Source organism: Chelonia mydas, chromosome 9 (genome assembly GCF_015237465.2).
Source record: "Chelonia mydas isolate rCheMyd1 chromosome 9, rCheMyd1.pri.v2, whole genome shotgun sequence".
Lineage (NCBI taxonomy): Eukaryota > Metazoa > Chordata > Testudines > Cheloniidae > Chelonia > Chelonia mydas.
The window spans coordinates 54,792,235-55,029,764 of NC_057855.1; the positions used below are offsets into that span (position 1 = coordinate 54,792,235).

Sequence of the window (237,530 nt, forward strand, 5' to 3'; positions counted from 1 at the left end):
ACAAAATGGAGATGCTGCTGCTGCCTTTTTAGTCCTTTTGCCATGTGGCTTGTGCTTTCTTTGTTCCAGCAACAAGCCACCCAGCACATGGCATGGAAAAACCTAAGCGTTCGGTCCATAGGCATGTCCCTGCATGCCTTCCTGAGTCACAAGGTGTATCTGCCTTCTCTCAATGGGTCAGTTGTATAGCTGATGGTCCTTAATGGGCCGTCAAGCAGGCTAGGCAGTGCTGATGCCACATTGTCTGGGGTGTCACCCAGAAGCATAGCACAAGTTTCAAGCCAGACAGTATAGAGCCAATACTTATTACTTTAAATACAAAAAGGATACATGCATACAGATAGCATAATCATAACCAGCAAATCATAACCTTGTCTTAGACACCTCACATGACAACCTTTGTACAATATTTGCTGCAAATATATAACAGTGGTTGCAGCAATGAGCTATACGGTCACAGTTTATGTCAATAACGTCACACACGCGCAGTGTGACAGTGTGATGGGGTAGCTCTGCCCGCCCCCGAGTGTAACACTGGGATGGGGTAGCTCTGCTCCTCCCCCACATTGTGACACTGGGATAGAGTAGTTCTGCCCCCCTCTCCCAGTGTGACACTGGGATGAGGTAGCTCTGCCCTGGGGCAGCGTTTAGATTTTTAAGGTAGTTTAACCTTAGCACAGGATTGTCGTGGAGTCTCTATGAATTAAATATTAATATTCAATTAAATATTATGTCATGTGGTGAAACCTCATAAGAACATAAAAATGGCCCTACTGGGTCAGACCAAAGGTCCGTCTAGCCCAGTATCCTGTCTTCCGACAGTGGCCAGTGCCAGGTGCCCCAGAGGGAATGAACAGAACAGGTAATCATCAAGTGATCCATCCCCTTTCACTCATTCCCAGCTTCTGGCAAACAGAGGCTAGGGACACCATTACTGCCCATCCTGGCTAATAGCCATTGATGGACCTATCCTCCATGAATTTATCTAGTTCTTTTTTGAACCCTGTCATGGTCTTGACCTTCACAAGGTCCTCTGGCAAGGAGTTCCACAGGTTGACTCTGCGTTGTGTGAAGAAATACTTCCTTTTATTTGTTTTAAACCTGCTACCTATTAATTTCATTTGATGACCCCTAGTTCTTGTGTTATGAGAAGTAGTAAACAACACTTCCTTATCTACTTTCTCTACACCAGTTATGATTTTATACATGGTAATAGACCTCAATCATATCTCCCCTTAGCCATCTCTTTTCCAAGATGAAAAGTCCCAGTCTTATTAATCTCTCCTCATATGGAAGCCATTCAATACCCCTATCATTTTTGTTGCACTTTTCTGAACCTTTTCCAGTTGCAATATATCTTTTTTGAGATGGGGCGACCACATCTGCACACAGTATTCAGGATGTGGGCATACCATGGATTTATATAGAGGCAACATGATATTTTCTGTCCTATTATCTACCCCTTACTTAATTATTCTCAGCATTCTGATAATTTTTGTTGACTGCTGCTGCACATTGAGTGGATGTTTTCAGAGAACTATCCACAATGACTCCAAGATTTCTTTCTTGAGTGGTAACAGCTAATTTAGACCCCATCATTTTATATGCATAGTTGGGATTATGCTTTCCAATGTGCATTACTTTGAATTTATCAACATGAAATTTCCTCTGCCATTTTGTTGCCCAGTCACCCAGTTTTGAGAGATCCTTTGTAGCTCTTCACAGTCTGCCTGGGTCTTAACTATCTTTAGTAATTTTGTATCATCTGCAAATTTTGCCACCTCAGTGTTTAACCCTTTTTCCAGATCATTTATGAATATGTTGAATAGGACTGGTCCCAGAACAGAGTTTACCTCTCTCCATTCTGAAATCTGACCATTTATACCTACCCTTTGTTTCCTATCTTTTAACCAGTTACCAATCCATCCCCTTCCCTCTTATCCCGTGGCAGCTTACTTTGCATAAGAGCCTTTGGTGAGGGACTGTGACAGGTGTCGGTCAGTCCTCCGAGCCCCTAGGGGCGATGGAGAGCTATGGTCTCCGTGGCAGGCCTCAGCCACACCTTCTGGGCGTTGGGGAATTAGTGGGGAAGGTGTGCCGGCCGGAGTCAGTAGCGCGCCCCTCAGGCAGGGGGAGCGCCGGCGAGAGTCAGTAGCGCGCCCCTCAGGCAGGGGGAGCGCCGGCGAGAGTCAGTAGCGCGCCCCTCAGGCAGGGGGAGCGCCGGCGAGAGTCAGTAGCGCGCCCCTCAGGCAGGGGGAGCGCCGGCGAGAGTCAGTAGCGCGCCCCTCAGGCAGGGGGAGCGCCGGCGAGAGTCAGTAGCGCGCCCCTCAGGCAGGGGGAGCGCCGGCGAGAGTCAGTAGCGCGCCCCTCAGGCAGGGGGAGCGCCGGCGAGAGTCAGTAGCGCGCCCCTCAGGCAGGGGGAGCGCCGGCGAGAGTCAGTAGCGCGCCCCTCAGGCAGGGGGAGCGCCGGCGAGAGTCAGTAGCGCGCCCCTCAGGCAGGGGGAGCGCCGGCGAGAGTCAGTAGCGCGCCCCTCAGGCAGGGGGAGCGCCCCTCAGGCAGGGGGAGCGCCCCTCAGGCAGGGGGAGCGCCGGGGTAGGGGAACGCAGGCCCACCCAACTCCACTGCGTTCCAGCCCAGGGCCCTGACAGTGGCGGGAGGCGAAAGTCCCGCCGCTGGGTCAGCGGGGCCGTTCGCGCCCGCTGACCAAACACACCCACCCCACGGTGTAGTTCGGCCCCTGGGCTACTTCCTACCCGGTCTCTCAGGCGGGTTGCTCCGGTCCCTCCATCTCCTCTGGGTATTCCGCTGCGGGCAGCTCCGGTCCCTCCATCTCGTCCGAGTATTCTGCTGCGGGCCACTCCGGTCCCTCCATCTCCTCGGTATTGGACTCACACTGGCCCGGGCTGCAGTCAGGCCCCTCCAGGTCCTCTAGGTATTCAGCGGCTGGCAGCCCTGGTTGCCACAGGCCTTCCTCCCGGTCAGGCTCCTCCTTGCCCAGGGCTTCGCCTGGGTCAGCAGCAAGATCCCGAGGGAGCAGCTGGTGTCTGTCTCCCTCCCTGGTGCTCTCTCCACTGGGCAGAGGGCCCTGCCCTTTGTACTTCCTGTCCCACCCTTCCCCTTCCGGGGATTGGCGGAAGCTTGGCCTGGCCCCGCCCACTCAGGCTGAAAGGGTGGCTCTTTACCCTCGGGTTCGGAGGGGAGCCACCCTGGCTCCCTACAGGGACCTTGTCAAAGGCTTTCTGAAAATCTAAGTGCACTATGTGCACTGGATCCCGTTGGTCGACATGATTGTTGACCCCCTCAAAGAATTCTAGTAGATTGGTGAGGCATGATTTCCCTTTACTAAAACCACGTTGACCCTTCCTCAACAAATTATGTTCATCTATATGTCTGACACTACTGTTCTTTCAACCAGTTTGCCCAGTACTGAAGTCAGGTTTACAGGCCTGTAATTGCTGGGATCACCTCTGGAGCCCTTTTTAAAAACTGGCATCACATTAGCTATCCTCCAGTCATCTGGTACAGAAGATGATTTAAATGATAGGTTACAGACTACAGTTAGTAGTTCTGCAATTTCACATTTGAGTTCCTTCAGAACTCTTGGGTGAATACCATCTGGTCCTCATGACTTACTGCTGTTTAATTTATCAATTTGTTCCAAACCTCCTCTAATGATACCTCAATCTGGGACAGTTCCTCAGATCTGTCCCCTAAAAAGAATGGCTCAGGTTTGGGAATCTCCCTCACATCCTCAGCCGTGAAGACCAATGCAAAGAATTCATTCAGTTTCTCCGCAATGGTGTTATCGTCCTTGAGTGCTCCTTTCGCACCTTGATTGTCCAGTGGCCCCACTGGTTGTTTAGCAGGCTTCCTGCTTCTGATGTACTAAAAAATTTTTTGCTATTACTTTTTGAGTCTTTGGCTAACTTTTCCTCAAATTCTTTTTTGGCCTTCCTAATTGTATTTTCACACTTCATTTGCCAGTGTTTATGCTCCTTTCTATTTTCCTCACTAGGATTTAACTTCCACTTTTTAAAGAATGCCTTTTGCCTCTCACTGCTTCTTTTACTTTGTTGTTTAGCCACAGTGGTTCTTTTCTGGTTCTCTTACTACGTTTTTTAATGTAGGATATACATTTAAGTTGAGCCTCTATTATGGTGTCTTTAAAAAGTTTCCATGTAGCTTGCAGAGATTTCACTTTTGGCACTGTACCCTTTAATTTCTGTTTAACTAACCTCCTCGTTTTTGTGTAATTCCCCTTTCTGAAATTAGATGCTACAGTGTTGGGCCACTGCGGTGTTTTTCCTGCCACAGGGATAGGGCCTTCCTTACCAATACGCAAAACACGCAGCAGCGTAGGGGTGCCCTGTTCCAGCCCCTGCTCCGCCCCACCCCTTCCCCACCTCTTCCTGCCCCTGCTCTGCCCCAGCCCTGCCCCCATTCCCCTAAGCTCTGCAGCAGGGCTGAGCCTGTACTCACCAGCAGTGGGAAGTGCAGACCCGGTCCCAGCCATGCCGCCGGTGAGTGCTGGTGGGTGGTTCCTCACTGCCCCCCAAGCCAGCCCCCTCTGCAGAGGCCTGGGGCCAGCCCCCCTTGCTCAGGCCTGTCCCCCCACCTCGATGGGAGGGGCTGCATCGGGTCCCAGAATAGCTAGGGATGGCCCTGCACAGGGATATTAAATTTAATTATATTATGGTCAGTTACCAAGCAGTCCAGTCATGTTCACCTCTTGGACTTGATCCTGTGCTCCACTTAAGACTAAATCAAGAATTGCCTCTCCTCTGGTGGGTTTCAGGACCAACTGCTCCAAGAAGCAGTCATTTAAGGTGTCAAGAAACTTTATCTCTGCATCGTGTCTTGAGGTGACATGTACCAACCCAGTCAATATGGAATACACCCAACCGAATTGGCAACCCTGGCTGCGTCGCAGCCTTTCGTGACACGGGGAGGGGAGCGCGATTGCAGATGCTTAATTAATTTTGCCTCATGTGACATCCCGTCGGCCGGGTCCAAGGAGACCCTAGCAACCATTTATGCCGGTTTTTGCCATTCAGCGCCAGAGTGGGTACCGCCTCGGCAGCCGATTGGCTCCTCTGGCTGTCAATCTGTACCTCTCCGTTTCTTACCGTCTTGATTGGCCTCGGTGGGGGTGATGCTTTTCCCGCCTTCCCTTCGCGCTAATGTGCGCCAGCGGTTCCCAGTGACTGGCGCCTCGAGATGGGGGCTGGGCAGGGAGCGGGCCGCGTTGGGTCCGAGGTGTTTATGGTCCCCGAGGGATATTGGAGAGCAGGATAGTCCCCATGGTGGTGGGTCTGGGACCTTGTAGGGAGGAGATTGGCCATGGGGGGCAGGGCTCCTTGGGGGGTAGAGGGTGGGTCGCCCGGTGGCGGGGGAGCAGGGTGGGGAGTGAAAGATGTTCTCTGGGATGGGAGGTGTTGGGGGGCGGGGAGTGAAAGATGTTCCCTTGGATTGGGAGTGTTGCGGGGGTCAGGACAGGGTCTCTGCTGGTTTGGCCTCAGGTTTCCTTGCTGTGGGTGTTACTGGGGACAGGTTCCTATGGCGCCTATTGTAGCCATAGTTTCTGAACTGGGGTGGAGTACGGTTTGCCTCTCGGTATGGCTATGCTGCGAGCTGGCTCGGGTTCGCAGTGCTCGGGTTAAGGGGGCGCTGTTTGTGCTCAGGCTGCAGCCCGAGCCGCGGTCCCCTCCCACTTCGCTTTTCCGCGGCACCTCTTCCTGACTCCGTTGACAGTGTGTGTTCTTTTCTTTGCATAGACAAAACTCATGGTCCTGGAAAAGCAGTGAAAGGATGATTTGGGAGGTAATAAGAGAGCAGAAGCTGAGCAGGTGAGATGGGGAGTTTGTTTTGTTGTGTGTTAAGGCTTAGTTAACTTCAGTGACTAATATTTTGGAGAAAGCATGCTTTTTGTTACAGCTTCAGCACCCTAACTCGTTCAGTTAAGGTGTGAGGGCTAATAATTTATGTCTGAAACATCAAACCAGTCCTCTAGGGTGGGAAATTGTGTGGGGGTTTTGTTTTTGTTTTTGAAGCAGAAAAAATCCTTCCAGCCTTTGCTTCTTACTGATGTATAAACACGGGCATTTGGAGGGCAACTATAAAAATGCCACATTAGCAAATAGATAATGCATAATCAATATATTTTTAATAGGACTGTTAAGCGATTAATAAAAAATAATAGAATACCATTTATTTAAATATTTGTGGGTATTTTCTACATTTTCAAATGTATTGATTTCAGTTACAACCCAGAATACAAAGTGTACAGTGCTCACTTTATATTTTTTATTATAAATATTTTCACAGTAAAAAAACAAAAGAAATAGTATTTTTCAATTCACCTAGTACAAGTACTGTAGTGCAATCTCTTTATCATGAAAGTTGAACTTACAAATATAGAATTATGTTCAAAAAATAACTGCATTCAAAAATAAAACAATGTAAAACTTTAGAGCCTACAGGTCCACTCAGTCCTACTTCAGCCAGTGGCTCAAACAAACAAGTTTGGTTACAATTTGCGGGAGATAACACTGCCCGCTTCTTGTTTACAATGTCACCTGAAAGTGAGAACAGGTATTCACATGACACTGTTGTAGCCAGCGTCACAAGATATTTACGTGCCAGATGCACTAAAGATTCATATGTCCCTTCATGCTTCAGCCACCATTCTAGAGGACATGCGTCCATGCTGATGACGGGTTTTGCTCAATAACGATCCAAAGCAGAGTGGACTGACATATGTTCATTTTCATCATCTGAGTCAGATGCCACCAGTAGTTTGATTTTCTTTTTTTTTGGTGGTTCAGGTTCTGTAGTGTCCGCATCGGAATGTTGCTCTTTCAAGACTTCTGAAAGCATGTTCCACACCCCATCCCAATCAGATTTTTGGAAGGAACTTCAGATTCTTAAATCTTGGGTTGAGTGCTGTAGCTATTTTTAGAAATCTCACACTTCTTTGCATTTTGTCAAATCTGCATGAAAGTATTCTTAAAATGAACAACATGTGTTGGGTCATCATCCGAGACTGCTATAACATGAAATATATGGCAGAATGCGGGTAAAACAGAGCAGGAGACATACAGTTCTCTCCCAAGGAGTTCAGTCACAAATTTAATTAACACACTATTTTTTTAACAAGCATCATCAGCATGGAAGCATGTCCTCTGGAATGGTGGCCGACACATAAAGGGGCATACGAATGTTTAGCATATCTGGCACGTAAATACCTTGCAACGCTGGCTACAAAAGTGCCATGTGAAAGCCTATTCTTACTTTCAGGTGACATAAATAAGAAGCAGGCAGCAGTATTTCCTGTAAATGTAAACAAACTTGTTTGTCTTAGTGATTGGCTGAACAAGAAGTAGGACTGAATGGACTTATAGGCTCTAAAGTTTTACATTGTTTTGTTTTTGAGTGCAGTTATGTAAGAAAAAAATCTATATTTGTAAGTTACACTTTCACAATAAAGAGATTGCACTACAGTACTTGTATGAGGTGAGTTGAAAAATACTATTTATCATTTTTACCGTGCAAATATTTTTGTAAACTTTGTATTCTGTGTTGTAATAGAAATCAATATATTTGAAAATGTAGAAAAATATCCAAAAATATTTAATACATTTCAATTGGTATTCTATTGTTTAACAGTGTGATTAATCGCGATTAATTTTTTTGAGTTAATCGCATGAGTTAACTGCAACTAATCCACAACCCTAACTTTTAACTATTTGTAACTGCCCCATTTAATTCTCTTTTACATATATACATATATATCTCTGTGTGTGTTAAGATCAAGCACACAGATTCCGTGGGGACATGTGTACCTCTTTTGTGTCTCCAGTTGTTAGTCCGATAGCTTCATCAATCTAACAGTGGTGTGGCTGGATTGTACTCTCTATGGATAGTTACAAAACCTCTAAGACTTGTCTGAAGCCCTGACACTTTACTGTTTAAAGAAAGTGATATCAGTAGAGGAGAGACCGTTAATGTAGAATGTAGCATTTAATTTGTCTCTTCCATTCTGAATTTGGAAACTGCTAAACAGCTAGTTATATATCATAAAGATTGCTGAGAAATGAATCTTTCAGGGAAAGGTGGGTCTCCTTAAGGAAGACTAATACTGGAACAACAGTAAAAGTATTGTGTGAGCAGCGGAGAGCCCCACCAAAGGCTCATCTCTCCATGGAAAAGCTTGTCCTCATCTCACACCGTCTTTATTTTTCATGGTGCAAACTGGGGAACACTGAAGGCTGTCTGTATGCCGTGGAGTGTTCTCTCAATCATTGATCTCCTTGGTCCCTTCTATATTTTCATTATAGATGGACTCCTAACTGGTGTTCCAGCGAGGGTCTGACTATGGCAACCAAGGATTGTGTCCCCTCTGAAGAGAGCACCTCATTAGGATTACCCCTTCCAGGACTGAGTGACTCTGATGAGCTGAGCAAATCCTACCCTTGGACCAACAAGAGTAGAAAAAGTGGGCTTTCCAGACTCTGTCGGAGTAAAGCTTCTTTGTCTGGTGATTATCATGTAGCACTCTGAATTTGTCAGTGTGAACTTATGAATCAAGATATCTGTTCTTTCCAATGCCTTAAGACGGGGTGGTCAACCTGTGGCTCCAGAGCCACGTGTGGCTCTTCAGAAGTTAATATGCGGCTCCTTGTATAGGCACCAACTCCGGGGGTGGAGCTACAGGCACCAACTTTCCAATGTGCCAGGGGGTGCTCACTGCTCAACCCCTGGCTCTGCCACAGGCCCTACCCCCACTCCACCCCTTCCCGCCCCTTCCCCTGAGCCTGCAGTGCCCTCGCTCTTCCCCCTCCCGGCCAGAGCCTCCTGCACGCCATGAAACAGCTGATCGGAAGGTGTGGGGAACGAGGGGGAGGTGCTGATCGGTAGGGCTGCTGGTGGGTGTGAGGCGCTGGGAGCGGGGTGAGGGAGCTGATGCGGGGGGGGGGGGGGGGGCTGCTGACATTACTGTGGCTCTTTGGCAATGTACATTGGTAAATTCTGGCTCCTTCTAAGGCTGGCCACCCCTGCCTTAAGACTTTTCCCATAAATTAGAAATGACACAGTTAAAGAAGTAATTGCAAAAAAAAGATAATGTGTTCAGGAAGTTGTACCAAAGGAGTGAGGAGGAGGAGGTGATTGAATCTAGAACAGAGATAGGGATGGGGGACAAATTTGACTACTTCTGAACCCAGAGGATATCCAGGGGTTGGATGAAGGTCTTACTACATGGTGACTATTACCAGCATAATGGTTTACATACCCTTATGTTGCCTTGTTTTAGACCAGAGGTTCTCAAACTGTGGTCCGAGCTCCATTCAGGTGGACTGTGGATAATTCCCTCTAAGGTGCATGCCTGGGCAGCTGCACACAAGAGAGAATGGCCACCCATCTAATTAGTGGAGCTGTGCAGGCATGGCTCCACTGATTAGGTCCCTGGACCCTGGAGAAGGTGCACATGTAAGGTGAGGTGGTGGCCTTGAGGGGAATAGCGGGTAGTTGAGAGGGGGCAGTGGGGTAAGAAGAGGGGGTGGGGGGAATTTGGGATATGCAGGGCTGCAGTGGCCAGGGAAAGAAGTGACTTTCCCCAGCTCCAGGGCTGCGGCTGCTGGAGAGACCCCCACTCCTTCCCAGCCCCAGCTTGGGGGCTGCTGTGGGGGAGGGGGAGAGGGAGAGACCCTCCTCCTTGCCAGCCCCAGCTGCCGCGGCAGGAGAGAGAGGGAGAGACCCCCATCCTTCCCAGCCCAGCTCGGTTGCTGCCACAGTGCGGGAGACCCCCCCCTCCTTTCCAGCCCCAGCTTGGGGGCTTCCGCAACGGGGGGGCGGGAAGAGGGCACATCCATCGATTTAGAAAGGTAATACTATTGATATTAAAACGAGTTGCGTGCTTTTATTTGTAGAACAAAAAAAATTTTTTGGTTTTTTTTTGTATATAACGCTTTTATCCAAAGTCCTTTACAGTAGTTATCTAACGATACAAACAACATTTGGAAAGATCATTAAGTGGTCCACCGAGACCCTCAACAATTTTCAAGTGGTGCATGGGAAAAAAAAGTTTGAGAACCACTGTTTTAGACACTTTCCTCAGTACTGCCTACCCCTGCTTGTTCTTTTGGGAGTGAAATGACTTTATAGGTGACACTATGATATTTCCTGAAGTACCTCCCTTTCGATGTAGGACTTCTGAGAATTTCAGCAGAGTCACTTTGCAAGATGTGCCCTACAGATTTTTGTTTGTTAGTAGTCAAAAGTATAGGTGGGTGAACAGCGCTTCCTCACCAGTTCCAGTGCTGCTGTAGTTACAAGCAGGTAATTAGCTGGTTTCTGACTAAGCAAATATTTAATGGAACACTGTCTATGTAAAAATTATTAATAACAGCTTAGATTATTAAAACGGATAGAATTTTTAAAATCATCGTTTGGTCTTTTCTCAGGTTGGCCAAAAGAAAATAAGACTAGTGAAACAGTGCATGAGAACCAGTAACATTGCATTTTTCCAGCCTTTGAGTCATAAGTACTGGAATACTTAAATCTGATCAAAACAACTGTTCGTATTAACATTAAAAATATTGAAAACATTTGTATTTAATATTAGGCTTTGAAAATCTTTCTTTAGTCTAAAAATTTAAAGTTTTTTATATGTAAACTACTTGACAGTTGCTTCAGTTGGTGATCTTTCCCTGAAAATTGTCTCCCCGCTAAATGTTCTTTTATATCAGACTTCTTTAACTACAGAGATGTTCATCTTTTTTCCTTTAGAGGATGAATGGACTTCCTATTGCTTATCTTCACTGGCTGCTCATAACATTTGTTCTGGCAATCTTGGTAACCCTTGGGCTCATTTGGAACTTGCCTCCTTATACTGTTCAGTCGGTAGCACCTCTTGTTCCTTCTTGAATGTCATGAGTGTAGAGGAATCCCTCCCGTCGCTCCCAGCTGCTGTGCGCAACCCAAATAAAGCCGTCTTCACTGTGGATGTCAGGACAACAGAGGTACAGGGAGTCCTCGACTTTACGACGTTCGCCTTACGACGAAAGGCACTTACGACTTGACACCCTGATTTGACATACGACAGTTGGTTTCAACGTTATGACGCTCGGTCCCACAATGGAGTGGACTGCTGTTCCGAGTTACGAAGTTTTGACTTACGACGCAATTTTCAAGAACCAATTGTGTCTTAAGTCCAAGAATCGCCTGTACCAGCCTTTTACCATGGCTGTAGCAGGACCACCCACTAAAAATGAGCTTTGTATAGTTCTGTTATAAACCACATAGCTTTATGTAGATTCAGACTTGTGTAATTTTTACTTGTATATGTAATGGAACTCGAAGTCATTCACAAGTCTTAAAAGTATGTGAGATTTATGTATCCCAAGTATAGTTTATAATTGCCAAAATGCACACAAGACAAGATCAGACAGAACACTGATCTATTGAGCCCTTTTCAAGCAGGGAAGGGGAAAATAAAACTTTAGGACAAAGGTTAATACAAATTGAAATATACTTGGAGTTCTCTGCACTTAATGCTGTATTCATATAAGCTTATGGCCAGTGTATCTAGATGTCCGAAAGTTTAGGCTTTCCTCATGCAGACGTAGGTCCTACACTGAGTGTGTAAAATGCTCTTTGTGGTGCAAAATCGCTTTAAGAACTCTAGACATTGTGTGGTTAATGTACCTTTTGAAGGTCTGGAGCAGGTCACTTTATTTAAAACAAAAAAGACTTGTCAGCTGGAACCAGCAGTTGCAGCTGCAGTAAGCTGGAAATTGAACTGAAGACTGAACTGTGGCTTGAGTGTAACGAAGGACCCTTTCACTGTGCTAACTGGATTATCTTACTGTAATCAATTTAAAGGAATTGTAGTTAAGTTAAAAGCAAGGGTTGGCTAATTGGATTTTGGGTACTAGTCTGCAGGTTGCTGATCAGTTGTTTTTGCTGTTAGATATATCTAAAACTATAGTCCTATTTAGGATTTACTTGTAAATATAACATAATTTTATTCCACTAGATAGTTTTGTTTTCACAAGCCAAATGGCTGGACGGTGCTGAGTAGTATACAAGAAAGGGGAAAAGATAAAAGGAAAGCAGTGTCTCTGTTTCATTTACCAGATAAGTGACTATGACTTTGTCTAAACTACATAAAAAGTTGGGCAGTGTAAACGGTCTTTGTCGACACTTTTGCCAACAAAATACTTTCACCCCCCTACAAGCGTTGTCAGCAGGAGAGCGCTCCTGCTGACAATGAGCCATTTACGCTGCCACTTGCTGCGGCAAAACTTTTGTCTTTTTTTGAGGGGGGGAGGGTTGTTTTTTTAAGCACCTGTGAACGACAAAATTTTGTTGTTCAATTGGCAGTGTAGTCAAAGCCCAAAGCAGCGGATTGTCATAAAATTGAAACAGACATAGGAATACGACTAAGTATGAAGTGAAATACATAGCAGGTTTCAGAATAAAAGTAGGACCTATCATTTCCAACTTCCATTGAGAGAAGATGTGATGTAACGAAATATTAGACCAGTCATCTAGTAGGAGAACTAGAAATAAAATTCTTACTGCATTCTTTTTCCTCTCCTAGATTCTTGTTGCCAATGACACAGCCTGCAAGCTCCTTGGGTACAGTAGTCACGAGCTGATTGGCCAGAAGCTGTCCCAGTTGATATCAAAATCTACTCGGGGTGTAGTGGAGATTCTAGGAGAGGAACATGTGGAAGCTGATGGATATGCAGCTGTGGTTTCTGGAACAGTGGTGTGTGAGATGTTCAAGCAAATAATCCCTTACAGAAATACACTTGTGTGATTATTTCAACTTAACTCTTCAGTGTTGTCCAGTACATGTCCCTGGGTAACCTTTTGTCACTGTTTGACAGTGGAGGCATTTCTTTTTTTAAAAGAAGCTTATAAGCATGTTTTGCCTTTTTTAATTCTGGCTTATGAAGTCATTTGGGAGGCACTCGTAAGAGTCATCCTTGTGTCAACTTGTATAGTCAGGATGACTGTTTCTCTATCTAACGTCCATTATGAATTAATTTGAGCAAAAATGTTAATGGCTCAACTTGGAGCAGTTTAATACTAACGCAAGATTCCCAAGGACTGTCTCAATGTAATTTAAAAAAAAAATTAAACTCTTAAATTGCATTCCATGAATTATAATAGTTATCAAAGCAGTCAAATGTGATGAAATATCTGAGGATATATATGGCAAAACACTTAACTGAAAATGAAAAAACGATATCTTGCCTTCAAGGGAATATAAGCCATAAAGTATGTGGAACTGTCTGAGAGAAATGTCTCAAAAAAAGCCTTTTTTTTGCTCCTGTTGTCCAGTTATTGCATGTGCAAATATTCTGGAGGTAAAATGAGCTCATAGCCTCTCAGCAGGTCTTCTCTTTTAAAAGAGATTTAGAGCACCTCAGAACTACAGCTTTCTCAGTCCTAAAACAAGTTTGGGGAGAAAAGTGAAGGTTTGGTTGGCTGAGGCCCCAGAATAGAAATTAGCATGTCTGACAGGTGTTCAACTCAAAATTTGTGCTATTAAATGTAGTTCAGAGACTTCTTATGGTGTAGTAAATGCATAAACCCTTTCTATCGCAATACTAGTAAGGCCTGATAAGAACAGGGCAGGGGAAAAAGTGAGTAAACCTCATGTGAAAGAATCCTCTTATTTGAGAGGAATCTATTCCAACAAGAAATAAAACTGGCATTTTTGCAGTTGAAATTAATAAAGCTACCATTGAAGTTAAGTCTGCTCGTTTATTTCCACAGTGCTAACTCTTCTTGCAAGGATCCAGCTGCTGTTTTGGTTATTGTAATTTACTGAGATTCCCATAAGGAATGCATCTTTGAGTGTATGGTGTTAGAATAAAGAAAAGGAGTACTTGTGGCACCTTAGAGACTAACAAATTTATTTGAGCATAAGCTTTCGTGAGCTACAGCTCACTTCATCGGATGCATTCAGTGGAAAAAAGTGTTTTCCACTGAATGCATCCGATGAAGTGAGCTGTAGCTCACGAAAGCTTATGCTCAAATAAATTTGTTAGTCTCTAAGGTGTAAGGTGCCACAAGTACTCCTTTTCTTTTTGCGACTACAGACTAACACGGCTGCTACTCTGAAACCTGGTATGGTGTTAGAGTATCATTTTTTAAAAGGCATACAAAAGTTGGGGAAATACCTTGATCATTTTTCTGAGGTTGAAGAGAATAACAGTGTGTGTGTGATCGGTGAACTATTTGCAAACCTTCAGCCCTTTATATTCTAACAGAGCAAAAGCACTGGATCTTATATGGGACTCCATGTTGATTGTGCATGTCAGGTGTGAGGTTTAAAAACAAAGCTGTTATGCAATCACAGAGAAGTTTTAATGTTACATGCTCTTTCAATGGCCGAGTAACTCAAACAACTTTATTTGTAACAGCATTTCAGCAAAGCCGCAATATTGGAGATACAAATGTATAAATATGCAGCTTGCATATTGATATTATGCATTCATTGAATGCAGGGCTTTGGAGCAGAGCCCGGAGCTAGAGCTCTGAGCAGCTCCGCAGCAGTGGAGCTGCAGGTTTTTGCCTGGAGCTGGAGCAGAGCAATCCTATAGTCCAGAACTGTTTGTCATACCCCCTATAATACAAATGGAGGTTCCCATTTAATTGAATGTTTTGGAGAATGCAAGAGGAGTTGGCACCATTAAGGAAGACTTTTTCACTTCGCCCTGTTCGAAAAATTAATAGAAAGGTCCCTTATCTTGCATTTCTAACAGCAGGAGAGACACATCTCAGATTGAAATCTTATTCAGCTCTCATTGCCCTGAAGCTGTTGGTAGGTAAAGAGACATATCAGTACACTGTATTTAATGCTGATTTCTGTTAACAGGTGGATGTTATAGGACGTAGCAATGAGAAGATCCCTGTCTCAGTCTGGATGAGGAGAATGAGAAGCAAGGACAACCAGTGCTGTGTGGTTGTGCTGGAACCAGTGGAAAGACTCTCTGCCTCTGTTTCCTTCAGAAGTGATGTGAGTGTTCTGTTCTATTAGTCACAAAATGTGAGCGCAATTTGACAAAAGAGCTTTTGTGGAAGTGAGGGGATCTTAAAAGCTTTAACAGACAATTTAGTATTCATGAATATGAAAGATGTAGATAGCACTGGCTGGAGCCAGGTGTAGTGTGGGCAGACTCTGCAAGTTTCTCCCACACAGCCGTGCCAGTTGATCTCAGTCTTGACTTGCATTTTCTAACATGATTAGCTCAGTGGTCTCTCAGTATAGATAGAATACTGCAGGTGAATTAACAGACATGGTTGTAAATCTTTGTGTACAAACGCTTTTTTTGTTGGGGGAAATCTCAGATACTGTCTTTCCACTTGCCTCACATGGATTTTAGCTACATGTGGTTTCCGTGCATAAAAATAGTGTCAGAGTGGCACTGTATTATACTGCATCTGCTTACTGAATCAGTGTTTGTTATTGGTATTGACTCTCTTCATGGGCACTTCCAGCCATATTGTTTGGTATTAGCATAAACTGCTCTTTAGGAATGGTGTGGCCTGTGGTTAAAACATTACAATTATGAGGGTCATGTGAACTCTTTTTAAGGGAGAGATTACATCGTGTGACCTTCTTTTTGCTCATCTCCATGGTTACACATCATTGGAAGAAGTAGTTGGTCACTACATAACAGATCTGATTCCTTCGGTGCAGATCCCTCCTCCTGGCAAGAAAATTCCAAAGGTACTGTGTGGTCTATCAACTAAGCTGTTCCTTGCTCTTCTCACTTGTGATATAAATACTGCACAGTCTTCATATTTCATATATGTTGGCTTTCTCTAGTTGGGTAACAAATAGAGCCTCTGGTGGCAGATTTAGCACCTAAGACCTAAGTCTCCTGATAATGGCTATGGAGTTGTTGGTTGCTGTTCAGGTGTTTCCTAGCTAAGTAATGAGCTAGGGCTTTCACTGCAGGAGCTCTCCTAGTGAAATAACACATTCTCCCCTCCACCCCCTGGAAAGCTTTCCTGTGCATAACTTGATGTGTAAACAGTGTTTCTCTTTTTAGAATCTCAAGATCCAGAGATCCATAGGTCGAGCCAGGGAGGGCACAACATTTCCTCTCAGTTTAAAGCTGAGGGCTAGTCTTCCTGATGAGGATCAAGTCTCAGTGATTGAGGATGGACTCCTTCAGGAGTTCAAGACAGGATCTTCCACAGACTGTTCTTACTCTGCCACTGTCTGGGTTTTCACTGCCCTCAGTGGGCTTATCACACTCCAACGAGATGGGAGCATCTATGGCATCAACAACAGTTTTGCTTTAATGCTGTTTGGCTATGAGAAAAAGGAGCTGCTGGGAAAGGTGAGGCCTGAATTTTCACCCCTCCTCCCCCCAAAAATGATTGGTGTGTCTTAATGATCTCAAGTCTGCCAGCAAAAGAATCTATTCCACTTGCTCAGTTAGAACTGCTGTAGTCAACAAATAAGTGTGAGGTGGTCGTTGGTGCGTAAGTTAACTTCTGAACAAAGGATTGCCAAAGGATTAGAACAAATTTTAAGCATGCGGAAGCAGACTCTGTAATCTCTTCTTCCATCACTGTTGTGGATCATGTATTGGGGGTAGCCTTGTTAGTCTGTCTCCACAAAAACAACAAGGAGTCCAGTGGCACTTAGAGACTAATAAAATAAGGACAAAATAAAGACCAAATAAATCTTAGTCTTTAAGGTGCCACCGGACTCCTTGTTGTTGTTGTTGTGGGAAGTCAGACAAACATGAACCACAAGGATCAGATTGGATTGCTTTCTCCACCAGCAGAGGTTATTGGCATCTGTCACCAACCAGTGAGGAGTCAGTCTGATTCATACTGTTGTATTCTGTATTTTAGAACATCACCTTCCTGATTCCTGGTTTCTGTAACCACACGGATAGAACTGATGAATCCTCCTTGCCATTTCCCCCTCTTGATGACTGCATGGAGACAGAAAATGGACGAACCTCTGGAGATATTAAAAGAGCCCAGCAGGGAGACTGTTGTATACCAGATAGTAGTAGAGAAGGTAAAATGACCTGAAAGGGGAGAAGCATGTCACTGAAAATGGTTGTGTGTGTTACGAAATGACTGGATTTCTGTATAATTGAAAGCACATGTTTGAAATAATCAGTTACATTGCATTGATGGAAACTTTATTTTACTTCTACTTCCCTCTGCATTTCTAATGGCAAGAAACCAAAGAACATGCCAGTTCAGAAATAATTATACCAAGAATAAATAATACTTTGCCTGTATAGCATCCTTTTTTCTCAATTATCTCAAAGCACTTCAAAATGTCTGAAATGTAACTGGCTTGACAGAGGTGTCGGTATGCAGAAGTCTACTGTATTAGCATTTTAAAGGAGAACCTTAATATTGGTTAGCCAATATTTGGAGCTTTGCTGGTTTGTTTCTGTTAACAGGAGAAAGTGCTGATGAGTCAGGTATATTATTTGGTGCAATCCTGTCCATTTACAAAGAATGGACACACATTCCTGTTCCCCTGAACGCAGTAGGAACAAAGAGGAGACGGTGTCTTTCTTTGCTCACAGTTTCCAAGCGTACCTTTCCAGCCAGGGCCCTGTCTACAAGAAGCACTTTCTCATTTGGCTTCCTTGCTATCACTGTTTCTCATGGCTTTTCTTGCTGCCACACACAGCTGCATTCCAAACAGTGCTCCAGCCCCTGTATTTGAAATCTGTTCCCAGGGATACTCTTCTTCTCCCCTGAGTTAGTTCATGTTCAGGCCTTCTGTGTGGCCTGTGCTTTGGATGGTGGCTTCTATTGTTTCAGCTATCTTACTCCATAAATGAGTTCAATTGCTTCTTCCATTCAGTCAGAATAAAGGGCAGCCTGCATGCCCTTCAGCAGTCTGATTGTCTGTGTATCAAATACACCCTTATTGTCGGCTAGCAACGTCCTTCAATGTAAGTCAACTACAAAAGAACAGTAAAAGTATTTTAAATATGACAGAAGAATTCTCAATCAAGTAGAGTTTCCATGTTCGAGAATGCATCTGTGAGCTGAATACCTGGGGTGGGGGGAAGCAAGAAATTTATCAAGTTACTGTAAGGTATGTTCAGTCCTGTTTGTTGTCCTAGTTAAAATTCTAGTTTTAACAAAAGAGCTCTTGTTGGTGTTAGTTTTACTGCTTAATGGAGCTGTTAAAATAATAGACCTGGTGTTACAGTGTCTTGCTAAATTCCTTGCTTTTTCATGCATTGAAATCAGAGCTGTATTTCCAAAGTCATAGTCTACGTCAGTGGTCCCCAACCTTTCTGTGGAAATAGCATAATTTCTATTCCCAGAAGACTGTGGCGGGTGCCAGGACACCCGGCCACCGAAATGCCGCTGAGAAATGGCAACGCTTCTCGGTGGCATTTCGGCGGGCGATTCTCCGGCGGCCGCGCTCAGCAGCGGCATTTCGACAGTGCGGTGTCCTGTGGATGCCCACAAGTGCCCCGGCTGGTGCCATTGCATCTACATCGTCCAAAATGAGCTCCTTCTGAGAAATAGCTATGAAATGGCAGCTACCACTGTGATCAGTCTCAGCTGGAAACAGTGGCAAGTATTTCTAAAAATTCTCCTGGAAATTCACTTTTATCTAACAAATGTGCAATTACTGTAATCTGAGGTATTCTTGCTAATCACACCTTAAGAATTTGCTATAAGAAAAACAGTATGTGGCTTTATTTTGCATGCTTCTTTTTGAAGAAGAAAAGGAGAGGGGAATGATTTTTGGTTACTGTGTTCAGTAAACTTCTAGCTGTTACTGATACACACAACCATTCTATAAGATTCCTTATACTTAAAAGTATCTCAGGCTGCTTACTCTGATCACATTTCAGCAGTATGTCTTCCCACCCACTCTGTTTTGTCTCTCTTCTTTTCCTTTCATTCTCTTCTTTTCCCTTTTCCTTTGTAGCAGCTGCTCTCTGGCACCAAATATATGTGTATGGATGAGGATTAGTGGCTTTTCAAAAGTGCTATTGTCATCTGTTAATGAAATAACTTAGAGCTTTCCTTTTGAAAGCAAACCCAGGACCTCCAGTGCATATAGCTTTTATTAGTGCAGTGGACTTGACTCATAAAACTACTTCCAAATCCTGGTGGTTTGGCTGCTCTGGATAGCATTTGCTTCTGTGAGGATTCTGGATAAGGTAATGTCGAAGTTTCCATTATAACCCCTGTCTTCAGAATCTCAGACTTTTAGAAGTATTCTTCCTCTGCATGGGTATTTTCCATGCTGGGTCTTAATGCAAAGATAGATGAAGATATTTTAAGGAGCGTCTGAGCATAATACAACCTTTGTGGACAAACGTGACCTTGTGTGTGTATTGTACAGGTGAGAAGTAACTTAGAAATTGAGCGAAACAAAGTCTTAAAGTGTTTCAGAAGGTTGGCTTTTCTACAGTAAATCCCAGATTGATTCCATGTTATAATCCAAGACAAAGGACTCTGATTTCTCCTTTTCTGCAAACGGTAGAGGTTCAAATTATAGTATGAGTCTATATTCGAGTATTTTGGTACAGTAACTCCCCACTTAACGTCCTCTCACTTAAAGCTGTTTTGATCTTACGTCCCTGCTCAATTACAGAACATGCTCCATTTAAAGTTCTGCTATGCTTCGCTATAACATCGTTTGGCTGCCTGCTTTGTCCACAGCTCCCCTATGCCCCCCCCCACAGCTCCTCCTGTCTGCTGGCAGACCTTGCAGATCAGTGCTTTCCCCCTCCGCCCCCTGCCCGCAGCGATCAGCTGCGTTCAGGAGGGAGCAGGGAGGAGCAAGGATTCAGCATGCAGGCTCCCCTTCCCTCCTCTACCTCCGAACATCGCAAACCAGCTGATTGCCGTGGGCAGGATGCAGGGGAGGGAGGGAGGGGGGAGGTTGCATGTCGATCCTTGCTCCTGCCCTCTGAATGTCGCAAGCCAGCTGATTGCCGTAGGGAGGGGGGAGGAGCAAGGACACAGCATGCCTCCCCCCTCCCTCCCCTGCCTCCTGCCCACAGCAATCAGCTGGCTTGCGGCATTCAGGAGGCAGGGGAGGGAGGGGGAGGCATGCTGTGTCCTTGCTCCTCCCCCCTCCCTACGGCAATCAGCTGGCTTGCGACATTCAGAGGGCAGGAGCAAGGATCGACATGCAACCTCCCCCCTCCCTCCCTCCCCTGCATCCTGCCCACGGCAATCAGCTGGCTTGCGGCATTCAGGAGGCAGGGGAGGGAGGGGGAGGCATGCTGTGTCCTTGCTCCTCCCCCCTCCCTACGGCAGTCAGCTGGCTTGCGACATTCAGAGGGCAGGAGCAAGGATCGACATGCAACCTCCCCCCTCCCTCCCTCCCTCCCCTGCATCCTGCCCACGGCAATCAGCTGGCTTGCGGCATTCAGGAGGCAGGGGAGGGAGGGGGGAGGCATGCTGTGTCCTTGCTCCTCCCCCCTCCCTACGGCAATCAGCTGGCTTGCGACATTTTGGTCCTAAATAATAAAATTAGAGATCTGAGATGCATGAACTATGTTGGTCATTTGCACAAGGCAAATGGTAGCTGTTTGAGGACTTAGGGTTATTGGCTTCATAGTTCCCTCTAGCTCTCAGCTTTGTCCTCTGGTTCCTTTTTGGATGCGGTGACAGGAACCAAAAGGAATTGGTGGACAGTGCTTTCGGTCTCTACCAAATAGATTCTGGGGGGAGCTTTTCTTGTTTTTAGTCTAGATTTAGTCACTTTGTATCTTCATTTTGTAGCTGTATACAGCCTAGTTTAGCTGTACGTAGTTTTGGCAATGTCTGTTTACTTTACTTTACCTCGCATCCTCACTTGCATTCTGATTCCCTTTGGATATTTCTGCACTGTAACAGACCACTGTTTCTGTTCTTTGAGTCTTTCCTTAAACTTTTTGAGCTTTGTTCTTCTTTCTATCCTAGATGTGTAATTTTGGTGAATTAAGGTTACCATAGCAAACTGAACTTTTGTGGGTTTTTTTCTTGATTTTTGGAGCGGTTTGAAATAACTTTAATGTTAAATAATGTAAATTTTCTTGTATTGCATTTGTCATAGGTTTTTCCTGGGGATCTGAGCATGGGCTCAGATTCACTGTCTCAGGTTTGAACAGAATGGAAAATCCAAAAGTAGTGCTCAGGTTCTTCACCTACCCAGTGGTTTCAGGGCTGCTGCTTTCTTCTGTTTTTCTCCACCTATGTGTTTGATGCTTTAGCACTCGACCATGCTTCTCTGGGAAGTTAGGTTGTGACGACCTCCTCCCCCGCACCTTTGTCACCTGGGTCAGTTCTACCCTTTAAACTATTAGGTACTAGATACAGAGCAGGGCCATTCCCAGGCTTCTTGAGCTATGAAAGCTGACATATTTGCAATCAAGACTAAATCTGAAGAATTGTCTCATCGTGTTTGGTACAGGTGCCAGCCTCTTGCTTCCTGGAGATGCAGTCCTCCTGCTACACGAGAAGCAGAAACTATCAAGGAGCCAGACAGAAGAGATTTTCACTAGTGCAGAGACCTGGCTGGAAAGTGGGAGCAGTTTGCCATCTACTTTCTCGTCACCTGCAGTGACATCCACACATTTCAGTGGGTAGGTTTTATATGTGCACTGTCAAAGCTTCTATAAATCAAGCCAGTTAGCAACAACTGCAAGAAATAGTGTTTCTTTATTTGTAAAACTGAACTGGGAGGGGTCAGGAGAGCGTTAGCCTCCTGTACTTGTTTTTTTGCAGCTGAGGGGCTATCTGCAAGGCAGGTAAAGCATCTTGTCCATCTCTGCTGCTTCTTTAGTCCTACCCATATTCAGCCAGTTAGATTACCCACTACCACCACTCTGACCTGTAAGGGTCACTTTCTCCCTAGCCAGAAATGATATCTAGCTTCTGTCCGCACTAGGTCAGGAACAGATTTAAAGAAGTGTTTAAATACAATTCCAGCTAAACCAATTTCTAACATTGCTTGGCCCCATTCATGCTATCCAGCAAAAGTGTTCTAGGAACTAGTCTAGCTGGAACTATGTTTTAAACAGTGTTCCTTCCTTCTGAGAGTCACTGTATGCTATGTAAAAGTCTTGGTTCATTTAGTACTTCATCTTCCCACAGAACTTTGCACTCTATTAGCAGGGAAGCCCAACTGTCTCCTCTGGATCTCTTTAGGTCATAGAATCCTAGAATATCAGGGGTGGAAGGGACCTTGGCATGTCATCTAGTCCAACCCCCTGCTCAAAGCAGGACCAATCCCCAATTAAATTATCCCAGCCAGGGCTTTGTCAAGCTGGGCCTTAAAACCCTCTAAGGATAGAGATTCCACCACCTCCCTAGGTAACCCATTCCAGTGCTTCACCACCACTCCTAGTGAAAAAGTTTTTTCCTAATATTCAACCTAGACCTCCCCCACTGCAACTTGAGACCATTACTCCTTGTTCTGTCGTCTGCTACCACTGAGAACCGTCTAGATCCATCCTCTTTGGAAACCCCCTTTCAGGTAGTTGAAAGCAGCTATCAAATCCCGCCCCCCCCCCCCCCTTCTTCTCTTCTGCAGACTAAATATTCCAGTTCCCTCAATCTCCCCTCATAAGTCACGTGTTCCAGCCCCCTAATCATTTTTGTTGCCCTCCGCTGGACTCTTTCCAATTTTTCCACATCCTTCTTGAAGTGTGAGGCCCAAAACTGAACACAGTACTCCAGATGAGGCCTCATCAATGCCGAGTAGAGGGGAATGATCACGTCCGTCGATCTGCTGGCAATGCTCCTGTTTATACAGCCCAAAATGCAGTTAGCTTTCTTGGCAACAAGGGCACACTGTTGACTCATATCGAGCTTCTTGTTCACCGTAACCCCTAGGTCCTTTTCTGCAGAACTGCTGTCTAGCCGCTCAGTCCCTAGTCTGTAGCGGTGCATGGGATTCTTCTGTCCTAAGTGCAGGACTCTGTACTTGTCCTTGCTGAACATCATCAGATTTCTTTTGGCCCAGTCCTCTAATTTGTCTAGGTCCCTCTGTATCCATGGTTTCTGTAAAGGGAAATCATGTCTTATTAATCTATTAGAGTTCTTTGAAGGGGTCAACAAACGTGGACAAGGGGGATCCAGTGGACATAGTGTACTTAGATTTCCAGAAAGCCTTTGACAAGGTCCCTCACCAAAGGCTCTTAACATAAATTAAGTTGTCATGGGATAAGAGGGAAGATCCTTTCATGGGCTGAGAACTGCTTAAAAGTCAGGGAACAAAGGGTAGGAATAAAGGTAAATTTTCAGAATGGAGAGGAGTAACTAAGGGTCAGGCCTAGGACCAATCCTATTCAATTTATTCATAAATGATCTGGAGAAAGGGGTAAACAGTGAGGTGGTAAAGTTTGCAGATGATACTAAACTGCTCAAGATAGTGAAGACCAAAGCAGACTGTGAAGAACTTCAAAAAGATCTCACAAAACTAAGTGATTGGACAACAAAATGACAAATGAAATTTAATGTGGATAAATGTAAAGTAATGCACATTGGGGAAAAAATAACCCCAAATATGCATACAATATGAAGGGGGCTAATTTAGCTACAACTAATCAGGAGAAAGATCTTGGAGTCATCGTGGATAGTTCTCTGAAGACATCCACGCAGTGTGCAGCGGCAGTCAAAAAAGCAAATGAGATGTTAGGAATCATTTAAAAAGGGATAGTCTCCCTCTTATTCTCTCTTATTGCCCTTATATAAATCCATGGTACGCCCACATCTTGAATACTGCGTACAGATGTGGTCCCCTCATCTCAAAGATATACTGGCATTAGAAAAGGTTCAGAAAAGGGCAACTAAAATGATTAGGGGTTTGGAACAGGTCCCATATGAGGAGAGATTAAAGAGGTTAGGACTTTTCAGCTTGGAAAAGAGGAGACTACGTGGGGTATGATAGAGGTATATAAAATCATGAGGTGGTGTGGAGAAGGTGAATAAGGAAAAGTTATTTACTTGTTCCCATAATATAAGAACTAGGGGCCACCAAATGAAATTAATGGGCAGCAAGTTTAAAACCAATAAAAGGAAGTTCTTCTTCACTCAGTGCACAGTCAACCTGTGGAACTCCTTGCCTGAGGAGGTTGTGAAGGCTAGGACTATAACAGGGTTTAAAAGAGAACTGGATAAATTCATGGAGGTTAAGTCCATTAATGGCTATTAGCCAGGATGGGTAAGGAAAGGTGTCCCTAGCCTCTGTTTGTCAGAGGGTGGAGATGGATGGCAGGAGAGAGATCACTTGATCATTACCTGTTAGGTTCACTCCCTCCTGGGCACCTGGCATTGGCCACTGTTGGTAGACAGGATGCTGGGCTGGATGGACCTTTTGGTCTGACCCAGTATGGCCATTCTTATGTTCTATCCCTATCCTCCAGCGTATTTCCCACTCCTCCCAGTTTAGTGTCATCTGCAAACTTGCTGAGGGTGCAATCCACGCCATCTTCTAGTTCATTAATGAAGATATTGAACAAAACCTGCCCTAGGACTGACCCTTGAGGCACTCCAGTTGATACCAGCTGCGAATTAGACATGGAGCCATTGATCACTACCTGTTGAGCCCAATGATCTAGCCAGCTTTCTATCCACCTTATCGTCCATTCATCCAGCCCATACTTCTTTAACTTGCTGGCAAGAATACTGTGGGTCAGTCTTCTCTCTCTTCTTTTCACTACAAGAATGATAATTCTACATTAAACAGAACTGTATTTGTCATCCACTGTTTAAGTACAGACTCTAAAACCTTTTATATCTGCACTCTCCTTCATTTAATGTTTAACTTGAGTTAGAATTGTTACTGCCTTTGTAAATTTACAGTAATCTAAAGGTCATTCGTGTTATCATAGATAAAACTGTATATAAAAATATCTGGGAACCCAATACAGATCTTTCATTAACTTATATTCTGCCATGTGCTGTAGCTTGTTTCCATTTAATTGTGGCAAATTCACTCCTGTTGTAGATCCTATTTCGTAGACCATCTATTGGATGAAGTGAGCTGTAGCTCATGAAAGCTTATGATCAAATAAATTTTTAGTCTCTAAGGTGCCACAAGTACTTCTTTTCTTATTGGTACAATGTTTAGCAGCCTGTGCCATATGCTAACTTTAACCATTCCTTTGCATTAAGACTTTGGATTTGCCATGAACTGGGAAGTCTGCACCAAGAGTTTCCTACTGAATCTTGTAAAAAAAGTGCAAGTTGTGTATCAATGAATTCTCTCTCATTCTTTTCTGGCCCTGACATGAATGACACATTTGAATCCCTATAGTGTGGACTGCATTGCTACTGGTGGCCTGCCTGCCACAGATGAACAGCCATTGCCTGAGAATCAGCATGATGGAGTCTTCACTGTGTTGGAAACTGCAGAAACTAATAACTCACCCCAGAGCCTCTCTGCAGCAGACTCTCCCAAACCATCTGATTCAAAACAATCAGTTTTCTGTCAGGATACAGAAGACCCAGTGAGAGACAGTGATGGTCCAGTACCATCTGAGACTCGGCAGGTGAACGCTGATGTGACCGGTAGCTCATCTGACCTGCTGCAGGAAGAACATCAAGTCCTTGTGAATTTAGATAGGCAACTGAGCTCTAGGTTACCATATGAAACCATGAAGTGTCAATCTTCCACTGAACCTCAGGGAAAGGCTACTTCACTAATGGACCCTCAGATGCCTTTTCCCTGCCGATTAGAAGAAACTGAGACCAGCGATTTGAATAGATCTTTGTGTGACGCTACTTGTCTCTCATTTGGGACACCAACACTAGATGAACCATGGCTTGGGCCAACATCTTACCGCAGACAAGATATGCAAGCCAATGTGATTACAGAGCAGTTCGCAAATACAAAGTTGATGAGTGGGACAAGAAACTCCAGCTTTGAGCAGATGACAATAGAAAACTCCAAACTGACTGACGGTTCATCTTTCCTTCCTGTTGGAAGGAGTAATATTCAAGATGTTTGTTCAGGAAGTTTACTAGCTTGTGATGCCTCTGCTTTGGGGGCTGCCATTAATTTCAAAGCAATCCAAGTACCGGGCACTAAGGTAAATTGCATTTGCGAAGGCCTTGAGGAACTGGACCTGAACATTGGCGCAGAGCTGACTTCAGCCAGTTGTTCAGATGCTACTTCAGATCTTCTAAGGACACACTTGCCTGATGTGGTGGATTGTGACTTAGATATGGGCAGCCTCCTGGCCCAGAAGACTAACTCCTCTACAATTGAACAGGAAGAGCTCCTGTTGAATAGCACTTCCCCAAAGAGTGGCCAGGAGTGGTTGAATTCCAGCAGGCATTTGGAAAATATTCAAGAGGATTCCTCCAGAACATCTCCTTCAGTTCCTAAAAGTGCTGCAGAAAACATGGGGGATCATCTGAACGGAAGCCCTCTGAACAATGATGTGAATCCCCAAGAAGACTTTCTGCTGTTCAAGCAACAGAACTTGAAAATGCAAGTAACATCCACCCCTGTAAAACCAGAAGCTACATTATCTCCATCAGTTCCTTTGCTTATCTCCAAGATCCTGGAAGGCAGCTACGCTGGGAACTGCTATCACAGAGATGGTTCACGACTAAGTAAGTTTAAACCAATGACCATTTCTGACCCTCTGAAGCTCTTGATTAGACACACTTTCTTTCCTTTCTGAAAGAATGCAAATGATTCTGGGATAGAGGAGGGAGGAGGCTTTGGAATTGCAGGAGGAAAAAGGTTAATCTGTGGGCCAGTCTGTTTCCATTGTCCAAATGGAGTGAAATGCAAAGTAAGTGAAATGATGAAGAGTGAATTTCTCTAAAATTCATTGATTTAGTAATCTCAGGTGGTGGTCAAAACACAATTAAGGAATCTTGGGGTGTGTTTTTTTTTTTTTTTTTTTCCAGATATTTTATGTGACAATACCCTTTAATCTCAAAGCTGCTAGCATTTAATATAGTACCTGAGTTGAGTTGTGTGTTCGAAGACCTTTCATCCACTCCTACAGTTTGATCCAACAGCTTCTGATGTACAGCTCCTATTTATGTGTCACCTAAAGTCTGCATCCATAGCTTCGCCCTTTGACAGGCATTTTCTTTAACCTGCCACTTCTAAGGGTGCAGTCACTGCTCTTCTGTGGGTGGTTATTCGAAGAGTCTCTAGAACACCTTCTAATGGTCAAACCCTTAGTTAGGCTTCACTTAATTCTTACTTGGACAAACTCCCACTGGACTCAATGGGAGTTCTCTGAGTAGGGGCCTCAGGATTTGGCCCTAAAATAGAGCATATCAAGCCATCATTTCAAATCTTCTAAATTTAGGAGTGCCAGGTATAAAGCTGGCCTCAATGCTTTCTCTGCATTGGTAACTTTTTTCTTTACCTGTGTTCACTGTTTAAATGGGTCTGAATATCTTTCTGCTGGGATATGTGTTTCTGAAGGTATACTTTTTGAAGTGAAGCGTGTAGAATTGCAAGACCCTGCAGCTCTCTTCTGTGTCTGGGTGGTGAGAGACCTCCTTCGGAGCCAGAAAGAAGCAGCAGCAAGGACTCAGCTTCTGCTCTCCAGTCTAGCCAGTTCTTCCCAGTCTATAGAGGATCTCTCCGCACTCAGCCTGGGAGAAGTGAGTATCTCTGCCATCATGTAATGCGGGGGTTGCCAAACTCTTTTACAGTTAAAGTGTGGCCTGCAGAGTCCCTCTTCCCGCTTCCCCCTCATTTTCCACTTACCGGACTGGGAGGAGAGTTCAAGGCTTCTGCCCTCCAGTGGGATGGTGGGGATAGGGGCTTCTGCCAGACATGACTGGTGCCTGCTGAGTGTGAGGGGAAGCACAATTTAGAGGTTCAGCTCCCCCAACATCTTGAGTCACAACGCCCAGGCACATCTACCCTTGCCCTCAGCGGCCCCTCCCTGCTCTCCCAGGTATTTGCTCCTTGTGGAGTGACAAAGCAGGTACCTCCCACAGGGCTGAAGCTCCAAGACACCCCCCCACACACACACAAGGCTGAAGCTCCAAGCCCTGGCAGACGCACCCCAGCTCTCGAAATTCTGAAGTTTGTCATATGTGGCTCAGAGGGCCAGTAAGTTTGGCCAGCCTGACTTAGTGTTTGAAAATGCTTCTCAGTTCTTGTTGCACCCTTCTCTGGGTGAAGCTGAAGTGAGAATTTTTTTGATGTAATGTGTATCGCAGGAAGTATTTAACTGTCATGAGAGGGAGAAGACAAAGTAGTTTTAACTACTCGTTCATATTTTGGATTTTTTCTTGGTGCACCTTAATGCTTTAAAGGATCTCTCTTGTTGAGATTTGGTAACTTATTGCATTAAGCTAAATTAAGATAAGGATAACATAAAATGGTCTAAGTGCATCCAATATAAATTCCCTAAAACCATTTTAAGTGTATCTGTTAGAGGTTTGCACCAGTGTAACTAGACCAATTTTTAAATCAATTTAATCTCACTGGCTTCCATTTTCTTAATATACACAAGGCCTAGAACAGTGCTACCCCAAAAGCTAGGATTTGCATGACACACAGAACCTCTGTCATCTCATCTAGTTGTGGCTTAAGGTTGATTAGTGTTTTGCTGGGTTCCATTGTATGAAATTTTCATTTTTAAAAGGAAATATTAGGTTGAACAAATATTAATGGACTGACTTACATTGACAAAAGGAAATTAAATGGCAGGTTTCATCTGCCACTCCAGTATTGCATTTGGCATGGTATCACAGTACTTAAGCACAGAGTAATGTCTGTGAGAAGAACAGTGGCAATCTTAAACTAAAAAAACCCCTAAAAATTCCGTTGAGGACCTGTTAATAATAAATTTGATGATATGCTCCTCCCAGTGCAGTTTCTATAAGGGAAAATAATGTCTAATTAGTTAAAATAGATGATGATGACCTTACGGATGTTGTTTACCTGCATTTCCAAAGGCTTATGGTAAGGTTATTTTAAGAGTTAAAGAACACACACACCAAGGTAAGGGTTAAATTTAAAAACTGATTGAATGATGATAAACAAAATGTCTTAATGAATAACTGCTCCTCAGAGCAGAGAGAAATACTACAGTGTATTTGCAGAAGTAATTATTACTTGGAAGAGAAAGGGGACGAGTTACTTAATTTTTACAATGATACTTTATTTTTTTTGTTTCTTGCAATCTTCCTTCAAGACAGTGGAGAGTTAGGCAGAAAAACGTCTCATGAAATTTCAATTTTGAAAATAGTTTAAACTGCTGATATCTGTCCTTGTCACTATTTGGCATGGATAAGTCAATATAAAGCAGGATTTCACACTTCAAAAAAATAAATAGAGTATTTGTTGGTTCTTTTAGAAATACAACAATCCTTCATGTGGAGTACTCTCTCCACTTCCAGTTGCCTCCTCTTAAGAAAGAGGAAACCTGCTGGTCACTTATAAACACCCTCCCCTGACATAGTTCAGAGTACTGGGGGACTTATATTCTAATCTCCCTGCCTTTGGGGCAGGGGGAGCGCGTGGTAAAGGAGAAAATAGAATGAACTTGGAGCTATTCAGAATTCTGAAGTGTATCCCAGAACTCATCAGTATCTATTTGCTGTCTCCAAGGAGAACAAGGTGACAGTCTATGAAACTTAAGGGCATTAAAGGGCATTAAACTTAGAACCAGTGAAAGAATGGTGTCTTTAGCCTCTGTTTGACAGAAGTAGGGAATGGGCAACAGGGTATGGATCACTTGATGATTACCTGTTCTATTCTTTCCTTCTGGGGCACTTGGCATTGGCCACTGTCGGAAGACAGGATACTGTGCTAGACAGACTTTTGGTCTAACCGAGTATGGCCGTTTGTATGAATATTCTTGATATGGTATTATATCTGTGGAATTCACTGCTGAGTTTTAGGTCAGTGAGACAAACTGTTGTGACTGAGTTTAAAAACTTGTGTGACTCTGATCCTAATGGTCAAGTTAAAACATGAAAAATAATCTAAAATTTTGCTCAGAATGTAACATGATCATGTATGCTTGATGGTAGTTGAAGAAGACAACTTTCTCCATACACAGCAGTTTACAAAATTATCTAGGTACATTTTCTTCTGTTTCTTCTCTTTCCACTGAAGTGTGTGGTATTGGTGACTGCTGCAATTAGGCTGCTGAACTAGACGAACCAGCACTCTAGTTCGTTGTGGTAATTCCGAGGACAGACAGCTTTTGGCATTGGAGTTAAAATAACACATTTTCACAACTACAGTGAAAAAGCATCTTCCTCTAAATATCTTATTTCTTTACATCTCTTTATTTTATAAACCTCACTGGCTCATTTCAGTTTTTTGGTGTCTCTTCCTTCTTATTGCAGGTGATCAGGACAATGCCATTGTTTGAAAATTCCCAAAGAGCTGAAGATCTGGAAAGATTGCGGGCATATGATGGAGAATATGCAAAGAAATATGACACTCTCAATCTCATTGGCAAAGGAGCTTTTGGCTTTGTCCGGACTGCCAGATGCAAGAAAGATAATAAGGAGGTTAAGGAGGAAAAATTTATTTAATTTACTCTTCTAGTTATTTTTTTCTTTTATAATATGACCATTTATTGCAAGAGCAAAGGTTATTCTGTAATGAAATGTCCACCTCAGACTATCCAAAAACACAAAATTAAATCTGAACTTCTTAGCTCTTTTAAAAAGACAAACAAAAACCTAGAAAGGTTGACACTGATGTAATACATTCTATGAAAAGGATATTAATCTCTGTGGCCAGCCTCATTTTGTGACTGGTAACCATTCTGTGTCTAATTCAGCCCACTGAAAGTCTCAGAGCAGTGGTATTGCAGATCTTAACAATGCTGTAGAATTAAGTTATCAGTAAGCAGATAGGGACAAACTGCAAATGCTCTTTCAAAGATTTAAGAATATGCCTAGAGTAGACTTACTGAAGTCTTGGGGCCCTAGTTTTGATCCGTGGGAGAAGTTTTACAGAGTTCAGGGAACCAGCTGAAAGCAAAATAGGGAGTGTATGTTAATAGCAACAGGTGCAGTTGTGCTGCCAATCCAGTGCAGCTCTGGCTTTTATAACTATCAGCAGCTTTCTGGGCTACTGGCAATGGCCTTTTAGTGAGCTTGTAGAGAAAATCATCTTTCTTTTAATCATCCTGGGCCCTCTTGCACTCTATTTGTGTAGGTTGTAGTAAAGTTCATTTGGAAGGAGAAGGTGCTGGAAGACTGCTGGGTAGAGGATCCTGAGCTGGGGAAAGTTACTCAGGAGATCGCAATCCTGCTGAAGCTGCAGCACCCCAGTATTATTAAGGTATAGTCTAATTCAAAGCACACAGCTTTTAAGGTACAGTCATAGTCTGAATTATTCTTCACTTCCTCCCATCTTTCAAACTGATCTTCCATCAGGCTGTTGTCTAGTAGCTAATAACTCTTACTGACATTTTCTTAATGCAAAGTACATAATACAATAAATGCTCTAAAGTTGCTTGTTTAATATATAGTATTGTCCCTAAAATATACCCATCGATTTATCTGATCAAATTAGTTCTTCAAAATTATCAATGCAAGATAACTAACAGTGATTCTTTTTAAATACTATTTCAACCCCCAGCAAGGAAAAGCCAGTATTTGGGGAATAAAGGCTTCCACATATGGACCTCTGTGTCCTTCCTGATTTTTTTTTTGGTAATGATCATAGTGTTTACATTTTTTGTATATAATTAACTTAGCTTTACTAAATTGATTCTAGGATTATTGCAAATTTACCAAACCCACTCTCTCATCACAATAAACCTTTTGAAGTCTGTTAAGACTTATTAGACATGACTCACTTCAAAAATCTTGCATTCTAACTATTCAGGTCAGAAGACCTTGGCAAGATTTGGCATGGCTTGCAGTCTTTACTCGGAGGCAATGATATAGATGTGAGCCAGATTGCTGCAACAGTCTTTGGAGAATTAGGGGCATTGTAACATTGCCTTACTGAATTCTGTGGTGTCTATGTTCAGACCATACAGGGGTTCTCTGATCCTGTCAGTGTTCAGAATTCCCTCCAGGACATGCTGGCTTGGTGACATGAAAGAGACCATTTTCAATTAAGAGTAGATTTTTAATTAGTCTGAGATATCTGTCACGATCATCAAAGCCTTCATCTGATTGTCCCTGCAGTTAAAGAGAACAGTAGCTAATACCATTAACAGAAGGTCTTGATTTATCTTGTAAAGGATTCAGGACTGAATTCCTGAGTCCTTTACCTGCTGTTTAGGTTAGCTAATTCTCCACAAGACATGAGAACCTTATTTTGTTGAAATTTACCCTTCTCAGGAGGTTCAAGCTGATCATCACAAGACTGAGGAAGCCTTCCTCTGAACTTCTTGTATACTTCAGACTTCAGTGTTCAGAGGAGACTTTATTTCTGGTGGCAGTGATTTGGTGACATAAGAGCTTTAGACCAGAAACTGATGCTCCCTTTCTAAATTCTCGCCCCGCTTACCCTGGATGATTTTACGAATTGGGCAATTTAATGCTGACAAGTTGTATGTTTAGAGAGATTTAATTCCCTAAAGATAATAATATGCTTTTATCACTGCCCTTCTTGGAGGTTAATGTCTGTAGAATGCTGTAAGGATCAAAAGCATTATAGAAGTGCCTGTTATTTACAGGTGCTGGATGTATTTGAAAATGAACGTTTTTTCCAATTCGTGATGGAGAAGCATGGATCGGGTCTAGATCTTTTCACATTCATTGACAATCAGCCTGACTTGGATGAGCCTTTGGCAAGCTATATATTCAGACAGGTGGGAGCTACTTTTGAAGTAAAACGTGTTTCTGAGAATGTGCCAGTTTGACAGTTATGATGGGGGAAACTTGGCTACTACAAAAATCCCGTTTCACTGGAAAGTTGAGATAAGATTAGTCAATTAATCTATATGCACTGCTCTGTTTCTATGATAGTGTGCGGTATTTAGAGAGTACCACTTGAACATTTTGGAAGGCTGATTTCTAGTGGTCTGAAATGTCACTCATAGTAACCTTTAAAAGACTGCTGCCACAAGTGGGGTAACATTAAGTGAGGTTTCCCCAAGTCTCATTAATGAATCTGGTATTTTTATGTACTTTTCATTTACTGCTGGCACACAAAGCTTTGTGTCAACTGAAACTTCCCCTTTACCTTTCCAGCTCTGCCTGCTTGATTGGGCTGAAGTGTCACAAAATTAACACTTTATCAGAATTGTTTGTTTGCAAATTGTGATGCCATACTTAATTATGGCATCACAGAATGATTGTGCAGAACGAAGTGACTGAGAGTTTTCTATCCTTGAAACATTGCAGAGCTGAAGCTGCACCGTTGTCTCTCTTGAGTGTAGACAGGAGGGGTTCTCCCCGTCAGCGTAGTTACCACCTCTCGGGGAGGTGGATTGCAAGGAAGAATTCTTCTGTTGACCTAGTGCTGTCTACATGGGGAATTAGGCTGGCTTAACTGTGTTGCTCAGGGATGTGGATTTTTCACACCCCTGAGCTACGTAGTTACACTGACCAAATTTTCTAATGTAGACCAGGCCTCAGTATTTATGAGTGAGTTATCTTATTTATATAAAAGTTCACTCCCAAATACTCAGACCTCATAAGCCTGCAGTGATGGGGAAGGAAATGTGGGAAGACTAAATTATTCTTTGGTCAAAGTTTGGATTTAAAAAAAAAAAAATTAACTTGCTGGATTGTGACTAATCACTGGTGCTCCTAACCCCAAGGGATGAACAAACATGGCTAAAAGGCACCCTAACCTGTACACATTTGGAGAAGGTGAAACCTTAGTTTGCTTCCAAATATATTTCCCAGAGAGCACTACTTCAATATGATGAGAGCCATCCCCGGTTGGATGCAGCTCCGCATCTTGTATAGATGAGATGTAAACAAACCCCCAAAATATGCCTATCAGAGTTCTGATGTGTTCTGGATAAGTGTCCCTCATGTAAACTTCTTTGTATTGTGACCTCAATCTTTGTGCTTCAGCTAGTGTCAGCAGTGGGATATCTCCACTGCAGAAATATCCTCCATAGAGACATCAAGGATGAGAACATCATCATTGCTGAAGATTTCACAATCAAACTGGTGGATTTTGGCTCAGTTGCTTACTTGGAACCTGGCAAGCTGTTCTACACCTTCTGTGGGACAATTGAGTACTGCTCACCGGAAGTGCTCTCGGGCAATCCGTACGTACTGGGCCTGAGTGAAAACTGCTCTTGTGTTCCTTGTTAGCAATGCACTTGTAAGGCCAGGGCAGTAGAATGGCTGACAGAATGATGCTTAAACTATTGTCATTAGCATCTATGCTAGACCCATTGAAATGAATTGGTATTTCATACCTCAAAGCTCTTCTTTCAGGTACTCTGCTGCATAGGTTGCATTTGGCTCACATCTTTTGAAAACTGTCTTCACTGCTGTTGGAGAGACTTCATTTCTCTCTTTCAAATGAAAGCTATATGTGGGCCCCTGTCCATTAGTCCTTCTTGCCCCTTCAATGGTGTGCACCCTCACGTTGGGAAATACTGCAGTAAGTTTTGTCAGTTGTCCAAATGCAATCTAAGCATCTCGAAATGTCTTGATCATTTTCCGTACGTTCTTTATCAAGATCATAAACGAATTCTCTGCACTCAACACAAGCATGAATGTTCCCAGCCAAAGAGGGACTAACTGTCTGGTGTGATCTAGAATGCAAGTGCCACTTCAAGCTGAACTAGTGGTGCTTATGCGGGGCTTTATTAAAAATAGCGTGCTGGGTAAGCTTCTGACTGCCATGCTGTACAACCAAGTTAACAAACAGGTTTAAGATTTTTATCCCTAGGCTGGTAGGGTCTAGGTGAATCATATCACAACTTAATCTGTTCTGTGTTTCTCCCTATCTACATCTAAATCTTAATAGATGGGTCTTGGTGACCCACCACCCCTCCCATTCAAGTCTTTTTATGAACACACATCTCTTTTTGGCAATTGTTTACATGGAGAAACAGGGTATCAGGGAAGTATTTGTGTTGTAGCTGTCCTTTAACTTGCCCTATTTTTGAAGAATGAAATCTTGTCATATCCCACTCCCATCAGTTCTGTCTCCCTTCTCTACTTGCTTTCTGGCATGTACTTCTCTGCTGCTTGATCAGTTTGTTGTCCTCTCCTTGATCATGCTGTCCTATAGTCTGGGCTTCCTCTCCCATTACGTGTATCTCCATGCTGATTGGTTCATTGCTCCCCTGGACGTATGGTCCAGGCATCAGGTTGTCTCATTCCCCATCTCCTCTGAACATTCCTTTCCAAGTGGAGGTTGGCAGGTTATGGATTCAGCCCCTGAAGGAGGATTACAGTTCCTTCTCCTGGGAGCAAGGACTACTATTAGGGACATGTAGGTTAGCTCTTCCTCCTTGTTTCTAGCTGTTCCCCTGGGTCCCCTCTCCAGGCTCTTCTTTCTAATGGGAAAAACTCAACATATATAGCAGCAGCTGTAAAAAAGGAGGAGAGCCAGTCCTTTTCTCCAGGGCAGCAGCAAGCCCTTTGTGCAGTCCACAGTCTAGGAACAGCTGCTTTGAGTAGACTGATGACTAAGCTGTGTTACCAGTGAATTAACAAAAGTCACTTTGTGACTTTCCCCTGGTGTTATCTGGACTGGTGATCTGCTAGGTCACTCAAATCCTTGACTCTGGGAGCTCTGCTGTGAGAACCCCCACTCCCGGGTTGGTCCCACACAGCCTCTAGCATGTAAGCTGCTCCCAGCTATGTGAGTGAGCACTTTTGGCCAGCCGCTGCTTGGCTTGTGCAACCGAATGACTCCAGTCAATATCTCCGGTCCCAGACACAATCCTAGGAATCTCCGTCTTGTAGTGTCCAATTATACCCACTGGACACTGCAACTTTATATGAGTTCGTCAGTTTAACAAAGAAATTGGTACGTACCAAGCTACTTATCCCAAGGGGAGTCTGTGACACGCTTCAAACCAAACACGCTGCTTCAGGTAGAATAAACAAACAAATTTATTAACTACAAAAGATAGATTTTAAGTGATTATAAGTCAAAGCACAAAAAGTCAGATTTGGTCAAATGAAATAAAAGCATTCTAAGCTGATCTTAACACTTTCAGTGCCCTTACAAACTTAGATGCTTCTCACCATAGGCTGACTGGTTGCCCTTCAAGCCAGACTCTCCCCTTTGATCAGCCCTTCAGTCGCTTGGTGGTGGTGTCTGTAGATGGAGGTGGAAGAGAGGAGGAGCATGGCAAACGTCTCTCTCTCTCTCTCTCATGTTCTTTTTTTCCCCTCTTGGCTTTGTGCTGCCCCCCTTCAAAGAGTCAGGTGAGCATTACCTATTGTAGTCCCAAACTGACCAAGGGAGGGGGGTGACTCACTCGAGAGTCCAACAGATGCTATGTTGCTGCCTAGGCAGTGTCCTTTGTTCCTGTGAGGCTGGGCTGGGTTTGTCCCATACATGCCCTGATGAGGTGTGAACTGCCCCTCTGCTCCTGGAGAGTTTTGCCTCGGCTTGTTTTAAGCCATGAGGACACATTTTCAGCCTCATAACTTTATACATGAAATTACAACGTGTAACATTACTATAACAATGCTCAGGGCATCATAAGCCTTCCAGAGACACCTGACATGACAAACTTTGCACTGGATACCACACAATCATATTATAAGGATGAACATGGGAGTGCAGGGTGTTCCCTCGAGGTACAGAGTGTCTCACACTTCTAGCCTTGTGTGAAGCAAGTTACCTTCCTTCCCAGATGGGATGTCAAGTGGTGGGACTCTCTCTTGGGAGAGGGTGTTTCAGAGTGATGTGTGGGGTGTCCACTGAGCTGTCTAACCTGTAGTTTGAAACTCTGGTTGGCAAGCCCTGGTCTACACTACAAAGTTATGTAGGTATAGTGACGTCACTCGGGTGTGGAATGAGCAATGCAGCTATACTGGCCAAACTTTTGGTGTTAGACAGCGCTATATTGACAGGAGGACTTATCCTATTGACATTGCTACTGCCTCATAAGGAGGTGGCGTACCTATGCTGACGAGAGAAGCTCTCCCACCAGCATAGGTAATGTCTTCACTGGGTAGTGGCACTGGTGCACCTGCAGTGCTGTAAGTATAGTCAAGCCCTAATTTTGGCCTGGGTTCAGTAGTTAGTCTTGTCTTCATAGAATACTAGGGTTGGAAGAGACCTCAGCAGGTCATCTAGTCCAATCCCCTGCTCAAAGCAGGACCAACACCAACTAAATCATCCCAGCCAAGGCTTTGTCAAGCCGGGCCTTAAAAACCTCTAAGGATTGCGATTCCACCACCTCCCTAGATAACCCATTCCAGTGCTTCATCGCCCTCCTAGTTAAATAGTTTTTCCTAATATCCAACCTAGACCTCCCCCACTGCAACTTGAGACCATTGCTTCTTGTTCTGTCATCTGCCATCACTGATAACAGCCAAGCTCCATCCTCTTTAGAACCCCCCTTCAGGTAGTTGAAGGCTGCTATCAAATCCCCCCTTGCTCTTCTACAGACTAAATAACCCCAGTTCCCTCAGCCTCTCCTCGTAAGTCATGTGCCATAGCCTCCTAATCATTTTCGTTTTCCTCCACTGGACTCTCCAATTTGTCCACATCCCTTCTGTAGTGGGGGTGGGCCAAAACTGGACGCAGTATTCCAGGTGTGGCCTCACCAGTGCTGAATAGAGGGGAATGATCACTTCCCTCGATCTGCTGGTAATGCTACTAATATATCCCAATATGCTGTTGGCCTTCTTGGCAACAAGGGCACACTGCTGACTCATATGCAGCTTCTCGTCCACTGTAATTCCCAGGTCCTTTTCTGCAGAACTGCAGCTTAATCCGTCAGTCCCCAGCCTGTAGCAGTGCATGGGATTCTTCCTTCCTAAGTGCAGGACTCTGCACTTGTCCTTGTTGAACCTCATCAGATTTCTTTTGGCCCAATCCTCCAATTTGTGTAGGTCACTCTGGACACTATCCCTACCCTCCAGCATATCTACCTCTCTCCCCAGCTTAGTGTCATCTGTAAAATTGCTGAGGGTGCAATTAATCCCATCATCCAGATCATTGAACAAAACCGGCCCCAGGACTGACCCCTGGGGCACTCCGCTTGATACCAGCTGCCAACTAGATATCGAGCTCTTGATCACTACCCATTGAGCTCCACAATCTAGCCAGCTTTCTATCCACCTTATAGTTCATTCATCCAATCCATACTTTTTTAACTTGCTGGCAAGAATACTGTGGGAGATCGTATCAAAAGTTTTGCTAAACTCAAGATATATCACATCCACCGCTTTCCCCATATCTCCAGAGCCAGTTATCTCATCATAGAAAGGCAATCAGGTTGGTCAGGCATGACTTGCCCTTGGTGAATTCATGTTGACTGTTTCTAATCACCTTCCTCTCCTCCAAGTGCTTCAAAATGAATTCCTTGAGGACCTGCTCCATGATTTTGCTGGGGACTGAAGTGAGGCTGACTGGTCTGTAATTCCCTGGGTTCTCTTTCTTCCCATTTTTAAATATGGGCACTAGTCTTCTGGTCACCAGTGCGACATTCACCCTAAAACAGTTTAATAGATTCATAGATATTAAGGTCAGAAGGGACCATTATGATCATCTAGTCTGACCTCCTGCACAATGCAGGCCACAGAATCTCACCCACCCACTCCTGCAATAAACCTGTCACCTATGTCTGAGCTATTGAAGTCCTCAAATCATGGCTTAAAGACTTCAAGGAGCAGAGAATCATCCAGCAAGTGACCCGTGCCCCATGCTATAGAGGAAGGCGAAAAACCTCCAGGGCCTCTTCCAATCTGCCCTGGAGGAAAATTCCTTCCTGACCCCCAAATATGGCGATCAGCTGAACCCTGAGCATATGGGCAAGGTTCACCAGCCAGATACCCAGGAAAGAATTCTCTGTAGTAACTCAGATCCCACCCCATCTAACATCCCATCACAGGCCATTGGGCCTATTTACCATGAACATTTAAAGATCAGTTAATTGCCAAAATCATGTTATCCCATCATACCGTCTCCTCCATAAACTTATCGAGTTTAATCTTGAAGCCAGATAGGTCTTTTGCCCCCACTGCTTCCCTTAGAAGGCTATTCCAAAACTTCGCTCCTCTGATGAGATATATGTTGTAGCTATACTAACCTTCTTTGTTCAGGAAGGCTAGGTTCTGATTTCGCCTAGAGACTAGGTATAACAAGGTGGGTGTTCCTTTAGTGGCTGTTAATTTATGTTGCATAATTTGTTTGCAGTTTGGCATAATTTATTAGTTTCTGTTTAGGAGAGACCCAAGACTAAAATTATTGGAAGTGTTGTATTTGAGTTAAAATACAGAGCTGCATGAAGGAAGCTTGTGCGGTGGCTCCCAGTGATAAGTGATCTCACTTTTGCTAGCCCTGACTTGCGAAACTGAATACCAAGTGTTGGGGGAATGAGGGTGGGAGAGTGCCAGGGATCATGTGCATGAAGGTAGTGTATATTTTTCTGCTTAAGCATTTATATAGTTGTGTAGAACTCCTAAAATATTTGCATATTATCTTTCCTGCCTTCAAAATGAAATTCAGAACCACAAATTAGGGGCCGGGATAGCTCAGTGATTTGAGCATTGGCCTGCTAACCCCAGGTTGTGAGTTCAATCCCTGAGGGGGCCATTTAGGGATTTGGGGCAAAAATTGGGGATTGGTCCTGCTTTGAGCAGGGGGTTGGACTAGATGACCTCGTGAGGTCCCTTCCAACCCTGATATTCTATGATATACGCACGTTAAAAATGTGTGTTCTTTCATATATCTTAGTGTATTTGTACTTTGAGTTTATGCAGGCTTCTGTATTTTTGTGTAGGTACCAGGGACCAGAGCTGGAGATGTGGTCGCTTGGCATCACCTTTATACCCTAGTATTTGGAGAGAATCCCTTCTGTGAATTAGAGGAGACCAAGGAGGCTGTACTAAATCCTCCTTACACGGTGTCAGAAGGTGTGTTTTCATTTATTCATGCCATTCATTATCAATGGAACTGACCATAGTGGAAGAGATTGCTCTAGAACAGTAGTTTTCAAACTGTGGGTTGTGACCCAGTACTGGGTCACGGAATGTAAGGGTCGTGGGTCGTGGTGGCTCTGGTCAGCACTGCAGACCAGGCCGTTAAAAGTCCTGTCAGCAATGCTGCCTGGCTAAGGCAGGCTAGTTCCTACTGGTTGCGACACCATGCTGCACCTCGGAAGCAGCCAGCTGCAAGTCTGGCTCCTAGGTGTGGGGGCCATGGGGCTCTGTGCCCTGCTGCTGCCCTGAGAACCAGCTCCACGCTCCCATTGGCCTAGAAAGAACCTTTGTGTAGCTGGAAGCGCACAGTGTATATAAATTTCTCCAGGTTTTGCTCTCTTCTTGGGAGTCTGTCTTACACATGCTCTCAGTTTATTAAACATCCAGTTCTCATCTGAAAAAGGGCTATGACATGTAAATCTGTATATTCACCTGCTTTAGGGAAAGTACTCTAGTTCTTTACGCACATGGAAGTATCTGTGTACTACCTGCACTGGCAGTATTTCAAATTCCAGGTCTTCACTGTGGTGAGTTTACTCCTTCATTCATTATCCCAAACCACAGAGGAGTTAAAAACTGAGTGAACTGGAACAAATAATGTAATAGGAAAGTTCAGCCTACTAGGTAAGTTTAAAGTCCAGTGATTACCAGTGGTCCTCAGGAGGCTTGAATGCAAACTCAGGCTTTGCTTTACTTAGAATCATAGAATACCAGGGTTGGAAGGGACCTCAGGAGGTCATCTAGTCCAACCCCCTGCTCAAAGCAGGATAAATCCTGAACTAAATCATCCCAGCCAGGGCTTTGTCACACCTGACCTTAAAAATCTCTAAGGAAGGAGATTCCACCACATCCCTAGGTAACCCATTTCAGTGCTTCACCACCCTCCTAGTGAAATAGTTTTTCCTAATATCCAACCTAAACCTCCCCCACGGCAACTTGAGACCATTACTCCTTGTTCTATCATCTGGTACCACTGAGAACAGTCTAGATCCATCCTCTTTGGAACCCCCTTTCAGGTAGTTGAAAGCAGCTATCAAATCCCCCCTCATTCTTCTCTTCTGCAGACTAAACAATCCCAGTTCCCTCAACCTCTCCTCATAAGTCATGTGCTCCAGCCCCCTAATAATTTTTGTTGTCCTTTGCTGGACTCTCTCCAGTTTTTTCACATCCTTCTTGTAGTGTGCGGCTCAAAACTGGACACAGTACTCCCGATGAGGCCTCACCAATGCCGAATAGAGGGGAACGATCATGTCCCTCGATCTGCTGGCAGTGCTCCTACTTATACAGCCCAAAATGTCGTTAGCCTTCTTGGCAACAAGGGCACACTGTTGACTCATATCGAGCTTCTTGTCCACCGTAACCCCTAGGTCCTTTTCTACAGAACTGCTGCCTAGCCACTCGGTCTCTAGTCTGTAGCAACGCGTGGGATTCTTCCTTCCTAAGTGCAGGACTCTGCACTTGTCCTTGTTGAACCTCATCAGATTTCTTTCTGCCCAATCCTCTAATTTGTCTAGGTCCCTCTGTTATGTTACTGACATAAGCTATGTCCGTATAGATCGTTGTGGCAACCACTGCTATATATTTGCAGCAAATATTGTACAAAGGTTGTCGTGTAAGGTGTCTATGGAAAGGCTATAATTTGCTGGGTATGATTATCCTATCTGTATGGGTGTATCATTTTCGTAGTTAAAGTTATGAATATTGGCTATGTACTTGTATATCAATGAATTTTGATTCTGAAGTAGCCTTGGCCCTGGTCTACACTACAAGTTTAGGTCGAATTTAGCAGCGTTAGATTGATTTAAACCTGCACCTGTCCACATAACGAAGCCATTTACTTCGACTGAAAGGGCTCTAAAAATTGTTTTCTGTACTCCTCCCTCGACGAGGGGATTAGCGCTGAAATCGACCTTCCTGGGTCGAATTTGGGGTGGTGTGGTCGCAATTTGACGGTATTGGCCTCTGGGAGCTATCCCAGAGTGCTCCGTTGTGACCACTCTGGACAGCGCTCTCAACTCAGATGCACTGGCCAGGTAGACAGGAAAAGGCCCGCAAACCTTTGAATCTCATTTCCTGTTCGGCCAGCGTGGCAAGCTGCAGGTGAGTGCAGATCTCATCAGCAGAGGTGACCATGATGGAGTCCCAGAATTGCAAAAGAGCTCTGTCATGGACCGAACGGGAGGTACGGGATCTGATCACTGTATGGGGAGAGGAATCTCTGCTATCAGAACTCCGTTCCAAAAGATGAAATGCCAAAATATTTGAAAAAATCTCGAAGGACATGAAGGACAGAGGCTATAACGGGGACCCGCAGCAGTGCCGCATGAAACTTAAGGAGCTCAGGCAAGCCTACCAAAAAACCAGACAGGCAAACGGCTGCTCTGGGTCAGAGCCCCAGACATGCCACTTCTATGATGAGCTGCATGCCATTCTAGGGGGTGCAGCCACCACTACCCCAACCCTGTGCTTTGACTCTGTCAGTGGATTATCACGCAACAGGGATGTGCATTTTGCGGACGAGGAAGATGATAGCACATGGCAAGCAATCGGAGAAACCATTTTCCCCAAGAGCCAGGAACTGTTTCTCACCCTGGACCCAGAGCCAGTACCCCTCGAACCCACCCAAGGTGGACTCCCGGACATGCCAGGTGGAGAAGGGACCTCTGGTGAGTGTACCTTTGTGAATATAATACATGCTTTAAAAGCAAGCATGTTTAATGATTAATTTGCGGCCAGTACAGCTACTGGAAAAGTCTGTTAATGTGTCTGGGGATGGAGTGGAAATCCTCCAGGGACATCTCAATGAAGCTGTCCTGGATGTACTCCTAAAGCCTTTGCAAAAGGTTTCTGGGGAGGGCAGCCTTATTGCGTCCTCCATGGTAGGACACTTTACCACACCAGGCCAGTAGCTCGTAGTCTGGGGGCATTGCATAACAAAGCATGGCAGCATATGGTCCCGATGTTTGCTGGCATTCAAGCAACAGCCGTTCTTTATCTCTCTGTGTTATCCTCAGGAGAGTGATATCATTCATGGTCACCTGGTTGAAATAGGGTAATTTTATTAAGAGGACATTCAGAGGTGGTCGTTCCTACTGGGCTGTTTGCCTGTGGCTGAACAGAAATCTTCCCTGCTGTTAGTCACGCAGTGCCGGGAGGGGTGAAGCGATCATCCCAGAGAATTGGGTGTGGTGGTGGGGAGGCGGGGGGTTTAGTTGGGTTGTGCTGCATGTTAACCCGAAAACCGCGGTTCCTCCTTCTAAATTGCCAACCCAATTTAAATGGCCAACCCAACGTCTGTTTGGTATGGGAAATGAGGGCGCTGCTGTTTTGAAATCATTCCCAAATGTTATGAAGGTTAAAGAAGCCAAAAGACTGTGGCTTACCATGGCTACCTGCAAGCTGAATTCTGTTGCCTGCCAGCCCTGCGTGTGTGATCTCTCACACCAGACCGGCAGACCCTCAATATAAGAGGCAAAATGCGACCTTGTACCGAATGCATGTGTGCTATGTAATGTTAACAGCAAGGTTCACCCTGAAAGAGTCTACCCATTGTTATCTAAAATGTCTTTTTAACTACTACTCTCCCTTTTTTTCCTCCTGCAGCTGCAAATTGTTCTCTGAGCTCATGCAGTCCTCCCACACTGAAAGAGCCCAGCAGAATGCGAGGAGGCAGACAGTGGTAGAGTCCAGGATGGCACAATATGAATGAGAGGACAGGTGGCGGGTTGAAGATGATAGATGGCGTCAGCTTGCTGACAGAAGGCAGGAGTCAATGCTGAGGCTACTGGTGGATCAAAGTGATATGCTCTGGCGTATGGGTGAGGTGCAGGAAAGGCAGCATGAGCACAGACTGCTGCTACATCCCCTGTATAACCAACCACCCTCCTCCCCAAGTTCCATAGCCTCCTCACCCAGATGCCCAAGAACGTGGTGGGGGGGCCTCCAGGCACCCAACCACTCCACCCCAGAGGACTGCCCATGCAACAGAAAGCTGGCATTCAATAAGTTTTAAAGTGCAGTGTGGCCTTGTCCTTCCATCCTCCCCCACCCCTCCTGGACTACCTTGGCAGTTATCCCCCTATTTGTGTGATGAATTAATAAAGAATGCATGAATTTGAAGCAACAATGACTTTATTGCCTCTGCAAGTGGTGATCGAAGGCAGGAGGGGAGGGTGGCTAGCTTACAGGGAAGTACAGTGAACCAAGGGGCAGAGATTTTCATCAAGGAGAAACAAACAGAACTTTCACACCGTAGCCTGGCCAGTCATGAAACTGCTTTTAAAAGCTTCTCTGATGCGCACTGCGCCCTCCTGTACTCTTCTAACCACCCTGGTGCCTGGCTGAGCGTAATCAGCGGCCAGGCGATTTGCCTCAACCTCTCACCCCGCCATAAATGTCATAGAATCATAGAATATCAGGGTTGGAAGGGACCCCAGAAGGTCATCTAGTCCAACCCCCTGCTCGAAGCAGGACCAATTCCCAGTTAAATCATCCCAGCCAGGGCTTTGTCAAGCCTGACCTTAAAAATCTCTAAGGAAGGAGATTCTACCACCTCCCTAGGTAACGCATTCCAGTGTTTCACCACCCTCTTAGTGAAAAAGTTTTTCCTAATATCCAATCTAAACCTCCCCCATTGCAACTTGAGACCATTACTCCTCGTTCTGTCATCTGCTACCATTGAGAACAGTCTAGAGCCATCCTCTTTGGAACCCCCTTTCAGGTAGTTGAAAGCAGCTATCAAATCCCCCCTCATTCTTCTCTTCTGCAGACTAAACAATCCCAGCTCCCTCAGCCTCTCCTCATAAGTCATGTGCTCTAGACCCCTAATCATTTTTGTTGCCCTTCGCTGGACTCTCTCCAATTTATCCACATCCTTCTTGTAGTGTGGGGCCCAAAACTGGACACAGTACTCCAGATGAGGCCTCACCAGTGTCGAATAGAGGGGAACGATCACGTCCCTCGATCTGCTTGCTATGCCCCTACTTATACATCCCAAAATGCCATTGGCCTTCTTGGCAACAAGGGCACACTGCTGACTCATATCCAGCTTCTCGTCCACTGTCACCCCTAGGTCCTTTTCCGCAGAACTGCTACCTAGCCATTCTGTCCCTAGTCTGTAGCGGTGCATTGGATTCTTCCATCCTAAGTGTAGGACCCTGCACTTATCCTTATTGAACCTCATCAGATTTCTTTTGGCCCAAACCTCCAATTTGTCTAGGTCCTTCTGTATCCTATCCCTACCCTCCAGCGTATCTACCACTCCTCCCAGTTTAGTATCATCCGCAAATTTGCTGAGAGTGCAATCCACACCATCCTCCAGATCATTTATGAAGATATTGAACAAAACCGGCCCCAGGACCGACCCCTGGGGCACTCCACTTGACACCGGCTGCCAACTAGACATGGAGCCATTGATCACTACCCGTTGAGCCCGACAGTCTAGCCAGCTTTCTACCCACCTTATAGTGCATTCATCCAGCCCATACTTCCTTAACTTGCTGACAAGAATACTGTGGGAGACCGTGTCAAAAGCTTTGCTAAAGTCAAGAAACAATACATCCACTGCTTTCCCTTCATCCACAGAACCAGTAATCTCATCATAAAAGGCAATTAGATTAGTCAGGCATGACCTTCCCTTGGTGAATCCATGCTGACTGTTCCTGATCACTTTCCTCTCATGTAAGTGCTTCAGGATTGATTCTTTGAGGACCTGCTCCATGATTTTTCCAGGGACTGAGGTGAGGCTGACTGGCCTGTAGTTCCCAGGATCCTCCTTCTTCCCTTTTTTAAAGATTGGCACTACATTAGCCTTTTTCCAGTCATCCGGGACTTCCCCCGTTCGCCCCGAGTTTTCAAAGATAATGGCCAAGGGCTCTGCAATCACAGCCGCCAATTCCTTCAGCACTCTCGGATGCAACTCGTCCGGCCCCATGGACTTGTGCACGTCCAGCTTTTCTAAATAGTCCCTAACCACCTCTATCTCCACAGAGGGCTGGCCATCTCTTCCCCATTTTGTGATGCCCAGCGCAGCAGTCTGGGAGCTGACCTTGTTAGTGAAAACAGAGTCTCCCCCTTACTCTCACAAAGATTGTGGAGTGCACAGCAAGCAGTAATAACAATGGAATATTGGTTTCGATGAGATCTGAACAAGTCAGTAAACTGGGCCAGCGCGCTTTTAAACATCCAAAGGCACATTCTACCACCATTCTGCACTTGCTCAGCCTATAGTTGAATAGGTCCCGACTACTGTCCAGGGTGCCTGTGTATGGCTTCATGAGCCAAGCCATTAAGGGGTAGGCTGGGTCCCCAAGGATAACTATAGGCATTTCAACATCTCCAACAGTTATTTTCTGGTCTGGGAAGAAAGTCCCTTGCTGCAGCTGTTGAAACAGACCAGAGTTCCTGAAGATGCAAGCATCCTGTACCTTTCCCAGCCATCCCACGTTGATGTTGGTGAAATGTCCCTTGTGATCCACCAGTGCTTGCAGCACCATTGAAAAGTACCCCTTTAGGTTTATGTACTCGCTGCCTTGGTGCTCCAGTGCCAAGATAGGGATATGGGTTCCGTCTATGGCCCCACCGCAGTTAGGGAATCCCATTGCAGCAAAGCCATCCACTATGACCTGCATGTTTCCCAGAGTCACTACCCTTGGTAGCAGCAGCTCAGTGATTGCGTTGTCTACTTGGATCACAGCAGCCCCCACAGTAGATTTGCCCACTCCAAATTGATTCCCGACTGACTGGTAGCTGTCTGGCATTGCAAGCTTCCAGAGGGCTATCACCAGTCACGTGTGAACTGTGAGGGCTGCTCTCATTTTGGTATTCTTGTGCTTCAGGGCAGGGGAAAGCAAATCACAAAGTTCCATGAAAGTGCCCTTACGCATGCAAAAGTTTCACAGCCATTGGGAATCGTCCCAGACCCGCAACACTATGCGGTCCCACCAGTCTGTGCTTGTTTCCCAGGCCCAGAATTGGCGTTCCACAGCATGAACCTGCCCCATTACCACCAAGATGTCCACATTGCTGGGGCTCGTACTTTGAGAGAAGTCTGTGTCCATGTCCTTATTACTCTCCTCACCGCTCTGCTGTTGCCTACTCACCTGCTTTTGCAGGTTCTGGTTCTTCATATACTGCTGGATAATGCGCGTGGTGTTTAGAATGGTCATAACTGCCGTGGTGATCTGAGTAGGCTCCATGCTTGCCGTGGTATGGCGAGAGCAGAGTGGCAGTGGAAGCGGTGGGTGGATGATGATGCTGACAGCAATATGGCGCCCGCACAGAAAAAGGCATGAAACGATTGTCGGCCATTGCTTTCACGGAGGGAGGAGCACAGGGTAGGCTGGCAGCAGACAGTACAGTACGACTGCTAGCTGTCATCGTCTCCTGGGTGCTCACAGTGCTGCTGGCTGGGAGAGCAGCCTGATGCAGAATGGCCCCCTCAAGGATTGAATTTACAACCCTGGTTTTAGCAGGCTAGTGCTCAAACCACAGAGCTATCGCTCTGCTGATATTCCAGGCAAGACTGAATCTCCATTAGACAAAACTTAAAGAAGAGAATGACCTGAGTCACTCCCATTTATGTCCAGGCACCCCTGACAGATCTCACCAAGGTCTGCCAGGAGCACCCATGTCCGCCCAGGCGCCCCGACCGACCTCACCGAGGCCAGCCAAGAGCACCCAGGAGACGACGAGGACAGATACCAGTCGTAATGCACCATCTGCTGCCACAAGGCAATGAGCTGCTGCTGTGTAGCAACGCAGTCCTGCGTCTGCCAGCACCCAGGAGACGTACGGTGATGGTGAGCTGAGCGGGCTCCATGCTTGCCGTGGTATGGCGTCTGCACGGGTAACCCAGGAAAAAAGTCGCGAAATGATAAACTGCCGTTGCTTTCATGGAGGGAAGGGAGGGCCTGACGACATGTACCCAGAACCATCCGCGACAATGTTTTTTGCCCCATCAGGCATTGGGATCTCAACCCAGAATTCCAATGGGTGGTGGAGACTGTGGGATAGCTACCCACAGTGCAACGCTCCGGAAGTCAACGCTAGCCTCAGTACTGTGGACATACTCCGCTGACTTAATGGTCTTAAGTGGGGACACACACAATGGACTGTATAAAATCAATTTCTAAAAAATCAACTTCTATAAATTCGACCTAATTTTGTAGTGTAGACATAGCCTTGGTAAAGCATTTGGTCAGCGTCTTGAGAAAGGAATGTGCAAGTAAGTGCCTAATCAAGAAACACTTAACTGACAAAAAGAAAAGGAGTACTTGTGGCACCTTAGAGACTAACAAATTTATTTGAGCATAAGCTTTCGTGAGCTACAGCTCACTTCATCGGATGCATTCAGTGGAACTTAACTGACAATGGATCTTGGAAGACTCCAATCCACATAAGAAGTCTTCCTGGGGACGTACAAGGTAGCATGTAAGCAATGGCTGCCACCTGTAAAGAACTGAGTCATGCATGGACATGTGACTTGCCCATATAACTCCAAACTCCATTTTGCTGTAATTTTCCACAGTAATAACAAAGAGGTGTTCTTACACCTGGAAATGACTATAAAAGGCTGATGCCTCATCTCCATCTTGTCTTGAATCCTGCTTCATATCTCTGAAGGGTCTTTGATACAAACTGAAGCTCTAAACAAAGGACTGAATGACCCATCCCAGCTGTGGATGTACTCCAGAGACTTGATTTGAATCTGCGGCTTATTTCATCACTGCTACAAGCCTGAACCAAGAACTTTGCCATTACTGTATGTAATTGATTCCATTTAACCAATTTTAGCTCTCATCTATATCTTTTTCCTATTATGAATAAACCTTTAGATTCTAAAGCAGTGGTCTCCAAACTTTTTGGATTGCACACCCCTAGGGCCAGCTCTAGGGAAGCAAAAAAAAAAAAAAAAAAGAGGAGCTGCTGCAGGCGTGCCGCCGAAGATGGAGCGGGGAGAGCCGAGCTGCCGCCGGTGTGCCGCCGAGGAATCAAAGGTCCAGGAGCGCTGCTGCCGCCATGCCAGCGGCACTCCTTCGGTGGCACTCCTTCTGCCGAGCACCCCCAGGGATGGTCTTGCGCACCCCACTTTGGAGACCACTGTTCTAAAGGATTGGCAACAACGTGATTTGTGGGTAAGATCTGATTTGTATATTGACGTGGGTTTGGGGCTTGGTCCTTTGGGATCGAGAGAACTTCTTTTCTTTTACTGGGATATTGGTTTTCATAGCCATTTGTCCCCATAATGAGTGGCACTGGTGGTGATACTGGGAAACTGGAGTGTCTAAGGAAATTGCTTGTGTGACTTGTGGTTATCCAGTGGGGTAAAACCAAAGTCCTCTCTGTCTGGCTGGTTTTGTTTGCCTTGGTGTGCATAGAAACCCCAGCCTTGGGCTGTAACTGCCCTGCTTTAAGCAATTTGTCCTAAATTGGCACTCTCAGTTGGGTCCCATCAGAACCAGCATCGTTACACCCTCTGTATCCTACCCCTACCCTCCAGCGTGTATCTATCACTTCTCCCAGTTTAGTGTCATCTGCAAACTTGCTGAGGGTGCAATCCACACCATCCTCCAGATCATTTATGAAGATATTGAACAAAACTGGCCCCTTGGGGCACTCCACTTGATACCGGCTGCCAACTAGACATGGAGCCATTGATCACTACCCGTTAAGCCTGACGATCTAGCCAGCTTTCTATCCACCTTATAATCCATTCATCCAGCCCATACTACTTTAACTTGCTGGCAAGAACACTGTGGGAGACCATATCAAAACCTTTCCTAAAGTCAAGGAATAACACATCCACTGCTTTCCCCTCATCCACAGAGCCAGTTATCTCATCATGGAAGGCAATTAAGTTAGTCAGGCATGACTTGCTCTTGGTGAATCCGTGCTGACTGTTTCTGATCACTTTCCTCTCCTCTAAGTGCTTCAGAATTGATTCCTTTAGTACTGAGGTGAGGCTGACTGGCCTGTAGTTCGCAGGATCATCCTTCTTTCCCTTTTTAAAGATGGGCACTACATTAGCTTTTTTCCAATCATCTGGGACTTCCCCCAATCGCCATGAGTTTTCAAAGATAATGGCCAATGGTTCTGCAATCACATCTGCCAACTCCTTTAGCACCCTCGGATGCAGTGCATCCGACCCCATGGAGTTGTGCTTGTCCAGCTTTTCTAAATAGTCCCGAACCACTTCTTTCTTCACAGAGGACTGGTCACCTCCTCCCCACACTGCGCTGCCCAGTGCAGTAGTCTGGGAGCTGACCTTGTTCGTGAAGACAGGCAAAAAAAGCATTGAGAACATTAGCTTTTTCCACATCCTCTGTAACTAGGTTGCCTCCCTCATTCAGTAAGGGGCCCACACTTTCCTTGACTTTCTTCTTGCTGTTTAACATACCTGTAGAAACCCTTCTTGTTACTCTTAACATCTCTTGCTAGCTGCAACTCCAGGTGTGATTTGGCCTTCCTGATTTCATTGCTGCATGCCTAAGCAATATTTTTATACTCTTCCCTGGTCATTTGTCCAATCTTCCACTTCTTGTCAGCTTCTTTTTTGTGTTTAAGATCAGCAAGAATTTCACTGTTAAGCCAAGCTGGACGCCTGCCATATTTACTATTCTTTCTACACATCGGGTTGGTTTGTCCCTGTAACCTCAATAAGGATTCTTTAAAATACAGCCGGCTCTCCTGGACTCCTTTCCCCCTCATGTTGGTCTCCCAGGGGATACTGCCCATCAGTTCCCTGAGGGAGTCAAAGTCTGCTTTTCTGAAGTCCAGGGTCTGTATTCTGCTGCTCTTCTTTCTTCCTTGTGTCAGGATCCTGAACTTGACCATCTCATGGTCACTGCCTCCCAGGTTTCCATCCACTTTTTGCTTCCCCTACTAATTCTTCCCTTCTTGTGAGCAGCAGGTCAAGAAGAGCTGTGCCCCTTGTTGGTTCCTCCAGCACTTGCACCAGGAAATTGTCCCCTACACTTTCCAAAAACTTCCTGGATTGTCTGTGTACTGCTGTATTGCTCTCCCAGCAGATATTGGGGTGTTTGAAGTCCCACATGAGAACCAGGGCCTGTGATCTAGTAACTTTTGTTAGTTGCCTGAAGAAAGCCTCATCCCTCCTGGTCTGGTGGTCTATAGCAGGCTCCCACCACGACATCACCCTTGTTGCTCACACTTCTAAACTTAATCCAGAGACTCTCAGGTTTTTCTGCAGTTTCATACTGGAGCTCTGAGCAGTAATACTGCTCTCTTACGTAAATGCAACTCCCCCACCTTTTCTGCCCTGCCGGTCCTTCCTGAACAGTTTATATCCATCCATGATGGTACTCCAGTCATGTGAGTTATCCCACCAAGTCTGTTTTTCCAATCACATCATAATTCCTTGATTTAACCATTGCCAACCAGTATTGTTGTCTTAAGAGATCTTGCTGGTAACTTCCTCGCCTCAGTGGGGCCCTTAGGAATGGGGAGGGTGTTTGCTTGCATTTGTAGCTTCAGAATTTGTTTCATGATCTGCACTAAAAGAAAGATATTTTTCATCTTGCTTCCTGGTGGAGGTGTTGAAGAGAACAAGCATGTGGTGGGTTGATGCATCTTTCCTCAGCAACCTCTCTGCAGGTGATCTTAGGAGTCTTGTAGTCCCATAAAAAGCCTCTATAGCTTTGCAGTTAGGAATTTCCTGGTGTTTTCCCTAAGCCACTGGTATATGCCCTGAAAAGAAAAACAAACACAAGACCTCATTTAAGAATGTCTACAAAAGGACTGGTTTTGGAGTGGGTGGGTGCCCACGAGGGGCACCAAAGTTGTGAAAGGAATGGTGTCCAAAAAAAGTCTTCCATGCATAGTCTGTCTGTCTGTCTGTTTCTTTCTATCTCTTCTCCCCCCCCCCTCGCCCCCCCCGCCGTGTCTTACCTCTTTTCAGTTCGCTATTTACACAATGTGGAAGGCTTAAATCATTCTCCAAGCCAAGTAAACACAGCCAGAGAAATCCTGACAGTAAAGCAGAAGGGCTGGAGGGATCTGGGGTTACAATTTTACCTACTTATGGGTATTGAACCTAATTTACTAAGGGTATGTCTACACTGACAGAGTTACAGCGCCGCTCAGAGAGCACTGAAGGGAAACCGCTATTGTGTGTTCACACTGTTAACTGCCTGTGCAATAGCGAGTTCACAGTTGCGGTATTTGGAATGGTGCACTCTGGGCAGCTATCCCATAGAGCATCTCTTCCTCTTCTGCCGCTAAGAGTTGTGGGAAGGCAGATGGGGTCGTGGGGCATCCTGGGTCCTGTCCCAATGCCCTGTGATGCATTGCTTCGCATTCCAGCAATCCCTGTGTTTCCCTCCGCATTTGGCACCATCTTAAACGGTTTGTGTACTGTGCACTCTGCCTCTTTGGTCTGCAGGAATGGATCCCACACTGTTGACGGGTATGCTGCTCGCTCTAACACGTCATGAGTGGCAGTGGAGTTATTCCTTAAACTACAAAGGCAAGAGGAGTGCAACGTTGATCTCGCCACGCATAGTAGCTGTGACACGAAATTGCTTGTGGCATTCACGGAGGTACTGACCACAGTGGAACGCTGCTTTTGGGCTCGGGAAACAAGCACTGAGTGGTGGGATCACATCATCATGCACATCTGGGATGACTAGCCGTGGCTACAGAACTTTCAGATGCGGAAAGCCACATTCATGGGACTGTGTGGTGAGCTCGCCCCAGCCCTGTGGCGCAAGGACACGCGAATGAGAGCTGCCTTGCAGTTGGAGAAGTATGTGGCGATTGCACTGTGGAAGCTGGCTACTCCAGACTCCTACTGACGGAGTGGGAAAGTCTAACCATTGGACTCGTGTTGATGGAAGAGTGCAGGGCCATTAATCGCATCCCACTCTGAAAGACCATGACTCTGGGCAACGTGCGTGACATTCCAGATGGCTTTGCACAAATGGGCTTCCCTAACTGCGGAGGGGCGATAGATGGCACACACATTCCAATTCTGGCACCAAACCACCTAGCCACCGAGTACATTAATCGGAAGGGGTATTTCTCAGTGGTTCTCCTGGTGCTTGTGGATCACCATGGGTGTTTCACAGACATTAACGGAAGCTGGGCTGGAGAGATGTATGATGCACACATCTTTCAGTGCACTGGCCTGTTCAGGAAGCTGCATTCAGGGACTTTCTTTCTGGACCAGAAGTTGAATGAGAAGTTGAAATGCCCATTGTGATCCTGGGAGACGCCCCGCCTACCTCTTAATGCCATGGCTTATGAAGCCATATGTGGGGCACCTTGACAGCTGTAAGGAGCAGTTCAACAACAGGCTGAGCAAGTGCAGAATGACTGAGTGTGCTTTTGGCTGTTTAAAGGCCCGCTGGCGCTGTCTATATGGGAAGCTGGACCTGGCTGATGACAACATTTCTATGCTTATAGCCGCATGCTGTAGTCTCCATAATATTTGTGAAGGGAAGGATGAAAGCTTCACTCAAGGCTGTACTGCTGAGGCTCAGTGCCTGGAGGCTGAATTTGAACAGCCAGAAATCAGGGCTATTAGAGGGGCGCAGCACAGGGCCATAAGGATCAGGGATGCCTTGAGGCAGCAATTTGAAGCTGAAAGCCACTAATATTTGTTGCTATGCTTGGGAGTGCAGTGCTTGTAATGCTAGGAGGTGATTGATGCAGACGATGCAATATGAAGGCTTAAGATAGTTGTCTGTTGCTTTGCAGGGCTCTGTTTCCTTTCAATTAATAGAATAAAGATTGCTTTCAAACGAACACAGTTCTTTCATTAAAAAACAACAACCAGAGGAGAGAGTCAAACAAAAAAAACCACATCAGCACTGAGGGGTATCGGGGAAGGGAAGGTCACAGGAGGAGGTGGGGTCCCGGGACGGTTAAAGATTTGTGTATGTCCAGGGATCATAACCAACTTTCTCCTTTTGGAGTACAGTGCAGCGGGTACTGTACTTTAGCAGGGCCAAACTGCAGAGGGATGAGTGCTGAGTGCAGTGGGTACTGGGAGTCCGTAGTGCTGGACTGTGATGAGGGAGGAATGGAATGCCGTGGGTACAGACTGGAGCCAGGAAGTTGATCAGAGTTGGAGGCATCTGGGGGACTCATGAGAGAGAGTTTTGTGACAGCAGCTGCAGGGGAGGGCAGGCGCGGAGCTGCTGGGTTTCCAGTGCTAGTATCACAGTACAGTACGTGCCTGAAGCATGTCTGCTTGGCGCTCCATAATCTTTAAGAGCTGCTCCGTGGCTTCATTCTGATCTGCCGCGTTCTCCTTTCGGTCTCTCTTCTCGCTGTTCCGCAACTCCTTCAATTCCTGTTTTTTGTCCGCGGAGTGCATCATAACATCATGCAGAAAGTCCTCTTTAGTTTTTTGTGGCCTCTTTCTAATTCTGCTCAGCTGTTCAGCCAGCGATAAAGAGGGAGGCTGGGCTCCCAAGGTCATCTCTGTGAAGCCAAAACGCAACATTTTACAGAAGCAGTATTGTTTGCAACACACAGAACATTGATACAGTGATTTAAAATACAGCCACTATTCACATACCTGTCACTAATTGGCTGACCCCAGGCAAGCACACATGAGCCAAAAAAACCCCAAAATGGTGAGTAGCCTCAGGGGCAGGGTAAATTAGTGTTCCCGGACCCTACTGTATACTGGGCACATGGCTCTTCGGGAGAGTCAGCACTGTAGAGGGAGCCTGATAATCATTCCTGTCCCCACATTTTCCACAGGCTGTGTTCATTATGGAAGATATCTTGCTGCTGAGGCTGAGCAGGGAATCAAGGGAGGGTTTTCTCCAATCCTTATTGAGGTTGCAGGAAGAAACCATCCTGATGTGTAGAAAGAATAGTAAATATGGCAGGCGATCAGCTGTGCTTAGACAAATTAGAGGATTGGGCCAAAAGAAATCTGAGGTTCAACAAGAACAAGTACAGAGTCCTGCACTTAAGATGGAAGAATCCCATGCACTGCTACAGACTTCAGCGGTTTCCAAAATCAAATCCACTTACCATGGGCCTCCTTTCCTGTTCGCGCTTCTCCAAGATCTGACAGCTGTGACTGGCTAGCCTCCTCTGGGGTAGAAAAGAGCTCCCAGAGGCATGCATCGCTGTCCTCCGAGTCATTCTCTGCCTCTGGTCCCCCTCCACATCCTCATCCAAGATTTCCTCCTACTGGCTCGGTCGACTGGTATGCGAGCCACCAAAGTATCCACAGTAGCCTTTGCAGTGGAGGTGGGGTCACTGCCGAGTATCACGTCCAGTTCTTTGTAGAACCGGCAGCTCGTGGGTGCAGCAGCAGAGCGGCGGTTTGCCTCCTGCACCTTGTGGTAAGCATTCCGCAACTCCTTCACTTTGACCCTGCACTGCAGTATGTCTGTCATGGCCCCTTTCTGTCATGCAACGTGAAATCTGTCCTTAGGTATCATAATTGCTACGGCTGGAGCACAGCTGGGACTGCACAGCCTCCTCTCCTCAAATGCTGATGCGGTCCAGCAGCTCGGCATTGCTCCAAGAAGGGGATTGCCTGGTGCATGGAGCAGGCATGGCCATCTGGAAAGATGCGCTGAGACCACTGCATGCATCACCAAGCAAACAGGAAGGAGACTTTCAAAATTCCAAAGGAATTTACACGGTGGGGATGATGGTTGGTCACCTGAGGGCAGGGCAGTAGAGTTCAAACCGATGACCAGAGAGGCAAGAACTGGCATTGTGGGACACCTCCCGGAGGCCAATCGCAGTGCTGTAATCGACCAGGGGGGTCTACACTGGCATTGTGGTGCTGTACCCCATCGCAGAAAGCTATGTGCCTCTCGTCGGGGTGGGTTTTTTTACAGCACTGCAACTGCACAGTTTCTGCACGCTAAGTGGCTTGGCAGTGTGTACACCTTCGGAGTTACAAGACAGAAAGCTGCTTTACTGTGCAGAAACTTGCCAGGTTTTCCACTGTATGTTTTCCTTAGTGTGCCTAGTGACCTTGTACAGCAGTGTCAGAGTAACTAGGGTTGTGTTTACACTGCACTTTTGTTGTTAAAACTTTTATCAGTCAGGGGCGTGAGGAAAAACACCCTCATGACCAGAAAAGTTTTAACGAGAAAAAGTGTGGGTGTGGACAGCACTTTGTTGGCGGGAGAGCTCTCCTGCTGACAACGAACGGCTACACTGCACGCCTTATAGCAGCAAGGCTTTAGCGGCACAGCTGTGCCACTCTAAGTTGCGCAGTGTAGACATCACCTAGGACAAAGACAAAGCCACACCTATTATTGTCTCTAACTTTATGTGTGTGTGTATGTATGTGTGTGTATATATAATATATATATATATATATATATTTTTTTGCTCAGCTCTGATGGTTCTGGTGTCTGGGCTCCTGCAAGCTGCTCCAGAGCAGCGCACAACCCTGGAAAACCTAATAGAGGATCCTTGGGTGCTGCAGCCTGTGAACTTGGCTAATTATACGTGGGAAGAGGTGTATGTCTCGGCCAGGCCAGGTAAGACATTGTTCTGAAAATGACTCCTTTCCCCACCTCCCCCCAAAGTATCTTTTGAATAAGATTTTCAAGAGGAGGTGGAAATGTGAATAGGAGTTGTGTGGAGGTTACTCTTGTGATTGTCTCAAATATGGCTGCTGTTGATAGATGGACTTCTGCTAAACACTTGCCAGTGAAATCCTAAATGGTGCAGACTAGGTACAGTCATCATGTTAGTGGAATCTTGGCTGGCATAGAGAAGATAGTGTAGTGGGGAAGCTCATATAACTAGAATCATAGCTGGTATTAGTACAGCTCTAATAACTAGGCCATGTCAGTTGGCAGTGCTTTAAGATAGACCTTAGTTCTTACAGAGATTTGGCTCCTGCCTGCTTCCTGACTGCAGATTAAGGCTTAGTTTCTGGAATCTGTGCACCTGTGTTTGAGATCCATGTTCATAGGTGCCGATTCCATGGGTGCTCCAGGATTGGAGCATCCAAGGAAAAAAAAAATAGTGGGTGTTCAGCACCCACCAGCCACAGCTGTTTGGCGGCTGGTGGTGAGGCTTGCTGGGAGGGCAGCGAGCGGGCAGGGGCCTCACGGAGGGGACAGAGGAGGGGGTGAAAAGAGGCGGAGTGGGATGGGGCTTTGGGTGAGGGGAGGAGTGGGGGCAGGAAGAGGCGGAGCCTTGGGGAAGGGTGGAGTAGGGGTGTGTATTTAGGGCCGAGTGGGGTAGAGCACCCCCAGGGAAAAGAAAAACTCATCACCTATGTACATGCTGGCTGATAAACAGTGTTTATGGCTCATCCCTAAATTCCTGTTCCACCCTTTGTTTTTCTTCCTCCTCAGAAAGCAATAATTTCAGAAATCACTGTATTGAGCACAGCTGCAGAGCCAGCCAACCAGCTCTTTGGTTGCAGAGTGAGCAGAGACTGAGCCATGATGCCTGTGACAGTGAGCTCATAGATCCCCAACTGGAAGGAACAGCCACTGCTTTGGAACAAGATCTGTTGGCCTGTCTTCGGTGTTAGGACTGACATGCAGAGGACGCATATTGCAGATTTCCCCACCTGCTGGAGAACAGCTCCCTAGTCGTCATCTGGACAGCAATTACTGTCCTCCCAAGAACTAAAAGAAGCTTCACATTAAGCACTTCTGTTTTAACAGACAGATCAACCTTCGGTACTAGAAGACAGGAGTTGCTCACCGTTGAGAGAAATCTCTCCACTGGTACACCATTGCTTCATGTGCTTACTGTAACAGAGGCCTGTGATGTGAAGGGGTTTGATAGTGACGTGAAAGAGCCAATCTTTGACTTCAGGCTGATCCATTCTAGACTCTTAAATGAAGAAGCTTTTCACTTTCTCCAGATGAGCTTTTCTGGATATCCCTATCACTGACTGGATCCAAATGTGCCTTTCTTTTCTTGCTGTCCTTGAACCATCAGCACTTCATCTGGACAGGTCCTGTGAGCCTGAGACGTCTATCGTGTTAATGAAACAGAATCCAGCAGTACACTTACCCATCTGACTTTAGGATTTGTCTTCCTAGTATAAAATTGAGTCCTATTCAGGAGACCACCACACACTCAGATACAGTTTCCGGTCTGGCCCAAACCTCGGCTTATCTGAAACTGCAACACTCCCACCAGTAGCTGTTTGGAAGTAAAATTAGCTCAGGCCAGGAGACTGCAGGGCATGCGCTCTTCCCAAGAGTTGGGACTCTGGTTGAAATTCTATTCTTGTGAACGAGGCTTGGCACAGTGGTTGCGGACGAGCCTTCCTGCAGCAATTGTTAGAATGTGGTTTGAGGCAAGCATTCTCTTGCAAATGGAAAGACTACTTTTGCTACTATCTGTTGCTTAGCTCATTCACGTCTAGAATCTGGAGTCCTAATGTTTGCTGATTGAAGCTGAGGATGGAAAGTACCCCAGCTGATCATCATCCTCTGTCGCTGTAATGGCAGTGGGAAGCTGAGTCAGCCCCTTTTTCAAGGGGCTTGGATTTTGACAGAATCCATATTGAAAGAAACATACAGTAGAAAACCCCAGTGTGGTCAGTTGGTTTTGACTTTGTTTCTCTGTTTAATAGCACTTGGTTCAGGAATATGGGCGTGTGGTGGTGCTTTTCTCTCGACAGACTGAGATGTCAAGCTTAGAAATTGACTTACTTGTTTTGTAGTTCTCTTGTAAATCTTGGTTTAAGGATTTCAGAAATGCAGCTTGGTTTGTCGAGTGATCCGTGCTGCATCACAAAATCAAATCAAACCTGAATGCTTGTTTATTGCTCTGTAAACAAGGTGGTGGGTGCACACGCTGAAAAGAGACTGCATGAATGGCTTTGTCTAGGGCAAATGGCACAGGGGCCTCAATAATATAACTCTATCAGTTGAGTCTTTTACTGAACTAGACTTTTTTCTTAATTCTCTTTTAATTTTTTGTCTAGGTCTAGGTCACACTTCCTCAGAGTGACCTCCCAGATTTTGGCTGTGCTGCAAAATCTCACTTATACCTTCTCCCCTCCATCCTCCCAGGAGCTGTCATTCCGTAGATAAAAGAGCGAGAGAGAGTATTTAAAGGACCTGATTTTAGTGCACTGTGTGTGGAATTGGATACAAAAGCCCAGGGCAGTAACAGGATTTATACATCTAAATACGTATTTGTTGATGCTGTATTGCAGTACATAATTCCAGTGTTATGGGACTGGCTTGCTCACTGAACTCTGTATAGCTGCCCTCACTAATAGATGTTTCATGTATGATGCTGCAGGTTTGAACAATTCTGGACAGATGCGCACACAAGATGTGCACACAAATGAAAGGGTACAAGAGAGAAACCTCACTTGAACCTTGTTCTCCTGTAGCAAAATCACTCTGTTTACACTGACTGCAGCTGCATCTAAAAGGTTTCTTCAGGAAAATCCTATAGCCAGTGTGTGTCTCTTAATTCTACTGCGTGGATTACAGCTTAAAATGCAAAGTGAAGGATTTTTAACACCCTGTTTAGTTTTTTGCAATATATTTTTATTTGCTATGTTTTTATCCAAATTGTGCTGTTTCACTGTTTCCTAAAAGTGAACAGAATAAACATTTTAGTTCTTAAAGTATCTCTTTGGTTGTGTCTTTCACTTGTGTTGCTGTGTGAACTGTTGACTTACAATGAAAGGCTTGTTTCCTTTAAAAATAAATAAATAAAGATAGATAGATAGATAGAGAGATTCTATATATATATATAGAGAGAGAGAGAGAGAGAGAGAGGGAGAGGGGGGGAGAGAGAGAGAGAAATAAAATAAAATAATAAATAAATAAATAAATAAAAATTAAGCCTGGTCTTCTCTTTCCTCTTTTTGCCAGAGAACTCCACTGGCTCCTCGCTTGGAAGCTTTTAGCCCTTAATTTGTAGGGACCCGAGATGTTAAATTTAAGGTTTGAGATTTTTTTCTTCCTTCTAACAGAGAGCCTGGTTTTAACCAAAATACAAATGTTGAAACATGCAGAATAAAAATTACTTCCCCTCTCAATTCAACCATAATTCCACTTGGTATCTGTGATGTCATAAACTTAATAGTTCTCTAGTCATCTATAGACTCTGCCAGGAAAAACTGGGTAGGATAGATCTGAATTTCTAGATTTATAATCTTTTTTCCAAGACTACCTAAAAGATTAAAGAAACAAAAAGCTCTCAGTTCCAGTTGTCATCTTTGTCATGTGTGACTTTGTTCTGAGCACTCTGAACTGCTCAGAAGTCCACAAATAAGAGGGTTAAACTTTTAGCCTGAGCACGACACTGAGGTTGGACTGCCTTTGGTTCAAAAACCCTCATTAGGGAACATTCAACTTGGCCATTCAAACGAGGCTATGTGTAATGTGGCTACTATGTTTATAGATATTGGTCGCATATTAATATTGCTGCATTGATTTCTGATGACCTTCATAAAAGATGTTATACTCTGGCTCAGATATACCCTCAGTACTGGCCAGGTCAGACTCATGAAGAATTTCTGGCCATGCTTACTTATTGTTTCTTGTAGTTTCCTTTGCAGGTCAAATTTAACAAAGAGCTGAAAAAACCCTGCAAAGCTCCACTTGATGTTCAATTGCTGCTTGAAAGAGGAAAGTTCAAAAGTTATGGAAAAAGAGTAAGTTGTGCATGAATGAGGAGGGTGCGGTGTAGTGTATGTGTAGCCATGTACTATGCAAAGTCAGCTATGAGGATAGTAGAAAAGCAGCTGTGTTGGAGCTGAAAAATGGAAGAGTTAGAGCTAAGACCATCTATGGCCATACCACTTTGAATGTCCCTGATCTTGTCTGGTCTCAGAAGTCAAGCAGGATTGGGCCTGGTTAGTATTTGGATGGGAGATTGCCTAGGAATACTGGATGGGTAGGCTTTTGCCCTCACTTCCATAAACTGCATGCACAGCCACCTCTCAATCCTATTTTTCTACCTCCCAAGCTGTTTGGATGTTTTCCCTGTCTCCTCTGATTTCCAATCGAAAGCATCTGCCAACCTGCATACAGAGCTGGCAATCACACCTGCTTCCAGATGGCAGTGCCTTGTCGAAGAGAACACAACAATTCCTCTCTTCTGATTCCCCGTAGATCAGGGCTGCCCAGGAAAGGACTTCATGTTGAACCACTTTCTGCTCCATCTCCCCCAACTGTGGTCCTGAAGTTCCCTCATTCTCTCCTCTGGGGTGGTGATAGGGGTTTGGGGAATGAAGTTGGGGGTCTGCAGTGTGAATGGTGTGTAGGGAGCAGTGTGGGTGAAGGATGTGTTAATGCTGCTCACTTCATTCCCTCCATAATTAATTGTGTGGTGAACTATGCACGTGAGGGGGCTGCTGCAGTGTGTATGTGTGTAAATTAGGGTGGGGAGCTGCAAATAGTACTAGTTGTATGTGAGAGGGAAAACACTGCAGCAGTATACAAACAAGTGTGTCTGTGAAATGTAGGAGTGGGAGGGGGGTCTCCACTGTGTGAGCAGGGAGGGGTCTATCATGTTACCTCCTTGGGGCAGTTAAAGTCTCCTTGTCTGCAGTGCCCCACACAACACAACTTTGCTCCTCTTTTCAGGATTTTGGGCACTACCCCAATGGAAATAATCAGTGTGTGGGGATGAACTAGGTGTGGTGGGGCTGAGGAGGTGCAGCATCTGTGAGAGAACTGTGGGGGATGGGGATCTGCACTGTTGGTGGGGGGAGTTGTGTGTCTAAATTATGCGAGTGGGGGGTCTGCGGTATGAGAACTGTGGGGAGGGAAGGAGTTTGGGTGTGAATTCTGCATGGTGGGAGTCTGCAGTGTGTGTCAGTGTATGTTAATTATAGGTCAATGGAATGAACTGCATTGTATGTGTGAAGTGGGGGTGAGGGTGTGCAGTGTGAGTGTGAAATTTGAGGAGTGGGGAGATTCAGGTGGTTCTAATTTGGGGGGCAATGTGTGTGTGATGGAAGGCACAAAATCAATACAAATAAGTGAGAATTTTGGGAGGTAGGTAGTGTTTGAGGAATGCATTTATGGAGCAAATGAATTGCACATATTATTGTGCATATGAATTGTCAAGGTGGGGCTCTACTCTGTGTTGGGGATGATGGGTCTGCAATGTGTGTCTGCGTATTGTCCATGTGAGGGATGTGTTAATTATGGAGAGAGCAGTGTTGATTATGTGTGTATCCTGTATTAAATATAGAAGGTGTGCGCTGGTTTTCCCCTCTCCCCTCCTACCCGCTCAGTGTAGCCATGTGTTAGAGAGCTTATTCCTTCACTCTCCCACTTCCCTGGTCCTTCTCGCATGAACAGAGAGCAACAATACCCGAAGTCGGAAGGTACAAACAATTCGATGTTTATTGGGGTGAACTTCCAGCAAGCTTAAATACAAGTTCCTTTTTCCTTATTTTCGAATCCTAACTTACTTCCTGTTTGCCCCTAATTTATATAGTAATATTCTTAGCTATACCTTAATCAATCATTCTACTGAAATTTAACTAACCAATCCTAACATATTGTAACATGATTAGCTAACCGATTATATCCCACCACAATAATTAGATTACACCCAGCAAAATTAATTATACAGCAGACAGAAACAATCACAGAACCAGACAGAGATTATACAGACAAACAATAGCAAAGTGGGAACTATAATGACAAAACAATACAGAAGTGAGGATTTCACATCCCAGCTATTGATAAGTGAGTTCTTCCCAGACAGGATGCTATCAAACTAAGTTTCCTTTTACATTTTCTAGGCACTTCCCTTTCTCTGGAGGTGATAAGAATACAATCCTGTCCTGATAGTGCCTGACAGCCCAATAGCACCTTATTTCAATGTGACTAGTTTGGAGAGTGAGGATGTGACTGTTCGCTTCCTAGCTTATGGCTGCCTCTGCTGCTTAGCCAAAGGCCTTAGCCTAAGAACAGGGCCTCAAACTGTCACAGTAAGAGAAGGCCCTTACACCAGCAGACAGTGATTTTGATTCTTTCTTTTATACCTCTAGAACTAGCCAAGTGATAAGAATACCCCTAAATTCTTAAAGTACAGGCCTTTACAGACAGGCCTGAATATCTATATCCTAACACCATGTTGTGTTGAAGAGTCTGTCTTGCTCAGTGTTTGTTGTTTTAATTGGTTCTGGCAGGGAACTGGAGTGAAGAGCTCAACGAATAAGATAAGGAGTTGGTGCTGCTGCAGTTGTGAAGCGTGTTGTGCATGGTAAGCGAGGTAAGGAATGTGGAGAGGTTGTGGGTAAGGAGAGGATGTGTGAGTTGTGTTCGCGTGGAGTGAGATCCTGTGCTGTGTGAGCAGCAGCTGGGGGTGGTGATGAGGCTGAAAAGGGGCCTAGTTGGAGATGTGAATGCCCCTGTTCTTGGAAGCTAAGCAGAGTCAGGCCCTGATTAGTACCTGGATGGGAGACTTACCTACTGGGAATACTAGGTGCTGTAAGCTTTTTGGTTTTCCTTGTTGCGACCACCTGCCCAGGCTCTCCAACCTCTTTTCTAACTGAGTTATGTTATGTATTAAGTGTCTTGCTCTAGTACTAGGAGCCCTATCCGTAGACCAACTTTCTTCCCCATCTTCTCCAATTCAGGGACAGCACTCAGTGCCTGCCAGGCTGCACAGAGAGCTGGAGCTCACACCTGCTCCAGGATTGCACCTACTGCAGGAAAACAGAAGACTTTATTGAATAAAGAGTCTCCTGCTCCCTGTCAGCTCATAGAATCATAGAATATCAGGGTTAAAAGGGACCTTAGGAGGTCATCTAATCCAACCCCCTGCTCAAAGCAGGACCAATTCCGCAACTAAATCATCCCAGCCAGGGCTTTGTCAAGCCTGACCTTAAACCTCTAAGGAAGGAGATTCCACCACCTCCCTAGGTAACGCATTCCAGTGCTTCACCACCCTCCTAGTGAAAAAGATTTTCCTAACATCCAATCTAAACCTCCCCCCACTGCAACTTGAGACCATTACTCCTTGTACTGTCATCTGGTACCACTGAGAACAGTCTAGATCCATCCTCTTTGGATCCCCCCTTCAGGTAGTTGAAAGCAGCTATCAAATCCCCCCTAATTCTTCTCTTCTGCAGACTAAACAATCCCAGTTCCTTCAGCCTCTCCTCATAAGTCATGTGCTCCAGCCCCCTAATTATTTTTGTTGCCCTCCGCTGGACTCTTTCCAGTTTTTCCACATTCTTCTTGTAGTGTGGGGCCCAAAACTGGACAGAGTACTCCAGATGAGGCCTCATCAATGTCGAATACACGGAAACTATCACATCCCTCGATCTGCTGGCAATGCCCCTACTTATACAGCCCAAAATGTCATTAGCCTTCTTGGCAAAAGGGACACATTGTTGCCTCATATCAAGCTTCTCGTGCACTGTAACCCCTAGGTCCTTTTCTGCAGAACTGCTGCCAAGCCATTCAGTCCCTAGTCTGTAGCAATGCATGGGATTCTTCTGTCCCAAGTTCAGGACTCTGCACTTGCCCTTGTTGAACCTCATCAGATTTCTTTTGGCCCAATCCTCTAATTTGTCTAGGTCCCTCTGTATCGGGGCAGGCAAACTTTTTGGCCTGAGGGCTGCATCTGGTTTCAGAAATTGTATGGAGCGCCTGTTACGGGAGGCTGTGACTCCCCAAACAGCCAGGCATGGCTGGCAGTGGGAGTGCAGTGACCCGGCCTCAGCCACGCTGCTTGGGTGGGGCTGGGGCAGGGGCAGGGAAGAGGCGGGGCAGAGTAAGAGGCAGGGCCTGAGGAAGAGCCAGAGCAGGGGCTGGAGCGGCCTGCAGCTGTGCAGGGCACCAGGAAATGTGGTGTTCCAAATTTCCTGGTGCCCTACGCTGCTGTGTGCTTTGCGTACGGGTAAGGACAGCCCTGCCCCCTGCTTCTCACCCCTGACAGCCCCTCGGAACTCCTGCCTCATCCAACCCCCCCTGTTCCCTGACGGCCCCCCTGGGATCCCTGCCCCATCCAACCACCCCTTCTTCCTGTCCCCTGACAACCTCCAGAACCCCCACCCCTGACTGTCCCCTGCCACCCCATCCAACCCCTCCTCTCATTCCTGACTGCCCCCCCAGGACCCCTGCCCCATGCAACCACCCCTTCTCCCTGACTGCTCCTGAACCCCTGCCCCCATTGAACTGCCTTATTCCCTGCCCTCTGACCACCCCCCTTCTCCGCTCTCTGCCCCCTTACCACGCTTCCTGGAGCACTAGTGGCTGACAGCGTGGCTACACCAGGACAAGCAGCCACGCCGTGCAGCACAGAGCACTGGGTCAGGCCAGGCTCTGCAGCTGCCCCGCCCCAGGAGTTTGCGCCCCCTGCCACCCAGAGCATTGCGCTGGCAGTGCAGCGAGGTGAGGCTGCAGGGGGCTGGGAGGACAGCAGAGGAGGCTGGAGCTCGGGGGCTGGGCAGAACGGTCCCACAGGTCATAGTTTGCCCACCTGTGCTCTGTATCCTATCCCTACCCTCCTGCGTATCTACCATTCCTCCCAGTTTAGTGTCATCTGCAAACTTGCTGAGGGTGCAATCCACAGCATCCTCCAGATCATTAATGAAGATATTGAACAAAACTGACCCCAGGACCGACCCTTGGGGCACTCCTCTTGATACCGGCTGCCAACTAGACATGGAGCCATTGATCACTACCCGTTGAGCCCAACAATCTAGCCAGCTTTCTATCCACCTTATCATCCATTCATCCAGCCCTTACTTCTTTAACTTGCTGGCAAGAATACTGTGGGAGACAGTAACAAAAGCTTTGCTAAAGTCAAGGAATAACACATCCACTGCTTTCCCCTCATCCACAGAGCCAGTTATCTCGTCATGGAAGGCAATTAGGTTAGTCAAGCATGATTTGCCCTTGGTGAATCCATGCTGACTGTTCCTGATCACTTTCCTCTCCTCTAAGTGCTTCAGAATTGATTCCTTGAGGACCTGCTCCATGATTTTTCCAGGGACTGAGGTGAGGCTGACTGGCCTGTAGTTCCCCAGATCCTCCTCCTCTTTTTTAAAGATGGGCACTACATTAGCCTTTTTCAGTCTTCCGGAACCTCCCCCGGTCGCCATGAGTTTTGAAAGATAATGGTGAATGGCTCTGCAATCACATCCGCCAACTCCTTTAGCACCCTCGGATGCAGTGCATCTGGTCCCATGTCTTATGCTAGTCCAGCTTTTCTAAATAGTCCCGAACCACTTCTTTCTTCACAGAGGGCTGGTCACCTCCTCCTCTCCATGCTATGCTGCCCAGTGCAGCCGTCTGGGAGCTGATCTTGTTCGTGAAGACAGAGGCAAAAAAAGCATTGAGTATATTTGCTTTTTCTACATCCTCTGTCACTAGGTTGCCAGCCCCATTCAGTAAGGGGCCCACACTTTCCTTGGCTTTCTTCTTGTTGCTAACATACCTGAAGAAACCCTTCTTGTTACTCTTGACATCCCTTGCTAGCTGCAACTCCAGGTGTGATTTGGCCTTCCTGATTTCACTCCTGCATGTCTGAGCAATATTTTTATACTCTTTCCCGGTCATTTGTCCAATCTTCCTCTTCTTGTAAGCTTCTTTTTTGTGTTTAAGATCAGCAAGGATTTCACTGTTAAGCCAAGCTGGTCGCCTGCCATATTTACTATTCTTTCTACACATCGGGATGATTTGTCCCTGTAACCTCAATAAGGATTCTTTAAAATATAACCAGCTCTTCTGGACTCCTTTCACCTTCATGTTATTCTCCCAGGGGATCCTGCCCATCAGTTCCCTGAGGGAGTCAAAGTCTGCTTTTCTGAAGTCCAGGGTCCGTATTCTGCTACTCTTCTTTCTTCCTTGTGTCAGGATCCTGAACTCGACCACCTCATGGTCACTGCCTCCCAGGTTCCCATCCACTTTCGCTTCCCCTACTAATTCTGCCGTTCGCATTGAGCCTCTCGGGGAAAAGGGATGATTTGTGGGGAATGTGCTTTGTATGGGTGGGTGTTTCTCTACCTACCCTCACCAAGTCCTAAATTTGCTGGGGGAAGATGGGTTCTGTTCCCCTGCCTTTGTCAAGACTGAAGCTGTTGGGTCTGATTGTCCTCCTGTACAGCCTGGTTTGACAAAGTATAACTTTGCTTGCTTGCGACGCCTCCTGGCTGGCAGCAGGGTGAATGAGGTAAGATCAGCCCCAGCAGGCCTGTTGGGGAGCAAGCAGCAGAGCTACTGAGTGGGCAGCAGGCCTTATGGAGATACAGTGCTCTGGGTAGCACTGTGCCCTGCAGTGTATGTGCTGTGTGAGCAGTAGGGAAGAAACAGTAACCAGACGGGAAAGGGGAAAAGTTAGAGCTGAGGCTGTCTATTGCTCTTCCACCCTGAAATGTACCTGATCTCAACAGCCTTGGGCCTGATATGTGCTTGGTTGGGAGACTCTCTAGGAATACTGGCTTATGCCCATGCTTCCGAAACATGCCTGCCCAGCCACCTCTCAAACTCACTTCTCTACCTCCCAAGTTCTTTGGCTTTTTTTCTCCCCTCTGCTGTCCAATTTTTAATCAAAAGTACCCAACACTCTGCACACAGAGCTAGATATCGCACCCACTATGGTGCTGCTGAAGGAAAGCCCTTGTTGAGGAGAACATGATCATTCCCTCCTTCAGATTCCCCTCTAGAGCAGGGCGGCCCTGAAAAGTGTTTCATATTGACCCTCTTTCTTCTCCATCTCCCTCCACCCAAAGCTCTGCCATTCCCTCTTTGTCTTCTCTGGGGGGTATATGTGTGTGTGAGAGGTTTAGGGGGTCTGCAGCATCTGTTAATTATGTGTGCGAGGGAATTGTTAATTATGGAGGAATGCGCAGCATGGATCCACTCTGCCTACTCACTAATCAAGCAGCTCACCTGTATTCTCAGAGTTTAGTACCTTCACTCATAAAAGAAGTTCTGGACACCCTAAAGGAGTCTTCCCCCAAGGCTTGTTAATCTGACCTGTGTCCTTCCTGGCTTATGAAAGAGAGCCATGAACAACTAACACTAACCCAGGAACCTATCCTTGCAACAAAGCCCGTTGCCAACTCTGTCCACATATCTATTCAAGGGACACCTTCATAAAACCTAATCACATCAGCCACACCATCAAGGGCTCGTTCACCTGCACATCTACCAATGTGATATATGCCATCATGTGCCAGCAATGCCCCTCTGCCATGTACCTTGGCCAGACCAGGCAGTCTCTACACAAAAGAATAAATGGACACAAATCAGACGTCAAGAATTATAACATTCAAAAACCAGTTGGAGAACACTTCAACCTCCCTGGACACTCAATTAGAGACCTAAAAGTCGCAATTCTTCAACAAAAAAACTTCAAAAACAGACTCCAAGAAACTGCAGAATTGGAATTAATTTGCAAATTGGACACCATTAAATTAGGCTTGAATAAAAACTGGGAGTGGATGAGTCATTACACAAACTAAAAACTATTTCCCCATGCTAATTTTTCCACTACTGTTACTCACACCTTCTTATCAACTGTTTGAAATGGGCCATCCTGATTATCACTACAAAAGTTTTTTTCCCTGCTAATAGCCCACCTTAATTGATTAGTCTTGTTAGAGTTGGTATGGCAACACCCATTTTTTCATTGTGTGTGTGTATATATCTTCCTACTGTATTTTCCACTGCATGCATCTGATGAAGTGGGTTTTAGCTCACAAAAGCTTCTGCCCAAATATATTTGTTAGTCTCTAAGGTGCCACAAGTACTCATTCTTTTAACTGGTCAACTGTTGACTGAAATAGCCAACATCTCGCTGAGAGAAGGAATTTTCCCTTCCTCTTTCAAACCTGCCATAGGCTGACTGATGCAGCAGAAACCCACCCTGCAAACTTCAGTTATAGCCAACAGTTGCTCAGTGCCAAACCTCCCAGTCCTGAGCAAGCTCACAGAGAAGCTAGCAGAAGGCCAGCTATAAACTCACCTAACTGAGCTCTCAGCTGCTGCAATCTGGATTCAGGCCAGGACATAGAACCGAAATGGCGTTATTGGTACTTCTGGATGACCTTTCAGTGGCTAGAGAATAGATATCAATTCTCATCCTCCTGGACCTCTCTGCAGCATTCAGTCCTGTTGACCATGAAATTCTGTTGTCTTGCCTACAAGGCGAGGTGGCAGGGGGTCCAGAGTAACGCACTAAAATTGTGAGAGTTCTTTCTGAAGGGACACACCCAATGAGTAGTGATGGGTGTGATGGCTTGGACCCCCCCCTTCTAGAATGCCACCTGTTGTGCTGTGGTTTAACTGAGCCTCTCCTGCTCAATCAGCCTGGGTTCCCTCTTAGTGCTTTGCTGTAATAGGCTCTCCGGCCTCTTGCAGCATACACACGTACACACACACACACACCCCCCCCACTGCAGACACAGTCTGAAGTCAGCTCTGTGTGAGAGGGCTCCCCCAGCGCTCACGTGCCCACTCCCTTTAACCCAAAGATTTTATGAAATTTGCCCCCTCCCTCAATGTGCAGGGAGATATGCACAACTTTTCCCCCCTGACCCCAGTTGGAAATTAAATAAACTGGGTTATATTATAATCAAGAAACAAGTTTAACAACTACAAAAGGTGAATTTTAAGTGAATATAAGAGAGAACAGACTGACCAAAACAGATTACTGACCAAATAAAGCAAAATATACAAGCTAGGCTCAATATACTTCAGAAACATGTTACATTTAGGGTAAGAAATTACATTTTGTAACTTTAGGCAGGTTACAAAGTTTCTGTGGTTTAGAGTTCCAGTTGTATTTCTTTTCAGACTGGACTCCTGTCTCAGTCTGGACTCCCAATCCTGCCTTCCCTTCAGCTGGCTTTAGCAGTCTTTTTTCTTGGGCAGACAGGCCAGGGTGAGGAGGAGCCAAGTTTGCCTTCCTCTCCACCCTTAAATAGGATTTACATAAGGTGGGAATCCTTTGTTTCCCAAACTTGCCCCCCCTTCCCTTCCAGGGGAAAGTTACAAGAAGTCCCAGGTAATGTTTAGACTACCTGACCTAGTAGTGTCACAGTTAGGTCCCCGGATGCCTCCCAGGAGGGAGAGAAATTAGTATCTTCATAGTTTTGTTGTTCCTTCCTAATGGCTCATCAAATTTGATGGCCTGTCATCTGGTGGGTGTCTTCCCAATACACACCCAGTTATAATAGTTACATAGTCCATATCTGTAACTTTAGATGCAGAAATGATACATGCATACAAATTGCATAATCACATTCAGTAAATCATAACCTTCCAAATGATACCTTTCAAGTCCCATCTTGCATTAAGTATATCTCAGTTATGTCATATTCATATCATAAGCATATTTTCATAAAGAATATGGAGTGAAACGTCACACCTTCCCCCAGAGATTACTGCCAGAGGATTGGTCACTGACCAATGTGGAGGCAGTATGCCTAAAATCCCTTTTTGGCATTGATTGTACAACCTCCCACTGTTCATAGAATCATAGAATATCAGGGTTGGAAGGGACCTCAGGAGGTCATCTAGTCCAATCCCCTGCTCAAAGCAGGACCAATCCCCAATTTTTGCCCCAGATCCCTAAATGGCCCCCCTCAAGGATTGAACTCACAACCCTGGGTTTAACAGGCCAATGCTCAAACCACAGAGCTATCCCTCTCCCCAAAACACTGTAATGTCATTCATAGGTGCTTTTGCAAAGTTCTGGATTTCTGTTCCCAGGTTGCCAGAAAACATTGTGGTGTGTAGTATTGTGTACATAATGCAGCTGTCAATACATTTTAAAGTGTAGGTGCCTTGGCATTTAGCCACCAATGCCATGAGGCAGTGTGCCTCAGTTTCCCCTTCCACACAGAAGTCTAGATTGGTTATGCTTTCTCTGCTGTGCCCAGCTCTAAGCCTGTTTACAGGTACTGTCTGAGAAGCAGTATTGTTATAGGACTTTGTTACCACTCCAAGTCCGTACCGAAGATTCTTCTTCAAGTGCTTGCTCATATTGATTCCAATTTAGCTGTGTGCATGCTCAGTGCATGGCTGTCGGAGAATTTTTACCCTAGCAACACCCAGTGGGTCGGCTGTGGAGCCCCCCAGAGTGGTACCTTAATGGCACTCGATATAAACCCTTGCCAACCCAGCGCCCCTCAGTTTCTTCTTACCACCCGTAACGGTCATTGGAACTGTGGAGTTCGGCTTTGGTGGTCTCCACTCTCCCTAGCACTTGCAGTTTCTAGTTTATAATAGTTCATAGTTGATAGTAGTTCATAGTTTTCGTTGTAGTTAGTTAGTATTAGTGGGTTGGGGGGTTTCCCTTCCTTCCTGATTTTCTATTGGGCTCATGCCCAGAGCTCCAGGATTCAAGCCTTGTGGTTCCTGCTCTAAGCCCATGCCAACGGGTGAGCCCCATGACTCTTGTCTGCTTGATGAGACTCCCCCAGACACTTTAGGCAAGTGCAGGATCTGCGGGGGTTTTCGTCCCCGGACCAAGAAGGAGCGGGACTTTCGTCTCAAACAGCTCCTTATGGAGGTGGCTCTTAGCCCTCAACCTCCTGCGGCATGCCAAGATCCGGCACCGAGCGGCTTGGTGTGCAGCGCCCTGGTGGCAACGGTAGAGATCCAAGTGACGATTCAACCCTTCAAGTCCAACTCTTTCGATTTGCCTACAGCCAAGTTGCCTGTCCAGTACAAGGGCTGGTCCGGAACGTGGACTTTTGCAGTCTATGATGATTATCCCATCCCCATGCTGTTGGGGGAAGACTTGGCCAATCATGTGAAGCAAGCCAAGAGGGTGGGAACGGTCACCCGCAGCCAGGCTAAACAAGCCGTGAGGCCTAGCTCTGTTCCGAAAACTTCTATCAGGACCCGGTCAGAGGTGATGGACCCGGACCCCAGGCCAATGTCTGCAACAGCAGTAGTGGATCCAGTCCCAGAGACCCAGATGGAACCAGTCCCAGAACCGGAACCAGCCGAACAACCAACACCAGACCCATTGTCAGCCCTGAATCCAGTACTTGCAACCTCAACCCCAGAGGGCCCCACCGACCCTGAACCGGCAGCAGCCGATAACCCGACACAAGAGGCTCAGCCGGAGCCTGAATCCCAACATAGTGCACCAGCGGAGAGCGGTTCACAGTCCACGGAAACAGCCCCATCCCCTACATCGCTTCCAGAGGGACCAAGCATAGGTCCACAATCCAATGAGGAACTGATGTCTCCAGCATCAAGGGAACAATTCCAGACCGAACAGGAAGCAGATGAAAGCCTCCAGAGAGCTTGGGTGGCGGCACGGAGCAACCCACCGCCTCTCAGCTCTTCTAATCGATCCAGGTTTGTTGTAGAAAGAGGACTTTTATACAAGGAAACTCTTTCTGGGGGACACCAGGAAGACTGGCATCCTCAGAGACAGTTAGTAGTTCCAACTAAATACCGGGCCAAGCTCTTGAGCTTAGCCCATGATCACCCTAGTGGCCATGCTGGGGTGAACAGGACCAAAGACCATTTGGGGGGGTCATTCCACTGGGAGGGAATGGGCAAGGATGTTTCTACCTATGTCCAGTCTTGTGAGGTGTGCCAAAGAGTGGGAAAGCCCCAAGACCAGGTCAAAGCCCCTCTCCAACCACTCCCCATCATTGAAGTTCCATTTCAGCGAGTAGCTGTGGATATTCTGGGTCCTTTTCCGAAAAAGACACCCAGAGGAAAGCAGTACATACTGACTTTCATGGATTTTGCCACCCGATGGCCGGAAGCAGTAGCTCTAAGCAACACCAGGGCTAACAGTGTGTGCCAGGCACTAGCAGACATTTTTGCCAGGGTAGGTTGGCCCTCCGACATCCTCACAGATGCAGGGACTAATTTCCTGGCAGGAACTATGAAAAACCTTTGGGAAGCTCATGGGGTAAATCACTTGGTTGCCACTCCTTACCACCATCAAACAAATGGCATGGTGGAGAAGTTTAATGGAACTTTGGGGGCCATGATACGTAAATTCGTAAATGAGCACTCCAATGATTGGGACCTAGTGTTGCAGCAGTTGCTCTTTGCCTACAGAGCTGTACCACACCCCAGTTTAGGGTTTTCCCCATTTGAACTTGTATATGGCCGTGAGGTTAAGGGGCCATTGCAGTTGGTGAAGCAGCAATGGGAGGGATTTACACCTTCTCCAGGAACTAACATTCTGGACTTTGTAACCAACCTACAAAACACCCTCCGAACCTCTTTAGCCCTTGCTAAAGAAAACTTACAGGATACTCAAAAAGAACAAAAAGCCTGGTATGATAAACATGCCAGAGAGCGTTCCTTCAAAGTAGGGGACCAGGTAATGGTCTTAAAGGCGCTCCAGGCCCATAAAATGGAAGCATCGTGGGAAGGGCCATTCACGGTCCAGGAGCGCCTGGGAGCTGTTAATTATCTCATAGCATTCCCCACCTCCAACCGAAAGCCTAAGGTGTACCATATTAATTCTCTAAAGCCCTTTTATTCCAGAGAATTAAAGGTTTGTCAGTTTACAGCCCAGGGAGGAGACGACGCTGAGTGGCCTGAAGGTGTCTACTACGAAGGGAAATGTGCTGGTGGTGTGGAAGAGGTGAACCTCTCCATGACCCTTGGGCGTATGCAGCGACAGCAGATCCAGGAGCTGTGCACTAGCTACGCGCCAACGTTCTCAGCCACCCCAGGACTGACTGAACGGGCATACCACTCCATTGACACAGGTAATGCTCGCCCAATTAGAGTCCAACCTTACCGGGTGTCTCCTCAAGCTAAAACTGCTATAGAACGGGAGATCCAGGATATGTTACAGATGGGTGTAATCCGCCCCTCTGAAAGTGCATGGGCATCTCCAGTGGTTCTAGTTCCCAAACCAGATGGGGAAATACGTTTTTGCGTGGACTACCGTAAGCTAAATGCTGTAACTCGCCCAGACAACTATCCAATGCCACGCACAGATGAACTATTAGAGAAACTGGGACGGGCCCAGTTCATCTCTACCTTGGACTTAACCAAGGGGTACTGGCAGGTACCGCTAGATGAATCTGCCAAGGAAAGGTCAGCCTTCACCACACATCTCGGGCTGTATGAATTTAATGTACTCCCTTTCGGGCTGCGAAATGCCCCCGCCACCTTCCAAAGACTTGTAGATGGTCTCCTAGCGGGATTAGGAGAATATGCAGTCGCCTACCTTGACGATGTGGCCATATTTTCGGATTCCTGGGCAGACCACCTGGAACATCTACAAAAAGTCCTTGAGCGCATAAGGGAGGCAGGACTAACTGTTAAGGCTAAGAAGTGTCAAATAGGCCTAAACAGAGTGACTTACCTTGGACACCAGGTGGGTTAAGGAACTATCAGCCCCCTACAGGCCAAAGTGGATGCTATCCAAAAGTGGCCTGTCCCAAAGTCAAAGAAACAGGTTCAATCCTTCTTAGGCTTGGCCGGTTATTACAGACGATTTGTACCGCACTACAGCCAAATCGCCGCCCCACTGACAGACCTAACCAAAAAGAAACAGCCAAATGCGGTTCAGTGGACCAAAAAGTGTCAGAAGGCCTTTAACAAGCTTAAAGCGACACTCATGTCTGACCCTGTACTAAGGGCCCCAGACTTTGACAAACCGTTCCTAGTAACCACAGATGCGTCCGAGCGTGGTGTGGGAGCAGTTTTAATGCAGAAAGGACCTGATCAAGAATTCCACCCTGTAGTGTTTCTCAGCAAAAAACTGTCTGAGAGGGAAAGCCACTGGTCAGTCACTGAAAAAGAATGTTACGCCATTGTCTACGCTCTGGAAAAGCTACGCCCATATGTTTGGGGACGGCGTTTCCACCTGCAAACCGACCATGCTGCACTGAAGTGGCTTCACACGGTCAAAGAAAATAGCAAAAAACTTCTTCGGTGGAGTTTAGCTCTCCAAGATTTTGATTTTGACATCCAACACATCTCAGGAGCTTCTAACAAAGTGGCTGATGCACTCTCCCGTGAAAGTTTCCCAGAATCAACTGGTTAAAATCGTCCTTGAGATGTAGAAAATATTGTTAGTCTTTATGTACTTGGTAGTATATTTAGAGATGCATGTGTCTTATTAACTCTGTTTTTCCTAGAGCTCCAGGAAGAAATCCCAGCCAGTGTTTCACCCTAGCTGAGATTTGGGGGGCGTGTCATAAATATAAAGGGAAGGGTAAACCCCTGTAAAATCCCTCCTGGCCAGAGGAAATCTCCTCTCACCTGTAAAGGGTTAAGAAGCTAAAGGTAACCTCGCTGGCACCTGACCAAAATGACCAATGAGGAGACAAGATAATTTCAAAAGCTGGGAGGAGGGAGAGAAACAAAGGGTATGTGTGTCTGTCTATATTTTGTCTTTGCCGGGGATAGACCAGGAATGAAGCCTTAGAACTTTTAGTAAGTAATCTAGCTAGGTACGTGTTAGATTATGATTTCTTTAAATGGCTGAGAAAAGAATTGTGCTGAATAGAATAACTATTTCTGTCTGTGTATCTTTTTTGTAACCTAAGGTTTTGCCTAGAGTGGTTCTCTATGTTTTGAATCTAATTACCCTGTAAAGTATTTACCATCCTGATTTTACAGGGGGGATTTTTTTTTTATTTCTATTTACTTCTATTTCTATTAAAAGTCTTCTTGTAAGAAAACTGAATGCTTTTTCATTGTTCTCAGATCCAAGGGTTTGGGTCTGTGGTCACCTATGCAAATTGGTGAGGCTTTTTATCCAACATTTCCCTGGAAAGGGGGGGGTGCAAGTGTTGGGAGGATTGTTCATTGTTTTTAAGATCCAAGGGTCTGGGTCTGTAGTCACCTAGGCAAATTGGTGAGGCTTTTTTTACCAAACCTTGTCCAGGAAGTGGGGTGCAAGGTTTTGGGAAGTATTTTGGGGGGAAAGACGTGTCCAAACAGCTCTTCCCCAGTAACCAGTATTTGTTTGGTGGTGGTAGCGGCCAATCCAAGGACAAAAGGGTGGAATATTTTGTACCTTGGGGAAGTTTTGACCTAAGCTGGTAAAGATAAGCTTAGGAGGTTTTTCATGCAGGTCCCCACATCTGTACCCTAGAGTTCAGAGTGGGGGAGGAACCTTGACAATCCTAGAGCCAGATTTATCCCTTGCTTAACTGCAATTTCCTGGCAGCCAGCAACCTGGACAGTCTCCCTACCATCAGGCAAAACATTCCCCTTCCCCGAGGGAACAGCCACCGGACAGGAGCTGATTCTACTCACCCCTTGTGGCAAATTGCTTTGCAGGGCAGTAGAGGAATTAGAAAGACACTCATTTCCTCAGCAGTTTCTGTAGCTTCTGTAGCTTTGCTCCTTCCCACTGGGGCTTCAGCACAAGATTTCTCCTTGCTGCTGACAGATCCTTGGATAGCCCTAGCCATATTGAGAAAGCCATTTCCAAGAAGAATTTGTGTAGGATTTTGAGAAACTGCAGCCACGGTCAACTCAGCTTGCAAATCCTCAGTTTCCATGTGCACCTTAGCCAAAGGCACAAGGACTTTGTGACCCCTACTAACAAAAGCTCTGCCATCTGTCCTGGCAGTATGTCTTTCTCCTGAACACAGAGATTTCTGCACCAGTATCTCTCCATGCAGGGAGTTCTTTGCCATTTACTTTGACAACCTTCATGAGCTTACTGCCTGGCTGTGCAGTGGCAACCTTTACAAATCCTATGTGATAAGTGGCAACTGCCTGAGGTGCCTCTGTGCTCTGAGTAGCAGCATGTCCAGGAGTTGCGTGATGCCTGTTCCCACTTAGCACAGGACATTTATTCCTCAGGTGCTCAGTGGAATTACAATGATAGCACCTTCTGGGCTCTTCTGCTTTCACAGGAGATTTGGGATGAGGACTGGAGGAGTGAACTTGGGGGTGTGGGGTGAGCGTCCAGCCTCCCATCCACCCTCCTTCTTCCCAGGGGCAAAACGGGGACCTTGCTTCCCACCAAACTTTAACCACTCTCCTTGTGGTTTATTCCTACTAGGTGCTTGTGATTGCTCAAATTTATCTGTAAAAACTGCAAATTTATTGACCGTTTCCACCTTTATATCCCATAAATACTGTTGTTCTTCAAGTGATTTGTTCAGATCCATTCCAACCAGGTGTGTGCATGCCAGCCGGAAGATTTTCCCTTAGCAGCATCTGTAGGATTGGCCTGGGTGGCCCCTCCAGTGGTGCCTTCATGGCGCCGAATATAGGGCCCTGCCGACCCTCCACCCCCTGAGTTCCTTCTTACCCCCAGTGATGGCTAGTTTGAACCATGCTTGCTCCTATAGCAAGTGCTCTAGCAGTGTCTCATAGTATACCATGTATATAGTTTCTCAGTTAGTTAATAGTTGTTCTTTACTGTAGTAGTTAGTTGGTTTGGGGGGTCCCCCCGACAATGTTTTCCCCTTTTGGGGTATGCCTGGGTCTCCAGGGTTCAGGCTCTGCGAGGACTGTGGCAAGTTTATGCCCAAGACTGACCCTCACTCTTCCTGCCTGCGGTGCCTCGGAGACAGTCACCAGAAAGAGAAGTGCTGTATCTGCAAGGGTTTCCATCCCAGAACCCTGAAGGACCGGGAACAGAGACTAAAACTTCTGTTGATAGAGGCGGCTTTAAGGCCACACTCTGACCCGGGACCCACCGATCCGGCTCTGAGCATGTCCTCATCAGTGTGCAGTGCTCTGGTGCCAAAGGCACGCGAAATGGCACCAACTAAGGACTCTAAGGCCCCCCCAGCACCACCACGGCTCAGGCCGTAAGAAGCAGACGTCAGCACGGCACCGCTCCCAATCGCCAGTGCCAGTAAAGAAGAAGAGGCTGGAGAGGGGTCCGTCTCCTCATTCAAAACCTAAGGTGCCTGCGGTGTCCACGAGCATATCGAGGCAGACTGCCCCCTCCCTGTAATCTTCCAGGGTCTCGTCGACTCCTGCCCCAGCCGGGGTCCAGTTGAGTCTGAACCCTCCTCAGTCCCTGGATCGCCAGGGGGACATACAGCTCCCATCGATGCCGGAGGCGTTCGAGGCGGCCACAGACCTGATGCACCTCCCGGTGCCGTCCTCCCCACAGAGGAGGGACAAGTCGCTGGTGACTGCACGCCCCCCATTCCACTCCAGGGGCAAGCCAGCCATGATGGCCCATCGCTCTCCATCCCCAGCACCTCCGGTCCCACCCACGCAGACAGAAGGGCCGCACCATTCCCTGGATTCACGGCACCGCTTGCCGGCGACCCAGGGTACTGCTCCTCCGTGGTCCTCCTACTTGGAGACCTCAGAGTCGGAGGTGGACTCTTATCATTCCAGCAGATTGTGTAGTAGGAGGTCCAGGTCATGCTGGAGTCACCAGCCATAGCCGGCACCATGGCCGCAGCAGTGGCAGCCATCTGCCCACTGGCCCTTTTGGACACCCTAGGCTTACCACCAGAGCCAGGGTCAAGTCCACAGTTCGCGATCCAGGACAGCCTCCATGTCTTCAGCTTCCTTTGTGCCACAGACAACGCTGGCACTGCCGACAGCGGTACCGTCGTCTCAGGGAGCAGCACCGCTGGCACAATCAGCTCCGGTACCGTCTCTCCATCAAAACTGTGACAGATTTCTGTTACCAATCTGCCTGAGGTGTCAGGTGATCAGGCTGAAGCTGCAGGATCGTTTGGGGAGGAGATGACGAAACACACCAAATGTCTGAATTTTTAAAGCTTTATTGATAAAATAATAATAAAACAGTGGAGAGTGAGGGTGCTCCCCATGTCACTCAGAGGAAGGAAGAAATCATTAGTGCCCCAAGCCCTAACCCACTTTCATACTCACACACGCTCTACTCGAGGCTGGCCAAGCCTGGGTGTAATGTAAGCAGAAGAGGGGGAATGGTGGACGGGAGTTCTGTCCTGGGCCCAGGTTGTCCGGGGTCCGCTGTGATCTCCGAATTACTCCAGCTCTCAGGAGGGTTCCTTTGGGAGTGTTCCATTCCGCGACCTCTGTTCCTGGTGCTCTTTGTGCCAGTCCAAACCAGCTTTCTGTGGTCATCTTCGCTTTCCCAAAACCCAACGGCTCCAGGGATGTGAAGCTCTCCTCCCCGCCTCATCATCTCGCCTGTGTTTTCCATCTCTGCAGCCCTGGTTTTCTCATGGCTGGCTGTGGCTGGGTGAGAGATAAACTTCTCGTCTAGGGCCGTGACCTTGGACTGGGGCCAACGTCTTATCATTGGACTGAGCTTGTTAGCTGCAGTATTGAGTTAACCCGTTCTCTGCTCTTTTTCTCCCTCCCCCTTTGGCCTCTTGCAGCCTGCAAAAGAATCTTCCACTCCTCACTCACACCTTTGACCCTCCCCAAAATGCTTTGCGATGCTTGCAAAAGCATTAGCAACATGCAGTGCTTTCCCCAGGGGAACCCCTGAGGTTGAGACAATGGCACTGCCAAGGGCTCCAGCTTCGACCCCGTCAGCACCATCGGGCTCAGCACTGCCAGATTTATCGGCCCCGGTACTGGCCGCGGTACCGAACCCCACATCAGCACCAGCACCACAGCTCAAATGCCATGTGCCCAGGGACCCGAAGGGGGCAGAAGGCAGCAAGCAGAGTCCACCGCCGGTTCTCTCATCCTCATCCTCACCTGATGAAGTGGTTGCGGGGACATCGATGGCCCCAGCTCTCGAGGACAATCGTGTTCTCCAGCAGCTGTTGAGATGGGCCACTCAAAGCCTGGCAATACAGGCCGAGGAGGTGGAGGAGGAATTGGACCCTGTGGTGGACATCCTCTCTCCCTCTGGTCCATCAAGGGTTGCTCTGCCACTGATTAAGACAGTGGTAGACATGTCCAAAACTCTGTGGCAGACCCCCGCTTCTCTGCCCCTATGGCCAAGAAGACCGAACTGGTGGAGGAGGGGAAGTTGGACTCCCGGGCCTCTCTGAAGGTGGGCCTAGATGTGGCGGACGCAGCCTCGCACACCCTGGCCATGGGGGTGGAGATGAGGAGGGGCTCCTGCTACAGGTTTCTGGACTGCCCCATGAGGTCCAGCAGACCATACAGGACCTCCCCTTCGAGAGATCCTCCCTCCTCTTCTCTGAGAAAACTGATAAGAGACTTCACAGTTCGAAGGACTCTAGGGCTACTCTGCGCTCTCTGGGGCGCCACACACCAGCTACCCAGCGCAGGCATTTTAGCCCTCAGCTTTTCCTCGGCCTTCCCAGCTGCAGAACCGCCAGGACGCTCCGTGCAGGCGGAGCAGGAATGGTAGGAGGAGACAACATCCCTCCTCGGAGCAAAACTCTGGCTAGCCCAAGCTCCGTACGGGCCCAGACCACCCTTTTGAAGGTGCATTCGAGGACGGCTCACCAGTACGGAGTCTGGATCCTTCCCCTCTTACCTTCTTGTCCCATCTATCTCCTTTCTATTGTGCCTGGTCCTGCATCACTTCAGACCGCTGGGTGCTCTGCATGGTAGAGAGGGGATATACCATCCAATTCTTTACCCCCTCACCCCTCCAACCCCCTTCCCCATCCCTCTTCAGGGACCCCTCTCACAAGCAACTTCTAATTCAAGAAGTGAAGTCCCTCCTTTCAGTGGGGGCAGTGGAAGAGGTTCCTCGGGAGCTAAGGGGCAAGGGGTTCTACTCCCGGTATTTTCTAATACCGAAAGCCAAGGGTGGGACCTCAGACCCATCCTGGACCTGCGGCAGCTCAACAAGTTTGTAAAAAGACTCAAGTTCCACATGGTCTTGCTAACCTCCATTATCCCATCACTGGATCCAGGGGACTGGTAAGCCGCCCTCAACTTGAAGGACGCGTATTTTCACTTTGCAATAATCCCACATCACAGACGCTACCTCAGGTTTGTGGTGAGCAGCGGCCACTATCAGTTTGCAGTCCTCCCTTTCGGCCTGTTGGCAGTTCCTCGAGTCCTCACCAAATGCATGGCAGTTGTCGCGGTGTTCATGCACAAGCGCCAGATACAGGTTTTTCCATACCTCAATGACTGGCTGATCAAAGGCTGCTCCAGAGCCCAAGTGGCGGGTTAGGACGACTTAATAAGAAGGACCTTTCTCAAACTAGGTCTCCTCCTCAGCGAGGCCAAATCCATTCTGTCCCCGGTGCAAAGGATAGAGTTCATAGGTGCAGTCCTGGACTCGACTCAGGTCAGGGCGTACCTCCCGGAGACCAGATTTCGCTCTCTAGGGGACATTATATAGGGCCTCAGACAGTTCCCCATGACCACAGCGAGAAACTGATGGGGCACATGGCTGCATGTACCTACGTAGTGTAGCATGCCAGACTCAGACTTCGCCCACTTCGGTCTTGGCTGGCGTCGGTGTATCGGCCAGCCCAGGACATGCTGGACAGCATCGTAACCCTGCCCCGCCCGGTGTTAGACTCCCTCCTGTGGTGACTTGACCCACAGGTGGTTTGTTTGGGTGTGCCCTTCATCAGCCCTCCGCCGTCTCTCTCATCGGTGACAGATGCCTCGGACCTGGGCTGGTGGGCTCACCTAGGGGGCTTCAGTACTCAAGGCCTCTGGTCTCAGGCAGACCTGGCCCTGCATATCAATGTCAGAGAGCTGAGAGCAGTTCGCCTGGCATGCCAGGTTTTCAAAACCCGCATAGCAGGCAGGTGCATTTCAGTCCTCACAGACAACACCTTGGCGATGTTCTATATCAACAAATGGCTGGGGGGGGTGCACGCTCCTCTCCCCTGTGCCAGGAAGCCCTCGTGCTGTGAGACTTCTGCATGGAGCACTCGATACAGCTGCAGCTGTCATACCTCCCAAGAGTGCAGAACAAGCTGGCAGACCGCCTCAGCCGGACCTTTCACGGCCACGAATGGTCCCTCCGGCCGGACTTAGTGAGCTCAATCTTCTATCTCTGGAGCTCTCCCCAGATAGACCTGTTTGCCACTCGCTGCAACAAGAAATGTCATCTCTTCTGCTCCTTCAGGAATCACAGCCCAGGGTCCATCATGGATGCTTTCCTTCTCCTATGGGGGGTGGGGGGCAACCTGCTCTATGCATTCCCTCAGATTTCGCTGGTCCACAAGGTGCTCCTCAAGATCCGCAGGGACCGGGACCGGGTCATACTGATAGCGGGCATGGCCACGCAAGCATTGGTTCAGATCGCTCCTGGAAATGTCTGTGGTGGCACTGCTCACGCTACCTTGATACTGGACCAGATCACGCAGGACCACGGCCAACTCGGCACCCGAACCTGGAGTCGCTCCACCTCATGGCCTGGATGCTCCATAGCTAAACACCGTGGAGCTGACCTGCTCAGATCAAGTCAGGCAAGTCCTCCTTGGCAGTAGGAAGCCCTCCACTAGGGCTACATACCTTGCCAAGTGGAAAAGGTTCTCCATCTGGGCAGTCGCCACTGCTCGCCCCATACCATTCATACTGGACTACCTCCTTCACCTGAAACAAGGCCTGTCCCTGTCATCAATAAGGGTCCACTTAGCTGCCATCTCCACCTTCCACCCGGGCGCAGACGGATTCTCGGTCTTTGCAAACCCCTTGGTCAGCCGTTTCCTCAAAGGCCTGGACAGACTCTTCCCCCAAACGCGTCAGCCTGTTCCAGTTTGGGACTTTAATCTGGTCCTCTCCTAACTTAGGGGCCCTCCATTTGAACCACTGGCAGCGTGCTCCCTGCTCTCTCTCTCTCTCGTACAAGGTTGTGTTCCTTGTGGCAATAACCTCGGCTAGGAGGGTGTCAGAGCTCAGGGCCCTCACGTCCGAGCCCCCTTACAGATTTTCATAAGGACAAGGACCAACTCAGACCTCACCAGGCCTTTCTCCCTAAGGTTGTCTCCCAGTTCCACATGAGCCAGGACATCTTCCTCCCAGTGTTTTACCCCAAGCCACACTCCTGTGATAGGGAGCGCAGGCTTCACTCACTGGATGTATGTAGGGCGCTAGCCTTCTACGTAGAAAGGACTAAGCCATTCCAGAAGTCCATCCAACTTTTTGTGGCTGTGGTGGACAGAATGAAAGTCATCCCTGTCTCTTCTCAACGTATCTTGTCATGGATCACATCCTGCATTCGGGAGTGTTACGGTCTGGCGAAGGTGCCTGCTCTGCCAATTACTGCTCACTCCACCAGGGCCCAGGCCTCCTCTACAGCATTCCTGGCGCAAGTCCCTACTCAGGAAATCTGCAGGGCAGCTACATGGTCCTCGATACATACATTCACAACCCAATATGTGATTACACAACAGGCCAGACACAATGCGGCCTTTGGATGAGCTGTGCTCCAATCAGTGGATGACTCTGACCCCACCTCCTGAGCTTTGGCTTATGAGTCACCTGGTTGGAATGGACATGAACAATCACTCAAAGAAGAAAAAATGCTTACTCACCTTCTCGTAACTGTTCATGTCCATTCCAATACCCACCCTCCTACCCCTCTGTTGGAGTAGCCGGCAAGGAACTGAGGGGGCGGAGGGTCGGCAGGGCCCTATATTGGGTGCCATGAAGGTGCCACTCCAGGGGACGCCCAGGCCGACCCTACGGACGCTGCTAAGAGAAAATCTTCCAGCTGGTGTGCACTTGGCGCGCACACACCTGGTTGGAATGGACATGAACAACACATCTCTAAGAACAACAGTTACAAGAAGGTGAGTAACTCTTTTTTTTTTTATACATCATCACTAGACATATTCAGGAACTGTTCCTGTGCAATCAAATCACACATTCCTTCAAAGTTTCTAATTGCTTTTCCCCTCACCCACTTATCCAGTAGATCTCTCATTTGGTTCACATAAGCCACATTACTTAATCCAGCCCCTCTCTTAAGGCTTCTAAATTTTACTCTATAAGTTTCAGGTGTAATCTGAAACTGTTTCAAAACCAAATCCTTAAAATTAACATAATTGGAAACATCACCCATTGCCATCTTATTGAATATGTCCAGAGCTGTCCCGGTCAATTTTGCAACCAAAGTGGTCATCTTTTGATCGTCAGGAATTGCCTGGAGCATACACAGTCTCTCAAAGGTGATGAAGTATTCAGCAATGTCCGCAGATTCACTATATGCACTCACTCCCACTCGTGGATTTTTGGAGAGGTGGAGTCCCCTGGTGGGGGGTTCTGTCTCCTCCACTACATTACAGCCAGTTCATGCGTCATTTCTTTGTGTCTCAGTGCCATGGCTTGCTTCTGGGCCTCAGTTTCTTTGTCTTTCAACTCCAGTGCTTGCTTCTGGATCTCCATGGCTCTCTCATGGTCGGTCAGCTTTCTGTCTGGCTTTTTCTGCATCTGGCTGGGCATTTTTTGCTTCCCTGGCTCTCTGGTGTGCAGCCTTTTGCTCATTAAATTTCCATATGTTTTAATTCTATCTGTCTCTGGTGTATTTTTTCATTTTCCTCTACCTGCAACCTGTAGAGCTCCAACTTCTTGGTAGCTTCACTCGTTTTCCTATTTTTCTATCCCTACTTCTCTTGCCCGAAATAAGCAAACAGAAAATAACAAGCTAGTAACCACTTTGTCTGTTCTCTAGTCACCACACTTAAAACTCACTTAGAATCACCACCAGTGTCCAAGAGCAACAAACTGTGCACACTATCCTGCTCGACTACGCCACTGTGATGGGTTGGACCCCTCTTCTGGGATGCCCTCTGATGTGCTGGGATTTAACTGAGCCTCCTCTGCTGTAATGATGCTGCCTTTGGTGGGACACTTTTGAGAGTATCAATTCAGGACAAATTGCTTCGAGCAGGGCAGTTACAGCCCAAGGCTGGGGTTTCTTCACTTCTAACGCACACCAAACCAGCCAAACAGAGAGGACTTTGGTTTTACCCCACTGGCTAACCGTAAGTCATACAAGCAATTCCTTTAGACACTCCAGTTTCACAGTATCACCACCAGTGCCACTCATTATTGGAATGAATGGTTATGAAGGCTGTTAGGAGGCTTATTCCTTCACCCACTTACTTCCCTGGTCCTTCTCGCATGAACAGAGAGAAACAATACCCGAAGTCCAAAGGTGCAAACAATTCGATGTTTATTGGGGTGAACTTCCAGCAAGCATGATTCCAGTTTCCTTCCTTAGTGTCCCTCTTCCCAGCATCCCTGTTCCCATTCCCCCCTTTAGCAAAACATGATTCCAATTCCGCCAACCCAACGCTTCCTGATTGACTGCAGACTATATAGTAAAACTTGAGTTTTGCTTAGCTATACCTTAACCAATCATTTTACTGAAATTTAACCAATCCTAACATATTGTAACATGATTATTTAACCAATTATAGCCCACCACCTTAGTTAGTTTACACCCAGCAAACTTAATTATACAGCAGGCAGAAACAATCACAGAACCAGACAGATTATACAGACAAACAATAGGGAAATGGGGACAACAATGATAGAACAACACAGAAATGAGGATTTCACATCCCAGCTATTCATAAGTGAGTTCTTGCCAGACAGGATGCTATCAAACTAAGTTTCCTTTTACATCTTCTAGGCACTTCCCTTTCTCTGGAGGTGATAGGCATTATCAGGACAGGATTGTATTCCTAACACCCCAATAGCACCTTATTTCAATGTGGCTAGTTTGGAATGTGAGGATATGACTGTTTGCTTCCCAGCTTATGGCTGCCTCTGCTGCTTAGCCAAAGGCCTTAGCCTAAGACCAGGGCCTCAGACTGTCACAGTGAGAAAAGGCCTTATACAGTCAGACAGTGATTTTGATTCTTTCTTTCTTTTATACCTCTATAACTAGCTAAATGATAAATTATATATAAATGATAAACATATACCTAAATTCTTAAAGTATAGGCCTTTGCAGACAGGCCTGAATATCTATGTCCTAACAAAGACCAATACCCCAGTAAAAGAAAAAAGGTTCTCCCAATCCCAAAGGACCAAGCCTCAGACCCAGGTCACTATACAAATTAGATCTTACCCACAAATCACGCTGTTGCCAATCCTTTACCATCTAAAATCTAGAGGTTTATTCATAAAAGGAAAAAGATATAGATGAGAGCTAGAATTGGTTAAATGTAATCAATTACATACAGTAATGGCAAAGTTTTTGGTTCAGGCTTGTAGCAGTGGTGGGATAAACTGCAGGTTCAAATCAAGTCTCTGGAGTACATCCACAGCTGGGATGGGTCATTCAGTCCTTTGTTCAGAGCTTCAGTTTGTAGCAAGGTTTCTCCAGAGGTCAGAAGCAGGATTGAAGACAAGATGGAGGGGTTTCCAGGGCCTCTTATCTTCTCTGCCCGTGGAAGGACACCCCTTTGTTCTTACTGTGGAAAATCACAGCAGCAAGATGGAGTCACATGGGCAAGTCACATGTCCATGCACGACTCAGTTTGCAGGCCGACGCCATTGTCTACATGTTAGTTTGAACGTTCCCAGGAAAGCTCAGATGTGGATTGGCGTCTCCCAAAGTTCATTGTCAGTTAAGTGCTTCTTGACTGGGCACTTACTGAGAATAGGCCTTTCTCAAGAAGCTGACCAAATGCTTCACTGAGGCTACTTAGGGCTAGTCTACACTGGCAATGCTAAAGTGCTGCCGTGGCAGCGCATTAATATGCCTTGTGTGGTCACGGCTAAAAAAAACCCACCTCCACGAGGGGCGTAGCTACTAGTGCTGGGAACGCGGCTCCCAGCGTTGGTGCACTGTCTACATTGGTGCTTTACAGCACTGCAACTTGCTGCGCTCAGAGGTGTGTTTTTTCACACCCCGGAGCGAGAAAGTTGCAACGCTGTAAATTGCCCATGTAGACAAGCCCTTAGAATCAAAACACATTGAGATACAAGTACATAGCCAATATTCATAACTTCAAAAACGGTACATACATACAGATAGCATAATCATAACAAGTAAATAATAACCTCTTCATAGATACCTCACACAACAACCCATGTACAATATTTGCTGCAAATATATAACAGTGGTTGCAACAATAATCTATACGGTCACAGTTTATGTCAATAACGTCACACCTGCTCAATCAGCCTGGATTCCCTTTTAGTGTTTTGCTGGGTTAGGCTCTCGGGCCTCTTGCAGCACACACACAGGTAGGGCCACATCCTGCTGCAGACACAGACTGAAGTCAGCTCTGTGTGGGAGGGCTCCCTCAGCGCTCACATGCCCACTTCCTTTAAGGGGTACAAACCCAAAGGTTTTTTGAAATTTGCCCTCTGCCTCAATGTGGCGGGAGATATGCACAACTTCTCCCCCCCGTTTGAAATTACATAAACTGGGTTATATTATAATCAAGAAATAAGTTTATTAACTACAAAAGTTGAATTTTACGTGAATATAAGAGAGAACGGACAGAACAAAGCAGATTACTGACCAAATAAAGCAGAATACGCAAGCTAGGCTCAATATACTAAAGAAACAGGTTACAAAATGTAATTTCTTACCCTAAATATTATTTAGGTAGGTTGCAAAGTTTCTGTGGTTCAGAGTTCCAGTTATATTCCTTTTCAGACTGTACCCCTGACTCAGTCTGGACTCCCCCCTCCCCCACCCCGGCCTTCCCTTCATCTGGCTTTAGCAGTCTTTCTTCTTGGGCAGACAGGCCATGGAGAGGAGGAGCCACATTTGCCTGCCTCCCCACCCTTAAATAGGATTTACATAAGGCAGGAATCCTTTGTTTCCAAACTTTCCTTCCAGTGGAAAGTTACAAGAAGTCCTAGGTAATGTTTAGTATCAGGTGACAAGACCACCTGATCTAGTAGTGTCACAGTTATGTCCCCGGACGCCTCCCAGGAGGGAGAGAGAGATTGGTTTTGTTCCTTCCTGATGGCTCATCAAATGAGAGTTGGCAACACTGACTATGCTCCTCTAGCATAATGGAGCTCTCAATAGTCAGAGTAAAGGCCATCTGTGTGGGAGGGAGAGTTTTCCTGGGGGCTGGTCCAAGACACTAGAGTGAATTCCCCCAGCAACTACAGGCCACCCCAAACCTCCTCATGTTCTGCTCCAAGTGCAAGGTCCATTTCTTTGACCTGCCTCCTGTCCCATAAACACATTGCAACGGTATAGTTATGTAACAGAAACAAGAACCCTCCTCCACCCCACCCCCAGGCTATCAAAAGAAGACACTCCACTGCACATGCTTCTTCCTCTGGGGAGAGGATCAGAGAACAACCAATGTGTGACATGTGCAGTGACACTGTTTTATGCACTGCTGGAAGGTGCTCAGATACCATGGTGAAGAGCATGGTATAAGAACCTGCATAGACTAAAATAGGGAATGGAGCAGGGCAGCATTAATTGTGTGCATCCTGTAATAGGTCTGAAGGATGCAGTGGGTTTGGATTGTGTATGAGATTTTTTTTTTTTTTTAATTGAAGTCATGTCGGCTATTGACAGGTCTGAGTCTTGTCCAGGATTTGTTCCTAGAGCTGGTTTAGGCGGTGGACTGTAGCCAAGAGCTGCAAAGAAATGTGTTTGAGCCATTGTTGTTGCAGTTCTGAAGTCTGGTATATGTGGAAGTGTGTAAAGAATGGGGCATGTGCATGGGTAAGGAGAACAAGTGAGATTTTTGTGTGTGTGTGTCGCAATGTGTCCTGCAGTGGGCACTGTGTGAGTGGCAGGGGAGAGGCCGAAATCAGGCTGAAAAGGGGCAAAGTTAAAAGCTGAGGCAGCCAGGTCCATGCACCCAATCTTGTCTGATCTCTAAACCAAGCAGCATCAGACCTGGTTAGTACTTGGATAGGAAACTGACTGGGAATACCTGGTGCTGTAGGCTTTTGGCTACACTTCTAAAACCCACCTGTGCAGTCACCTCTCGAACCCACTTTTCTACCTCACAAATTCTCTTGCTTCCTCCTTTCCCCCCCCTCCATTTCCAGTCAAAAGCAGCTGGTATGCTGCACGCAGATCTGGAAATATTACCTGCTTGCAGAGGAAAGCTCTTGTCAAGGAGAACATAACCACTGCCTCCCTTCAAATTCCCCTCTTTCTTCTCCATCTCCCTCCACTGGAGGTCCTACCGCTCCCTTGCTTTCTTCTCTGGGGCAGGAATAAGTGGGTGCAGAGGAGGAGGAGGTTTGCAAAGTGTGTGGGGATGCATCAATTGTGGAAGAGCAGGAATGCAGTATATGAGAGTTGGGTGCAAGGGGGACGATAGTGTGTAGGATGTATAAATTGTGTGCGGAGTGGTGTGTGTATGTGGTGCAGAGTATGTAAGGGATGTGTTAATTATGGCTGTGAGTCTATCATGGAGGTCATGGAATTCACAGATTCCGTGACTTCCACAGCTGCAGCGGCCAGTGTGGCTGGCCCTGGGGCCAACTGCACTGGCCATTGCTGGAGTGGCCCCAGGGCCAGCTGTACCAGTCACTGCTTGGGCAGCCCCGGGGGCAGTTGGCCTCAGGGACCAGCAGTTGTGGTGGAGTCCCTGGGCGATGCTCTGGAATTGCTCCCTATGAAGCCAGGCAGGACTCTGGGGAAGTCTCCTTTCTGTGAGCAGACTGTCTGCAGGACACAAAGCTCACACAGCTTCCACCTTCCTGGGTCTGACCTCAGAGCATTCAGCATCCTCTGCCCCTCAGTGCGCTTCCCACAACAAGTCCACCTAGGCAGGCTCCTGGGGAAGCCAGAGGGTCCTGCACCCCAACTCCGCAGTCAGACGTGACTCTCAGCCAGCCAGTAAAACAGAGGTTTATTAGACGACAGAAACATGGTCTAACTTCACTCCATGTCCCCAGCCAGCCTGAAACTGAAACTCCCTCCAGCCTCTCCTCCTCTGGGCTTTCCCCTTTCCCGGGCCAGGAGGTCACCTGATTCCTTTGTTCTCCAATCCTTTAGCTCTCACCTTGCAGGGGGGAAGGGCCAGGCCATCAGTTGCCAGGAAACAGGGTGTTGGCCATTCTCTCTGTCCAGACCCCTGCACACACCTGCCCTCTAGGGCTCTGCAATGATCATACACCCTTACCCCACCACCTAGATACTTAAGAACTGCATAGGGGAAACTGAGGCACCCCCACACTATTCAGAGGAAACATTAAGAACAGTCCCACTTCATCACACCAGCCAAGCAGCGGTCCCAGGGACGGCCCGGGGACCTCCAGAGCACCAGTGGTCTCGGGATCGGCCTGAGCCATGACCAGTGGGTGGTCCTGGGGGCGACCAGAGTGGCAGCCCCGGAGACCATTGGAGAGCGGTCCCTGGGGGGCCTTGGAGCAGCGGGTGGCTGAAGGCAGTCGGTCCCTGGAGCAGGAGCCAGCCGTTGGCCCGCAGGGTCCCCCAGAGCAGCACCACCCTAGGAGCAACTGAGATTTAGTCAGGGGTATTTATAGTAAAAGTCATGGACAGGTCAGGGGCCATTAATTTTCGTTTATTGCCATGATCTGTCCATGACTCTTACTAAGAATACCCATGACTAAATCTTAGCCTTAAATATGGAGGAAATGCAGTAGGCAGCAGCAAGGGTTGTGTGTGAGAGAGACAGAACTGTGCAGGGATGGGTCTGCAGAGGGTGTGTATGAATTGAGTGTAGGGAGCTGCAGGTTGTACTAATTTGTCTGCGTGTATGTGTGTGTGTGAGAGAGAGAGAGAGGGAGGGAAGGCATTATACAATACATGTCTGTGTGTATGAACTGTGAGGTTGCGGGGTCTGCACTGTGTGGGTGGGTGTAGTTGGGGAGGGGTGTGTGTGAGGGATGTTTTAGGGAGGAACTGGATCAAACAACATTTATTGTGTGTGGATGTTTTTGTGGGGTGGGGCAGAGAATTGTGTGTGAGTGAAGGGACTGCAATGTGTGTGTTGTGGTTTTTATGGGGTAATCAGCCATGTGTAGACCTCTGTGTTCACCGGGGTGGAAGAGGGGTGTGTGTGGGTGTGTAGGTGTGTGTAAGTGTGTTAATTCTAGAGGGCATGGAGCAAGCACTATGAATTGTGTGTATGGTGGGTGAAATATATGGGACGGTATGGAGCAAGCCACATTAATCATGTGTATGTCTTGAATTAGGTTGCGGGGGTTTGAGGAGGGGGAGGGATTGTTTTGAAGTACAACGCTGCAGAGTATTGAAGGGTCTTGCCCACTGTTTGTGCAGTTGGTTTAGAAGTAGGGTTGCCAGTCCTCCAGGATTGTCCTGGAGTCTGCTGGAATTAAAGATTAATCTTTAATTAGATTGTCATGCGATGAAACCTCCTGGAATATGTCCAACCAAAACAGACAGCCTTATTTTGGAGGTGAACTATAGCCAAGAGCTGCAAATTGTCATTGTGAAGCACATTGTGCACGGTGATTAGGGAATGTGGAGAGCAGGTTGGCAAATGCAGCACATGTGAGTTGTGCTGTGTGTATGTATAGTGACATGCTCTGCAGCATGTGCTGTGAGTGGTAGGGAAAGCAGGGATGAGACTGAGGGCATGTCTACACTAGAAAATTAGGTCAATTTTATAGAAGTCGATCTTTAGCAACTGATTTTATACAGTCATAGAATATCAGGTTTGGAAGGGACCTCAGGAGGTCATCTAGTCCAACCCCCTGCTCAAAGCAGGACCAATCCGCAATTTTTGCCCCAGATTCCTAAATGGCCCCCCTCAAGGATTGAATTCACAACCCTGGGTTTAGCAGGCTAATGCTCAAACCATTGAGCTATCCCTGCCCTCAGTCAATTGTGCATGTCCCCACTAAGCACATTAGGTCGGTGGAGTGCATCCTCAATACCGTGGCTAGCATCGACTCTCAGAGTGGTGCACTGTGGGTAGTTCCTGCTGCCCATCGGAATTCTGGGTTAAGCTCCCAATGCCTGATGGGGCAAAAACATTGTTGCTGGTGGTTTTGGGTACATGTCGTCAGTTACCCCTCCCTCCCTGAAAGCAAGGGCAAACAATCATTTCGTACCTTTTTTCCTGGGTTATCCGTGCAAACACCATAGCACAGCAAGCATGGAGCCTGCTCAGCTGCACACTGCTTTTGTGAGCATTGTAAACACTTTGTGCATTATCTTGCAGTATGTGCAAGCCTTGTCATAACCATACAGCTAAGGGTAGCTTCGAATTCCTCCTTACCTGTAAGGGGTTAAGAAGCTCAAATAACCTGGTTGGCACCTGACCAAAAGGACCAATGGGGAAAGAAGATACTTTCAAATCTGGATGGGGGGGAAGGCTTTTGTTTGTGCTCTTTGTTTTGTGTGTTCCCTGGGAAAGCAGAGAAGCATCAGGTAAGAAAACTCCTTCTCCTAAAATCATCCTAAAATGAGTCTCAATATTGCAAAAAGAGTAAGTAAATAAGGCAAGGCGCATTATATTATCTTTTATTTTTAGCTTGCGAATTTTCCCTGTGCTAAGAGGGAGGTTTATCCCTGTTTTTTTGTAACTTTAAAGTTTTGCTGGGAGGGGAATCCTCTGTGTTTTGAATCTGATTACCCTGTAAAGTTATCTTCCATCCTGATTTTATAGAGGTGCTTCTTTTCCTTTTTTTCCCTTTATAATAAAATTCTGTTTTTTAAGAATCTGGTTTACCTATTTGGTTGGTAGATTATTCTCATGCCTCCCCAGGAAAGGGGGTGAAGGGGCTTGGAGGGATATTTTAGGGAAACAGGAACTCCAAGTGGTTCTTTTCTGAATCTTTGTCTAACTCACTTGGTGGTGGCAGCAGTACCCATCCAAGGACAAGGAGGGATTTGTGCCTTGGGGAAGTTTTTAACCTAAGTTGGTAGAAATAAGCTTAGGGGGTCTTTCATGCAGGTCCCCACATCTGTACCCTAGAGTTCAGAGTGGGGAGGGAACCCTGACATGATGGCAGAGCAATGGGATCATTTTGAACCAGAAGCACAAACCTCAGGATATTAAAAGGACTTTTTTTTTTCTTTTGGCTGCTTGGAAAGCAGGGAGGTTTTTTTCTTTAAAGGACATTTTTTTTTTCTTTTAGCTGAGAGCAGCTGGAGTTTTTTTCCTCTGCCTCAGGGCAGAATAGTTAAATCCTGCAAGGGAATTCACAAGCTGTGTGTTTTTTTCTTTCTAGCTCTTGGGTTAAGCTAGGCTAAGTGCAGAAAGGCTAGGATGACAGAAAGTTACGTCCAGAAAAAACTGGAATTAGCCAGATTTGAAGCTGAGGAAAGACAGAAGGAACATGAAAGACAGTTGGAACTCAATGCACAAGTGGCCAGAGAAAAAGCTGCTAGGGAGGCAGAAACAGCCAGAGAAGAGGCTGCCCACGAGAGAGCTATGGAGGCCCAGTGGGAGGCCCAGAAGCATGCTCAGGAGGAGAGGGAAAGAGAGAGGAAGCATGAACTGGAGTTAGAGACGGCAAGGGCTAAGCAAAATATACCAGACAACCCTAGCAATCCTTCTCCAGGTACCGCTTCCCATCCCAGAAAGTTCCCCACCTACAAGGTAGGCGATGATACAGAGGCCTTCTTAGAAAATTTTGAAAGGGTCTGCCTTGAGTACAGCATCTCTACAGACCAGTACATGGTGGAGCTGAGGCCGCAGCTCAGTGGACCCTTAGCAGAGGTGGCAGCGGAAATGCCTAAGGAACACATGAACAGTTATGAACTTTTTAAAAAACAGGCCAGAATCAGAATGGGGCTAACACCCGAGCAGGCCCGTCGGCGGTTCAGAGCCCGAAAGTGGAAACCGAATGTGGCAGTTTCCCGACGCGCCTACCACATCGTAAAAAATTGAGATGCCTGGATATCAGGAGCAAGCATTAAATCTCAGGAAGATCTGTCTCTCCTCATGCAAATGGAGAAGTTCTTAGAGGGTGTTCCTGAGGAAATAGAAAGATACATCCTCGATGGGAATCATAGAATATCAGGGTTGGAAGGGACCTCAAGAGGTCATCTAGTCCAACCCCACTGCTCAAAGCAGGACCAATCCCCAATTTTTGCCCCAGATCCCAAAATGGCCCCCTCAAGGATTGAACTCACAACCCTCGGTTTAGCAGGCCAATGCTCAAACCACTGAGCTATCCCTCCCCCCAAAACGGAAGCCCAAAATGGTAACCGAGGCGGGAGAGATTGGAACCAAATGGGTGAAGGTGGCGGAAAAGAAAAAACTAGTAGCAGTTGGAGCGGCTGTCAGAAGGGGCAACCCGAGACAACACCCTATCACCGGGGGCAGCCCAAGGCCCCACCTACATCCCAAGGAAAAACCCAAACCCCTTATCATCATCCCATACCAGTCTCTAGCAACCCACCTCGCCCCAGTGACCAGTCAGCTGGGCAAGGTTTTAAATGAAATGAGGTGGGGCATGTGAAGGCCAACTGCCCCAAGAACCCCAACAGATTGCAGTTCATTGTACCGGAGTCACACCAAAGTCCTCAGGCCCAGATGCCTCCCAGGTACCCTCAGAGTGAAGCTAAACTGTGAGTGTGGGCGGGAAGAAGGTTACAGCATGGAGGGACACTGGAGCACAGGTGTCAGCTATCCACCAATCCTTAGTGGACCCCAAATTCATCAACCCAGAGGCCCAAGTGACGATTCAACCCTTCATGTCAAAATCTTTAAACTTGCCTACAGTAGAGTTGCCTGTCCAGTACACGGGCTGGTCAGGAATGTGGACTTTTGCAGTCTATGATGATTATCCCATTCCCATGCTGCTGGGGGAAGACTTGGCCAACCATGTGAAGCTAGCCCAGAGGGTGGGAATGGTCACCCACAGCCAGGCTAAGCGAGCTGTCACACCTAGCTCTGTTCCTGAGCCTTCTACCAGGGCCCTGTCTGTGATACCAGAGACCCAGACTGAGGTGATGGAACCGGATCCCCTGCCAACGACTGCAACGGCCGTAGTGGATCCAGTCCCAGAGACCCAGCCAAAGACAGTCCCAGAACTGGAATGAGCGAAGCAACAAGCACTGAGTCCAGCGCTTGCAACCCCATCTACAGCTCCAACACCAGAGGGCACCACCGAGCCTGCACTGGCAGCAGCAGCTAAACCTGCGCAAGAGGCTCAGCCAGAGCCTGAACCCCAACCTAGTGCACCAGTGGAGAGCGGTTCACCGTCCACAGAAACAGCCTCATTCCCTGCATCGCTTCCAGAGGGACCAAGCCCAGGTCCACAATCCAATGAGGAACTGATGTCTCCGGCATCAAGGGAACAGTTCCAGACCGAACAGGAAGCAGAGGAAAGCCTCCAGAGAGCTTGGACGGTGGCACGGAACAACCCACCGCCTCTCAGCTCTTCTAATCGATCCTGGTTTGTGGGAGAAAGAGGACTTTTATTCAAGGAAACTCTTTCTAGTGGGCACCAGGAGGACTGGGATGGTGTAATAAATGGTGTGTGGGGGGGGGGGAGGGGGTAGGTAGCTCCCTTTTAAGAACACCCAGCCAGCTTAATTTTTGTAATTGTTTCTTGTAAGATCTAGCAAAAAGCCTAAGTTCCAGATGTAATTTTTTCCTTTTTGTTTTTAATAAAATTTACCTTTTTAAAGAACAGGATTGGATTTTTGGTGTCCTAAGAGGTTTGTACATGTTGTTTGATTAGCTGGTAGCCACAGCTAATTTCCTTTGTTTTCTTTCTCAGCTCTTCCCTGGAGCGAGGGTGAAAGGGCTTGAGGGTACCCCAAAGGAAAGAATTCCCAAGTGTTCCTTCCTGGGTTCAAAGGGTTTTTTTTTGCATTTGGGTGGTGCCAGTGTTTATCAAGCCAAGGTCAGAGAAAAGCTGTAACCTTGGTAGTTTAATACAAGGCTGGAGCGGCAAGTATTAATTTTTAGAATCCTTGCAGGCCTCCATCTTCTGCACTCGGCGTGACCGAGTGGGGATTCAGCCTTGACAGATGGTGATTAGCATGTATGAGGTTTTTTAAAGTAGCCATGTAATGTTCCCCGTATCTGTTCCTTCAGTTCGTTTAGGCAGTGAAATGTAGCCAAGAGCTGTATGTCTTGAACCATTGTTGCAGTTGTGAAGCATATTGTATGTGGCAAATGTGTGAGGCAAGTGTAATGTGTGTGAGTAAAAAGAACAAGTGAGTTTGTCAAGGCTGATTCCCCACTCTGGCACTTCGAGCCCGCAAGGATTTTAAAAATTAATACTTGCCACTTCAGGCTTGTATTAAAACCCCAAGTTTACAGCTTTTCTCTGTCCTTGGCTTGGTAAATGCTGCCACCACCCAAGTGAAAAACTGCCTCTTGCAAATCCTGGAAAAACTCACTTGGGAAGTTTTCTTTGAGGCCCCTTGGCTTTTCCACCCCTTCCTTGGGGAAGCCAAGAAGAAAACAAACGAAAGGGAAACCCATCTGTTACCTCCAGCTAATTGATAAACATATGCTCAGACCTTTTAAGACACAAAAACCAATCAGGTTCTTTAAAAAGGTAAATTTTATTAAAAATGAAAAGGAAGAAAATACATCTGGAACTTAGACTTTTGTTAGATTTTAAAAGAGCAATTCCAAAAATTAAGCACCCAAAATAGCTTTCTTGGGAGTTCAGCTTAAAGGTTATAAGCAAACAAAAGCATCTGGGGTTACTACAGAGGAGTCCACAAGCCTTACAAAAAATAAAAGAAATAACCCTAATCGCGTCTATCTAAACATTCCCTGTCCCAATTAATCCTTCTAGGTATGGATGATGAATTTTCATAACTGGTCCAAACTTTACACAGCATTTCAGCTGCCCCCATCTCTTCAGCCCGGAGAGACAAAGGGAAAGCTTTTTTCCCCATTTTAAAAAGTTCTAGCCTTCCCATTGTCTCTTTTGGCCAGGTGCCCACTCCCTTTTCTTTACCTGGGGAACTTTTTAACCCTTTACAGGTAAAGCAAACCGCCACCAAGAGGGACTTTATAGCTAACTGGCTGGCTGGGTGTCCATAAAATGGAGCTACCCCTTCCCCACTTCATTTATCACAGAGTTGTTTTGGGTGTGCTGCTTGTAGCTGTGTGAGTGGCAGGGGAGAGGTATGATCAGTCTGCACAGGGCAAATGTTAAAACTGAGGGGGTCTCTGGCCATAGCAGGCCAAATGCACTTGAGAAGCAGGACTGCGCCTGGTTAGCACTTGGATAGGAGACTTCCTGGTAATACTGGGTGCTGTAGGCTTTTGCTTTCAACAGCTGCCCAGGTGGTTCTCTGTCAGCCACCTTTCTAGCTCACACATTATTTGTGCTGCACATAGAGTAGGAAATTGCACCAACCCCAGGAGAGCCAGCAGATTTTGCTGAATGAAGGGGGTAATTGAGGAGAATCTCTCCCCTCAGGTTCTTGGTGGATGGGGAGGGGCATAGGAGTTTAGAGGCTGGATGGGCAGGAGCAGATGAAGGTAATAAATATTTCCCCTTCAGTGATGATGATAATTAGATGCCTAACTTTCCCATAATCCTCCAGGGGAAAGTGCTGCTGGGTTCAAAACCTCCTCTCCAGTTCATCCTGCTGCCTGTATGTCCAGCTGCACAACATGAAAGGTGTTCTCCTTCAGGTGGGGGGTGAGAATTATCCCAGCTCTACCATCTTGGTAAATGCCAGCATGTCTGGCACTGGCCCCTAGGTGCAGGGGCCAGGGGGCTCTGTGCAGTGCATACAGCCTCCGCAGCTCCCATTGGCTGCAGTTCCCGGCAAATGGGAGCTGTGGAGCCAGCGCTGGGGGCAGGGGCAGCATGTGGATCTTTGCTGATTGCCCCTCTGCCTGGGAGCTGCAGGGGGGAAGGGTGCTGAGGCTCGGGGCTTCTGGCCTGCAGCGCGGAGACTTGCCTTAAATGACTGCTTCTTGGAGAAGCTAGTCCTGGAGCCCACAAGAGGAGAGGCAATTTTTGATTTAGTCCTAAATGGAATACAGGATCAGGTCCAAGAGGTGAATATAGCTGGACTGCTTGGTAATAGTGACCATAATATAATTAAATTTAACATCCCTGTGGCGGGGAAAACACCACAGGGGCCCAACATTGTAGCATTTAATTTCAGAAAGGGGGACTACACAAAAATGAGGAAGTTAGTTCAACAGAAATTAAAAGGTAAAGCGGAAAAAGTAAAATCCCTGCAAGCTGCATGGAAACTTTTTAAAGACACGATAATAGAGCCTTAACTATATACCCCAAATTAAAAAAAACAGTAAGAGAATCAAAAAAGTGCCACTGTGGCTAAACAAGAAAGTAAAAGAAGCAGTGAGAGGCAAAAAGGCATCCTTTAAAAAGTGGAAGTTAAATCCTAGTGAGAAAAATAGAAAGGAGCATAAACTCTGGCAAATGAAGTGTAAAAATATAATTAGGAAGGCCAAAAAAGAATCTGAAGAACAGCTAGCTAAAGACTCAAAAAGTAATAGGAAATTGTAAGTTCATCAGAACCAGAAAGCCTGCTAAACAACCCCTGGACAATTGAGATGCTAAAGAAACAAGGATGATAAGGCCATTGCGGAGAAACTAAATGAATTCTTTGCATCGGTCTTCACAGCTGAGGATGTGAGGGAGATTCCCAAACCTGAGCCATTCTTTTTAGGTGACAAATCTGAGGAATTGTCCCAGATTGAGGTTTATCCCAGAGGAGGTTTTGGAACAAATTGATAAACTAAACAGCAATAAGTCACCAGGACCAGATGGTATTCACCCAAGAGTTCTGAAGGAACTCAAATGTGAAATTGCAGAACTACTACCTGTAGTCTGTAAACTATCATTTAAATCAGCTTCTGTGCCAAATGACCATAGGATAGCTAATGTGATGCCAATTTTTAAAAAGGGCTCCAAAGGTGATCCCGGCAATTACAAGCCTGACTTCAGTACCGGGCAAATTAGTTGAAACGATAGTAAAGAACAAAATTGTCAGACACATAGATGAACATAATTTGTTGGGGAAGAGTCAACATGGTTTTTGTAAACGGAAATCATACCTCACCAATCTACTAGAATTCTTTGAGGGGGGTCAAAAAGCATGTGGACAAGGGGGAATCTAGTGGATATAGTGTACTTAGATTTTCAGAAAGCGTTTGACAAGTTCCCTCACCAAAGGCTCTTATGCAAAATAATCTGTCATGGGATAAAAGGGAAGGTCCTCTCATGGACTGGTAACTGGTTAAAAGATAAGAAACAAAGGGTAGGAATAAAAGGTCAGTTTTCAGAATGGAGAGAGGTATATAGTGGTATCCCCCAGGGGTCTGTACTGGGACCATTCCTATTCAACATATTCATAAATGATCTGGAAAAAGGGGTAAACAGTGAGGTGGTAAAATTTGCAGATGATAAAAAATTACTCAAGATAGTTAAGTCCTAGGCAGACTGTGAAGAGCTACAAAAGGATCTCTCAAAACTAGGTGACTGGGCAACAAAATGACAGATGAAATTCCATGTTGATAAATACAAAGTAATGCACATTGGAAAACATAATCCCAACTATACATATGTAACCCTTCTGCCAGGTGGAGCCCGTAGCAACCAGGGCTGGGTTCAAAATCTAGGGGTTTCTTTCCATCGATACAACACAGAACCGGCTCAGGCCCCCACCCAGTAACCTGGGAAAATTACACACCACCCTTGGGTGCCTCAGAGAGGCAATACTTCCTCACTCGCAAGCACAGAGTCCGAGTGGAGAAAAGAAACTTTTAATAAAAGGAGGGAAGTAACTTGGAGTTAATTTGGGAAAACACCACAAACAGGGTTCATAAACATAAACCATGACTAAAAGACCCACCCCCAAGTAGGTTGGGCAGTGCCCTTTTCCCCTCAGGTTCTTAAGTCTAGCAACCCAAAAGTTCCTTTCACATAGAATCATAGACTATCAGGGTTGGAAGGGACCTCAGGAGGTCATCTAGTCCAACCCCCTGCTCAAAGCAGGACCAGTCCCCAATTAAATCATCCCAGCCAGGGCTTTGTCACGTCCGACCCTTCTCTGCACCCCACTCACAATTACTGTCCTTGGTCAGTGCAGACCCAGAGTTCAGAGGTGCATCTGCAGAGTACACCTCCGCCACTGGGTGGGCGATAAAGAAGCATCTTGCTCTGCTGGCTGCTCACTACTCTCATCATGCCCCTCCACCGGCTGCTCACTACTCTCACCATGCCCCTCCACCAGTTACTCTGCTGGCCGCTCATCGTGCCTCTCTGCCGCTGCTCACTGTGCCGCTACCCTGTTGGTCACTCACTTGCCAGCTATCAGTCAGTCAGTCACCTTCTGCCTCTCTGCTGTGACCTCTGCACATCAGTCTCCCACTGATTTTCAGCTCTTTTGCTGGCTGGGCAGAAACACTGCTCCATCTCAAGTGATTACAGCTCTCAGTGATTTTAGCAGGCAGGGCAGAAACACTGTCCTACCAATCATTGCTCTAATTAAACAATTAAGGTAACCAAAGAGGCTCCTAATGTATCCTATTTAGCCCTATTCTTTGAACAGTGGGGAAGACTAGGTTAATCCAGGTTGGTGGAAGGAAAGGAGGTTGTACAGCCTCCTGACTAAATAAAGAGACTCCTATCCCTCCACCCACCCCCACTTACTTTCACAGGGCTCTGACATTCGAGCCCCTGCTTTAACGATGTTCTTTTAATGGAGGGTGCCCAGTCCTGCTTTCCTCTATTCCTACAACAATTACAACATTGGTAACCATATTTCACTACCCCACATTCAGTACTACAGTGATTTGTACCCAACACCAGTTTGATGACACCACTGTATTCCGCTGAATATGTAAACAGAGCAAGAGCAAACTGTATTTACATAACCCCTCCCCACAGTATCTCCCCCTCCCAGCTAGCTTCTCTGGGAAGCATTCATTCAGGCCCTGCTTACACATATAAAATGATGGAGTCTAAATTAGCTGTTATCACTCAAGAAAGAGATCTTGCAGTCATTGTGCATAGTTCTCTGAAAACATCCACTCAATGTGCAGTGACAGGTTTCCGAGTAGCAGCTGTGTTAGTCTGTATCCGCAAAAAAAAAAAGGAGGACTTGTGGCACCTTAGAGACTAACAAATTTATTTGAGCATAAGTTTTCGTGAGCTACTGAATGCATCCGATGAAGTGAGCTGTAGCTCTTGAAAGCTTATGCTCAAATAAATTTGTTAGTCTCTAAGGTGCCACAAGTACTCCTTTTCTCAATGTGCAGTGGCAGTCAAAAAAGCGAACAGAATGTTGGGAATCATTAAGAAAGGGATAGATAAGACAGAAAATATCATATAGCCTCTATATAAATCCATGGTACACCCACATCTTGAACACTGCATGCAGATGTGGTCACCCCATCTCAAAAAAGATATATTGGAATCGGAAAGGTTCAGAAAAGGGCAACAAAAATTATTAGGGATATGGAACTGAGGAGAGATTAATAAAACAGGGACTTTTCAGCTTGGAAAAGAGATGACTCAGGGTGGATATGACTGAGGTCTATAAAATCATGACTGGTATGGAGAAAGTGTTATTTACTCCTTATAACAGAAGAACTATGGGTCACAAAATGAAATTAATAGACAGCAGGTTTAAAACAAACAAAAGGAAGTATTTTTTCACACAATGCACAGTCAACCCGTGGGACTCTTTGCCAGAGGATGTTGTGAAGGCCATGACTATAGCAGGGTTAAAAAAAGAGCTAGTTAAATTAATGGAGGCTCGGTCCATCACCATCAATGGCTTTTAGCCAGGATGGGCAGGGATGGTGTCCCTAGCCTCTGTTTGCCAGAAGCTGGGAATGGGCAAAAGGGAATGGATTACTTGGTGATTACCTGTTCTGTTCATTCCCTCTGGGGCACCTGGCACTGGCCACTGTCTGAAGACAGGATACTGGGCTAGATGGATCACTGAACTGACCCAATATGGCCGTTCTTATGCATGTTCTCTAAATTAGTCTCTAAGGTGCCACAAGTACTCCTTTTCTTTTTGCGAATACAGACTAACACGGCTGTTACTCTGAAACCTCTAAACCAGTGTTTCTCAGTCTGGGGGCTGCAGAAGGGGAACTTCAGGGGGGGTCACAAGCAGGAGTGGGTAGGTAGCAGGGCAATTGCCTGAGGCCCCAGAAAGCTAATTTACATGTTTCAGCCCTATGCTGGGGTGAAACCCTGAACCCTGTGCTCTGGGAGGGCTGCTGAAGTCTGAAACCCCAAGCTTAAGGCGCAGGGGGAGGGATAATTTTTTTAAGTACAAAGAGGGTTGCCAGCAGGAAAAGGTTAAGAAGCACACTGCTGTAAACTGTGCACACCCAGGACCATGGCTTGGTGTTCTCCCGCCACCCAACACCGTGCGGGCCCGGCCTGGTGGGTCCATTTCCAATGAGATCTCAGCGCAGCCCCTCACACCCCGTGTTCCCCGGTCCGCTGCTGATCGAGCTTGGCGGGGCTGTTCACCCCGTCCCGTCCCTGTGGGGCAGCAGAGCTGCGGAAACGGGCCAGCTCCTAGGGAGCCGAGCGAAGGCCCAGGGCTGTAGCACAGGACGCCTCCAGTCCGGCGCGCATTGGGGAGCTGCCGCCGAAGGAGCCGCAGGAGGCCTGTGTGGCCCTGCGGGAGAGGCGGGGAAGCCGCTGCCGCAGGGAGTGTGGCCCGGGACTGCGGAACGCGCCGCTTCCAGTTTCCAGGCGGGTTGGGGGCTGCATCTGCCCTGCGACATGCACAGCAGCAGCCTGGGCCCGATACGGTGGTTACCGAGTCACGCGGCCTGGGTGAGCGGCGCAATGCGGGGAGCGGGTGGCCGCGTGAGCGGCGCGGTCCGGCCATGCAATGCGGGGGGCAGGGTGAGCGGCGCGGCCCGGCCGTGCAATGCGGGGAGCGGGGGGCAGGGTGAGCGGCGCGGCCCGGCCGTGCAATGCGGGGAGCGGGGGGCAGGGTGAGCGGCGCGGCCCGGCCGTGCAATGCGGGGAGCGGGGGGCAGGGTGAGCGGCGCGGCCCGGCCGTGCAATGCGGGGGGCAGGGTGAGCGGCGCGGCCCGGCCGTGCAATGCGGGGAGCGGGGGGCAGGGTGAGCGGCGCGGCCCGGCCGTGCAATGCCGGGAGCGGGGGGCAGGGTGAGCGGCGCGGCCCGGCCGTGCAATGCGGGGAGCGGGGGGCAGGGTGAGCGGCGCGGCCCGGCCGTACAATGCGGGGGGCAGGGTGAGCGGCGCGGCCCGGCCGTGCAATGCGGGGGGCAGGGTGAGCGGCGCGGCCAGGCCGTGCAATGCGGAGAGAAGGGAAAGTCTCTTCCCCCCAGTTTGGTTTCTGAACGCGTAGGCATGACAGTCCGGGCGGGCTCCCCTTGTCTCACCATATTGGGCCCAGCCCCTAAGCACCAGCTGCTAGCATCAGCCCCCACCTGTCCTTGACCTGTACCCACCGCTCCTGCTGGCTGCTGGATCCTTCCTGAACTCACAGTCCTATATGGAGAGATGTATCCATCTGCCCAGCCCGCTGACATTCCGTCGCAGGGAGGGACTGAACCCTTCTGGACGTTATTCCTAGGAGGGTTAGACGTGACTTGCAATATAAACACTGTTCCCTGTCCCAAAGAGCTTCCAGTCTAAACAAGCCTGAGTGAGAGAGCATGGGAATGCCTGTGGTTTTTAAAAATACATTGTTAATGTGATTTGATTCCTTTCTAGTCGCTATCACAGATGAGGTGAGTCTTGAGCAGGGAGCCTGGGCTGGCATCTCAGTGGCCTGCAGTAGGGAGGGCATGCTGTGCATAGGTGGGTGGCATGGAGACAACCAAGAGAGGAATAGATGAACGCAGTACCAAGGTTGGTACCACTGTGGATGAATCAGCATTGTGGCCTATTTGAAGTACTGGTATGGGTGGGTCTAGGCCTGCGCAAAACTAAAGGCCCTCCCCCTTCAAAAAGGGGAGGAACCACTAAAATTCAGGCTCCACTTGACTACAGGGGGCAACAAATGAAAAAACAGTAATGGGAGTGAAGGTCACAGGGCAAAACTCAGGGATTCAGAGGGGGATACGGAGCAGAGAGCTCCGACAACAGCCACTGCTCCTCAGAGAAGTCCAGTGGACGCTGCCCAGAGCAGATCTGCATGGAGACGTGGCTGTACTAGGGAAAGGCAATAGGCTCTCCCCATCCAGCTTTCTCCTCCTAGAGTGGTGGATGTCTATCTTGGGCAGAACTAGGAGTAGGTTGACGAGGAGGTTTAGCAAATTTGGGGGGCCACAGATAAGGTGTGTATGAATTGGGAGGTACAGGGGACAGTGCAGCCAGAACCTCAGTGGTTCTGGAAGAGCTGGAAGAGGGGCTGCAGCCTGTCCCACCCTATGTAGATAGAGCGAGAGGACACACAACAGAGGCAGGGATCGGGGGATTTTGTAAACCACACCAGGTACACACCTGCACTCACAGCTCCGTGAGGAAGCCACCAGCTGATATCCCCAGTGCGCCGTGGGATCAGAATGGAGTACAGGCTGGCTCACTAGGTTCCTTGCTCTCCACTGGTTGCAGCAGGCCCCATTGCTCGGTGTTGGGGGGGGACACGAGGGTGAAGATGTGAATAGGATGGAGGAGAGGTGTGTACAGATGTTTCTTGGGCACAGTTTGGAGGTGGACTGGCTGGATGTTGTGCAGCTGGTTCTGGTGGCATGTTGGAGGTGGCTGGGGAGGCTTGCGCGATGGCCCCGATGGCATGTTCTGGGGGGCCAGGGGTGAGAGGCAGGCAGGGAGCACACTCCTGCAAGGCTTGCTTAAGGGAAAGCAAGAGAAGCAGGAGGCAAGGCTGCCCTCACCACCTGGAGCACATGACTGACAGGTCGCATGGGGTGGACAGCTACATGTGATGGCTGCATCAGGGTTGTGTAGTGAAGGCCCCCTGCCTGTTTTGTTGCAGAAGTTGGAAGGTGTGTAGGGAATGAAGTATGGGATTCCAGAAGGAGAAAGGATAGTCCCATTGCACTTGAACGCTGCCTTGGAGAACTGGATTCTATCCCTGCCTCTGCCACGGAGTTTCTATGTGATTCTGGGCAAGTCACTTACATGCAAATTTTCACAGGTGTTCTTCCTTTTTTGCACCCCAAACTTGAGACCCAAGGAGTCTTATTTGCAGCCGTGCAGAGCACTCACTGTTGCAGCTGGTCATTGGGAGCTGTGCTTTGAACATAGAACATGTAATGCCAAGAAAATCAGGTCTCAGGTGTCTCCAGTTGGTCACCTGAAATTAGTGGACACTTCTGACCTTAATCCCTTGTGCTTCAGGCACCTGTTTATAACCTGGGGATACTGATACAAACTGTACCTCACAGGGATGTTGGGAAGTTAAATTCATTAGTGTTTGTGAAGTGCTACAGAAAAGGCTCTGAGGGATTAATTCTGTACTCAGTGCAGGATTTGAATAGTGTGCAGCAATTAAGACATGGGACCACACACTGAATGATGAAGACAAAGCAAAATACTGAATAGCTACTAGGGCTGTTGATTAATCGCTATTAACTCACGCAATTAACTAAAAAAAACTAATCGCGATTAATCTCACTGTTAAACAATAGAGTACCAGTTGAAATTTATTAAATATTTTTGGATATTTTTCTACATTTTCAAATATATTGATTTCAATTAAAACACAGAATACAGTACTCACTTTATATTGTTATTTTTATTACAAATATTTGCACTATACAAATGATAAAAGAAATAGTATTTTTTAATTAAGCTCATTCAAGTACGATAGTGCAATCTCTATACTGTGAAAGTGTAACTTACAAATGTAGATTTTTTTTTTACATAACTGCACTCAAAACCAAAACAATGTAAAACTTTAGAGCCTACTAGTCCACTCAGTTCTACTTCTTGTTCAGCCAATCACTAAGACAAACAAGTTTGTTTACATTTATGGGACATAATGCTTCTCTCCTTATTTACAGTATCACCTCATAGTGAGAACAGGCATTTGCATGGCACTTTTGTAGCTGGCATTGCAAGGTATTCACGTGCCAGATATGCTAAACATTCGAATGTCCCTTCATGCTTTGGCCACCATTCCAGAAGACATGCTTCTATGCTGATGATACTCGTTAAAAAAAAATGCCTTAATTCAATTTGTGACTGAACTCCTTGGGGGAGAACTGTATGTCTCCTGCTCTGTTTTACCCGCATTCTGCCATATATTTCGTGTTGTGGCAGTCTCGGATGATGACCCAGCACACGTTGTTCGTTTTAAGAACACTTTCACTGCAGACTTGACAAAATGCAAAGAAGGTACCAATGTGAGATTTCTAAAGATAGCTACAGCACTCGACCCAAGGTTTAAGAATCTGAAGTGCCTTCCAAAATCTGAGAGGGACGAGGTGTGGAGCTTGCTTTCAGATGTCTTAAAAGAGCAACACTCAGATGCAGAAATTACAGAACCTGAACCACAAAAAAAGAAAATAAACCTTCTGCTGGCGGCATCTGACTCAGATGATGAAAATGAAGGTGCGTAAATCCACATTGCTTTGGATTGTTATCGAGCAGAACCCGTGATCAGCATGGACGCATGTCCTCTGGAATGGTGGTTGAAGCATGAAGGGGCATCTGAATCGTTACCGCATCTGGCATGTAAATATCTTGCGATGCCAGCTACAACAGTGCCATGCGAACACCTGTTCTTACTTTCAGGTCACGTTGTAAACAAGAAGCCGGCAGCATTATCTCCTGCAAATTGTAACCAAACTTGTTTGTCTGAGCGATTGGCTGAAGTAGGACTGAATGAACTTGTAGGCTCTAAAGTTTTATATTGTTTTATTTTTGAGTGCAGTTATTTTTTGTGCATAATTCTACATTTGTAAGTTCAACGTACATTATAAAGAGATTGCACTACAGTGCTTCTATTAGGTGAATAGAAATATACTATTTCCTTTGTTTTTTACAGTGCAAATATTTGTAATCAAAAGTAAATATAAAGTGAGCACTGTACACTTTGTATTCTGTGTTGTAATTGAAATCAATATATTTGAAAATGTAGAAAACATCCAAAAACATTTAAATAAATGGTATTCTATTATTTTTAAGTGTGATTAATCGCAATTAATTTTTTAATTGCGCGATTAATCATGATTAATATTTTTAATCGCTTGACAGCCCTAATAGCTACCTATTCAGCGAGCACTGTCCATCCTGTGCACGGAATGAAGCAGGAGTCCTGTGGAAAAATAGCAGGTGATCATGGAATTAAAGACTTTCATAATGTGTATGGTGCACAAGGGGGCCAAACTAAAGTTGCAGGTATCAGGGGGTAGCCGTGTTAGTCTGTATCCACAAAAACAACAAGGTGGATGTAGTCCACTCCCAATAATAGATGAGGAGGTGTCAATTCCAGGAGAGGCAAAGCTGCTTTTGTACATGTACTTTGGCCAAACCAGACAGTCCCTATGTAAAAGAATAAATGGACACAAATCGGACATCAGGAACGGTAACATACAAAAGCCAGTAGGAGAACACTTCAATCTTCCTGGACATTCTATAACAGATTTAAAAGTAGCTATACTTGAACAAAAAAACTTCAGAAACAGACTTCAAAGAAAAGGAGGACTTTCGGCACCTTAGAGACTAACAAATTTATTTGAGCATAAGCTTTCGTGAGCTACAGCTCACTTCATCGGATGCATTCAGTAGCTCACAAAAGCTTGTGCTCAAATAAATTTATTAGTCTCTAAGGTGCCATAAGTCCTCCTTTTCTTTTTGTGGATACAGACAAACAGGGCTGCTATCTGAGACTTCAAAGAGAAACTGCAGAGCTACAATTCATTTGCAAATTTAACACCATTAATTTGGGGTTGAATAGGGACTGGAAGTGGCTGGCTCATTAAAAAAGCAGCTTTGCCTCTCCTGGAATTGACACCTTCTCATCTATTATTGGGAGTGGACTACATCCACCCTGATTGAATTGGCCCTGTCAACACTTGTTCTCCACTTGTGAGGTAACTCCCTTCTCTTCATGTGTCATTATATAATGCCTGCATCTGTAATTTTCACTCCATGCACCTGAAGAAGTGGTTTTTTACCCACAAAAGCTTATGCCCAAATAAATCTGTTAGTCTTTAAGGTGCCACCGGACTCCTTGTTGTTAAAGTTGCAAGGGATCCTTAATCCAGGCATTTCCTAATTTATTAGTGTTTGATTTTGCAACCTGAACTTTTAACATGTACTCTTTTTCTTTTTTTGTTGTAATGTAGTAGTCTGTATAATCAAGTGTTTACTGGAGCAGTTTCAGTCATCTTAACTATTGGACTTCTGGTCTGATAGAGCTTCCGATTGCATAAACTAGATAATAGACCTCAAAAAGGATGTATTTTATTTTGACTTGGATACTTCATATAAGGCAAAATTGTGAAAAACAAACCACAGGAGGTTTTATCAGCTTATGCTCAAATAAATTTGTTAGTTTCTAAGGTGCCACAAGTATTCCTTTTCTTTTTGTGGATACAGACTAAAACGGCTGCTACTCTGAAACCTGTGAATATAATGTAACTGGAATATGCTTCATGCAAAATGTCTCTTGTAAGGTATCATTACAAGCTTATAATCTACTGAGTGTGTTCATCCTATTTGTATGAATGTATCATTCTGGTATCTGAAACTAGAAATATGAAATATAACTCTGAGGGCCTATTGTAATTATGCAAAATGTGGGCCATTAACGGTGGTTGGAATCTTGATGGCTCCCATTAACCAGGACAATTGTAGATGGCTCTGTTTTACTTGTAAGTCTTCCTGTATACGTATGTGCTGGCAAGTGGGTAATGAAGTCTTACAGTGACATGTGATCATGTCACCTGAACTGGAATCCATCTTTAACCTGGTGCTTTTCCATTTAGAACCAGGGGTGAGAACCCAGAGAGGGACAAAGGATTCCCGCCTTATGCAAAAGATATGTAAGTGGGTGGAACCAAACAAAGGGGTTGGCAATCATGAGAAATCCCCTAGCTACCACCTGAGCTGGAACAAGGGCTGTACCAGGGGAAAGGATTGTGCCCAGACTAGGCAGGTGTCCAGTCTGTGAAAGAAACTTATTGAAACATCTCTGAGGGTGAGATTTTATCTGTATTCAGTTTTCTTACTGTATTAGGCATAAACTTGCGTGTTCTATTTTATTTTACTTGGTAATTCACTTTGGTCTGTCTGTTACTACTTGGAACCACTTAAATGCTACTTTCTGTATTTAATAAAATCACTTTTTACTTATTCATTAACCCACAGTATGTATTAATACCCCAGGGGCGGGAAACCGCTGTGCATATCTCTCTATCAGTGTTATAGAGGGCGAACAATTTATGAGTTTACCCTGTATCAGCTTTATACGGGGTAAAACGGATTTATTTGGGGTTTGGACCCCATTGGGAGTTGAGCATCTGAGTGTTAAAGACAGGAACATGTCTTTAAGCTGTTTTCAATTAAGCCTAAGCTGTTAGGGGACGTAGTTCAGACCTGGGTCTGGGTTTGCAGCAGGCTAGCGGGTCTGGCTCAAACCAGGCAGGACACTGAAGTCCCAAGCTGGGAGGGCAGGGAAAGCAGAAGCAGAAGTAGTCTTGGCACATCAGTTGGCAGCCCCAAGGGGGTTTCTCTGATCCAACCCGTCACACTGACTCTTTCCAATCAGCTTGTTTTGTGGTGTGTTTCTGCAGGTCCTGTGGGGATGCAGGCTGGTCCCCAGCACCCATCCCCCTGTTACAAGACAGTCATGGTTGTGTGCCTCTCCATCTGCTGGATTGCCTGCCTCTTTCTGCCCTCTGTTAAGTAGTGGGTGTAGACTTGCATCTGTGGCCTCATCGGAATGGAGTGGTGGGAATTTGTCCTCTGCTGGTTGGGAACAGGACAGCAATGAGCCAGAACCGAGTAGAAAGCTCCTGGAAGCTGTCCGTCTGTCCCTGGCGGCACAGCAGAGACAAGCTGATATAGGGAGGTCGGAGCTGGGGAAGTTGTTGGATTCATTCTCTGACATGGGATTCAGTAATGCCCAGATAATGGAGCTGTTCGGGTTGCAGCCCAAGCTGGCTCCTCAGACACGGCTGGCAGTGGTTTCCGAGCTCCTCCTGTTGGGCTTGGATGCTGACTCCACACTGAGGGCCTTGCAGAAGAGCCCTGAGGTGCTAAGGATGACGGCCCAGCAACTGAGGCATCGTGCAGACTACCTGTGGAGACTGGACCTCGGAGAAGGTAACACGTTGTTGCATGTTCACTGCCTTATACGAGATACAATGCTGAAATGCTGCTAAAAGTACCTGGTGCCCTCAGATGATCCCCTCTCTGCAGTTACTGGAGTAAGAGCTGGATTGAGAGCTGTTTAACTCTGGTGTCCTGGCAGCACACCCTCAGATCTCTTGCAGCATGTTAGGAAAAAACTCTTGTGTAAGAGGATGGGAGAGTTGACCCGAGCGATGTTACCTACCAAAATGATGAACAAGAACTCAAGCAGCTTCTAGCTCTGCCTATGGTGGGGTTCATATAATCACCCAGTGTGAAGGTACTTGCACCTTGAGTGCTTCAGCAGTTGTTCCTGCTGCCTGAAATCGCACAGAGTCAGGGTCATGGGAAGGAAAGTCAGCAGATTCATTAACACTATCCCAGCTCCAGCCTGCTCTCCCCCACCTCCCAGAAATGTATGCCATCTCTGTCCAGCCCTCTGCAAATGCTGATCTGTACCAGGGGGCAGGGCTTCTGTTTTCAGACCATTTCTGCCGTCCCAAGCATCTCTGTCCCAACTGAATTGCTGCTGACAGATCAATCCCTGTGTTACTTGTGTGTTGCAGTGCTCTTCGCCCCTCTCCCCTGGCCCTGACAAGAATGTGTTTCATTTGATGGAGACTAATTTTCTGTAGCTGTAAATTTCCCCCTTATGCTTCTGCCACTAATTAAACATAGTAGCAAACTGCCTGTTCTCCTGCAGCCTAGCAGACCTTTGGCTCTGGGGGGGGGGGTCCTCTGCCAGTGAGTGTGAGGCCGGGGGTAGCTGTCCAGGTCTTAGGGAATAACTGAGAGAGAGTCTGGAATCTGTTTACAGAGCACCCTGCTGGGAGAGGCAGGTGGCTCAGGCTGTTTGTCCTGCATGAGACTCCTGATCCCATATGGGTTACCTAGGGAGGTGGTGGAATCTCCTTCCTTAGAGGTTTTCAAAGTCAGGCTTGACAAAGCCCTGGCTGGGATGATTTAGTTGGGGACTGGTCCTGCTTTGAGCAGGGGGTTGGACTAGATGACCTCCTAAGGTCCCTTCCAACCCTGATATTCTATGATATGCTGCTTGTGAGAAGGGAGAGGCAGACCAATCCACCTGTGCTTCAAATCTGACTGTGCAGTTCCACTGCCTGAATCTCTGTCCCCAGTAAATCATCCTCTCCTGCATGCTGAGCATGTCTCACTATCTGCCCTTTCATTTGACGCAGAGAACCTGCAGCAAGTGGTGAGCCACTGCCCCACAATCTTCACCTTGTCCTTGAAGAAAATAGATGCAGTGGTGCGGGTGTTCAAGGAGAAGTGTATTTTCACAGCAGATCAGGTGACGGAGATTCTGCATCGCTACTCCAATGTCCTGTTGGAGGAACCGCATGACCTGGAGTACAAATTCCAGGTGAGGCTGGGCCTGTGGGGGGCTGCAGAACTCCTTCCTTAAGGGCTTGCAGTAGCATGAACCCATCTGAAAGTCTGGCTGGTGGTTTGGACTCTGTGACACATGGAGAAATCAAACCAGAGTGGGAATCACCAGGTTTATCTCCCCACATGTATCTGTCCTCTGCCGCACACCGACATCTGAGTGTCATGGGATTGGCTTCTCTCGTGCCTCTCAATCTGAGAGATCTGAAGGAGAGACCAATTTCTTGGCCTGCATGGAGCAGCATGCATGTGAATTCAATGGAGATACACATGCAGTGTGCAGACAGGTTCTGCTTAACTGGGTCTGACTGTACTGTTGATGCTAACACTTCAAAGTGCTGCCTTCTTTTACAGAGGCCAGGTTAGAGGAACTGAGCTGCAGTATTTTACTTGCTTGGTGTCTGCTCCACTGTTCTCCCCCAAGTCTTCCTAAAAAAAGGATGACCTCCAAAATGTAACAGCTGAAGTGCATTTGTGTTTAATGCATGTACTCTTCCACCCTCCTCAAAACACCCTCATCAGCAGTGATCCCGTCAAGACCTCTGCTCTGCTTTTGAGTTCATCCGTCACCTAGTGTGTATCTGATCTAGTGCTCTATGGAGCAGGGACTGTATCTTGGTAAATGAACTGCCAGTGTGCACAGTACTAAGCATTCAGAGTAGGTGCATTAGAAGTCCTCGATTCAGATTTCTCTGCGGCTAGTTACCTGTGTATGTCTATAGGAAAAGTGAAGCACAACTTTTATAGCACCTTAGCTCCAACCCAGTGTATTTCCTGGGATATGCTGATATCAGCTAAACAGGGTATATTTTTATGTCCCTTTGTCTTTCCTGCAGTACGTGCACTTCAGAATGGGAGTAAAGCACAAAGCAGTGGTGAAATCTGGTCTCTTCCGAACTCCAATAGCTGAGGTCAAGAACCGGCATATCTTCTTAGAGCGCCTGGGGATTTATCAAACCCCTGACAAGAAAGGCCAGACCCAGATCGTCAACCCGAAACTGAAGGAAATCGTCGGGGTCTCGGAAAGGGACTTCCTGGCCAAGATAGCCCACTCCTCCCTGGAGGAGTTTGAGGTCTTTAAGAAGCTGCTGGCTCGGGAGGAGGGGGAGGGGGATCAGGATATAGCATCTGAAGAGACAGACTCAGCCAGCGAAAGGGAAGGGAAAAGGTCTGACAGCGAGGAAGGAAACTGAACTCTTATCCCCAAGCTTCAGTAAGGGCTTGGCCAAAGAGTCATTGGTGGAAACCAGCTGCTGGGGTTACCACACATCTTGGCTGCTCCTAGACATTCCCTTCTGACCTGTGTGTTTAATGGTGTTGCCATGACATCACTAGTTCGGAAACATTCACTGGAAACAGGTCCCCGGGGCCACAGCCTGAAACTTGACTGCTGCCTGGGGGCCGGCAGTCCTGTCCCTGTTTTCCTCATTGAGCTGAGGCCTTTGTTCCAGGTGGCTGTGTAAAACCAATAAAGCTCAGACCCTTCAGGAAGCGAGTGCCCTTCTCTGTCACTTGGACTGATTCCCCAACCGAGTGTGGTGGGACACCCCAGCTCAAGAGGAATCTGCTGTTTGCCAGATGGGCTCAGTGAGGGGAAGGGGCAACTCTAGGCTGGGGACTGTTGCCCAAAGTTGGTGCAGCTGGAAGACGAGTCCTGGTTGCCACACATCAGAGGGTAGTTCTGGGCATTGGTAGCTCTCGCCTGGTCACCCTTTACAGCACAGCCTTCTTTGATGGGGGTGGGGCTGCCCCACCAATGGCACTGCCACACCAGCAATGGTGGCCAGGGCCAGCACTAGGAAATGCTGTGCAAGCACAGGTCTGTCCTGCCCGAACCTTCCCCCACAAAGATAGCTGTCAGTGGAGGAACGGATGGCTACCCCTGCTAGGAGCCAGGAACGTGAGAGCTGTCTGCTGCCTTAGGGAGTGTAAATGTTTAGCATGGCCCTGAGTAGAGGGGCTGGATTGTGTGGGGTCTTGGAGAGAAGCTGGATTTTGGGGTTGGAGACTGAGAGACCTGGGCTCTGTAATGAGGGGAGGCGATGAGGCAGCTTAGGATCAGAGTTCAGGAGGACAAGACGATGGATTTTTTGGCTGTGGAAGGAAAGAGCCCACTGAGCTTCAGAGGCAGGAGAGGAGACGGATGTGGGGCAAATGGTCAAGGGAGGAGGTGAGAGCTTGGGGTTGGGCCCAGGAAAGGAGACATTGTGTGAGCAGGTGAACTGCTGATTTGAGAAAAGTGGTTTGGTTGTGGGCTGAGGAGGCTGGTGAGTAGATTGGGGGGCAGGAGACTGGTTTGATGTGAGGCACGTGTGTGTGTGGCTGGTGTTGAGATGCCTCTGGTGCATGTGGGCACTGTGGGTTGGGGAAAAGGGATTGACTCTCCCCTTCCTTCTGCCTCTTCACCACCACCCACTAAACAAAGGACCCAATGTCTAGCAATTGTATTTTTATTTAAAAAACAAAATAACTAACTTTTTTGAACAAGATAAAATCTTTTTCTGCTGCGTTACATACTGTGCTTAGTCTCTGTGTAGCATATGGTTTGACCTGGATGCTGCTGCGCTAGCTCTCAGGTAGCTACATTATAACACGTATCAAGAGTGGAGACTCCTTGTATGGCAGAAGGGAAGCAAGCTGCTGCAACCGCGTTGCTGCTGCCGGGCCATGGGTCTGTTCTGGGCCGCAGCTCTCAGGCTGACGGTGCGTGTGAACATGCTGGTCTTGCTGGGGGAACATGAGGTGGGTGGGAGTGCCGACTCTTGGATTTGCAGCGAGAGTCTACTCTCCTGTCCTATAGCTCAAAGGGTGCCATAGCTGGACTGGAAGGGAACATGCACCATCTGCTTGCAGGATTGCTTTAGTTTCCAGTTAAAGGTTTGCATGAAAACTCGAGATTTTTAACAAGCTGCAGGCTTCTTTTGAACCACACTGTCTGCATATGCATTCAGTGACCCTATTTTCAGGCAACGTCGCAGAAGGGTTGCATGTCCTTTGCCTTTGCTGCCATCTTGGACTCAGGTGACAGAACACCTGGGGAAAGGGGCCTGTCATCCTGACTTGGAATGCTGGATGATTTGACCCCTGGGGTTCTGGTCCCAACTCTCTTCTCTCCCCAGGTAATGACAAGGGCTTTCCAAATTTCTGACACCCTCCTCCCACGTCCCAGAAGCAGTGCCGCCACCCCTCCCCCATGACCACGTGAAGGGCGTTTAAGGGCTAGTGATTCTAAGCTTTCCCATGTGAAATGAGCTCAGAATAACTGAGACTCTAGAGTTGTGGGGCGGGCCCTTAGGAAGCTTTATTACCTGTCAACCAGTCCACTTCCCAGTTTGGTTTCCAGCAGCATCTCTCAAATGGGTTGTTCTTGTGCCTGATCTTTGCAGCAGTGGCCTGATGGCGTTGGGAGGCAAAGGGAATATTCCACTGCAGCAGAGATCCGTGACCTGGGTTTTCCTCATCCCTTGTGGGTAATAGCATTACCCTCACTGCCTGGAAAGGAGCCTGATTTTCCGGCTGGCTGCTGTGACTGGCCAGGTTCCTCAGCACCCTGACATTCTCTTGCTCAGAGGGGTGTTCGGCGAGGTGCTCAGAATGGGGAGGACACCTGCTGAGGGGAGCTGCTTAACGCCTGTGCCGTGTTCTGCTCAGAACCATTCTTTCCTTCGCTAAAGAAACTGTATTTACACTTTACACCCCCTTGACTATTAGCTGTAGGCAGTGGGGAAAGGCTGCTGTATCCTGCGCCATGAGTCACAAACAGCCTCCTAGCGGTGCACCCATATACTGCTTCTGAAACAACACTCTAGTACCATTGCTAAACTATATCTCTGGTATGTATTAATTTATAATATACACTGTGTATAGTAATACACAAATCTATGTGTAACTAGTGTCATACTCATACAAACTCTCAAAAGCTAGGAAATCTTAAAAGCCAGACGTGCTTTCCTTGAGCCTGCCCAGCTGGTATTGCTGCCAATTTCTAATCACCACTGCAGCCAGCTCTGCTGTAATTCAGGGAATTAGTGCTTGGATACCAGTTGGTGTCACAGCTGTATCAGTGTTTGTGTGTCAGTTTCCTGGTACTGCCTGGTTTAAAATATACAGCTGCAGAGAAGTGGATTACAGCTGACATGCTTTGGACACTTACTAAATCTGTTTCAGCTGGAGATGAGGACTTTAAACATTTTCTTTGCTGAACATGGCTAGAGTGCCCTGGAATGATTTCAGTGACCAGTGTGTTCATGTGCTATAAAAATGAGTATGGGAGCAAACCCATTTCTAAGCCTTCACCTTTTTTGGGGGGGGGGGTGGGGGGGAATTTCATCATTGTTAGGTGCTGTAGACATTTTTCTAAGCTACACACTGAAACTCAGTTAAAACATTAATAACTTGAGGAAAATAACCAATATTGACTTCTATTCAGCACAGTGTTCTTAAAACCCAAACATTTAAGGTACAAAAGAAGGGGAAATGTGTCTACTACTTTATTTTCCACCCTCATCAGTTCAAATAGTTAGGATTTTTTTTTACTTGACTGTGCAGGGGAATATTTTACTTCTCTGCCGGGGCTGTGTAGGTCAGGTGTCAGTTCATAGCTCAGGAGCGTAGTGCTGTATTAAACTTGATTTATGGGTGATTTGTAATTTAACAGATCGGTGCATATGCTGGTAAGAGGGGGCTGGATTTCAGCCCTGTAAATGCCCATGCAGAGGAGGGACTCACATGAACAGGCCTGGGTTACAAAGATAGGCTAACCCCCGTACAAGACAGTCAGCCATTCTAATGTGATGTTGCTTGTCCCTAGATGGATTCTGGTGATGGGAAGAAGGGCGCCCGCAATAAGGAAAGCCCATGTTAGGGCCCTGGTGCGCCTGCTGCCCGGAGGGGAAATGGCTGTGTGGTGTGCCAGTCTGAGTGTGTCCCTAACAGGCTGGAGGAGAAGGAAGGGCAGTGACTCCACGTAGGAAGGTCTCCCCCATTATTTGTAGATCCGATCTTCCTGGTGTTTGAAAGCCCTTAGATCTGGTAAAATGAAGCTCTTAGTGCTTTGAACCCTATGAAAGAGAGAGAGAACATTAGAATCAGCTGAAAGCACTCCAACTTCAATTTCTTTTTGTCTGAGGGAGTGACCCACTCTTGCTCCCATGGGGTTTGGCTGATGGAGTATACTTGCCCCATAAGAGTTTGGAAACCGTATTAATGCTTTCTTGTGTATCCCCTTTTTCCCTATTGAAGTCAGTGGTGGTTTTGGCCCTTTGGTTCTTAAAGATTTCTGGGCTGCTGCTCTTTACAGTTGCAAGTGACAAGTGTGTAAATCTGGCCCCTAGTGTTTGCTAGTGCACATTTATTTGCTCTAGCAGAGAAAGGCAAAGCTATGGGATGCAGGGTCATATGCACAAGCAAGGGGGGCCGGAGCATTTGATTTTGTGCTTCCCCTGTTTGACAAGTAATATTTAAAATAAAGATAATGGGGCAGATTAGATGGGGAGGGCTCTGAGTTACTACAAAGAATTCTTTCCCTGATTTCTGGTTGTTGGGTCTAATTGATCACCATATTTGGCGTTGAAAGAACCATATTCTCTCTGTTGAAGGAAAAGGCCCAGGTAGGGTCCACTGAATTGTTGAGGTAAATGTGTGGTTATGCAGGTGGTGTTGGAGAGAGGGCTTTGGATTCTTCAACCATGTTGTTCCAGGAAGAAGGATTGCTAGGAAGAGATGGGATCCACCTAACGAAGAGAGGGAAGAGCATCTTCGCAGGCAGGCTTCCTAACCTAGTGAGGAGGGCTTTATACTAGGTTCGCCAGGGGATGGTGACCTAGACCCAGAGGTAAGTGGGGAAGTGGGATACTGGGAGGAAACACAAGGAGGAGGGTGGAACAGGGGAGGCCTCTGGATTCATACTGAGAAAGTAGGGCAATCGGCTAGTTATCTTAGATGCCTGAACACAAACGCAAGAAGCCTGGGAAACAAGCAGGAAGAATTGGAAGTCCTGGCACAGTCAAGGAACTATGATGTAATTGGAATAACAGAGACTTGGTGGGGCAGTTCACAGGACTGGAGCACTGTCAGGGATGGGTATAAACTGTTCAGGAAGGACAGGCAGGGGAGAAAAGGTGGGGGAGTTGCACTGTATGTAAGGGAGCAGTATGACTGCTCAGAGCTCCAGTTTGAAACTGTTGAGAGTCTTTGGGTTAGAGGCGAGAGCAACAAGGATGATGTCATGGTGGGCGTCTGCTATAGCCCACCAGACCAGGAGGATGAGGTAGATGAGGCTTTCTGAGGACAACTAATAGAAGTTTCCAGATCACAGGCCCTGGTTCTCATGGGGCACTTCAATCACCCTGACATCTGCTGGGACAGCAATGCGCAGACACTCCAGGAAGCTTTTGGAGAGTGTTAGGGACAACATTCTTGTGCAAGTGCTGGTGGGGCTGTGCTCCTCTTCACCTGCTGCTCACAAACAGGGAAGAATTTGATAGGGGAAGTGGAAGTGGGTGGCAACCTCGGCAGCAGTGACCATGAGATGGTTGAGTTCAGGATCCTGACAAAAGGAAAAAAGAAGAACAGCAGAATATGGACCCTGGACTTCAGAAAAGCAGACTTTGACTCCCTCAGGGAACTGATGGGCAGGATCCCCTGGGAGGCTAATGGGGGAAAGGAGTCCAGGAGAGCTGGCTGTATTTTAAAGAAACCTTGTTGAGGACGCAGGAACAAATCATCCCGATGTGCAGAAACAATAGCAAATATGGCAGGAGACCAGCTTGGCTTAAAAGAGAAATCTTCAGTGAGCTTAAACACAAAAAGGAAGCTTACAAGAAGTGGAAACTTGAACAGATGAGTAGGGAGGAGTATAAAAATATTGCTCAAGCATGCAGAGGTGTAATCAGGAAGGCCAAAGCACAATTGGCATTGCACCTAGCAAGGGATGTGAAGGGGAACAAGAAGGATTTCTACAGGTATATTAGCAACAAGAAGGAGGTCAGGGAAAGTGTAGGATCCTTACTGAATGGGGGAGGCAACCTAGTGACATGATATGGAAAAAGCTGAAGTACTCAATGCTCTTTTTGCCTCAGTCTTCACAGACAAGGTCAGCTCCGAGACTGCTGCAGTGAGCAGCACAGTATGGGGCAGAGGTGAGCAGTCCTCAGTGGTGAAAGAACAGGTTAAGGACTATTTAGAAAAGCTGGACATGCACAAGTCCATGCAATGCATCCAAGGGTGCTGAGGGAGTTGGCTGATGTGATTGCAGAGCCATTGGCCATTATCTTTGAAAACTCGTGGCTATCGGGGGAGGTCCCGCATGATTGGAAAAAGGCAAATATAGTGCCCATCTTTAAAAAAGGAAGAAGGAGAATCCTCATGGAGCAGGTCCTCAAGGAATCCATTTTGAAGCACTTGGAGGAGAGGAAAGTGATCAGGAACAGTCAACATGGATTCGCCAAGGACAAGTCATGCCTGACCAACCTGATTGCCTTCTATGATGAGATAACTGGCTCTGTGGATGAGGAGAAAGCAGTGGATGTGTTATTCCTTGACTTTAGCAAAGCTTTAGATACCGTCTCCCACAGTATTCTTGCCAGCAAGTTAAAGAGGTAAGGGCTGGATGAATGGACTATAAGGTGGATAGAAAGCTGGCTAGATCGTTGGGCTCAACGGGTAGTGATCAACGGCTCGATGTCTAGTTGGCAGCCAGTATCAGGCGGAGTGCCCCAGGGGTCGGTCCTGGGGGCCAGTTTTGTTCAACATCTTCATTAATGATCTGGATGATGGGATGGATTGCACCCTCTGCAAGTTCGCAGATGACACTAAGCTGCGGGGAGAGGTAGATAAGCTGGAGGATAGGGATAGGGTTCAGAGTGACCTAGATAAATTGTAGGATTGGGCCAAAAGAAATCTGATGAGGTTCAACAAGACCAAGTGCAGAATCCTGCACTTAGGACGGAAGAATCCCATGCAGTGCTACAGGCTGGGGAGCGACTGGCTAAGAGGCAGTTCTGCAGAAAAGGACCTGGGGATTACAGTGGACGAGAAGCTGGATATGAGTCAACAGTGTGCCCTTTTTGCCAAAAAGGCTAACGGCATATTGGGCTGCATTAGTAGGAGCATTGCCAGCAGGTTGAGGGAAGTGATCATTCCCCTCTATTCGGCACTGGTGAGGCCACACCTGGACTATTGTGTCCAGTTTTGGGCCCCCCACTACAGAAAGTGTGTGGACAAATTGGAGAGAGTCCAGCGGAAGGCAACAATTATTAGGAGGCTGTGGCACATGACTTACAAGGATTGGCTGAGGGAGGTGGGCTTATTTAGTCTACAGAAGAGAAGAGTGAGGGGGGATTTGATAGCAGCCTTCAGTTACCTGAAGGGGGGTTCCAAAGAGGATGGAGCTTGGCTGTGCTCAGTGGTGGCAGATGACAGAAGAAGAAGAAACGGTCTCAAGTTGCAGTGTGGGAGGTCTAGGTTGGATATTAGGAAAAACTATTTCACTAGGAGGGTGATGAAACACTGGAATGGATTACCTAGGAAGGTGGTGGAATCTCTATCCTTAGAGGGTTTTAAGGCCCAGCTTGACAAAGCCCTGGCTGGGATGATTAGTTGGGTTTGTCCTGCTTTGAACAGGGGGTTGAACTAGATGACCTGAGGTCTCTTCCAACCCTAATCTTCTATGAGTCTATGATTCTATGGTTGGGAAGGAATTTCTCTCCACGTAAGATTGGCAGAGACCCTGGGGGTTTTTCGCCTTCCTCTGCAGCATGGGGCACTGGTCACTTGCAGGCTTAAACTAGTGCAGGAGGTCAGAGATGATTATGATGGTGCCTTCTGGCCTCTAAGTATGTGAGATTCACCCCTGTGTAGCACCCTGAAATATTTGTGCCTGGGGCAGCTCTGCCACAAGGAGGCAAGGATAGGGAGTGGAAAGGCCATAGGGACAGGCCTTGAAGACAGGGATTCAGTTTCCAGCTCTGCTGCTGACCTGGGGGAGGTCTTGGAAAACAAGTGGAAACTTTTAGATGCCCCTTCAAGACCTGGAATGGAAACATTTGAAATTTTGGGAAGAATTGTGAAGAAACTTACATGAAATATTTTCTCTCAGAATTAACAGGGAAAGAGGAAGGAAAAAAAAAGGAAATGCTTGAGCTATGCTAGCATATCCAAGGCTACATTAGTAACTGTTTACATGATATTATAGTGGTTCACAGGATGGCTAGTTTTGTGTATATTTACCACATTTACTCTGTGTGTGTGTGTGCGTGCGTACGTGCGCGCACACACAATGACACTCCACTACTAAAGAGTCTAGTGGTGGTGTTACTATAAAGTTTGGGTATATACCTGAATTTATTTGTGGTCCTTATTATTATGCTCGGTTAAATTACATCTTAGGGAGGTTCATTTCCTGAGCTTTCTCTCTAGAAACAGGAGTTTTTTCTGTACTCTGTGTGAGTGTGGCAGGTCAGGTCTATTTACTTAACCTTCCCTTTTGTTTATAACCATCTTTCACACTTTACATTTCTTTTTCCTATATGCCACCCACTAGGGAATATAAGAATGACCATTCTGGGTCAGACCAAAGGTCCATCTAGTCCAGTATCCTGTCTTCTGACAGTGGCCAATGCCAGGTGCCACAGAGGGAATGAACAGAACAGGTAATCATCAAGTGATCCATTCCCTGTTGCCCATTCCCAGCTTCCGCCAAACAGAGGCTAGGGACATTATCCATGTCCATTCAGGCTCATAGCCACTGATGGACCTATCCTCCATGAACTTATCTAGTTTTTTTTTGAACCCTGTTATAGTCTTGGCCTTCACAACATCCTCTGGCAGGGAGTTCCACAGGTTCACTGTACGTTGTGTGAAAAAATACTTCCTTTTGTTTGTTTTAAACCTGCTGTCTATTAATTTCATTTGGGTGACCTATAGTTCTTGTGTTATGAGAAGGAGTAAATAACACTTCCTTATTTACTTTCTCCACACCAGTCATAATTTTATAGACCTCTATCATATTCCCCCTTAGTTGTCATTTTTCCAAACTGAAAAGTCCCAATCTTATTAATCTCTCCTCATACGGAAGCTGTTACATACCCCTAATCATTTTTGTTGCCCTCTGCTGAACCTTTTCCAATTCCAATATATCTTTTTTTTCAGATGGGATGCACGCAGTATTCAAGGTGTGGGTGTACCATGAATTTATATAGAGGCAACATGATATTGTCTGTCTTATTATCTATCCCTTTCTTGATGATTCCCAACATTCTGTTTGCTTTTTTGACTGCCACTGCACGGATGTTTTCAGAGAACTATCCACAGTGACTCCAAGACCTCTTTCTTGACTGGTAACAGCTAATTCAGACCCCACTCAAGAAAGAGATTTTGGAAAAAATACATCTGAGCACCCTAAGGAGGTGCAGCTGCAACTTCCTCCCTCACACTAGGTAAACTTGTTATTATTATTCATATCAAAGCTAAAGAATATATACTTCTCCAGCCAGCACTTGTTTATGGGCTAACTGAAGTACACATAATACATTTCTCATTCTGAAAGAAGTAAAGGAAGTTTAGTTTTGAGAAGCAGGTAATGGCTGTTGATATTTCAGTTTTTCCTGTTCCTTGATCTCTACTTGGGGCAAGTCACTTTCCCTCCCACGCTTTGTCTGAATTGTTCATTTCACTAATATGCAGCTCTGCAAGGCAGGAACTCTCAGTCGGGCTAATTCTGACATCACAAACCACAGGCCATTTAGGGCTCTGTATTCCCATAATACAAATACAACAATAATGTACTACTGCCTTGGCCTGGGCATTCTCCTCAGGGAGGCTAGATAGATGGGAGCAGAGGCTCTAGAGGAGTCCTGCCAACAGAAACTGGATCACTGCATCTCCAGGCTGCTCCTTCCCACCTAAAAGGCTCCAGCAGTCAACTGCAGAGGTGGAGTTGTGGGTGGTGGTGGCTGCTGCATCCATGGCATGGCAGATTTTGTCAGAAGCCAGGGAAGGGTCTGTGGGAGTTGGGCCCATTAGAGGATATTCTCCAACAACTCTTGGCAGATTTGTAAAAGGTGTTAGATTAACTTTCGACAGCACAGCAAGCATTCTCTTAAAAGGAGGAGGTGGATGGAATGCACAGTGTCTAGACAAAAGCACCAGGATAATAGGAAGCAAGGACCATGCAGCACTCGACTACAGTAAATAAAGATGAAATGACGGGTCAAACTTTGAGTCTACTCCAAATAAAGTAAGTGCACGCTCTTCCTCGTAGACACTGCATGCTTATATGATTTGGATGGTATCTGTGGCAATATTTAACCAGCTTAAGCACAGTGGTCAGTATTCCCATTCCCAGAGCTCTCAGAGCCATCCTTCTAGTCTGGAGTGGCTTACCTGACCCCCAGCTATGCCTTTATATTAGCCTTGCACAGACACACACAAGTGAAGTTTAAGGTCTTGAAACCAAGGCTTAACTCTTATCTGAAGCTAGCAAGAAAATGTTTGTCTGTAAGAGGCTGGTCCGTGTGTTGCGGTGGGGAGAGGAAATCAACATAGAAAATCAGTGGGGCCAGAATCCATAGCAAATACCAGCTTGATGATGACTTTCAGGGAGCCAGGGCACTATTTGTTCAGTCCAGGGCGCTCCACATTACTCTAGCAATGGATTTCAGCTTTCTGCCATCTTCAGTCGAGATGGTCTTGCCCATGTGCCATTTCTGCATGGGAGTAGTTTGGGGGTCCATCACAGGTACCAGTGAGCAGCATGTCATGGGTTTTTGACATACTTGCTGTGGTTAAAGACTGGGGCCAGGCCCTATCAGCCATGCTTCTTACAGCTCTCCAGGTAGGAGGCTGCCTGACTGCCCTTTTAACCCTGGAGAATGATTGTCTCACACCCCACCCCATTGTGAAACCATCTGTCCTTGGCAGGTGCTACGAATTATGGCAGACTCCTCAGTGCAGCACCCTTCTAAAAGCCTCTCAGGGAGAAACATCACTTACTCTATGGCTTCTTCAGTGCATGATTGTTACTTTGTTTTCTGGAAGAAGGAAAGAGAGAGGTCTCAGTATACAAGACAGCTGACCTTTTTCTTTTTGTTCACACTAACAGGTACTCTTCCATAGAAGTGAGGTGCAATTCAGCAGTTCAGTCCCTGTATTAATGGGACTCCCAGCGTTCATGACTCTGAAAGTTATCCCATGAACCCAACTCATCGTTTCTAAAGGACTAATGTTGCTCACAATGGCAGACACCTACAAACGTCGTCTCCAAGGTGACTAACGCCCAGACAGCCTAGGACTCGGCTCTGTATTTTCATGCTCTGAGGAGGAGCGATAGCGCACACTTACTGATCCTAACCAGCCCCCCATGCAAACAATTTCAGTGTACCAGCCCTTGCTACATCTTCAGACATCTAGGCCTAAATTTTCAGCTGTGACTGATTTTGGGGGCCCACTCTGAGCTGGGTTAAAGGAGTTGGTTTCCGGAAGGTAGGCACTCAGCATTTTCTGAAAATCAGCCCCCTGTCACTGTGTCTCAGACTGCGCACCCATAATGACTAGTTTCTATTGAAAATGTGAGCCCTGTTTTCCATTGTGTCTGTACGTTGCAGTGTTGCAAAGCCATTGCAGTAGCCGTCAACGGACCCTACCTGCTGCCTGTCTTCTTTGAAGCAGTGCTCTCACAGCTCTCCTTGTAGCAGATGTCCTGGTGGACTTTGTAGACCCTCTTGTATCTGTTAGTACAAAGAGGACACAGCAGAACAATTTGCTGTAGACAGACATTGAAAAGGGTAGAGGCCTGCCTGGCCGCAAGCACTGGATCCCTGAGGTCGCTTGTGCAGTGGGGTTTGGTCAGTCCTGATCAAAAGACTGGTGTCATGTCCAATGTTGATCAAGCTCACCACCAGCACCGTGAGGGGAGAGCACTGGCCACTCAACCACCAGCTGCAGGGTCTATTGGCCAGGTTCAGAATGGACTCCTAATCCTTAGTGGAATCCCAGCTACTCTTAGAGTCGGGGAGAGAGCCAGTTTTCTGGCTGGTAATTAGGACAGCACAGTTTGGAGAGTGAGACGAGACCCTTCCAGAAATGGTGCGTGGGTCTGGCGCATAGAGGGTAACACAGTTAACAAACGTAGCCTGGACTCTAGGGTCTGGTGGGTAAGAGCCGAGTAAGTATGTGCTGTGACTGGCTGCCATTAAAGACCCACCGGTTACCACCCTGCTTTAAAATATGACTGCACCGTCAGCTACTTTATTTCTCTATTCTGTGAGGAGGAGAGGGGTTAACAATGCCTTATATAGATGGAAATGCTTGAAGAATTTAAGCATCACAGCGCCATTCAACTCAAACACAGCTCTGCTATTGCACGCTTAATGGCTAGCCTTTCCCACAACACTTCAGATAGATCATGGAAGCCAAACAGACAGATGATGGGCCAAGAGCGTCAAACTACAGCCCAGAAACATTTGAGTAACTGACCCCATGATTGCAACTAGAATATCATCGGCACTGCTGCCTAGTGAAACAGCAGTGCCAGCTGCATTCTGGAGTGGGACAGCATGTTGAGACGGGTTCAGCGGATGGGAAATACTCGCTGTCAGACTGGCTGTGGCCCTAACTGATGGCAAGAGAGAGAAATCTTTGCTTGTAAGGGAGAAAGGGAAACTGGAGAAGATGACAGCCAGCCACCCTCCAACCAGCTCGCTCTCTCCCTCCTCCCTGCCCAACTCCCGGGGGAAAAGGCACTGGTTGACTTTGCATTAGCACAACATGTGCAAACACCCCAATGCCTGGCAGAGGCGAGGGGTGGTACAGTGTCACATTTTCTAGATGCTCCAACAGAGCCAACATTTCTAGTATCACACACTAGCCTACCACCTTCCTTCACCACACTGATAAAAACCCAACCCACTGCAGCACAGCCTGGAGCTGTCCCTTGAGTGCAGAACCACACCTATGCCAAACGTCAGTGAAGGTGCTAGGACAGCATGTGGACTGTTTTTTGGCTGCTACAGCTGCCCCCATACTGCAGCTTCCCCTTCCCCCCCATAAGACATGGCCAGACAAGATAACAGAAATGAGACAAACTACATCCGGAAGCAGCTGATCCGCATTCCTCCTCCTTGGGTTTCCAAACCCAGCTGAATAGCAGTGTGCCCTCAGCCACTGCCCACGAGCTCTCCACATGGCCAAATGTAAACAGGAAGGGGAAGTGCAAGAGGCAAGCTATACTCACAGGTAGTGGCAGATGCCGCCTTCCCAGACAGGAAACGACTTGGTTTCTGAGTACAGCCGAGTGCAGGAGTGGGGCAGCTTCTTGCAGGCTAAGCAGAGAGAAGGGGAGAAAGGGTTAATTTGATGCCCTATTAGCAACAGGACACCCCAATTATGGAGAAAAATCTGTCATTAAATGAATGACACTAACTGCTCAAACCCACCTTCCTAGCAGCATACATTTATCCCAAGCGAGGCATATTCCCTGTCACCGGGAACTGCTCAGCCAGCCAGCCAAGCCCCAGCCTGGGTGCATGGCAGTTGGGGGCTGGGTTTTAAAGCAGGCCTATAAAGGGGGAAGCAAGATGGGGACTTAGCAGCTGAGGACAGGAAAACTGATCCTGCTTTCTGCTTGACACCAAGCAGAGGGTGAGAGCCCTGGTAGCAGCACTGCATGAGGGGGTCCAGAAATCAGGCAGCTGAGTTTATTCCCCCACTGAATTTCTTTTGTGCATCTGTGAAATATTTGCCCTCATACATGCTGTACTCTGCGCCATCCCAATGCCTGCCTGACATCTGAGGTTGCACAGCATGGCTTAGCGCCAGGCTCCTGCCCTGGATGGCAGTGCATGCCCGGTGACATTTCCTAGGGCCACCAGCCCAGGGGGCTCGCTGCCCAGCAGGGTTTGTTATGTGAGGCTGGCTGAGTTTTCTTTAGCCAGGGGGCCATATAATGTGTGTGTTATCAGCACAGTGGCTGATGGCGACCGAAGCACTGCTGCTCTTCCCAAGGTGCCATGGTAACGCTGCTGTACGTAAGGCACCAGCTCCACGCTCGGGACGACTACCGCTGCAGAGGTTTATGGTACCTGGGTGGGTGGGGGTGGGGGTAGGGGCGGTAGAACTGGACTCCAAGTAAGACCTTGGGCCCAAGGCCAGGGAAGAGGGGCTAGTGGCTAGAGCACAGGCTTAAGGGGCCCACCTGCATTCAATTCCCAACTGGACCATGTCAGTACTTCAACAGAAGGTTTCCAAAAGCAGCACGTGACTTGGGGGCACTCAGGGAGGGCTGGCTTTTGGCATGGGCTGAGCGCCCGCTCTGAAAATCAGGCCCATCTGAGGTGCCCCCAGCTCCATCCCCAGAGTCATTTGTCACTCTTGAAAAATCTTAGCCCCAGCTCTTATGGGCACCATCTCCAGGAACTCTAGCTCCTTGGACTGTACACCCCAGCGTGGGGTATGAATTAACCCCTCCAGCAGCATACAGGGCTAGCTATGGGACCCAGGCCCCACTGTGCACAGAGAAAGCAGCTCCTGTCCCTGCCCTTAGTCTTGGCCTAGGTTGTCGCCCCCTCTGCTGAAATGCTGCTCTCACCTCCCACAGCGCTTGCCAATTTGACAAGGCCTGAGGTCCATAGCCCCGGTTTCCCAGCAGAGATGAGCATTTCAGGGGCGATGGCTCTAATCCAGCTGCCTGGGGGCTGCAGCGCTGCCCTGATATCTCTGAGGAGAGCTAGGACAGGAGGCAGCAGCTGCTGCAAATCCCAGACACTAGTGCTCCAGGGGCAGGTGGGAGCTGTGCCAGACAGCAGGGGAGGGGCATACAAGCAAGCTTTTCTCTGGGAGGGAGGGGCAGGCTGGGTCTCAAATCTGCCCTTCCCAAAACGGGTGCTAGCAGGGAGCAGGCTCTTCTCCCCTCAAGCATCAGCAGCCTAATGCCTTTGGAGGAGAGGTGAGCGGGCTGGGGACTGCTCAGTCTGATGGAGCCTGGGAGGGTGGAATTCTCTCTTCCTCTGGCCCAGCAAGCATCAAAGCAGCCTGTCCTCAGTCATGTGAGCACGGGACACACTACGCCAGGGCCCCTTCTGGCCTCTAGCCTGCTGTTGGGCATTACTGACTCTGCACGCCATAGCCTGCCTTGGCACTGCTGCTCCTGGCGCCCCCTCAGCCTGCAGGACAGGGGCTCCCTGCTGGCTTGGGCCCTGCTCCCTGGTGTGACTGACTGCTGCAACCCTAGCATTGGCTCACCCCCGCCTCCCACTCTCTTGTCTTACTGCTGGCAGGCAGCTGGGCTAGGGCTGAGACCCAGGGGCAGCAGGGCATCTGTAGCCTCACCTAGTTCACAGCGTCTGCCCTTGAAGCCGGGGATGCAGTCACAGATGTAGACCTCGACACCCGGGACACAGGTCCCCCCATTTTTGCAGGGGTTTGTGGAGCAGTTCCGGCTATCGTCTGCAAACACAAACACCAACATCAGGCCGCTCCAGCCTTTGGCAGAGGACGCACATCCAGGGGATGAAGTGTATGGCTCAGACAGAGTGCCACAGTGTACCCAGCCAGAGGGTTGTGGGGTGGGGTCTGGGAGGAGGGAGTTTATAAAGTGCTGTACCCCCTCACGCAGGGGTTCAGAGGTCCGAGCAGGAAGCTTCAGAGAGAGCCCCGTGGTGGCATGGAGGGTCTGATCCCGAGAGGTGCTGAGTGTTGTGGGTGCTCAGAATCTCTGGATCAGGCCCTGACTTAAGGATGCCCCCTGGACTGGCACTTTCGCAGTGAGCTGCCCGCACCCAAGGACTAGTCTCTAGCCTCCTGCATGGAAGATCAGAAATTGCCAGCCAGGCAATGGGTTGTCTCCCACTGGTTCTTCCCTGAACCTGGCAGCTGTCCTCACGGCAGCTGGAGCCCTCATGTTCAGGACAGCTGCCCTGGGCCATGCTGCTGGCCAGAGACAGCAATTCATGCACATGTGGGGTGACGCAGCCACGCTGTAAAGGGCTGATCCCCAGGGAGCCAAAGCTGTTACTCAGCATTTGGTCTGACCCACAATAACCATTTGGATCATTTGCAAAGTTGGGCTGTGGATTCAGGTTTGGGTTGCAAATCTCCCCAAAGTTTGGGGCTGTCTAGCGCAGTCCCAACTGCAAACATAAATCCCCCACTCGCCAGACTTACAGTTTCCCTTCTGGTTCTCAGACTCCAGCAGCTGCAGTGCCAGGCCAACCCAATTGGTTGATTCCTCCATGTTTTCCAGCTTCACTGGTGCCTCAGATTCTAGGAGAACAACCAAGAATATGTATCCCTTTTATATGAGAACCTAGGCAGTGCCAGACAGGATCAGCCCCAAGGGCCATCCAGCCCAGTCACCAGCACCAGCTGCTTCAGTGGCACAGGAGGCAGCTGTAATCTGCCCAGAAAGACGCTTTCTTCCTAAACCCCAACAGGCAGAGGCTGCATTAAGGCCTGAAGCATGAAGATTTATTCCTTCCAAAATGCCTAGTTTTTGTTTTTTAAATCCTGGCTCCTATCATTCTGGCCATTTTTATCAAATGTCCGCTAAGCTCTTGGCCTCAGAGATCTCTTGTGGCAATGAGTTTCACAGGGAGGGGTAGGGGTGTGCGTGTGTGATATTGCCACCTTTTCTCAGCTCTTAGTTTTGCTGACTTTCACATACCGTTTGCTGTGCTGCATGCCTTTGGCATGGCCTTTCATATTCAGCTCCTCTCCAAAGACCCTCTCCCACAGTGATCTCTCAGCACTTCCTCAGGGTGGGGGAGAACAACTAGCCCCATTGTGCAGAAAAGGAAGGGACTTAGCCACTGTCACCCAGGAAGTCAGAACTGGGACTGGAACTCAGGTGACTCAGTGCCCTGCTCTCCCCTCAGGAGACACAGCCAGGTGCCATTTCAGAGTGGTCCACCAAATGGGATTTACATTTTTCTAGACATTTTATCTCCCTCCCCTTTCACCATGTGGGGCAACAGGATTTGCATCCCTGCATGTAAACCCCAGCACAGCTACCGCCAGCAAAACCTCCTGGTGATGTGCATGGTCCAGGGAGTCAAAAGATGGCTGCAGGGCTGTATTCAGCACAGCTGCTCATTCGGGCACCCTGCCCATTTCCTCTCTCATTCTCCAGTCTCCATCCCTTAGCCCAGGCTGGGCTGGCGGGCAGCGGGGGGAGGGGGAGCGGGGGCTGGTTATGGCATCTGCATCCTGGGCCTTGGTTATAATTCAGAGGGTTACCGTGTCTGAGCGTGGCAGGGAGTTACATGGGGCAGCTGCCTACAGCAGGGTTCTCTTCAGAGGCAGCTGGAGCTGGCCACTGTCCAAGTCAGGATACAGGGAGAGCTGCACCTTGGGCAGCGCCAGTCTGACAATGCTCTTAGCAGCAGGTATGGACCAGCCCTGCAGCGGTCAGCTGGGATTGACCCCTTCCCCAACAAGCCACAGACTGGTAGGGAAGCAGCATGGCTCTGGGGCTCTTCCATGGCATTCAGGGTCAGCCTGTGCTGCTTCATCGCCAGGGCATTGTGGCCTCGCACATGTAGTGCCAGGACCCCTGGCCATTCCAACCCAGGGATCTTCTTTCTAGAGAGCTGAGCCATTGCCCCTGCCAGCATTTCCCCCGGCTTTGTCCTGCCCATGGAGTCACCTCACATCTGTGCTGGGCTGTGGGATTGGCCCTTCTCTAAAGCCAGCTGGGGGCTGTGTGTAGAGAAAGTGAGACAGAGACTTTTCACACCCCTGTGGGGCAGGTGCTGCACACTTCAATCTTATAACCGTCTCAGAGTTACACCTCCTGCAGTCCAGCAGGCAACTGTGCCGGTGTTGCTTTCACACCCTCTGTGGGACAGGGGCCCAGGCAACAGACAAGGGGCTGGGGAGGATGGAGAGTACTTACGTGTTCTCACAGTGACGGATTTGCTCGGCAAGCTGCTGAACTTGGCACTGATCCTCCGTCTGCCATCCACCAGCTCAGTAAACCTGGAAAAGGAAAGAATTACTAGCCCTCGTACAGTGGCCCAGAGGGCGTTCGTGCTCCCCCACAGAAATCAGTGGGCTACAGCACACAGTTATATGGCTTGCCGACAAGATTGCTCATTCAGCTGGTGGGCCCTAGCAGTGGCATTCTGAGTGCAGAGAGCAGCCTGTGGAAAGGAACTGTGATGAACCATGCTGAGCGTAGCGTCAGCCAGGGGATGAATATGCTGGTCATTTAAACTGCACAAAATCTTGTTTCAATTTGTTTTGTTTCCAGTGCCATCCTGGAGCCTGCAAAGTGAAGGCTGTTTGCAAAGTGAACTTGCTCTCGCAGTCCTGTACTGTTCCTCTTTGTGACATGCAGGCACAGAGAGGTTCCGTTATCAAGTGGGGCTTCAAGGCACTACTGGGACACAAACGATCAGCATCAATGCAGGAAGCCTGGGGTGCACACTCCTGAAGTGCTGCATTAACACTGCAGCAAGTGAGAACTGAGATGCAGAGAAATAACTAGGGGCACATTCTACTCAGTGATGTGGGTATAACTGCCATGGGGAGCCAATCACATGGCGGCTACACTGGTTGCCACATAGCCCACTGTAGAATCTGGCGCTTCATGTAGGTTTTGGAGTCTGACTGCCCTTGACAGTTTCCTATCTAAGGAGTTGCAGAGATTAGCAGAAAGGGTGCATGTGGCCATGATACAGATGCATTGTGCAGCAGAGGGCACCTCTACTACATTCTCCTGTGTCCCACCATGCATTTCCAGGGCATTCAGCCAGTCTGCACCCCAGGATCCATTTTCTCCTCCTGGTTGATTGTGTTCCGTCTCCTCCAGCTTCTCACCCCACTTAAAAAATCTGAAGAGCTTCTATTTAAAATGCAGATCTCTCCCTTGCCCAGGAGAAGCAGGCCTGGTCTGTGTTACTGGCTCCAGGAAGGGGTGCAGCAGGCTGGATCCAAGGTGGGCACAGCAGTAAGGAGATGGCTGAAGATCTGAAACATGGGCCAGGCAGCCAGTGTCCACCGGGGTGGGCGGAGGGAGGAGAGATTCCATGCTCAAACAGCAGAGCAACTGATGAGCACTGGGTTGCATAGGTTGTAGCAACTTCAAGGAGAGGTTCCATTTGAACAGGGCTCCTGGGGTGGGCTGTTTAAAGCTGCCATGGAAGTGGGGCTGGATGCTCAGGCCACTAATGGAAATCAGGCATCCAGAGCCACCCACCAGCTGTTAACATCCCACCCACCCTTTGTACACGTGGGAGAGGCAGATGCACTCCAGTTCCCAAGGGTCAGAGCCAGGGCGGCAAGGGATTTGCTGGGAGCATCCCCCATGCACTAACCAGACTGTTCTAGTGCTGGCCACCAATCATGAATGCTGGCTACCAATCATGAGATTATACAGTGGGTTTGTGATGTGGTCAAATATACACTGAGGATTAGAGGAAGGCCAGGAAATGTGGCTTACATGTGACCTGATCTGTACTGGAAACAAGGGTTCAGCAGAAGTGGCCCATTCCCGCTCTCATCCAGCTCCCACCACCACATGTTATTTGTTAGTGCTCAGACTTCAAGCAGGGCTGTGCAATTGCCACTGAGCCTACCTGGGAGCCTGCGAGGGTTCCTCCAGGATGTCATGATCTGCAAGCAGGCGCAGTTCTGGCAGCAATGCTGGGGGGAGCCTGTTCCTGAGCACCCGTGGGTGTCCTGCTTGGCCCCATCGCCTCTCAGGAGTTCCATCCCTCTGCACTGCAGGCCACAAAGGATTAGGCTTAGCCAGGACGAAGCAGTGAATCAGTGGAGTAAATGGAGTGTAATTCTACCATCAAGCCACAGCCTCCGAGAAAGCCCACTCCCAACTGGCTGGGGATTCTCCCGCTGAGCAGCCATGGCATCTGTGAGAATTAGTATATGTACAGCCAGCATGGCCCCGGGAAATGTCCAGACCACCATGATGGCTCTGCTTCCACCCCATGCCAGATCGTGCCGTGTGAGAGAGCTCCCTCATCTCACTGCGTGTCCAAATACAGAAGGGGTCTCACACACCCAGTGTAGCAAAGGAAGAACCATACAGGGTCCCTGCTGGCTTTCGAGCGGAGAACACTGCATGGAAGCAGTGTTTCCTCCAGCTCGGTGGAACACCTGCAGTGCATGGCGGTTCCAGCTCGTGGGCAATTTACATTCCCGGGTGGCTATGCTGGCTCTCATGGACGAGCTGATGTTCCCATGCCCTGTTGTCACATCACTAGTTCAATGCCTGTTCTCCCCATCAGAACTCCTCCAGCAGAGGCACCTGTTCCCTTGTGTATGCTCTGTCCCCCTAGCATAACATTTCCCTGCCAGGCTCAGGGGAGGCCATGGTGGGATCATGGACTTACGGGTCAAGATGTAGACATGGGCTGGCTCACTGTGCCCTTGGCCTTGCTCGGTGTTCTGGATGGCTGTCATGGACAAGCGATACCTCTGACCGGGAAGCAGGTCACGCACCATGTAGGATGATAGCTTCCCGTTGGGCACATAGCGGCTCTTGATGCTCTGATTAGTGGTGACGTTGATGATGTAACCCTCCACAGACCCCGCCAGCGGCTGATCCCAGGTCATGTAGACAGAGGTGGCGCTGACTCTGGAGGCAGTGAGGTTCCGGGGAGGAAGAGGCCCTGTGCCGGTGGGAAGGAAACATCAGTCTGAATGGTCTCAATGGAGTGTCCCTTCGCTGATTACGTGGCTCAAGCTGCCTGTGATCTCTGCTCCTGGGACAGCTTCGTGCTCTCAGCCTTGCCGACCTGGTGGGGGCAGGGCTTAGAGCCCACGTGCTGCTTTCACACTGGCTAAAGCCCTCTGATTAGGGTGACCAGACAGCAACTGTGAAAAAACGGGATAGGGGGTGCAGGGTAATAGGCACCTATATAAGAAAAAGTCCCCCAAAATGGGACTGTTCCTTTAAAAATGGCACATCTGGTCACTCTACCTCTGATGCCTTTCTACAGTTCCTGCCAGGTGCCCAGTTCTCCCCCAGTTCACTGGGACGGATTCAGAGAGGGGCTCAGCTCACTGCTGGAATGGCCCCAGCAGTCCTAGTGACACCGGAGGGGGCACAGCAGCAGCAAGGACCCAGTAAACAGGCTCTGGCTGTGCAGCATGGCTGCTCACCCCCAGGCTAGGCTAATCTGGATGCTCAGGCCTGGGCTAGCTGTGAGCCTGGCAATGGACACCATTGTAACCGTCTGGGGCAGACCCTAGCATAGGGGTGACCCTGGTGCAGTGAAGTGAGCAGCATTGATGTAAACCCTGCTGCACTGTTGCAGCAAGGCCACATACAGGTTGTGCCAGGCTAACGACAGCAATGTAGTTACAATGGGGCAAGTGTCCTGACTGCAGCCAGGGCCCACAGCGAGTGACAACTCTAGGGAGCCCCTCCAGCACCCCACTTGCTAGGACGGGGTCCATCTCCAGACCTCTGCAGCACTCCTGTTTTGTTGCTTCAGCCCCTTCTCCAGGATATCTCTAGTTTAGAGCTGAAAATGCAGGGCCAGATCCTCAGCCTCACACCAGCGGCACCATGGTGCTGCAAAGCCAGGTTAGAGGGCTACCTGGCGAGTGCCCCGGCACAGAATTACTGTGGGGTCAGCTCCTACACCACCACGCCAGGGCCCGGGGCAGCGGGTGTGGGTGATGCCCAGCCTAGCTGCAGGCTGGCCATAGCTCCAGCATGGCTCTATAGTCAGGGATGGTGCAGAATCAGCATCAAGTGGAGGGAGGGAGGAAGAGAGCTGCAAGCAGTTGCACTCGGCATTCACTGGGCACAGCAGGGAGCGAACCTAGAGGTTCTCCCCTTTTCTGACTACAAATAACAAGGGCGTATGAAGAATCTGCCAAACAGCTCCCAGTTTAAGGCAATCCCCACAACCTTCTTCTGTTCTCCACACTTAGTTTCAAATCAGAGCAAATCTGCGAACAATGCCTTCTCCACTGAGGCTGATGGAGTTGGTCCTGCAGGCTCGAGGGATGAATCGGGCCCCTAGGCAGGACAGCTAGGCTGGAGCGAGGGCTGGTTGTCTCAGGGAGTGGCTGCTCCCCCTGATGTTAAGCCAGTTGGCAAGCAATGTGCTTTTGCCATGATCTGGGGATCGGGGGAGCATCAAATGGTCCTACAGCCAGTGGCAGGGTGGGGCTGCCCCGTCTCTGTCTATCACTGTGCGTGTGAGATCGGACACAGGTGCAGCAGGTCAGCCAGTGGAACAGCCCTGCTGACGGTCAAGGAGCAGTCAGGGCCTTGGGAAGCAAAGGGTACTTCTCAGCATGGGTCAGTGGGCCAGCCCCCACCAGCTCGTGGGCCATACACAGCCACAGCATGCTCCTGACACCCTCCAGCACCAGACCAAGCTCAGAAGCGGGACCCAGGCTGGTTTGTCAGGATGCAGCATGGACCCAATGACATTGGTCCCACCAGCCCCCCTGCAGTGCAGGCAGCCATGCTGCGTCCAGGGAGAGGCACACAGCCCAGAGAAACAGCGGCTGCTGTCACTGCTCTCCAGGCAGTGGGATGGTGTGAGCGGGTGCTGGCTGGGTGTGTGCATCATGCTGGATGTGCTGACCATTGGGCAGAATTTCCCCTTCCCTGGGTGGGATGCTGGCTTTTGAGCAAGCGCCTGCTCTCCAGCTGGAAGCGGAGGCTGCTGTCTGTGGGCTCACTGCTTTAGCCTTATGCTCCCATCTGCTTCCAGCCAAATTGTGATGAGCACCTTCTAAACATAGCCACTCCATGCTGAGCCTCAGCCACGCAGGCCACTGGGGCTGGGCTGCTCTATGCTGGCAGGGCACCCCTAAGGGCCAGGGGGTTGGAATGAGTCCCTCACATCCCTTGGGACAGCACAGGCTCTTCCTCAGGGAATGGCCATTTAGGCTCTGGCCCTGAGGAAGAGGCAAGGGAACGTCTGGTCGCACTCACGAGTCCACACGTGGAAGGGTGCCATGGCCAGGCTCTCTGAGGGATGATCTTCCGTCTCCAGCCCACTCAGGGTTGACACGTGGATGAGATACCTCTCCCCTGGCTGGAGGTCCCTGAGGCAGAGGAGGCAGAGGGAAGGAACGTAGGGTTGATTAGCTATTATGGCAGAGATTTCCAGGCAGAGATTGCATCTTCCCCATGTCTGGATGGCACCCAGCAGAATGGGCCCCTGACTGGGTTCCTGACAGAAATACTCACTACGCTTCCTCAACCCCAGTAGCTGTGACCCCCGAGCTAAGAAAGCAGGAGCTCTGATATGATTTCCAAGGAGCCTGGGGTGGGGCAGAAACCTGACTGCAGAGTGTGATGGACTCTTTACTACACAACCTCTCTGTGGCGATCAGTGTCCCCATGGTCACTCAGTCTCTGCACCATGGGTGTGTGTGTGTGTGTGTGCGCGTGCGGGGGATTGGTTTTAAATTACTGCCATACGTAGTGTTGCAGGGAGAGCCACGTTGCCCACTCTCCCTGTTACCAGCATGGGTGGGCATGTGATCACAGCTAGTGCCGTCAGCTGTGGTCCTCCCCACACCCCTTGTAACGAGAGTCCATGGAAGGGGTGAGGAGGGCCCTGGGTCCTGAGCATGTGGGATATAGGTTTCTGCCGGTGTGTGCTGCTCCCTGCATACATGGTGCGGTGTTCACACTGCAGTTGTCTGCACTGTAGTGGGTTTGGGCTGGGTGGACAGAGGGGCAGGAGCAGGGTCCAGAGCTGATAGCAAAGGAGTGGGAGTTAGAGCAGGAGCCAGTCTGCTCCTTCTGGCAACTGCTACCAATGGCCGGGACAAGGCGGGGAGCATGTGCTGCAGTGACTATGATGGCTGGTTTCACCATCACTACCGTGACAACAGACACAACCCATAAACAGCACTTTACCCTTCCAGGACCTTTCACCTAAGGATCTCAGAGTGCTTTACAAACACATCAGTCAAACCCCAAGGAATAGCTAACTTATCACGGACAGGTCGCGAGATCCTGGGTGATGAGAACCTGCAAAGGACTTTTCACTGATAACATTTGTGAAAAACCTGAGCCCACGATTCAGAGCATGATCCTGACCCCACTGGAGCTCCACTGAGAGCTGGATTAGCTGAGTAAGGAGTTCCAGAAACCAAGTGTGGCAAATAGGTAAGGGTCAGGAATCATGCAAACTGTCTGACTATAGGGCTCCTTCTTCTGTTGCATACACATTCTTATACACCACTTATTGCTGTAGGAACTGAGCACCTTCCAGTAGGGCATTGAGCAATGTGGCTTACATCTGTCAGATATTATTTGTTCTCAAGCACCAAAACTGACTGCTGGGTCTGAAGTGTCTGTCACTGGTAGGTAGAGAGGCCGCTGTCAGTATCACTAGCACATTAGCGTGTCTGCTTATTAACAATATTGAGGGGATGTAACAGCTTGGACCTCAATCCTGCAATTTCCAACATACCCAAAGAGAGTCCCATCAAAGTTGGTGGGGCTCTCCTACACAGCCATCTGCCAGCATGGCAGAAATTATAGCATCACGGCATTTGCTTGGTTCTTCACCTCATCCTGAAACTTGCTTAGTGCTGATACTTGGTAGCTATCCAGTACCTTTCATCTGAGAGACATTCACTCACAATGCCCTTTTGAGGTAGGCTAGCACCAGTGCTCACAGCCTCACATGGCCAACAGCTACTAAAACCTAGGTTAAAAAATCTTAATGAAGAGAAACTTGGCGGAAGGTAAACCCCTGGGTTAGCACTGATCTCTCCCTGTCTGCCGAACATAAATGCACTTGTACATTGAAGCTGATTTCAGTTTGTGTCCAATGGGAGGCCATCACATTGAAGTGTGTGGTCAGTTTAAGAAGCAGGTACCCCAACCTCTCTGCCAGTTTTGTGGGTTTTACAATCACATGTTCCTCTGTTTTACAACCATGTTCTCTCTTTCTGCCTTGTTGCTGAGTGAAAAGGCCCATACAAAACAGGAGTTCCCCTAGGAATCAGCCAGGTTGGCAACAGGAACTACCCACACAAACAGTGACTAGTTACCCAAGAAAGCAATGGGACTGATTAGATATAAAGTGCTGTAAAATGCATGACGCAAATGCACTGAACAGAGAGAGATTTTTCCTTTATAATTCCTCTCCATTTTTAGGACTTCTCAGAGATACCTGTTACAGAAGTGGGTTAAGCAATGCTCAGGCAGCAGGGTGGTTCTTAAGTCAACAGCATCCCTTTAAATTTCTCCTAGGATCATTAACTGCCTACTCTCATTGGTCCACACTCTGCCCTAGGCTGCAGTCCCATGTGCAGGATCCTGGGTATGTGAAGCCAGCAGATCCCCACCAGGGGCAACTCTAGCCAAAGCATTAGGCCACCTCTGACTCGCAGTCCCCATGGAGGGGCTGGGGAGCAGCTGAGGGAGAGAAGAGTTTGGCTAGAGAGCACTGATCTCCAGTTGCACTATCTGCTGGATGGCCACCTTTGCCCGCAGCCCCAGGCCGGTGCCAGGCTCAGCTCAGTCATAGCCCAGAACTTGGGGAATTATTTTTCCTTGTTTCTCTCAGTGTCTACCCCTTCTCTTAGCCTGTGCCATGCCCTCCCTCACCTGAATGTGTACTTGGCCACACTGCTGTTCAGCTCCACGGTGCGGTCCTCCAGGTCCCCGGGCTGGCGGATGGAGATGCGCACCTTGCTGATGGAGGAGTGTTGGAGCCTGTGGAGTGCCCACTGCACCGTGATGGTGCTGGCCGTCACGTTGGCGATATCAAATCCCTCCACTGCGCGAGGTCCTGTGGGGGGGAGGAAGTGAAGGCAGGGGGTGGTGAACAATAGCCTCGAGAGCCCCTCGGAAGCCAGACATGGTGCTGCCTCCCATCCCTATGGGGCCTGTGCCCATGTGTGCATCCCCAAGACTCTTCTACTGCCCTTTTGAAATCTTCCTGTCAGAGCATCGCATCTCAGCCCAGCTGCTTGGCCAGGCATCCCTGGACCTCCCAGCACTTGCAGTGCTGCTGACAGACAGAGTGGGAGGTTCGCTTCCACTAGGTGCCAGGGAGCACAGCCGAAGGCTGAGGCCTGACCCTCGCCAAGCCAGCACATAGTGACATCTCTGGGCAGGCTCCCATCCCCCACTGTTTTGGCCCTTAGTGCCCGCAAGGCAGCCGAGCCCATCCCCCAAGCACCAGCCTAGGGCCTGCCAGCTTGGCACTTAACGGCACCAATGAGAGAGAACCCAGAAGCTGCCGTTTCTGATGCTTCCTGAGGACTTTCAGGACCAAGTTTGGCTCTCCAGGCAAGAGAGAGAAAGAGCAGCTGAACCGGCAGCGCAGGGCACGGGCCTGTGTGTTTGTGTGGGGGTCTCTGCACTCCAGCAGGTGAGCTGGGTAAAGTTTGGGCGTGGGCACATGGCAATGGTAATCAGGTAGGCATCACCCTCACTGAGTCCTAGCAGGCTACTCTGGTTTGTGATGCACGTGCCAGAAGGTGGCTGTAGGATAGGAAAGCTTATTCCCAGTCTTTGAAATACTTGTCTTTCAAAGGGCCAGGAGTTTCCCAGAACAGGGCAAGGGAGATGGTGTGGTCCAGTGGGTAGAGCACTGGACTGGAACTCAAGACACCTGGGTCGTGTTCCTGGCTGAGTGAGTACGTCCCCTCCCCGTGCCTCTGTTTCCCCTCCCACCTTTTGGCTATCTCAGCTGTTTCAGTAAGCTCTTTGCTGTCTGTCTCTCACCAGAAGACCCCATCCTCAGCTGGGGCCTCTAGGTGCTACTGTAAAATACACAGTAGAAGCTGAGGGAGCACAGGCCCAACCCAGAGCAAAATGGACTCCGCATTAATGGGATACACAGTAGCTGGAAGGAGCTGTGAGTTGTGAGCCTGCCAGAGAGCGAGAACACAGCAATCAGCCTGGGGCCTGCTACTCTGTTCCCAGAGGAGACCCAGGCTCTACCCTGCTAATGCTCACATGCAGCTCAGGACTGTACTTGCATTGCTGTGCAGTGGCCTAACACACAGCTGGGAGGAGTCCTGCAGCTTGCTGCGGGACCAGACCAACCGGGAGCCTTTCTCAGCCGATACCACAGGGTGCTCAGTATGTGCCGATTTCTACTGACTTAGTGGCTGTGCAGGGGACCCAGGCTGCGCAGGGGACCCAGGCTAAATATGTGCCAAGGGGGGCTCCCATCTGACTCAGAATGGGTGAGTCTGCTGAAAGCAGGAGGGTGCTGTGCAATGGTCACTTGCCCTTTCTTATCATCCTCGGTGCCCCCGCCCTACCAGCTGGGAGGGCTGCCCTTCCCTCTAGGGCCTGCTCAGAGCCGACTACACTGTTTCTCTCTCCAAACAGCATGCCAGGGGGTGAAAGCTCAAGGTGGGCACCATTCTCTGTGCCCCAGCTTTAGCAGGATGGTTGAACTCTGGGCAATACAGGAATTGCCAGCCTGGATCAGCCCCGTGGCCCATTTACTCTGCCTCTGAAAGTGGCCAGCACCAGCTGATTCAGTGGAGGACAGGAAACCCCAGAATGGACAACCATGGCATCAGCTGCCCTCAGGGAAGTGTTTTCCTGCCCTTGTCAGTTGGTGGTTGGCTTATGCCTGATGGAGGGGGATTTTGATCCTTTCTACATTAGTCTGTCATGCAACTCTGATCCCCTCACTGTCCATAAGAGGTCCAGGCCTGTTTTGAACCCTAAGAAAGCCTTGGTCTCAATGATATCCTGTAGCAGGGAATCCCACAGGTCAGTTACGTGGTGGGTAAAAGTATTTCCTCTAGTCATTTTTATGGTTCTTGCCTTTCAGTTTCTTTGAACGTCCCCTTGTTCTAGTGCTAGGAGATAGGGCGACCAGAAGTCCCTGAGATACCCTCTCTAGACCACTCATTATTCACCTTTACCATGCCTGCTCTGATTTGTCTCCTCCATCTTTGCACCCTCTCTTTATAGGGAATTCTTTCCAGGGCTCTAATTGTTTTCAGTGCTCAGCTTTGAACTCCCCTCTAGTCCTGCAATACGCTTTTGGAGAGGGGATGACCAGTCCTGGAGACAGTACCCAGGTGGGGCTGCACCACTGAGTTTTCTAAAGGCATGAGACTATTTTACAGATTCACCATCCCACTTCTTATGCACTCCAACATTTTGTTGCTCTTTTGACCACTGCTGCACACTGAGCAGAGAGGTATTCATTGACCTGTCTCCAGTGATCCTAGGTCCCTTTCCTGAGTTGGCACACTAAACTTACAACCCTGAGCAGTGTAGGAGTAATTCAAATCACTCCTTCCAATTGGCATTACTTTGCATTTATCAACACTGAATTTCCTCTGCTGGTGTAGTGCCCATTCCCCTGGCTTGCTCAGGTCTCTGGTGTTCCTCTCAGTCCTCTCTGATCTAAATAAACTGTGCCACCTTGCTGCCCCCCCACCCAATCGTTAATAAATTATATTAACTGCAGATCCCACCAAGGAGCCACTAGGTGCCCACTGCTAACCTTATGCCATATGAAAATTGACCTGTTAGTCCTTCTTTGCTTCTTGTCTCTTAGCCAGTTCCTGATCCATTTCAATAGGTTACCTCTCAACCTGTGGCTACTTAGTTTCCTTAACAGACACTTCAAAAGCCCAACTCAATGATCTCAATCAGTTCTCCTTGAGACACTAGTCTATTGACACATTCAGTGAATGAGGAGATTTTCCTTGCCAGAGGCTTGCCACTGGGCTATTAGGTTGGTGGGAGGGCCTTTTTCATTAAGAGGTTGCTATGTATACATAAGGATGCTGGTTTTAGATCTAAATTGATATTTCTCAAATAATGCTCATAGGTGCAAGAAAATATTTGTATGCAAAACATAATGTTTTTCATACAGCTTCTGGTCTTTGGAGGCCACCCCCGAGCTTCCATGTTGCCTAATGCACTCCAAAGTGGGTTGTGGTGCAGGACAGATTGTCCTGTGGGCTGAGGGGGCTTTTAGACCCGTGCACAGCTAGCTGAAAATTTTGCTGTAGCGTTAGGTGGTGGAAAGCAAGCTGGGATAGCTGGGAAGCAGGTTCTGCCATCCGTTAGGAGGTAGCATTGGCTGGTGGGTCTCCATGAGCTGTCTGTGCAGTAGCAGCCCCCAGCTGGCGTTGGAGCATTAACCTAGGTGTTGGACAGAGGCGTGCATGCTCACGTTTGTATTCCCCTTCCGACACTACTCACTAGTGCGCGTGATGAGCATGACAGGCCTGCTGATGTCGTTCTTGTTGTTCACGTTGCGTTTGACTGAAAAGACAGAAATATTGTAGGCTCTGCCAGAGGCTAGTGCCCGCAATTGGTGGGCAGAATGACTTCGGTCCACAAAATCTGTCCTGCGGTAAGAGCCGTCGAAGGATACGTACGTCACGGCGTAGCCGTCAATCATCTGCCTGGCGACTGGGTCTTCGGGGGGGTACCAAGAAATCGACACCCCTGTGTCCTCCACCCTGACCACCTTTAATGATGTTGGTGGCAGCAGTTCTTCAGGGTATCAATCAAAGCAAAGGGAAGAAGTAACATGGTAAATCTTTAGGCACTAGACCCCTGGGACTGACCTCCAGCACACAAACACTTGCTGACAGGATTGTGTCAAGGCAGCTGTGAGAGCAGCACTGATATACAGCACAACAGTCATACACAGTGCAGGGAGTGTGTGCTGCTGGGGCATGAGCCTGCATGGCGCTGAGTGCTCTACACTCCCAGGGGGTTCACACAGGCCCAAAGGCTGGTGCCTGCTGCTCCTTATTATCCTGTTTGAGTCCTGAAGAAGGACCCTGGGGCATGAGCTGAGATCAGGGCCCCATTGTGCTAGGGATTACCCACCCAGTCTGAGATGGGCATTGTCCTGAAGAGCTGGCAGTTTAAAAGCAGACGAGCCAGACAGAGGTTATCAATCCCCATTTTACAGATAGAGATCTGAGGCCCAGACACAGAGACTTGCCCACATTCACACAGGGAGTGCGCAGCAGAGCTGGGAACTGAATCCAGGCCTTGTGAGTGCCAGTCCAGTACCATCCTTCCTCTCTCAGACTGACTTCAAAACCTCCTGGAGTTGCTCAGCACCCAGCAAGATCAAGCCCCTCTGACACCTTCTGTCTGCAGGTATCACCACACTCTAAGACGAGGCAGCGATTTTCCCTGATGACTAAGCCCGGCAGTGCCAGCCTGTTGTCAGTGGGTCTCGCCCAGGCATGGATTCCCCCCCCACAGCGGGCACACACGGCTGCATCCTGGCAGTGCATGTGGCAGCGTATGCTGTCTGTGATGACAGACAGGACTCACTTGAGTAGCCATCCAGCCCCTTTACCTTTTTCGCAGCTCTTGCCTGTGTAGCCCACCTTGCAGGTGCAGCTGTGGGATCCATTGCTAGGCAGGCAATAGCCTCGGCTCCCACACGGGCTGTAGAAACAAGGATCGCTGGCTGGGGGAGAGGAGCAAGATCAAGGGTTATGGCTCGCGCTGCCCAAGAAAGCTGAATAAAAAATGTTAATTACTGCTCAAGGCTGGCAAACTAGTAGTCAGGTACAGTGCATACAACCACATTGCATTAACCAGCCAGTGCTAATGTAACAGGGGCTCTGGGAGGTCATTAGCTAAGTCTCTCACACCTAGCCAAGGCTTACCCGTCTCGCAGTGGTAGCCAAAGAAACCCTCTGGGCAGACACACAGGTAGGAACCACCATAGTTTTCACAGTCCCCTCCATTACGGCAGGGAGCTGATTCGCAGGCATCCACTTCTAGAGGGCACAGATACACTCAGTCAAACATCTGCCAGAGACAGCATGGACATTAGAGGACACTCTGGATCCCTTGCGGGGACTCTTGCTGCACATGCAGCAGGTGAAGTATTTGTGCGAACCATGGGCCATGCACAGAACATGCATCTGTTTCCAGGGGAAGTGAAATTGGTGACTCACTCAAGATAGTCCAGATGCACATACAGTGCAGCCCATGGGCTAAATGCAGGACACATATTCATCCTATGAGCCCCTCACATTCAGCATATCCAAGCTCTGAAGTAGTGTCCCAAACCATTGGGTTACAGCTCCCAGAATTCATTGCCCAAAGTCCAGCACACTGACACAGGAGGGTCATTGTCTATTGGTTGCTTATGATGCATGATCTCACTGCAAAACTCACACATTACTCCAACGGTGAAAAGCTAACTCAGTGTCACTGCACTAATTTAAGGGCTTGTCTATATGGGGAGTTATTCCTGATAGCTATTCCTGATTTAACTTCATGTGTGGAAATTCTTATTCCATCACATCCTACCTTATTCCAGATTCACTTTTACATGCAGACAAGCCATTTAAGTGCATGGATTTTTCTATGACAGTCTTTTGTGGTGGCGGGGAGAAAGGTATGTCTTGGAACCAACATCAAATTATCCAGCTAATTGAGCCTATATCCTGTAGATCACTAGCTAAATCTATTTACTAGCTGACTGTAATTTGCTTTGTTTACAATCTGTGGACCAGAGCCTCAAGTCCCTACTCAGGGAAGGATCCAAAGTCCAAAGACTCTCTCCACTGACCTCAGAAGGCTCTGGTTCAGGCTCTGGGTCATTTCTTGGGAAAAACCCCACAAATGTCAGTGACGGTAAGGACTTGGTGACGTGGGGCTTTGAGGTTGGCACAGCACACCTGGTCTCAGCACAGCACAGCAGTGTGCTTGCTGGAATCATTTTCATGAAAGTAGGGCAAAATCATCACACAGTGCGGGCTGGTCTCCACGAACAGTTAGTGTGCAGCGAACAGGCCGCTGACACATGTTAAACAGCTCATTAATGCACTTTGATTAGTCCCATTTCAAACCCACTCAATCAAAGCTTACTACGGAACTGGTAATGCGCGTCAGCAGGTCACACTGAATATGGCACCTGCCTCTGTCTGCTCACCGGGATAGGCGGGTGAGTACGTACTGATGCCAGCAGACCCCCTGGTTAAGTGCTCATTGATGTGAATGAGAGTCCCGAGGAGGCCCCTGCCTTCTACACAGAGGCAGGGCTGATATTTAAAAGTCACTGTGTATGTTTGATTGCCATCAAAAACCCAAGCAGAAGGTAGCTTAAAAGGTGACCAGGTGTCTTTCAATACAGACATGATGCACAGATACATGGAGCTTATTATGCACAGTGATGGCCACTGAAAGGTCATGGTCAGCAACTCATGCTTATCACCACAGCTGGTAAAAAATTAATCAACACAAATCAGAAAACAGATTTTAGAACTTTTTCCTCACTTTTTTTTGGTCAAAATTTGAAATTTCAAAATTAAAAAATAAATTGTGGCCAGCTCTAGGGTTTATTGAAAAATAATGCGGGGGGGGGGGGGGGGGGAGAATCACAAAAATGTCACCAAATTTCCCACCTCCCCATTGGTGACAAAATGTGAAAAAAGTATCAGTGCTGGGGACTGCCCAGCACTAGCTAAGACAGTGCCATGACTGAGGGAGGAAGGCTGGGCCAGTAGTTAAGGCACCAGCCTAGGTCACTGCAGATCTGGCTTTGAGTCCCTGCTGTAGCCCAGACTGCCTGGGTGACCTTGGGCAGGCTAACTGGACGCAGGTTACACCGCTCTGCAGGGAAGATGCAGGGGCGTCTCCCAGGGCAGAATCAGAGCCTGCTGGTGGAGCTCAAGAGCATGGAAACTGAATCTCATGCTCCAGCAGGACAGCGCAGGGCTGCTGAATTCCCATCCCAGCCCTGACAAGGTTGTCCTCCTACAAGCGAGCATGCCTGGAAACTCCAGGGCAAACCTGTCAAGCTTTGTGAGGATGGACTAGGCTGGGCAGGCCAGTATTGCCTCCATGGCTCTCTCTTAGACTAGTCCAGGGGCATCAGACTGGAAATCCCAGCAGTGGCTTTGGGGGACTTGGGTTGAGCTTTACCCTGTGAAATTTCTACCTGTTTCACACTGGATTCCCATGAAGCCATCAGGACATTGACAAGCAAAGGATCCTGGGAGATCCTTGCAGGTTCCTCCGTTCTTACAGGGGTCGGACTGACATTCATCAATCTCTGTGTAGAGGCAAAAGGAAACACTCATGTACTGACCAGAAACCCATCCTCAGCACAGCATGCACTGACAACACAGAGCTAGATCGGACGGCCCTTATTCACCACCCTGGGCGCTTACACACACACAAGTAGCCTCACTGACTTGGGGCTACTGGTTTAAGTGCTCACCAACATGAGTAAGAACTGCACAACTGAGTCAGTCCTGAAAGGCCGGGCTGCTGTGCTGGAACCCCTGGCACTTGCGTTAATCCAGTTCTGATTTCAGGCTTGGGCAGTCATTAAAACCCTGTCTGAATAACAAGAGCCTCACATAGGGAAGGAGCGGTCTGAAACCACAATCAAATGCCTTGTTATTCAGGGGGGACACTGTGAATATTGGGGTGTATTTTTGCTGGTATATGCTGTGGGTTTGACATTGGGTTGTGTGTGCCATGCTGCACCTAGAGAACACAGCCACTTTTCTTCCTTTTCATAGCTCCCCTTCAGCTGTGTGTGTAATTTGTGCCATTAAAACATACACATGCCCCATTGAAAAGGGCATTGCCAACGCTCCTGCCACACAGAAAGAATTTGCTCCCTTAGGCTGGTACCCATTAAAGAGGGCTGGTGCTGTTCATGAGTACACTGGGCACAAGCACAAGCCGGGCAGGTACAAGGAACTGAGCTGGGGGAAAGCTTTGGGTCCCCCTCCCCGCTGCCCACGGGAAGTGTCCAATTTCAACCACATTTTTCAGACTTTCATTGAAAAATCAAATCCTTTTGGAAAACTGGGCAAAAAATTATTGGTTTTACTGAATATTTTTCTCCTGACCTGCTGAATTTTTTCAGTTTTTGGTTGCCGAAAGCCATTCTTTTAAATGAAATCTCAAAAATATTACAATTATTAAAATAAAACATTTCTAAAAACAAAGTCCCAATCAGCTCCAATAAAGAGAATAAGAGGGTGCAGGGTACATGTGGCTGTTTATATCCCCAACACATACAGACCTAAAGCTGACTAGGGGATATAGACACACAATTCCCATTTTCTTAAAAGGGGACTATGAATCTAAATCCATTTGGCTGCATTGAAAAACTCAGCCACATTCTCCTCTATAGCTCTAGGAGACTGATCACACACGTGTGTGGTGGCATGGATGTTCATCCCCCCTGTAAGGCACAGATCCATGATGATAAGCACCTCGGAACTCTTTCTGCCCCAGCTGCTAGCAGGGCTGTATGCTGGATGAGTGCTGTAGCTCTCGCATGACTCTAAGCTAAGGGTGTGACTCTAAGGAGCATGAGACTCTAAGCTAAGGGTTTGACTCTAAGGAGCATGAGACTCTAAGGAGCGGCACCAGTGGTATGGATCTTGGAACTGCCTAACTGGCCTTTGGCTGCCCTGGCTGTTATGCTTTCCAGATGGGCTGCTGGGTGAGGCCATCCCTGGGTAACACCTCCCTCCCAGGCCATTTCTGAAGCAGCTTTGAGGGCCAATCCAGGCAGGGGTATCTTCCTGTCTTGCTCACCATTGGATGGGGTCCCCGTAAGTGTATTTTTCACATTCTCTTACCCAACTCACAGTGGGGGCCTGTGTATCCTGCTTCACACAGGCACAGGAACTCGGCGATACGATCCTTGCATAAGCCTCTGTTGAAACAGGGCTGAGAAAGGCACTCGTTAATTTCTGGGGAGGGAAGCATGGGTGGGGGGGGAAGAGAGAGAAGGCATTATAGTCAGTGAAATATCCAAGCCAGACAAGACCATCTTCGATGGCCATGATTGTCCCATCCCACACAGAGGTGCATGCAGTGAAGTAGGCTGCACTGCTAACCGTGCCTAAAGGAGCAAGCACAGCCCATTTTGACGGCCTCCCAGAGAGCCACCTGGGCCTACAGTGGGGAGTGGGTGGGTGGAGCTTCCCAACCTGTGCACCATTATTATTTATTAAGTGTATTACGGTAGCACGTAGGAGCCTCAGGCGTGGCTCAAGACCTCGTTGTGCCAGGTGCTGTACATTATTCATTAGGCGTATTACTGTAGCACCTAGGAGCCCTAGTCTTGGCCTAGGACCTAAATTCCCTGTAAACTGCACGGTCACGCAGCAGCCTATTTAGCACCGCACAGGCACTTAGGGAACCTGCCCATGGACCTGCTGCGGATGGGGGAGGGGTGCCCCTCCCCCAGCCCCAACCTAGCCATGCCCGCAACCTGCCATGGCCGGGGGAGGGGTAGCACGGCCCACACCTGCTGCAGCTGGGGCACCCTCCCCTGGCCCCAATTCTGCTGCGGCCCAGACCTGCTGTGGCTGGGGCACCTTCCCACACCCTCAGTTCTGCCCTGGCCCAGGGCACCCCTCTCCCAGCCCCAACTCTGCTGCGACCTGGACCTGCCACGGCTCGGGCACCTCGTCCCGAACCCAGCCCCGGCCCAGACCTGCTGCAGCGCCCTTCCCTTGACCCAAACCCAGCCCAGACCTGCCAGGTACAGGGGAGGGGCACCTATCCTGCGGCCCTAGCCCCAGCCCTGCCGGGGTGTCCCTCCCCCAGCCCCAACTCTGTCGCGGCCAAGGTGGCCCGAACCCAGCTGTGGCCGGGATGCCCCTCCCCCGGCCCAAACCCAGCTCCAGCCCGGATCTGCTGCAGCGCCCCTCCCCTGGCCTGGACCTGCCGTGGCTGGGGAGAGGCACCTACCCTGTGGCCCTACTCCCAGAGCTGCCATGATGGGGAGAGGCGCCTCTCCCCACCAGCCCAGGTGCTGCTGCAGGGAGAGAGAGCTGGAGGGAGTCCTCTCTCCCTGCCATAGCCCTGGAACACCAAACCCCTCATCCCTGGCCCCACCCTAGAGCCCTCACCCCCAGCCGAAGCCCTCACACCCCTAGACCCCAATGCACTGCCCCAGCCCTGAGCCTCCTCTAACACTCCGAACCCCTCTGCCTCATCCCCACCACATGAATTTTGTTATTTGCACCAATATGAAGGTGATGTATCACATATCACATAACAAAATTCATTCCGCACATGGGTGGGAAAAATTACAGTAGCACCAAGGAGCCCCAGTCATGGCTCAGGACCCCATTGCACCAGGTGCCGTATATTATTTATTAGGTGTCTTATGGTAGCACCAAGGAGCCCCAGTCATGGCTTAGGATCCCATTGCATCAGTTCCATACAAAAAGAGAATAATAAGAGCTGGAATCTAAGACCAGACCCAGCAGGTGTAGACAGACAATTGAGGAGCACAAAGGAACAATGAGAGGCTATGAGTCAGTGCTGTGAGCAGCCATGGCCTAGCCACCGGCAACTGTTTTGTTGGCTTCACAGCAGATGAGTGTTTTGAGGAGGACTTTAAAGGGGATGAAGATGGAATGCATCGCATGCTTGAAAGGCACTTGTCCCACGTGCAAGGGGCAGCATGGGAGGCCTGTGTATCCTGGGAGGATGACAGCCCCACGGGACTAGTTTGAAAACATAACCGGTGGCAGTAAAGGTTGGCTTTGTGGACCGATCGGTGGTGGGAGTTGATCACTCATTTGTGAATGAGAGATGATACACAGGCTGGTGATAGGCTGTAAAGGGCCTTGGAAGTGAAGAGAAGTAGCTCATGTTCGATGCACTAGAGAAGGGGGAGCCAAGGGAGGGATGCAAAGAGAGGCATGACATGGACAGAGGCTGGGCTAAGAGAACAATTTTTGCAGCAGCAGTCTGAATGGACATGAGCAGGGCAGGATTCCACTTGTGAAAGGATGCTGCAGTAACTGAGGCATGAGCTGATGAGAGCTTTAGATGTGTGGAGGGATAGGAAAGGCTGTTCCTTAGGGGTTATGCAGAGAGAATCAGGAAGATTTAGACTTCTCTCTAGGTCCTCACTGTGACACTGCATACCATAGTCTTCATAGTGGCATTATTATGATATGGTTATAGAGTAATTATGATGCATTTTATGCAAGACAGGTCACGTGAGATGTCATTGGAAATGTTATGATTTGCTGAATATGATTATCCTATTTGTACGCATGTGTCATTTTTGTATCTGAAGTTATAAATACTCACTATGTATCTATACTCAAAAAGAAAAGGAGTACTTGTGGCACCTTAGAGACTAACCAATTTATTTGAGCATAAGCTTTCGTGAGCTACAGCTCACTTCATCGGATGAATCCAATGAAGTGAGCTGTAGCTCACGAAAGCTTATGCTCAAATAAATTGGTTAGTCTCTAAGATGCCACAAGTACTCCTTTTCTTTTTGCGAATACAGACTAACACGGCTGTTACTCTGAAACCTGTATCTATACTGTAAATGTAGTTACAGCTGGGTAACAGCCCCTAGACAAGATGCTTTCAGTCTAAATAGCTGGTTGTAAAGGACCTATTCATAGTAAGGGGCCATTAAAAACAATAGCCTTAGGAGAAGCTTATCTCCCACCTGGTGAGCCTTCCTGAGAACACTACAGACAGCCTGTGAGTGATGGCTGCTATGACTGTACAAGGACATGTGACCAGGCCACATGATGCCGGACTCCATCTTGGGATGCCAATATTTGTCCACAGCTTTGGAACAAAGGGTTCCCACCATATGCAAAAGCTATATAAGGCAGGGAGTGACATCATCTAGGGTTCTTCACTCCCCACACAAGAAGACTCCTGGAAACACTTGTTCCAAAGACTGAAACCCGGGAATTCCAAGCTGCAAAGGTACTAAGAATCTGCAGCCTGTTTATATCATTTCTCAGGGTGAGAATCTGCTAATTCATATCCACTCTATTTAGTATATTAAGCTTAGTTTTCATTTGTTGTTTATTTGCTAGGTAATCTGTTTTGATCTGTTTGCTATCACTTATAATCACTTAAAATCTATCTTTTGTAGTTAATACACTTTCTTTGTGTTAATCTAAACCAGTGGGCTTTGACTGAAGTGCTCAGGGAAAATCTCTGCTTGGCTACCACAAGTGTGCATTGTCCTCTTCACATTGAGGGAGAGGTGGGTGCTAAACCCATATACTGGCCAGATTTGACCAGGGCAGGACAGTACTGCTCTGGGGTCCTAGGCTGGGAAGCTGGTGGTTAGAGAGTCTGCATGTAACTGCAGCTGGGTGTGTCCTTACCTGTGTGAATGCTGGTGAAAGTGCAGCCTGGAGGGCTTTGCAGCTTGTCACAGCAGCTAAGTGTGAGAGGGAGCCCAGGATGGTCGGTCAGAGGGCTCAGTGGTACCCCAGTTCCAGGTGGCACCCTGGGGGGAACCCGTCACACTCACATCTAGGCTGAGTTGAAGAGGGTGCCCAGGTTACAGGTCTGAGGGACAGGCAGGATGATGGTGTTGTCCACAGTGACTGAAAAAGGAGGTGATGGGGAGGACTTGGGAGGGGAAAAAATTAAGAGCTCTGTTTTAGCCGTGTTGAGTTTGAGCTGATGGCTGCGCACCCAAGATGTCAGAGACACAGGCTGAGATTTTAGCTTGGACAGACGGAGACAGGCCTGGAGTAGAGGGCTAGATGGAACTGGAGATGAGGAACTCCAAACAGCCATTGTAGTCAGCACATTCAATGAGTTTAGAGGTGAAAGAGATAAGGAAGATGTGGAAGGTGGCTTTGGGAGAAGCTAAAGCATGTTGTTTTGTGAGTGGAAGATCTGGGGGGAGAGGTTCTGGAGCAGAGTGAGGACAGGGATAAGAGTGGGCACAGGGAGATCAGGAGATGGGATGGAGTCACTGGATCAGGAGATGGGATGGAGTCACTGAAGGGGAGAAGGAGGAGAGAGTTGTGGGATGGGCACAGGGAAGGCAATGTCATATTTGGTCTATTGTCTCTTGGATGAAGTACAGAAACTGGGAGGGCAACTCAGAAACGGAGCAGGAAACATGGCTGAGGACCTCACCAGGATCACTAAGGGATCGTAGTGACAGTAACCATGGACATGGATGGCAGCTAGGATAGGGCCAAGTCAGAGCCATAGCTCGGAGACAGAGCAGAGGGTAAAGCGCAGTGCTGCCCAGTACGCATGCCAGCTGCAGATACACCAGCTAGACAGCCCAGGAGTGGGCCAGGGCGGTGGTTTCCAGGGGAGTGGGGCTAGTGATAGTGAACCAGCCATTGGTCTGGAGTGATATTCCATCCCCCAGTGCTGCTCATCTGGACTGCGCTCCTGCCAGGAGGCCCATCCTTTCCCTCCTCTGGAAACTCTGATGGACACCGTCAGCACTATCCTCTGTGTCCTGTGCTGCAGGCACCTGCTCTCTGCTGATCCCAATCTGCCCTCACAATGCTGCTCCCCTCTCGCTCCCTGGTACCACACAGAACAGTGGCTTGATCTCTCCTTTCCCAGCAGCTGCATGTCCTTTGCAGGTGCTGCACATCCCAGAAGCGTGGCTGCCAGGCAGAGATGTGCATCGAGCAGAGGGCTCGAGGACAGCACGAAGAACACATCCTGACCCTATGTCCCCCCAGGAGTTGTTTGCCTCCGAGGGGGTATGGGGCCCTGGGTATCTTCGTACAGACTGAAAAGAGTCTGGTCTAATCAGGGAGGGGTGTTCCCGAGCATCCCCGGGGCACCACACAGGCTGTGCCACAAGAAAAAATGGCCACATCTCATGACTGCTAAGGGGGCTCCAGGCCCAGCCAGGAGCAGCATTCTGGCAGGACAGCTCAGTCTGTTTAGGCCCCTTTCCACATCGCACCAACTTACCGTCACACTCTGGGGGGTCACTCCAGATGCCCTGTGCTCTGCAGACACGGGGATTGTTCTGAGGGCTCAAGATGTAGCCTCGCTCACACTGGTATTCAGCCAGAGAGCCCATGCGGGTGGAGTTAAACAGCACCTGGGCATGCTTCACCTCGTTGGGAATGCCGCAGTCCACCTCTGGGGAAAGAGGAGAAGCATGAATAACAAGGCATGTGAACAGCAGGCGTCCCTGAGCCAACGCTGGAACCCAGTTGTCTAAGGAGCAGTTGCTCCCTCTCTCTTCAAGAGGCGGCAAGCTGGGCCAAGTCTAGAGAGCATGATGGCTCTGCAGTCCAGAGCTGTGCTTGTGAGCTCCAGAGAGCTGTCCAGCTCCAGCCCACAGAACCTTGGCTCTGCCTGGGGAAGTGAACCCTGCCGTACCCAAGAATTGGCCTCAGAGAGCAGCTTGAGCCTGGAGACAACCCTGCAGACTCCAATGCTGGGGCTGCAACCCAGGGCATTTCTATAGCATCCCCTTAAAGAAGTTGACATTGGCACCATGCCCATGCTCTGAAATATGCCAAAGCAAGTGTGTGTGTGTGTGTGTGTGTGTGTGAGGCATGGGAAAGCCCAGCAGCAGGCATTAGGAACCCATGCGCCTTCACTAGTGCTCCTAATCACCTACTGCTGTTGGTAGGGTAGTGGGGATCCAGGAACAGCACCAGTGGCCTCGGTTCCCACCCTCTCCCAGCACCTCCAATGGGTGCCAAAGACATTACTTGCAGGGAGGAAACTATTCAATACATGGTGCCATTGCACCAGGCCATAAATGATCTGGGGAAGGGGGAGCCCTGCCACAGTGAAGGACCTATATATTGGGGATACACAGAACAGCCTTTCTAGGGCTGAAGTTACAGTGTCAACAGGGCTGAGACATTCCTGAGACCCATCTTCACAGGGCCTTTTGCTTCCATGATCCCTTTGTTTTAAAAAGTTTTCTTCTTTAAGAAGATGGCACCTTTAGTATGAAGTTTGGGCCAAACTGTTGCTTGTTATGCAGGTGTCGGTTCAGAGGAACTCCACTGCCAGATTAAGGGACTGCCTGAGATCGCCTGGGGATTTGTGTAGAACTGCAAAGAGAAGCCGTGTCTTCCAACTCCCATTCTTCCTCTAGCAAACCCCCACCCCCACCCCACCCCCTGCATTCAGCCAGGATGATGGAGCCATGCTGGGCTGTCTAATGCTAGAGGGTTGATGTTCAGGACTCTCCCCTTGTCGATGGGCAGGCTTGGGAAGTGCTCTAAGCCGGTCTTGCTCAAGTGCAGGGTTAGTTCTCTGGCCTGCTCCTGGTGTTGAGGCTTCTTGGCTGTTACCTGACTGGCAGAGCTTTCCCACGTATCCCGCAGGGCACGCGCAGGTGTAGTTGCTGCCATTGTCCTCGCAGGTGGCTCCGTTTTCACATGGACTCAGGAAACAAGGAGAGGGGGCTGGAAAAGAGTATCACAAATGGCCATGGACATGCTGCTTGGAGCCCTTCCTCCCTCTCCGTGCTGCATCTACAGTGCTACCTGGAGACGCTGCCAGGCCATGGGGATGTAGGGATGAGTTCCCAGGAGCATTAAAGCAACTGCCCTCCAACTCCACTAACACAAACCAGTGCCAGCGTACTCAGTTCTCAGAGGATTTTCTAGGGCACCCAGCCAGGCCTATGGAGGAGTTGGGTTACGACTGGATGGGTGCTGGACTCACTGGGCAGCAATTACACTAGCCAGCCATTGAACTCAGTCTCTGTGGATACTGCCACAGACTGAGCACAGCTCTCTGCTTGTGTGCTTCAGCAATCAGGGATTGAACACACGCCCTCTATTAAATGGCCAGAGACACCATTGATTGGGCAATGGCACCCAGTACCCCAAACTGCCTGACTGTGGCTTCCCCAGCTGAGGATGCTCCCCTGGTTAATGTTCAGAGCCTGTGAATGACTCCAAGCCCATTGATTGCCGGCCTAGTAGCCAAGCACTGAACGGCAGACATTGGGTCTCTGGACAGTGACTCTGAGCTGAGCATTGGAGCCAGACCCCTAGTTTCTCCTCCTTGCCAGTCTGCCACGCTCGTACCTATCTCACAGTGCCGGCCTGTGTAGCCTGGGGGACAGTCACACTTGTATTTGCCGATGTAGTGGAAACATGTGCCCCCGTTCTGACATGGCCCAGAGGCACAGGAGTCTGGTTTACCTGTGGGCACAAAGAAAGCCATGTTAAACAGCAACCAATGCCTTCCCAGCTCTCCCCTCACCAGCGCTCAGCATTGTGGGTACCTATCTCGCAGTGCTTCCCAGTGAATCGGTAGGGGCAGGCACAGTGGTATTCTCCGTCTGCCTCCTTACATGTCCCCCCGTTCCGACATGGCCCGGAGCTGCACAGCCTTGGCCTGACTGAGGAAAGAGAACACAGGTGGAGGGGCCACGTGTGAGAAAGCATCACCCCTTGTGCTTTCATCAACAGGAGTGGGGATGGCTTCAATTCACCCCCTCTCATGGGCTGGCTGCTTCTCCCACAGCCCAGCCACCCCCTCCTGGTGGGGCCACCAGGGGTTACATTCTCCAGCTACTCAGAAACAGCCACAATCTCCTACCTGGGGGCGCAAAGTCAGGTTTAAAGAAATCCAGTCAGGTACCTGATTGGCCCAATTGTCAACGACGCAGAGCATGCACAGCTCCACTGAAGCCAATGGCGCTGCAGGTAGGAGCTCAGCACTGTGGAAACACAGGCCACTTAAACACAGGAGCCTAAATATGGATTTAACATCCTGACTTTAGGCCCTGCCTAGGTTTGAAAGTGTTGGCAAATCAGCACATCCACTCTTCGCCTAAGCTGTTCCACAGCGTCGCTGTGTGCCTTGACACAGCTTGTGCTCTACATCAGAAGCAGCTGCAGTGACTCCCATGTATATCTGCCCTGCACAGCAATGCTACCACCTGTCTATCATTTGAACTGGGCAAGTCACCCACTGCTCCCCAATGAGGCAAAGACTCCTTGGATGGATTGCATAGCACATGAGCCATGCACAACTTCAGATACCAGAGCGGATTAACCATTGAAAGCCGATAGCTTTGGGAGAGCCACTTGTGCTTCCTGAGACCGAAGTTGCCATGGCAGAGGGGAATGCAAGCAGGGTGGGACCCTCTGGTGCATCTTTCACTCTGTCCTGAAATGAGCTACAGAATCTGCTCAGTGCTGGGGGAGCCAGACAGTCCCAAGAGATGTCCTGAAGGGAAGAGACCTGAACAGGCTGACGTGCCATTCTGATTTTACTGTCCCACTTAGCATCTCTGTTCCTCGGTGGTTTCCTAGAGGCCAAGGCTGTTAGTTCTGCCCCGATCTCTCACCTTCCCCTGCCCCCATAGCCAGGAGTGGAGTTTCCCCACTATGAAGAGCCAAGAGATATTGCACTGGCTCTTACAGCAGAAGGATCTCTAGACTACTCGTCTGCCTTAAGGGACTTTAATTTTGCTCCAAACTCTGGTCTGTAGCCAGAACTCTTTGTAGGTGACCATTCCCCAGCTCGACCGAGCTGCCCAACACAGTGACAGGAAGGGGAGCAGGAACGCTAGATGCAGATGTTTCCTGCTCCTGTGCTGCTACGCTGCATGGGGCTGGGGTCTCCTGAACACAGACTAACCAGAATGCATGGCAGGTGGGATATGCCGAGGACCCCTCCCTGCCCCGTCTCTCCAGCCCATGCCTCGGGAGTACCTTTCTCGCAGTGCCTGCCGTTGAAGCCCTGGGGACATTCACAGGTGTATGAATCATCATGGGCTTCGCAGGACCCCCCGTTCAGGCAGGGCTCTGAGTCGCAGGGAGATGGCACAGCTGAAAAACCACAGATGGGACCAAACAGTTAAGATGATCAATATAAGTCCTACCAGGCAGAGCAGGTCAGAGTGGCAAAACCCCACAGGTGCATCTAATCTGCTCCTTCCTTGTGGCAGGGCTGGCTGGCTGGCTCCCTGGTGTTCCTCCCTGGCTTTATCGTTGCAGGGCTTGTTGTGGCCTGCACCCTGCTGTGGGCCACTAGCGTTTACACTGTAGCCATTTGCAGGGCTGCTAGGATTAGGGCGAACTTCCAGCGTTCCTGCAGTGGCATGACCAGGTCCCACACAGCAAATCACCCAGAGCCCATGGGACTCTCCCCATTGAGTTGTGGGTCAGGCCCTCTCTGCAGGACTTGGCACCTTGCTCTGCCCAGCTGTGCAATGGGGACAAAGAGCTGACCCAGCATGTCCAGATAGGAATGAGGTGTTGTCATCACCACCACTTCGGGGACACTGCCTGGGGGACACGAGGGAGGATGAGGGTCTCTGACACCCCTGAATGAGTGGGGCTGGGGAGATCTACTCCCTATAGGAGCTGCTAGGAGTCTGGCTCCCTGGTGTCCCGCGCTGTCCTACCGGGATGGCTCATCTCTTTGATGTGCTCCCTGTCCCTGCCTTGTGCTGTAGCAGCTCACCAAGCCATGTCACAAATGCCTGACCTCCTCCATTGCCACTCCCCCCACCCCCTGCCCTGCCCTCTCCTCCGCTGCTCCTCTATCACCGTAGGCACTGCTGACACCCCCGCACCCTGCAGCACTGCAGCTCGGATCCCTTCAGCCATATTACGAGTGCCTGCCCCGCCCAGGTCACACTGCACCCATTCCATCACCCCCCAGCCCCTCCCTGTGCCCAGACCAGGCCGGACTCACAGTGGTTGGTGCCATAGTCCGTATGACACACGCACAGGTAGCTCCCACCGTACTCCATGCAGTAGCCCCCGTCCGGACACTGTGTGTTCATATTGCAAGGTGTAGTGGTCACTTCTGTGAGAACAGCAACAATAGCCAGTGTCCTGTGAGTGACCCCCCAGTGCAGCAGCCAGAGGCCAATGTCTGGTCAGTGACCCCCAGTGTGCCAGCCAGAGGCCAACATCCAGTGAGTGCACCCCCCCACAGTGTGCCAGCCATAGGTCAGAGTCCAGCCATCTGCTCAGCCAGCTCAGGGCCTGGGAAGGACATTCTACAGCGATTTTTTACTCTTTTTCCGCTAAGGAGGAGCTGGAGGAGGAAGTGACCCTGTTTGAATCCCACCATCCCTCCTGCCAAGGAGGGGCTATTGCAGCTTTATTTGGATCGGTGTGGAGAGCTCAGGAGTGAATGTGTATGGAAACCCAAACCTTCCTCTCCTCCAGGAGACAGCAGCCAAGTTAGGGAGTGTCCACGGGCTGCAGGGTGTGGAGCTAAGGACTGAACAAATGGGAAATAGTTTATTCTCCTTTGCCCCAGAGGAGGTGACTCTCTGGTGCTGAGCCAGGGGCTCCAGTGGAGAAGAGTGGGAAGGGGAGGACCTCGGAATGTAGCCTCCCTTTGGCTCTAGAGCAGAGCAGAGGCTGGTTGGTGGAACAGCAGATGTCTGTGATAGAGAATAGTCTCTGAGGGCTAGCACTCCATCAATGGCTGTGGGACCAGCAGGACTCCTAGCTTCTCTCTCTATTTTCAATTATAAAAGAAAGGGGAAAGGAAGGAAATATGGGCATTTGATAAACTGGGAGATCTTTGCTCTTACCAAATTCACAGAGATGTCCAAAATATCCGGGTGGACACTGGCAGATGGTGAAGTTTCCATCCAGACACTTGCCCCCGTTCCGACATTCGCAGTCCTCAGAGAGCTCTGTGCAGACAGAGATGGCAAACGGAGGCTCTTTTGGGACAGCTGAGTCCATGCTCTAGCTAGATAGTTAGGTGTTTATCAAGTTGCTCATCACTGTGGCAACCAAGTGACTCTGACAAGGAGTAAACATGGAGGCCCACACAGATTCCCTTGAGAGAGGAGCCTGCATTTCATTCAGCTACAAGAGCCTCCCAGCAGAACCTCCCCTTTCTTCATCTAGGACATCAGAACTTTAATCTAATTAACCTGTAGGAGATGGCAAATCCCGAGCTAGCTGCACTTCCCTGTTGGAGAGGAGAGCCACTGCTTACCTGAGGACGTCCTGAACTCTGATCAACCCTTGATCTAACTGACCTGATCTCAAATGTAACAGTAAAACTGTTCAAGACAGACATTATCCAGAGATAAAAGTGGATGGGAACCTGGGAGGCAGTGACCATGAGATAGTCGAGTTCAGGATCCTGACACAAGGAAAAAAGGAGAGCAGCAGAATACGGACTTCAGAAATGCAGACGTTGACTCCCTCAGGGAACTGATGGGCAGCATCCCCTGGGAGAATAACATGAGGGGGAAAGGAGTCCAGAAGAGCTGGCTGTATTTTAAAGAATCCATATTGAGGTTGCAAGAACAAACCATCCCGATGTATAGAAAGAATAGTAAATATGGCAGGTGACCAGCTTGGCTCAACAGTGAAATCCTTGCTGACCTTAAACACAAAAAAGAAGCTGACAAGAAGTGGAAGATTGGACAAATGACCAGGGAGGAGTGTAAAAATATTGCTCAGGCATGCAGGAGTGAAAGCAGGAAGGCCAAATCACACCTGGAGTTGCAGCTAGCAAGAGATGTTAAGAGTAACAAGAAGGGTTACTGCAGGTATGTTAGCAACAAGAAGAAAGTCAAAGAAAGTGTGGGCCTCTTACTGAATGAGGGAGGCAACCTAGTGACAAAGGATGTGGAAAAAGCTAATGTACTCAGTGCTTGTTTTGCCTCGGTTCTCACAAACAAGGTCAGTTCCCAGACTACTGCCCTGGGCAGCACAGCATGGGGAGGAGGTGACCAGCACTCTGTGAAGGAAGAAGTGGTTCGGGACTATTTAGAAAAACTGGACGAGAACAAGTTCATGGGGCCGGATGTGCTGCATCCGAGAGTGTTAAAGGAGTTGGCGGATGTGATTGCGGAGCCATTGGCCACTATCTTTGAAAACGCATGGCGATCGGGGGAGGTCCCGGAAGACTGGAAAAAAGCTAATGTAGTGCCCATCTTTAAAAAAGGGAAGGAGGAGGATCCTGGAAACTACAGGCCAGTCAGCCTCACCTCAGTCCCTGGAAAAATCATGGAGCTGGTCCTCAAGGAATCAATTCTGAAGCACTTAGAGGAGAGGAAAGTGATCAGGAACAGTCAGCCTGGATTCACCAAGAGCAAGTCTTGCCTGACTAATCTAATTGCCTTCTATGATGAGATAACTGGCTCTGTGGATGAGGGGAAAGCAGTGGAGGTGTTATTCCTTGATTTTAGCAAAGCTTTTGACATGGTCTCCCACAGTATTCTTGCCAGCAAGTTAAAGAAGTATGGGCTGGATCAATGGACTATAAGGTGGATAGAAAGCTGGCTAGATCATCGGGCTCAACAGGTAGTGATCAATGGCTCCCTGTCTAGTTGGCAGCCGGTATCGAGCGGAGTGCCCCAAGGGTCGGTCCTGGGGCTGGTTTTGTTCAATATCTTCATTAATGATCTGGAGGATGGCGTGGACTGCACCCTCAGCAAGTTTGCAGGTGACACTAAACTGGGAGGAGAGGTAGATACGCTGGAGGGTAGGATAGGATACAGAGGGACCTAGAGAAATTAGAGGATTGGGCCAACAGAAATCTGATGAGGTTCAACAAGGACAAGTGCAGAGTCCTGCACTTAGGACGGAAGAATCCCATGCACCGCTACAGACTAGGGATCGAATGGCTAGGCAGCAGTTCTGTAGAAAAGGACCAAGGGGTTACGGTGACGAGAAGCTGGATATGAGTCAACAGTGTGCCCTTGTTGCCAAGAAGGCTAACGGCATTTTGGGCTGTATCAGTAGGGGCATTGCCAGCAGATCAAGGGACGTGATCGGTCCCCTCTATTCGAAATTGGTGAGGCCTTATCTGGAGTACTGTGTCCCGTTTTGGGCCCCACACTACAAGAAGAATGTGGAAAAATTGGAAAGAGTCCAGCGGAGGGCAACAAAAATAATTAGGGGGCTGGAACACATGACTTATGAGGAGAGGCTGAAGGAACTGGGATTGTTTAGTCTGCGGAAGAGAAGAATGAGGGGGGATTTGATAGCTGCTTTCAACTACCTGAAAGGGGGTTCCAAAGAGGATGGATCTATACTGTTCTCAGTGATAGCACAAGGAGTAATGGTCTCAAGTTGAAGTGGGGGAGGTTTAGGTTGGATATTAGGAAAAACTTTTTCACTAGGAAGGTGGTGAAACACTGGAATGGGTTACCTAGGGAGGTGGTGGAATCTCGTTCCTTTGAGGTTTTTAAGGTCAGGCTTGACAAAGCCCTGGCAGGGATGATTTAGTTGGGAATTGGTCCTGCTCTGAGCAGGAGGTTGGACTAGATGACCTTCTGAGGTCCCTTCCAACCCTAATATTCTATGATTCTATGATCAACCTCTGGCTCAAGAAACCCTCACCTCTGCTACTTACTGTCTCTGCAGTCAGTGCCCATATATCCCTCTGGGCATTCACAGACATAGCCTTGTTCGGTTTCCAGACAGTTCCCCCCATGCTGGCATGGACTGGAGAGACAAGCATTTGGCATTCTGGGCCCACCTGCAAAGAGTGAACATCAGTGAAAGACTGGGCAGGAAAAGTCAGTCATTTAAGCTAAGGAGGGGTCAAAACACCCCACAGTATCCCTCCAGGATGTTAATGGGAGTAACTCCAGAGATGAATCGGGTCAGATTGGCCAGCAGGGTCAGCTCCAACAGCCAGGCAGGTCCTGCCGGAAAACACTGGTTGCCATGCCACGAATCGGATCAGCCCCCAGCTAACTTCAAAATTTTGTATTGGTGACCCGTTTCACACAGCAAGCCTCTGAATTCGACGCCCTCCTTATAAATTAAAAATACTTTTTAATATATTTAACACCATTATAAATGCTGGAGGAAAAGGGGGTTTGGGATTGAAGCTCACAGCTCATGACCTCCATGTAATAACCTTGTGACCCCCTGAAAGGTTTGAGAACCCCGGCCATAGCCCTTTTGTGATTGCTTCCCACAAGTGACCTGGCAGGAGCCTTGGTGAAATGGCTCATTTCAGATGAGTCCCTCTGTGGGACACCTGGCCCTGCACCTTCAGCTCCTGCCACGGTCCAGGGGGAGTTCTACCGAATCTGCTGCTCGCTCCCCTGAGTGGTGCTTGGGGGTAGGACTTGGGGAGGATCCCTTCTGTGCTCCCCTGAGGTCAGCTGGGGGCTGATCCGATCCATGGCATACAGCCTGCTGCCAAGAGACCCCCAAGGGCTGGGGACTGCCCAGGCAATCTCCTTCTCCCTGGCCAGGCCTGATTCTGGGTGCTGGGAGGTGGTGTGACATAAAGCTCTATCCTGTCTGGGGGCTTCCCGCCCAGGGTAAATCCCAAGGGGGTTTCCACCAGGAGCAGCACAAAGCTGCTCAGAGTCGAGCCCCACATCCATGGCTGAGGGGGAAGGAGCAAGGCTGAGCTCACCATACTGGCAGTTGTTGCCGTAGTAGCCCGGCGAACATGTGCAGATGTAGCGTCCTGGGCGGATGTAATTACAGGTCTGCCGGTTCCTGCAACTCCTATCCTCACACGGCGAGGTGTCTGGAGTGGGAGAGAGGGAGCCTTGGCTCAGCCCCGCTGACTCAGGAGTGCTAAGAGCATGGCTGGATGGAGCCTGGGGAGGGACAGCCACACACGGGCAGGCAGGAATGGCGAAGGGTCAGCCACGGACTGATCCCAGCCCTACACTGGGGCTGTTGCTATGGGCAGATAAGAGAAGGGCACCTGTCTCACAGCGCTGTCCCACGAAGGGCTCCACACACACACATGTGTAGTTATCCACCAGGTCGATGCAGCGCCCCCTGTGCAGGCAGGGGCTGGATTCGCACTCGTTTATTTCTGTAGGTGAAGAACAGCAAGGGGCTCAGGGCTAACCCTGGCTCCAGGACAGGCTAAAACCCAACATGCATATCTATGGATGTGGTTAAGGCCCCCTGCTTGTTAGCTCTGTGTCTGGAGCTCTGTCTCTTACCACCGGACGTATAAAAAGGCCAACCCTCTCCTAGAGGCAGGTGACCAGCTTGGCTCAACAGTGAAATCCTTGCTGATCTTAAACACAAAAAAGAAGCTTATAAGAAGTGGAAGATTGGACAAATGACCAGGGAGGAGTATAAAAATATTGCTCAGGCATGCAGGAGTGAAAGCAGGAAGGCCAAATCACACCTGGAGTTGCAGCTAGCAAGAGATGTTAAGAGTAACAAGAAGGGTTTCTTCAGGTATGTTAGCAACAAGAAGAAAGTCAAGGAAAGCGTGGGCTCCTTACTGAATGAGGGAGGCAACCTAGTGACAGAGGATGTGGAAAAAGCTAATGTACTCAGTGCTTGTTTTGCCTCGGTCTTCACGAACAAGGTCAGCTCCCAGATTACTGCCCTGGGCAGCACAGCATGTGGAGGAGGTGACCAGCCCTCTGCGGAGAAAGAAGTGGTTCGGGACTATTTAGAAAAGCTGGACGAGCCCAAGTCCCTGGGGCCGGATGTGCTGTATCCGAGAGTGCTAAAGGAGTTGGCGGATGTGATTGCGGAGCCATTGGCCATTATCTTTGAAAACTCGTGGCGATCGGGGGAGGTCCCGGATGACTGGAAAATAGCTAATGTAGTGCCCATCTTTAAAAAAGGGAAGAAGGAGGATCCTGGGAACTACAGGCCAGTCAGCCTCACCTCAGTCCCTGGAAAAATCATGGAGCAGGTCCTCAAGGAATCAATTCTGAAGCACTTAGAGGAGAGGAAAGTGAGCAGGAATAGTCAGCATGGATTCACCAAGGGCAAGTCATGCCTGACTAACCTAATTGACTTCTATGATGAGATAACTGGCTCTGTGGATGAAGGGAAAGCAGTGGAGGTGTTATTCCTTGATTTTAGCAAAGCTTTTGATACGATCTCCCACAGTATTCTTGCCAGCAGGTTAAAGAAGTATGGGCTGGATGAATGGACTATAAGGTGGATAGAAAGCTGGCTAGATTGTCGGGCTCAACGGGTAGTGATCAATGGCTCCATGTCTAGTTGGCAGCCGGTATCAAGTGGAGTGCCCCAAAGGTCGGTCCTGGGGCCGGTTTTGTTCAATATCTTCATAAATGATCTGAAGGATGGCGTGGACTGCATCCTCAGCAAGTTTGCAGATGACACTAAACTGGGAGGAGAGGTAGATACGCTGGAGGGTAGGGATAGGATACAGAGGGACCTAGACAAATTAGAGGTTTGGGCCAAAAGAAATCTGATGAGGTTCAACAAGGACAAGTGCAGAGTCCTGCACTTAGGACAGATGAATCCCACCAAATGGCTAGGCAGCAGTTCTGCAGAAAAGGACCTAGGGGTTACAATGGACGAGAAGCTGGATATGTGTCAACAGTGTGCCCTTGTTGCCAAAAAGGCTAACGGCATTTTGGGTGGTATAAGTAGGGGCATTGCCAGCAGATCGAGGGACTTGATCGAGGGACCTCTCTATTCGACATTGGTGAGGCCTCATCTGGAGTACTGTGTCCAGTTTTGGGCCCCACACTATGAGAAGGATGTGAAAAAAGTGGAAAGCGTCCAGTGGAGGGCAACAAAAATGATTAGGGGACTGGAACACATGACTTACGAGGAGAGGCTGAGGGAACTGGGGTTGTTTAGTCTGCGGAAGAGAAGAATGAGGGGGGGATTTGATAGCTGCTTTCAACTACCTGAAAGGGGGTTCCAAAGAGGATGGGTCTAGGCTGTTCTCAGTGGTAGCAGATGACAGAACGAGGAGTAATGGTCTCAGGTTGCAGTGGGGGAGGTTTAGGTTGGATATTAGGAAAAACTTTTTCACTAAGAGGGTGGTGAAGCCCTGGAATGTGTTATCTAGGGAGGTGGTGGAATCTCCTTCCTTTGAAGTTTTTAAGGTCAGGCTTGACAAAACCCTGGCTGGGATGATTTAGTTGGGGATTGGTCCTGCTTTGAGCAGGGGGTTGGACTAGATGAGCTCCTGAGGTCCCTTCCAACCCCTGATATTCTATGATTCTAGAGCTCTATCCTTATTCTGATTCCAACTCCAGGTGTGTGCATCTCTTTAGGGCTAGATCTCTTCTCTAGCTCCTCCTCCAGATGAACGCATCTGCCAGGTTCTAGATTTCTGACTTGCCTCTGACCCCTGCACTCTCTCCTAGAGAAAACCTAGCACTCTACACTCCTCCGACTCCCAGATGCTTGCTTTATGCATCACTTCTAGTGTACTTCTTTGTCTCTGCCCTCAGGCACGTTTTGATCTAGCTCACTCCACTTTCATTATTGACCCTCCACCCACCCACGTGGACCTCTCTGGTATTAGGTGTGGTCTCATCTCTGGCCTACACATACGTCTTTTGGGGTCTTCACTTCCTCTAAGATCCTTGTGAATGCTTTCAGAGGAGAGTAATGATCTATATGGACCCAGTTGGGCAAGGATGAAGTTGAAAATCAACTAAACATACAATAATACAAAACGTCGCCCTCCAAATACTGCTAATTTGAGGAATTAGGGAGGTAGGAAAAGCCAACCCAAACATGCAGGGGGTACCTCCCTGGGAACAATCCGACACCTGCTGGAAGGCCCAGAAAGTCACCTCAGTTCAAGTGGAACATATGAGATTTCACCCTAAGACTTCATCTCTCACTTGAGGCCATTCCAACACATGGTCATCCAATTGACTTCTTACCTATCTCGCAGGAGTCTCCTGTATATCCTGCCTGACACACACACACCGCTGTCTTGTTTGCCACTTGGCACTGCCCGCCATTCTGGCACTCCTTCATTTCACAGGGTGACTCCACTGCAATGTTCAAAATAAACAAACGAGAGATTGAATCTGGTGCTGGGGAATGACACGCAAAGCTCAGAACATTCCCCTCCCAACCTGGAGCCCTCGCACCTTCCAAGCCCACCCCCATGGTTGCCATAAGGACCCGTCTCCCAGACACTGCCTCCCCATCAGATCCTTTGGCTGGAAAGGGAACTGGACTGCTGGTGTTTTTCCTCCCATTCAAGTCCTACTGCTGGAAAAAGGGAGAAGGATAGCTTGTGAATCCCAGGGCCTTTATGGAATGACAGGTCCTCAAAGTGTAGGGTTTTTTGCTCATCTTTATAGAAGCCACTAGCCCCACCATCAAAAATCATACCATCCCAGCGAGCCAAGCACCACCACACCAGCAGGGGGCAGCACTAATTAATTCTCTCCAATTCTTGCACATTAGTTTTTTTGTTTTTTTTTTTTTAAGTAAATCACGTACCTTTGCATTACATTTCCCTCCCCTTTAGCACTTGCTCCCCTGAAGTCTGGTTCAACAGTGACATGCAAGGAGGAAGGAGTTATACAGAGATGTGGACCATGTAGGATGCTATTATCACACTGGGGCAAATCAGACAATAATTCCTGACTTGGACAGTTCAGCTGGTTCATTTACCTTCTTCCTTTGGGTGCTGGTGCCATGTTTGCTCTTGGATGTGTTTTCCTTTAGTAAACATCCACTTTCTTATTCGCTCCCTAGGACAAGTTATCTTATTGGAGGCCAAGATACTGCAGCTATTTAGGGAAAATTGCTGAGGCCCGTGGTAGTACCATGGGCCTGTGCTCGGACTGAGGTGGCTCATCCAGAGGAGTCCATTGCGCTGGGCAGGCGCAGCTATATGTCACTCTGAGAACAGCCCCCAGTAGAAACTCTGGTCAGTGTCTGTTTGCAATTTCTCCTGCTTGGTGTTTCTGGAAGGAAGCCCTCATGTTTGGCTTGCTCTGACCCTAAGTGACAGCTGCCTGCCAGGCAGGTGTAGCTTTTTGTCCAGTTTCTGCCTGATGGCTCCCAGTAAAGAACTGAGCCAAAGCCCATTGGAGTCAATGTAAAGACCCCTTGGATTTCAGTCGGCTCCAGATGAGGCCCCAATATCAGAATCATCATCTGCCATGGCAGCATGCTTCGTACACAACCGACCCCAATCCTACAGCTCTTGTGCACCCCAACCCCTCCAGCCTGGATTCGTAGAATGACTGTGGGCCCCATCACACCATTGTGCATCCTGAACAGCACCTTGCCTTTTTAGACAGCTGGCCTGGGATGGGTATTCAGTGCACAGTGCCAGCTGTTCAGCTGTATGGACTCTGGATCACTCTGGATGTCCCGGTCTTTTATAACCTGGATGTGGGAACCCTACTCATTTGGGGCGGGGTGCCAAACATAAGCTTGACACAGCCCCTCTAGAGCCCCAGGTGGCCAAAGCTGAGGCATGTGCTGTAGGGCTCTATGGGACAGATATGCATACCCCAACTAGGGGGACCAGCCATCCCTTATTTTAAGGGACTGTCCCTTTACCATTTGAAACATTAAATTGAAATTTATGACAATTGCATTGTATTCTTGAGGGCAGCAGAAATGTATACTTGAGAGACAAATACATGCTATGTTAAGAGAAATGGTGTTTTCCTGCAATGTCCCTTAAAATAAAGTGTTGTCCCTTATTTTTCATGTGGCTCTCCCTTATTTCCAGCCAACAAAGGTGGTCACCCTATCCCCATTTGCCACGGTCCTCCCAGGGCCCCAGGCACCCAGCCTCTGTGACCCCTCCTCTCCAATGTTCTCCAATTGCCACTGAATTGTCCCTGCTGGCCGGCTCTCACTCTCCCCAGCTGGAAGGCAAGAAGCATATTCACACCTTGCAGATTCACCCCATTGCCCTCTGCTGTCCCATCACCACTCAGCTGAGCTATCACAAGAGCCTCTCCCTTCCAAAATTAGGCCTCTGAACACCCTCATCTGCTCTGAGGGGGAGAAGCATCAGCACTTCTGAAGGCTGACACACTGGAAGTGCATGGATCATAGGAGCAACAAGAGGGAAATCAGTGGGGAAATCTGCTTGGCAATTTAGATGACTGAAATATTGGCATAGAGAAGTATGGTTCTCTATGGAAGGAAGGACCGACTGGGTAAAAAGGGAAGGAAGGAACAGAAGCCAAAATAAGAATAGAACAGTTTAAAGAATACTTAGATAAATTAGATATATTCAAGTCATTAGGGTCTGATGAAATTCATCCTAAGATCGTTAAAGAACTGGCTGAAGTAATCTGGGAACTGTTACCAATTATCTTTGAGAACTCCTGGAGGACAGGTGAGGTCACAAGGACTGAAGAAGGGCAAACAGTACCGATCATTAAAAAGAGGAACAAAGAGGACCCAGGAAATTATAGAACAGGAGTGTGGTATGTAAGACATGGGAGGTAATTATCCTGCTCTAATCAGCATTTCTGAGGCCTCAGTGGGAGCAGAGTGTCCAGTTCTGATAAAAGGTTTTAAAAACCTGACCTAAAAAACTTAGGCATGTTTAGTCTTGAGAAAAGACAACTGAGGGGGATCTGATAACTAATCAAATATGTTAAGGGCTGTTTTAAAAAGGACTGTGATTAACTACTCTGAACATCTACTGAAGGTAGGACAAGAAGTAATGGGTTTAATCTGCTGCAAGGGAGACTTAGGTTACATATTAGAAAAAACTTTAGGAAAAGCTCTGCGGAGGACATGCTTAAGTTTTGGGGAGACTTATGGAGCAGCACTGGCCTTGGATTCTAGGCAGCTGGACCGTGGGATCCCACATCCTGAGAAGGCAGCAGGGGACTGTACCTTGGAAGGGTTCCAGAGAAGCCAGACTTAGAGGCAGAGTCTGGACACTGCTCAGACTCAGTAGGCTTGGAAGTACATGAGATCCAAAGGTTGGATCCAATACAGCAGCCTGGTGTCCAACTGCAAGGGAGAACTCAGCCAGGGCTGTAATATCTTCTTGCCTCTCTAGAGAATGCCAACCACTTCCCGTCCCAAGGGATCAAGAGATCAGACAGGATGGCTGAGGACACGGACACGGATGTGTCCAGACTTGAATAGCTTGGAGCTAAGCTTCTGTTCTTTGTTTTAAGATCTCTGAGAACTCAGTGAATGGGTCTCCTCTTTGGATACAGCTCTGTAGAGGCTTACACCGGCTTATTTATAAGATGGCTGATTTTTCAGTAGGTTGGTTCAGAATTTCCCTCACTGTTTCTTGGCTTAGCTGTCCCAGGGCACATAAGATTCCCTCTTATAAAATACACTCAGCCTGGAGGCTGGAGTGTCTTGATGGGGTTCCATGATAAAGGATGCAGACTAAGGAGCCACACTGCGTGCTGAGCACTCTTGAAACTCTGCCCCTTATTTAGGTGTCTAAAGGGAAGCTGAGCTCCTCTGAAAATCTGGCTCCGATTGTGGGTGCTGAGAACTTGAACATCCGCCCTTGAGCTCTTAAAATATGGCCCTTGCTGCCATCCTCATGCCCAGAGGAGTCTGCACATGTCACATGACTGGGTGGATATACTAATTCTTGATTATATTGCTGTGTGGATTAGCCTCAACTCAGTACAACAAGGGCTGTAGCCAAAGTTCACTAAACCAGTGGAAAGGTTCCCCTTGACTTTAAAGGGCTCTGGACCAAACCTGAACTGGTGAAAGTCTTGCAGAGAGCAGGGCCACTTGCATTCTAATTAAACAACACCTAGCTTATTTCATTAAGCAGGACCTACCAACAGTGGACAGGGCTTCAAAATGATTTGCTGACATGCACTGTGCTAACACCCAGACAGCTCAGAAATGCACCATCAGTGTCAGATAAGAGGCACTTGCAACCACACCAGTTTCATTTGGATTTGCAAAGTCCAAATCCAGGATGCATGTAGCTCTCTACAAGGAGCATAGAAGTGCTTCTGGACCATGCCACTGAGCTCGGTGGGTGTTTCTTTAAGCCAGTTGAAGGTTCCTGCTGGATAAAAACTACAGAGCATTGACAGGCCTCAAGAGCCAGATCCTGCCCCTTCGTGCAGCCATGCTTCGTTCCACAAGAAGCCCATTGCTTCAGTGGGGTTATTTGCAGTGGTAGGTATTACTCAATCGAGAGTGGGGGATGGGGAGGATCTGACCCTAACTTTTCAGGAGAGCCTAAGGGAGTTGCCCAGCCTCAGCCTTGTCCCTCACATTCATAAGAATGGCAAAGCAAAGCTTTTGATCTGGTCTCCCACAGTATTCTTGCCAGCAAGTTAAAGAAGTATGGGCTGGATGAGTGGACTATAAGGTGGATTGAAAGCTGGCTAGATCATCAGGCTCAACGGGTAGTGATCAATGGCTTCATGTCTAGTTGGCAGCCGGTATCCAGCGGCGTGCCCAAGAGTCGGTCCTGGGGCCGGTTTTGTTCAATATCTTCATTAAGGATCTGGAGAACGGTGTGGACTGCACCCTCAGCAAGTTTGCAGATGACACTAAACTGGGAGGAGTGATAGATACGCTGGAGGGTAGAGATAGGATGCAGAGGGACCTAGACAAATTAGAGGATTGGGCCAAAAGAAATCTGATGATGCATTTAGGATGGAAGAATCCCATGCACTGCTACAGACTAGGGACCAAGTAGCTAGGCAGCAGTTCTGCAGAAAAGGACCTAGCAGTTACAGTGGACGAGAAGCTGGATATGTGGCAACAGTGTGCCCTTGTTGCCAAGAAGGCTAACGGCATTTTGGGCTGTATAAGTAGGAGCATTGCCAGTAGATTGAGGGATGTGATCGTTCCCCTCTATTCGGCATTGGTGAGGCCTCATCTGGAGTACTGTGTCCAGTTTTCGGCCCCACACTACAAGAAGGATGTGGAAAAATTGGCAACAAAAATGATTAGGGGACTGGAGCACATGATTTATGAGGAGAAGCTGAGGGAACTGGGATTATTTAGTCTGCAGAAGAGAAGAATCAGGGGGGATTTGATAGCTGCTTTCAACAACCTGAAAGGGGGTTCCAAAGAGGATGCATCTAGGCTGTTCTCAGTGGTAGCAGATGACAGAACAAGGAATAATGGTCTCAAGTTGCACTGGGAGAGGTTTAGGTTGGATATTAGGGAAAAACTTTTTCACTAGGAGGGTGGTGAAGCACTGGAATGGGTTACCTAGGGATGTGGTGGAATCTCGTTCCTTTGAGGTTTTTGAGGTCAGGCATGACAAAGCCCTAGCTGGGATGATTTAGTTGGGGATTGGTCCTGCTTTGAGTAGGGGGTTGGACTAGATAAGCTCCTGAGATCCCTTCCAACCCTGATATTCTATGATTCTATGAACCGCCATACTGGGTCAGACCAATGGTCCGTCTAGCCCAGTATCCTCTCCCTCACTGTGGCTGGTGCCAGATGCTTCAGAGGGAATGAACAGAACAAAGCAATTATTGAGTGACCCATCCCCTGTAATCCACTCTCAGCATTTGGCAGTCAGAGGCTTAGGGACACCCAAGCCTCTTGGCTAATCTTGGCTAATAGCCATGGATGGACCTATCCTCCATGAATGTATCCAGTTCTCTTTTGAATCCAGTTATGCTTTTGGCATTCACAACATCCCCAGGCAGTGAGTTCCACAGGCTGCCTGTCCACTCTGAAAGGTACATCCTGTTATCCCCCTCTGACAGAGGGGAAACTGACAGTGGGAGGTTAAAGGCCCATTCCAATCACTCTTACCCATGCTGATTTGGTGCCTCCCTCCGGGAGCGTTCCCATTTATGTCACAGAGAGTTAGGATGGGAGAACATTGCACTAGGCGACTTGTCTGAGGCCCCAGCAGGAGTCAGTGTCAGAGCTGGGATCAGAACTCAGGAGTTCCTATCTCCCCATCCCATTATCCTGCCTCTAGACTAGAACTGGAAGCCAAGCCTTAGAATACAATCAATGCAGCCTTTGAGGCTTTCCTTCGTGTGTGTTTCCACTCCACCAATTTATATGCAGAGGACTTCACTGTGGGAGCATTGCCATGTTCCCAAGGAAAAGGCCTGACTCAAAGCCCTGTGCAGCCAAAGGAAGTCTTTCCATTGGCCGGAATAGCTGTTGAATCCAGCTGCATGTGCAGGAAGCGAGCCAGTGCCCAGAGTCAGTCCCAGGTGGGCAGACATTAGTGGAGGTTCCTCACTCCACGTTCCCATGTGTGAACAGAACAAAGGATCCTCTCCCAGAGTGCACTGAGTTTGCACTCTCTCAGCCAAGCTGTATTTGGTTTTTAGCCCATCTGCAATGCATTGTGGGCCACATGTCTAGCTGGGCAGCCCAACGCACCTGTCTCACACATGGCTCCTTTGAACCCTGGTGGGCATTGACAGCTGAAGCTGTTGATGCCATTGATGCAGGTGGCACTGTTCTGACACGGGTGGGAAAGACACTCATCCAAATCTGAAAGAGAACAGCGGTGGAGCCGAGGGTTAGGGGCATGTGACACCCGCCCTGTGGCAAGGGGAAAAGCAGCAAAGAAACATGGAACACCAGAGCGACCCCATGGCCAGGAGGGCTCACCGACATAGGTGGTGGATATAACAGGCTAGGGGAGGCTTAGGGGAGGCCTTAGCCTCCCTTAGCCTCCCCTAAGCCTCCCCTGGCACAGCCGCTGCCAACCCACCACCAGACGCCTGGGCCATGGTTGCCCTGCCTGCGCTCCACCTCTTCCCCTCCCTTCTCTGCCCCTTCCTTGAGACCTCCACCACCCGCTGCTCCCTGGATGAGTCCCTCCTCTCCTGCACTCTACCCCTGCTCTCCAGAGGTCCCCGCTGCTTGCTGTGTCCCTGCAGGCAGGAGCAGGGGTCTCATGGTGCAGGGGGGTGGAGAAGAGGAGGGAAACAGAGAGTGCAAGGGGTGAGGGCCTTGGGGGAAGAGGGGATGTGGAGGAGAGGAGGGACGCGGCAAGTGGCTGTTGGGGGGCTGGTAAGTGGGGAGGGCAACGGGCCATGGGCAGAAGAGGCAGGACAGGGAGCTAGCCTCCCCCAGGGGAAGCTTCACCTGCCGCTCATGCTCACCAACACCTGGACAGATCTCAGGTTACTATCGCTCCATGTGGCATGGAGTGCCCCCCGGCCTGGGGCAGAACAGAGCTACAGACAGACTCCGCTTCACCCCCACAACTGTCCCCATTTCCGTCATACGTCAGCCACAGACTACGGGGGCCATAAGGATGAGTAGGGCATCACTGGCATGTTCTCTTCTCGGCCTGTGGCTGGCTGATCAGAAAGCATCATTCCATCCCAGCCATATCTTCCTGTTCTCAGACTGTATGGTACGTATACAGGCCCCATTCTTATAGTACCCAAGCGCCTCCCAATCATTAATTATTTATCCTTGCAACGCCCCCTGAGAGGCGGGGCAGTGCCATTATCCCCATTGTACAGATGGGGAACTGAGGCACAAAGAGACTAAGTGATTTGTCCAAGATTCCACAGGCAGTCTGAGGCAGATCACAAAAACTGAACCCAGGTCTTCTGAGTCCTAAGCTAACACCCTAGCCACTAGACCATCCTTCCTATGGAACAGAAGTGCCCTTTTGTTGGCTAATTGTTCCTGGGACTGGGAGAATTTTCTTCTAAGCAGCACAGGATAATGGCAGTTAGTTTGAGGCAGGTCTCCAGAAGGGAAGATGCTAACATGGAGGTGCAAGCTTCAGAGGGAGGAGAAATGTTTGTACCCCATTAACATGCGCATGCAGGACGGCGCAGAGAGCACTTACCAAGATGACATCTCTTGCCCGTGAAGCCTGCAAGGCAGGAGCAGGTGTAGGAGGGATTTCCCGTGATGCAGTCCTCAATACACTTCCCCCCGTTCAAACAGGGGCGTAACGTCAAACACACGGAGGCTGCAAACCAAGGTAGCACACCTTTTAATGGAAGAGAACGCGTGCCACAAGACTCCTACAATATGTCTTAGCAACAATAGCATTGGACTGAACCAACTTCCTCCTGCATCCCTAGGGACTTCCAGCCCCAGCCATGCCATAACGTAGCTATTTGGTTTGTTTCAGTGCATTTATTTGGCAACACATTCTGGCTATAGTACTCATATGGCCCCCGTTACCATGGTGTCCGGGCACCTCATAGTCTTTAATGTAGCTATCCTCACAGCACCTCTGGGAGACATGGCAGAGCTGTTATCCCCATTGTACAGATGGGGAACTGAGGCACAGAGTGGCTAGGGGCCTATCTATATGGGACATACCAGTATAAATGTGGGGGGCTGTTGGCCCCTCCCTGAAACGTAGTTGGGTTTTTGGTCAGCCCTCTCCCAGTACCAAAAGAAAGGGGAAGGGATGAAGAGAAATCAGGATCCTGAGACTGACAGCCTCCAGGCCCAATGGGGAGAGGCCACACTCCAGGTCAGCCTGATTGACATGGCAGGCAGGCCAATGAGAGAGTCAGGAGCCCAGGGCCCATCCTATGTGTGAGTGGGAGCTGCCTGAACCAGAGTAGGGAAGAGCTAAGGGGAGAGCAGCAGCCAGGGCTGAGCTGGGGGCAGAGAAGCAGCAGCACTGAGCCAGAGGAGGCAGAGCTGGGGAGCTGGAGCAGCTGGAGCTGGCACCGCACAGACCTTCCACGCCAATGGGGAGCCAGGGCTGAGCTACAGCGGGAGCTGCGGGCCCAGAGCTGGGGAGCAGACACCAGCTGTGCCACAAATAACACTGGAGGCGAGCATGGCTAGCAGCTGCAGAGAGTGAGGGGGGCCCTTGGCAGAGGGCCCAATGCAGGGAGCTGTTGCCAGACAAGAGTCCTTGCAGGCCGGACTCAGTGCGGGGACATGATCCCAATGGGAGGGGTGACACTGGGGAGAAGGGTCCCTACCACCTAGCGCCTGAGGGCGTGTGACCACCGCCAGAGCAGGATCTGATCCGTAGTGTCACCGCAGCACAGCCAGGGCCTGGGGGGAGGCCTGGGACAGCTGAAGAACAGACTGTGACCTTCCCTTACATCCCAGAGAGGGCTGGCTGTGGTATCCCCATGCCCACAAGGCGGGGTCCTTGTTTCCTTTAACCTTTCCCATTTCTTTCCTTATTTTTATTATAGTTTCTGTTTGCTGAATTTTATTTGGTTTGAATTTAATGTAGTACTCACTGGGCCAGGGACATGGCCAGTGCGGAGCGAGTACCCCGGAATGGGGACACCCTAGCCCCTATCCTAAGTGACCATGATGAGACTGGGGATTCAGCCTCCCAGGAATCCTGGGCCCAGACTTGTTGGGGTCATGAGGACTCTGCCACACAGGAGGGAGGAAGGGGAGTCCTTGAGGTCAGGCAGGCCTCTGGGTAAAGGAAGTGGGAGCGAGGACTCAGATCCTTTCGCTAGCCGATTCCACCAGGGAAGTGCAGAAGCTAGGAAAGTTCCCCACAATAGCAGGACCATCCCCCCGCTTACATAAGGTATGGTGCAACTCTGAAGCGCAGTAGTTATTGCGATGAATTGGGGGTTCTGCCTGTACTGTCTCTTCCCCAATGCAGAGAGGGCCAATGTGCCAAATGCAGTCCTAGGAGAAGCAGGCACAACTCCATTCATTGCAACAGAGCCCTGCCTTGCTTAAGGGGGTTGAATTTGGCCTGACATCATTAGCCCTTTTCTCATTAAAGATGTAGCCTTATTGTTCTATGGTGCCCCCCTTCAAGGGCGAGAGCAGCCTTCCCATAAGCAAACACAGCGAGCCACTCAGCCATGGTATAGGAGGACAACTCCCATTGACCTCGGCAAGAGGTGTATGGCCTTGAACTTGGCTCAGCCAGTGCATGGTACAGTAACCACCTCACTTTGGTTTGCTTTGTACTCTGGCCTTATGTCAACGCATCCAGTATTCTGTTGGCCATTTATTTTATTGCAGCCATTCATCGGGCTGGTGGTTTCTAGGATTTCCTCCCACAATACCCTTAACTCTTTTTCCTGATAAGTCCCACTGCATGGCTGCTCTCTTCCCTCTTTTCATGGGCACTGGCATTATGCAGGGAAAGAAAGAAAACCTAGAGAAGGGAGTGAAGAATTGTTTGTTTAAACAAACCTAACTGCTGTCCTCTTACTTGTGTTGTTGCAGCCCCCCACTTGCACCTGGGCATCATCGATTCTGAACACCCAGCGCCCGGGGATACCCACATTTGTAGTCATCTCCACGTCGACGATGTCATCGGTGCGGGATCCGGGAATGTTGAAGTAGCGCTTTCCATCACCGGCATTGAAACCTGCCTAGGAAGACAAGGGCGGAAAGTGAAAACTCTAGTGGGGGGAAGGGAAAGAGACAGGAATGCCTCATTTTCACAATGGTCCAGCACCCTGAGAAGAAGAAATCCACAAGAAAATAAAAAAGGGAAGAAGTTCGTTTCTTTGACTGCTATTTATTTCACTATCATCTCACTATTAGCTTATGCTCTGGGGTTGCTGGGCACATGTATACAGGGCCAGCACAACAAGGCCCTGAAAATAGTGTGGTCTAGTAGTTAAGGCAGTTTTAATCCTGGCTCTACCAATGATCTAGCCACCTGAGTACCATCGTATGCAGGTGGCTAGGCCGTGCTGCCAGCTCTCACTGCTATTTTTAGCATGCTAGCTCCATCAAAGCTAGCGCATGTACATCTACCTGCCTGGAAATTACACTTCCAGGTGCACTGGAGGCGTATCCCACACATCTGCACAGCACCCAGCACAACAAAGCCCTGATCTCAGCTGGGCCTTCTAGGAACACAAACAACAACGTAAGGAGTACACAATCCTGGTTGGTAGGAAGTCCTGCATGGCTGCACACAAAATGGTTATGAATAAAGAGCAGGACACAGAGCCAGTCTACCTACTGATGACAGCTTTAAAAGAAAGGGAATTCAAAGGCCTGCCCACTGAAACACTCCTCCTGCACAGCTCAGCATAGCAGCCTCAGCAAACAGAAGCATTCGCTGCCTTAGCAATCCCCTCACGTTGATGACTCACTTCTTGGAAAAAGCATATGGTGTCTATTCTATTTTCATTCTCCTCTGCACCTGGCATTATGTGTGTGCAGGGTGAGCCCAGACAAATTTTGGACAGAAAGAAGTCCGGGGAACAGCTCTGCTAGCATAGGCCAAGCAGGCTCCTTTGCCATGTGGAGCCCTGCTGTTCCTAAACAGAGCCCAGCTGCTTTGTCTCACTCTGAGTGGCTGCAGCTCACTCTTGCAAACTCACTAACAAACTGCCACTGGGTGAGACTTTTCTGAGACTTCCCTTCTCTTTGGCCAGTGTTAGGGTGGGGTATTCCTGGAACGCTGTCTGCCTTCCAAGGCACGTGGTTACTGCTGTGATTACAGCCATAAAATCCACACTTTTGAATTCTGGGATTTGAAACGTGTCCGTTTCCTTTACACCTGTGATTTCCTGCTTTCTGGAGACTCTCAAACGAGAGCAGGCAACGGGCCAAGGACAGAGCAACTGGTGGGAAATTCACACATCTGAGTGGACAGTGGTTTCAAAAAAACAACACCACCCCACCACACAGGGCTGGAATAAAAATACAATGGAAAGCGATGCCTGCTGCTGCAGCCGCTGGGCTGCTCTTGAAGTCTGAGGTTAGGAAGGAAAGGAATTAAGAGGCATTGGCCAATGTAAAGAACTGTGGTTTTGCTATAACAAAGCCCCCTATATGGCTTTAGCATCAACGAGGGAGAGAACACATGGATATTTAAGAACTTCAGAAAAAAAAATCCATCTAAATTTCCTCAGTTGCTTCATGATCCTGGCAAGAAATTAATCATATAGTAAAAGAAATAGCACCAGGAGGCTCTGAAGACTTACGGTGCCAGGCATTAGAAAGGAAGTAGCATCTGCAATGGCAGAGCTTACCTGTGCTGCGATGCCTCCCAGGCCAGCAAAATCTCCCCCGCTACTGGCATGCATGCCTGTGGTCCAAGTAATAGACTCATAGTTGAAGATGGTAAAGGAGAGTTTACTGTCAGTGATGAGGACAATCTGGAAGGTGTTTACCTACAAGAGCAGGAGAAACATCCAGGTTAAGGGAGGAGGAGCTAGAGCAGAGGAGGGAGACTGGCAGAGGAAGAAATAGCTGGGAATAGAGAGAAAATAGATTGACCCATTTGGGTCGCCCTGTTTAGTTTGGGAGAACTCATTGGAGAAAGACACTTTGCCTTTAGAAAGGACTAAAGCTAGTGGAATCTATTCAGGTGGAACATTTTGCCATTAGAAAATGGGGTTTTGTTGCACTGAATTTTTTCCATGGGAAAAGATAGATTTCCACAGAATGTTCCATGAAGAAAATCAATGAGATGTTTTGTTTTGTTTTGCGCTGACCTTAAGCATCGAGTCTTCTTGCATTGCTGCTACAGTGCCTTATGGGAATTGTAGTTCTGGGTCCTTTGTGCCTGCATTCTAACCTATTGACCCTGCTCCCTGGCTGGACAACATCTCCCATGATACACTGCAGTCTCTGCCTGTGGAATGTCGAAACATTTCATTTCAATTGACACGTTCATTCAATTGAATTGAAACTCTTTGGAACTTTTCATTGCATAAAAAACTTTGATATTTAGACTTTTTGTCCTGATTTGGGATGAAAACAAATGTTGATTTTTCAACACTCTCCATGGGATGACAGTTCCATTTTTCAATCAGCTCTCAGGAATTCAGTGTAAAAAAAATTAAAGAAGAATCCTGGAATGGAGTATTTTACATGGAAAGGGAGATTAACAATGGGATTATTTAGTCTTGGGAGGAGACTATTAAAAGGGGACATGATCAAAGCATATTAATTTGGGCTTGGGAGGAAAGATAAGGACACCTTTAGGTTCTCTAGGATTTGTGATTCTGAGAATCAAGCCACTTCTTTAGGTACCTAAATTTGGGTTTGGATGCTTAGATCTTGGAATCAAAAACCTAAACATATTGGCCAAGGGTTATTATTAAGTGATGGCTATAAGATAAGGATTACTATAAAAAAAAGTATCTATATGAGGTCATTGGGCAGATCAGAATAAGATGACACAGATCTAAGTTAAGAAGGAAGAATTTAGGATCAGATATGCAAAAGCCAACATTAATCCTCTGATTAAGATGTGCACAACTCCCAGTGCACGCACTCCTTGTGTAAATCGGAGTTTAGTCAAACTCCAGTCGGCACACCCACTGGAAGCTGAGAACACTGGGATTTTCATACTTTTTTGGGGCACACAAAAGGTAGATTTGACAGTTTGGTATTATGTCACAGGGAGGGTATTGAATAGGTGGAACAGATTTGCCGCTGAAGTGAGGAATTATCACTGCATCTAAGGCTATGGCTACACTATGGACCTTACAGCAGCACAGCTGTACTGCTGCAGATACACTACTGCAAGATCTCCTGTGTAGCTGCTCTATGCTGGCAGGAGAGATCTCTCCCACTAGCATAATTAAACCACCCCCAACCACTGGCGGTAGCTATTTTGGCAGGAGACACTCTCCCACTGACATAGCGCTGTCCACGTTGGTGCTTCTGTCAGTGACACTTATGTTGGTCAGGGGTATTTTTTCACAGCCCTGCCCAACAAAAGTTATGCTGACAAATGTACTAGTGTAGACTACCAAACAGATGGTGTTTGGTAGTAACCAATCACTCTCTGGGTGGTAGGAGCAGGACTGAATTTTTCATTGGTCAGGATTTTCCCTTCCAATTAGATGGGGAGGGTTTTTTTGTAAACCTTCATTGTCACAATAAGGGTACAGTAAAACATATAACTAATCTAAAGAGGTAGAACCCAGCTGGCTCAGTTGTCACCCAAGTGTTTCAGGAATCACAGGACCATGGCTTGGTTCTGGCCCTCTACAACTAACTATGTCACTGTTGTTTGTGAGACAGAAACAATGACAGAGACAGGCAGAGAGGTTCAGAGATGACACTTGTTTCTTGGGCCAGTGGAGACTAAGAGCATGATGGTATCATTGCAGATAGCTCTGTGGAGTGGCTGGCTAAGGAAGGGGAGACACTAAGCCAGCAGCAGCACTGAGAAACTATGGAGAAAGCTGAATGCATCCCTCCTGGCTTTGCTTGTGATGAGTTGGGGCCTGTTATTTTCCTTGTTGGACCTGTCCTGTAGTAGGTGACTTCTTAAAACTACAATATCAACCTGGGGAAGTGAGGAAACAGATTGACAGAGAGAGATGGGTACCCAGAAGTCACCTACGACAGGACAGGCCCAACAAGGAAAATAACAGAATACCACTGGCCGTCATGTACAGCCCCCAGCTAAAACCTCTCCAGCACATCATCAACGATCTACAACCTACCCTGGAAAACAATCTCTCACTCTCACAGACCTTGGGAGGCAGGCCAGTCCTCGCTTACAGACAGCCCCCCAACCTGAAGCAAATACTCACCAGCAACTACACACCACACCACAGAAACTCTAACCCAGGAACCAATCCCTTTAACAAACCCCATTGCCTACTCTGTCCCCATATCTACTCTAGCGACACCGTCAGAGGACCCAACCACATCAGCCACACCATCAGGGGCTCATTCACCTGCACATCTACTGTGATATATGCCATCATGTGAAAGCAATGCCCCTCTGCCATGTACATTGGCCAAACCGGACAGTCTTTATGTAAAAGAAAAAATGGACACAAATCAGACATCAGGAATGGTAACATACAAAAGCCAGTAGGAGAACACTTCGATCTCCCTGGACATTCAACAACAGATTTAAAAGTAGCCATACTCAAAAAAAAAAAAAAAAAAACCCTTCAAAAACAGACTTCAAAGAGAAACTGCAGAGCTACAATTAATTTGCAAATTTAACACCATTAATTTGGGCTTGAATAGGGACTGAGGCTGGCTCACTACAAAAGCAATTTTCCCTCTCTTGGTATTGACACCTACTCATCAATTATTGGGAGTGGACCAAATCCACCCTGATTGAATTGGCCTTGTCAGTACTGGTTCTCCACCTGTAAGGTAACTCCCTTCTCTTCATGCGTCAGTATATTTATGCCTCTATCTGTAATTTTCACTCCATGCATCTGAAGAAGTGGGTTTTATACCCACGAAAGCTTATGCCCAATTAAATCCGTTAGTCTTTAAGGTGCCACCGGACTCCTCGTTGTTTTAATCATTCTTGTGGCTGCAATTCACCAGTGTCCTTGAATTATGCACACCAGAACCGGACACAGTATTCCAGCACCGGTTGCACAAGATTCCTCCTGTTTATGCATCCCAGGAGCACACTAGCTCTTTTGGCCACAGCATCACACTGGGAGCTCATGTTCAGCTGATTATCCACCACAACCCCCAAATCTTTTTCAGAGTCACTGCTTCCCAGGATAGAGCCCCCCATCCTGTACGTGTGGCCTGGATTCTTTGTTCCCAGATGTATACAGTTACATTTAGCAGTGTTAAAACACATATTGTTTGCTTGGCCCCACCTTACCAAGTGATCCAGATCTCTCTGAATCAGTGATCTGTCCTCTTCATTATTTATCACCACCCCAATTTCTGTGTCATCTGCAAACTTTATCAGTGAATATTTGATTTTATGTTTTCTTCTAGATCATTGATAAAAATGCTAAACCATGTAGGGCTAAGAACTGATCCACATGGGACTCCACTGGAAACACACCCACTTGATGACAATTTCTTGCTTACAATTACATTTTGAGACCTATCAGTTAGCCACTTTTCAATCCATTTAATGTGTGCTATGTTAATTTTATATATAGTTTTATATATAGTTTTTTAATCAAAATGTCATGTGATGTCAAGTCAAATGCCTTATAGAAGTCTACAGTGTTGTTGTAGCCGTGTTGGTTCCAAGATACTGGAGAGAGGGTAGGTGAGATAATATCTTTGATTGGACCAATGTCTGTTGGTAAGAGAGACAAGCTTTCAAGCTTACACAGAGCTCTTCTTCAAGTCTGGGAAACGTACTCAGAGTGTCACAGCTAAATACTAGATGGAACAGATTGTTTAGCACAAGCATAGGCAGGGTTGCCAGTCCTCTAGCATTGTCCTGGAATCACCAGGAATGAAATATTAATCTTTAATTAAAGATTATGTCATAGATACTAAGGTCAGAAGGGACCATTATGATCATCTAGTCTGACCTCCTGCACAATGCAGGCCATAGAATCTCACTCACCCACTCCTGAAAAACCTCACCTATGTCTGAGCTACCGAAGTCCTCAAATCGTGGTTTAAAGACTTCAAGGAGCAGAGAATCCTCCAGCAAGTGACCTGTGCCCCATGCTACAGAGGAAGGCGAAAAACCTCCAGGGCCTTTTCCAATCTGCCCTGGAGGAAAATTCCTTCCCGACCCCAGATATGGCGATCAGCTAAACCCTGAGCATATGGGCAAGATTCATGTGATGAAACCTCCAGGAATACATCCAACCAAAACTGGCAACCCTCTGCATAGGTAGTGCGTGAATCTTGCATTTGGGGAGGCTGGGCATGAGTGCCAGAAGCTCCCTAGAAGTGTTTGTGTGTGGCCAACCAGTGCAAGAACTGTGGCCCCGCCCCTCACTCTATCCTGTCTGCACCCCAAGAAACTGCCCCCGTTCTGCTTTTCCCACCCGCTTTCTGCCTCTTCCGTGAGGCTCCCCCACTTGCTCCTCTCTGCCCCCTCTCCAGAGGCCCCCTACCCACGTCTCTCCGCCCATAAGACCCCCCCTCCTGCCTTAAGGGTGAGCAACGGTGGGTGGGAAGAGGGTGGAGAGGGGTGAGCAGCAGGCAGTGGGGCCTCAGGGGAAGAGATGGAACAAAGGTGGGAAGAGGCGGAGTGCAGGAGGGCCATTGTGGGGAAGAGGCACAGCATGGGTGGGGCCACGGGGGAAGAGGCCGAGTGGAAGCAGGGCCTCAGGGTGGAAAGGGGATGGCGCGTAGGTGGCCCCCCCCCCCCCACACACACTTCTTGGGAGCTTCCGGCTGTGGTGCTCCAAAGGCAGCAGGTGGCGTGCCTCCAAAGGGAGGTGTGCTGCATCTGGCATTTCTTGCCCCGTTTGGGGAGGTTTAACCTCCCCAAGCCTCTTATCCCCACATAGTTAACATATTTCAAGGAACACCATTCAAGGTGAAGTTGCTCGTTAACTCCCCTCCAGTTACAGGGGGAAAAGGAAGTGAGGCAGCTTGGAATGGGGGTGGGGGGCTGTTAGTAGGCTACATGTGAATTCATAACTTTGATAGACACTTAAAACCATGGACTGAACAGAGACTGGATTTATGGTTCATTACAACAACCCATTAACAACTCCTCCCACCTGTCTTTCCCCCTTCCTTCCCCCTCTATGAATGGCGGAGCATTAACAGGCCACTGCACCTTGAATGGCCCCTTGAAATATGTGTTAAGTCCTTATGTTAAGCAATCTGTTCCACCTTGTATTTAGCTGTGATGCTCTGAGTACCTTTCCCAGACCTGAAGAGCAGCTCTGTGTGAGCTTGAAAGCTTGTCTCTTTCGCTAACAGAAGCTGGTCCAATAAAACATATGACCTCACTCACCTTGTCTCTCTCAAAGAAGTCTAAGCATATTATGTCAACATTTTTACCTTTATCAATCAAACTTGTAATCTCATCAAAAAAAGATATCAAGCTAGTTTAACAGGCTTTGTTTTCCATAAACCTATGTTGATTTGAATTAATTACATTGCCCTCCTTTCATTCCTTATTATCGAGTCCTGTATCAGCAGCTCCATTGTTTTGCCCGGGATCAATGTCTGGCTGACAGATCTATAATTACCCTGGTAGCTCCGATTACCCTTTTTAAAAATTGACACATCATTAGCTTTCTTCTAGAACTTACTCAGTGCCCCAAGACTTATTGAAAATCAGCATTAATGGGCCAGCAGGCTCCTCAGACAGCTCTTTTAAAATTCTTGGATGCAAGTTATCTGGATCTGCTAGTTTAACAATGTCTGACTTTAGTAGCTTCTGTTTAATACCCTCCAGAGGTACTAGAGGAAGTGAAAGATCACCATATGATGAGACTATATTATCTGTTTTTCCCCCACATACAGAACAGCAATATTTTTGGATCACTTCTGCCTTTTCTGTATTATTATCGATAATTCTACCATTTCCATCTAGTAATGGAGAAATACCTTTGTCAGGATTCTTTTTGTTCCTAATATATCTTTAAAATGGCTTCTTATTGTCCTTAATGCTGCTGGCCATACGTTTCTCCTCATGTCCCTTTGGTTCCCTTATCAATTTTCTACGTTCCTAACTTCTGATTTATATTTGTTACTATTAACTTCCCTCTTCTTCCAAATCACTGTCTTCACTTCTTCTCTAAATCTTTTAACCTAGGTCTTCTTCCTCAATTATGATGTGATTGGAATAACAGAGACTTGGTGGGATAACTCACATAACTGGAGTACTGTCATGGATGGATATAAGCTGTTCAGGAAGGACAGGAAGGGAAGAAAAGGTGGGGAAGTTGCACTGTATGTAAGGGAGCAGTATGACTGCTCAGAGCTCCGGTATGAAACTGCAGAAAAACCTGAGAGTCTCTGGATTAAGTTTAGAAGTGTGAGCAACAAGGGTGATGTCATGGTGGGAGTCTACTATAGACCACCAGACCGGGGGATGAGGTGGACGAGGCTTTCTTCCGGCAACTCGCAGAAGTTACTAGATTGCACACCCTGGTTCTCATGGGAGACTTCAATCACCCTGATATCTGCTGGGAGAGCAGTACAGCGGTGCACAGGCAATCCAGGAAGTTTTTGGAAAATGTAGGGGACAATTTTCTGGTGCAAGTGCTGGAGGAACCAACTAGGGGCAGAGCTCTTCTTGACCTGCTGCTCACAAACCGGGAAGAATTAGTAGGGGAAGCAAAAGTGGATGAGAACCTGGGAGGCAGTGACCATGAAATAGTCGAGTTCAGGATCCTAATACAAGGAAGAAAGGAGAGCAGCAGAATACAGACCCTGGACTTCAGAAAAGCAGACTTTGACTCCCTTAGGGAACTGATGGGCAAGATCCCCTGGGAGAATAACATGAGGGGGAAAGGAGTCCAGGAAAGCTGGCTGTATTTTAAAGAATCCTTATTGAGGTTACAGGAACAAACCATCCCGATGTGTAGAAAGAATAGTAAATATGGCAGGCGACCAGCTTGGCTTAACAGTGAAATCCCTGCTGATCTTAAATACAAAAAAGAAGCTTACAAGAAGTGGAAGATTGGACAAATGACCAGGGATGAGTATAAAAATATTGCTTGGGCTTGCAGGAGTGAAATCAGGAAGGCCAAATCAGACCTGGAGTTGCAGCTAGCAAGAGATGTTAAGAGTAACAAGAAGGGTTTCTTCAGGTATGTTAGCAACAAGAAGAAAGTCAAGGAAAGTGTGGGCCCCTTAATGAATGAGGGAGGCAACCTGTGACAGAGGATGTGGAAAAAGCTAATGTACTCAATGCTTTTTTTGCCTCTGTCTTCACGAACAAGGTCAGCTCCCAGACTACTGCACTGGGCAGCACAGCATGGGGAGAAGGTGACCTCTGTGGAGAAAGAAGTGGTTTGGGACTATTTAGAAAAGCTGGACGAGCACAAGTCCATGGGGCCGGATGCGTTGCATCCGAGAATGCTAAAGGAGTTGGTGGATGTGATTGCAGAGCCATTGGCCATTATCTTTGAAAACTCATGGCGATCGGGGGGACTGGAAAAAGGCTAATGTAGTGCCCATCTTTAAAAAAAGGAAGAAGGAGGATCCTGGGAACTACAGGCCAGCCAGCCTCACCTCAGTCCCTGGAAAAATCATGGAGCAGGTCCTCAAGGAATCAATTCTGAAGCACTTAGAGGAGAGGAAAATGATCAGGAACAGTCAGCATGGATTCACCAAGGGCAAGTCATGCCTGACTAATCTAATTGCCTTCTATGATGAGATAACTGGTTCTGTGGATGAAGGGAAAGCAGTGGACGTGTTGTTCCTTGACTTTAGCAAAGCTTTTGACACCGTCTCCCACAGTATTCTTGCCAGCAAGTTAAAGAAGTATGGGCTGGATGAATGGACTATAAGGTGGATAGAAAGCTGGCTAGATTGTTGGGCTCAATGGGTAGTGATCAATGGCTCCATGTCTAGTTGGCAGCCGGTATCAAGTGGAGTGCCCCAGGGGTCGGTCCTGGGGCCGGTTTTGTTCAATATCTTCATAAATGATCTGGAGGACGGTGTGGATTCCACCCTCAGCAAGTTCGCAGATGACACTAAACTCGGAGGAGTGGTAGATACGCTGGAGGGTAGGGATAGAATACAGAGGGACCTAGACAAATTGGAGGATTGGGCCAAAAGAAATCTGATGAGGTTCAGCAAGTACAAGTGCAGAGTCCTGCACTTAGGACGGAAGAATCCAATGCACCGCTACAGACTAGGGACTGAATGGCTTGGCAGCAGTTCTGCAGAAAAGGACCTAGGGGTTACAGTGGACGAGAAGTTGGATATGAGTCAACAATGTGCCCTTGTTGCCAAGAAGGCCAATGGCATTTTGGGATGTATAAGTAGGGGCATTGCCAGCAGATCGCGGGACGTGATCGTTCCCTTCTATTCGACATTGGTGAGGCCTCATCTGGAGTACTGTGTCTAGTTTTGGGCCCCACACTACAAGAAGGATGTGGAAACATGGAAAACGTCCAGCGGAGGGCAACAAAAATGATTAGGGGACTGGAACACATGACTTATGAGGAGAGGCTGAGGAAACTGGGATTGTTTAGTCTGCAGAAGAGAAGAATGAGGGGGGGAATTTGATAGCTGCTTTCAACTACCTGAAAGGGGGTTCCAAAGAGGATGGATCTAGACTGTTCTCAGTGGTAGCTGATGACAGAACAAGGAGTAATGGTCTCAAGTTGCAGTGGGGGAGATTTAGGTTGGATATTAGGAAAAACTTTTTCACTAAGAGGGTGGTGAAGCACTGGAATGCATTATCTAGGGAGGTGGTGGAATCTCCTTCCTTTGAAGATTTTAAGGTCAGGCTTGACAAAGCCCTGGCTGGGATGATTTAGTCGGGGATCGGTCCTGCTTTGAGCAGGGGGTTGGACTAGATGACCTCCTGAGGTCCCTTCCAACCCTGATAGTCTATGATTCTATGATTCAGTTGTGGGATTGTGGCTTTTTAGGCATGTAGTAAGGTTTTCTTAAATTATTCCAAATTATGACTCACATTCTTCCCATGAAATTTCTGATATAAACTCCCTCATTAATATACACAGTTCCTTAGTTCCTAAGTGCAGCTGTGCAGGTGAGAGGGGTCTGCCTTTGAGTTCTAGACTCTGAGGGGTCTTAGCTTGGTCAAATTTAATTAATTTGGGCAACTCAGAGAGTATAATCTAGGACTCCATACCTTGACCCTTTCCCATCCCATCCTCCACCCAGCATTGAATGCCAACAACTCACTGGAGAAAAGGAACTTCCTCCAAAGAAGGTCACCCGGTGCCAGGTGGCCACAAAAACCCATAGGGCAGAGAACTCCAGGAATTCAGGGAAATACTGTCCAATGTCCTTGGTGGCTCTCTGCAAGATGGTCTGGTCCTTACTTTCCCGGTAATACACTTCGCCTGCCTGTCGGTTATCCACATCAGCCCAGAAAGCTGCTACTACACGCCGGTCTTTGGAGATTGGGAAAGCAACCGGCGTAAACTGGGAAACCTCCTTCAAGAAAGAGATGATTCCATTGTTGTTTACCTGTTAGGGGAAGAAGAAGAATTAGACATGGGAGAAAGAGACAGCCAGTGTGGGAGAGGAAGGATTGCCCAGTGGGTAGGGCACTAGCCTAGGAATTGGGAGACCTGGGTGCAGTTCCCTGCTTTGCTACAGACTTCCTGTGTGATCTTGGGCAAGTCACTTAGCTTATCTGTGCCTCAGTTCTCTGTCTGTACAATGGGGTGTTAGCACTGCCCCGCCTCCCAGGAATGTTGTAAAGATTGTGAGGTGCTCATTACTATGGTAATGAGCCAAAGGGCCTAACATAAACCATTCCCTACAAGCTGTTGAGTGACTCTTTCATACTTTGACCTTTTGGAGTAGAGAGCTGCCTTCCCTTGCTGTGGCTGACTGAATGGCCTGATGGCTGCAGGGCATGGGCTGGATTCTTATTTGAGAGAGTTTTTTCCATAAACATTTGAGCTTTTCCCCTTCCTGCCCTTTGAAGCACAGACTGCCCCTCACTTAGGTGCTGATGGGCTGCAGATGAAAAACAGCGTGATGAGGCCCTGCCAGGAAATGTCCGCCCCTCCCTGCCACCCCCTCGCTTTGCTGCCTGCCTTGCCCCTCGCTGGCTGTGACTGAGGAGCGGGTTGCAGAGCCATAGCCTGGGGGTCTGGGAAGGAGGACAGAACAAACCGGGCTCTGTTCTCTTGCCGGAGATAGGCCAGAGGAAGGAGCAACAGCTGAGAAAACTGCAGCAGCCACAGCAGTTTAAACAAGCAGTGCCCAGTTCACTTGGATCATTCATGCGTCGCCGGGAGGGAAGGCTTTCACTGGCTTTCACTTCCTCCCTTGAAATAGGCTGGGATTCATCTTGAAGCGTGAGGGGGAGGTTTTCTTTCTCTCCCTGTTCAAGGCTGGCTGCTGGAATGGGGATCTGCCCAGCAGCCGCCGCAGCACAGTGGAGAGCTGCTCAGCCCTTTCACACTCAGAGCCCCACAGACGTTTCAGTGCTAACCTGCTGCACTTGACCCTGCACTCCAGCTCCAGCCCCTCCAGCTGCAGACCTGAACCTCAGACATCTCTACCATGCCAGAGCTGGGCCTCCTGCTGATCCCTGGCAGTCCTGACCCACACCCATTAGCCTAGGACTGAGTCCTACAGAGCACTGCATCACGGCACAGCTTTGCCTATACCCCCAAGTGACAGGAGTCTCATCTCACTTTTGCTGTGAAACCAATCAAATCTTGAGGCTGCTAATAGGAGAGAGCGATGCATTCCCTTATATCATCAGCCCATCGCTCAGCAGTGTTCTGTGCACGACGCAGCAGCAATGCCAGCTGATACCAGTTCCCTCCAGGCTGCTCGAAGGCTGCGCTCAGCTTTCAGCAAGGCCTGCTGGAAGGTCAGATTTGGGCTTTGCTGCCACAGGTGGAGAGGCTGGTGCATTTGCCTCACCTCCTGTCCAGCTCTGAATTTCTGGAGCAGACCCATGGCCTCCTCCAAGTCCAAACAGATTCTTCCTGGCAGCCAAAGGGCAAGGAGCAGAGGCATTACAAAGGGGCCGCTCCCTCTCCATCAGTGGCATTGCTTGTACATCTCAGCTCTTTTGGCATCTGCCTCTCCTTTAGTGACAACTGGAGTGTCTGTCACTGAGCCCTGCACTCTCCACCACCCGACAAGAACCAGAGAACACTTAACAGGGCCAAAGATTCTCAGGAGGGCAGCGTCCATGGACTCCAGTGGCAATTCCATCAGGGTGTGACCAATGGCAGAACTGGGCCATATGTGTTCTCAGCACACAGAAGCGTGCCGCTTCATCATGGGAAACCCTCATTATGGCCAAAAGGGAGTTTTGTCTGCACAGGATCTGACCCTGAAATGCAAATACACCGGTGTCCCAAGATATCAGTCAGGAGCTGGAACTACTGGGGGCTCAAATGACACACAATAGTAATCAATCAAATAACCATAACTAGCACTTTCCAGGGGTAGACCCCAACAGTGCCTTACAAGGTGGTCAGTATCACTATCCTCATTTTACAGGTGGGGAAACCCAGGGACATATGGAGAAGGCCCCCAAGCAGGCCAGCGGCAGAACTAGCAACAGAGCCCAGGGCTTGTTAGTCTCAGTCCATGTCCTAGCCACTAGGCCAAGCTGCCTTCCAAAGAGGCAGTACATTTTCCCAGCATATTCCCTCCACCTCATCAAAACCAACCAGCAACCATAACTTCCAGGACAGTCAGGCATGGCTCATGGCTTGATCTTGGCAGCTCACTGTATTCCAGGGTCACTTGCTTTTTTAAGCTGGCCTTCCAAAGAATTAATTAGTGATGGCTAGAGACCAACTCCTGGCCCACGTCAAGCTAGCAGAATAGAGCACAGCACTGCTTTAATGCCGCAAGAGGGGAGAACATGGCCAATGATGCAATACCTCAAGAGCAGAGACCCACTCCTATATCACGTAATAGGCTTTCCTCCTCCTGGAGTTTAACCCTGGGCAGGCAGGGAGGGGGCAAGACTGGGAGTTTGGGTCTTGATCATCCCTGGCTGGGGAGGGTGGGGGTGGGAGAGTAGCCAATGGGGGCTCTCTGCTGCACCCCTCCCCAAATGCCCTAGAGGAAAAGGGTGAAGCTTTTGGCTGCACTGCCTGTCCCTAGGCCACGAGGTTGCAGCTCCATTTCAGGAGAGATGGTCAGGCACCCTGCCCTGCCCCTTTCTCACTGCTTTCCCCAGGGTTATCACCACTGCCCTGATGGGCAGCTGTCCACAGAGCTGTCAGATGGGAGGGTGGAGTTATGCATCACTGCAAAATGGGTGCCTCCCCTTCAGCATAGGGGCAAGCAGCCATGGTGCCCTGCTGGGCCCCAGAGGACCTGAGGGTTCTGGAGGTGCTTGGGTTAGAATCTGTCACTGACAGATGGAAATAACAAGGCTTTATTTAGAATATGGTCTAGTCCTTTTACATCCCAGGAGGAGATTGGTGTCACATGCCCCAAAGTGCTTTACTGTACAGAACCCCTCCAGAATGAACCCCTGCAGAACTGGAAACACCATAAAAAACTGATCAGGGGGCAAGAATGGGGGCTAGGGTCTTGATCACCCCTGGCTGGGGGGCAGAGTGGCTGCTGTGGGTGTCTTGATGCTAGCCCTGAAAACAGAATCTTCTGGCCCAAATCAGGAAAAAGAATTCCAGCCTAGGACTCAAACTCACAAGAGGATGCCGCCAAAATGCTCCTTCTCCCCCAGCTCATGGGCCACATGGGGCACAGGTCCCTATGTTGCAAAGGGCATGGGGCTGGGGAAAGCTCTTCCTTCATTTTCCCATTCCAACACACACACTTTCTCAGGACTATCTGCAAGGAGGAGAGGCAGCCCCACTGGGACCGAGTTGGGGAGAGGGTGGCTAATGGAGAGGAGCGGAATTCTTCCCGGGGTGGCACAGCACTCTCAGGTAAGGTCAAATACAGGCAGGGAAATGTTTGCTTCCCTGAGTGAAGGGGTTACAAGTCTGGGAAAGCAGGGAAGGGAGGGTGCTTCCCCCCAAAGGAAGCTTTAAGTAGACAGAGACATGGCTTGGCTCCCACCTCTCCAATGCCTCGGGGGGGTGGGGGGGAGAGAGGGGGGCAGGGAATGGAGGAGAGCATGCTGCACCCTACAAAAGGGCCATTGTTGCAAGTGACTCCTCTTGCCTGCACAACCCTGGGGAAATGCCTGGCTCCTCATGGCCCCAAACACAGACTGTGTCTGCTAGGCCCTACCCAGCCTCAGTCAGCAGGCTGGGCGGGGCCCTGTGAGAGCAGCAGGGGAATGGGATCCAGGCTGGTGCTCTTTGCCTACACGCCGCACAGAGGGACTACAGAGAAAAGCCAAGCAGCTGGTGCATTGCTAGTACTCTGTCCAACCCGCTGGTAGAATTCTGGGGAAAGCACAATATCTGGTTAATGCCTAGGGATAGATCCAGGCGGGAGAGCTTCCCTAAGTATAGGAGAATCCCTGCTAGTGTAGGGCTGACATACTTCCATAACACCCCTTCCAATTCCCTCTGCCATAGGAGGTGTGGTGGGAAGGATCCCCAGCCAGCACAACAGTCCGTAGAGAGCCATTAATAGCCAGAGTGAATTAGAGCAACTCTGAGGCTGCTCTAAGTTATGCTAATGCAAAGGCAGCATACAGCCAGATTTATCCCCTCACCACCTGGGTTCTGCATGAGCACGGCTCAGCCATACCCAAGTACTGGGCCTTCTCTCCTAGCATACATGCATAAGGGGGCAGAGTTAAGTTGGTACAGGCAATTTCAATGTTGATGTTTCCTGCTACACTTTGCAAATATAGGGCTCTTTCTACACAGGTTTTTAAATTGACTATTTTATATTTTTCCACACAGGGGTAACTGGGTGGGGTTTAATGGCCTGTGCAGAAGTCAGACTAGATGATGGCTCCCTAATGTGGGGTCTTGGAAGCTATGATTCGACATAGATATCAGCCCCCATTTTCTAATGCAGTTAGTGATTTGGGTGCCTAACAAGAGACACCTAGGAGCCTGATTTCAGAGGAATGTTGCTCTAAGGCATCTCCAGTTGGGCATCCAAAAAATTGCTCACTGTTGTAACAAATTTCAGAGTAGCAGCCGTGTTAGTCTGTATTCGCAAAAAGAAAAGAAGTACTTGTGGCACCTTAGAGACTAACAAACTTATTTGAGCATAAGCTTTCGTGATGCATCCGATGAAGTGAGCTGTAGCTCACGAAAGCTTATGCTCAAATAAGTTTGTTAGTCTCTAATGTGCCACAAGTCCTCCTTTTCTTTTTGTTGTAACAAACTCCACCATTCTATGTAATGGGAATGCACACAGCCCTTTCCAGTAGCTAGCACAGGCCAAGCAAAGAACAGAATCCCTGCCTCCTTCAGAGACATAAGGATAAAATACAGAAACGCAGAATACCCAGAAGATAAAGACAAGGGGTGGAGGTTAAAAACAGCCAAAAGGAGTTAGAAACATGAGTCCAACTGAAAAATCAGTGTGACTTATGCTCCTAACTCCCTTGGGCACACCCAGAGTGCTTCATAGTGTTAGAGCTGGATCCATGGTTGTTTCCTCAGACGAGACGTTTAAGCACTGGAAATGGTTAATTCCCTCTAATCCGGCTTTCCAGCCTCCTCATAACAGTTCCTTGTGAAAGGGCTACAGTCAAGCAGAGCACATGGCAATGCTGGGGGTTGGTGCGGAGAGCTCTCCAGGCAGTATTCTGGCTGAGGCAGCCCCTCCTGTGTAAACACACGGTGAGTTATTGCCATAACTAAGGGGAATAAGATTACTGCTCCATAAATTCTTAGTAACCTTTCAATGTCCACAGAGCAACATTCTTCTGATTATCGCAGCAAGATGGGAAGGTTTTTAAAGGAGAGGTGGGTGCCTAATGTCAGGCCCCTACAGAGAAAAAAGAAAAGGAGTACTTGTGGCACCTTAGAGACTAGTACTCCTTTTCTTTTTACGAATACAGACTAACACGGCTGTTACTCTGAAACCTGTCATTATACAGAGAAAAACAAACCACACCCAAAACCAAAAAACAAACCACAAACAAAAAAACATCCAGGAAAAATGATCAAACAAGAACCATTCAGACAAACACACTTCAGACACCAGTTGCTCAGGCAATACAAACTATCCATTCAAGCTAAATATGCCATGGCAAGCAGTGTGATTAGGAATCAGAGGGCCTCTCCCACTACAATTAGAACTAGGGCTGTCGATTAATTGTAGTTAACTCACGTGATTAACTCAAAAAATTAACTGTGATTAAAAAAATTAATCGCGATTAATCACACTGTTAAACAATAGAATACCAACTGAAACTGATTAAATATTTTTGGATGTTTTTCAAGGTTTTCAAATATATTCATTTCTATTATAACACAGAATACAATGTGTACAGTGCTCACTTTATATTATTTTTTATTACAAATATTTGCACTGTAAAAATGATAAATAAAATAAATAGTATTTTTCAATTCACCTCATACAAGTACTGTAGTGCAATCTCTTTATCATGAAAGTGTAACTTACAAATGTAGGGGTTTTTTTGTTACATAAGTGCACTCAAATACAAAACAATGTAAAACTTTAGAGCCTACAAGTCCACTCAGTCCTACTTCTTGTTCAGCCAATTGCTCAGACAAACAAGTTAGTTTACTTTTACAGGAGGTAGTGCTGACTGCTTCTTATTTACAATGTCACCTGAAAGTGAGAACAGATGTGCACATGTCACTTTTGTAGCCAGCATTGCAAGATATTTATGTGCCAGATATGCTAAACATTCACATGTCCCTTCATGCTTCGGCCACCATTCCAGAGGACATGCTTCCATGCTGATGATGCTCGTTAAAAAAATAATGTGTTAATTAAATTTGTGACTGAACTCCTTGGAGGAGAATTGTATGTCTCCTGTTGTTTTACCCACATTCTGCCATATATGTCATGTTGTAAGAGTCTTGGATGATGACATGTTCGTTTTAAGAACACTTTCACAGCAGATTTGACAAAACGCAAATAAGGTACCAATGTGAGATTTCTAAGGATAGATATAGCACTCGACCCAAGGTTTAAGAATCTGAAGTGCCTTCCAAAATCTGAGAGGAATGAGATGTGAAGAATGCTTTCAGATGTCTTAAAAGAGCAACACTCTGATGCGGAAACTACAGAACGTGAACCACCAAAAAAGAAAATCAACCTTCTGCTGGTGGCATCTGACTCAGACGATGAAAATGAACATGTGTCGGTCTGCTCTGCTTTGGATCGTTATCGAGCAGAACCCATCATCAAGATGGATGCATGTCTTCTGGAATGGTGGTTGAAGCATGAAGGGACATATGAATCTTCAGTGCATCTGGCACGTAAATATCTTGTGATGCCGGCCACAACAGTGCCATGCGAATACCTGTTCTCACTTTCAGGTGACACTGTAAACAAGACGTGGGCAGCATTATCTCCTGCAAATTGTAACCAAACTTGTTTGTCTGAGTAGGACTGAGTGGACTTGTAGGTTCTAAAGTTTTATATTGTTTTATTTTTGAGTGCAGTTATTTTTTGTACATAATTCTACATTTGTAAGTTCAACTTTCATTATAAAGAGACTGCACTACAGCATTTGTATTCGGTGAATTGAAATATACTATTTCTTTTGTTTTTTACAGTGCAAATATTTGTAGTTAAAAATAAATATAAAGTGAGCACTGTACACTTTGTATTCTGTGTTGTAATTGAAATCAATATATTTGAAAATGTAGAAAACATCCAAAAATATTTAAATAAATGGTATTCTGTTATTGTTTAACTGTCTGATTAATTGTGCGATTAATTGCAATTAATTTTTTTAATCACTTGACAGCCCTAATTAGAACCACCATCTTTATCTGGAAAAAAATCACATTGCTACAAATGCATGGGTGCCAATAAACTCCTTTACTTGTTCCAGATGATCCCTTGGAGCGTCCTGCCCAACAGCTTTAAAGTTATAAATGGAATGGTCCCGAGCTCCTTCTGAGAGCGCAAACAAACAACTCAACCCAGTCTTCAGGGGGAGCATTGTAAATTATCCCCCAGCACCGGGAGCCGAGGAAAGGGGGATCAAAGGGAGTATCATTTCCAAACCCATGGAGCTACCATGTTTCAGCAAAATCAGGGCCAGGTTTTTTAAGTGGCCGAATGGATAGAGAAGGGGCAGGCAACCTATGGCACACGTGCCAAAGGCGGCACACCAGCTGATTTTCAGTGGCACTCACACTGCCCGGGTCCTGGCCACAAGTCCGGGGGGCTCTGCATTTTAATTTAATTTTAAATGAAGCTTCTTACTTTAAATACCTTACTTACTTTACATACAATAATAGTTTATATATTAAAGACTTATAGAAAGAGACCTTCTAAAAACATTAAAATGTATTACTGCCCCGCAAACCTTAAATTAGAGTGAATAAATGAAGACTCGGCCACCACTTCTGAAAGGTTGCCGACCCCTGGGATAGAGCATTGAACTGGGACGCAGGAGATCTGTTTCCTCCCCACCCCCCACCTCTGCCACTGACCTGCTGGGTGAGCTTGGACAAGTCACCATACCGCCCTATGCCTCAGTTTCCCAATCCATAAAATGTGGCTAGTGATGCTGCCCTCCTTTGTACAGCGCTTTGAGAACTATGGCTGTCAGAGCTAGGTATCACTGGCATCCTATTGCCACCCTTCTTCACACTGACTAGTAACACCCCTGCACTGAGCACAACAGGGGAAGAGGGAAGGGTGGCAGAATAGAGCCCTTCATTAGTGTTCAACTGGCAGGGAACCCAGAGCTAAACTGTGCATCAGGCCATCCCCTCTGAAATACAGACTCAGCCTCCTGACAGGTAGGAATGCTCGTCAACATTACTGAGAAGGGTCCATTAACAGCAATGGTGCCATTTTAGATATTTCTTGGGGGAGGCGGGGAATTTGGTCTCTGCCCCCCCAGCAGGGACCCTGTTCCGTCTCTTCCCACCCCCGCACCTCACAGGGACTTGGGTCTCCCTCAGCCAGGGAGTCTCCCCACTCTCTTACCCACACAGTGCATGAACCAGTGCTGTCAGATGTCGAATTCTGGGCAGCCTCCCCTAAGCTCCACCGCACAGGAACAGACTCCCCGTACACCAGGTCACAATGCCATTTGGCCCAGCCTCACCTCTGTCTGGAAGCCAGGTCAAATTTGAGTGGTGTTGTGCCCACACAGCCAGAGCAACACTCTGGACTTAGTACAGGACCACTGCTTACTAGTGGTTGGGTTATGGCCACCCCCAGCTCCATGGCCTGTGGAAGTATGAGCAAGTGAATCACCTCCCCCGAAACGGTGCCATTGATTAATGGGAACTGAGACACCAAATACCTACTGAAATCTCCCCTTAATGCCATAGTCAATACCATACCAAGCAAAATGACAGCTGCACATGGCCAGTACCCATGGCAAGGGACAGAGATGGGGCAGGTCGGGTTTGGAGTGCTAAGGCCCCGATCCGGCAGTCTGATCCCTTTGGGCAGACCCGTCAGTCCAAGGCACTCTGCACAGGCAAAACGATCTGCCCAGCCCTATCAGAGTGCAGGGTCTGGCCTAATTTGAGGTGTCCGCTTGAGACATCTCGGGGGAAATCCCCGTCCCCATTTGAAGACAATGGCAAAACCCCCATTGACTTCAGTGGAGCCCTTGTGCCTAATTTTAAGAAGGGAGGATCCACAGCTCCGACTTAAGTCATCAGGAACATCAGGTCCTTGGCATCTCTGCCATTCATGAAGCAGGCGTCCCAGCTTGGCACACTGCAGGTGTTGGCAGCTTGTCTACACAAGCATTACTGCTCTATGCTGCTGGGATCAATAGCAGGCTGGGCTTCAGGGACTCTCACCCAAGCACCATACGAATATATAAAACAAAGTCTGTAGTGCACAACCGAGGCTGGACTGTGCATAGAAAGCTGACCAAATGTTCCATGTTTCAAGGAACACAGCTCACCAAATGCTCCTCTGTGCAGCACAGAGAGACAGAATGCAATTGCACAGCTCCAGCAGATGGCTACTCGTGCCACACCCAGAGCTGGCAGGCAGAGGTCTTTATGCTACTAAAAGGCTAAGCTTTCCTTTCAAGTTACACCCAGTTAGAGGGCCCCTTCAGCACACTCCTTTCTTCCTTTTAGTGCACTCTAGTTCCTTTAAGCTGTCCTGGTTTGCTGGCTGCCAAGCCAAACACCACTGAAGCATGAATTTTTTAGCGTAGGATCTAGGTCTTGATTCATGCATTAATGGAAATCAAGGACCACACCTTTGCTTACCCTGCTTGAAATTCAGACCTAGGTTCATGTGCCATCAGAATATAAATTAGTACTGCACACATTATTCTCAGAAGCCCTGATTTCTAAAGCCGAGGGTCGAATCCCTTATTTTCAGAATAAGAATTCTAGAAATCAACTGGAGAGCCGGGCATGGGGATTGGCAGGGACAAGCATCTACATGAAATAAATGGAAGTCCAGAGTTTCTCAATGCGCCACTATGTGCAAGATGTAACTTACAATTCTTCACTATTGCTTCCTCCCACCCCCACGCCAAGTTATTTTCTATGGAATGTAGTCCCAATGTCTCTTGGCTGAATCATGCTGACAAAACAATGCAAAAAGGCTCTGGTGTGCTTCTCATGTTTTGGACAGCCAGTATGTTACCACTATTCTTAGTAACATCACTATTTTATCCCCTAGAGAATACCACTAACAGTACATCCCATGACATCCAGTAGTAATGGCAGCTAGGAGCAACCATCCTCAAGACAGATCCAAGGGTTTTTCACTTCAGAGCGGCAGCGTGGATAGGACACTGGGTGTCAGGAGACTTTGGTTCTATTTCCAGCTCTACTGGTGATTGGCTGTGGGACTGTGGGCAAGTCACTTTCCCCCTCTATGCCTCAGTTTCCCCTCCCACCTTTTGTCTATTTAGAGTTCTAGATGTCTTTTTAGAAGCTCTTTGAGGCAGGGAATGTCTATTACTAGGTACAGCACCAAGCACCTGGAGCCCTGATCTCAGTCACAGTCTCTGGTGCTAACCATAATACAAAGAGTTAATCATTCATTTATATTTGTTCAAATTTATAAGGAATATCTACACCCCTACACTATCCTCTGGGCACCTCTTCCGTAAATGAAACACCCAACATACAGGGACTGCTAGTAAATACCCACTACATTCCTCTGGCTGTTGAGGCCAGCTATTCTCTTTACTATGTAGCTCATTCATATATTCAATCATACCAGACCAAGAAACCTGGACCTTTACTTCAACTCAAAGAATCCACTACCCCCCAAAATGTCTTATGTACAGATTGAAGTGCAGATTTCACACAGGTAGAGAGGGGTATTTAACATGAGTCTCAGGACTAGTCACCACTTTGTAGTGCAATTCTCTTCAACACCCCAAGTGAATTGGTATCTGAATTTACACTGAATTGTCTCTGTTAGTTCCTCAGAACATTGAGCTATCATTAAAGCACACATGCCTGGTGAGTAGCTTCTCCACAATCACTTATTCTTTTATGAAATGGAGTCACCAAATGTACAAGGTGACAGTTTCTAGGCTTGCAGCACAGGAGACCATAGCCTGCCCCAGCCATCTCTCCTCCTATGTATGGATCACAACACAGGTCATATTTACAAATGGGAATAAGTCCAGTATTACCAACTCCAAGTGCTCAAAAATTCTATGTGAGGGTCCAAAGAAGTCATGAAATTGTCTTACAAATCATGACATTTAAAAGAAAGAAAATCAATAAAATTTGCCTTTCGGGGTTCCCATTTTCACACTTTTCTCTGCCGGCATGGAGGGCAAGAGGGGTATGTAGAAAAGAGCAGTACGCTGGGATTCTTACAGGATCACATGACTCTAGGAGTCCAACAAAAGGGGGAAAGGACAAATCTATGCTCAGACACTTACCTCACTCCTCCATTGATCTATGGGAAGTGAATGGTAGGGACTCCCTGGCTCTGATTTGCTGCTGCCCAGCTCCTTGTGTTGTGATTTACCCCAGTGCACAGTCTGAACACTCCACTCACTCCCCCTGGCAGGAGCATTTTACACCCACTGTGCACAGGGGTCGGGGACTGCACATGGCAGTTGGGAAGCTGGCCCCAAGGGGCTAAACTTGCACAGGTTCCAGTTCCCTAACAGAAAAGCTGGCCCCTGCATTCTTTCCTGCTGCAATCCTGGGTTAGTGAACCAAACACAGCTGTCCAGGATTCACATGCAAACAGTGTGTTTGCATTTTCACTCTCCTGTGCTTTGGCTCGCTGAAGTGGGATGGAAACTGCGTGACAGCCCCCTGCCCTGGGGCCCCCACGCTGCCAGTGGCACAAAACAAGGGCCTTTTTGGCAGGCAGATGGCCACCAGCTGCACTACTGGCAATGTAACTAGCAACTATGCACAGAGCTTCGGCTGCTCTAAATCCATGATGCTCCATTGACTTCAAGTGACCCGCACCCATTTACAGCAGCTGAGGATATAGCCCAGTCCATGCTGAGTGCTTTCCACCATGGGAATGCTGAGGTTGCTTCACTGAGCAGGGCAGGCAGAGGCAGCTTTCTGCTAACCAACCAGGAGCCTGGGTTTGCAGCTGCACTTGAAGGGCAGCATCTATAGGACTGGCATCAGTGCACACTTCTCAGGCGACTTGTCCTTTCGCCAGAGCTCTGGAAAACAGCCCATCTCTTCAGATTAGGTCGGGGGGTCTCCCAGTGCAGTGTTCACCCCACCAAGACATCATTGATCACCTGTCACTTGCCCTCACTGCTTCTTTCAAACAACAAAGAACAGATAATGGATTCAGCCCTCCAGCAGGAGATGCTGCTGCACTGCAAGTGCCATGACTGCTGCTAATTGGTGGGGGCAATAACAGAGAAACATGAGGGAAGGGGTGGAGCTCACCAAAGCCAAGGAGTTAGACGCACCTAGATAGTGGTGGAGCGTGAGATGTGCAAAACTCATACATATGCCAAAAAACTGACCAGCAAATAATATATATAGTCAATTCCTTACTGCTTTATATGCCTTTTTCCTTGCTAAGCCCGAATCTCCCTCACCCATGCTTATCACAAGAGAATCACTGGATTATTAGAGCTGCTCAGGATTTTTCCCCCCATGTGACATCTTGACAAAAACAACAAAATGATCAATTTTGGCAAGTTTCCTACAGAGGCTTTTGGGAGGTTTGGTTTCAGTGAAAAGTTTGGCCCAATCAGCTGAAATTCCAGCTTTAGGTTGCTAAAAAGCAAAAAAAAGTTTTTTCAAGACATTTTTGGTGACCAAAAGCTGAACATTTTTCAGCAACCCCCCAGGGGCTGGGGGAGAAATAAATGACTTGAAAACAGCCATTTCCTGTGGAACTGTCGTTTGGGATGAAAAAGCCTTTTTTCACTGAAAAAACATTTAAAAGACCCCCTTCTCACCAATACTAGTGATTACATAGCAGTGACTCATTTAGCTAGGCAAGCAGTCTGCTCCCAGGCTACCACCAAGACCCGTTAGTCACCTGGGGCAACATTTTGGAAGTTGCTGTGATGCCTGCCCGATAGCAGACAGTTATTCATCCCATCAAGCATGCAATTATACCAGTGTACATTTAACTCTTCCATCCTTCCGGATGAGTGTTTGTGAGTCCAGGTTTCTTTAGGGAGGGATGGGAGTGGAATATATGTCGCTGAGTCTGACCCAGCCCCTCTGCTCCATCAGCAAAAGCACCTCTCTTTCCTCCCCATCCTGCCCCATCCCTTCATTGAGAGTCAAAGTCCCTGCTCCCACCCCTGGCAGACTGGCTGACATCTCCATGCTATGCTCCACCATTCTGGGTTCCATGCCAGCTCCCCAAGGCATCAGCTCCTGATCTCCCCTCCCAGCTCCTTCCCAGGCCAAGGGCGTGCTCAGGGCCCAACAGCGAAGGAAGGCAGGTCATGAGAGAGGGCAGGCCAAGGAAAGAGGCTTCTCATCAGGACGGAGGCAGGTCAGGTCAAGGTTCACTGGTCCTAGGAGTCCCAACCTGTCCCCTTCCCTGCAGCCAGCATCGCTCCCTCTTCCTTAGGTCAGCACCTCTCCAAATGCACCTGGCTGATTGTGCAACACTGTGCATGGGCAAAAATTCCTTCCTGATCCCTGCAGCAATAAGCTTGCCATGCAGCCGTCGATTTGATTGTCCTTATTGTAGCAGGCTTAGACATATAATATTTCCAGCAAGTAACTCTTCAGGGTATGAAAGCTAATAACCAACACTAGGGGAGCCCCAAAACACTTCCTGGGCCTGCTCATCAGCAGGTATAACGCCACAGAAACCAAGAGCCTAAATAGGAAGATACAAATCAGGTGTGTGTCATGGATGATTAGAAAAACATGGTGCTCATGCACAACATTTTATAGGAATTCATTCACCAGCAACAATGGCGACTGGTTCCGTAGGTCTTCCCTGCCTTCTGGCTGCCAATGACTTCTAACATAGGACAGCTCTGCTAATGGCCCATATTCACAGGGAAAGGAATCAGGAGGAGAGGACGAGGAGTCATAGGCCAGATCCTCAAAAGATGTTTAGGCGCTTAACTCCCATTGATTTCAATTCAGCTTCCATCTACAACACAGAGGCCTCAAGACGAGTAAATTCCTCCTTAAACTTCCCAGGGTTAAGCACTCACATACATATAGAGCATCCAAATTCAGCAACTACCTCATACTTCCAATTCCTTTAGTTTTAAAGTTTTAAAAAGTTAAAAACATAACCACAAAACCCCCGACTGGGATAAAGCAGTGGTGGCAACCCAATTAGAGGGCCAAGTAGCCAGTTCTGGCTGGCCTTTTTTCATGCCTGTATAATTGACCCCACTCAGGCCAGCAGCAGGACCTCTATCTGGAACCTCCAGAACTAACAGCATGAGCATCTGCTGCTTCAGCTACAGAGCTTGCTGTGGTAGCTAGTAGCGGTGGTAGACTCAGAAATCTCCTACGTGCACCAGCCAACAGACTGGGATAAAGACCTACCCTCTCAGTGCGGACTACACCTATATTTGCATGAGCAACTAACGGCAGACTCAAAGTGTGCATACCACCCCCATCTTGGTCACCCAACCAGCTACTTATATATGTAAAGATGGTGGCAGGGTAAACAGCAGTGTTTTCCCCAAGAATTGAAATTAGGGGAGGGTGTTGGAATATTTGGGGGGGAGCGAGGGCTGATGAGGGTTGAGACTGTGAGGGCAAAGGTGGGCTGTATGGCACCATAGTAAAAGCTGAAAAATGTTTCATGACCATTTTATTAGATTTAACTCATGTTTTAAAATCATCACAAAAATTAAAGTTGGCTACCCAAGCCTGCTATGAAGCACTACACCTGTCTTGGTTTCTTGTTGTAATTTTGCACTCTTTGGTGTCTTCTTGTGTGTCCTTTACTTCCAGACCTTCATGATATGCTCATGATCAGACATAAGGTGACTTCTTTCAGAACACAAAATTCTATTCCATGAAGAAAAAGTATGCTCAGCTGTAGCTCTTGTTACTGGGAGTAGCAAGAGATGGATTCCTACTTCTTTCATCCCAGGAAACATAGCACAAAGATTGGGCTGAACTACTAGTGATGAGAAAGAAGTTGAAGTTAAATCTTCATTCGTTTGTCGTATGATATTCCACTCTGTGTTCAAAATTCTCTATTCTGTCCTGATCACATGGCAGCCCTATTGCTGGTAGTGCCTCACTCCACTCAACTGTAGATATTTTATAAGACAGGCATCTGTATTATATTTCCAGAAATTGCTAATGTAGATTTGTAAGAATCAAGTCTGTGTACTTTTTCAGCTGGCTTTGCAAGCACTTCTTGTCCTCTTCACTTAAGGAGTCAATATAAGTACCTTCATTAGTTAAGTTCTGGACTGAAGTTTTTGCTTCTTCCAGTACATTTTCAATGGATATCTATGATTGATCCAAGGGTAGATTCTATTGCTGGACAAAGATCTACTACTGTTGAAGCAGATGCCTGGATGACATTGTTTAATGACCCAAGTGGTTTCAACAGTAGATTTACAAGAGAGAGAATTGTGATAGTCTTCTCTGAACTTAGTAACAAAAGTAGCCCACCAACCTCACTACTTAGATCTGTCCTATCTTGGTGGATACTTTCCAAAGCCAATAATAACAGCTACAGTAATTTTAGGACAACAGCCAAGAATCACTCATGAGAAAGCGCATGTTTTCCCAGGTTGGACTAATTTGAACTTCAATCCCAGTGTATCTTCTATTTGTTTCCAAGACGTTCAGTCCTTTTGGACTCTTGCTGAAAAAAAGAGTATAAAAAAGCTATTAAATCTGTGGCTTTTTAATATCTTTTTAAGATTCAGCAGCTTGTACTAGCACTAGCTAGAGTAGATGGTCTCTGTAGTGTGTATAGGAGAGATTAGGGTTACACTTTTCTCTGAGCAAAGCTTGTACTCCACTATGTCTTCCGGAGAAGTTTGTAACTCCATCAAATGCACAAGCAGCCATCTGTTTGGGGTTCAATTTACAAGCATTTAACTCGTTTAAGATGTCACAGATGCAGCTGATGTGTCTTCTATAACCTGAACATCTAGAATGCATCTACTGGCCTACCACGGACATCAAAACAACATACACAATGACTTAATACTTGATGCCTATTTGCATTGGTGCATCATCAGCCATGTATGCACATATTTTGAATATGGTGAGAGAGTTCTTCACTTTTCCAAATGCTGAGTCTTTTACTGTTGCACTGCATGCTTCTAGAGAGTCAGCTGAGTTTTTTCAGAAAGATAGTGAGCATTTGCCAGTCTTGTTAGAAACCAGCGTCCAACTTCAGGATTAACAAGTGACAATGCACTTAACATTGGCCTCCAGTTTGTAATGTGTGGTATCTCTTACTTAAATAGAAAGTATGGTGCAACAGCCATGTTGGTTCACATAAACTGAGTTGTGTCTCCAGCATTCTTAACAGCCTCATTAAGTTCTTCTAAAATTGGCTTTGACAGTGACTGGCTCATAAGGCTTTCTGCATGTTGATGCAGTCCAAAGGCATGGTGTTTTGCAGACTTTTCATATAGGTTGTCTGTATTGGCTTAGCTGATCAGTCTGGCAAACCAAGCTCCTCCACTTTTACTATATAAATCCATGATATGCCCACATCTTGAATACTGCATTGCAGTTTTGGTCACCCCATCTCAAAAAAGATATATTGGAATTGAAAAAGGTACACAGAGGGGCAACAGAAATGATTAGGGGTATGGAACAGAGTCCATATGAGGAGAGATTAAAAAGACTGGGACTTTTCAGCTAGGAAAAGAGATGACTAAGAGGGGATATGATAGAGGCTTATAAAATCTTGACTGGTGTGGATAAAATAAATAAGGAAGTGTCATTTATCCCTTCACTTAACACAAGAACCAGGGGTCACCCAATGAAATTAATAGGCCATAAGTTTAAAACAAACAAAAGGAAGTATTTCTTCACACAATATATAGTCACGCATGGAACTTTTTGCCAGGGATGTTGTTAAGGCCAAAATTCAAAAAAGAACTAGATAAGTTCATGGAGGTTAGGTCCATCAATGGCTATTACCCAGGGTGGGCAGGGATGCAACACCATGCTCCGAGTGTCCCTAGCATCTGTTCACCAGAAGCTGGGAGTGGATGACAGGGGATGTCACTCGATGATTCCCTGTTCTGTTCATTCCCTCTGAAGCACCTGGAATAGTCACGGTCCGAAGACAGGATACTGGGATAGATGGACCGTTGGTCTGACCCAATATGGCCGTTCTTACATAAAAATAATTATAATAGAAAAGCTTAGTACAGAAACTCCCCAAGATAATGACTTCTTGAGATAACAATTATGTGAGATAATGATCTTGGCAAATAATGTATTTTAAAAATCTTGGCCTACTAAGAAAAGTATTTATATAACTTTCCCAGTCACAAATCTAACATTCTGTAGTGAAGTCACTAAAACATAGTCCAATGCTCTGGCCGCTTTTGTTTGTCATGCCACCATTCACTCTACCGCTCCATCCCCAATGGCCCTGCACTCTCATCTTCTTCTGCCACCTGCCACTGTGACCTCTGCAAGTCGGTCTCTCGCAGTTCCACCCCGACTCTCAGTGATTTCAGTTCTCAGGAGGGAACCTTGCTGCTAGTGCAGGTTGGGCTGTCTCTTCCACAGAAACACTGTCCCACAGCAGGTCTAAGCACTTAGACCTGATTATCAGTGATTTCAGCTCTAGTGGTCACTTATGAAGCCTAATCAGTTTGCTCTCTAAACAGGACAGAGGGGCAGGTCAAATAGTGCCTGTGACTCTTAGGCAGAGCCCACACCACTGAGCAAAACCCCTGTGCCCCACCCTCTCTCTCTTCACTAGGATCTGGCATCCAAACCTCCTGCTTGGGGAGTGCAGTTCATTTGCGGGTGACCAGTGCTTAATTTGTAATGAAAGAGGTGCTGGGACTCAAGCAAGTTTGTTACTTTCATAACTAATGTGACAAGCCCAGAGGTCCCAGGGCTATGAACTGCTGAGCCTAGAGGTTCTGGGGTTCAGCTCTGGCAAGCCCTAGCACAAATTAAGCACTGAGGGAGACCCCCTCATTCAGTCAGGCTAAGTACAGTTCTGCTGCCCTTTAATCATACAATAAGAACAACAACATTTCATGACCCCCTCATTTAATACTTAAGTGATTTGTAACTCAACACCAGCCAAAATCGATCATTTGGGTAGCACAGCTCTGTCTGGTGGATACCTAGGCAGAGTAGGTGTGTTCATGTAAATACAATCTGGCCCTGAAGCCTTTCCACCCAACCCTGGCTCATCACTAGCTGTCAGGGGAGAGCTCATTCAGATCTTGTGTGATACAGGAGGGCCAGGGAGCAGTGGTAGAATCGTCCTTTTGAGCGCCAGGACGCGGTTGAGCACTAGGCTAATTAAGGTGTGGTTCCCTGTGGACTAGGGAGGGTTGCTACAGGGTAATTGGAACACCTGTAGTCAATTAAGGCCCTGTCAGGAACCCATTAAAACCCCCTGCTTCAGGCAGTCAGGGAGGAGGGGGAAGGAGAGTGAGGACTAGAGCTTGGAGGTGTGTTGTGAGAGCTGAAAGACCAGAGAACTGAAGTAAGGGAGACTTCCTCGCGCAGTGTCTAAGGACTGAGAGTAACCCCACTGAAGGGGTTGAGAGGGGCTGGGACGCAGAGCGAGGAGCAAACCAGACCTCTCCCCTGCTTCCCTCCTCTACCACCTTCCCAGGCCACTAGCGGGGCCCTCGGCACCCAAGAACAGGAGCAAGGGGTGGTGTCTTAGTCCCCCCACACCAAGAAAAGCATGGGACCCACCATATGAACATTGGCCCTCTTGTCATACTTGCTTATAAATAATCATTTGAAATTATTAGGTAGGCCAATTGTAGCCAAAACAAATGTGCTGACATCCTCCTAAATAACAGCTATATGAGGAAGCTAGTCTTTGTTTATACTTTTCAAACCCATTGTGATTTCTCAGGTACTTTCTCATATACTGTATATTTTCTCATATATTGTATATGCTTTTAAAGTGTGTATGAATGTTTCAATTTCAATTCAAATTTCCAACCAATGACTAAATTGGCATCACTGCATGTAACTGGATGGGGGGAGCATTGGGGAAATTCAGGGGGTGGTGTACACCCCCTATAAGGGGGGGGGTCCTAGGAAAATCCCTGGTAACCAGCATCTGATTTACATGGACAACTCCAGGGTGGGTTGTGCACGCAAACCCGACATGAGTCCAATCTCAGGGTGCAGTGGCACGTGAAGAAAAGTGGACCTGCACAATCTAGGCTGAAGATCCTCCCTATCTGACAAACACACTGTAGAGCTGTGCCTGATCCATAACCAAGACTTATTCAGATAGCAGTGACGCAACAGTCTTTTTCTTAGGGAGACCAAATTCAAAGCTCTCCCAATCCAGGGAAACATGGAAAGGCTGCCAGATCCACCTATGTCAGTCTCAACAATCTCAGATGTTTTCCTTGCAGTGTGTACTGGAAACTATGAGTGACAGGGCATTTTTTAACCTGCCAGCAGGGCAGCAGGCAAAGGGTTGGGTTTTCTTTTAACTTGTTCAACTGAACAAGCATTTCAGAGAACTAGGGGCCTGAGCTAGCAATTTCATCCATGCAAGAGTTGACATGGCTGGAGCCAATAACTAATGGCTTCTTGCCCGAATAAGGACTGTGAGATGGGGCCCTAGTTTTGCCAAACTAGTGTACTTGTAAAGAGTTAAAAGGAATATGGAGAAAAAACACTGAATGTTGTAAGGTCATTACTTGATCTCAGTGTAGATACAAACAGCCTACTGCTAATTTTCTTTCTGGCTAACGGTTTGATTGTAAGGAGGAGTTGGCATTTTTTAACATGATGCAAATGAGGCCACAGGCAGGTGGGGAAATGTGCTGTGTGTTATCAGCCACCTGGGATCCAGGTGCCAGCATGAACCCAATAGTTTCTTAGATGGTTTGAGAACAGGATGATATTTTGCAAGCACTAAGGGCACTAAGACTAGCTATGCAATGGGGTGCCAAGCTTCCTTCGAGAGAGAGAGTGTGTGATCTGAAGACATAAACACTGGGTTGCGGGGGTTCTAATCTGGGTTCTGTCACTTAATTTACTGCATGGCCTTGAGTAAGTCAAGTCAGATCCGTGCCGGGCCTGATCACAGAGATGTGGTGAGGGGTGAATGATGGTAAAGTGCTCCATAAATGCTAAGCACTGTTGTTATTCCTGTCTGAGTAGAGAAGAGCAAAGGCTAGGCGGCTTCTTACTGACAGCACTTTTGTCCCACTCCACAAAAATCCCCTGCTTCCCAGACTAAGCTCACCCCTCACCTTTCTGTCGCCCTGAGCTCTCTCAGAGGACTGCGCTGCACCTAGCAGTTTTTCTCTAGTGAGAAATTTTTGTGCCTGATATAATTACGGAGGCTGTGCTCCTCCAGGAATCTTCTAATCTCTGAGCACACAGCCTTCATGTGTATGCCCACGGTTGGGTTCTTATTAAATCGCCAGGCTCCCCAGGGGGAGAATCCCTCCCCACACTAATACCATCTTGTAGCAATCTGCTGAGACAGTTCAGGGGCCCCAGGCTGCCCACACGAGTTAGGAGACAGTCATGCCAGCAGGGCTGGATCAACCCCTTGAGTGCCGAGGCCCTACAAATTTTAGACAAAGGAAATCCAGTGGATCTAATTTACCTCGATTTCAGTAAGGCATTTGATACTGTTCCACATGGGGAATTATTAGCTAAATTGGAAAAGATGGGGATCAATATGAAAATTGAAAGGTGGATAAGGAACTAGTTAAAGGGGAGACTACAGCAGGTCATACTGAAAGGTGAACTGTCAGGCTGGAGGGAGGTTATTAGTGCAGTTCCTCAGAGATCGGTTTTGGGACCAATCTCATTTAATCTTTTTATTACTGACCTTGGCACAAAAAGTGGGAGTGTGCTAATGAAGTCTGCGGATGACACAAAGCTGGGAGGTATTGCCAATACAGAGAAGGACTGGGATATCATACAGGAAGATCTGGATGATTTTGTAAATTGGAGTAATAGTAATAGGATGAAATTTAATAGTGAAAAGTGCAAGGTCACGCATTTAGGGACTAATAAGAATTTTTGTTATAAGCTGAGGACTCATCAGTTGGAAGTAACAGAGGAGGAGAAGGACCTCTGAGTATTGGTTGATCACAGGATGACTATGAGCCGCCAATGTGATATGGCCGTGAAAAAACCTAATGCGGTCTTGGGATGCATCAGGCGAGGTATTTCCAGTAGAGATAAGAAGGTGTTAGTACCATTATACAGGGCACTGGTGAGGCCTCACCTGGAATACTGTGTGCAGTTCTGGTCTCCCATGTTTAAGAAGGATGTATTCAAACTGCAACAGGTACAGAGAAGGGCTACTAGGATGATCCGAGGAATGGAAAACCTGTCTTATGAAAGGAGACTCAAAGAGCTTGGCTTGTTTAGCCTAACCAAAAGAAGGCTGAAGGGAGATAATATATATATATATATCTTTATAAATATATCAGAGGGATAAATACCAGAGAGGGAGAGGAATTATTTAAGCTCAGTACCAATATGGACACAAGAACAAATGGATATAAAGTGGCCATCAGGAAGTTTAGACTTGAAATTAGTCAAAGGTTTCTAACCATCAGAGGAGTGAGGTTCTGGAATAGCCTTCCAAGGGGAGCAGTGGGGGCAAAAGATATATCTGGCTTCAAGACTAAGATTGATAAGTTTATGGAGGGGATGGTATGATGGGAAAGCCTAATTTTGGCAATTAATTGATCTTTGACTATTAGCAGCAAATATGCCCAATGGCCTATGATGGGATGTTAGATGGGGTGGGATCTGAGTTACTACAGAGAATTCTTTGCTGGATGTCTGGCTGGTGAGTCTAGCCCACATGCTCAGGGTTTAGCGGATAGCCATATTTGGGGTCGGGAAGGAATTTTCCTCCAGGGCAGACTGGCAGAGGCCCAGGGGTTTTTTTTTTGTCTTCCTCTGCAGCGTGGGGCATGGGTCACTTGCTGGAGGATTCTCTGCACCTTGAAGTCTTTAAACCATGATTTGAGGACTTCAATAGCTCAGATGTAGGTTAGAGGTTTATTACAGGAGTGGGTGGGTGAGAGTCTGTGGCCTGTGTTGTGCAGGAGGTCAGACTAGATGATCATAATGATCCCTTCTGACCTTAAAGTCTATGAATCTATGAAATTAGTGCCCCTCCTTCCCCATGTCCTGACCCTCTTATCCCTGACATGCCTCTCTAGAATCACTAATGCAACAGATTAATCCAGTTCCCCTTTGGGCAGAGCAATGCCAACAGGGACCAGATGCCCCTGGCGCTGGCCTGAAATGGGGCAGAGCCCCATGAACAAACAAGCCAGCTCTGACAATGTGGCAATGCATGGCTACTGGAGCTTAATGTCCACCCCACTCCCCCAGCCCCAAAAGCACGTTCACATTTCCAGAAACACATGGCTCTCCTGTGTGTTTCTGCTCCAAGAGCTGTTTTGTATCTCCCCTAAAAGAAAAGGGGGCAGAGAAATCTAAAAGGCAGGAATCCAGGGAAATCCTCATGCAATAATAAAATCCCCATCCTTACCCAGAGAGTTAAAGGGACTAGCTTCTATGTATTTAAAAATATTCACTAATTTCCAGGCTCTTCTGGGAGAGTGCCCTTTAAATTAGATTTTTAAAATTCCCTTTCAGCTTTGTATAAGGGGTTTCATGCCCCCCTGTTGATGTTTAAAAGGGTCTTTTGCTAACCAGTTGACAGAGAAACCATGAAACTAGTTAGACACAAAGGCCCAGATCCTCAAAGGTTTTCAGGCTCCTAACTTCCAGGGATTTCAGTGGGAATTAGGAGCCTACATACCTTTGAGGATCTGGGCCAAAGGGCTGTCAAATGCCCCAAGTAAACAAACTGGAAAAAACAGAGACCATTCATTTTTTTACTAACTCCTTTTAGCATCTTAGGCCCTGGTCTGGCCAAAATTTACAGGCATGCATAACTGGCTGCACTGGGATTCGTATTTATCAGTTGTATTATCAGTCTCTCCTCAGGGGGACTGGGTCATCTATCTGCCACCCCAACCGGGAAAACTGAGAAGTCTGCTGCTTGCCAGGAGCTAAGATTTGCAATGTGACGGAGAGACTGCCGAGACTCATCAAGCCCTCGGATCGCTACCCCTTTCTGCTTCTCCACGTGGGCACCAATGATACTGCCAAGAATGACCTTGAGCGGATCACTGCAGACTATGTGGCTCTGGGAAGAAGGATAAAGGAGTTTGAGGCACAAGTGGTGTTCTCGTCCATCCTCCCCGTGGAAGGAAAAGGCCTGGGTAGAGACCGTCGAATTGTGAAAGTCAACGAATGGCTACGCAGGTGGTGTCGGAGAGAAGGCTTTGGATTCTTTGACAATGGGATGGTGTTCCAAGAAGGAGGAGTGCTACGGAGAGACGGGCTCCACCTAACGAAGAGAGGGAAGAGCATCTTTGCGAGCAGGCTGGCTAACCTAGTGAGGAGGGCTTTAAACTAGGTTCACCAGGGGAAGGAGACCAAAGCCCTGAGGTAAGTGGGGAAGTGGGACACTGGGAGGAAGCACGAGTAGGAGCATGTGAGAGGGGAGGGCTCCTGCCTCATACTGAGAAAGAGGGGCGATCAGCGGGTTATCTCAAGTGCCTATACACAAATGCACGAAGCCTGGGAAACAAGTAGGGAGAACTGGAAGTCCTGGCAAAGTCAAGAAATTATGATGTGATTGGAATAACAGAGACTTGGTGGGATAACTCACATAACTGGAGTACTGTCATGGATGGATATAAGCTGTTCAGGAAGGACAGGAAGGGAAGAAAAGGTGGGGAGTTGAACTGTATGTAAGAGAGCAGTATGACTACTCAGAGCTCAAGTCTGAAACTGCAGAAAAACCTGAGAGTCTCTGGATTAAGTTTAGAAGTGTGAGAAACAAGGGTGATGTCGTGGTGGGAGTCTACTATAGACCACCGGACCAGGGGGATGAGGTGGACGAGGCTTTCTTCCGGCAACTCGCAGAAGCTACTAGATCGCACACCCTGGTTCTCATGGGAGACTTCAATCACCCTGATATCTGCTGGGAGAGCAATACAGCGGTGCACAGACAATCCAGGAAGTTTTTGGAAAGTGTAGGGGACAATTTCCTGGTGCAAGTGCTGGAGGAACCAACTAGGGGCAGAGCTCTTCTTGACCTGCTGCTCACAAACCGGGAAGAATTAGTAGGGGAAGCAAAAGTGGATGGGAACCTGGGAGGCAGTGACCATGAGATGGTCGAGTTCAGGATCCTGACACAAGGAAGAAAGGAGAGCAGCAGAATATGGACCCTGGACTTCAGAAAAGCAGACTTAGACTCCCTCAGGGAACTGATGGGCAAGATCCCCTGGGAGAATAACATGAGGGGGAAAGGAGTCCAGGAGAGCTGGCTGTATTTTAAAGAATCCTTATTGAGGTTACAGGGACAAACCATCCCGATGTGTCGAAAGAATAGTAAATATGGCAGGCGACCAGCTTGGCTTAACGGTGAAATCCTTGCGGATCTTAAACATAAAAAAGAAGCTTACAAGAAGTGGAAGATTGGACAAATGACCAGGGATGAGTATAAAAATATTGCTTGGGCTTGCAGGAGTGAAATCAGGAAGGCCAAATCACACTTGGAGTTGCAGCTAGCAAGAGATGTTAAGAGTAACAAGAAGGGTTTCTTCAGGTATATTTAGCAACAAGAAGAAAGTCAAGGAAAGTGTGGGCCCCTTAATGAATGAGGGAGGCAACCTAGTGACAGAGGATGTGGAAAAAGCTAATGTACTCAATGCTTTTTTTGCCTCTGTCTTCACGAACAAGGTCAGCTCCCAGACTGCTGCACTGGACAGCACAGCATGGGGAGGAGGTGACCAGCCCTCTGTGGAGAAAGAAGTGGTTCGGGACTATTTAGAAAAGCTGGACGTGCACAAGTCCATGGGGCCGGATGCGTTGCATCTGAGAGTGCTAAAGGAGTTGGTGGATGTGATTGCAGAGCCATTGGCCATTATCTTTGAAAACTCATGGCAATCCGGGGAAGTCCCGGACGACTGGAAAAAGGCTAATGTAGTGCCCATCTTTAAAAAAGGGAAGGAGGAGGATCCTGGGAACTACAGGCCAGTCAGCCTCACCTCAGTCCCTGGAAAAATCATGGAGCAGGTTCTCAAGGAATCAATTTTGAAGCATTTAGAGGAGAGGAAAGTGATCAGGAACAGTCAGCATGGATTCACCAAGGGCAAGTCATGCCTGACTAATTTAATTGCCTTCTATGATGAGATAACTGGCTCTGTGGATGAAGGGAAAGCAGTGGACGTGTTGTTCCTTGACTTTAGCAAAGCTTTTGACACTGTCTCCCACAGTATTCTTGCCAGCAAGTTAAAGAAGTATGGGCTGGATGAATGAATTATAAGGTGGATAGAAAGCTGGCTAGATTGTTGGGCTCAACGGGTAGTGATCAATGGCTCCATGTCTAGTTGGCAGCCGGTATCAAGTGGAGTGCCCCAAGGGTCGGTCCTGGGGCCGGTTTTGTTCCATATCTTCATAAATGATCTGGAGGACGGTGTGGATTTCACCCTCAGCAAGTTTGTAGATGACACTAAACTGGGAGGAGAGGTAGATATGCTGGAGGGTAGGGATAGGATAGAGAGGGACCTAGACAAATTGGAGGATTGGGCCAAAAGAAATCTGATGAGGTTCAACAAGGACAAGTGCAGAGTCCTGCACTTAGGACGGAAGAATCCCATGCACCACTACAGAATAGGGACCGAATGGCTCGGCAGCAGTTCTGCAGAAAAGGACCTAGGGGTTACAGTGGACGAGAAGCTGGATATGAGTCAACAGTGTGCCCTTGTTGCCAAGAAGGCCAATGGCATTTTGGGATATATAAGTAGGGGCATTGCCAGCAGATTGAGGGGTGTGATCGTTCCCCTCTATTCGACACTGGTGAGGCCTCATCTGGAGTACGGTGTCCAGTTTTGGGCCCCACACTACAAGAAGGATGTGGAAAAATTGGAAAGAGTCCAGCGGAGGGCAGCAAAAATTATTAGGGGACTGGAACACATGACTTATGAGGAGAGGCTGAGGGAACTGGGGATGTTTAGTCTACGGAAGAGAAGAATGAGGGGGGAGTTGATAGCTGCTTTCAACTACCTGAAAGGGGGTTCCAAAGAGGATGGATCTAGACTGTTCTCAGTGGTAGCTGATGACAGAACAAGCAGTAATGGTCTCAAGTTGCAGTGGAGGAGGTTTAGGTTGGATATTAGGGAAAACTTTTTTACTAGGAGGGTGGTGAAACACTGGAATGCGTTACCTAGGGAGGTGGTGGAATCTCCTTCCTTAGAAGTTTTTAAGGTCAGGCTTGACAAAGCCCGGGCTGGGATGATTTAATTGGGGATCGGTCCTGATTTGAGCAGGGGGTTGGACTAGATGACCTCCTGAGGTCCCTTCCAACCCTGATATTCTATGATTCTATGATTCTACTGTAGAACCCAGGGGCCCTAATAATTGAATCTATTGTGCTAGGCGCTGCACAACGCAGAGTGAACTCACAGGTGAATCATGGGCATTAGGCGTTACTTGTATTTGTTAGGTGTTACTTGTACATGTACTATCAGGTAGAATGGATTGGGATTTTCAAATTGACAGTGTCCCTTTAAGGGTCCCATGGTAGCTAGCCCAAGTTCTCTGCCTTTACTCTATAAAGGCAGAGAATGCACTGATGCAAATGGACATTGGGATGTCCTTGAAAATGGCCTGTCCATGCAGTTTGGACCAGAATGAGCCAGTTTGGGGAATATTCTTTCTGAAGAAATTGGGATTAAGATGAATCCCCTGACTGGATCGCAGCCTTCCCTTCCCCTTAAAGAATTCTGGGTGGAAAGCTTACCCCTGCATGTTCTGACAGGAGAGGCTGGCCTGAGAAAAGCGTCCCCTTTCTTCTCAAGGGAGAAACCTCTCTCTGGTAAGGAGAAATTAAGAACGTTTCCCTTCTGTGCTGAAGCAAGAGACCGTTTGGTGAAAACAGCCCCTAAACAAGACCTGGGAAAAGCACTCTTAACCAAAGGTGGATGAGTAAACCTGACGCTGCGCAGGAATGCCTGGTTTGAAGGTTTTTAATCCCTTGTATTCTGGAGGGGGAGATCCGAGTGAGGAAACAAGGTCTCACACAGAACTGGGGAAATACCCCTCTTGGGGAATGTGTATTGAAAGCGTAACCCTGTGTATTCCTCAAGGGCACAGAACATCCTCCTCCTCAGGAATGTACTTCCCATAAGCAGGGAGACCTTATATTCTCTACTGCAGCTTTTCCTTTTTTGTCTTTTTGAGAGTCCTGAGAAAGCCACCAGCTTCCCTCTGAAGAACTGACAAATTCTCACTATCCCCAAAGGCCGGCTGGCCTCCACCACTAACACACTGGACCCCCGCACAGCTCAGACCCCCCCTTTCCCTTTGCCTCGCCAAATACAAAGAGAAGGGAAAACTGTGAAGGGCTAGAATGGAAGTGTAGCAAAGTGTAGGTTCCTGCGCCATCCCAGCATCCTCTGTTGCCCCTGCCCAGAGCATCAAGGGGCTCCTTATGAGGAAGCAAGAGGCGTGAAGTGGACAGCAACACGGCCCTGGTGTCGCAGCGAGAAGGGCTAAGGCATGAACTGGAGGAGACAATTCAGGATGTTGGGGAGGGGAGAATGAGATGGGTGTGAGGAGACAAAGGAACCAAAGGCACGGTGAAGAAGAGAGAGAGACACTTTCAGCCCACGTTGCCAGAGCCAATGGCACTGCAGCCACTTACACACAGACTTTGGCCCAGAGTAAGATAACAGGAAGAGAGAACAAGAGCCAGCAAGACAGGTGGGGAGAGGGGTGAAGGAGCAGCTCCTCCTCAATGGCCTTTGTCTTTAGGAAGTGGTAGCAGGGGGACATTGAGGCCTTAGTAAGTGCTGTCCTAAGTGCACCATGGCTGGGTGTGGTAGGCTACAGATGGTGCTCTAAGAGTTTGGTGTGGTCTACACAGGCAAACACAAAATGTGCAAGAACGTAGGCTAGGTGCAACTGGGCTGTGATTGGCTTTCCCAAGAGGGAGGTAACTGTAAAGCCAGATCTCCAGCTGGTATAAATCAGCCTTGACTTCAATAGAGTGATACCAATTTACACCAATGGGGACTCTGGGCCACAATGTAAAAAGGCCATAGCGAAGCAGGTAATTTTAAGACCTCCCAATCAGTGATTAAAGTAAACTCCAGTGCAAACCAACCCCCTGGTAACAGCACTTTCACTTCTCAGCCTGAGTTAGCAGCTGGAATCTGGGGTCATTCCCTGTTATGCCGACTTTGGCTAGCAATGACCTGAACACACCTGCTCTCTGCTGAAGTGCTGAAGGGCAGGCTGACTTTCATAAAGTAGACAGGTGGCAGAGCTGCAGAATGACAAGGTGGGACTGGCTCCTGAACTGAAGCAAGGAGTCAAGCTGTCTCTATCCATTGTGGAAGTGGAGGGCAGGCAGATATATCACATGTGCATGCATCTCTTTTAGTGCTGTGCAAACACTGCATGACCAATAGGAGTGCATGAGTCTTTCTGGCAATAGGTTTTATCCAGCACAGCTGTATCTCTGCCACATTAAATCCCATATCTGACTTGAATGTGCCCTGGTTACGATTCTCATTTGGGCACCTCCCTCATTAACCAGGGCATGGAGTCTTGCTCTCGGCCTGGGGAACAGAATTTTGTTCCCTCCTGAAGCACTTTTCAAAAGAGAGGCACGTGGAATTGGAAAATAGCACTCCAAAAAAATTCCCAGTCTTTTCCCTTTTTCTCAGGAGATAAAGCCCAACCCCTGCTGTAATCCCCCTACCAGACAGCTGGTCACCTCAGCAAGGTGAGGAAGACATCAGATCAGGCAGAGCTGAGCTAGGGCACCTGCACCAAGCTTTTAACCCATGGCAGGACAGGCTCTCTTCCTGTTCAAAAGCACCGAGCTGCAAGGTCATGTTATTTCTCCTAGATTTTAAGGCCAGAAGGGGCAATTAGATCATCTACTTCAGTGATCCTCAGACTGAGGCTCGTGAGCCACAAGTGGCTCTAAAATGCATCTCCTGTGGCTCTTTGCAGCAGATGGTATTAAAGCCCCATGTGATTTAATTATTGACCAATCTAAGTTATTAACCAGTCAGGATGTGCTTTTACTATGTTATTAACCAATTATAGTTAATAAAATAATAATACTTGGTCAGTCATTTTGCTGGGAGAATAATATATATATATACACACACACATATATAATAAACTAAATATTTCCCCGCTGTACTGTTTAAATATGAATATATGGTACTAAAGAAAATAAACAATGAATTCACACTCCTGTGGTTCTTTTGGGTAATGCTGATCGCTAAGTTGGCTCTTAAACCACTGAGGTCTGAGTATCACTGATCTAGTTTGACCTCCTATATATCACAGGCCAGAGAATTTCACCCAGTTACCTCTGCTCTTGTATAGAAAAATTGAGCCCTCGCTCTTGTATAGAAAAATTCCTGGATGCCTGGGGCCAGATCCCCAGCTGGTGTAAACCATTTACAGCTCCATTGGAGTCAATGGGCCAGATCCCCAGCTGGTGTACGTTGATCTCAATGGTGTTACACTAATGTACACCAGCTGGGGATCTGGCCCCCTGAGGCCATCAGTAGCAATCATGGACCTCGTTCCTTCCTCCTGCACAGAACCAGTGCAAGGCTGAGGCCCCGCTAAGGTCTTACTTGAGGCCCACAGTGTTTAAGTAGGATACTGAGTGGTGCCTCAGCCTTTTTCAAGGCCCCTGCATGGCCCCTCACAGTCACCAAAGCCTGAAATAACATTGTGAAACCTTGCCCTGACTCTCAGGGGAGGGGAATGCAGATTCCAGTCACAGAGACTTGTTGGCTCTTTAGAAGTATTCCCTTTGTGCTGCCCCCACGCCCCTTGCAGCACATCACCACAGGGATGAGTGACCTCCCGTTCCAGTAGCAGAAGAATTGTTCATGGGAAGGAGGTGGTGCTTGGAAGCGGGACAGGTTTCTTCCCATGCTACATGATTGGCCAAATTCAGACCTGGTGTAAGCAAGTAACATGCTACTGACGTCAGTCGAGTTGTGCCTGCTTAACCACAGCTAGATTTGGCCCAGTGAATTGAGTCTCTAAAACCCAGTTCCGGCACTGACCGATCTGCAAGCACAGAAGGCCTGGTAGGTTCTGGGTCACCAGCGGGACCTTAGTCATCATGTAGCTGGATTTTCATAGGCACAGACTGATGGCTGAATAATACTGAGAAGCAGGGAATGATTCAGGGTGCATGTAAGGTATGTACCGAAATCACTGGCCTCTAGGAATCGTGCGGCTCTGGGACCTCCCAGACACTTCTGTGGATACTGAACTCTAAGACCTAAGGGAAGAGGAGCATTTGAGAATGCCTGCTCTCTGTCAACTCATCACCCAGCAACTTGGTCCCCAAGACTGCAAGCCTAGCCGTTCCTATGGGCCTCCTCCATTTGCCAGCACTCTCACCCTCTCTTCTGCTAGCCACATGCCCTGACGGCTTCAGTGTTCTACATAACCTAAGAGCTCAGTGAAAACTCTCTCCCCCTGATCCTGCTTGTGGTACCCCAAGGAGCTCTTTAAAGGGGTCTGTTTTTATCACCCCCAGCTGGCAAAGCACAGGATCAGGGCAGGTAGAAAAACCTAAGCGGGCAGTGGCAGGCATGACCCCGTGCTATGTCTGCTCATAGGCTCCTCCGCACAGAAGGGTTCTCTCTGCTTATCTGGGCTGCGTCAGCAAGCTGCAGTCACGGTTCTCTGGGGGACCCCCCAGCCTGTCTCCTCCGAGGCTCCCTGCAGCTTTGCAGCTGCTTTGCAATGTTTTGGCTCAGGTTTCAATCAATCATTGGTTTTCCAAACACATTGATTTCCTCAGCTCCCCCAGAGCACTGGCTTGAAACAGTCAGAGGTTTAATCCCAGAGGTTAAAAAGAAAGAAATCCCTTGCCTGAACTTGGTTGCTGGCTGACTCAGGCTGCCCGCGGTAGGGTACAAGGCCAGTAATGCAAGGCACCCAACAAGAGCTGAAATCAAGGAAGGGAGGGAAGCAGGAGCAGTCAGCTGGAGCCCCAGCTGATGAGCATGACCACTCCCACTGTGGTCAGTATCTGCCACACTCCTGGCAGATCCTGTCGCCCACCTTCCCTTTTGCACACTTGTCTCTTTCCCTATGCTGCCCCTCCTTGTTGAGCCCCCAGGTTTGTGCTCCAGCAGCCCAGTGTAAGCCCTGATTATGCTGCTCAGTGACACAAGCTTCCTATGTCCTGTAGTCTGGGCCTAAGATGAAATGGGGAGGGGGATCTGGGTCGCCACATCATATTTGCTAATTCTGAGCAGTTCAGTGACAAGCTGTTACCTGACATGAGTAACTGCCCTGGCAATTAGCAACACACACGTGGTGTGTGGTCCAACTGCAGGATGGCTAATGTTGCCTAATGCATTAGAAGCCTCAACAGTTTGGAAAGGAGAAGCCCTAGGACCCCTGCAGAGGCCAGCATAACAAGCAGGCACTGCCCATGCCATAGAGCCATGACCGACGCTGACCAGGGGCCTGATCCTGCACCATAAATTCAATGGATTTTAGCCCGTGGCTTTAATGGGAGCAGAATCAAGCTGAAATTCATCACATTTTCACTTGGGGTCCTCAGGGCCAGAATTTTCAGACAGTCTCAGCACTCACAACTGGGGGCAATTTTCAAGAGCTTAGCATCCATCTGCCCCCATTGAGACAAACAGAGACTCCCCGCACTGAGACAAATGGCAACTGAGCTATTGAAAAGCTAACACTTCATGCTGGATGATGAGTACCCAAAAGTCTATCCCCACATGTCTTCCCTCCTCACATTTCCCTCCAGTGCCCTGCCATCATCTCCATGGGCCAAGTCCTGATGTCTGGACTCCATCTGGATTTAGTTCTTAGTCAGGCAAAGTTCCACTGGACCAAATTCTGGTCCCATCACAGTCAAGGGACTTTTGTCGCTGGCATCAGTGGAACCAGGGCTGGGACCACTGATTTCCACGCTTGTTTCCCTGAGTATTAAGGACTGGATGATGCCAACATTTGTCCCTCTGCATTTTAATACCCCTGCCTAGTGTCTCTCCTAAGTGGCAAGGCGAAAGCAGAGGAACATACAAATCTGTACTCCGGAAGCAGTTAACTCTTCTGCTGCTTGGTTTGAAGAGCCAGATTCTGAGACCTTTACTCATGCTAGGTACCATCTTAGTCCATAGGTGCTCTCATAAGTTGAAATCCTGGGCCTATTGAAATCAATGGCAAAACTCCCATTGACTTCAGCAGGGCCAGGATGTCACACAGGCATTATTCCACATGAGTAAGGGTATCTGGATCCAGCCCAGAGTTATCTGAATAATCACATGTCTCCTATTGCCCTGGAAAGTCAGTGTAAAGCCGGTGCTTATGGTGCTAGTCACCATACAAACAGAACGATCTTGGTAGAGTGTGGCAGGACCTCCAGGAGATTGGAGGGTTTCTAAGGAGCAGTGTGGATCCTATGCAGGGGCTGGGGTGAGCACTCCTACATGTAATAAAGAGAACACTAGGCATTTCCATTGCTTCTTTCACTGAAAGCTCTCAAAGCACTTCAGAAACAATAGCCCAAACCCTGTTAGGTAGGGCAGCCTGAGCCCCATTTTACTGATGGGACACAAAGGTACAGAGACAGGTGGGGTGATGTATCCAAAGCCCCACAACACGTTGGCGGCAGGGGGGAGCTTCAAATCTTCAGCTCCTAATTTCCAGGCACATGCTTTGTCCTAAATGCAAGCTTCCAGCAAGCCTCTCCTGGGCTTCAGCTCAGCACGGTGTGCCAGTATGTGCTTCGGGTTACAAAAACAGACCTGATTCAGGAAAGCAGCTCTGCTCAGGACTGCACATACGCACATGCTTAAGGCAAGTGCTTTCCTGAATCCGAGCCTTGTTGAATTGATGCCTTAGACCTAAACATCAAGCCTGTGGAACTCCACAGAGCATGAGAATGGATCCCTCTGCTGGGTCATGGCCTACAATTGTGCTGTACAATTTGATGGGAGAAGTAGATTGGAGGTGGCAGACTGACTGCATGGAAGGGCATCTGCAGTGCTGATGGCACATGTGCACCTTATGATGGACCAGACATTGTCTTTGGACAGAGGCTGTAGGAGAGCCCACAGAGCGTGTGACTGAGGGATGGCCCAGTCCCATGAAGGAAAAGCTCTTGCAGTTTTCTTGGAAGCAGCACAATGCTATAACAGTCCAATGATGCAGATTATTATTCCCAGTTTGGTTCCAGTCTCTCCCTGTGGATTGGAAGGCCCTCCCCCCAGCCCTCAACATCTGCATGTCAGTTTTCAATCCGGCAAAAGCCTTATGACATCTGCTCAAATGCTGACATTCCCACAGCCATGCAGAAATGCTGAGCTCTCACATGAGACTGAGCTCCAGCTGGGGTTTCAAGCGATCACAGAGATACGTGCATTGAAACACCCAGCTCTTCAGCCCTTTCTGTCGCTGCCACCATCTTGGATTTCTAACAAATTACATAGATTAGACAAAATCTTTGTTAGTTTACCCACCCCAGGACTGGGCTGTCACCAGGGACTGAGTCCTGGTCCTGTCCCTTGATTCTGGAGCTGGAAGACCTGCTGCACTGACGAAGGAAATCCCTTAACACGAGGAGCAATGGTCCTGGTTCTCTCCTTTCTGGCCCCTGGTGGTGAAGGTGGCGGCAAAATATGGAGATCTGAACTCCTGTGAGCCTCAGATAGACTCATAGATGTTAATGCCAAAAGGGACAATTGCCATCATCTAGTCTGGCCAGAGAACCTTAGCCATAATCTGTGCATCAAGCCTGGAACTTCTCACTGAGCTACAGCATCTCCATTAAAGATACCCCATCTTGACTGATAGATTGCGTGATGGAGAACCTACCACATCCCTGGGTAAGTTGTTCCAGTGATGAATTACCTTCACTGGTTAGATACTTAGATGCTAGCTAGGAGTGTCAGTCCACTCAGTGACTGGTTCCACATGGAGGACAAGAGCCTATTACTGTTACCAGCAAATAAAGTTATCCCTTTAGCTCAAGTAGGAGAGGCATATGGTTTGGTGCTGAATCTCCAGACCTGTGATGACATGGTGAGATTGGTAGATCAGGAACACGTGGGGCTGATTCTCCATTGCCCTCCACCTGGCGTTGTCATTTACATTGGTGCAGAGAGTGTGTAACACTCTGCCATTCTGCTCTGCTAGCAATCACTTTGCACTGATGTAAACGTCAGCACAAGGAGCGGAGAATCAAGCCCCATTCAATCTTCTAAGGTATAATTTATAGGTCATATCTTTATATTTCTTCTCCCTCAGGGATATTTGGAATGAAAACAAGAGCTTTGTCTCTGAATAGTCAGCATGGATTCACCAAGGGCAAGTCATGCCTGACTAACCTAATTGCCTTCAATGATGAGATAACTGGCTCTGCGGATGAGGGGAAAGCAGTGGACGTGTTATTCCTTGACTTTAGCAAAGCTTTTGATACAGTCTCCCACAGTATTCTTGCCAGCAAGTTAAAGAAGTATGGGCTGGATGAATGGACTATAAGGTGGATAGAAAGCTGGCTAGATCATCAGCCTCAGTGGGTAGTGATCAAAGGCTCCATGTCTAGTTGGCAGCCGGTATCAAGCAGAGTCCCCCAAGGGTTGGTCCTGGGGCCAGTTTTTCTTCAATATCTTCATTAATGATCTGAAGGATGGCATGGACTGCACCCTCAGCAAGTTTGCAGACAACGCTAAACTGGGAGGAGAGGAAGATACGCTGGAGGATAGGGATAGGATACAGAGGGACCGAGACAAATTAGAGGATTGGGCCAAAAGAAATCTGATGAGGTTCAACAAGGACAAGTGCAGAGTCCTGCACTTAGGACGGAAGAATCCTATGCATTGCTACAGCCTAGGGACCGAGTGGCGAACTGCAGAAAAGGATCTAGGGGTTACTGTGGATGAGAAGCTGGATATGAGTCAACAGTGTGCTCCTGTTCCCAAGAAGGCTCACAGCATTTTGGGCTACATAAGTAGGAGCATTGCCAGCAGATTGAGGGACATGATCATTTCCCCCTATTCAGGATTGGTGAGGCCTCATCTAGAGTACTGTGTCCAGTTTTGGGCCCCACACTACAAGAAGGATGTGGAAAAATTGGAAAGAGTCCAGCAGAGGGTAACAAAAATTATAAGAAAAGGAGTACTTGTGGCACCTTAGAGACTAACAAATTTATTTGAGAATAAGCTTTCGAGAGCTACAGTTCACTTCATCGAATACATGCAGTGGAAAATACAGTGGGGAGATTTATATACACAGAGAACATGAAACAATGGGTGTTACCATACACACTGTAACAAGAGTGATCAGGTAAGATGAGCTATTACCAGCAGGAGGGGCGGGGGGAGGGATCTTTTATAGTGGTAATCAAGGTGGGCCATTTCCAGCAGTTGACAAGAACATGTGAGGAACAGTGGGGAGGGGGGAATAAACATGGGGAAATAGCTTTACTTTGTGTAATGACACATCCACTCCCAGTCTTTATTCAAGCCTAAGTTAATTGTAACCAGTCTGCAAATTAATTCCAATTCAGCAGTCTCTCACTGGAGTGTGTTTTTGAAGTTTTTTTGTTGAAGAATTGCCACTTTTAGGTCTGTAATCGAGTGACCAAAGAGATTGAAGTGTTCTCCAACTGGTTTTTGAATGTTGTAATTCTTGACGTCTGATTTGTGTCCATTTATTCTTTTACGTAGAGACTGTCCAGTTTGGTCAATGTACATGGCAGAGGGGCATTGCTGGCACATGATGGCATATATCACATTGGTAGATGTGCAGGTGAACGAGCCTCTGATAGTGTGATTAGGCCCTATGATGGTGTCCCCTGAATAGATATGTGGACAGAGTTGGAAACGGGCTTTGTTGCAAGGATAGGTTCCTGGATTAGTGGTTTTGTTGTGTGGTGTGTGGTTCCTCAGCTCTCGATCCCTAATGCCCCTACTCTACTTGCGCTACATTGATGATATCTTCATCATCTGGAGCCATGGAAAAGAAGCCCTTGAGGAATTCTACCATGATTTCAACAATTTCCATCCCACCACCCACCTCAGCCTGGACCACTCCACACAAGAGATCCACTTCCTGGACACTACGATGCTAATAAGCAATGGTCACATAAACACCACCCTATACTGGAAACCTACTGACCGCTATGCCTATCTACATGCCTCCAGCTTTCATTCAGACCACACCACACAATCCATTGTCTCCAGCCAAGCTCTGCGATACAACCGCATTTGCTCCAACCCCTCAGACAGAGACAAACACCTACAAGATCTCTATCAAGTGTTCTTACAACTACAATACCCACCTGCTGAAGTGAAGAAACAGATTGACAGAGCCAGAAGAGTACCCAGAAGTTACCTACTACAGGACAGGTCCAACAAAGAAAATAACAGAACGACACTAGCCATCACCTTCAGCCCCCAACTAAAACTTCTCCACGTGGGCACCAATGATACTGCCAAGAATGACCTTGAGCGGATCACTGGGGACTACGTGGCTCTGGGAAGAAGGATAAAGGAGTTTGAGGCACAAGTGGTGTTCTCGTCCATCCTCCCCGTGGAAGGAAAAGGCCGGGGTAGGGACCGTCGAATCGTGGAAGTCAACGAATGGCTATGCAGGTGGTGTTGGAGAGAAGGCTTTGGATTCTTTGACCATGGGATGGTGTTCCATGAAGGAGGAGTGCTGGACAGAGACGGGCTCCACCTAACGAAGAGAGGGAAGAGCATCTTTGCGAGCAGGCTGGCTAACCTAGTGAGGAGGGCTTTAAACTAGGTTCACCGGGGGAAGGAAACCAAAGCCCTGAGGTAAGTGGGCAAGCGGGATACTGGGAGGAAGCAAAGGCAGGAATGTCTGTGAGGGGAGGGCTCCTACCTCATACTGAGAATGAGGGGCGATCAGCAGGTTATCTCAAGTGCCTATATACAAATGCACAAAGCCTCGGAAACAAGCAGGGAGAACTGGAGGTCCTGGTGATGTCAAGGAATTATGACGTGATTGGAATAACAGAGACTTGGTGGGATAACTCACATGACTGGAGTACTGTCATGGATGGTTATAAACTGTTCAGGAAGGACAGGCAGGGCAGAAAAGGTGCGGGAGTAGCACTGTATGTAAGGGAGCAGTATGACTGCTCAGAGCTCAAGTCTGAAACTGCAGAAAAACCTGAGTGTCTCTGGATTAAGTTTAGAAGTGTGAGCAACAAGATTGATGTAGTGGTGGGAGTCTGCTATAGACCACCGGACCACGGGGATGAGGTGGATGAGGCTTTCTTCCGGCAACTCGCAGAAGCTACTATATCGCACGCCCTGGTTCTCATGGGCGACTTTAATCATCCTGATATCTGCTGGGAGAGCACTACAGGTGGTGCATAGACAATCCAGGAAATTTTTGGAAAATGTAGGGGACAATTTCCTGGTGCAAGTGCTGGAGGAGCCAACTGGGGGGGAGCTTTTCTTGACCTGCTGCTCACAAACCGGGAAGAATTAGTAGGGGAAGCAAAAGTGGATGGGAATCTGGGAGGCAGTGACCATGAGTTGGTCAAGTTCAAGATCCTGACACAGGGAAGAAAGATAAGCAGCAGAATATGGACCCTGGACTTCAGGAAAGCAGACTTCGACGCCCTCAGGGAACTGATGGGTAGGATCCCCTGGGGGAATAACATGAGGGGGAAAGGAGTCCAGGAGAGCTGGCTGTATTTCAAGGAATCCCTATTGAGGTTACAGGGACAAACCATCCCGATGTGTCGAAAGAATAGTAAATATGGCAGGCGACCAGCTTGGCTTAACGGTGAAATCCTTGCGGATCTTAAACATAAAAAAGAAGCTTACAAGAAGTGGAAGATTGGACAAATGACCAGGGAAGAGTATAAAAATATTGCTCGGGCATGTAGGAATGAAATCAGGAGGGCCAAATCGCACCTGGAGCTGCAGCTTCCAAGAGATGTTAAGAGTAACAAGAAGGGTTTCTTCAGGTATGTTGGCAACAAGAAGAAAGCCAAGGAAAGTGTGGGCCCCTTACTGAATGAGGAGGCAACCTAGTGACAGAGGATGTGGAAAAAGCTAAGGTACTCAATGCTTTTTTTGCCTCTGCCTTCACGAACAAGGTCAGCTCCCAGACTGCTGCGCTGGGCAACACAGCATGGGGAGTAGGTGGCCAGCCCTCTGTGGAGAAAGAGGTGGTTAGGGACTATTTAGAAAAGCTGGACATGCACAAGTCCATGGGGCCGGATGCGTTGCATCCGAGAGTGCTAAAGGAATTGGCGGCTGTGATTGCAGAGTCATTGGCCATTATCTTTGAAAACTCGTGGCGAACGGGAGAAGTCCCGGATGACTGGAAAAAGGCTAATGTAGTGCCAATCTTTAAAAAAAGGAAGAAGGAGGATCCTGGGAACTACAGGCCAGTCAGCCTCACCTCAGTCCCCGGAAAAATCATGGAGCAGGTCCTCAAGGAATCTATCCTGAAGCACTTACACGAGAGGAAAGTGATCAGGAACAGTCAGCATGGATTCACCAAGGGAAGGTCATGCCTGACTAATCTAATCGCCTTCTATGATGAGATTACTGGTTCTGTGGATGAAGGGAAAGCAGTGGATGTATTGTTTCTTGACTTTAGCAAAGCTTTTGACACGGTCTCCCACAGTATTCTTGTCAGCAAGTTAAAGAAGTATGGGCTGGATGAATGGACTATAAGGTGGATAGAAAGCTGGCTAGATTGTCGGGCTCAACGGGTAGTGATCAATGGCTCCATGTCTAGTTGGCAGCCGGTATCAAGTGGAGTGCCCCAAGGGTCGGTCCTGGGGCCGGTTTTGTTCAATATCTTCATAAATGATCTGGAGGATGGTGTGGATTGCACTCTCAGCAAATTTGTGGATGATACTAAACTACGAGGAGTGGTAGATACGGTGGCAGGTAGGGATAGGATAGAGAGGGACCTAGACAAATTGGAGGATTGGGCCAAAAGAAATCTGATGAGGTTCAACAAGGATAAGTGCAGGGTCCTGCACTTAGGACGGAAGAATCCAATGCACCGCTACAGACTAGGGACTGAATGGCTAGGCAGCAGTTCTGCGGAAAAGGACCTAGGGGTGACAGTGGACGAGAAGCTGGATATGAGTCAACAGTGTGCCCTTGTTGCCAAGAAGGCCAATGGCATTTTGGGATGTATAAGTAGGGGCGTAGCCAGCAGATCGAGGGACGTGATTGTTCCCCTCTATTCGACATTGGTGAGGCCTCACCTGGAGTACTGTGTCCAGTTTTGGGCCCCACACTACAAGAAGGATGTGTTAAAATTGGAGAGAGTCCAGCGGAGGGCAACAAAAATGATTAGGGGTCTGGAACATATGAGTTATGAGGAGAGGCTGAGGGAACTGGGATTGTTTAGTCTGCAGAAGAGAAGAATGAGGGGAGATTTAATAGCTGCTTTCAACTACCTGAAAGGGGGTTCCAAAGAGGATGGACCTAGACTATTCTCAGTGGTAGAAGATGACAGGACAAGGAGTAATGGTCTCAAGTTGCAGTGGGGGAGGTTTAGGTTGGATATTAGGAAAAACTTTTTCACTAGGAGGGTGGTGAAACACTGGAATGCGTTACCTAGGGAGGTGGTAGAATCTCCTTCCTTAGAAGTTTTTAAGGTCAGGCTTGACAAAGCCCTTGCTGGGATGATTTAATTGGGGATTGGTCCTGCTTTGAGCAGAGGGTTGGACTAGATGACCTCCTGAGGTCCCTTCCAACCCTGATATTCTATGATCTGCTCGAGTAGTCATTCCCAGGTGAAACCCACACTCTCTGATTATGGCGCAAGCATCTCAACAGCAGCAGATGGAGGTTCCAAACTCCGGTGAATGTGCCTTCAGGCCGGAGACAGCAAAAGAGGGGCAGTTAAGGGACATGTTTTCATGCAGACTCTGCTAACGATAAGTAACTATTTCCCCATGTTTATTTCCCCCACCCCCACCCACTGTTCCTCACATGTTCTTGTCAACTGCTGGAAATGGCCTACCTTGATTAGCACTACAAAAGGTTCCCTCCCACCCCCCACTCTCCTCCTGGTATTAGCTCATCTTACCTGATCACTCTTGTTACAGTGTGTATGGTAACACCCATTGTTTCATGTTCTCTGTGTAAATAAAATCTCCCCACTGTATTTTCTATTACATGTATCCGATGAAGTGAGCTGTAGCTCACAAAAGCTTATGCTCAAATAAATTTGTTAGTCTCTAAGGTGCCACAAGTACTCCTTTTCTTTTTGCGGATACAGACTAACACGGCTGCTACTCTGAAACCTGTCAATAAAGAGAGGAGGGAAGATAAATATAGAAAGTTGCTTCTATCTAAGGAGACTGGTCTATAAATGGAATGCTCTCCAGAAGGTGATCTGAGTCGTTAGTAGGACTCTGAACATTCCCAGGCACTGTCTTACAGTTCAACCCAGAGATGTTTATTTTACATTGCACCCAAGGCCCTACGGTATCCACCCCACAGCCACATATTCCAGTCAGAGTTTACAGAGTGTGAGCTCTGAGCTCACTGTCCATGAATCATCATATCACCACCAACAACACACGTTCTCAAGTCACCTCTGGGATGTATCTAACCACCAGCCAAGACATACACTCTCAACTGGTGGAGGGGATGTAATTCCTGAGGTTACCTCCATGATGCGTCTGATCTTCACCAGTTCAAGAAATGAGTCCTCAGGCTAGCTCCACCATTCAACTGGTTTCCCTGGCCCAGGTTCTGGTGGAGCTGATCCCAGGTGAGACAGCTGAACTTCACTGGCAGAAAGGTGGTTTGTGAGAGATGCCTCTGGTGTCTGTCTGTCCAAGGCCTGCAGGCCTCAGGAGCTCTGCTACAAGTTACCTAATCTCCACTAGCCTGGACAATGCCACTCTGGAGATCGCTAGTGGGACAGCTGATCTGAAGAGCAGGGGGAAGCTAAGTGAATTGTGAGATTTTGCCTGCACGCAGATCTCCTGCCCAACAGGACTTTTCAAATGGCTCCTGCCTGTGTTTTCCTTAAATACCAAAGGCATTCTGATTTTCAACATCCTGTTATAGCTTTGATGCTTTAAATTGAATTAGAACTGTTCAACTGTCCCCAAGTAAATCCAAATGCATTTGGAACAATTTAAACTGAATTAAAAAGGTGGGGAAGGATGGAGAAAAATGAAGCTGGGAGGCAGCTGAGTCTTAGCCTTCCCGTTTCAATCCTGGGTGCAGGGAAGGAAGTTCCTGGTGGGTTTGGACAGCTTGTGAGGGGTTTTGCTCAGTTCCCAGGGGGTGGCAGGAAAACATGCCTCAACATGGGAAGCAGCAAGAAGAACAGTCACCCTCAGCAGGATGATGAGGAAATGGCTGCTGTGGATGGCAGCCTTGGTGTTTTCATTATGACCCCTCCGTGGTCTGGCTGCCTTCTACACTGGGCCACACAAGGGCAAGGACACCTGGTGTTCTCTAAAAGTAGTAGGTTGCCAGTGGGTGTGTGCAGAAGGAGGCACCTTCAGGGCAGGGGCAGAGTTCAGGCTGTGGTGTGTGATGTGCCGGAGTTGTGGCAATTGAAGGGTGGTGTTTGGGAGGGGGGCAGAGAGGGCATGTACCATTAGGTGACTCATTTCCTTGCTTTTGTGTCAGATGTGGTGTGTGGCAGCAAGCCAAACCATATGGGGTGCATCCGAGGGTGTTAAAGGAGTTGGCGGATGTGATTGCAGAGCCATTGGCCATTATCTTTGAAAACTCATGGCGAGGGGGTGAGGTCCCGGATGACTGGAAAAAGGTTAATGTATGGCCATCTTTAAAAAAAAAGGAAGGAGGAGGATCCTGGGAACTACAGGCCAGTCAGCCTCACCTCAGTCCCTGGAAAAATCATGGAGCAGGTCCTCAAGGAATCAATTTTGAAGCACTTCGAGGAGAGGAAAGTGATCAGGAACAGTTAGCGTGGGCACCAAGGGCAAGTCATGCCTGACTAACCTAATTGCCTTCTATGATGAGATAACTGGCTCTGTGGATGAGGGGAAAGCAGTGGATGTGTTATGCCTTTTGATACAGTCTCCCACAGTATTCTTGCCAGCAAGTTAAAGAGATATGGGCTGGATGAATGGACTATAAGGTGGATAGAAAGCTGGCTAGATTGTTGGGCTCAACAGGTAGTGATCAATGGCTCCATGTCTAGTTGGCAGCCGGTATCAAGCGGCGTGCCCCAAGGGTTGGTCCTGGGGCCGGTTTTATTCAATATCTTCATTAAAGATCTGGAGGATGGCGTGGATTCCACCCTCAGCAAGTTTGCAGATGACACTAAGCTGTGGGGAGAGGTAGATATGCTGGAGGGTAGGGATAAGATACTGAGGGACCTAGACAAATTAGAGGATTGGGCCAAAAGAAATCTGATGCAGTTCAACAAGGACAAGTGCAGAGTCCTGCACTTAGGACTGAAGAATCCCATGCACCGCTACAGAATAGGGACTGAATGGCTAGGCAGCAGTTCTGCAGAAAGGACATAGGGGTTACGGTGGACGAGAAGCTGGATATGAGTCAACAGTGTGCCCTTGTTGCTAAGAAGGCTAATGGCATTTTGGGCTGTATAAGTAGGAACATTGCCAGCAGATTGAGGGACGTGATCATTCTCCTCTATTCGGCATTGGTGAGGCCTCATCTGGAGTACTGCGTCCAGTTTTGGGCCCCACACTACAAGAAGGATTTGAAAAAATTGGAAAGAGTCCAGCGGAGGGCAACAACAATGATTAGGGGACTGGAACACATGAGTTATGAGGAGAGGCTGAGGGAACTGGGATTGTTTAGTCTGCGGAAGAGAAGAATGAGGGGAGATTTGATAGCTGCTTTCAACTACCTGAAAGGGGGTTCCAAAGAGGTTGGATCTAGACTGTTCTCAGTGGTACCAGATGACAGAACAAGGAGTAATGGGCTCAAGTTGCAGTAGGGGAGGTTTAGGTTGGATATTAGGAAAAACTTTTTCACTAGGAGGGTGGTGAAACACTGGAATGCGTTACCTAGGGAGGTGGTAGAATCTCCTTCCTTAGAAGTTTTTAAGGTCAGGCTTGACAGAGCCCTGGCTGGGATGATTTAATTGGGGAGTGGTCCTGCTTTGAGCAGGGGGTTGGACTAGATGACCTCCTGAGGTCCCTTCCAACCCTGATATTCTATGAGTTCATGATACTGCCTCTCACATGCTAGCACTTCTTCCTCTTTAACCTCACTCAGCTCCCTCCCTCTCACTGCCCCCATGGCTTATCCCCGCTTGCCTTCACTATTGTAGTAGTGACTTTTCGCCTCCCCTCTTCTCCTTCTTCCCAGCTTGCCCTTGGTAACATCTCAAGGTGCTGGGATGCATTAGGCGAGGTATTTCCAGTAGGGATAAGGAGAAGTTAGTACCATTATACAAGGCACTGGTGAGACCTCACCTGGAATACTGTGTGCAGTTCTGGTCTCCCATGTTTAAGAACGATGAATTCAAACTGGAACAGGTACAGAGAGGGCTACTAGGATGATCCGAGGAATGGAAAACCTGTCTTATGAAAGGAGACTCAAGGAGCTTGGCTTGTTTAGCCTAACCAAAAGAAGGTTGAGGGGAAATATGATTGCTCTCTGTAAATATATCAGAGGGATAAATACCGGAGAGGGAGAGAAATTATTTAAGCTCAGTACCAATGTGGACAGAAGAACAAATGGATATAAACTGGGCATTGGGAAGTTTAGACTTGAAATTAGACAAAGGTTTCTAACCATCAGAGGAGTGAAGTTTTGGAATAGCCTTCCAAGGGAAGCAGTGGGGGCAAAAGACTTATCTGGCTTTAAGATTAAACTCGATAAGTTTAAGGAGGAGATGGTATGATGGGATAATATGATTTTGGCAATTAATTGATCTTTAACTATTCATGGTAAATAGGCCCAATGGCCTGTGATAGGATGTTAGATGGAGTGGGATCTGAGTTACTACAGAGAATTCTTTCCTGGGTATCTGGGTGGTGAACCTTGCCCATATGCTCAGGGTTCAGCTGATCGCCATATTTGGGGTCGGGAAGGAATTTTCCTCCAAGGCAGACTGGCAGAGGCCCAGGGGTTTTTTTTGCCTTCCTCTGCAGCGTGGGGCATGGGTCACTTGCTGGAGGATTCTCTGCACCTTGAAGTCTTTAAACCATGATTTGAGGACTTCAATGGCTCAGTCATAGGTGGGAGGTTTATCACAGGACGGGGTGGGTGAGATTCTGTGGCCTGCATTGTGCAGGAGGTCAGACTAGATGATCATAATGGTCCCTTCTGACCTTAATATCTATGAATCTATGAATCCCCAAGACTCTGAGCCACCACCATTAGCTTTCTCCTGCTGCTACCCTCTGTCACAGTACCTCCTTCCCCCGCCTTTAAGGGCCTACATCCCCTCGCTCCACCTATGCCTCTGAGCTCACTGCCTTCTCTTCAGTCACACCCCTGACAGACAAGTCTGACAGAAAATAAATAGGGAACCTGCCAGGGTGTTATGGAAAGGGAAGTGGAGTCTTCAGACATTACTCCCCAAACCTTCAGGTTTTTGCAGAGAACAGGCTCACGTGGGGTGGTTTGAGCCGTACAGAGACATTACCATTCTTTGTCCAATGCCACATGACTGTCCCATAATGGGTCCCCCCGAATCCTTTCCTTACCCTTTGGCCACCCTCAGCTTGGTTCTTTCTAGTCTGCTCTCCCTACCCTGGGAGCACTCACCCTCTCTTCTCCTTCCCACCCCTTCTCAACCCCCGCTGCTGTCAGGAATCCTAGCTAGCCATTGCTTCTCACCAGTGCTTCCCCCCATTTCCTGACTACTCGTACCTGCCTGGTCCAGCACAGGCCCTGCACCTGCCCAGAGAGCTGAAGTAGGGATCCTTAGCCCTAGGCCAAGTCCCACTGGAGCCCCGAAGGTCCTTGCTCGTGGAACCCTGTCCAAGAATGGGGTCTTCTCTGTGAGCCCTTCAGGGCAAGGAATATGGCTCATGCCACATGCCCAGTTCAGCAAGCTCCCAGGCGCGTGGCTCACGCTGAGATCAATGGGAGTGGAGCAGGCCCTAACTAACCAAGCACTGCACAGACTGATTGTAAGGAGGCAGTGTGGTGAGTACATTGCTTTTCACACTGTGGGATGTGACAAGGCATCAGGGGGATGGAAGTTGGGCCACAGGGCCACGGCCGGCTGGGTGCCGCACCAGGGAGGGCACGCAGGGAGTCATCAGGGTGGGCGAGAGCGCAACCCCACCCTGCCCAGCTATGCCCTGACAGCAGCCTGCTGCTCCCCCTCCTCCCTGCCCAGATGGCTGGGCACTTCCTGTGTCTTCTCCCTGCTGCCCTGACCTGACTGCAGCCCTGCGTATTTCAAACTCTCCACAGCCTGCGGGAATGAGAGGCTCTGGACAGGGGGAAGGAATGCCAGGAGCCCCAGCCCCTCTGCACCATACTGCCATGGGCTCCTCTGGGGATGGAGCCAGCTGGGTCATGCTGCCACCCTGGCCATGAGTCTCCTGTTCCCCTCAGTGAGTCCTTTTCTGCTCAAGACGGGCAGGAGTTGGTGGGGGGAGGGGAGAGTGTGATGTGACTCCCACAGAGAAGGGGAGCAAAGAAAAAAAAAAAGCTTAGGAATCTCTGGTCTAGTGCTGCATAGGGACTCAGGGGAATTGGGTTCCATTCCTGGCTCTGCCACCAACTTGTAGTCTGACCATGGGCAAGTCCCTCTGCCTCTCTGGGCCTCTGCTTCTCCTCCCACCCTTAGTCTTTTTAACAGCAAGTTCTCTGGCACAGGGACTCTCTCACTGAGAGTTTGTACCTAGCAAAAAGGGGCTCTGGTCTAGTGAAAGTAATGACAATGGTCACAGGGCTACTTTAGCCCATGTTCCACAGGGGCTGTTCAGCCAGCCCAGAACCACTGGAACACACCGTGCTCTCACCATGCCCCTTCACCGTGCTCCAGCCACTGCTTCGTCTCCCCCAAATGCTCCTGCACCACTGGACGTTGCCTATCACAGTAATCGCTTCTGACAGCTGTAGGTCCCTTTTGCACAGCTGTAGGGTGGCTACATGGTCTTGACCTTGGCTGCTGGTCCAGATCGGAGTTGGTGACTGCAAGGGCATTCCACTCCCTGAACATGAACACCAATTCTAGAGCTGTGAAAACCCTAATTCATCTGGGATGTGATGCTAGATTCACCCTCTGTGCACACTACACACCAAGTGTGTCTGTCCACAGTTACCCTTTGGAACTCATTGCCAGGAGATGTTGTGATGGCCAAAACTATCACTGGGTTCAAAAAAGAGTTAGGTAAGTTCATGCAGGATAGTTCCATCAATGGCTATTAGCCAAGATGGTCAGGGACACAACCACGGGCTCTGGGTGTCCCTAAACATCCAACTGCCAGATGCTGGGACTGGATGACAGGGGATGGATCACTCAATGATTGCCTGCTCTGTTCGTTCCCTCTGAAGCACCTGGCACTAGGTACTGTCAGAAGACAGGATACAGGGTTGGATGGACCACTGGTCTGACCTAGTCTGGCTGTTCTTACGTTCCAGTCCCTAGTGCAGACTGCCACAGAGACTTTGTGGAGGTTCTCTGGTGTACCTTCCCACCAACTCTGCACCAATGTAAATGTTAAATTGGAATGGCATTTTGGAACACAGTAATTGGGGGAAATTCACCTTCTGTCTGTTTGCATAAGAAGATGGAAATAGGATGAGCGACTGAATCGCTCCTTCCACTCGCTGCACTCCCTGTTGGCCCCCCCTGCCTGCTCATCCTAAGGGAACTGATGGAGGAGAGCTGCCCCAAGTGAAACAAGCGCCTCCCTGGTCAGTGATCTCCATGCCAATCGGTCACCGGGGAACCAAGCGGGCAACCCGAAGCCACTCTCAACATGTAGCAATTGGAAGCTTTCGGCTGCGGCCAGGTACCTCCACACCAGGTCAGCAGGGAATGAATGGGTTTTTTCAATGGAGACCCAGACATGAGACTTTAATGGGAAGCTGACAAACACATACAAGTGATAAGAGCTTCTCTAATGGACCTATATCAGTGGACTGATAAAAACCCTGCCATAGCAATACAGTGAGCAGATATGCCTGTTCCTAGATTGTCCAAGGACCTGCTGAGTTACCATCCACGCATGGCATTTGGTCAAGGTCCATCTTTCAGTCCAAATGAGTGCTCAAAAGCAGGTGAGATGAGGAGATGGCACCAGGGTTTGCAGGTGCAGGCTCTACCTGCATTGCAGATTGTCACCCCATCTGCATCCTCCACCCCAGCCTTTTGGTGAGAGATTGGGCCTTTGCTAAGAGAGAGCCTGGCCTATAGACCTGGCTTCCCTTTTGGCACCCATTTCCATCCTCTCGTCCTACGACTGCTCACTGAATGGGGACAAGTGAAAAATAAGGCACAAGTTCCCATCAACCTTTGTGAATTACACTTGCAAAAAATAATTCAAAAATTTTTTTGTGAACACTTTTTGTTGTGAATTCAAACTTTCCAACTTGGGAACAACTCAGAACCATGAGCTCAGCATGGAACCAACACCTCAAAAGCTTTGCTCACAGGGCTTATCTCTTAATATGACCCTGGTCGCTCAGATCTGATACGCTCCCTACTGCGCATTTATCTATTGCCCCCCTCCTCCTGAGCTGGACTCTTAATGGGCCAGATCCTCAGCTGGTGTAAATGAGAGTCACCCCAATAGTTTCAGCGGAGCAAAGCCCATTTACATCTGCAGAAAAACTGGCCCATTGTGTCTTATTCCTTGCCAGTGTTAATCATCTTGCTTGATGATAATATTTGAATGGTGAGCGAGAACGAAGCTGAGCAGTGTCTGAGGCATGCTGGACAGGTGTCCTTCAGAAACAGAGTGCCATGGCTGGAGGTTGTAACACTGTCCATACTCTGGCAAAACCCACACTACCAATCATTCATAATGCTAGACTTGCCACCCCCCAAATGCCCTCAGACACATCAAGGCCTGGTCTACATTCAAAACACTCATTGGTGCAGCCCCACTGATTGGTTGTGATTTCGAAAGGACATTTCTATACCAGCACAAGCCCCAGTGTCCATGCAGTTACACAGGCCTAAAAGTCCTTTTGCCAGCATAGCTTGTTTCGCTTGCCAAACCGGTATAAGCTATCCTGGCAAAAGGCCTTTTTAGCCAGTGTAAGCAGAATCCACACTAGGAGGGTTTGCTGGTATAGCTATATAGCTGTCCTGGAAAACCCTTCCTCGTCTAAACTGTACTTCAGTCACAGAGTCTTTGTATCATCAGTAGCCTGTTTGGAATAAGGTGGCAGTTTCAGTCTGGTTCCCAATGGACAGGTGTCCACATCCCTAAAACCCGCGCCTGTGTAGATGGACTGATTCTCTCCCTGCAGTTCCAGGAGTGGTGGAGCTGCGGGGAAGGGTTGCACTGCAGCAGGCTGTACTGGACCCACACTCTGCACAACTTCAGTTTCTCCCCATGCATCTCGCTCCCTCTCACAGGCACTAGGCTCTGACTTGTGGAAAGAAAAAGTCAGAGCAGAGTCTGGGAGAAAAGTGTAGGCTCCCCAGCGCCACCCTGCCCGGTCCCTTCACCTGCCTTGGGAGCCGTTTCCATGCCAAAAGCAACTTGTCACTCACTCTATGTCACCTTTTTTCTCCTGGCTCTTTCTCTCCACTCAAGAGATGCAAGAGAACTAAAACTCTGCCCGGAGTCTCTCTCCCTCTGGGCGAGCTCCATAGAGGGCTTGCCATGGGGGCATAAGCATCCCAACATGGGCAGCGGGCTGGCCACACCATCGTGCCAGGAACTGGCAGCTTGCAGGGCACAATGTGATGCCCGAGCAAAGCCCCTTTGCCAAGAAGCCACCCAGAGCCCTCAGCCTCCTCCAGAACCCAAGTAAAGAAACCACTACTTACATACAGTCCTGTGTGTCCCACTCCAAAGAAAGGGAATTTCACTGAGATCGGTTGAAGCCCGGAGCCTCCATCATCCTGTTTCAAAGTGACAGCGTCCCCCTGCTCCAAGCCAAAGGGGTAAAAGTCAGCCAGAGGCACAACACCCTCGACCCAAACCCATTTCCCCAGGGCTAGGATCACCAGCCAGCCAGCCAGGCCCCGCATTTCCACAACACACTGGCTGTTGCTTAGTTTAACTCAGAGTTACACCGGGACTTTTTTTTTTTTGGCTTTCATCAAGCAGAACTTTGCAAAACCCTTCTATCTGTCCTCGCGTGGGCTGGTTGGGTTTTTAATGCTGGTACGATTTGGTTTTGTTTGGAGGGGATGGAGTAGGGAGGGGAATGCGATAAAAAAACAGGCTGAGCTGCAAACTCCCTAGCAGGAATAAAAAGGCACAGAGCTCAATGGTGGAAAAGCCAGAGTCCCCCCGCTTCCCCCCTCCTAGGCAGTGTAGCGTGGGGAGAGTTAGGCACCACTGAAGAGAGCTAGAATCTCTGTATAAACAGAAAGGTCCCAGAGTCGCAGGCCAGTCGCTGTGGGTCTCTCTCCACTGATTCTTCACTCTCAGCTACACTAATGTCTCTGTTTAGCTGAGGGGGAGGCTGGGGGGGGGGGGGTTCATTCACAGAGCAAACTCCACCCCGGCTGGCCATGCTTTAATAGTCAGGACATGGCCAGCCAATCAGGGATCTTAGGGGTGGGGCTATGTAAATGAAAGCCTGTTCTTAAAGAGCAAGGGCCAGAACCAGCAGTTGGGGAAGAAGGAAGGGCTAGGTTCACTTTTAGGTGCCCCCTGCGTGGCTTGCTCCTGCAGTGGGGTGAGGGCAGGGCCTGTGCCAGGGGTTGGGGTTAGCGTGCTTGGGGAACGGGGCACAGAGGGAGGGTGCGATGGGTCACCCTGGCATGGGGATGAAATACTCTGGAGGCTTCACTGGCAGGGAGTACTCGGGCACAGCCTCAGGGTTTGCGGGGTTCTCAAACAGGCAGGAGTCCCAGGGAGCTAACAGAAGTATGGGTCTGCTTCTCACCAGGGGCAGAGCCCACATTTACACATGCAGCCCCAAACCCCACTGGGCCTGGGGCTCTGGTGTTTGGCCAAGCCACCACCATCTTGACTCCTCCCCACCCACCCCCCCGAACCTGAGAACCCTGATGCTGTCCTCTTCCTTTGGAAGGTGGAAGGCAGAATTATGTGCCCTAGGGCTCAAAGCAGAGCACACTGGGGTTACAGACTTACCCAGCCACTCACCCACATTACTGATGGGTGCCATTCATTTTGACAGGCTGTGCCAGCAGCATCCAGAGGCCCCTGAGAATGGAGAGCGTAGAAAGCAAAAGACTCCTGCAGCTGCTTCTCAGCAGCTTGTCCAGACTAATGAGCATACAGGCACAGTCCAGGGCCAGCCTTGAGGTCTGGGGAGTTCAGAAGGGGAGATCAGGGCCTACATTGTCATTGCTTTTGGTGCTGCTGCAGGAAGGGCTGGCAAGGAACCCTTTGCTCCCAGTAAGAGAGCAATGTGGAGCTGGCCCTGGCCTGCCAGAACTTGCAGACTCATGAAGTAGCCATCTGCTTTGACTGTGCTTATGGCCAACCCTGAGTACAGCACTTCAAAGGTGACCCTGTCTGAGTCATATCATCCTGTTCATCAGTCAAGGTCAGGAATTTGAGCACCCCATGCTTCACGACTGTACTGGATTCCCACGGTTTGGGGAGGTTAGGGGGGAAGGACCACATGGGGTAGGAGCCACAGGAGGCATGTGGTTCAAATCCCAAGGCCAGAATTCTCATTGCTGAGCCGCTGGCAGGATTATAGCTTCAGAGGTTCCAAGGCCAGAAGGGACAATTGTGATTGTTGGCTTCTAGGAACAGCATCCTGCAAGGGAGAAGCCAACACTGGGTGGGAGAGTCCTGCTCAGACCAGCCCCACAAGGACAGAGACATGATGGCACAGACCATGTGGGGAGGACAGAGCCAGTCGTGCTGGAACAATTTGTATGGTGGGGGTGCTGAGATGCATTGAACCAAACTGCAAACCCTGGATATGATGGAAAC

The 237,530-nt window shown here is 48.1% G+C and overlaps 3 protein-coding genes across 10 annotated transcripts; 2 read left to right on the top strand and 1 right to left on the bottom strand.

The window, feature by feature from the left end:
* The first annotated feature begins 5,143 nt into the window (after positions 1 to 5,143).
* Positions 5,144 to 59,600, top strand: PASK (PAS domain containing serine/threonine kinase). The gene is given in 20 exon segments (XM_043522484.1): positions 5,144 to 5,218; positions 5,776 to 5,847; positions 8,338 to 8,537; positions 10,787 to 11,019; positions 12,603 to 12,773; positions 14,895 to 15,035; positions 15,615 to 15,749; positions 16,075 to 16,368; positions 16,892 to 17,063; positions 21,444 to 21,615; positions 25,293 to 26,596; positions 27,432 to 27,613; positions 30,323 to 30,490; positions 31,146 to 31,271; positions 32,623 to 32,757; positions 33,974 to 34,173; positions 39,832 to 39,872; positions 39,875 to 39,964; positions 56,371 to 56,517; positions 57,346 to 59,600. Coding segments are annotated over 20 exon segments (4,230 nt in total). The 5' UTR covers positions 5,144 to 5,153; the 3' UTR covers positions 57,528 to 59,600.
* A 42,293-nt stretch (positions 59,601 to 101,893) lies between these two features.
* On the top strand, positions 101,894 to 124,465 carry MTERF4 (mitochondrial transcription termination factor 4). 5 transcript variants are annotated; one of them, XM_043522046.1, is made up of 5 exons: positions 101,920 to 102,375; positions 109,280 to 109,811; positions 111,035 to 111,219; positions 112,079 to 112,228; positions 116,988 to 117,166. In XM_043522046.1, exons 1-5 carry the CDS (start codon positions 101,989 to 101,991, stop codon positions 117,021 to 117,023), a joined length of 1,290 nt encoding a protein of 429 aa, XP_043377981.1. In that variant the 5' UTR covers positions 101,920 to 101,988; the 3' UTR covers positions 117,024 to 117,166. The 5 variants fall into 5 exon arrangements, with proteins under 5 accessions (XP_027685380.2, XP_043377981.1, XP_043377982.1 ...); XM_043522048.1 differs by lacking the exons at positions 101,920 to 102,375; positions 116,988 to 117,166 and adding exons at positions 102,419 to 102,441; positions 102,612 to 102,624 and having other exon boundaries at positions 112,079 to 112,733; XM_027829579.3 differs by lacking the exon at positions 116,988 to 117,166 and having other exon boundaries at positions 101,894 to 102,375; positions 112,079 to 112,733.
* SNED1 (sushi, nidogen and EGF like domains 1) lies at positions 113,677 to 236,065 on the bottom strand. Of its 4 annotated transcripts, XM_043522045.1 has the most exons (34): positions 235,951 to 236,044; positions 235,436 to 235,534; positions 186,104 to 186,251; positions 176,447 to 176,587; positions 174,664 to 174,826; positions 172,342 to 172,467; positions 170,907 to 171,020; positions 164,492 to 164,605; positions 161,566 to 161,679; positions 161,266 to 161,382; positions 160,243 to 160,368; positions 157,454 to 157,558; positions 156,598 to 156,711; positions 155,610 to 155,726; positions 154,172 to 154,288; positions 153,972 to 154,088; positions 153,228 to 153,341; positions 151,879 to 152,052; positions 146,772 to 146,885; positions 145,106 to 145,219; positions 142,821 to 142,934; positions 142,505 to 142,618; positions 141,382 to 141,678; positions 137,797 to 137,980; positions 135,157 to 135,269; positions 132,587 to 132,865; positions 131,813 to 131,957; positions 130,129 to 130,211; positions 128,391 to 128,498; positions 127,566 to 127,682; positions 125,473 to 125,560; positions 123,884 to 123,967; positions 123,234 to 123,271; positions 113,677 to 116,302 (listed from the first exon to the last, which is right to left on the bottom strand). In XM_043522045.1, the coding sequence occupies exons 3-33, from the start codon at positions 186,143 to 186,145 to the stop codon at positions 123,235 to 123,237; spliced, it is 3,906 nt and encodes a 1,301-aa protein (XP_043377980.1). In that variant the 5' UTR covers positions 186,146 to 186,251; positions 235,436 to 235,534; positions 235,951 to 236,044; the 3' UTR covers positions 113,677 to 116,302; position 123,234. The 4 variants fall into 4 exon arrangements, with proteins under 4 accessions (XP_043377980.1, XP_043377978.1, XP_027685379.1 ...); XM_043522043.1 differs by having other exon boundaries at positions 185,964 to 186,251; positions 235,436 to 236,065; XM_027829578.3 differs by having other exon boundaries at positions 128,400 to 128,498; positions 185,964 to 186,251; positions 235,436 to 236,064.
* Positions 236,066 to 237,530: the final 1,465 nt, after the last annotated feature.

Coding starts and splice junctions, on each gene's coding strand:
- SNED1 (XM_043522043.1), bottom strand. CDS start 235,639: ATGCGGGGCCTGGCTGGCTGGCTGGTGATCCTAGCCCTGGGGAAATGG. Junction 146,886..151,878: donor TGACCCCCCAGAGTGTGACG/GTAAGTTGGTGC, acceptor TTCCCTCCCCAG/AAATTAACGAGTGCCTTTCT. Junction 132,866..135,156: donor ACCCTTCCACGTGTGGACTC/GTGAGTGCGACC, acceptor CCACCGGCACAG/GGCCTCTTCCTCCCCGGAAC.
- MTERF4 (XM_027829579.3), top strand. CDS start 101,989: ATGAGATCTCAGCGCAGCCCCTCACACCCCGTGTTCCCCGGTCCGCTG. Junction 102,376..109,279: donor TACCGAGTCACGCGGCCTGG/GTGAGCGGCGCA, acceptor GTGTTTCTGCAG/GTCCTGTGGGGATGCAGGCT. Junction 111,220..112,078: donor ACCTGGAGTACAAATTCCAG/GTGAGGCTGGGC, acceptor TCTTTCCTGCAG/TACGTGCACTTCAGAATGGG.